At 43.3% G+C, this 283,120-nt stretch overlaps 1 protein-coding gene across 11 annotated transcripts; it reads right to left on the reverse strand.

The window, feature by feature from the left end:
• Nucleotides 1-16,946: 16,946 nt before the first annotated feature.
• On the reverse strand, nt 16,947-228,675 carry FOXN3 (forkhead box N3). 11 transcript variants are annotated; one of them, XM_054825839.1, is made up of 8 exons: nt 228,558-228,675; nt 152,108-152,664; nt 124,437-124,573; nt 95,116-95,180; nt 82,582-82,620; nt 46,088-46,153; nt 34,833-34,941; nt 16,947-24,386 (listed from the first exon to the last, which is right to left on the reverse strand). In XM_054825839.1, exons 2-8 carry the CDS (start codon nt 152,648-152,650, stop codon nt 23,837-23,839), a joined length of 1,509 nt encoding a protein of 502 aa, XP_054681814.1. In that variant the 5' UTR covers nt 152,651-152,664; nt 228,558-228,675; the 3' UTR covers nt 16,947-23,836. The 11 variants fall into 11 exon arrangements, with proteins under 11 accessions (XP_054681814.1, XP_054681816.1, XP_054681819.1 ...); XM_054825841.1 differs by lacking the exon at nt 228,558-228,675 and adding an exon at nt 227,878-228,089; XM_054825844.1 differs by lacking the exon at nt 228,558-228,675 and adding an exon at nt 155,547-155,852 and having other exon boundaries at nt 46,091-46,153.
• Between the last annotated feature and the right edge of the window lie 54,445 nt (nt 228,676-283,120).

Genomic DNA, 283,120 nt, shown 5'->3' on the forward strand with positions numbered 1-283,120 from the left:
TGGTTCTGCGTCTGTATTTGTGTGACTGATATGCTCCCTGCCGTAGATCTCCACCTCCAGCCGTGGGATACCAGCTCTCACAAGTACCAACTATTTGGAGGTGCTGCCCCGTGCATCAGGGCCCCTCTTGCGCAGCGCACCGGGGCAGGGAGGGCACGAGGGCACTTCGGCACATAAAGCAGTTCAATTTGAGGGACAAAGCTGGAATTTGCTTTTGATATAGTAGTTACTACCTTACACTCATATCTCGTGCCATCCTTTTATGTTGCAGAAGATGTACTGAAATCATGGATAAAGCGGGATATCTATTTGCTGCGTGCCAACACTCAAATAACACTCAGAGCAATCTGTGCTGTGCAGGGTAAATAGCCATGGCCTTAATTTTTTAATCCCTCATCTGTAGTCTCCAGTGCACAAGATATGTAACACGGATCATTATTTTTTCCATTCAGTGCTCAGCCAGTTTAAGGTCATTTTTGTCCTGGAGATCTCTTGTGTGCATCTTATATGCGTAAAATAAATACACCATCCATAATTGGATCCTAACCAGACAACGCTAAACAATCATATTTTTCATTGATACTCAAGATTTATTTCTAATATGAGCAGAAGGCTCTTCTGTATGCTCTAGCTGATAATTAATAGAAGGCATAGCACTATTCAGAGTCTCATTCCTCAGACTCCACTTTCTGTGTGAATTGTAGACATATTATAAATATGTAACAAACCTTACCAAGAAAAATAACTTTAATTTACACTGTAACCCAACTGGAGAAGCTAGACATAAGCCATGCCAAGAAAATGTTCAGAAAAAAAAAATATTCAATAATTTCCTATTTATCACTTGCTTAGTCACATTAAAAAAAATTTGGAATCTGTAATATCTTTTCCTTTAGTTGAAATGCTGAATTTTTCTGAAAGGCTGCATTTTTGTTCAGGATGGCAAAACTATTGTGTTGTTGGTCATTTGCTTTACAGTGGCCTCGTGTTTCAGGATATATATTCAAATATGAAGAAAACCAATTACCTGGGCTGAGACATAGAAGATTTGCAACTCGTTCTCATTGACTATTCTGCTTCTCTCATTGACTGATGAAAATGGACCAACCAGCTTCATGCGCTGCTTATTTGCACCAATGCAAAGCTACACAAGTTGCAGTCAGAAATTTTCTGAGCATGTTGTGAGTGGTAAAATATCCTTTAACCTGGGTTTCCCCCCCCCCCCCTTCTCTTTTACAGCCATCTTCTTGCATTCATTTAAAAAAAAAACAAAACAGGAGTTATGTTTCTGGTTCATGAAAGTAATATTATCTATTATATAAGAATAAGAAGACAATGTTATGTACTGTCCATTAGCCATCTAATACCTTTACTGACCTGCTGTATTTCTTCTTTCCAGTCTGTTTTTCATGTTTTGCACTTGCATGAATTTTTCTCTATTTTTGCTTTCTATTTCTTTTGTGTATGAACATGCTTTGCTACATACGAGCCTGCCAACTTTCTCTTTGGACAGTACCATCCCACCTTCATGCAGTTCTACAGGAAAAGAGATGAGCCTGGCTTGCATCAAGAATACCTTGTGCTCAGGTATCCCCTAGTAACTCAGACCGTCCTGCTTACTAGACACTCTCTTCTATGGAATAAAAGTCTTTTCATTTCCGTACCTGGATATAGGCTTTGGTTAATGCTTCCTATATGCATATTAACTCAGTTGAGAGAAAGAGGGCTAGGGCACAGGGACAGTTAGGAGGTACTCCATAGACAATACCCATCTTCAGCCAGAATCCAGTACATAGTCTTCCCGTGGAGCACTCAGTGCTAGAGAAAGAGGCTGAGGCTCCTTTTCCACACGTGGTCACTGCAGTCAGAAGACCAAACTAACAATTTTGGGGTGTATGGCAATTTCTCCTTTCACTCTGCAGACCTGCACTCTCGGTGTTCTTCCTACAGAAATCCACTCTGCACCGGATGAAGAGGGACGTATTCTCGTACCGCCTGCTGGCTGTGCGGTGTGGTGTAGGGGAGGAATCATCTCCCTCTTATTCATGGCTTAGACCCCTGCGAGGACCGTATTCCAGCATGGAGGCCAGCAGAAATATCTGACATCTCTCATGACAGAAAGAGAAGACTGACTTTCCCAACATATGGGCCAGTCATGCCATCACCTAACAAATACGGACACATGGGATGGGGGAGAATATGTTACATTTTCTGTTTGGGTTTGGAAACTTGCCAGCATAACTAATTCAGTCGCCCAATGCTTTTATCCCTCCCTTTTAAGTAAGTTTTATTAGAAGACAGACAGACTAATTTCAAGTGACCTTTCCTCTTGTTTTGTTTGCTTGTTTCTAAGCATTAGAACTTTTGGATGAAAGCAGATGGTCAAAAGGCAAAAAATCCTGATAGATTAGCATGCCATTTACCCTCCAAACAACTTAAAAAATTCCCTTGTGCAAAGTTAAGAAGAAGAGGGAACTAGACAAGTAGAAAGACTTCAGGGCTTTTCCTTTTCCCACTTCATAGTCAGAGGAATAAAAGAGGATATTTGTGAAAAGCCACCATGGACTGAGCCTGCAGTCTGATAAACAACAATAACCTTTTTCTTGACACTAATTCCTTTATTATATTTTTAGAAGAATTTAAAAGCCACTTATTTTTGAAAACTATGATTTCAGGAAAAAGTATAATTTTCACATTTCCTCTGATGTGTTGTATGCCCTGCTGTGTTATGACATTTCAAGTTTCATCAAGTCACATTAATTTACATTCTCACATGTTTTCTCAGTGGAACCTGCTCTTTGGGTCAATTTTCATTCATTGCTTGATCACTTTAATGTATTTGTATTACTGAATACTTGGGCCATATTAACTGATCTTCCCATACCCCATGCTTGCAATTCATTAGCAATCATTTCTCTTCTCTGCACGAAGAAAGGAAAAAAGAAATGAGAGAGAGACAAAATGAGAGAAAGACAAAGACTTGGAAAGAAAGTGAACAGCAATTTAGTACACAGCCTGGAATGCAGCCTGCTCTGTCGTTCGGGATTTGGTTATATCAGGAAATTTTCTCTGGTGTGACCAATGTAGATTGGTGATCCAGTAGAAACCTGTATAATAAATGCAGTCAACTGATAGTAAGCCATCCTTTATTTCAACCTTCTCAACTTTGGTAATTTTCCAGGCTCATGCAATGTTGAAGTGAGGGAGAGCTGGGCACCAACTCCTATTTGTGGGCTTGTTCCTCACAGCACCATTTCAGTTGCTCGTGCCTCAGTTTGAGCTTGAGAAGAGGCCCAAATTCCCAAATTTGAGCTCCCTAAATTCTGTTTGTTCAGAACAGCCAGCGTAGCTGATGTACAGTATCACCATTCTTCATCTCCTGACATAGATAAAGGTCAAATGATAAAACATTAAGCAAAGGAAACAGCCAATTTTGTCTACCCTTTCCCTATATTTATTAAATTAATGATTGAATGAACCATGGCGTTTCCCCCCCCCGCCCTTGCCACCCTCTGCTTGAAAGCAGCACATGAATACAACATGACTGATCAGACACTCGGAAATCTTTGCAACTTCTCAGTAAACTCCCAGTCCCGCCTCAATACAAGGATGCTTGATCTTCTCTGGTACTGCTCTCGAGCCCTTACTGCATGCCATGATGAAAATCGGGTAAAATGGGCTCTGATGCACGGTATAGGCAGCTGCTAATCACCCAGTACGGAAACCTGCAGCAAGGATTTCAATGACTAAGACATGAGTCTTTTTCTGCCATGGTGCAACCAAACATGGGTTGGAAGCCTCAGCCTTTGGGTAGAAGGGAGCAACCTGCACTTAAAAAAAAAAATCATGTTGCCTGCAGCTCTCCGTGAGTGAGGAGTCACATGCATGTCTGATATGATCATGCATCCTAATCAGTCCCCTCTGCCGTTAACACACTCCCTTGACTTACCCCATATTGAGATCTTGCCTGTAACCTCATCTTTGTGAGTTTGCAGCCAAACCATGGTATCTACAGGAAAGTGGAGCCTGCAGCCACATAGCAGGTTGCAGCTTGTATTCCCCCACCCAGCTCCGTGTCGATACACACCTACTCCTCCCACACGTACCCCTAGCAGTGAAGACTGCATAGAGTCCAGCTGTTGACGAATCTCAAGCTATATAATTCTGTCTCCTGTCCTAAAAGCAGCTCCATCAGTGGAAGGAGACAAAGCTGGGGGTGGGCAGTTGTCCATGACAAACATTTCTGGCATTTTGGTTGCATTGTCATTAAGCTGTTTGGAGCAATCATCAGGCCACACAGTACTTTACTGAGAGCTGGTTTTCAAGTCAAACCTCTTCTCCAACCTCTGACAACTCTGGGGGAGCTGCCATGATGGTCAAACACTGGAAAACTCTAAGGGCAGAGGGGAGAATCCCAAATGTGACCACAGCCACAGAGAGCCCAGCCTGCCCATTGTGATGTCCTCCTGTCCCCGAATGAGTAGGATGATGATGGTAAAGCTTCTTGTAGAATGGAGCAGCCTGATGTATCAAAGCCTTGGGAAGAGGGGGGCGAGGAAGGCTTATCCTGGCCTGTGTATCATTGATGGCAAGTGACCCAGTGCCACGTGCTCAGTAGGAGAGTGATCAGCACAGCCCAGGGAACGCAGCACAAATATGACAGCATGTCTGTTATCCACTGAACACTGGTGGCAGAATGGAATGTAATCTGCGTGTTTACATTCAGAGATTAAAGACAACAACCGGCTCCAACAGGACGTGCTGTCCTGCGATGGAGAACAGAAAAGGATGCTTACGTAAAACGGCCTGGCAGCAGTGCACAGGAGGTACAAGTGGACTCATTTTCTCCTGCAGGCAGCACAGAAAGAGATTACTATTGCAGGGAGGGGGAGGCAGGGACAGGGAGAGAGAAATTAGGAGTCCAGATGTCTACTCTCTATATACAGTTTCCAAGGGCTTTGGAAATAAAATAGAAAAAAACCCAACATGCTGTGCCACAAAGTCAGACATGTATGCAAGGAGTCCACATTTATTCAGGACTGAGATTGTGTTACATGACCTCAAGCAAAACTAATCGGCTGGACTGATTCTCCTCAGTCTTCTCCAGCACCTGTGAACCTGAGAGGCCCATTTGGCAGAGCTAAAAGTCAGTCCCTCCCTTCCACTGGGATGCAGCTGTCTAAATGTCTTGGTCTCTCTTAAGAGATCTCTGAGTATAGGTTGGGAGAACTGTAAGGGAAGCGGGGGTTGGTGCGATTCCCTCATTCATGGCTTTGGCAGCTACAGTCCATATTAACCCTGCTTCAGAAATTAGTGGCCATGGAATAATTCAACCCATTTTGGAACCTAAGTGCTAAATGGGGAACGCTTAGGTTGGCCACAATATAGTCAATCAGAATGTAAATAGTATTGTAAATAGCATTTAAGCTTAATTAGGCCAGGTTGGATGGGACTTTGAGCAACCTGGTCTAATGGAAGGCGTCCCTGCCCATGGCGGGGGGGGTGTGGGGGTGTGGAACTAGATGGACTTCAGGGTTCCTTCCAACCCCAACTATTCTGTGATTCTATGATTAATTAGGGCTGAGAGAAGGAATGCCAAAATGCCAGAGGCTGCCTTACCTTACCCCTTGGAGGAATATGATTCCTGACACTAGCAGATCAGAAGAAAGAAATAGTTTAGAAGCCCTGATGCCTTCCAAACACCAGGTGCAGCATTATCAGTATCTTACCTAGACCACAGTTGATCCTTTAGGTCCTTTTTTGTGTCTTTTCTCATGGGAAGTACCAGTCATCTCTGCCATGATGAAAATAGAAAAGTTGCCTGTCACAGGAAAATGTGCCAAAGTTTTCTATTTTACTCACTGCCAGTTGACAGCAGGACAGAAAATCATCCCTAGCCAGTCAGCATAGGAAAGTTACTTTTTAAGTGATGTGCACTGCACAGTGTATGGAGACTGAGATCAATGGAGGACAACAGAAATTTAAATTGACAGTACACTAATAATTGTTGGCATTAACTAATCAGATGGGATTTCAAAGTTCACACTGTGAACATTGATATTTTCTGTGTGATGGGAAGACAGTTTGAACTGATATTTTTTTCTATTAATAAGTGTTTGAAAGGCTGTTAGAAGAAATTATTGCTGTAGTAATCAGAGCTCTCTGTGTGAAATCGCTTCATAGGCTTTGAGTTTCATAAAGCAGGAGATAGTCTGTATTGAAAATAGTATGAGCTTTTACCTGGCTACCTAATAACAACATGAAAGTTATCTTTGCTTTAAATCATCTTTTAAATCATTCACCAATATGCTGTTTTCATTATAAACTCTGGAAGACAGGCAGGGCCCAGGGCAAGGCCACTGAAGAAGTTTTGGGAGTTATCTGGAGAGGAGTTTCTGCCACCCTCCACTGATGGACAACGGGTGCAGTTATGTTTGTTTAAGCACTGTCACATTTCTCTTCTCACTAATGAAGGTCAAACCATATCAGATTCAATGGCATCTTTAGACTACAGCGCACACCGAGTTAGACACTGCCCTGTGTTTGCACAGGTGTTCAATGCATCAACTAGGGTGTCTGGAAGAGCCCTGCTGGTTCGTACAAAATATAAATGTGTGATTCATAAAGAGGAGAATGTTCTTAGAATCATAGAATCGTTTAGGTTGGAAAAGACCCTTAAGATCATCAAGTCCAACTGTTAACCTAACACTGCCAGGTCTGTTTCTTGAGCACGCACCAGTCGTGTGATTAGTGCACATAATTTAGCATCAGGCCGCTACACACAATGGCTTCTAGCTCTCACTTGGACTGGGGAAAAATGTAATTCTCATTTCCCAGAGTGGAGCTGAGACTAATACTGTAACCTATACTGACGTTCAATAATGTTGTGCTAGCTGCTGCGTGTGAAATCCAAACCAACCTTCCTTTTGCCAAAGAATTATATTTATAACATGACACCTACAATATTATGCAAGAAGGAGTCTGGAAACGAGCGTTTGACACTCAGTCCGTATCGGAATAAAACTTCAGTCAAGAGAAAAAGCAACTGTTAACACCTTCTGATATTCCTTCCCAGCAGCTTGCTACAGGGGTGAACAGACTCATCCCTGCTCCAAATCAAAGCCTTTTGTTTTCTCCTTGTGTTCCCCACTCTCCTTTCTGCCTCTACCTTATGATCAATACAGCCTAAGCTTAGGGAATATTATCAGAGCCATGATTGCGACCTCTAACTTTATAATCCATAGGGTTGCTGGGAGCATTAGAACATCCAGGATAAATTAATTCCGTGTAAGTAAAAGCTTTGAAGCTAGGAGCATCACCAGGCTTTTGAAGCTTAAGCCCTGTTTAGATTACTTGATTAAAGTAGGTCCAAAGCTTCACCAATCAATATATTTTGCTTAGGAGCAGTGTTGATACAGAAGCATATTTAATTGGATCTGCAGTACCCCACCCAGAAGACGGTCCTTTAGAGCGGAATGAGATAATGTTCATGGGGGGAGAGGAGCAAATTCATCGCCATGTTTTTGTGTGTGCCTGCAGAGATTACTTGCAGCAGTTGTACAGAATAGCCTGTGTAAAGGAAAAGGGAGCAGGGAAATGACAAGAAAATTACAGGCTTGGAAAAGAAGTAACTGAATCTTCTATTAGTTTAAAATTGTAAAATAATGACCAAATGTAAATAGACGTACCTACAGACGTGCCTTATTAGAGGGATAGCCCTGATCTTCAGTCAGTTTAAGTTTTGCCATCAGCTTCAGAGCAACCAGGATGGATGGTTTGATTACCTGGATGGCAGCGCCTCGGACAGGATTACCAACATCGTACCCATGGGTCAACATTGACAAAAAGCCAATTATTTGTACTAAAATAAAGTTTAGCCTGACCACTAGATCATAGTTGAGAAATGTCAAAAATACAATCATCTCATGAATTTGTCCTCACCTGAAAATATGAATATGCAACAGGTGCAACACAGGTACAACAGGTAATGAGGGAGAGCACAGGTTTAGTTTTGGTCCTCTTGCTTCCTTGCTTTACCTCCAGAGTTAGTTACACCTCTTTGGTTATTCCCATATAAAAATTCCTTCAAGAAAGGATTAGGGGAAAGTAGGGGGCCAAGCCAAATCGAAGAACACCCACAAAAGTCTCTTGCTTTCTTCAGCAAATACAATTGGTTTATGTCAGTAGAGTACAGATGAAGTTAGCGGTGCTGTCGGCAGAATTGTGGGCAGTCCTCTGGTTAAGGGCTGCTGAAGCCTTCGTTACATGGGGAACAGTTTGGCAAGAAGTGGATGAGGTCCTAGGTCCAGCAGACGATGGAGGTTGCCCACTCTCAGCTGTGCAGCAGCTCTGCACCATGCAGACAGGAGGTGACCTCCAGCAACAAGCTGCTCTTGTAGGAAAGAAGCCGTGCATGCATGAGGTATGCCGTCAGGGCTGTGGGGAATGCAAAACCATGGCTTCGATATCAGCATGGGTGATTAGAGACAAGGCTGTTGTTTGTATCCCAATGGAAAACATAATCCATTTAGATTTCTAATTGGACTTGATTAGACATTTAGACAACTTTTTTGCAGTAGCAATTTAAATGAATTAGTTATATTTTCCAGCCTACTGAATAGATTAGATGAGCAAATCTTGTGCTAGCTTCATGGCACAGCGTGCCCCATCTGCAATTCCTAAGAGTCCTGTAGCACTTTAAGGAGCGCCATGAGGTCTGACTCCACCTTGGTGCCAGCGAACTGTGAAGACAAGCTGCTCCCTAAGAGACAGGGACCTCTCCAGCCAGGGCCCAGCCCCACAGTACCTGAGAAAGGTGAGCCGGGCACACCTGGTGTGCTGAAACCAGGACACCTGGAGACCCCGGCCAGGTTCAACCAAGAATACAGATCTCATCAGGCAACTTGGTGCTTATAAGGCAGCTCCATAATCAAGCTGGGAAGTCAATCAGCTGATCAGAGTTAGGTTCAGTGACGGTCACCAGGGCTGGATACAGCCCAGTGATTGCTGGGCAGGTCCACAGTGACAAGGCAGGTCTGGGGGTCAAGCTGGGAAGTGAGTCTGCTGGTCAGGGTCTGGATCGACAGGGTTGGTGGCAGGGCACAGACATGGCCGTGGCTGAGATGGAGGCTGGTACTCCTACCACATAGTTTGGGCAAAGACTGACAGCTCAGAGCGGAGCTGAGTTGGGGCTCTTGGGTCCATGGCAGGGATGCAGGTGGAGATCCCAGATGAGGCTGGTCAGGGCCATTAAGGTCTATCAATGCCCTGTGTCTGATGGTGCAAGACATACATTTGCTTTTTCGTTTCAGCAAGAACCTCAGTTTAGAGCTGGTGCTTGCTCATGTCATGATAGTAAACGCTTCATGTGCAGGAAAAGCTCACAAAGAGAATGAAATGAGCATGCTAGGACACTTTTATGTCTAAAAAGGACTTTGCTCTGGCGCACCCACCCCTGCAGCATGGTGGATGCACCCTCTGGAGCATCCATGCTGAAAACTTAGAGCATAGCATAGGGTGGGTTCTCTCAGTGCAGCTGTTTGCTTGGAAGACGACGTGTGGCAGTGCAACCTTGCTTTGCCATGATAAGGATCTATGCAGAAAGCATTTCTGACCATTTACACAGCACTGCCTTGACCAGCACAGCCGCTGTCTGGCCTGCTGACCCACTGGCACAGCACGAAAGTCCCCCGTGGAGAGTGAAGGGCAAAGTGTGAAGTGTCTCACAGACACTGATCATCCCTATTGCCAGTGTAAGACAGTGAATGCTGTAAGTATGCAGTCCCGCTGATGTCTGCACAGCAACGCCATGCAGAGGTGTCAGAGCTGGTCCTCAGAGTGTACTCCTGCTGTACTATTCTCGAGGTAACCGAGCTCTGCTGCTCAGAGCACAGCGCAGCTGGGATGTGCTGACCCTGAGGAGTTCATTCGGCACCAACCACCTTGGGTACCCACACCCACAGGTCCCACCAACCAGGCTCCTATCCTCCCCACAGCTTGAGTGGGAGGAGCTCTGGCAGGCCGAAGATTTTCCTCACCAGTTAGCATTGAAAAATGGTTTGCAGTTCAGATTTTGGGTAAGTCTGACCCACAGTACATGAGAAAATACAAGTTTCTATTGCCAGAGGTGACTAAAACCCGGCCAGGATGTGTTGTGTATTTAGAGGCAATAAATCCACACAGTATTTGTGACAGCCAGAGACCGACACAAAAAAATTGCAGTTTGAAAGTTCAAATCCACAGATAGACAGGCAGTGAGATGTCTTGGATAAAGTTGGGATTGGGACCAGGGTCTTTTCCATGAGTTCATACATCAGCAGAAGCCTGAGCAGATGAAACCCAGCAGTCTGATAAGACTCACTGGTAAGGAGACGCAAACTATTTGGTCTCTCTGGTAAGGAGATGCAAACAAAGCACCCTGGCCCAGATGAAAAAGTGGTCAGGGAAGGACCCTCTCAGCTGATTATGCCTTCCCTTGGCAGCCTCTCTGCATCCCCGCTCACACTGCAGCTCCAGGCTCTGTCCATCTCCCTACCTATGCAGAGCCTTCGCCCCAAAATCCCAGCCCTGGCTCCCATCAAATATTTCTGTCTTGGCGACATACCCCTTCCCTTTGGCAGCCCCTTTGGAGTCTCACTCGTACCGGGGCTCCAGAATTTTCTGCCTCCTAACCCTACGGCATTAGGGGTAGGCTAAGTCTCATCCGACAAGCCTTGGCCATGCCCCAGTGAAAAACTTCTGAGGGGCTTATCCTTCTGGCAGCCCACCCTTTCCTTTGGCAGCCACTTTCAAGTTTCTCATTTTGTCTCAAAATCTGTATTTTATAGTAACATGTCTTCTTTCTGAAATTAAATGTTTGTCTTTTTATTTTTATACGCATCAGACAGTTGTCCTCATAGTAAGCTCTCATGTATTTTAGTGGCATTTACAATCTGCATGAATAAACAACTGGAGGCACTTGAAGGGATACAAGCTTTGCCTGCCTTTGAGCAAATAATCTTTTCTTCTGCCCCTGAACCAGAAATGATTATAATTCTACCTTGCGAACACAGCTAGGCACAAGTTATTACTTGGCTGTTTCAAGATGAATTGCTTAAAAAAAAATAAAAATCTCCCAACTCTTGGAAATAATTAATCAATTTATTATTTTTTTTTGCCACTGCTACTTGACCCTAAAACAGGCCACCCAATGTAGGCTTCGAAGCCCGGTGACCTGGGGCTCCTTGGCCATGCCCTGTCCTCACTTCTTGAGCAGTGACTTGTCCTACAGACCGGGGTCCCCGTGTGATCCCTCCAGTCACTGTACACACCACTGTTGATGGAGATGATATTACTAGTGTGATGGAGGTGACTGATTTGCTTCCAGTTAGATACATTGTCACAGCCTATTAATTTTACTGCAGCCTCATTTGAAGGGAGTGGTAAAGCAGCAGGGCAAGCAAACAGCTACCGTCTGCGTGGGAGCACTAAATGCCCAAGCAATTAGGCTTCTTGTTCACCAAATTTAAGCAGTCCCCTGTTTTCACATTTGTTTACACTCTGGCTTACTAAAGCAAACACAATGACTGCGTAAGGTGAGACCTCTCTAAGAGGTCAGACACTGGGTTAAGTCAGAGGGCTCTCTTTGCAAATAGCTGTAAAACAGAGATAAAAAATGGCGAAAGGTCCTTAGTACCCAGATTCCTTGTCTGAGGCAGCCAGGCTGCCACCACCTAGGATATGGTTCAGTTGCCCAAAATGAAGCAAAACAGGATAGTGAGGAAGAAGAAAGGAGGATGGAGACGTGACTTTTCAGCAGCAGAGATGTATCCTGACACGGTACCCGGGAATCGGTTGATGATTCTCTTCCAAGTCATTTAACAAGTGGAATAATTTCAAGTCTGTGATTGTGTTCTCACATCAGCAGTCATCAGCCTCCATCCAGCCCACTGGAGGTAACAGCAGTTAGCCTAACTGAGGCTCAGGAAAGCCCTCCAGGCAGTTTTTTAGTACCATTTAACTTCGGGTGAGGTACCTGGGTGAGGAAGTCACACAAGGCAGCTGGGCCCCAGATGACCAGGAGCAGCCACAGTGCTGGGACGGTGGCAGTGGCTGGCACGGAACAGGCAGCTACGATGCTTTGGAGTAGGCAAAATGTTTTAAAAAGCGGAGAGGGAGAAGTCTCTCAGAAACTAAAGGGCTAGCAGAGACAAAGCCATGTTGGCTTCCTACATCAGATGCTGAGCACTCGTTTCTGACAGGGCTTCTCCCCCTACAGCTCCCAGGTGCCTCAGGGAGCACCAGGAACCCCCACACTATCACCTTGTCCTCCTCGGGAGCCAGCAGGAGTTTTCCTTTCCCTTCCCTTCCCCCTTACCTTGCTTGCAAAGCTCAGCAGTTCAAAATGGCTGACTTAATGCTGTTTGCAGCCTTTTACACAATATTCCCCAAATCCTTTTTTTTTTTTTTTTTGCATGTTGGATCACCAGCAAGATCTTGCTGCAGGCACGGCTCCTCTCCATTGCTGCGCCAGGAGGAGATAGCAGGCGGTGGCCACCAGGAACAGGAGTCAGGTCTCTCCTCCTGACTGATGATCTGCTTCTTACAGTACTCCAATACGCAAAGCCAGTTGTATTTGATTACACCCCAGGTAGCGTGGCTTCTGTAACTGAGACGGTGAATGAACTAGGTTGGAATAAGCAAGTGTATTAATTAGTATGCTGATAGCGGAATAAAGCTATTTTTAAAATCACTGAACAGCACTGCTCTTTACTATGATTGCAGAGATTATGTAAGATGATGATTAAAATCAGGTCCCTGCATCACAGACTGATCCATGTTTTAGAGATGTGAAAACAAAGCTGCCAAGGAATGAGAGGAGACAGTATTATTTTAAAAGGCTCTCTGTTTGCCTCTCCTAATTAAGGGCAAAGCAGCCATGTCATCAACCTCTTCATTGTCATTCTAACTCATCCTACGTTTTCTATTACATTTTGCCAATAAGCCATTTGTTTTTTAAGACTGGGAGTATACGTATGGAAATGTCGGCTCAGGAGGAATCTGCTGCGTCATCCCAGAATACGCAGCTGAGTTACAGGGTGTCCCTAATGCTCAGCTTCTGACTCCCAAGGTGCATCTAGCAAAAGTGTTTTCCTCCTATTTGTAGATGCCCTAATATTCATCTAAAAGAGCAGGAGAAGAAAAATGCCAGCACTATCTTTGTGTATTGTCTAACTGATTGAAAACAGATAATGAGAAGTTGTGTCTCAGCAGCAGGAAGATACTGCATTTCAGGACCAAGCTACCAGAAAAGATGCTGCTGTTTTCAACGACAGTTATTTGGGAAAAGCATCTAGAAATTGATTGTCATTAAAGACCTGGAGAGAACATCGCTTATGATGATAAGCAGAGATTTTAAAATTTTGTGTTTACAGTCTCCTGCACTGTAATGCTCAGATTGCTATATATACACAATCATTATTTGATTTCTTACACCACGGTGAATAGCAGCACTGCTGATCAAATATAAAGCGGCAACCAATCCTAACGCAAATAGATATATAAACAAAACCTGCAGATTTATAGGCAATCAAAATTATGTCAAACAGTGTAAGATTAAAAGCAGAGTGTATGTTTGTTATTAATTCTGACAGATGTTTGCCATGGAGTGTTTTCTGCAGTTTCTCACCATTGTTAATCATCTGTATTTTACGATGAAGTTTAAAAACTCTTTAATTATCTTATGTGGATCGAACATGCCCAGTCAAAGCGTCACACTGTATTAAAGCTGAAGATTTATTCCTTTGTAATGTTTCTTTAAGAAGCAGACGTCACAGAAACCATTGTTATTTCATTTCCTGGCATAATAGAGGATCTGGAGTACATAGAACAAAGCCTTTTGTCGTTATTTACATTCTCCTCTTTCTTTCTAAGCAACTTCACCAGACAGCGTGCATACGCGAGCAGAAGGGTCAAATCCAGCATCCTTACAGGGGAGTCCGCAGGAACAGATGTTGTTGTGTAAAGAGAGGAATTTAATGTGGAGGCCATACAGACGTCGGCATTTTGTGCGTACCCATCTTGTGCAAGACACCCATTAGGTACCTGCTCCCGCAAGCAAGCCGGGGGGGACCCATGGTTTCCCTCGAGTGCCCTGACGAGATGAGATCTGTCTCGCTCGCCTATTTGGGACCCCAAAGCCTTGCACCTCTGGCTGCGCAGCTGCTGAACTTCAGCGAGGAGACTGCAGGGGCGTGTGGGTGGGGACGCGCGGTCGCTCTGCAGTCTCAGTGGGAAGCACCCTGCCTGTGCTACCTGGGCTGTTTGGACTTCTGTGGCCAAAATTTGCAATGTAAAAGCTCACAGCCCAGTGTTACACACTTGTACAACCACATCGATTCCTACACAGCGAGGAGGGGCAGGAGCCCTACCATCGCACTTTACCTGGGGTCTACCGAAGGGGACATACGAAGGGGAGCACAGAGGCAGCCGCCCCGGGGCGGGTGCCTGTTCTAGGGGTGGGCACCTCGGCCACAAGGGCGGGCTGGTGCTCTGCCTCTGCCCCTCTGGCCGCCAAGGCCTCCATCCCAGAGCACGGCCATGGCGCCTGCCCCCTGGCTTTCTCAGGGCCGGGGCAGGCCCTGAGTGGGCCAAACACCACCGCCACTGCAGCTGAGGTGCTGAGAGACTGAGGTGTGCAGCAGCCAGGAGGGAGCAGATTTTGGCATGGGGGTGGCAACACCACTCATGTGGGTGCCAGGCAGAAGCCATCTTGACCTGGTCACAGCCGGTTCCAGCCAGCCGAGGGCTGAGGTCACCAACAGGGAGGAACCCCCTGGGCGCCACCGTTGCGGGGAGTCAGAGGAGCAGAGGGTACTCCTCCTCAGGTGTGTTTAATAAAGGGACCAGCAAATGGAGGGCTGCTGGAGACCCACTTGAGCTCAAAAGGGGTCTGTGTGCCCCTGAGGGACTGCAGCCCACGGGCCACCCATGCTGGAGCAGGGACACCCCTGAAGAAAGAGCAGCAGAAAGAGCCGGTACATAAATCACTTCAACTGCTCACCCTGCCAAATGGCTTGTGAGAGGCATGCTCAAACTGAGCTTAACCTGGGGTGGAAAGAAGGGTGTTGAGGCTGGAGAGGAGGTAGGACAGGTGTTTATATAAGTGGTTGTTTGTTTGCGTCCTTTCTAAATACCCAAATGAGCGATCAGAAATCTCTGTTAATTGGCAATGAAGTAAAACTCGCAACTTCCGACTGTTTTGCCCATGACAAGCAAATTGCAAGGTCGCACAAAAAGCCTGTAGCACAACTGGGATTCAACATATCTCAAACAGCGTGCCTGATCTCAACGGTTTAATGTAATGCCCTACGCTGAAACAAGCCCAAGACCAGTCTCGTGGCAAGCTTGCTGGCTGGCGTATAAAGGATAAAACATTTTCTGTGGACTCTGCCGATCTCCTCCTCTACACATCACTACAGATCTATCCACAGACCATGCTGCGTGATACTTGCTGAACTGGCAGCAAATAGGGGGGGATCCATTAGAGGAAGATGGTCCAGAAAGTGTTTTTTCCTTCTCACCAGTCTCCTCTCATCTCATCTCCTTGGCCGAGTTTTTTTTCTCTCTTCTGTTCCATTGCAGTGGATGCTGAGGATAGGTTACAAACTGAAACTTTTTCAGGCAATACATTGAAGTGTCTATTGCCTGGTCAGATATTGGGGCTGGGCATCTTTATGCTCTTTTGTGTGTATTTTGGACATTTGTTTTTTCTGCTCTGCTCCCCCCAGGACCTGTTTACATCCACCTTGTCCCCCAGATGCCTGCTGCGGTAGTCTCCAGTACCAACCGCTCAGGATGGTGCTGAGACAAGTGAGGGGGACACTTTTATAGCTCCAGGTCAGCCGGAGTTCCAGCTTCAGCAGCTGTACGTTCTCATTACACAGCCCAGAAACCATCCTCCCCTGCTTCTGCAGCGTCTCAAACCAAGTGTGGGAAAGATTTTAGTTTCACAGAAGAGGACGGCTTTTTTTCTTCCCAATCCTTTTAAAAGTTTTATCTATAGATACATAGTGCTGTTCATAGAACACTTTCAAACCCCAGTGTTTGGAGAATGCTTTCATTTATAAGATTTTACTATTCAGTTCAATTTTAAATAGAGAAAGCTATGAGGCAACTACAATTTTCTTACACCCTCTGTTATTCCCTCTCTGAAGAGATGACTTTTGCACTGTTTTCTTCAACTCTAGACTTAGGTTGGATTCCTGGATCTATAGAGAGGCACCCAACAGACTAGTTTTTAGCACTGGTGAACAAAGAGCAGTACTGATTCCTGCAGCACCCCAAGGTGACCAGGGGAAGCTCCAAGTATTTGAAGAGCAGAATACCTCCTAGCCGGTTACAGATTGAGTCAGTTGAGGCAAGCAGCTTTGAAGTTCTCGGCTCAACAGGATTTCCTCCTGCAAACAGTCCTTCATGCCGCAAGGTAAAGGAGTAATGTGGCAAAAGGATTTACGGTCCTGGTGCTGCAGAAACCAGAATAAAGTCTGGGGAGGGTTGATGCAAAGATTAGAAAGCAATGTTTTTCAGGAAGTTATATATATATTTACGGTTAGATATGTCTTATTACTGAATGTCTTCTGATTGTTGCTAATTTAAAAAAAAAAACAAACAAAAACCCAAAAAACCCCCACCAATTCCCAGTGAAATCAGCTTTGTTTTCAGGCTGCAAAACTGATGAGAAAGGAAGATCAGGCCCTAACTGAACAGCAATTTAGTATGTCTACCCATCTGCACATGACAGCAAATTTACATGAGCTGGTATCTGCTGCAATGAAGATACAGGTAACATCCCACGGGGGGTAGAACTATTTAATAGTGAAGGAATTAATTTGTAAAAGTATCACTGTTGTTCCTCCTTAATATCTGGACACACTTGGAAGCCAATATTCACACAACTACAATTGTTCAATTGATGCAACTCAGTAATTTTTATTGCAACTGGAAGACAATACATCACAGAAACTTTATGGTAGGTTTTGGGAAAGTGTTATTTACAATAATAATTGATGAAATAGTTTGTCTTTGGCAATATGATTACACATCAAGAAAATGTAAAATGCAAGTATGCCTCTAAATCAACATTTTCATATTTCCTAAAGATCAGCTGATTGCACTTGCCTTCGGACTGCTCATTTAGGTAAACACAAATACAACTTAACATCACTGTTCATTCCCCATCACAGTTCATATTTTAATATTGATGAAATTGGCAGTTTCAGACGCCAAGTACAGGAAAAAAATTGGCTTATCACTGTACTAAATTAACTTATTGGCCAGTTAAGGTCCTGTGACCCTTAAGCATTGATACTAAATCTCTTGGTCTTTTGATTGCTTTATCACTTTTTTCTGTAAAACAAAATATTTCAGAAATTACAGATCAGAGTATAAAAAAAATGTACAAGTCCATAATGCTTTTCATACACACACAAATCATTCCCCCCGACATTTTACATCATGGCAGTTTTAAGTAGTGAGTGTGAATGATGCAGGCATGGAACTGGTTATCAAATACAGGTATGACTTTCAATTGTTGTCCCACACACGTACTCAGGAAATGTACAATGCTCTAGCAACTTAAAAATGTACTGAAGTTCAATGTCATCTGAACGAAAAAAGAAAGTCTTGGGATTTCAGGCCAGAGTAAACAAATGAAAAAGATTTCCATTTCTAGACGATCAGCCAACCCAGAATCTAGCATGTAATTTTAGCATCCAGTAAAATCCCTTCTAGCACTGAGGGCCAGCACAAGTTGTCATTTATCCCTTAAACCCTCAGACAATGAGCTCTCAGAACTGCTGGCCTGATCCAAAGCCCAACAAAATCAACTGAAAACAAAAAAGTGAAACAAACCCCCCTTCCATTGACTGTGAAAGGAGGTTACATCAGGTTGATTTCCCCCTCTTTGCAAAAGGAAATGTGATACAGTAGAAAACCCATTATATAGCTTCAGATAAATATACCTTGTTTCAATGCTAAAACAAAACAAACCCCAAACTCCCAAAACCAGGAAAGGCTACTTATTAGAACAACTCAAAAGTGACCTTTAAGTCATTTCTGGTTTTAAATGTACACCAGCAAAATACAGCACCATAGACACATTAGGTTGAGACTTTTTTTTTTTTTGGTCAGTGAAGCTAGTACTTGTTTGCTGAACTGTGGAAGAATTATAAGGTCATGTACATGATCAAAGATAAAGCAACCCAGCTGACAAGTCTCTGCTTAATTCAAGAATAACCAGTACTAAAAATAAAAATGCAAAAATAACCCCCCCAATAAACCACCATCAATTAATACTTTCTAAATAAAAGGGGATTAACAGATGAATTCACAAATGTATGCAGATTTATACAGAACACCGAATGTTGTGTGTAAATCCTTATAAACTCCAGCTCAAAACAGAATCACACAAAATGTATAGTTTGACTTACACATCCCATTTCAAAGGAAAAGAGACATCATTACAACTTGGTAACTGTGCTAACTGCAATATAAACCAAACAGAAGTTCAAAGTTTGGCAGATAACTAAGAAGAGGGTTATCACTTAGGTTATATAGCAAAGTGTTGATGTATATTACATAGAGTAGTATAAATAATAAAAAAGTATTATTTAAATTAGATCACAGTGCTGCATTATGTGCATAACAGTGTTTGATATATTACTGGAGGGCTGTGAAGAACACTACTAAAACTTAACTGGTCAGACGGTCAACACATATTCTGTTACAATCAGGAGGATGTATGGTCAAATGCTCTTTTGGTGGCAAAGTCAAGAAAACGTTTCAAAATATTTCCTATAAAATATGCCAATGAGCTATTCAGGCAGTAGTGACATACCTGAAGGAGCTGGGTTTGCATTCTCCATGAAGTGAAGTAAATCGCATTGCATCTGAAATTGGAAATGCATTCTCTCGAGAGCTTTATTCTGATCCTGGAGCATGGGAGAGTAATGTTTTCAAAAATGCCTAGGGCCAGATTCAAGGAAAGATGGTAGTAATAATAATAATAACAGTGAAACGATAAAGATTTCCAGGAGCACTTGGGCGTCTATAGCTCCACTGACTGCGAAGGAGATCAGACACCTTTCAGGTTCGAGAAAACCTCAGATTGCGCCTATCTACATCTTTAGATTTGGGAGCCAAAATCTCAGGTAAAATCAATCGTGGCTACCAAGAAAATGGGACAAAGTGTTGTTTTGGTCATTTTATCCCTGGTGCCATTTGGTGTACAATTTCGGATTTCATTCTCTGCTAAAGTATGTCAATGTAACTCTACCTCACTCCAGTGAAGAATGCAGCCCCCCAAGTTTCTCTGCATCTTTTCCAAAGGTAGACAGTAAGTCAGTCGAACACCGGGAGCCGATGCACCTCCTTCAGGATTCCCTTCTCCCGTTAAGGTAAGAGAGGAGCCAGAATATGGACCTCAACTGAATTGCCAGTGAGAAGAGACTACAGTCCCAGGACAGCTCTCTAGTCCTACGTGGCACGCCTCCTCGCCCCCCCATCAGGCTTTTCAGCTGTAAACCCCTGTGATCTCAGTAGAAGTACTGCTGGTTTTGCCAGGAGAAGATCAGAATCAGACTGCTTTCAGAAACAGCTATGGGGTGATACATTAAAGCTGTTCAAGACCTGCGCTTGAATATTTAAATGCAGGCAAAATCTGCATCAAAATGCAGTAGGACATCCAATTGCTTGCAGAACGCAAGCACGACCGGCAGATTTCACCTCCCTGCAGACACCGGTGAAATCTGCTTGTGGCATTAGCTCTGGCCTGCAAGAGCTTCTTGCTGCAAAAGGCATATTCCAAAGGAACCCATCATGAAGTCCAGCGACCCTTACAATTCATGCCTGTGTAAAACTCGCCACTGAATGCTGGCTGACCTACCGGGACTCCCCTAGCCCCCACCTGTCTTGGAGAAAGGCTAATTTGGCAATACTGATAGACTGAGGAAAATGGAAACTTAGAGATTCGACGACTTCTCACCCCAAAATGGCTTAGTAAGGAAAGCAAACAAGCAAAACCAAACCACCTCACGTCTGTCAAGTGAGAGTGTTCGTAATACAGTGCAATTACCACTCCGTTTTGGCATGATTCAGTCAAAGTCGAGACAACTGGATTGAAAAGCTGACAATACATTTTTTTGGAAAACAAATTGGTCTCGAGTCTTATTAAAAAAAGAGAACTTCTCTGATGGAGTAGAACCAGTTCTGACAAAGCCGCCACTGTCAGCCAGGCACAAAAATGGTTTAAAAGGTGACTCCTAAATATTTTATACAAATCCAAATTATGTACTTCTCATCAACAGTCAGAGTAAGGGTCAATAAGGACAAGTTGCTTTTAAACTCCAGAAATAATCTGTGAATGGCATTAGCCCTCAGCCAAACTGCTGGTTCCTGAACGTAACTTTGTAAACTCCTACTGAATAATACCTCCTTAGCAGATCAGACTAGGAGCAACAAATTTTACATGAAAATAGATGCTTGCCAACATTTTAGGTTTACCAGCAAGTATATAAAGGAGTTGTTGAAGTCTTAGATAGATTATATATATATATATCTATATATAAAGATAACCTGCCTAATTAGATATTTATGCAAAATGACTGTTTTCTAAAGTGATTAATACTAGTGGTAATTATATATTTAGCCACCAAGAGTCCACACTAATGAATGGTACTTGTTGTTCAGCAGATACTGGTCTCATTTGTACCAACACACTGCAAGCAGCAAAGCTGCTCTGGAATTAGTGTCATGACTGTGGACAGAATCTGGCCACCAGCACACAACCACATCGCTTTCTCTGGAGGACAGAGATGGCTGAGCCACAGTTTTAATGCATTTTCTGCCACTAAATTTGACTTTTCAGTGTTGCTTTTTGAAACCACTCCCAAGCTGGTACAACTATGCATTAATGAACAAAGGTGGTGGCAAACTGATACCAAAGTATTTTGTATTTCAAATTACTCTCCCCAAAGCCCATAAAAAAATGAAGGACCAAGTTTTCTGATGCAGGGGTTGTGTGGTTCACTGCCTGCAAGCTCTGGCTGTAGGAAGCGCAGATCTGGGAAGCAGCAGATCTGGGAAGAAGCCGATTATCCCAGTGCAGTCACACAAGGGAAAAGCTATGGCTCATTCATCTCTGTGCTACCTGGCCAAGGGATCGGTCTTTCCTGTTTTCCGCAACTTTATCTTAAGGGCTGCAGGCAGCCAACAAAAGTTAGTATCCATGTACTCCCGATTTACAACCCTGTGTGCATCGGCCCCAGCAAACTGAGGGGAGCACAGATTGTTCCTTGCACCATCCTTGGCTCTCTCCTTCCGTACCTGCATAGCTGGCAGTTGTGCTGGGCTCCGGCAGCTGTCGGGCAGGCAGCACCTGGATCCCAGGACACGCTGGGTGAGACGGGAGGAGAAGCACGGTTTTGCTGTGCTGTCCCCAGTGTGTCCCTGCTCTTTACATGACAAAATGCTTGTGGAGCACAGAACAGGTCCAGCCCAGCCCGCCCTTCAGTCCTTCCACTTCCTAACTGAACATGCACCACAGGCATCTCCAAATGCAATCTTTAGTTTACTCCACTGAGTGGGAAGTCAAACCTTTCTCTAACTCACTCTTCATAAACTAGATCCGTCTTGGTGAAACTGCTGCCTGAAACAGTTGTTAGGGATAAATATAAACCTACATTCTTTTTAAGAAACAGACCATTTTGTTCTGTTAAGGGGTTGGTTCCTGGGATTTTCTCCTTGCCTTTAGGCTAAGTGTAGAACTTTTCATGCCAAATTCATGAATCCAGGTGAGAGAGACTGTCTTATTTATTTCACAGCTTCCCTCTGCTGTAGGGATCTCCAATCTAATAGTCATCATTACCAGGAGAGTAGCACTATACCTGAATCACACTCTCTGTAACACTGGTTTTGCTCTGGACACCTCAGTAAGGCTCTTTACTAACTTCATTTTCTCATGGCAAATTAGCAAAGCTATTTTCTTGTCGACTTATTCCTAAATCAAATCAGAGAGTTTTCCTCAATTAACCTCCCATTATTCTCTTGATTCTGTCATACACACTCACTACTAAATTTGCCCTCAGATTATTGCGTCATGTTACACATGTACAGACGAAGAAAGGACACACTTTTACTTTTTTCTTTTTTTTTTTCTTTTTTTAAACAGAAGTAGGGAGAGGGGGGCTGAATGTGCAGACAAGGCAGTATAATTCAACCATCCAAGCCCTACCAGAGCATGAAGATTTTTTTTTTAATATTGCAGAGTAAGTTCCCCAACAGTCAGTGTTTGTCCCTGAAGAAGGTTAAACCTTAAACACCTGCTTCAAAAAAACCCCAACAACAACAAAAAAGAACCAAAACAAAAACAAAAACAAAACAAACAAAAAAATAAAACCCAAAAAACCAAACTCTAAGCCTAAGGGCTTAAAAATTAGAGGCATAGCCTTTTTCTCTATTTTCTATATTTATATGAAAATAATTCATGCTTCATGCTAAATACATTATTTACCTTACAAGAACTTTGTCATCTTTGAATAAAAAAAATTGTTTGCTTTTTGTATTTCCCCCCCCTCCTCCCAAAAGGAATCCATGCAATGTGGATCAAATTTCTTCTGCTGGCTACACTGGTTGAATCTGGAAATCTGTTGTCATTTTTGCACAGATGAATCCTGACTGACGGTAACTGCACACTCATTTCTGAGTGCAGTGTAGGAGCTCTTTTGTTGAACTTCTGAATTTTGCTGTTCACCAATATGCTTTCCTTTTTTTTTTTTAAATACAGAATACTACTAATGGCAGGTTTTGTAGCTTTGTTTCCCCAGTTAGATCAAGGATTTGATCCACAGAAAAAGATGTATTTCCTTCCTTAATATCTACTGTAATTTCTTAGACTTGATTGCTTTTCACTCAGGCAGTTTAGAAGACATAGCTTGTTTTTCCCTATTACTAATATTTTTTGCACGCAGTGCCAATCTTCGGGCTTATGGCTTTTTGAACATTCTGTTAATTTAATATAGAAGACAGAATTCAATGATTAACGATGCTACTAACAGTGCCCCCCTCCCCCATTTCTTCTCATTATTTCACTGAAACCCGTTGCATACATAGTTCAAATTTCCCCAAGCTTAAAGTTATCAGTCTTCACATTATAAGCCACATATAGTACGTGAAGCACTAAAAGTGCATTACGGTTTGCGCAGTTGCCACCAGTGGCTGTCCAAAGACTTCTATGGCACAACGTATCCAAGTGCCACTAGATGGTTCTTGGTTTGGTGTTGAGAAGTACGTGCCTCCTCTTTCACCCAAATCTCTTTATTCACATTCACTTCTAACCCAATCATAAGGCCATTAAAAGAAATTCTTAAGGGCCAGGCCTGAATGATTACTAAATTACGCACAGCTCTTCTAGTATAAGAGGGATTTCCAAGTGCCCAATTTCACTCCCATCACATTAATGTTGATGTCACTGCGTATTCAACCATGCATTTTTGACAAGCCGGAGAAAGCAATGGCGATTTTGGCTTTTTTTTTTTGTTAACTTTTTGTCTTCAGGTAATGAAAAGCTTTTGTAAATTAGCTGAGTGTCAGTATGAGTTCTATGGCTTCAATCTCCTTTAAAAATAAAAATCTTAAGGGTCCAAAAAAAAAAAAAAAAGAAAAAAGAAAAAAGAAACAAAACAAAACCAAATAGAAAGAAAAACAAAAAAGGAAAAAATTGCTGATATTGCCACAAATCATTAGAATTCACCTGACGTGCTGAAACAAAACTTTGTAAGTTCAAACAAATCATTGATTTGTTCTAATTTTTTGTGGTTTCCTTTTGCTCTTTCTGCCCCTTTGCCGTCCGATTGGTGATGTTGTTCAAACAGGATCGAATTCCTGCTAAATGCAGGAGCGATCCTGCTGCTTCTTTCATCTCCTCATCATCACTCTCAGGGGGCTTTTCTGTACGTCTCTTTTTAAGAGGCAGTGTGTCACTTGGTACTTTTTTCGCCTTCATTAAATGTTGCCTTTTCTTGTGCTGGGATGCATACCCACTGTCAGCTAAAGAATCCTTGGTCTCCTTCCGATTTTGCTTTTTGTCCTCCTCTTCTGTTTCACTATGGCTCTCGTGGCTCTGGAAGCTAACTTCACTTCCTTCACTGCTGTCTTGGCTACCTTTAGTTGCAAATTCATACTGGTCATCAGCAGAGGAAGAGGAAACGGAGTCACTAGCAGGTGATGTGCTCCTGTGGTTGGAAGATTTGGCACTGCTGTAGTTGTGATCCTCCTTTGGGTCACCACTAACAACTGGAGAGCCACAGGACTGTTCACTTTCTGTCCGCATCCGGCAGTTTGTTATTCCATTCCTGTAAAAACAAATCGAAGCAGTCTTAGAAGCCGCAGATACGTGATCTTGCTTCAGTGTGAAAGATGATACAGCCAACTGACAGATAATCTAAAATTACGACTATCAAAGTAAATGTCCATGCAAGCTGGTTTCAAAGCCTGACTCAAATTGCTTGTGGATTGGACTCAACACATAAAACAAGCCAAAAGACACGAAACAACACAAGAGGCAGGAGCAAATAGGGGATGATTACAAATAAATGATGTCTGAAAAGTCCTGATTTACATTTCAACTAACAGTTTTCACTTCTGAAAAAACTGAAAAGAAAAAAAACCCATTATTTTATCTACTGGATATTAAATAAACTCTGAAGAGTTGCATAAATCTCCTCTCCCCTTCTGCATATAAAATGATACTACCAAACACATGGGAAGAGACACTAGCTTTCTGGAGTAGTACTTTGCCTCCTCTCAAAGACACTTTTCCAGCTGTAGCGCTCCAAGGGTAGGAGATGTTTCACCTGGAAGTAGCACAGCTTCCATTTAGGACTCTTTCCAACAGAAGGAGTAACTAAGTACAAAATTCAGGTCCAGTCACATTTCTGATTGTAATCAGTTTATGAATAATCTTAAAAGCAACACAATCTTAAGCCACTAGCTGCCAAGAAAATATTAAAATGCATTTAAAAACAAACGGTAGGAAAAAAATAATCTGGTTTTGCTCTAGAAGTTGTCATTTTCCCCTTTGGTTTTATGGCACTTGGTGCTGTGGGAACTCAGCACAATATATTAAAAAACTAACAATGTTCCTTTCTGCACTGGAAAGTATTAGAGCATTGCCACTGGTGTTACAATACAGAATACAATGGTTGCAAGACTGTTAAAGAAGGGACTGACCCTGTGCCGTGCTTAACTCCTGCTGAAAAAAAGGAGAGGAGGATGCTCATCATTGAGCAAAGGCATCATCATTGCCACCCATCAGCTCACCAGCCCTTGAACTCCTCCATCAGTTAAAAAAAATAAAACAAACAAGCACGACTGTTTAAACTATCACATGATAAACTGCTTTAAAATCTACTCTTGCCATCTTCATGCTACCACTACAGTGCTTTTGCACACTCAGGGGCAGCGTTGGATTAAAACCTTTTCTTAAATGCATGCACTGAACATAGATATTTCTTAAGAGGAACGGCACAGTGGCGAGTCCAGAGTATTATAGCTCTTCTCCTTAAAAAACGGGAAAGTGCTTTAGGTTTCAGGGAAAGGACCTCACGTCTGGTTTCTTTATAGAAGAAACAGCAGAGTATTATCCATTTCTGAAAGGTAAGGCTGAAAGGTGGAAAATATGAATGGTATGTAATTCCACAGTTCCTATTCGTCTAAATGCTCATGCCTGTAGAGCTTGCTGAAATAAGAAACAGGCTTTTGAGAACCAGTGACAGGACAATGCTATAAGGTAGCAAATTAATCAGTCATTCCAAATGTTCTTATTTACAGTTTTTTCAAAGAAATGTATATAATAGAAGGCCCAGTTATTAGCAAAGAAAGCCTCTTGCCAACCTCTTTTGCTCAACAAAATTATTTTTCCCTAGATTTTTGAGTAGCTTTATGATCCATAAATTATATACAGAACCCAGAAGGAATACACAAAGCTCCTTCAATTATTAATAACTAAATGCAATGTCATTCATGATTGTGCAGCAAGCCAGCTGCATTTACTCTGTGATGGTTTGCCACTGCAGGGGTTGTCATTAGAGGATGCCAAATGCTTAAAAGAAGAAATCATCCATACTAAACTGGTTGTAAGGTGAATTTATAACCAACTCCTTAAGATCAGTCATTACGAGGAAGCATGTGATGCATTTTAAGTGACAGATTCTTCATTTTTAAGGTAAATTTACATTTAAAGATGTTAAAAATTATCATAAATTAGCATAAATTTAAAGTTACTTGATTTTACTAGGCAGCTAATAGTCAGAGCAATGTGGCTCAATAAAAATCACATGCTACTAATTTTCCATTAAAAAATAGCAATAAATTATTTCTCCAAGGAAACAAACACAGGACAGAATAGGCGGGAATCAAATGGGATTCCTACTGACTAGGTTGTTAGTGAACAAGGCTTCTAACAGATGGGATTTAAATCAACATGCCCATTTTTGTGTTATTAGGTCTACTCCTATTTGTTAGTTTGTACTGAGAGACTGTCAGTCTAAGGGAAAGCTACAGTTCCATGGAGCAGAGCAATCATGTGCCAAAAAGCTATCCCTGATTTGCCCCGCTCTTGAGGCTCTAGTGTTTGCTTTTACATAAAGGGGCTATAATTTGGTTTCAAAAGCTCTGCCCGTGGGACTTAAATCCTTTCAAAAAACCCATAAAAATAGAACGAAAGGCCCAGGGATTACAGAAGCAACATCCTGGGGGAAGGCGTACTACTCTGGGGTTAACACCCCACAGGGAGTGACTGCAAATAGGGATGATGAAAACCAGAAGACCACAGAAAGGTGAAAAAAAAGAAATCGGTTAAAAAAAAAAAAAAGGTAGGAAAAGAAATACCAATAGACTTCTGAAGAAAGGTAGAACTGGTCAGGAAATGGATAGCATTTCTATCTCAGAAAAATCTTTGGTTTTCACTTACATTTTGAAAGATTTCCAACCAGTTCTGCTTGGGGAAATAAAAAAGGAAGAGAAAGCAGGTCAAGGAGAGAATTAGCAAAGGATATCCACAGAAATGAAAATGAGTTATACAGGCAGAGTGTTTAAGGATATTCACAAGACAAAAATCATGTACCCTGAAAGAAAATTAATCTGATTTGTAACTTTACACAAAATAGCTCAAACATAAGATATAAAGAATTACTTATAATTGATATTAGTAGATTAATGAGTTGAATAAACTAGTATCTAAACCATTCATATTCCACACGTGCTTCTGAGACATTCTAAAGCTTTATATTGCTTTTATACAGTCACATACTCCCTAAGAAATAAATCTGTGATCTACTTAGTTCAATCTAGATCATCAGTGGGCAGAACTCCCCTGGGTTTCATGGGATAGATTTTGGCCAGCTGAATCTATTTTTGCTCACAGTTCTGATTGTAACTCTGACTTTGTTACTGAAACAATAATAGATTTCTAAAACAAGCCCTTGCTCTGATGTTTGGATTATTTTTAAATTACAGAGGCGAAGAAACGGTATTTAAGAATTCTGTGCTTACTGTAACATTGAGGGGAAATTTATTTATTTTTCCCCCTTTTTTTTGTTCAGAACTTTATTTCAAAATTTCCAGAAACTGATGTATTGTCACATGTTTTAAAGCAGTGGCTTGCCCTTTCAGGTAAGTCCATGGGACAGTCTCTAGAGCTTTTCATCCTACTGACATGGACTATTTTATTTGCTTGAGGGATCTTAACCATGAAGTTATATAGATAAAAAGTACCATGCACAGATTCTTCTTAAAATATTTCAATTTGGCTGTAGCACAAAGACACAACCCTCAAGCACTGCAGAATTAAGCCTGGACTTTTGAAAGCCCAACCCCATTCCTGTTGTTAATGGATAGGAGTTCTGATTCTGTCTGCAAAATGGCAAAAAGTTTTGCTGAAAAATACTTACTGTATTCCACACCAGAGACAGGTATATTCCCTTGATGAACAAACCAAACCTATGTGGAGTTTAAATATCACCTCATCTATCTCTGATCCTTCTGGATGACAGCTATTGTATACCCATAGGTGACATTTTTGGTATGTAATTGGAAAGACACAGTTAAAAGACACAAAGAAAGCAGCACAGGTAAGTTGGGTTTGTGGATTTTGACAGGTTCCATGTTTGCTAATTTTAACACTCTTTTTTACTATACAGGTAACACAATTTCAAAGGGAAATTCAGGACAGTCGGAAGTTTTAGCTACAGGTAGTTGAACAGTTACTTAAACCCACTACATACCAGCAGAGAGGAGGATGAGCAAGCATATGAAAAGTAAGTGGTGCTCACTTGCTGTATGATGAGATTCTATCAGAGTTTATTGAGTTAAAAGTCAACAACAAGTGGTCACGCTATTGATAGAAGCTCTTACAAAGGTATTTCACAGCATAATTGTATGCAAAGGACCACAGTAAATGAGAGTCATGAACTGCCAGCAGAAAGAGTACTTAGTATCAACAGCAGATCTGAAGTTAAGACAAATGCAGCCCTCTGCATTTTGCAAAAAAGAATCATCAAGCCAGACAGAATTTTTGTCCTTTAGTTAGTAAAGGATTCCTTCAGCTCCCAAGGATAACTCATCCTGCCTGTTACAGGTGGGAAGGGGAATGCAATGCAACAAGGATGACTTGGGGTTTGTTAAGCTGATCATGCCAGTAATAAGCAAGAACATTAAGAATATACAATTAAGAATTTATAAAAGGAAGTACCTACCAGTTCTTTTACCTAAGCAAAAATAATCATTCACAGATAATGTAACAATATAACTTTACTTATGCTTGGGCATCTATGCTGCAGATGTTACTTATGTTTGGTTTCTTTAATCACTACTTGAATGGCTGCTTCAAGGGAGGAAAAAATAAGCAAAAATAAAGCCAGTATGAGAAATATAGTCACCATAATGACAGCCGGGCCTGAGGAATAATCTAGTAATTGCCTTATAAATTTAAAGTGAAAATAAACATAAATAACAATCTTCCATCTTCAAATAAAGTTAGGCACAAAACTCATTCTTGTCACACCCCAGTGATCAGGAACTGCACAAGGAACTGTGGCATTAATAGCAGAAGAATAGATATTTTAAAATCTACTCATGATGAAGTAGGTAAGGTTTGTTCATGTTGCATTTTGGGGTGTTTTGTTGTTTTTTTAATGTATTTTATTTTATTTTCAAAATAAAGGAAGAACACTAGCTCTGCCAGTATGGATACACTTACTTTCCTTAGGAAGAGGGAACATTTTGTCTTGGAAACTTGAATGGAAAATTTTTTCACTTAGGGAAATTCTCTGGGAAGCTTGTGTTTGCGGTTTCTAGAGAATTGTGAAATTCCTTGAAAAGCTACAAATGTTTGGTGAGAAAGGAGAATTGAAAAAAAGGAGAAAACTCCAAGTAATTTCCCATTATTTTTATTTTTAACCTGCAACAATTTGAAAAACCGAAGTATTTCTAACAAACACTACCAAAAGTAATTTAACCTATTACCTAGGCGTAAGTGGCATATAAAGAAGTTTTGCCTAAGTTTTCAATTAGCCTGAAACAATAGCTTGGATTCATTCTGGGGAAATACGAGCTAAAAAGGCAGTTAAGCAATGAAGTCTACACCATCCTCCATCCTGACATTTCTGATGCATCGACAAAGAAAGAGAATGGCAAATCCAGCCAACACATCTTTACCGGGACTGGCTCTGCTTAGCTATTCCCAAATCCTAACGGTTTTACCTGCCCCTGAAGGTTTCCCACCAAGGTGTCTGTGAACTCTTCTTTTTCACCTCCATTTCAGGCGCATTTGCTGGCTAGTGTCTTACAGGATGGGGTTTTCAATTGGCCTGCCCATCAGAACAGACTACTGAGCAGGCCACTAATCCCCAGGACTAGCAGCACCTTAATCTGGCCAAAAAAATGGGGAAGCACGGCCTACACAGTACAAAATGCAACAAAGACTGGAGCTTCACTGGGAGCCCATGGGAACGCTGTTCAGCAGCCTCTGCAGGGGTGAACACTTGGGACAGAGGAAAAGAAAAAAAGACCTAACAAATAAAAATTACCACAGATATTTTGTAAAGCATCTTTTGCTGAATAACCTGGACCAAATTCCAAGGCCTATGCCACCAAGCTGGTGAGGTTCTCTGCAGAGTGGAATTACATCAGCCTCACCTCAGTGGATGTGCCCACACCAGGCAGACGAGGCTGAGGCTCAGTAGGTGTACTGCACTGAGACAGGACGTGGATGCAGACACAAACCACTCGTGCGCTGCAGATAACCGAAGAAAATTACAAATATCATGGTGGAGGCTGTCTGCTGAATGTACTGAAACTGTAGCTCAAACAGCTCTAATGTTATCGCAGCTTCCAAGCTTGTGTTCTTCCAAAGGGCTGGTGTAACAGGTAACACCTTATTCAGGTGGAAGGTGATTATATACGATAGAGCTCCTTGCAGCTTGCCAAGATGCATGTTGGTAGATCCATCAGCCACTTTGATAGAGACTATACTTACTAAAGTGGACACAGAATTCCTCCTAAGTAAACATGTAAAAGGTATTTTCCAATAGATGTACATAGTAAGAGCAAGAGCTCACCTTCAAAGCACAACCAACTCCTTGCTGCATGTAAGGCATTACTGGCTTTGCTTGCTTTCATTTAATACATTTTTAAGTCAGTATTTTCTTTTCTACATATCCAGACTATCACTGCATTTGCTTTTAGATTCTCTCAGGGAACTGTATGGGGATATGGTCTGCCAAAAATATATATGATGGATCTCATGTTAGAGACATGCTACACGCTGTGCAGCTTTGAAGCGTTATTTTCCCCTGCTGTCTTTGGGTGGGTCTTAGACTTGTCAGCCACAACATGGAAAATATGGATGGTAAACAAGCTAAAAGTGGTGTGAATAAAGTAAATAAAAAGCTACTGTCAAAACACATCCAATTACGCTCTGCTGTGGAGATTTAACACCAGAGGATGATTCTCAAAGTAAAAATAGTGTGGGATGCCTTTTCCATTTGTAGATTAGTTTGGAACGAAAGGCCTATTTGTGCAATTTAAGCCAAATGCACTACAACGTAATGATGCTCTCCTCAATTGCTAGTCTTTATTTGTGGCAAGTGGTGGATTTGTCATTTTTCTTAAATACTTTTCAGTAGGGTTTTTTAATCCAAACTACTTAATTCAATTGTACTTTATTGTATATATAAAAAATAATTACATGTAATTACATGGGAACAACAACACATCAATACCTTGTGCAGGAACAAAATATGCTAATATGTTCAGTCACACTGTTGAAGAAGAACAGCACAGTAAACTTTCCAACTGATGGGAGCTATCACAGATTTCAGCATCGTAGACCAATGCTATGGTTTTGGCCTCCTTTCTGAATAACAGCAAAAACACTCCACCTAATTACAACTGCAAATTTAACCCAAGACCAAACTGTTTTGACACTAATGGCAGTCTGCACGACAGGACAACATACTGCAAGATATTCCCACACAGTCTGGGGCACAACAAAGCCAAAGACCATTAAGATATTGAGGAAATAAACACAAAATGAAATGAACAGCTCAGCAAGAAGTGCCAACAGAAGACCAGCACCTTACAGAAGAACCCATTAACTCCTACATATGGTAACTAAAGAAAAACAGTTAAAAGGTTTAGAAAATACTAGAGGTCCTCTACATGAATGATGAAAACCACCTTTTTTAGGTGGCTTTAGGCCTTTCACTTAGAGCACCAAAGGAACTCTTCTCAAGAAAATATACATTTGAGCATATTCTTTCTTCCTGGAAAGAAGCTGTCCCGTTTCTCAATATACAGGCAGAGGCACATCATTTCTGCAGATAACCAGAGACTGCACCACCTCCCATGGCTGCCCAGCAGACCTCACTCCTGGTGCAAGCTGGAAGGGGAAAACAACCTTCTTGCACCTGAACAGGTCTAAAAACCTCCCCTGCAGCCTGACTGGAGCATCTCCCCCTATGCAGGAATGACAGCTCCATGTGAGCAGTACTTCTACTTTTAACTGGAACAGAGGGCGACTGCATGGATGCTGAGGTAAATTGCCCCTGCTGCACATGATAAGCAGAAGGTATTCTCATGAGATGCCATGAAAGCTCAACACAACAGGTCCTATTTAGCCCCGTGAATCTGAGGAGAGGGGTAAGCACCAAGAAACAGGGCATCATTTTTACAGTAACTAGTAACAGAAGTAGCCAGTTTTGAGAGGACCAGATGATGTTCTAAGACTGACCTTCTTCCTAAAGAAATTCTGAATCTTAATATCCCTGAGAAAAACAAGACAAAACTATCTGCTGAACTTGCTCTATTGCAGAGAGTCCCCTAACTTCTGAAAGTTTCAAGGCCTCCTCCCTCCATCTCCGGCCCCCTTTTCAAGAATTAGAAGAAGGGATATTGCAGGCGCCCTTAAATATGAGCAGACATCATGCAGACCAGGAATATATTCATAGCAAGCTATTTCTAATACTGCCTAAGGCTGGAGAAGAGAACAAAAAGAATTAGAAATGTCTGCATTAACTAATTATAAAGGCTTTTCTCTGAGACAGAGCAAAAAGAACATAGGCAAGGGAGGGGTAAAATCCCTAATTTCCCAAATCTACACTAGCAGGTAGCTGGTAAAGATCCTGTTCTACCTGCTGGAAAAAACATAAGAAGTAGTCCTCAGAAAATACATAAAATTTAACTATATACAGCCTTACAGCATAGCAATTTGAAGATGTCTACGCAGAAGGAAGTTTTCAAGTGGCCTGGAAGGAAAACCAGTTCTATCTCCTCCTTAAGTCAATCCTAATTATGAAACAGGATCTAAGCAGGAAATGGAGATAAACTCAAGACAGAATATTCAGACCACTATGTCCTCCATTTAGTTTGGACACCTCATAAAAATGATATATAATCAATGATCCAGTAGTCCCACAGCTCTGCAACCCCACTGGAGCAGAATACAAGTCCTGGCTAAAGTCAGCGGCAAAGCTACTGAGGACGATTGACCTCCACTGCTAGCAAGGCCAGACTGTGGTAAAGCAAGTTGGAGAGGAACTCTGCAGACTTCTGGAGGATGACCTTCAGGGTTGCATCCCTTCAGTGTAGCAAATGTGAAAAATAGCTGAAACAGTTGCCCATCAAAGTATATAGATTTTATTCCATTTAGTGTCCTCCCCTCTATGCATTTTAAGCATCAAGAGTATATGAATGTCCTATGTTCTCTGTTCTCTCTCTCTCTCCACTTACTGGATGGAAATACTGCACCCAAATGGCTAGACACTGATTCTGAAAAGGGATTAAAAAAAAGAAAGAGCAAATGGAAAAAAAATCCCAAGTAAATAATAATGGAATAAGTAGCTATCGAGATACTTTATTATTTCACTGCCTTGTAGCCATTTACTGAGATCAGAGGGTGTAATTGGAACAGCCCAGCAAAGCGGGGTCAGCGCTAATTATGAAACCCCACCTGGAACACCCAACTGCCTGAGCTGAAATAGCTTTTGCAGATACTGAGAGTTCTGAAAGAGAAGGGCACTGGCAGTACACCTGACCAAATTAGTCTCTGTTGTGACTGACTGAAAATGGAGCTACACCTGAGGCAAACTTTTCTTCCACCAATAAACCATCACAGCTTTAAGTAAAGCAAAGCACTGAACCACAGTTCTTATTGCCATCACTAGATGTCTCTTACTGCCCTGCTTTCTGAAAAAAGTTGACTATCTTCAAACAACAATTTACCCTTGAATGTTTCGGTATAACCTTGAAATAGAAACTGTAGTGAAAGAAACTACCTCACAAAGACCTAAGTTAATAACAAAATGACAGCCATATGTTTAGATATCCTTCAGAATTTGCTTTAATATTACTGATATTCTTCTCACTGGTATTTAATCCAGGAAAAGGTCTTTAGGAAAAGGGAGGGAGGGAAGAGCAGGATTTGCACTTAGAAAAACAGGTCACTGTAGGAGGTTCTCACCATAAATTGCCTGCAATTTGCTAGTGAAAATAAAACTGCTTTTTACAAACCAGTGTTGTGGTTTAGCCTGGCCGGCAGCTAAAACAACCACACAGCCTTATGCTCACTCCCCACCCTGCAGTGGGATAGGGGAAAGAATTGAAAAGAAAAAGGTAAAACTCATGGGTTGAGATAAAGACAGTTTCATAGGACAGAAAATGAATAACAACAATAACAATGATAAAAGAATATACAAAACAAGTGATGCACAGCAAAATTGCTCACCACCCAGCGCCGATGCTCAGCTAGATCCTGAGCCACGCCACCTCCCAGTCAATTCCCCAGTTATGTACTGAGCATGTTGTCATATGGTATGGAATATCCCTTTGGCCATTTGGGTCAGCTGTCCTGGCTGTGTCCCCTCCCAGCTTCTTGGGCACCCCTCACGTTCTTGTTAGCAGGCCAGTATGAGAAGCTGAAAAGTTCTTGACTGCTTGGCAATGACTAAAATATTAGTGTGTTATCACCATTATTCTCCTCCTAAATCCAAAACACAGCACCATACCAGCTGCTAGGAAGAAAATTAACTCTATCCCAGCCGAAACCAGGATACCAGTGTGCAACAGACAGATATGCCATGATATATGCAAAGAATTTCAGGTGGCAGAGTTTTATTTCATTTAGAACCTCAGAAGTATTAGCAAGCAGCAAAGTATCTGTCGACCAGAGCTTACATATACTTTTACATTCTCTGCAAAATACCCATTTATTCCATAAAGATCCTGCAATGAGCCACTCTTACCTTACTGCAACAGCCATGCTTCCAATAGGGTTGATTGGCAATGGCCTGGCTCCAGGAAATATTCCTCTACTCAGAACTCGAGCTCCATTTTGTATCACTCCTGGAGGAACTAAAGAAAAAAAAGAAAGAAAGAAATTTTTTTCTTTTAAAGGGTAAGTTAGAAAAATGTAGGAGCAAAACGTGGAACTTAAGCTTTTCAATGAATTGAGAAAACATTAGAGAGGCTCGTGTAGTACACTGCTTACCTTGAACATCTCAGCCTCAACTCTTGTGAATGCCATGCTATTCCCAGTGCTATTTTCATGGCAAAAAATTTAACAGCAACCAATGACAACATGGCTTGTCGAAGCCACTGCCTGACCCAGTTGCTGTAGATCTTTCCTTGTACAACTGGATCACTTTTGTTTCGTAACTGCCATTCTGCTGGGAATGCATGTGCTTAGAGTTAGAACCAGCTATAAGCATAGATATAACTATTTTGTCTACAATAAGAAACAATGACCCTTTACAGATAAATGGAATATAAGCACTTCACTGCAAGAACACAGCTTTTTATCATCCCAGCTTACTTTCTGAGCAGCATCTCTTGGCCTCTGTCTCCTGCAAAATAAAATACTCGCTACATATGTGGATTTACCAGGAAAGCAAGGAGTAGAGTCAAAAAAGGCATTAGCTCCATACCTTTAATTAGCGCCTTTCCCTCGCCACTGATGACCTCTGTCAGCCAGCCTGACAGCAGTCACATGCCTCCAGCAGCACATGGCCAGGTCACAGCTGAGCATCCCCCATCCAACGCCACGCGTTGATGCTACTGACACCGACTGCGTAGGTACTGGCCGCTACAGGCCTTTTAACTTGGTTCCACATCAAAAACTGTAGCTCTGGCTGGCAAGATTTTAACCTACAACCAAGTACTACTTCTCCATCCAGGCATGTTTCTTTGCACTGCTCAGCCTCGGGCAGCCAAGCCCCTAACTGAAGGAACTGCAGAGGAAGCACTACCAAGGCACCACCAAAGGAAGAGTCTGTCCTTAGCAGGTCCTCAGCATTTTCCTCCTCCGCGGTGGGATGCACGACTAGTGAACACAATTCTTATCCTAGACACTTACCAGGGACTTAGGCATAATGCCATTTGTTTGCACAGCTATTATAACCCTTCAGGATGGAACAGTAACAGCCTCAACCCCAACCCCAACTTGCTTCTTTAACATCCAAAGCTATCCAGTTTGCTCACTTCTTCTTTACTATAAGTCATCGTTCATACCATAACTTCCCCTGATGGGGAATGGCCAAAAAGAGAATGATGATCACTACTCTGGATTTATCATTTTTAAATATACGGATATTATATAAATGCATTTAAGATAAATATAAACCATATCACTTTATATACACCTACAGAATTTTATTTTTAAACAAATTACAGGGACACTAGAAAAATCATTCAGCCTAAGAATCAACACATACACGTTACATGCCCAACTTCAAACACTCACAGCCGAAAATATTAGTATATTCCAAGGTAGAGAAATATAGGCTCAGAAGTACATTATTTCTAAGCTGCTGAGGTACATTTCAACTTGCTATCAACACCAAGCTAGATCCACACCTCCCTTCCTGCTATCCTGATGCTCACCTTGCTTCACTCCGGACCACACAGATTAGTTCTGGGAAAATAATCTTCTTTCTCCTGCTGGTGAAAGCACATCACCCCCCTAATCAAATCCTGTCACCGCATTATACCCACCCTTGCTTTTGAGCACCTCTGAAGAATAGGTCATTTATATTTAGGTGTTTAAGTACAGCCTCAAATGGCTAAAATTACAGAACCTACTTTATAACAACTAGGGTCAGCTTTCAATGACCAAAATAATTTAAAAATTGCTTTTTGCTATTTATACTTCACTACTTTGTGCACTTTTTCCTCTAGCACTAGGTTATGAGAAATCGATCCAATCTGTTTTACTCAGGGGACACTATCAGGCTGTCAATGCTCCAGTGTTTGGGTTTGTAGATACTGTAGAGGGATGTTATCTTGCTAAAAACTCCAAAATATTAATTTCTTATTATATCTGTTTCAACAGCATGACCTTAAGATGGCCAAAATAAGAGTGTCATGACAGAAAAGCAGTCTGCTCAAGGATATGGCTAACCTAAAATGCCCAGATAACAGGTAAATTCAAAGTCACAGATAAACCTGCTAAATATCAAAAGATCGATAAAAAGACATCATTTCCAATGGTCACGGTTTTTCCAACAGGCTTTCAAGAGGGACAGATTTTGTACTGCACTACACAGTACAGTTTCTGTACGTTTACAAAGTCCTGTTAAAAGAAGATGAACCAGAAGTTTTGACCAAGAAAGATCTGGAGATTTTCTCTTTACTCTGATACAAACTGTAGAGTTTTATATCAAAATGAAACATTTATGCTTACACACAGCCACGTGTTAGTTGGCTATGGATGTTGCCTAAATATATATACCTGTAAAACTTCAAAGCAAACACACTGAAAGTTCTACTGCAAAAAGAGAGCAACAGGCTCCTTGATGCCCAAACTGTTCTTTCCATCGTTACCTAATTATCCTGCTCTGTTGGCAGAGTTAGCTGATGATTATCTTATCCTTTCTCCTCTCCTACCCTCTCTTTCTGCTTTATTGACAACTCCCATTGCTTCTTTAAAAAAATCTAGTTCGCTTTCCCATCACTTCTCTAAAAATATTTTCCCAAGTCTTTCCTTCTTTACCTTCTCCAAGTTCCCTTTTTACCTGCACTCCCATATATATAAAATACACTGCCAAGTCTCATAGCTTAGAGACACACACACACACAGAGACACACTCTCTATCTTCATCTTCCCTTCAGGAAATAACAACTGTTTAAAAAAAAAAAAAAGTAGAAGTTTGCTGTCCTCTGAAAATATCCCCAAAGAGACAACTTGTTACCTACTCCTGCCTAGGAAATTTACTTCCATTATGCCTGGTCTGTTCAGCATGCCACCACTCACTGCTCGGCTCCAACAGGACTGTTTGTGCCAGAAGAGGCCTTAACTATGATTCTAACTTTTCTCTCAAGTACACCACAGCTCTGTATATTGAAATCACCACTCAGAATTTAATAACTATTTCAGCTTGCAACAGCACTGTTATTGCTACTCATCTTTATTTTTTCCCCCAAACTCTCTGAATTATGATGCAGCAATACCACTACATCACTAGTGAAGTTATGCAGACAGACAAACGGAAAGGTTGTATGCAAGGGATCAACTGAAGGACGACACTGGATGATGCAGTGTATCCTTTCAGTAAACGTCTGGACCCATAATGAAAAAAATACCAAACACCACAACTTGCTGGTAAATTAGTTTCTGCAGCATTCTAAAGCTAAAACAAAAAGCAGAATCAAAATGAATCAACAGTAGAAGGTATTAATTTCTAGTTATCCACATAACCAATGTGCCACTGTAAGACTGATGTCTATCGCTCACACATCTCTATTTACAACATTTAAAGCATCAATACTCATCCTTCCCAAAATGACAGTAATTACTTTATTTAAAAAAAAAAAAAAATCTATGTCTATAAACTGCTAATACATTGTCCCTGGTACCCAGACACTTTTCTTGCCTTTGTGCAGGCTGTCTGAAGACGGTTATTTGTTATCCAAGGAACTATTTCCACATGTTGGTACTTTTGAAGGGTTGTGGATTATTTACTGGAAAATATGTGGTCCTTTTATTCCAAAGATACATTTATGCCTTACAAGCTTTAATTATGGTTCAAAACCATACTTTGAGGTGAGGTATTTATATTTTAGATTGAAGATTCAAGGTGTGGAGGTAAGATAATTTACTCTAAGCCGTATCATCAATCAGTGCCAGTCTGGACTAACACCTTACAGTCCAGACTCCTCTTTTCTAATGCTTCTTTACCCAACAGTACAGGAAGGTTACATGGTTCCCAATTCCTAGGCAGAAGTGTGAAATGTAATTTACACCTTTTCTGTGCAAGTGCCAAGAGATGTTTATGTCTGAGAAACTCAGCTCAAGAAAACAATGCGAAAAGATCTGTGCATCTCTTTGATAAAGGTTTCCTCTTTCACAAAATGTTCCTAGTGAAACGCAAAGTGTCTAAAACAACAAAATCATTATTCACCTTTCAGCTTTCATCACTGCTATGTTTTCAAGGAGGTGCTGGATCTCAGTATGCTCTCAGGAAGCTTAAACCCAGGAAATACTTCCACTGGAGTAGAGTTAAACCATATACTGGTTTTAAATCTGCCCCTAATCTGCTGCATGAATGGGGAAATGATTTTTGGATCTTGTGCTGCTCTGGTGGAATTCCACAACCAGAGTAGGCTCTGCTGGCATTTCAAGTCTCCGCCAGCTAACCGCAGAGAGAAGCAACGCATCCAGCATCAAAAATCAAGACTGCATCTCTGAAATTCTCCAAGAGGGAAAATAATCTGCAGCAAACTTTCACATTGCAGTTTAACAGACAATAAAGAGAATGTCATCTAGGAGAACATACCATAATCTGAATCCATCAAAACACTACGTTCAGGTAGTGTTAAAAAGATCCAACAGAACCCCTCAAAAATCCAATGTTGTTTTGTAGCCTGTACCCAGCCTCTGAAGGTGGGAAATAAGTAGAAGGCCACGTGATCACACCACAGCCAGCGCAGGACTGTTTTAATTCAGAGCATGGTCTTGTGTGCACATTAGCTGAGTAGAATATCCCAAACTGTGGACATCTTTCATCACACCCCTCGACAGGTCGCATCCATCTCTTCCTTGCAAGTGTGTTTGCAGGTGAGGCAAACTTCCCCCATCCATCTGGGCTAACAACTGCATGCAAGATGTTCACAACAATCAAACCTGTGTCAGACTGGGTCCTTCCCTGAAGATTTGATTGTCTAACACACAATACAGCAATTTGGCAAAATTTAAATGGAAAAGGAGGAGGAAATACTCAATGGATAGAGTCATCAGACACACTGACACCCCAACAGTTCACTAAATAAGGAAACCAACTTCTTGGTTAAATGTGGGCATGTGGAAGTTAAATGAAATATCAGCACTGACAATGATTTGTAAATCAAGGAAATTAAAAAGGGGTAACAAACATGTTCTTTTTGTCACCTGGGAGACAAGCATACACTTCATTAAACTGTCTTGCTCAAGGTAGACAATATTTAGACTAGTGAGGAAGACTGAATAGTATTTATTGAAAACAAACTTTAAAAACAGTGGAATATTACAGTATGAAGGTATCCTGTAGGGACAGACTGGTTCTCCGCCTCTTCTGTCACCATGTGGCACATGCATTTATCTCAGGGCTCTCTTCCCTGACCCATGTCTTGTAGCGCAGAAGAAATCATTATAGACAAGAGATACCGACTTTCTGCTAATATCTGTCAGCTTCAGCTTTTTTCTGCCAATCTCTCTTGCAGGACAGTGTTTAGCAGAACACTTTATCTCAGGCTACAAGAACTGAAAATAGTAAATTGCTAATGATGTATAATTGATGGGACATCAGAAGTTGCCAAAAGCAAATGTTATCTGCCAAATGTGTAACTTTATTCACTTCAACTCTCTTATCCCAGGCATAAATTTGATGCCATCTGCCTACCTTCTTCTATTTTATTGCTCAAGGACAATTTTACAGTTCTTAAATCCCACAGTCTGTAGTCCTAACAAACTGCAAATCAAGGATACATCCAACAAGCCATTTAAACAAAAACTTGAGGTGGGGGCAGGGAAGTGTATCCTGATAATCCTATCACACTCATACCTTGTCTAAGGACATTTAATAAAAATAATTCAATCTTCCGAGTTATTTTTTGTCTAAGTAGGAAACCATGGCTAGCAATTCTTCATTTTGCTGATGATGGAACTGCTCAACAACAAACTAAACCATGCTGCTATATCAAAATACGAGGAGTAGGGAGAAAGAAGTAGAAAGAATTTCATAAAACTAAGTTTTCTTTCCAATTCTATTTCCTCACTTTAATGACTTAATACTGAAACACTGAAGTTAAAAAAAATAAATCCTCCTTAATGGAAGTTGAGGATGCCATTCCCCAAAAAATCCCAGCAACTGGAATGGAAAGTTTCAACCCTATGAAAATGTCTTTTCCCAATTTTCACTTTGATACAGAATTGTCAGCAAAAATAGCTTTATGAAATATTTTACTGTCAATGATTTATCATTTTCTGATACAAAGTTAGGCTGGGAGCTGTCTAATAAGTTATAATAAGTGACTTGTCCACAAGCAGTACAAACAGAACATTACAGTTATCAAGTTGCACATACAATAAAAATGTCCCAAGAAAACAGTATGTTCTATTTGATCCTATTTGGAGGATTTCTGTCTGTTATTAAGGCAATTTTGTGTCAATTTTTTTTCTTGATTCCTGTAAATATATCTTCCACATATACAATCTACTTGCATTAGCTTAAAAAGCAAATTTCACTAGGTACAATTTTAGAAGTATAGAGGTACAGTATTAGTAGATCTCTGTCGGGAATTACTTCTCCTCCTACCAATTTAAAATATATGTATCTATTCTGGGTTTTATATGCTTTGAGACAAAGATTAATAAAGATTTCCACACCAGAGAGACGTTGATCTCACCCTCAGAAAGCCTGCTTTTTAGAAGCACCCAGCAGAACTCCATGCTCGTATCTTCCCAAATGTCTTTACCGCAGTGCTTCAGTCTCCTGTAAGGAACCACCCACAAAACCAGTGTTGCAAAGTCTCCTGAAGACCACTGCTTTCCAGCTAACCTGGGTGAGTAGTGGCGAGCAGTATCAAAATCAGAAGATGGATGTCTAGAGCTGAGAAGACTCTCAGTTTCCTGGTTTCTACCAAACCCTTTCTGCAAGCACTGTTTATAGCTGTTTGCAGTATTAAACTTCAGCTTGAGCCATGTACTTACTTTTGCGTGCAATTCCCAAATTATGCAGCAAAAGGCAAAGGACTACTCACGAATTCAAAGCTATGTATAATATCGCTGAGTAAGAAGCTTCTTGAATGAAATCAAGATTTCCAGTACAATCACTTTGCCTGCAGCAGTTTCACTAGCAGCAGCAGCAATGCACTACACACACTCCCTTCTTACTGGTCCCTCCTGAAGGGCAAATGGTTCCAAGTTCAGAATGACCTCACCGATTAAGAAAGTATTGCTACTTAAAATGCTTACAGTGAATGAATCTCAGGCAGTCCAAAGACACTGCAAGACCACCAAAACCAATCTCCATTTTATTCATGGCAAAGCACAATGGTTTGGCAAGACTAAACAATGTGCCCAGGGCGCTACACTCTTAATAGTTGGGAATGCCACACCGGAGCGACAGCGCTTAACATTTACTTTTGAGACATTGGTAAGAACTGAAGTATTGACAACGTTAACATTTGTACAAAACTAACCCATGGGCTTCATTAAGTTAGTAGCCATGACTTCTAAATTGAGCTCTACCATTTGCTCACCATCTCCTTCTCCTCTGTCCTCTCCGTGAATTAGATTCCTATCAGGGAAAACAGGCCCAGAAATTTGATGCAACTTGCCCAAGGTGGCTCAGCCAGTACCCAGTCCCCCGCAGGTTCAAATACAGTTTTCAATGCAAGTCATTTTGGAATTAATAGTTATGTGCTGGCTACTAATGAAATCCAAAGTATTTGTGATTTTGATAGCTGCTACTGAAGAAAGCAGGTGTTTCAGCTGCTGTTTCTTTTTAAACATAATCAAACCATATAAGACTTGATGAAATACAAGGACTTCCATAAACTGAAGAAAATAAAGTATTAAAACTACGTTCCTACATGCCCTTTCTTAGCATATCACAGTATCTTTCATGCTTTACTCTTGGTGCCAGCTGGATTGTATGTTTCAGTAGAGTCTTGCACAGAGCTGGCTACTTTGAACTTCTGCTTTTAGTTACAATCTGGAAATATTTGGTCTGTGAAAATACTGTAAAGTGTTAATATTTGAGGAATTGATTTCTGATGTCAACACCCCAACTATAATTGCATTATTTCCAACCTTTAGTGATAATGTGAACAATCAATTTCATGAGTCTATAAAGTAAAACCCCCACAAACACAGAATAATCCTAGTAACGGTGTTTTACTCTTTTACTCTGCCTTTTTTTTTTTGCATGAAAACTACAACAGTGTGATTGGGATAAAGGGTAAGCAATGTTTGTGCCAGCTTAGACTACATTTCAAGATTTCATATAAAAGCAAAAGCTGATTTTAGAATTTCTGTGTGGTTGTTAGCAGTGTTTCACACATGGGTATGGAATTTTAAATGGTCATTTAAAACCGTAAAGCTAATTAATCAATCTGTTACAAAGCAGGAATAGCTTACTCTGGATTTTCTAATGCCACTGAGATGGGATTCCTTTCTGACAGACTATATTAAAAGAATAAATTTTAATAAGACTTTGAATGATGGCTGCAGCTACCTTCATCCTGAAGATGCTTTTAGCACTCACATTGCCTAGACGAGCACAGACTTTTATCAGGCTTGAAAGGCAGCTTTTAATCCAAGAAGATGCCTTCGAAGTCAAAAGCCAACACATGTAACCATCCACACAAACACAAATCCAGACTCTCTCACAATCTGGAGGTATCCACGTTTCACAGTGATGCTTAAATGTTTGTAGGACAGGCAAAGGCCTTAACGGACCGGACTTTTACACTTTCTGACTTGTCAAGTTGTTATACTTGAAACGATACTCAGGTTCTGCCTCTATCTGACCGCCTTTGTTGTGGAAATAACTGGCACATTCGGAGTCAGACTCTCAGACCAAAGGGGTGTTTTCAGTCAGATATTACCACCTGTGGCCAAACTGTAAACTATGTCCCTCCCTCTTCAAATCTGGTTTTCAGAAGATGGGGCATTTTGCAGCCCTGATGGCCTGAACACACATTTGACACCACAGTCTGATACAACAAACAGAACTCTAAATCTTCAAGGGATCAAACAGTACCAGCGTGCTCACTGCCCTGATCATTCATAGCTTGATCTACAGACCACTGTAGTCACTGACACAGCAGAGAACGCACTGGGAGCTTCTATGATGCTCAGCGTTGCGATGAAATTTTTATAGCCCAATTGCCTTTTATTTGAAAGCTAATTTTAAATGCAATTTTTCATGCAATTGTTTCTTAATGTGCAGTAGTAATTAATTTGCTTTAAGTTGCCTGAGATTTTCCTAACATGGTAGATAAGTGAGACCCAACAGCAATTCAGGACAGGCTGATTTACTTCCTCAGGTATCCATTCACACACACACAAAAGTATTTCTGCTTTGTAATTTAGAGGACCTCTGAGGTTACAGTAAAAACTTCTGCCCTTTCCTCCTGGCACAAGCCAATTCTACTCAACATTTGGAAGGATTCATGAACTTCTGAGCAGACCCTGCATTCCATTTTAAAGGCACAGAGGAAGGCCTCGGTACTTGCAGATGTCAAGGAAGGAGCAATGTGAATGAGGAGCCATCTTTCTGCTTTCGTCTCCCTCTCACTTTTGACGTCCTGACACAACAGCCCACTGGGAAGATGACATGGGGGGAGAGATATGCCAAACTCGTAGAGGGCTAGAATTTCCTTCCTCAGAGCAATCTCTACAAACTAAAATAACAATAAGGCATTTGCCAACCTGCAAACTATGATCTCTATGAAATGACAGTGCCCAAGTCTCCAAATCACTTACACGCACACACCTGCAATGCCGGCAAACATGCGCATGTGATAAAAATCTGCAGTGTGTTTAGTACATGCAGCTTACTATGGATCTCCTCCCTTTCTCGTCTGCAACCTTCTCCTGCTCTCCAGTTCCTCCTGGAGTTCAGATTATTCTGTTTTCCCCATCCTTTTCTGTGCACATACTGCCTTCTGTATCCTTCCCTCACTCACATACCCTTTTACCCCTGCACTCTCATCCTACTCCAACTTCTTTTCCCCTTTTCTCTGCCCCACAAATCTGGCTTCATTAAATTTCTGATCCTTTGAAGATCTCTCATTTTATTCTTCCCACTTAGCCCAATGATAACCTCCTCTCCCTGAAAAAAATCTTTCCTTTTTCCTACCTACACATAGCTGGGATTGCTCGCCCTTTTACTGCGTACAGTCCCTGAAGGCTGTCGAGGAGAGGAGGACAAGGACCACTCTTCTCTCTTTCCAGAACAGGCAGTTTCTCTCCGGAGAGGAGCTTCTCAAGAGGCATTTCTCTGGCAGGGTCACAAAGCAGCCTGACAATAGCTTTCCTTGGCTGTACAGGAAATGCTTTGATGGTAATTGACTCTCTTCCCCAGGCAGAGTATCAAAGTGCGAATCAAGGCTTCCCCTGGAATTTGGATTTGGTTGCCCGAGCTAGAACAATAGCGGTGATGCTAGACAGGCTTGATAATGGCTTCTATTTTAACTTCTGCCTTTATTTTTTCAGAGCTGCCTGTCACTTGGCATTACTACTGTGCTTGCTGACCAGCGATATGTTTGTTTTCTTGTACTCCCTGCTTTTGTGCAGCTGTATTCCTCTACGGATTCCTCTAATACCTTCACTGCAAGCTCTGTGGGGCAGGCTGATTCCTGCCCTGTTTGCAAAGCTCAGTACAGTGGGGGCCGAGGCCCCTTCAGTGCTCTGCTAATTCACAGCATCAAAGCCTCAGCTCTGGTCACAGACAAGGAGGACGGTATTGGCAGGAAATGAGACCTTTCCTTGCTCCCCAGAGCCTGACTACTGCCTTGCATCAGACAGAGCAAAAAAGCAAAAGGGGCAGGATGTGTGCAAGGAAGGAGTTGAAAGAGTGCCCAAGTGAATGGAAAGTATCCAGATGGCTGTGGTAACTCACACGATAGGAGTCAAATCAAAACAAAATGAAAACAAAACCATATGCCATGTACCCTTCGTGCTCTTGCTCCTTCTCTCTCTGCCTTTCTCCTGGCTGTTGCCCCAGGTCTTTCTATCAGTACGGATAATAGTATGTTACTCAATTATGTGTATGTCATGAATAACAATAACCCCTCTTTTACATTAGAGATCATGGATTACTATTATTCATGTAACAAAGAATGTAATATGAACCACAAAATCATACTCATTTAAGGGTCAAGGAAGTGTAAGGGTCTACAAGGGAAGTTATAGTTCTTCATTAAATCCTTCTTTTTATCTGGTACGCTGTATACTTACAAAAGAGAATATTAACTTTACACGTCTATGTTGCTATATGCTATAGAAATATCTACTCACAACCTGCTTGTATCTCAGGGGGAGTATTCAAAAGCATCATGGCAGTGGCAGCATCAATGTCAGGATCTGGAAAAATCAACCAATAAATACATTATTTACAACTGGGCTAATCTTCTTGCCCCCGTTGCTAAAGTATAGGTTCAACCAAATCTCTGCAGTGTAAAGGTATAAGAGTTCATTATTCAGAGGGCTCGTTGATCAGACATTGAATTTACCCCCAAACTTGCATGTGATCCCATTGCTACTATTAAGTAGAGCGCAGTGATGAATGTCACCAAACCATAATCATGTGTGCATGGTATCTTCGCTGTTAGCCTCATGAATTCACTAGTTAATTCTGTGGAGAGTATTTAGATTTCATTACAAAGGATCTGTGAAAGCAGGTGCGACATCACAATTTGGAAGCAACACACAGGGATGAGCTGACAGCAGAGTGGGAAAGCGTAAGGAACACCTACATCTGAGCAAGTACAGAAGATGACACTCAGTCATTTCGATTTCTTGATAAGGATTTCAGCAATGTTTGAGAAAGTGTTGGAAGCCAAACTGCTACAATTAAGGGGAAAAAAAAAAGAAACTAGCATTTCATTGAAGCACCAACTTATTTGCATCCTCATCCATTGTCACTTTAATATAAGCAAAAATCATCGGCCGGCTGCTGTTATTCTTAAATTGGTTTCTGAATCCATCACGAACAGTCAGTTGACAGATGGTAAGTTACAGAGACAGAACAAAATATGATCCTTTTATAACTATATTCACTAGCTTCACACACAGCAGCTCGGCTGCTATGGAAATGTAGGTAGCTATGACAACAGTAAACAACCCCAGAACGGCCACTGAATAAGCTGAAAAGAACATCTGCCCCAGCAAAGCGTCCCAGCTGCCCTGGGGCACAACTTGCTAATCGTGCAGTGATGCCGTGTGACAGAGAAAGCCGCCTATGCCATGTCCAAATAAATGAAGTGTGCAATTGAAGCAGACATAAAAACGCACACCCTGGCCGACTGCTGCCTCTGTGCTGCTAAACTGAATGACTAACGAGTATGCGTGTGTTGTTTGGGGTTTGGTTTTTTTTTTTTGTCAGCTTGTCAGTATTTATACTAAATTACATACCAAAAAATTCAATTTACTGCTAATAGCTTCATGGCACTTTATTTTGGCTATTATGTCAGAAAATTACTTTTTGCTGTTAAGAATATATGTATATTGTACCTTTATATATTTCATACCTATTTCCAGTAACGTGATGTGGTATAACGTCTTGCAATTTATTAACAATACAAATGACGTAGAGAAGATTTCAGTATCTGCTTAAGCAAAACAGAAATTTGCTTGACTGATTACAAAAAAGGGATTTCTTATTAGTTTTAAGTATGTACTATTTTTCTGTCAAAAACTGGAAACACACTGGCTACCTGATTATTGCTGAAACAGTAAACAGAGCAACAGTGTCACGGGTGTAAAACTAAAGTTGAAGCAGCAGCAGACTAAATTATTATAAAAGGTGCCCATGTTCTGGAAAGCAGGCGCTTGTCTGGACAGGTCAGCATATCCTTTTCCAAAAGTCACCAGCAGGCTACCAAGAAAAGCAGCTCTATCAACTAATGTTCATCTTCAGGTCTGAAGATACATCAAAAGCAGTATTCCTGCGGCAAGCATCTGCGCTGAAAGTGCCATGTCCAAGCAGCTTCACTCCCGAACATGTGCCATGGTGCAGGCCTGGGTCCACGTACCACACAGCCCCCACACACAGAGTTTCTCTTTAGTCAAACCGAAGAGGGCTGATCTATCTAACGTTAAAAAGCAAGACAAAAAAGCAAAGAAGCCTGAGAAATAAAGCCAAACCAAACAAGAATTCTTCCATCTCTTTCATAGCATAAAATCGGAAGATTGTTAGAAATTGAATTTACTGTATCATGATTCATACAGCCACCTTCAGCATTGATCGGCCGTTCCTAAATTTTGTTTTCTTGTTTTACGTTAAATAAGGTCCCACCAGTGGGTAACATTGTAGCATAATGTTAATTTTACTGTTGAAAGAATAAAAGGACATAACCAGAAAAAACACATTCCCTGCTGACTTTGAGTTTTGTTTGTGTAACAAACTCTGCGCTTTAAGATAAAATTGGTGCAACCAGTTCATCTTGAAAGGTGCATTCTTAGCCTTCGGACCACTAATGGTACCACCGTGTTTCTGTAATGACTTCACAACACTAAGGCGAGCTGTTTACAACACACGACTACATCCACAGCAGCTGTTTTCCAAAGCACAACCATGATTCAAGCCCATCCACACCTGCTATGGTGTCTAGCTCTGTTTCTACTGCTATATTCTTGAAGAAACCAGACAGCTATTCCATAATGCCTTGGCAGAGGTAAGAGGGCTTGGAGACACACACTCAGGGTGCTTTGGGTTGTCCTTCTGCAGAGAGAAAAGAAAAGAGGAGGGACTGGGTGCACAAGGAAGACAAGGGCCAAAGGCCAGCAGAGACCACACAAAGAGGTGCAGAAGCAACGTCCAAGGGAAAATTGAAAGGCCAGTTCATTCTTGCGCAGCGATTACACTCGCTACTTGGAGGTGTTCCCCTGAGTATGATGTCAAGAAGAAGAGCCAAGTAGTCACGAGGAGCAGCACTGAAAGCAGGCGAATAAAAGGCGCCTTTGCTTGGACCGGCATTTCCTGCTTTGACTCCTGGTACCCACCAGTGACCCCATGCTGACGGCCCTTTTCCCACAGCTGGTGTCTTTGTGAAGTTTCTTCCATGTGGATTCTCTCACTTCTAGTGGTAAGGGCTGACCTCGTGTGGCAGCCTGACCAGCCTGGGAGCTGGATCCTCTCCCTTCCACCTGCCCGTCTGCATTCGTGAAGCTGTGGATTTTGTAACTGAGCGCTCTGCCCTGCCTGAAGTCTGTGATCAACACGAGGGCTCCTGAAGTTATTAACAGTAGGTGGTTAGTGAAAAATGATTGCAGGAACATCCTTCCCTAGGAAACCAGGTTAAAAATAACTACCTACGAAGTTTCGGAGTTTAGAAAATTAAGTATTTAAATGAATGCATTCTGGTTTCTTTTTCCTAATTAAAGTGGTGAATTGACTGCATACGCAAACTGTATGTTCAGTTTTTGCTAGTGGGAAGTAGAAGATGCCCAACATTCCCAGTGAAAGAAGAAAGTAAGGAACAACAAAGACAAGGAAGGATCGTGAGTGTTGTACGAAGAAGGAAGAGTACGTCGAAGTCTCAAACAGGCAACATCGGAGAGTGACAAAAGAAGTGACTAAAATTGCCAGCAGTCACAGCTCTCTCTAACAGATGACTGCTGTCTATACATTCAGTGCTTCATGCTACAATCTGAAGTTTCAGTGCTTGGCTCCTCATCCATCAAGTGTCCTACACAGGGTATCAGAAAGGACCTGGAAGAAACCTTAAGCACTTAACACGAACTCCTAAGGCATGAAGGCATACATCCCAATGCAGTTCAAAGCCAACAAAGGGCAGAAGCTCCACCACAGCTGCAGCACCTCCCCTTGCAGTGAGACTCTACTGTTACTTTTGCCAGCAGTGCTTTCAACAACACAACTTCTTTTCATGAAGGCAATACCAATGAAGGGTAAGTCACAAACGTCATGGCAGGTCTGTTCGCTGCATTTTAGATTCAAGCCCCTATTCAGTAAAGTGTTCAAAAGTAAACACCAAATAGTAAAGAGCATCTAGTTCTTTCACTGAGGAACTAACCTACAATTTATCACTCTGTGGAATTATGATCTAGTGCATATTGTCTAGACGTGCTTTGAGCCAAACTTCACTCTGCACGTTACCTGTATAGATCAGAATCTGTCCTGCACAGACATGTGAAGTGGTGAAACAGTAGGCATGAAATATTTTGGCATGAAATTACATACAAACATTCAGCAACACAGAGAATAACCCTCAAGTAGGAGACTGCTTATTCTAAAATTGACGAAAAATAATTAAAAACAAACAGGTACCTGAGAAAGCCGGAAGTGACAGCTGTCTGCTTATTATGTTGTGATCTCTGATCTGAGTTAATTTCATTGAGGAAGTGTTTTATAATAATTCATGTTATTTTGATATTTTTATTTCAAACTTTGATCTGATTTCACTGAATGCTTCAAATCCATTCCCTTCCACCTAAATTGTAATAAAAATTAGGATAACACAGCCCCTCTTGATTTTGCTAAAGGATATTTATTTTTACAGCCATACTATAAGGTTTTAAAGAAAACAGCAGTTGAAGTAGTTCAAAGCAACCATGGCCTGAATTTTCCAGCACAGATGCCTAGAGAGAGGCACTTAAGATGCATATTTAGGTACTACTAAAATGTTACTGCCAACTGATGTAAAAAAATATAGTTAGTAAATAAACTGCACCATCTGTACACTACAATCATTGCCATGTTATCTCATCAGGAAGGAATTTATAAGATCTTCTTTTAATTTAAAGTTACGGCATCTAAAATAGAACTATTTTTGTAAAGAATTTCACTCCACCATTCACATGGTAGTTTTTGGCCTCTTCTACTTCTGCCTCAACATCCTGCACTGCTTTTTTCCATTCAAATGCTCTACTCTAGCTGGAATGCATAAAACTTAATGCCACTGTACTCAGAAGTCTAGTTTATTCCTTTTCTACAAGATCAGTCTTTTTATTCCCTGCCTCAATTCCTAGAACAGCCCATTCCTGCACATTTTTTGTGATTTGATTCTTTGATATTTCCAATTTTCAGCAGCAGGAAAATGTTGCAAAAGCAACACTCTGTCTTACACCTTTTACCTTCAGGCTTATTAAACTGCAACAGAGCAAATAGCAGCTTGCCCCTATTTAACTTGTCTGTTAATAGATGTGCCTTTTCCATTCCCACATCATGATGGTTAACCTTGGTACGAGTCGGGTTAGGTCAAAGATATAGAGAATAATTAATAGAGTGAAGGCTTTTTTTCCCTGTTTTCCTCCCCTCCCTATTTTTAATTTATTTTGCTTGATGACAGAATAAGAACATAGCTGTGAAAATCAAACTGCAATGTGCAAGATAGAAAGAAATACCTGAAGAAAACCGTAAGTACTGTAACTCTGTCAAAGTCCTTGGTGTAGGATGCCACTGAGTCCACTTCTGAAATATTTAAATAAGGTTGAGTAGAGCTCTTAAAATAAACAGGATACTTGTGGAAGCATATAGTAAACCGACAGGATTCAGAACCAAGATCTTGGGAAGAAACAAGAAGTTATATTCATACCTCAACAACAGTGCATGAAAGACCAAGAACGAGAATTCTGGAAGCTATATATAGAGGCCAGGAGGAAGCAATTTCACTAGCAATACAAAACTGGTCTGGCAGTCACAGTGGTTCTCCCACTCCTTTGGAAGGATCTACTATGAGACACAGAAGAAACGTACGGGTCTAAACGAACCAATATTTTTTCCTGGTTTTTAAGTTAATTTCCAGCACTGCCAAGGAAGCTATGGCACAAATTATTGAGACATCTCATTTTCAAAAACACAAAACATTTGTAACAGAAACCTTCTTACTGCTCCTCTATTTTGTTAAATTTGTATCGTCATGAAGCTACACATACAATTTCCATTCTCTAACAGTATTATTTTATCAGCTGAAAAACTGTATAAACAAGCAGTTACAATATGTATTCTTGTTAAAAATATTAATAAAAAGAAAGGTAGGACAACGAGTTACAGAAGGTCTTCCACATGCCCAAACTCAAAGAGGTTCATCTATCATTTGGAAAGCTGTATGAAACCAAAGCATATCATCCTAACTATTCATCTCAGTAATAAAGATTAATATCAATTAACTGTTAAAAGAAAGACTCACAACACTGATATAGTTAGTGCAAGATAAAAATCTTTTAAGAGACAGATGACTAAAGAGAGATGAGATATACATCTTATACATAAAAATGGCATATTATAATACATTCTCTGCTTAAAAACAGGGCAAAAATGTTTGCTATGGTTTTGTTCATCTTTAAAATCATTTTTCCTTTTGGTGTACATTACTGGTAAGCTTAATTTTCAGTGCTGAAGGATGTGAAAATAAAATTTACCCATCCCAAAGGCAACAGTAAAGTCTTTTTTGACTCCATCCAGCCTGTGCAGCTTGTAGTACTGAACAGGAAACATCAGCTGGAGAAAGCACTAGCCAGTGAGCCCAGCACAGAAGAGAGAATCAATTTGCTGTTCCATCATGTACTTACCTAATTTGTGATCAGGAATTTCAATCATCTTCTTAACTGATTGCTGCAGGCTCAGCTTCTACAGTGGAAGATGGGATTGTGAGGGCTGTAAATCCTCGTAGCCTTACAGGTTGCGCACGTATCTTTTTTGACCAAAGGATACACATACACACAAACACACACGCTCTTTGTCCCCAGTTATGCAAATGTGTGTTATCTCTAACTGGAACATTAAGGTCATTGTTGCTCAAGCTAAAGCTCTCATAATGTCCCTGCTGCTAACAACAGGTTCTTCTTCCAGCAAAGTGGGAGGATGGCTGGCAAGAGGAAGCCCTCTACAAAACTCCAACCGTTTAAGACCAAATAAACCACATCTTACCTTCCCATGCAAGTGTGTGTTGTAAGCACTCATTTCCTTCTCACGTTATTTCAAAATACACTTGTGTCTACCAGACCTTGAGAGCCGAGTACGTCTTTCAGTCCAGCAAGCGCAGAACATGCCGACTGGAAAAGAACTGATGCATCTTGCATAGCCCGAGTGACCCTTGGGGAAATGCTTACAGGTCCCCCCATCTCTCAGCCACTGATTCTGCAGGAACAGGTGGCTTTTGGGTATTTTGACTGCAAGATGAGTCTTCAGGAGGGCTTCATGCAAACATCTCAACTACTGGAACCACCACGGCACAACCCACAGCATGAACACAGCACGGGAAGTCTTGGGGAGGCAAACATAAATTCCACATCGCTTTCAGGATCCAGAAAGCAAAGGGGAAAATGTCAGATAAACATGAAAACAACAGTGAGAAAGGTATTTGGGGCATTTGAAGGAACAAAATGCTACCTACTAATGATGAGAAAAGGGGTCAGGCATGTGATACTGCCAGAGAAAGGACTGTATATAGTCTAACTAGGGAGCCAAATTCAGTCTAAAGAGCAGAAAAGGTGAACGAAAAACCCAGCAGCTAAAATAGCTGTGTGCTAATAACGCAGGTAGACTGACAGAATAAAAGAGCAATTCAAGGGACTAGTGTTATTACAGGAAAATTCACAAACAGGGTGAAACAGCAATTATTATAGAAACAGGTGTCAAAAGGTCTGTGTTTTTCAAGGAAAAGAAATATGGGGTTTATATGGTAGGATACCATCATGTAGTAATGAAACAGCAGAGTTTGGAAACAGAAGAAAACAGAAAATGTTTGGAAATGCTGTGGAAAGATGGTCGAAGATGACTTCTAAGAGAGAGACTGGATCTGCTCTTGACTTTTTGTGCCAGATACGGATTTGGATAGAGCTCTGCATCTAAAGAAATGGGAATTATGTCAACATGGGAAACTAACTTCACAGTACAGACTGGAGAACAAATGCTATTAACCATGGTAAGGCCAGTTATTCCTGGATGTGACAGCTGACAAGCTTCTTTATCCATATTGCTGAAGGAACAAGAATAGATTATTTTCTGCTCTTTATCTTAAGTAACGAGGATGACTTTGGAAGAGGGACCATGAAATGATTCAGTTTAGATTAAGTGGAAAGGATAACAGCAACCCTAATTTTAAGATCTATGATTTCCAAAGAGCAAGTTTTGATGAACTAAATGGTTCCTCTGGAACCTCTGGGAAACAAACTGGGCTGAGGAACAACAGACCTCAGCCTGGGGGAGGCTGCATTTTCTGCATGTCACTCTCCAACTTGTATCCTGAGAAAAGTAGGAAAGATTCATTCTTTGACAAAAAAAAGAACAAAAAAGCTAAAAAAACCAAGCTGGACAACTGAACTGACACAGAAAACAAGTTTAGGAGAGAAAACAATGAGCTTGGCTTGCTCAGTTACGCAAAACGAAGGCAGAAAAGAAGTAAAGACTGTATCAATATAATGAGATGACCATGGGATGCAGGGGGGAAAAAGTAAGGAAGAACTATTAAGCTTAAAGACAGTTTCAGTAAAGCAACATTGGCTGAAGACAGGCTGGTAACCAGAACATTTCTAGACAACAGAGCAATGGTATTTTGGGAAAACTCTTCTAACAGGAGCTGGAACAAAGTAAAAAGTTTGAATGTGAGTTTTCAGAAGTGTTTCTGCAGTGTTGCTCACAATGTGACCCAGGGAAAGGGACTCTCCAGAAGCTGCCTTCCAAACTGTGCTTCTCTAGAGCAGGGAAGGCCTCTGCAAAATTCTATGACAGAGAGGGAGAGAGCAGAAAAAGAGTCATGAAGAAACTATGCCCGTGGAAGCCTATTTCACAAAGGCTCATCTACATAAACGTGCAGAAGCACCAGGATGATGTCTGACACTGCAGGACCAGACCGCACCACTTCATGACAAAGGCAACCTGCAAAAGGCTTACGGGCAGTGCTATGGATGCACATGACCCGTGCCTATCAGCTGCCAGCGTGCGATGTGCCCTGGGCTGCTAACTCAGGCAGGATGCCTGAAGCTCAGTGCCTATCTGCACTTGGAGGACAGCAGCGCAGAGCTGGAGCCTCACACCTCACAGTCAACGCAGCGCAGAGCAGTGATGCAAGCCCACAGCTGTCATACACAGCGGCCTGAGCTCTGTGGCAGCAGCCTTAAGCGTGTAAGCAAGACTCCTGGTATAATGAAGAGGAGTTGTCCAGAGGATACTCCAGTAGCACTTGAACCATGGCACTAAGAAGGAAAGGAGTGAGCAAGCCACGTGAAACCTGGCTTGCAAGTGGTCTCACCCTCTCCCATTGCACTCCCATGCCTGCATATGAACTTCTGTTCAGACTCTTGCCTTCTCTCTTTTGCTTTTCTCTGCAGGACAGCAGAGCAGGTCCAGGCAGGAAGGCACAAAGAGGTGCCAGCAGGCAGAGCCTCATACGCGCGGGATTGGGAGAATCAGAAGAGAAGGACAGTGGCTCACAGCTTAGGAAGCCCCATGCACAGGGGCTTCTTTGTGAACCTAGGAAACGCTGGGAAAATTGGCTGCAAGCCCAATAGTTCCCACTCTGGTGTATGTTGTGCAATCCTGGGCTTCAAGGCATGGGGGTGGGCAGGACAGCTAGCATTGCCACCAGAAGTACATTAAAAAACCACAGTATAAGCATGACAACTAGCAGGTACACATCCAGGCAGGCATGCCTTCTGCCGGGGCTCAACTCCATACCCCACGGCCACGACAGCCAGCCCAGGCTTGCCCTCCAGTTCTAGGTTAGGTCTTTTTTCCCTAGGAGGGGCAGTGGATAAACGGAGGTGTGTTAGTGCTAATTCTTGAGTAAAGTCATACCTGAGAGAAAAGATCACTTTCTGTTTGTAGAATTATGTCCAAGACAGACAGGCATCTTATAAATAAAGAAAAATCAAAGTCTGTGCCATTTGCCTCCCTTCTTCCTAAGACTGAGACTGACTAACAGTCACTAGTATGAATCAATCGATAAACAAAAAAATCAAATTACTAGTTTTGAAAACCTTTTATTAAACACATTGGAAAACCCTTCTGGGGCATCTTTTTCTCTCTTGCCAATCTTTTGCAAGTGTATCCCCATCAAAGACCAACAGGACTAGACACAAATTTACCCAAACAAATGGAAGCAGACTAAAGCCTATTTACCATCAGAGCACTTGACAATTGTTATTTTGCATCGCTGTGAGCCAGCCCCAGCCTGTACGTGGAGATGCTAAAGACCTGCCTAGGTCTGTGGATGACGGCTGAGCGCTCTCCACAGGGAGTGATGTTCATCATGGCTGGAACAAGGTGCTCTTCTGCTTCTCAGAAGGAAATCAATGGAGGAGGCAAAACAGCCCCAGCAACACTGCCATCATCTGACAAAACTGGTTCCACTCCTCCTGCAATACTCCTGCTCTTTAATTTTCAAATAAAAGAAACAGCAGGAATCTAGTGTTTTGGGCTTTTGACTTTTTTCGCTGGAGAGCTTCCCAAGGAGGCTGAGGGATGAGACACAGGCCAATGGTGCAGGAAGTAACATAGTTTTTGAAGGATAATTATAATGAAATATGAAAACAAAGATAGCCTTTGAAGAGCTTGACGTTCCCACTGCAGATGTCTACAAGATAACCCATGGAGTAGCAGAATTACTTTCTAATTACAACAGTCGATATTCTGAGACCATATTGGCCTTTTTTAGTGAAAGTTCCTGCTGAAAGCAACACAGTGGACATAAGTTGCCTGAACACTAAAGAGACTTCAAGAGCGAAATTAGTTAGCCTTAGGTTAGGGCTTTAACTTAGCTTAAATAGCATACATAATAATAGGATTTATTTAAAACGTAACTGCAACACATTTTGTTTAGACTAAACATTACATCCTACTTATTAGGGGGTTTTTTTGTTTGTTTCTTACTTCAATACTTCAAAGAAGAGACTTTGTGGAAGATATGTTGCAAACTTAGAAAGAACTATCAAACTTGCTTTTGCTTACATTTTTCTTGAATTCAGTTGCATATGCATCTCAGATCTTCCAGTAAACATTTTGCTAATGCAACGATTTAGTACCATCTGTGCTACATAGCAGCAAACATGTAAGTTAAGTATTGGCTTCGCTGGAATTTTTTACTTAAACATTTCAAAACCAGAAGAAATATGTAATTCTATGAACTGAAATATGGTGAGAGAATAATTCACTCGAGTCTCTAGAGAGCAAGCACTAAGGCTAGACTTTGCAGTTAAGTCACATTCACAGGCCCCTTGGATGATTCTAAGGTGACAAACTGCTATGATGTAGCTCCTTTCTATCCAAAACGGTTGAAACAACCTTTTACTTGCTTTTATCTGTTAGATTTTAATTAAAAAAAGAACAAGGCTACACATAGCATTCCACTTCTGCCAACCTCTGATTTGCTATGAATGATCCTGTTCAAACTCCTTGGACTCTGAATCGCTGCTAGCTGACAGGAGAGGTTATTGGAGGAGTAAGGAATGGGCAGAATACAACCAGAATTCCCTTGCAAACTCTTCCAGATCCTCAGCTTAAAGGTGTAAAGTGTATTTACTTCACAAAACAGAGTGGGTAAACTAAGGGGCTCCCGTCCTGTTCTCTTTATGTGGTGAACAGGGACCCAAGCCGACCACGTGCACAGGCTGCGCCTAAGAGAAGTTGCTGGACATTTAAAAAAAAAAGAAAAAATAAAGCTTTATCCAAATAGTAGTGAAGCTGTGGCAGTAATCCAGGAAAGCACTTAAATGTGTATACAAGCCAGAGAAGGAGTAGTCCCCATGGAAGAGGATCAGAGTACCAGCATCCTGCAGGGCACAGCCCCAGACTGGAACAGCTGGGCAGCTTAACTACAACTCAGGATAGTTTCGTAAAAAATTAGTGTTCTCATTAACAAGAATCACACAAGTGTGTTTTGTGCCATTCTCACGGGCACACAGCAAGGCTGGAGAGGAAACTACCTTTTAAATGGTGCTAGATCTTGTTTGCCCGGCAGGTTCCCAATGTAGCTCCCCGTCTGAGATGGCTGTGTCACTGCTGGGGAGGAACGGTCACCGCTCCAGACAAGTGGGCAGCATCACAAGAGCAGCCATGGAAAAAGGGAGGGTTTGCTTTTACTAGGTATGAAGTCTTCTTGTCAATTTTGTGTTTGCAACCAAATAGAAAAAATGCTCCATGTTTCTTTTTGTAGTCCAAAATTTCAACAAACTCTAGTGAGAGCTGGTTTATTGATTTTAACCACGAGATTCTGTAATCCTTGTCAGTGCAGCATACAGGCATCTCTCCAGCCTTTTAGAGAGTTCTGCTTCGTGTACGTACAGCAAATGGTTCATACTAACTCTGCCAGCTCAAATTCAATTTACTAGCATGATCTGTGCATTAGATCTGTGTGTCTGTGAGAGCAAAGCACCCGCTGTCTGGGGAAACAAATCTTAATAATGTTTGGTAATCAGATCGATTACAACAGAACAAAACGGAGAGAACACATTCGTCTTCCCCCCTCCCCGTCGCTGCCTCTCTGTGCGCTGATCTTTAACGATCGCCTCCCCTCTCATGGGAGAATCAAACCGACAGCTTCCCACCGCCGTACAGAGGCCCTCCCGACTCATCTCACCACCCTTCATGGCCAGAAGATGAAGAGTTTCTAAGCACACCAGCACCTGTTGAAGACTTCCCTCCCCACTCTGAACCTCCCCGCTTCTCTTCTTCCTGCCTCCAGCAGGGGGTAGAAAAATCTCAAAGAACAAGGGTGGCGGACCTCCAAAAAAGCAAATGCAAAAAAAAAAAAGCTCCTATTTATTTTTCATTTTAATGCCATCATTTATAGGCAAACAGCTGCCTTGCACACAGTCAGGAGTTGAACTGAAAACCTTATAGGGATCCTTTCCCCTCCCCTAACACATACCTGACGCCCCAATTTAGAAAAAATTGTTCATAAATCTGGGACAACATTTTATCCGGTAAAACAAACACACTAATGGCATGTATTATAGTCCTTGTAGAGCCTTTGTTATAAAAGCCACAAACATTCTTCCATTGGGAACACACCAACAAAAATATTTCTATTTTATGCAAAATGGTCAGTGAAATTGCAGTCAAGTTAGAAACCTGGTAGTTACAGGGCTCCTTAGTGCAGAAAACCAAGTGCTAGATTGTACAACGACAATACAGTTACGGAAAACAGCGTAAAGCCTTAAAATGGCTGGAGGTAAGTCGTATCACTCACTTGTTTCAGAGGAGACTAACGGTGGTACTTACGCCTGATTAAAAATCAATGTTGCTAGACTTGATGTTGGCTGGGAAGGGCCTGGAATTCTTAAACCCCCAAACCCTTCATGCTGGGAAAGCACTGAGCTGCATCTTCCTTTATCAGGGATGAATGTAAGCAGCTCCCTTCCTTTTAGATTCAAGACAAAGTATCTGGAAACATGTTTGACATTGGTTTTCATGTCATTATTGGATATTTTAACAGAAGTGTGAGGATGCATTTGCAATGATACAAAGAGCTTATTTATAAAGGTAGTTTTAGAAGTGGGAAAACTTCCTTTTCTACTCCTCTCATGTCAGCCACCAACATCAAATCTGATCTGGCCCTCAATCATGATAATGCAGCACAGCTCGCTTAGGCTTTTTACGGATGGGACTGCTTTGAGATTGCCAGAAAGGATGCTGATGAGTATTAACTATGATGCCTGTCATTTTGTATCTCTGGGTAATCCTACAGCTTTATCATGACGATAGCAGAGTGTGTCTCAAGAATTTAAATACAGAAATTCTCTTTTCTTTCAAAACTTTTAGATTAAGTAGTTTGACTGAGGGTATATATATGTGTACATCAAAGAAAAAGAGATGTGCACGTGTGTACAAGGTATTGGAGAAAAAGCACAAAAGGTGGAAAAATGAATTTTGCAGCAAAACCTGTGATAACATTGTGTATCCTACGTGAACTCCACCTTCCCCACGGTCCTCAAAGCTAAGGCTACACTGCAGTGTATTTACTGAAGGAGGTCACAGCTTTTCAGGCGGCGAAACTGGAGGAAATCTCTTTGGAAAGCTTTGACTATTTGGACAACTATTTTGGCTTTCCAGCCTGGAAACTAAACAGATATATTCCTAAGAGCCTCTATACAACAGCAGAAAATTTTCTTTTAAATCAGCTGAAGAGTTCTGTCAGAGCAACAAATCAATTTTTACTGGAAAGTCACGTAAGGGTATATACGCCACCCGGATCAACAGAGAGGGTCTAAGTCCACTGTTACAGATGGATGGAGCAGGCACTTCTTGCTGGCCTAGCAAAATGGCTATCAAAAAGCACTGTCCCATTCCCCCCCATTCTGTCATTTGCTCACAGAAATCTGGATTTGCCAAAACAGATCAAAGCCCTAGTCGGAAAGAGCTGCAGGATTGCCTCCCATGTTGGCTGATGCCATCGTCTCCATGAGATGAGATGCACAAATCTTACATCACCACAGTGCCACCAGCTGACCACATCTAGAGGAAACTCCTCATTGATCCCACACAGATGTTTAGTCTTTTCCAAATTTGCTCGTTCGCACATATTCTTATCAAAGCAACCCTTGCCTTGCTTCAGGAATGTGGCTAGGGAAGAACAGCTGACTACAGTCACCTCTGAATTTCACAAGCTGGCAGAACAGTTTTCCTTTCAGATACCCTAAGCGTACCCACAACTACTGCCATTAAGTGGCTTGCCCCTCTTTACCCCAAAAAATGCAATCAAAACTACGTTTCTGGTCAAAACCTTTCACAACACTTAAAACATCCTTCCCTCCAGTCTTCCTTTCTTTCTATTGTTCTCTTTGGCATATATTAAACTTTCCAGCAGGCTTTTCCCCCTCTTCCACAGGGATAAGTGTGTGGTGCCCATCACTGTGGTACCAGAGCTCCTCACCACCAGACAGATGCACCAACATGCCCTGCCCAAGACCCCCAGCAAGGCGGGGACAGGGCTGGGGCCTGAGTTTTGTCAGGGTCGGAAACACAACCCCTCTGGGGCAGACAGCCATAGCTGAACACTGAAATACAGTGCGTTAATAAGTAGGTCAGCTTGTTCCTATAAAAGCAATGAGTTTAACGCTGACCGTGCCTGCCAGCGGGAGTAGGAAGCGACTGCAGGTTTTTTGACCCGTTTCCCACATTCAGCCCCTTCGAAGCCACAGCACTCCTCCTCCTCCTCCGCTGTTGCCCTCCCGTGGGGTGCCCGCAGCCCCGCTGCACCTTGGCCCCCAGCAACTCCACCTTTGCAGGGCTGCGGTCAGGAGCCACTGCTGAAACCTTGCACCAGAAAGCAAATTCCAAGAAAACAAACACTATCACTAGGCAATTGAAATGCAGTTGGTAGCAACAAACAAACCGGCTGCAATGAGTATCTAGGGCTCTGTTCTTGCCAACAGGTTCAACAGGTTTTGAATATTAAGTCACCTCGAGCTTTATTAGTGCCTAAAAGGGAAACGCTGCAAAGATCTTGTCACTTGGGGCTTCACCGCTGTCCCTGCTTTAGTGCGGCTCCCTCCCTTCGGCACGGAAGTATTTTGACCCTCTTTAAATTAGTCAAGAAAAACACTTCCCTCCTGTCCAAGTAAAACATTTAAGCGTCCCGACATAGCGCCCGCGCCTGAAGCAGGGCTGCATGCAGACGCCCACGGGAAGGGAGAGCGGGAACACTTTTCGGCTTGCGTGAGTTTTCAGTTGTGGAACAAAGAGGACGTTGGAGCAAAAGGTGGTGCCGAGGCAGCACGCTGGGCCTTCACCCGGCTGAAGCACACGGGGCTGCCTGCTCAACACAGTCCTGTGTGATCCCACCATAAAATCCTGGAGCTGAACCTTATCCACACGGCTTCTTCACCTTGTCACAGCCGATACTGAAAGCTCTCCTGAATGGAAGGATCATCGCTTGCAAAGGATACCTTTGTTTTAATAAAGGCTCTAATACACTCTTGTCATTTTCTTTCAATATAACAGCAGTCAATGGCATTTACTAAATACAGCGCAAAAGGCAAGAAAGTTCATTCAAACACTTCTTTTCCTCTCAATGAAGCAGCTCACTATGATGCCTGTGCAAACGGATCTCTGTGCATCAGCCCAGTGTGGCATCGTGTGGACAGCAAGACCACAACACAATGCCCAAATACCATCTGCTCCTCCCATGAGCCGGTCTTGAAAGTCTTTAGCTTTTGTAAACAATTGCTGGTCCATTTTATTTTGAGATGCTGCACAATGTAGCAGAACACACTTACAAGCTGAGCATAATCAAAAGCTTTATAGTCTGCTAAACTTGTTTTAAATAATGCATAAATACCAAAAAAGACACACTGTGCTCTTCATCAATTTTCATGTGAACTCAGTTCTCTGTTTGTTGCATTTTCTGTTTATAGCAGCACGGCTTTAAACCACAGAATAAATAGTATTATTTTCTGTTCTCTTTTAGCTGTAGTCCAGAAACATACACTACATTTAATTACTGTTTTGGTAGAGTCCACCTACGCAGATGGGCTGTGCTTGCATGAATCAACTGGTATCTCTGGATTCAGAGCACAGAAGAGGTTAAAAAAAATGAGGGCACTTATGTCAGCCCCTCCTTCCTCTCCCCTGCATTTCATCACACTGAAAGGGTTTAAAAGTAAAAAATTCCTTCCACATCATATAATCCTGGCATCTGCTGTGCAGCGAATCAAGCTCACTCATTCTGCTGTGTTATTCCCAAAAGTAACTGTACAGATTCAGGTCTAGAACTCCATTTTCCACTCCCTGAAGTTTCCAAATACCTGTTTTTCCTATTTAGGCACATCAGAAAAAGCAGTAAACACAGCTAGTAAATACAAAGCAATCTTCTCTGTCTAAATGCAAGTCTGATTGCATTACTTAAGAAATATAATTTCCTGAGGCTTTTTACTACCTTACTTTATGATACACATGATACGGTATATCAATCTACCAACTTCCTTCTGCTGCCCCTTTCTTCAGCAGCCAGCAGCTCACCCGTGACATTATGTAGTTCAAATACGAAGTGCCATTACCAAGATTAAGCCACAGAAGGAATCCAGTCTAGAGAGTGAGTAGGTCGCTGTGGTCATGTTTATTATTTAATAACAGTGGGAATAATTCATATCACAGCAACAATTCTCTGCCACTCCATTTATCAATTTCAAAGTAAAGCACATCAGACCTCCAGGCAGTGACGGGAGACCGAAGGCTCAATCCATCCGGGCTCTCTCTGTTAAGCCCTGGGCCCATATTCAAGGCTGGACTCTAGAATAAGATATACGGGAGCAGTCCTTCTTCACTTACACCTATGTCCAGCAAACCTGAGCCAGGAAAACCCTGGGAGTAGCACAGCCTCAAATTCACATCCTATTTCCATGCAGACACTGTCGTTTCAGGTAATGTGTTTCATCCTCCCTTTTAAATGGTTGAAATTTAATTTTTCTCCTTTGTATGGGCTGCCTGGCTGGTATACTCACTCTGCAAGCTTTTTGAGGCAAAGACTGTCTCGTACTACATGTGTCTCGATTGACAATAATTACTGCAGTAGTCATGAGGTCTACAATTTCTCCTATTTTTTAATGTGACTGAATAAGAAACCTAATGTCCTCACTAACACCTTTCTCAGAAATATCTTCTTTGCAAAACGGGGCAGCATCTCAGTCATTAAGCTAACATAATCATCAGTTTTCTTCTTTAACATGCTTTCCTTCACACCCTTGCTATTTGTTAATGTGATTTTCAATACATACTGAAGCTTCAATGCAACAGAAACAGGAAGGAGAGGAAGAGCTGACAGTAAAACTTAAACCTTTATCCCAAGAATCCCCCCCATTCTTACACATCTCACAGATGAGGCATTTCACTTCCAGCTTGCTCTTTCCTACAGGCCTTTATCCTGTGGCCTCAAAAACTGATGAACTACTAACTGGGTTTCCAAATCCTTACAACAGGACCAAGGTTTTTGCCTTTTTGTTTGGCTAATCTTTTCACATCTATTTGCCTTGCTACCAGGACAACTAAACAGCACATAAGTGATTTGGGTTCATTCAATAGATTCCAAATTGGGAGCCTGCCTATTTTGTTTGCTTTAGGGCAAAAGGAGGAAGCAAACAGCAGCTTTGTAAGTGAAGTTGCCGAAATTCTTCTCTCAATTATGGCTGTGAAAAGATATAGAAATGCAAAGTACTCTTTACAGAGTCACTTCATGCTGATCCAACTTGTTTCAATTCACTTTAATTTGATTCCACCTCTAGAAGTGGTTTAACTTTGATACCTACTATGGTTTTTTACATTTAGACCGATTGTTTTCAACTCAGCAGGACAAACTAATGTTAATAAGTTCCATTTACTTTTGAGTATTTGCTTAGAAGGGGGGTGGGAGCTCACAACCAACAAATCCTGAGGCTATATATAACCAGCTCTCTGGGTGCCCAATGCCATCTTCTCATTTGTCTGACCAATTCCCAGTGCTGTTTAATACTTCTAAGACTTTTCCACTAAGGTGGAAAAGAAAAAGCTACTTTAAAAGGTCTAAAAAAACCCCACAAAAGCATTTTTTAACAATTGCTTCCCAAGGATGCAATGCTGCATAATAATTTTGCAAAGTAGCTGCAGCAGGCAATCAGGTCTGGCATATGGTAGTTCAGCTGCAGTTTGAAATGGGTCCTGCTTTGGAGCACAACTTTACTGCTCCATGACTTTATGGCAGTAATTTGAAGACTTCTTACCCAACATAAAAAAAAAAAAAAAACAAACCCCAAAAGAACCCACTTGAATCAACATATTCTTTAATAGTATAAATTCATTTTGAAACTTTTAAAGTTCATTCAGCTTCTTCCCAGCCTGGCCCTGGCAACTAAACAAGTACAACACACATCATGGCAAGCGGCCAGAGTAATATCACAGCTAGGAATCCCCTTTCTTTAAAAGTCCACCCAATTGAACAAACGAGATTCAGCATTTCTTACATGGGTTTTAAACACCAAACAATTCCTGCATCTTCACTGAAAGGGCACTCTCTCTCTCTCACAAAATTCTGCAAGGAGTGGAGTCCAAGAGCAAGGGACACAGAGAGGCTTAACTCACTTGGCTCCTCCAGCAGAGTAGGGGCATCTCCCCTTTCAGCTACTCCATAAGCACCACAGGTACTGGCAGAGGACTGTGAATTCAGCAACGTCATGCTGGGATGTAAAACCCCACAGCCACTAACACACAACTACCAGAAAGTCCCTAACAGTGCCTTACTACTCCAGTCCTTATTTAATATGTGCTCAGAAACAGTCATGGAACCTATACGATTAAAAATTTAAAAAGAAAAAAAAAAAGTAATTGTGACTATTGTTGGGGGGGGGGGTGAGGGATGGAGGAATGGAAGAAGCAGAGAGGAGGAACAACAAATTTCTTACCTGGTAACACCACCTGAAGACGTATGAGATAAGAACCAAAAAGATGCCACCTCAGAGGCCCAAGAAATTCTGGGCAACTGGTCAGGCAAATACAAAACCGTACAACCGATACAAGATTCACAGACCTGGAGGGGGATGGAAGTTTGCTCCTTTGTAAACTGAACGTAGAAAGTCAACTAAAAAGCCATGAACAGACCTCCACAAAGTTGACCCAACTCTAGTTTCTGGTGTTGATTACAGCCCTACAGAGACATACATCCCACGCACTTCCCACACGAAGGTTCTTGCGTTACACAAACACTACAAATGATTAAAAATTACATGAAATTTTACAAAATTACATGGTATGCTTCTGCTTCTGTTGCCAGCCCCAAAGTGTTTAGCACACTGTTATGCTATCAAGTTTTGTACTCTGTGCCAGTCACTCCCCAAGGTGTTTATGTGAAGCACTCAGGCAAAATGAACAGAACATCTGTATTCTATTTGCTAATGAGCAATCATCATTTCTACAATTCTCCAGCCAGGGATTTTGCTGTTTGGAATACTAATGCCATTTAAAAAAATTAAAGGAAAAAAATATGTTCTGCTCATTAGTACTACGGTTACTAAAATACTTTTGCACTATTTACAATGCAACCAGGCTTCCATTTCCATTGCTTTCCAGTATTTTTACAAAATTAGAGCTTTCAGAAATAAAAAACTTTGATGATATATACTTAATGTATTTTCAGAATTAGCATCATTTGCAATGCAGTTCTTGCTTTAATTACATTTTACCCACACAGAGGCAAGGATTTAAAATAAACTATTATAAAACCTTTTCAAACACACCCTACTGAAGATTCCTTTCATCGCTTGCTTTTTATATTGTGGCAGCACCCACAGCAGGCTAGATGAGGTAAAAAAAGAGTTATAAAAATACAGGCCACGGTCTACAAACTTAATTATATGAAATTCCTATGTGTGCAGAGAGAGTGAGGGAACACAACAGCTTTGAAAGTAGGACGTGTTTTGTCTGTAGACAGAAACAGCTATCAGTTTCCCTTCTAACCAATGGATATTTGCATCACGTGAGGACCAGGATTATTCTCTGATGGAAAGGCCGCATCCTGCAAACAGCAATGTGCAAGGGAGCACTCCCGGCTGCCTCCCCTCACTGCAGCACTTGGGCATTTCGGATGTGAACCTCCCTTACCATCCTGTGCATCAGAAATGATTCTGCTGAAGTCAGTGAAGTTGAAGAGCAGCAAATGAGATCAGAATGGGATATTAAAGTCGACAAACTCAATTAAAGTAGCTTACATAATAATTGTCTTTATACTTCGCTCATGGCATACTGAAATGTAACTTACCAAGCAAGAGAAAGACAACTAAACACAGGATTTGATTGATCTCACTAATAAAGTCCAATGTGGTACTCATGCTCTCGTGTGGGAGCAGGTGAGGGGAAAGCATTCCTGCTAGGCAGAAGGAACACAGTACACCAGAAATGTCTGGTTTTCCACACAAGAGCAGGTGTATTTCAATATGCCATAATACTCTTTCAGTCCAAAAATAAACACCCTCATCCTATGATGCAAATTGCATCAGGTAGGGTCAGTACATTTCAATCCCCAATGAGATACTCAAAGGCAACTCTGCTCCCCAACAGGATGAGATGTCTCTGCTGCAGTAGCCATTTCCCAGCAAAGATGTTGCGATGGCACATTTCTGTTCTCGGCTGGGGAGGCTTTCTATTGCCATGGCAACCGGCAGTGGTCCACACACCACAGAGGACCACATCACATCACCCTGGCAGGACAGGAAACGCTGTGCCATACTTAAAAGTCACCTTCCTTAAAGACAAAACAACACAGAAGAGAGCGAGAGACCCGACTCTCACGGATGCTGGATGAAATAATCCGCTCACCACAAACCTCTCCCTCGCCCCGCACGGTCGGCTGCAGACCGTGCTTTAAACCACTCCGAGGGAGGTGTTTTGTTTGACTGAAACACCCAGCTGGCCTCATTTCGGCCAGCCAGACAGGAGGCAGCCTTTGTTTTTTCAGCATTTACCTCGCCTTTTAAGCAGTCGCCAACCAACTTGGAAATAAATACACCTCTCTCCTCCTCACAGAGCTTCCAGCCAGCAGCAGAGCCAGATCCAGCCGGTGCGGAGGAGCCTCAGAAAGCAGAAGGTCCCCAAAGCCCCCCACATCTCAGCCAAGTACGAGGCAGACCAAAACCAAGGCTAGATGATAGGCAAGAGCAAGTAATTGTTTCCTGAGCCATGATAAGGTAACTTGGACCCGTCCCCTTCTGCCCTCAGACTGCAGGCTGCTCTACCCAGGGCAAAGAAAAATGCACTACCAGGACTACTTCAGTCTGGTTAAAGCTTTCTACATCTGTTTAAGAAAATAACACAAATCTATTTTAATACATAGCTGACCACAAACCGTAACTCTCTTTCGCTTCCCCAGAACTAATTATATACATGTCACCAGAGTATCCTACATCTCTCTCTTTCCACCTAGAGAACACATTTTTCACTGCCACAGCCTAACATTATATACTGAACGGTACTCTCCATGCAACAGTTTAGGGAAAAAAACCCCCTAGTCCTTCAAGTGATGTGTGTACTTTTATAAACTTACCTAGAAATAACACTGAGCTATAGCAGTTATTATTTAACAACACATCCAATGGGGAAAAATAAACCACACACCTTATATAAATATCGATAAAAACCTTTCTTCTTATTGTGTTAGTAGTAGCCACCAACGGCAAACATAAAGGAACATCGTGTACCGGCACCAAAACAGCCAGCATGCCTTTACTGTGAAAGTAAAGCATGAAACCATGTTTAAAGGCAACAAAGTTAAAACCTGACCCATACTAAACACAAAGCTGCAGTTCACTTTAAGGTACAGAATTTGTGACCTCACAGTTTGAGCAAAGCTGCAAAATTATCTGTAGAGGGACAGGAGATTCTTTCAAAGGGAAATACAAGAGTAAGCACCCCAAAGAACCTGGAAAACCTCAGAAGCTATTGAAGGAAACTGTTAAACTGACCATGCATAAAAGCCTGAGATAAACAAAATAGCGGGGAAACACCAGACTGAAAGACCAAAAAAGAAAACAGTTTACGCAAATACAGAGTACCCTTCATTTGCACATCAGGATTGTCCTTCTCACTGTGAATAAAATGGATACCCAGAGGCAAAATTAGTTGTTTTCATCATGCAATGCCTAGGCAATTTTGCTAGAATATGCTAGCAAAGAAAAATGCCAATTCTGTTTCAAAATGCATTAGGATCATAAATATTGATGTGATTCCTCAATTTCAAGAACAGAAAAAACAAAACTAGTGTTGGAAGTTGAATGGCTCACACTTATCAAAAAGCAATGAATTAGAACTGAACAAAAAAACCCAAACAAACATGAAAAAATACAGACAGGCCTTTGCCTCCTCTGAAATCTCCAAACATCCTCTCCTCCCCAGTATGTTCTTTGGACCATTACTGGAGATGTACCACAAATAGAACAGTCTGCAACACTGAACCAACATCAAGAATCCACCTCTTAAAACTAAATTTTAAACGAAGCACTTTCATGAAAATTGAAAAATGTAAGGACACGAAAAAAATCTGATGGAATTCAGTATAACACAAATAAGTTCGATAAAACGTTCAGTTTCTTTTTTAAGTCAAAGACCCAGATCTAGAGGATGTTCTCACAGTAAGTCCACTAATGAGGAAGTTTGATGTTTCAAGCATAAAAAAAGATAGTATATTCAAATTTTACGCGTGGGAATAAAGTCACCTACCTTCAAAGCACTTGTGACCAGCAGAAGTAAAGGGAGTTGAATCTTACTTTTTTGTCACATATTAATGAAGCAATGGTCACTCTCATCATTACTAAACTAGTTTAAGCAGTGTAAGATTGTAATTAGGAGAGAACATTCATATGCTGGTCCCAAAAGGAGACACATACAAAGAGCATCAAGCAGCAGGATTGCAGGAAACATCTGATAACCAAATGTGTGCACACAACAGAAAATGGAGACATTTGTTTATTGACAGTTGCAAAGTAGGCTGAACATTTTATTTACTGTTATCTCATTTTCAGTATTACACAGATCATTTGAAAGAGGGCAACAGGGATGTAAGTTTAACAAGCATGAAGCACGTCCGTGTGCATACGTTTATGTTAACAACCACAGGGAACTTCAGCTCTTTACCTTCTGCCTTTTCCCTGTGCGGGGCTGTGACAGCAGAACAGCTTTGGTGCATGCCAAGCACGCAGCACAGCCTCTCCTCCTGACCGACGTCCGTAGGCAGCTGCTGAGCCAGGCTGGCTGGCTGCTGGCTGCCAGGGTTGTTCCCTCTTTGGCAGCAGCGCTGCCCACTTGAGGCAGTTTGCAGCTCTGGCTTCTTCCCTCCCTACCCCTCTGAAGCAAGGGTTCGCCTCTTTTTCCCCAGTCAAACCTTGGCTCTCAGTACAGAGCACCGGCAGAAAACACCTCTGCCAGCAGAAGACACAGCCGTGCACTGAGTGTTCCATGGTCAAACTTTTCAGGATGGGATAACGCAGTGGTAGGATGTCTACTGCTACAGATATAAAGGCTTGAAATATGGAGTCCCCAAAACGTCCAGCCATCCCACATTGTTGGATCCCTTTTAAGATGGAGCATTCAACCAAGTTATCGCGTTTAAGTTCAGGCTAGTGAAAGAACAACCAAGGAGATTTTAAACAATCAGGGTTGTGATAGAGACATGCTGACAAAATCAGAAGGCCAAGTCAACGTGAGTGCCGTGCCAGTGATGGAGGATGTCTCTTACTCCTTCCTGTAAGACAGCACGTGTGACTACACAGACCCAAAGAGAGACAAACACCCTCAGCCCTTCCGAGCCAGCCCCTCTCCAAGCAGCTCTGCACTAGGCAAGCCTCGTCCTTGAAGTGCACAGCATGGACAGTATCGTTTCAGAAGAGATACTCATGGAAACGACTCTTGCTCCACAACTAGCACCCACGTGAGTATGGAAAATCAGATCTACAGCCCTTGCCCGGTTCCAGCCCTCCTGTACTGAGTCCAGGACAACAATTTTCTAACATACTACAGTATCCCATACAGCTGTGTCAAAATGGCGTAACATTGATCGCCTGTGACAGGAGGCATTTGTACTAAGAGATTTCTGAAAGCAGTACAGTATTTCTTTGTGTGAAGTAGCTGAGAAATAAAACTCTCAACCTCCCCCAACCTTCTTTTCCTTTGTGCATCGCCAAGCAAAACAGGCCCCAAAACATGCTCTCTTTATTCTTTAACTGATGGAAATTACATTAAAGAGAAGCCCAGCACAAAGGAAGTTTTGGCAAGGAATGAGCCTTTTATGTTTTGTTCCATAAAACACTCAGAGATGTATTGACTGATATTTACAAAAAGATGTTCTTCATACATCTATACACGGTGGCTGCTGCAATGCTGACTTGATCTGCACTTCAAACTGGCAACATAAAACAAAACATTTTTAAACATATTCGATATAAGCCATTTTTTAAGAAACAAAGACTTGGAAAAAACTCATCTCAAATCCTATTCTTTTATGCCCATATTTTAAACTAATAATAGCAAAGAAATTCCTACTTACAACGTATTTGAGTATTACTGAGAACTGCAGCGGCCTACAGTATAAGCAACTAGTTATAAATGTATATGGAGTCTTTGTTCCTAAATAAAAACCACCGTAACTAATGGCATAGGGAATCCTTGTAACCTCCTTTTCTGAGCCCTAGATTTATTCCCCTTGCTCGTTTGGTGCTTTGCCACTGGCAGCATTGATTTTCTGCCCTCCTTGGCGACTGTTAGAACTTGAAATCCATAAAGTGCTTCAGTTTCAAACCTGTGCACCATTTTCAGTGATAGAAACAGTGGTATGGAGCAGCTTTTGTCGAGAGACAGCAAAGAGCCAACAAACCACACAAACATGGGCAAGGTGTGCAGCAGTGTGCCAGAATAAACAGTCCTTCCCAGCAAAATCTTTCCATCACAGGTGTGATCTAATCTATAGCTACGGAGTTTTGCTTAGCGCTGATACTATCACGGCGCTCTCAAATGCTTTCATAGCGGCAATTCTTCCCCACAAGGCAGTCTTATCTGCACAACCGTGAAGCTGTTCGGCAATAACAACGCTAAGAAATTTTCCAGTTTTAATAAGGATAAATAATACACTAACACACTTGCCAATTCCAGCTTCTTGCCCAGGTATCGTTGGCGTATGCTGGTGGGGTCCCCCCGGGGCGGCGCTCACCTACCACCGCACGTCCCACTGCAGCAGGACCCTGCCCCACTGCCAGCCAGGGATACATCCACATCGCCTTCGGATGAAACTAGGGGTGAAGATATAGTTAGTAAATGGAACTGCGCCAGCGAAAATGCTTTTTGGAGGTACGCTGTGCTCTTGTGAGGAGAATTTACCTGTAAAACCACATGAACAAACCCTCACCAACTCAAAATTTGCCCAAGCCTAGTGCTCAGGAGGTACAACTACGGTTCTGCATTTCCTGTAGAACAAAATATAGTGCAACCCATCAAGTAAGAAAAAGCACTCTGAATTATTTCCAAGTAAGTACTTTTAAATACAGTAATTGTAGCAACGCTTTAAAAAGTTACTCATATTTCAAAATATTGCTGCTTTGCATATCAGTTTCTACTGCACTTAGAAGAGTTAGAAGCTTACAGATCTAGAAGGTCTTTAAAGAAATAAGTTTTCAAAAGAGTATAGAAACTTAATTTTCTTTATTTCTTTTGGCAAATTGAATCAATACCATAACTCAATCTCCCTAACTGGTAAATCACTCTCTTCCCTGAACACAAGAAAGGATTAAAACAGGCCCAACATTTGGGAAGAGTTTTAGGTTATGAATAAAATAAACATTTTAAAATATAGAAACTGAAGTAATGACTCATCACCCATTGCATCTCCCTAAATTTACTTCACAAATTCTGTTACTTCAGGTTCTGTTTGTCATTTCTAGAAGGAAAGGAAACACTTGCTGGAAAGATCCAACTAAATAAAAGCCACAGGAGGCTGTTCTCTTCCTACTGTACACATGTTGTCCAGCAGTCAGGCACAGCAGCACGGACAAGAGAACTGCAGACAAAGAAAATATTTTAAGTTGATTAGTAGTCAAAAGGCCCCTTAGACAACATGACAGTACTGCTGCAACCTCTTCAGAGTTTCAGTCTGTTTAGTTTTGAACATGTGCTCCAGTTGTAAATCGTACAGCTCTCAGAGTGCTGCATAAAGGTCCGTGAGTCACTAGGAGGAAAAGTTAGTTGGATAGAAATCTCGCTTCTTTAATGTCTTCCAAAACCACAATAAAACCTAATCTTTTTATAATTAAAGTTATGTTATATTCAGTAAATGATGTTTATGTAATTAAACACTCGTCAATACTGTGGGCAAAGTAAAGCCACTGGGAAAGTCAAAGCTGCCAGCTGAAACCTTGCATACAAATGCTGCGCTGCCACAGGATTTGCCTTGGGCGGAAGCCCAGCAAAAATTCAGGAGATGCACGAGTCGCTTCCCTACCGCATCTCTTGAACATTAAACTGTTACAGCAAGATCATTTCACTTTCAATTGCTTGCCTCCTCCCCCATTTATCACTCAGTACACCTCTCTGCGTTAATTGCTTTTTAAACATTGCTCACACTTAAAATTCAGACTCAGCCTGTACCATTTACTTCCCAACATAACTTGATGTTCAAAGTAAAACACGTAATTACTGTATAAAAAGTCATACAAATGTAATTAAAAGTAAGGTGGAAACTCCCCCCCCCAATCATTTTACAACATACATGCCCTAATTAAGCTTAAAGCCCCCAATTTATGCTAGTATTTTGGAACGAGCTCTTTTTTGCCTCTTCAAACTATGGCTACATGAAAGAGACTTGTCACCACTAACTCCCACAGCAAACTCTCAGCCTTTATGGGAAAGTTTTCTTTACATTTCCTTCACTGAGAACACGCGCAGTCTGAAATCCTTTGGTGAAAGCTCCTGTAACTCAACAGACTTCCAGGGGCTGAACAACTGGTTCTTCATGTGACATAGCAGAATATCACTGCTGGTGTTTCTGTCATCTGCAGATTAGCCCACCGGCAATCACACTGCACTGTGTGTACCAAACGCGCAGGTTGGTACCAGGACTCCACACGCGGGTAACAAAGAAGTGGCTTTAGTACTAGAATTCATATACTGTACATGAAAGCTTTTATTCTGCTGTATCAGCTGATATACTGCTCCCTTAAGCTCCTTTATAAAAGAAGGAAAACAATTAAAACTTATATTTAGACAAGGAACACTGTTCTCTCCATCAACTCTAGTAAATACGCACAGTGCAAATCTAGTGCAAACTTTTTTTCTTTACTAATGTGTCTGTATGAAATCAGGACTTCCCCAAAAGGCTAGGAGGGGGGAGGATGTCAAATTTTCCACCCAAAAAAGAAATGGTAAAAATTTTCCCAAGACTACTCTTACCAACACCCTGCACTGCTTGCTGTGAACGCTGCCTTGTACCGCACACGCTCAAGTAAGAGGAACCTGTTTGCTTTTATTCCGCTAATGGCCACAGGAGAAAATGACTGCAGGAATTATCATCAAACCTGGAGCATCATTATCTTGAATTTGTTTACCCTCTGAGGAAATGTAAATTCTTATTCATACCTCTGGACAACAAGAAGGTCAGTTCTTCACTGCAACGTTTCGGTTTAACTATTCTTGGAAAATAAAGATTTTCAGGAAGAACTAAACTTGTAAGATGTTCTGCTTTTACTTCAACTGGATAATACTGACTTTCCTTTTTAATTGATCTCCCATGTAGTGATTTGGGTCACTGCTGATTTTTTTATGTAGCAGCTCAGGTACTAACTCTTCCTTCTCTACAACACTTGCACCTGTTTCCACAATCTGCCTTCTAGGACAGGACATCCATGCCTTAGAAAGTGTAAATATGACAAGCTCGTTCTTCTTTCTTTATTCAGTCAGTGGCTTCTGCAGAAACGGAGCCAATTCAAAGGTTCAAACATTTCGAGAGTGCAAGGCTCTCTCACTTCTCACTTCAGCGCAGCAGCTTCAAAGTTGAACTGGCTGCCACAGCACACGGCAGATTCAGATGTGCAATTGAGAGGTGGTCCCAAACTTTAAGTAGTTGGCACCTTATTTGAAGCTTTTCATTGGAGATCTTGCTAGCTACTGATGGATCCGTCCACCAGCCACAGCAGAGCTTCTGAGCAAATTTAATCACCAATGACCTAAAAAATCATCTTTTTATACTGCTGGTACAATGACATGTGCCTTCCTCTACAACTACACAATTTAATTGGAAGTGGTAGAAGAGAGAGGGGAAAAAAGGGAAAAGCACAGCTAGGAAACCACGATGAAAACCAGCTAGAATGGATCAACAATTTGCTCCTGCTGTTTGTCCTGAGCAAACTGGTGTCTCATGGAGTGGGCACATTATCACCTCCCCAAAATAGACAACCAAGCTGTGCTAAAACACTGCCAGTAATATGCATACAGCATCAATGTAGCAAAATACTCTTGTCAGGGAAGAGAAACTTAGGCTTGCAACAGATGCTGCAATTAAAATGAAAAGAGCTGCCAAGCTACTCTTCATTTCACTCCAGAATTGTTGAACTGTAATTAATGATCGGTTTATTAAATAAGTGTCAGGCTTTTACGTCATAATTCTCCTAAAATCCTCAGCTGTTATGTAACACGTAAGACTGAATTTACATGGGCTACTTTGACTCTGAAACATCAATGTTCATTTATCCATCAGCGGCCCAGCAGGATAGAGTTTACCATTCCTTTTGAAGTCAAATACAATGTGATTTTACTTGCTCTTCAAGATTAGTTCAGTGTTTGCACTTTCGTGTGTCAGGCCAGTTTTAAATACTCACTTTCAGAAGTCCCTGAAACCCACTGCATTTATCACAGCAAGAAAGCCATAGGAAAGGCCTTTTTGTTTTGGTGGGTTTTGTATGTTTGCCTTCTTTTTTCCCCTTTGTAGAAGTAGAGTACTTTCTGGCATTCTTTTCTTTTCATAGTCACTTTTAACAGACCAAAACTCCAACAAAGGCAATCCGTTTCATCACATTTACTGAGCCCTTATTGTGAGGAGAGACTATAGATTTGTCAGTGAAATGCTGAAGTTGTTATCCTCTGCTAATAAAAACTCGCTGTAATACAGTGCAATGCAAATAGTTAATCCCAGCCAGTTTGCAGAACACAGTAAAAACAAGCACGTTCTCGCTGGCGACACTGTTATGCTTTCTAGGGTACTACCAGACATCTCGGCTTCAGTACTAACAGAGAGAAAAAAATCTGCAAGTTATGCTTGAAAACCCCTAATCCATAGCGGAGCAAAGAATCACAGGTTTTATAGCCCTTTCCACTAACTCGGAAGAACACGAGCAAAGAACAAAATACCACCCTGTCAGCTTTGAGAGAGCCGTTATGCTCTGCTACCCATCAATGCAGGGAATGATTAAGTCTTGATTCCCAGTGCCAAAGACTTCAGATAAAGAAGCGAACCATTCATTTCCAGCCATGATCGCACTTAGCAAAGCAAGTGAGGGAACCAATGGTAAAGTATGCTTGGCTACTGAAGTTTATTGCGAATCGCTTGGAAGTAAGATTTCTTTCTACAATGATGTCGAAAAATCCATTACGTGGAGGCACCAGCAGATATTTATTTATCTGAGGTTAGCACGGCTTCATGAAGAAGCAAGAAATACTTAGTTTGGATGACAAATCATTCTACAAACATTATTAATCCTCCGAGCGGTAAATATTTCAGGTTTCAAGAGCCAATTAGAAAGGTCAGCATTTATCTTTTTGTCTGTTTCCAGCCTTAATAACTTTTGCACTCTGCCTGTAGATTAATCATTGAAGGGAAAGATACAGAGGTTTATAAATAGGAAAAATAACCTAGGCATAATAAGAGATGGTCCAGACTGGACAAAAATTATCTCTACCTGTTCTGGTTTTGATGACTATAGCCTACCTTAATCCAAAATCTAATTATTTGGATTAGATTACGACAGTGGATTTACTGAAATGTCCAGGCAAACCACATGCAATTTCATATTTGGGGCACAGGGTTGCATTTCATTTCCAAATCCCTTTTAATTCCCCACAGGCATTTGTAACTTATTTTTCCCATGACAGGAAATATTTGTCCCTCTGCGAAAGTTTAAAAAACAAAATCCCTGCCTCTAAACCCAGCAGAAGGCTATTTGGCTTTCATTGTTATTCATTTGCTACACCTGAGGTCATTGCAATCACTAAGAATTGGAGAAAATCTACAGTTTTTCAAGTAATAAATATTTTGCAGGGGGATTGGTTTGTTGTTTTTTTGAGGCAGTATGTGCCTATGTTCCATAAAAAGGCAAAGTAGCAAATACAATACCAGCAGTACCCACCTCTGCCAGTGCATGAGAACATTCCACCCAAGATGCAGAATATGGGATGTTACACAGAACCAAGGATGCATACAAATCAGTCATGAATGCACAGTAAGACAAGAAAGAAAGCAAAACTGACAAGATAACGAAAAACATGCCTCCCATGTAAACATTTTCTGATTACTAAATGGGAACCTTGTTTCTACACTTACCAGAAACACACAATCAGACCCACCTATAACAGGTTTAACTCATCCAAACTGGTTCCTGGATAAGTTTGTTCAAGTAGTCTTCATGAAGGAGAATCATTAAGAAATAAGTAAAACTTCTTAACTGCTATCAAAAATTTTCTTTTAAAACCAATGACTCCTTTCTGTATTCTTGAAATGGATTCTTCCATCTCACACTGTTGATCTCTACTGATTTGACAAACATGGTTTTGTTCCTTCTCCGAGAGAACAAGGATATCCAAAATCCATTATTAAGAACAAAATAAAAAGTTCCCCCAAAACTATCAACATACATAAAACCCCATTACTTAAAGAGGGCATATAAATTGGGCTGTTCGCTTCAGTACAGTTCTTAGAGGCTGCACTGAGCGAGCCTGTACAACTGGCAATTTACTTCCAAAACATCCCCTTAGGAAAAGATCCTCCGAAAGATTTCCTAAATGCTCGTTTGTACACTATGTGTTTTAATTAACGTACAGAATAGAAATTACCATTTAGATAAGATAATGCTCCCCAGCCACCCCACCCCTGCATTCTGAAACTCTGCCAGGTTTCTCAGCCCCTCATCCGTGCTCATATTTCTAGCAATCCTCAGGCCCTGGTTAGCATTAATTCAGCTGCAGTTGGAGAGTTTCTCCAAGGCAGTCTCTTCAACTCCAAAGTGCATGAACTGCTTAATTTGAGTGCTCTGTGATTCGAGTACTTTAAATAGAGAAAATACTGCAGGAAATGACAGACCTCATACTTGCTTATGTGACAGCTCCAGCAGCTGTACGGACGGAGTGATCTGCATGCCCATGTGTGGCCCCAGCTGCCAGTACAGACACCCGAGACACGACACCTGAGAAATCCTTAGTCTCCTGGCCGAAATTTCAGAGAGTTTGCATGCAAAAGTTCAGGAACCCACAGCAAAAGGTGGCACTGGGGTTTGTCACATTGAAGCTCGCCTAGATCTTACACAGCAGCCATGCCTCCAGTGAAGAGTCATACAGATTACCGGCGATGAAAAGATACTCTCTTGGGTCATGGAAGTATGAATGGGATTTACAACCACTTCACACAGCTAATCTGTTATTCCTCGGTTCCTTTCCCTGCTCCTTGGTCATGATGTGCATTTCCTCACTTGGCCAAGTGCAGAAGGTTCTTTCATCCCCTTTACCACCTGCCTATTTCTGGTCGTCGGTGAAGCAATCTCAGAGTAAATGTCCATCACTGATGAAGAAAACCTATGGCAAATTTTGTAACAAACTGAGAGACCATGCAATTAGTCATTCAGGCCTCCAAAACTCAGTGTCCAAAATGTACAGGCAGATGCTTAACAATTCTGAGGCACATTTCTAGACTATGATGGGGATCTCTTCAGGTGGATTTTAAAAAAGTATACAGGAATCAAGGAGGTATCAAGGATCCTGTGGCTCCTGCCACAAGCTTGCCCTGAAGAAGTTGCTCAAACTCTCCATTTAAGCCAGGGGTACTGGTGCTCACCCAAACCCACTGAAAAGGGTGCTGTATGATTTAATCAGATAACGTTTTAAAGTATTTTGAAGATGAGAAGCGCTGTATGTGGCAACCGCTCAGAGCTATTATCACGATCCAAGTAATTAATCATTCCTGAAAATATTTCATAATTTTTGAGGACAAAAGAAGTATCTAAGGAGTCCTATTTAGACATGTTACATTTAGATGCTGGATATCACAAGGCAAAGGTCTGTCATTTTGATTTTCTGCAAAGTGCCATGCCACCTACAAAAAAGTACTGCCTGAATAACCTAAGTATCATATACTATATTTCTGTTAGTGACCAGATTATGAAGTTATAAAACATTCAAATAGTTTTCCTTGATAACAGAAATTGACCCAGAGTTTCCATTTCGGTGAAGCAAATAATAAACAGTGACACCAGCAGGTGTAATGGGCAAAGGCAAGGGGAACAAACTCCTGACTAAACAACTAAGTAACAGAATAATTGTATTTTTTTTTAAATGGATACCTCAGTCTCTATCTGAGTAGATTAAAACTTTTAGAATGGGTGCTCAAGAGTTCCTTTATTATTTTTTGAGCACCTAATACAATAAACAAACTCATTCCATCTGTGCTGGGTTGACCATGTCTGGATGCCAGGCACCTACCAAGCCGCTCTATCACTCCCCTCCTCAGCTGGACAGAGGGGAAGAAAATAAGATGGAAAAAACTTGTGGGTCAAGATAAAGGCAGTTTAATAAAGCAAAAGGCTGTGCTCAGCAGTAGCCAAAACCCCAGGGTGTTATCAACACCTTGCTGGCTACTGATAGACAGCACAGCACTGTGAGGGCTGCTATGGGGAAAATTAACTCCAGCTCAGCCAGACCCAATAACCCATCTCATACAGAACTAGCATGCAGCATGCAAAAGCATGGCGGAACCAGTAGTCTGGATTTTCTTACACATACAAATAACTAACCGAAATGAAAGTTATGAGGGTGGCAGAACCAAAAACCCCCAAACCCCACTCCACCCACCAAAAAGTGAAGCACTTAAAAGCTAGGAAATGCTAGATTTCAGTACTTTTGCAGTAGCCCCCCAAATCTCAGTTTTCACAGTTAATGCACCAAATAAAGCAGGAGACTAACAGGGGAAAAAAAAGATTAAGCAATTACATAACAAGAGGAACTGTATCCTAAAGTACACATAACAGGAGAGCTGAATTAAAATTGCATGGAAAGAGATAACATTATTTTTCTTCCCAGCCTATACTCTACTCGTAGTAGACAAATCACTACCAATAGCTAATTAACGTTAACTGACAGTCAGCTTTGTCAGTAGCACATATTATGGCAGAACAGCAGCCTGACAGCGTTCAGCAAGTGTAGAAGAAATATGACTTGCGAAACCACCACCATAAAGCAACACAGCAAAAGCTGGGATGAATCTTTGTGTTGGTATAATAAGAACAACATGTCAAAATCTTCCCAAACTTCAGCATTTGTCCTGAATTCATGAGAATTAAGTAAATTGTGAGTCATTAAAGAAATTTAGTATTCGATGTAAAACTGTTCCTTGCCAGCTCAGGGAATCAAGCAGAGAAAAATGTACATCCAAATTCTCAAGACAGGTGAGTCAGATGCAATGGGGCACTTCTAAAGACATCTTTAATACTAACCATCATTCACCTCACTTAGTCCTCATCACCTGACTTCTCCGTTCACAGGTCTGAACGTTTCTTTTCAAATTATGTCTTTTCAAAATGGTAGCTGCTCACACAGGGATTGAACTGAGAGACTGTTTTCTTTTACAGAGGCCACCTCGCTCTGCCCTTTGCAGGGGCCTCCAGGCACTGGGCAGCTGAGGATCACCAACTTCCCCAAGGAGGGCTGACCACAGCTCCCCGCTGTGTAACCCTCAGTGGCTGGTCTCCTGGCCAAAGGCAACCACCACTTTCCAACCAGTGAGGACAACAGGAAACTCTCGTTTCTTACTTTGCATGCAGTTTGCATACCTGGAGCTACTTATCACGCAGGCTTTTTTTTTTTGCTTCTGAATGACCAAACATCGCCTGCAAGGAAGAACTTCTACAGACTTCAGCTTGTTGGCTTCCTACGTAAATTCAACAGCATTTCGCTCCCTGATTTTTGGTAAATAACTACTGAAGAAACAACCTAAATGAAGAATCTGGGAAAGCTGAGGTGTTGAAAAAGATACCTGTAATAAGACAATGCCTGAAGCGTGTTGGGTGCTGCACACAACAGGCAGTCCCAAACAGCAGTGCAGGTGGCTGTTTTAACTAGCACAGACATACAAGTGGAGGCTCACGATGCTAATTACAATTGCCACGCAGCAATTCATGTAATTTATGTCCTTTGCTAAGAATATTCCAATTTTCATCAAATTATCTGTGAAGCAATATACGTAAAATAACCTGAAACGTGTACAAAGCGTGGCAGACGGGTTACACATTTACAGACGTGGTTGCTGACGTGCATTAAGAGTTCAAAACAAAATCACGACTAGTCGTTTTCAAACCAGAGTTTTCCAAGGTGGCAGACAGGCAGCATGAACTGCCGAAGCTCGCAGCTCCTCTCCTCTCTCAAGAGAGACCCTTGGCCAGCCGCTGCAACACTTGGGTGTGCCCCAAATTGCAGGTTACGTATGGGCTGTTCCAAGAAGCAGTTTTAAGATTCTTTGTGTATTCTCTTGGGTCTATAAAGCTGTCCCTCCTCCTGTCAGGCTTACAGAGCACACTCCCCTAGGTTATTATCTGGAAAAGAATTTCAGCTTATACAACAGGTTTACCAGCTGAATAAAACATCTAGAGGAACTGTATACTTCAGAATCTGTTTTCACATAACAGACCTGTTCTAAGCCACATTTTTTCCTTGTTATTATTTTAAACTAATCTTCAGTGGAAAAGATTATTATTGCACTCAAAGTACTGCCACAACATCTCTATTTGTTCAGATAAACTCCAAAAACTAAGAGATGCCTTTAGTTAGACTGGTAGTTCACTATCATCATCGTAAGCTATTTTACTCAATCTGTGGATTGCTAAACAGCTGTTCAGTGGTCTTGTGAACTAGCAAATCTCATCTGGACCTTTACATTTAATTTTCCTCCTCCTACAAAATAAATATTTAAGATTTGTTATTGCAGTTAATCAGAGAAAGAAAATTATCAGTGAAAAACTCAGCAATGTTTGTTTATAATCTTTGCTCACTGTCCTCCCGAGAGTGAAAACTAAGGGCAACCTGGAAGAGTTTAATGTGTGTCGCTCTTCAAGAAAAATATCTACATATAGACAGAGGGAGCATCTCTAAAAATAGCAGTCAAATCATGAAATGTTTACAAAATAAATCATGATGCCACTGACCTATATACATTTGCAAGTCTGGCAAGAGAGTAACTGCTGATCCTAGCAACAAAACTTCAGAAGGATTCATTTCAGAAATCTTCCAGTAAATTTGGATCCTGATCGTCAGAAGAAATCGGAGCTCTGCTAGCCCCATCGTGACTGAACAGAAAAGCCAGGGAGTCGTGACCTTGCAGTACCGTGTGTTCGCTAGGTTCTGTCCCCATCCAGTTCTGCCCTGCATTAAGCTGTTCAACAGATGGCATAGAGAAATTAAGGGTTTGCTGGGTATTTTGAGTATCAAGTTGAGTAGACTGTACCAAGCTGCTTCTCTTGCCTTTCTGTAGGAAACTGCACTCTGAGCACTCATGTCAGACACAGGCTGCCTCCTCAGTGATTAATGCTGTCCAAAGCACTACGAACAAGAGTCAGTGCTGTATTCCGTACCGGGCATCTCAGACCCTTATGCAGACACCAGTTCACATGTTTCAGGCTTCAACTTCTTACAAATACTACACCAGCTTCATTTGCACAGGAAGGGCAGAAACAGCTGTATTTGTGCAAGATACTGTAACCCATTTAAAGAAGTGTCTAAGTTACAGACACAGTACAAGGGAACTGTCTAGAAAAGCCAAAAAGTAAAAACCAAATAGACAGAACACCTCAGAGACTGACTACAACCCAATAAAATAAATAAAAATCTCTAATTTCACACAAAATAAATAATGTTTAAAAGCTGCAAACCAAGGATGTACTGTAGAAATATGAAAACAAAAGATATGTAGGAAGTGTACTTCAAGTATCTTCAAATTGTGCATATATATAAAAATCAGGACTGGAATTTCCCATCACTCTGTGCACTTTTAATTTCAATTTCACCTTATCCTTCTCGTGCACTAGAAAGCAGTATGATGAGCTAGACATAGAAATAAATATTGTCAGAGAGAAAGAGAATTTATTACCTTTATTGTATGCAATTGCAACCACTGTGAGACTCTGACCTATAAAGAGAAAGGAAACTAAGAGAAGTAACATGTAAGAGGAAGCCAAGGATCCTATAAAGGTATTTACAAACTGACGGAGGTTTTCCTAAAATAATTTAAAGAAAAGTCATGGGTTGTGGTTGGTATTAAATGCATTAAAGAGAGGATAATTTCTTTTACCAGTGTAAAAGTCTTATAGACTCTTCCCAAAGATTACCTTTGTAAGAAAATGAGAGTTTATCCCATTCTGCTGATTAGAGAGGATTATTTTGTAAAAGTTCATCCTTCAGGATCCGGATGCAACTTATCTTACCTTTACAAAGGGGGAGGGATGCAAGGAAGAAGTGCTGTATACTGTACGTTCATGTTCACAGTCTACTGCCTTGGCAGGTACACTTCAAGTAGCTTGAAACTGACAGTGTAAAGCACTACTGACCCCAAAAAGGAACCCTAGCTTTGGGTTTGGGGTTTGTGAACACACTGTACTTCTATTGATACAGAAAAAAAAATCCTGCCTCCTTCCCTCATAAAGTCCCAATTCAGTTTCGAGTCTGTTATAAATTGCAGGAAAACCAAGTGATGCAAACACAGTTGTAGGAACGAACTTGGCCATCCTAGAGCTCTGCATACTCTCAAGTGTACAACTGAAAAATTTCTAGTGGTAAGATTTATTCCACTATCTGAAACCAATGGATTTTTTTCACGTTTAGCTTAAATAAAGCACAGCAGTGAAATGTGCACACCACTGACCACCCTCCCAATTTAAGATAGCCTCTATTTTTCTTAATTGTTCAAATAAAATGAAGCTCTCTTAGTAATATGCCATTTCCATTAATTTGCCATTTCTTCTAGATGTTTAAGAAATGCCTTTTATAGAACCAAAAACTTACCAGTCTTTAACCAGCAGCATAGAGATCTGCTCTGACCAGCAGGGAAAAAATTCTTAGCATGTTAGAGAGGAAAAATTATTGCCAATGTTAACCATGAACAACATCAACACAGACAGCATACAAAAAACACAAGAAATGAGCATCACTTGGACTTGATCACCATCACTGTTCTTCCCCTAATTTTCTTCTGTTTACTAGTTATGAAGCTTTGGTTTCCCCAGGGATCCAAAAACATGTAACTGCCCATCACACAAGCAGGTCATAGCAAGAGAGCATCTTAAAAAATTCCCAGAGCTTCTGTTTTAATTCTCCCAATATAGGTCTGTCTCAAGAAACCTGACATGAAGTCAAGGAACAGCCCAACTTGACAACAGCTTTCCCTTGCTCATAGCAATCTGCACATCACCAAAACTGCTCATAGCAACACAACTGCAACATTATTCTTATTTTAGTAATCTCCATGTAAAGCACAGGCTTATGTCTCTCTTGTAGCTGTGCTCTCAAACAGACTCTACAATTATGAAAGCCAAGATTACTTCTAGTATCAGCCACCTTCACATTTTAGGAATGCCAAACAGTCACAGGCTCTCAACATGGAGCATATGCTCCAGCTCATCAGCCCAAAGATTTTGATAGCAATAATCACAATAATTTCACACTTATGGAAAATAAATCTTTACATACTCTACCATTTTCCAAGTTACTGTACAAATTTTACCACTAGTGTCTAACCGTGACTTGTTCAGAGAACTGCTGTTGTAAAATGAGATCTAACTGGTGGTATGCTACAGCCCTGCCATAGGCCACTGAAATTTCCTACCCTAAGCCCCAGCCTAGCCAGAGGTGGCCTGGCCCCAAATTCCACCTAAGGAAAAGGTTTGACACTGACTGCTGCCAGACTTGTCTCTGTATCTGCAGTGATCACGTCCAGGACTCCCCAGCTACCTGACAGCTCCTTAGGAGACGCTCTCACCATGCTGCCAGGCATCCAGAAACACTGGGCAATGGCACAGGACCTCCATGCTCTGAGCAGACTATACACTATGGTGGGGAAAGGAAAACATCGTAGGAATCCTGGATGTATGGCAGTCCTCATGAAGGAGAAAGCCACTGAACAGGAACTTGCCATTTCTCTTGCTGCATCTAGTCTACATCTTCCTTCACCCAACTGAAACCCAAGGGCGGCACAGTCAATGCCCCATTTCTGAGTAAGTCCCATATGGCTGTTTGTGGGGGGAAGGGGACATGTCTGGACAAAAGCACCTGTGCCGATGCCTACAGTAGGGCCACTCACAGAAAATACTGTTCCTAAAAACAGTTGAGAGCAGCTAGTAGCCATTTAAAGGAAGTAGATTCCAGTGTTCAAATCGCAAAGTCACAGCCACATCACCTGCAGAACCAACCTGAAAAGCTAAGAACATATCTGAAGCCATTTAGCAGCATTCTTGTAGCAACACCACCTGTTCTACTGAACTACCTAAGCACTGAACTCTGTCTGGGCAAGGACCACCCAGCTCCTCAACCCTCCTGTATGCTTTGGGTCACCTCCCTGTCCTTTCCTACACTACACTAGTTATTGAGGCAGCAGGGCCAGCACTGCAGGGACTTGCAATGACAGCAAGGGCAGTTATTTGTCTCTTCGGTGTGTATTGCAAAGTACTGCTTTACTGCCACCACTCACACAGCAGTTGACACTGAAGGTAAAACAGGCGGGTACACACAGATGTATCCTCTCCTCTGCCCAAGGTTAGCATCATGGTGGTACTTGCCTTGTAGCATGCACTCACACCCTCCAGTCATCAAGGAAAGTAAACAAAGCCAGTAAACTTCATCAAGAGTCACTCAAAAGTAATAATTTCAAAGTCACTATGCAGGTGTGCTGGTTTCGGCTGTGACAGTTAGCTTTCTTCACAGTAGCCAGTCTGGGGCTATGGTTTGGATTTGTGCTGGAAGCAGTGTTGATAACACAGGGATGTTTTCAGTATTGCTGAGCAGAGCTTACACAGAGCCAAGGCCTTTTCTGCTCCTCACCCCACCCCAGCAGCGAGTAGGCTGGGGGTGCACAAGGAGTTGGCAGGGGACACAGCCGGGACAGCTGACCCCAACCGACCAAAGGGATATTCCATGCCATATGATGTCATGCTCAGCATATAGAGCTGGGGGAAGAAGAAGGAAGAGGGGGATGTTTGGAGTGATGGCGTTTGTCTTCCCAAGTAACTGTTACCCATGATGGAGCCCTGCTGTCCTGGGGATGGCTGAACACCTGCCTGCCAATGGGAAGCAGTAATGAATTCCTTGTTTTCATTTGCTTGCGCGCACAGCTTTTGCTTTTCCTATTGAACCGTCTTTACCTCAACCCATGAGTTTTCTCACTTTCACTCTTCTGATTCTCTCCCGCATCCCGCCGGGGGGCAGTGAGTGAGCAGCTGCGTGGTGCTTAGTTGCTGGCTCCGGTTAAACCATGACAGCCATTTTTGGTGCCCAACATGGGGCTTGAAGGCTTCAAGATAACGACAGATTTGACTGGAATATGCTAGATCAAATTTATAACTGTTATTGCTGTTTAGCTATTAATTGGCAGGCTTCTGTGCTTGCCATGGGGCTTGCTTGCCCTACTGTATATTAGTCTTCTGCTCATTAGTGGCTGCTTTTTGCTTTTGCTGCATGCTGTTCTGCTGTGCTGCTTATCATCTTACTGTTCTGTGCCTGGGAACATTTTGGTAACAGCAATGGAGATGTGGCTGGGCTGGCAGATGCCCAGGGCATTGCTGCTCTTTCTGTGCTGCTGTACTGGACAGACTGGAACTCCTGTGTGAACTCTGTGACCTGTGGATGAGTCTAGGTGGGAGCAGGACACCCAGAAGCATCCGTGGCTGTAAGTCCACACCAGAGCAGGTACATCCCGAAGCATCTGTGGCCGTGGTGTATCTGTGCTACAGCAGGTATGTATCTCTGAAGGGATTGTGGCTCAAAGATAAGTCCATGCTGCAGCACCTCAAAGCATGTGGCCATGGATAAGCCCACGACAGAGCAGGTTTACTTCTGAAGGGACTGTGGCTGTGGGTAAGGCCACACTGGAGCAGGTGCACCTCAAAGTGACTGTGGCTGTGGATAAGTCCATGCCGCAGCAGGTATACCCCTGGAGAGACAGTGGCTCACAGATGAGGCCCCGCTTGGAGCGGGTACACCCCTAAGGGACTACAGTCTGTGGATAAGTCCAAGCTGGAGCAGGGGCAATAGGAGGAGTTCATTGCAATGTTAAACCCAGTGGTCTGGTCCAAAGGGACCAGGGGTGGAGATCGTAATGGAAATACCTTTAAATTGTTGTAACCTAGGATTTGGGATGCATGTTACGGGAATTACTGTAGCAGGAGCCCCTTGATGCTAGCCAGGCTAGGAGCAAGGGGAGGGGTTCATTGCAATGTTTGACGTTTTAACCCCAGCTGGTAACTAAGCACCACACAGCCACTCGCTCACTCCTCCCCACAGTGGGATGGGGAGGAGAATGGAAAAAAAACCTCCTGGGTTGAGATAAAGACAGCTTAATAGGATAACAAAGGAAGATAAAAACAACAACTACTATATATACATAAATACAACAAGAGATACATAAATGCAATCGCTCACCACCTGCGGAAAAAACCCCAATGCCCAGTCTGTTTCTAAGCAGTGATCCCACCTCCCAGCTAGCTTCCCCGGTTATATCCGGAGCACGACGTTCTATGGCAGGGAATGTCCCTCTGGCCAGCCTGGGCCAGCTGTCCTGGCTGTGCTCTCCCAGCTTCTTGTGCACCTGGCAGGGCGTGGGAAGCTGAAAAGTCCTTGACTTAGTGTAAACACTACAACTACCTAGCAACAACTGAAAACATCAGTGTGTTATCAACATCATTCTCATACTAAATCCAAAACACAGCACTATACTAGCTACGAAAAAGAAAATTAAGTCTGTCCCAGCCAAAGCAGAACAGCAGGACTGTTACGAAATAAGCAAAGTTATCTGTAAAGACAGCGAAGACACCTATGCAGATCTAAACCACAAGTCACTGAGTTTAAACACAGTAGGAATGTAACTTATCTTCATGTAGTCTGCAACGTGATCTACTGTTAGCGAGACCTGTCTGCTGCAGTTTGGTTTTCTTCCTTCTCAACTTTAGAGGCCAAAGGTAGCTCAGACATTTTGGTCACGGGGAATATAAACAGCCAGCAGTCACATTTTCTTACCAAGGGCTCTAACTTCAATGTTAACAGGACCACGCTTCAAGCACCTAATAAGTTACAGCTTTTGCCATTGTCTACACTCTCAACTAGAAAAACAGGAATAAAAGGACCATATACATACTGCACAGCTAATGCATAGCACCCTATATACAAATGTCCTACACAGAACACAGAGCTAAAAATGTCACACCAAAGTGACCATTTCTGTATGAATCATTGCAAAATGCCCTCACCGGGATTTTTATTGAATGCAGGGTGTTAAGGCCATTTTAAAATCCTCTCACAAACACAATCCCTTACCAGCACCCTCAGGACCCCAGCAGCCCCACCAGGGTTTTACCCACTTTCCCAAACAAAGGAGAGCTCTGCTGTTCAAATTACTCCCTTAGGGACACGCTGCACAACCCCTCTGACTTAATTTAACTTCTTCAATAATACCACTGCAAACACACTGAATGCTAATAATAAATAAATTATTCAGATATTTGGTCTCTACGGAAGCACCACGTGAATCTTCTTCCTGAAAAGAAACTCCTGAAGAGATTGTCAGGTACCCTTCATGTGGAAAAAAAAAAAAAAGAAAAGAAAAAAAAAAGAAAAAGGAAAAGCTGATTTAAATAATAATGCAATGTGAATGAAAAGTGATTTATTGTAACAAAGAGAGATAGTAGCTTTGCTGTTAGTTCAATAGGCTGACAAAAGCCAAGTCACCAGCAAACACAGAGCATGACAGTCACCACAATTTCAAAGAAGGTGGAACAGGAGCTCGGAGAAGCAAAATCTGAAGAGAAAACATGGTGAAGTCAAAAGTTTTGGTGCACTTCTGATGAAGATAACTATACTGGAACTAAACTGGACACTCAAAACCCCATCTCTCCACACAGAACAGTCACTTACGGAGTTAAAGAGTCAATTTCCAAGTGTACCTCTAAGAGTAAGGAGCTTAACTGAAACCTCAATGCGAAAAAAAACCCCTAAACCTCTGAAGTACACTTCCCTGAAAAAGCTAACAAACATCACTGTTGCTTTTTACAGTTAGATTCCCCCTGTTTAAGCTTCTCCCATTAGTGGAGCATCAGAATATGATAGAGCCTATATTTTGTAGACTGACAGCTCTGGGCCATGAGAAGCACTACTATTATCCTCATTTCATAGAGCAGAAACCGAAGGAATTATAACCCCAAAGCAAAAAAAAGTATTTAGCTTCTTCCAGAACATGAGCTGCCCAAATGCACATTAGGAAACTAACGTTTAGTTGCACTTGGGCATAAGGGTCTTGGCCTAAGCTTGTGTTATAGATCACAGCACCTAAGTCTACCAATCCTAAGGCTAGACTGTCTTGTATCCCTTTTGATCATCATTACATTTAAATATTATATAATATTATCTGCAACATATATGCTAGCTTGCCATGTTGTTTTTTCTTTGCACCTCTAGGTAGTAGAAGAAAACAGAGCATTTCTCTCCAAGTTTGGTTTTCTTTTCAGGTGTAAGACATGAAATTCTGAAAGTTAAATGCATGTGAGACTTACTGAATCCTCTCATCTTTCAGCTCTCCCCTGCTCCTCCTCTCCTCACCCTCATTAGCACCTTGTGTTCCAGGATGGGCTGCACCTCTCCCCTACGTGCCCAGAACTTGCACCTGTCCTGCTCGTGCAGTGGAAGGAGCAGATGAACTGCATTTCCACCAGAAGAGAGCAGCCCACTGCGCTTGCTCGGACTCACAGGTATTTGTTGGTAGGTGCTGACAAACACATCCCAGTTCTTCACATTATTAGAGAGAAAATGTCTGTGGCTGCATGCACGCAAACATCTTCTTTTTGTGAATTTGTTGTCAACTTCCATCTTGAAGGTAACGAGGACAACTCCTCCCAAGCCTCTCCAGAGAAAAAACTGAGTAGCTGGTATGGGCAGTACTTGCTGTCCAAAGAAACTGGTCCCTAGTTTTGTTATATTTTCATCCTAATGTCACTATTAACATAAAAACGCAGGTTGGATGTCTTCATTTATAAGAGGGGACAATTCTAATTTAGCCTTCACAAGGGAAACCAGCAACAGTTGCCTCCTTTCTGCATCCTCCCTGCTGGCTTATTTCCACCTCAGCAAGTGCTTCAGTTAATAGCTAACACTTGGAAATGTGAAGTCCCAAATCTGCTCTCTCATTTCTCACAATTACCCAAAGGACAATGGCTTAAATGAACTGTTTGGTCATTTCAAGGATTGTCATGCTTATTAGAGAAGAAAAGATCTCTGTACAAATGTGTGCATGTGTTCATAAAAGAGCTGGTTCCCCATCTTTTTCTGTAGGATTTCTCAGGTCTGGTCTGCCCACATTTCGTACAAAATAAAACTTTCAGAATTAGGGATGGAATTTTCTTGCTCTCTCAAATAAATTACCATTCTCATCTAAGAATAAAGTGATCTGTGTGCTTTAGCAATTTCCTTAAAGTCTCATGTTATGGTCAGATATCAGATGTCAGTACACTAAACCATGAAAGCCACCATCTTAGACTGAGGGCATCAAGGGTTGATCTCTTGCCTGCAGCAACAGTGCCCAGAGTTTCCATTTCTACTCTGCAACAAACTGTGGAGTCACTGTCTCATGCTGGTTTTGGTGATGCTTGACCCTGTGGGCACAGTGTCTTCCAACTCTTTCCTGCCAGAGCTCCTCACAGGTGGTGCCCAGCTACAGGCACAGCAGCAGGGCCAAGGCAAATCACGCATGGGCTGCTGGAAGCATCAGTCAGAGATGAAAGCACTTCACACAATGCTTTTCCAGAGGAGAAGAAGCCGAGCCACCCCCAGGTAAGCATCCTATTGCTTGTGCTGTTGTGCAGCATGAGGATGCCTGTTCCCTGCAGCCAATTGTAGAGAGAGAACAAAGCAGCCTGTGAGGTCTGGGGAAGGCAATCCCTCCTTTCTCAGGCTCCCTCAGCTAAGAGGGACCAGAGGCCACACGCGACTCCTCACTCCTCCCCTCCTGTGTTCTGCGAATGGGAAGGAATTTTTGCCAGTCTCTTTTCCCATGCTAATTAAAAGAGAATTGTGGCTTCAAAGGAAAGCCATGCAGTCTGAATTCAGCTCACTCACTACTGCAATCCTGTTCACAGGTGCGAGTCTGGGTCTGCTGGATCTCTGGAGCAAGAGCTCGTACCTTTGATTTAACATCCACAGGCAGCAGATTTAAACTGTACTGATCATCAGAAGAGGAAGTGGAGGACCTTGCTCATGCAAGAAACCAGACAGGGATCATAGCTGGAAGCAGTAATCCAAGGTGGACCATCGAGTCACAGTGATGAGGGCAATCTCCATTTTCAGCTCCAACAGCCATAGGGACTGGATCACCCAGGTTCACTTTCCTTCCCTGGACCATGAAGAATCAGTAATCACGCTACCATGAGGGTCTGCTTCTACCAGGCTTTGTCCAGAAACTCAGGAAGCTTACCCAAGAACTATGTTAAGCCTGGCAGACGTCTACTTGCCATAAACCAGAGGGGAGGCATTGCTTTATGTCAGCTGCTGCCCAGTCACACATCCCACAGTTCCTGCACTCTTGTTTCAATCCCCACTGCAGTAGCAACAGCAGACGCAGATCACTATTTTCACTGTATGGTGCTCCGTTTCCATGCCAGCTGTAATTACACCCATGAGCACCTTCTACGTAGGCTTCCTTGCAACTCAGGACAGAACAAATTCGATACAAGAAGACACAGGAATATGCTGTGTTTAATTTATTAAAGTGTGAGGGCAAATAAGACAAAAAGAGAGTGGTAAATTTGGTATTTTTTTTCCTCAAAATGAAAGTTGTATCTTTAGGAAATAAAACCAAACCCCTCCGCAGTCCAGTTACATCTTACAGGTGGCACTCAGCAGCTGGAATTTACATAACTGCTGCTAAATGTTAATTTGATGATGTATTTTTAGTTTATTCAGGGAAAATGTTAGATATATTGAGAGCAAAATAGTTTTATTATTACCATTCGTCTATGAGCAACTGCAGCCTCAAGTCTCTAACATGAGATTAATGCCCAAGACCAGTGCAGAGGCAACAAAACTGACCTTATCTGAACACGATGCATTAGTTTCAAGGTTTTGAACTTAATGCGATTATGTTCCTACCTATCTCACCCAGCACAAGTTCCTGAAGAATTCAGAATGCACCTAAATCTTTTCCATCGTGAAGACTTTTCCCTGCCATACATTTTATTAAATTAAAATGGATGTGTTATGGCAGGTGAGAACAGAAAAAAACAGTGGGAACAAAGGCTCTCCATACAGCAAGTTTAAAAAAATTAAGCTGTGATTTGAGACAAAAACACAATATGTACAATAACAAGTTACAAAAAACGACAGAAAAAGTACAGCAGTAGGAGCAAAAGCCTGTTTTATCTGGGAATCCTGAAGGCTAGAACGCAGCAATCTCCACGGACGTACAAGTAAGTTTTGAGAGGAGGTATCAGAGCCTGGTAAGGCTGAAGGTCCTACAGATATTAAGCTCTGCATGGGACTTCAGGAGGAGACCAAAGAGCAGAGGGATATAAGGAGCAATCCTCACCTAGTAGAAGGAGCTCAACATTTCAAAAAGCATCTGAGCAGATGACTTACGTAACACAAAAAGTAATTTTATTGTTCGTTTGTTTTGATTAGACAGTGAACGCTAGGAACAACAGTACCATGATCCTCATAAAAGAAAATGAGGCAGTCATCTCGTATCTGATAAAATCATAGGCAAAAAGAAAATGGCATATACATATTTTGTTCAAAATTTTTCACAAAGTACAAGCAAAGACAGACAGAAAGGAACAGAAAACTAAACCTGCTCATGTCAAAGACATTAAGGACACAGAATAGCTACAATGAATTTTAGCTTCCCTTTCTCTTCCTTTGCTGTTTTGAGGTACACAGATAACTGGTTTCTCAGTCACTTTCTCTGGAGAGATATGTTAAATGCTTTACAATGGTTAAGATTACTTTGCCAAATAGTTCAGGTATAAAATGAATGGAAACTAGGAGAGTCTACAAGTCTTTCTTGGCTAAAAAAAGTACTACTTACATTGCGGAATCTTTTTCTCTTCATTCCCCAGACCAGAAAAAGAGCATTTTCCTTAACAACTCAGAAGAAATGAGGTGTGACAAGTGCACATGAATATCACATTTACTAAAATTTCAGGATTGTTCTGTATTATTGTCTATAACACGCACTAAACATTCTTTTCAAATGTAGCAAAACATTTATCAAGTAAAAATAATTTTAAATCTGTTATCTAAACTTTTGCCAATACTATAACTTGAAACCGATAATTGAGCCAATTTTTCATTCTCCTCTTTGCATTAAGCTGGATATAAGAACTGGAAAAAGAGACTTAAGATGGTCATGTAAGGTAGGAGGACTCAACAAACTTCTCCACCCTCTCATCTCACACCTCCCGCACTCGCTACCATTCCTCTACACAGGGCTTGTGGAAAAAGTCAGAAGCAGCAAAGAGATGGATGCACTATTTCCATGCAACCTGCTGAAGCCTGTACGTGAAAGAGCTTAATTGTAGGAAAAAATGAAAGACAGACAGAAAGACAGAAAGAAAGGCTTCGTTATGTTCTTGTTTTAAAATTAAAACCAGGAAGTGTTAAAAGATGACTTTAATGAGGTTTTCCTTCATACTCTCTCATCCTTCCAAACTCAGTCATATCATGTATATTAGAGTTCAAATTGGCTGCATTTTCCACTTGAAATGGCAACGCAGAATGCCAACTCAGTTAAAGGTCTGTTAGGTTTTGTTAGTTGCTTGAAAAGGCAGTCATCTCTCTCTTTTTCTCTATTTCTTTAATATTCTGAAATGTTTTGGCCTTTTAGGTTTTTTTTCCCCCCAATTTGGAAGGCAGAGGAGGGCAGAGGAAAAGAGGTGGAAAACAGCATACTTTTCTTTTTTGGGAGAAGGCTTTAAGCAACAACTGAGATAGGAAGGACTACAAATAGTTGTTATTAATTCCTGGATATCTTGCATCATAAGAAAAGGTAAAACATTTGTGCCATACAGACTTGACAGAGTATTTTACATTTTATGAACTCAAATTACAAAGAGTCTATATCTGCAGGTACACATTTAAAACCAGAATTCCTGAACAACTGAAAACAAATCAAGCATATCCATTCACAATAATTTTTTTTTCCTTAAAAAAATATATTAAAAAAAATCTAGTTCTTCCCATTACGAAGGACTGCAAAGGTAGCAGATCCATCCTATCAAGACTAAAGCCAAAAGATGCCAACCTCTACAATTTATTCCATCTCCTAGTGTTACGAAATAATCTGAACACTTTCATGTATTTAAAGTTTGTTTGAACAAATCTCAGCATAGGTATTAGATAACAGTATGATGCAAATTTTTAAATAGGTGCAAGTAATCAGTTGAAAAGTACTCTTGGGTGAACTACAGATGCTGGGTGACTCTGGGGTGTGGAAGGTGAGCAGTACTGCCTGCCCATTATTTGCTTGTGAGCCTAGTCGTGAGTAAGGTTCCATCCTAGGTGATTCAGATAAATGTTCTGGAGAACATTATACAGCATTTTCTGCCAGAAAGAAGGCCAGAAAACTCTCGGCACCACGAGAATGAACACAAAACTGAGACACTTCATGGACAAATACTTGCAAAGACCATAAAATCATCCTAAAAGGTTTAAGTCACTTTTGCACCATAGACAAACGTATGCAGTTTGGGGAAACAGCCTCTTGTGTTCCCCAAGACACTTCCATTATGAGCGATGGTAGTTCTATGTACTCAATGGCAGAAATATAAACACATTTAACAATGAACAACAATTTTTAAAAGTCTGGTAAGATAGAATGAAAATCTTCACCTATCAAAACTGCAGTCATATAGCTTCTGTTTATATTGGCCATCCAATGGAAATAAGATATTTAACCCTTAAACATGGTAGGTTTCTTGAGACAAATACTCTGTCACTGCTTTTCCCACTACAGCACCGCTACCTCCCTTCGGGTACATTTTGCTATCAGCACAATTAAAATAAAGGGTCTCTCTCAAAGAACAACCTTGCTTCATCCACAGAGCTAAAAGCGGTGTTCCTGGAACATTTCCTGCTGGGCACTCTTTATCCACACAAAGGAGAAAAAAAAAAAAAAAAAGCCACCCTTTGCCATATTTTACAGTAAGCAAATTAATAATCTGAGGAAAGAAAAAAAGCAGCAACTTTCACAGACTACACTCACTGTATGTAGGAAATCGTCATTTTCAAGGCACCAGATGCGCAATAAAGGAGACAGGTTAAAGGAAACAAAAAACATTTGGTTACTTCTTGCCCAGTGAATATTGCAAAAGCTGTGCAATTTGCAAGAGGTATGTATTAAGTAGAACAGTTACTCCAAGATGTAGTATCCATCACCTACCTTGTAGAAGGGCTCCATTTCTCTTGAAAAAGGTGCTTCCTGGCCAAATGGGTGGACCTGATGTGCTAAAGGTAATAAGAAATAAGTGTAAAGAAAAATCTCATTTACATTAAACAATTATAAGTTACTATTTGCATGAATTCCATTTTGTTTTTAAAGCTAACATTACATCATGGCATGTTTGCCTTCAAGCAAGGGTCTAAAATTTCACGTTAAAAATAGGTTAATTTGATTCAAGATTCACATTCTCTTCACAAGGAAAAACCTTCTCAGCAAAGTACACGCCCACACTCTCTTAGAGAAAGAGAGAAAAAAACAATTTGGAATACATAATAAAAACCCCAACAAACCAATATCGAAAATATTTACTGAATCCTCAGCATAGCAACATATACGCCTCTTCCCAAAGCCATCTGCTAAAAACCCAAATGCTTTATGGCTTTTACTCAGCCATAAAAACGCGCTACCCTAGATAACACATCAACACAGAAAAGCCTTGGCTGGACACTGGGTGGTTTCTGTGCTTCCACCAGAGCACTTTGCCCACCAACCCCCCCCCACACACAGAGGTCACCTCACTGCATCAGAAAACACAGAGCTCTACGAGATGTCCGCAAGCACCAGCATTAATGAAGCTTGGTCTTTGCTGTGGGCACGTGCTTGGTGACCACAGTGGCTCCCACGAGACCCCACAGTGGCAGGGTGGTGGCCTCGGATGCCTAGCAGCCACAAGTGCCAAACTCGGGCCACCACCAGGTCCCTCGTTTGCTATGTGTCCTGCTTGCACAGAGGCTGCCCAAAGGAAATGGCCTCTGAGGCCATCGCAGCTGAAGGCGAAGACCAAGTTCAAACACAGGAAAGGGGAGAGAAGGAAGAGGAGGGAACATTGGTATGGTCCTCTAAAGCTTGAAGACAATCATAGGTATTTTAATATATTAAGCTTTTATTGAAATTAGTATCATGAAACTATGCTATCGATATATAAATAATTTCCCTATGACCAAATTCAAGCACAAATTAAAAACAGGGGACTAAATATCCTTTGGTAAGATTACTGTAAGACACTCTCCCTTTTTAAGGTAATCCACCTTCCTCTTTGGATGCACATTGTGAACCAAGCCTTACACGCCATTTCTGTTCAGAGTTACTTTTGTCTTCTCTTGAGTTGACTACCACTACACAAAATGCAATGAAATGGAAAACAGATGGTGTCTATTACATTGACAGCATTAGCAAAGTTCTGATAAAATGCCATATATAAAACCCACACAGTTTTCACAATTACTCTGCAGAGACTCTTGTGCTAACATATAAAAACTTCACTGTGTTAAAATACGGACTGTAGAAGGATCCAAACCAATTACATGAGTAATAAAAGCCTTCAATACTCCTGAACAAAAGGGAGAGTTGAGAGAGAGCGCAAGCAAAATGACCAAAAAGAAGTTAAGTAGGTCTACATTCATAAGTGCTGGAGTGCGCTGGGGCAGGCACTCATCTGAATACGCACGCTCACTTCATAGGGCTTAATGTAACCAATTGTTTGCATTCCTTAAAGTAAGCGCCAGCTCTTCAAGTGTAGCTCCTCAACTCACATGAAGGTCAAGAGCTGTTGAGGGCATTCACACTCCTGTAGGACAGGCTCACGGTTTTATAGCAGAGTCCAGGATAATCTCTGGGATAGGACCCATCAAGCTACAAGTGGAAAGCTATAGTGTAGTCTTTGTACTGTACAAATTTGCCACAGAAATCAGAAGTCACAGTATGGCAACTATATGCCTTTCGAAAGCTCAAGAAAAAAAATGGTGAAATTCTGAAATGAAGCCATAGAAAAAATTTACTCCCAGGCTGCTGTTTGCCTGTATGTGGGTGGAAGAGGGTTAAAGAAAGGAGAGGGAAAAGCGTATATATTTGAATAGACAAAATGTCTCCACTAGAGAAACAAAGTCATAGTGATTTATCTTATTTTCCAACTTGAAAAAAGGCCCAAGGCTCTCATAAAAACCTCCATCCGATTCAGCACAAACCCACATGAACTGAGAAAATTAACTGTGCCTTCCCAGGGAAGGAAGCTAAAGAATTCAAGCATGTAAATAATGTACCGCAGCGACCGGTCAAGCCTTTCAAACAACAAACTTCTGTGTTTGCAGGGCTTTCTGAAGTTTAGCTATGCCTGATCTGTGCTGGATAAATTCTCATTCTGTTCCCAAACTTTTGCACGTTAAGTCTCAGATGGTATTAATTATTAAAACATATTTCAAGTTGAGAAATGATGGAGTTAAACTATCTCTCACTTTAAAGTGTTCAAAAGCTGCTTCCTCCCTGTTTCACATTAAGAAATGATTTGAAGAAGTTGATTCTTTTAAACACCATCTGTAATAAATATTTGGTCCATCCCAGGTGTTTTTGCAAACAAATTGTTTCTTCAGTGTAGTCTGTAAGCTACTTGAGAAGAGTGGCTGGTAACAGCACTGTAGAAGTAACAGCATATTCTGTATTTAGGCAAAATAAAAATGCAAAATCTGGTTTTAGAATTTCCTTTTGTAATCAATACATCCTGTAAGATTAGTATTTATGCAATTAGCATTATTGATGACAGAATTTTTCCCCAAACTTATCAACTAAACACACTGACCGAAGTAATATTTAATTTCTAATAAATCCCCACACAGTTATTAGAAGAAAAGCAGTAACTAGTTTGAACTCTTGTATCGGTGCAATGAAACTTGTGGCCTAATACATTTCTGTTATGCATAGGTTTTAGTATAGTTTATGGGTAAGACGACCCGTGAAACACCAACAGTTACCTGTCAAGGATTGTTGGTTTGATTTGCAGAAAATACTATCGGTTCAAGCATACGCTCAGCCAAAGAGGTATCCAGGCTGCAATAGGATTTGTAGCAAAAAACATAAAACAGTATCTGAGGATGCAAGTTTACATCCATCCAGTGTAGGACCCACCTCTCTCTGAAGCACAGTTATTGTCACTGCAGCATCCGTGCACTACCACAGCAGCAAATGAAGTTTTCACACGCCTGCTGAAAACCAGCAGCTGGGAGAACTAGCAAGTAACAGTGTTTAACCTGTGAGCATCTGCTCGTGTGAAATAACTGGAACTAGGAGTCACCCCTGATCAAACCCAACCTTTCCCGGGGATTCGCTATCGATTTTTAACAAGTGGGACTCGATTTCCACTCAAGCAAGTGCTGAACTTTTTTCCTCAGATGACACGACTAGTAGGAAACTTCGTCGTGCTGCAGGGCCCTGGGCACGGGAAGCTGCCTGACTGAGGGCTAGCAAGGATTTTTCTGAGAGAAGGCTTTTCCATAGGAAAATGTTGCTTTGCTGAAATCTAAAACATTCCATGGGAATGTGTTTGACACCACTTGTGCTGGAAACCAGGCCGACGTGAAGGCTGGCTGGCCAGCCAGCAAGGGTTCATGGCAGCCAGCCAGCCCAACCAGGAGCTCCCAGGGCATACAGAAGCAGTAACTCGTGTGAGCCCTCCCCGCCCCTTAATTATTGCTACCAAAACATATGCCATGCATTTATAAAAATGTTTAAAAGGTGCATAGGATTCAAGGGACTTAGAAAAGGAAATATAAATCCTTTGTCTTCTGGAATTCACATTAGAGCAAGGAGACTGCAGTTCTTAAAGCCAACCACTAAAAAAAAGCCAGGGTATGAATTCTCTCTCACAGTTGCAGTATTTCACAACTATGCCAAAAACTCCCACAGGCCTCTTTGTCAGAGAGGCCTGATTAATAGATTTAAAAAACCCAAACAACTAAAAATTCAAAACAAATTCAATTGTGTGAGACTACACACCACAATTAAGGGATGATGAAAACACAGAAGAAAGGCAATAAATATAGGTCAATGACTGTGTTACCAAATATGTCCAGAGGGTGATGGTAAGCAGGAGGACACAGAAAGGGGGGAAAACAAACAAACAAGCCAGCACACACACCCCCACCCCCCCCCGAACGCACACTTCAAAGGCCGCTGAAGCTGCGAGCTATTAGCCTGAAGAAGGATGGCTCAGCGGGCAGACAGGGAAGATGCTCCACGCACACCTTGGCCCACCACGGTCAAGAGGCGGTGGGCTCTGCTGCTGGGGCATAGCTGGTGCCAAAGCATACCCTCAGGAAAGCTTGGAGTACAGGGCAGGACAGCTCGGTAAGGGGTAGAAAGATGAACGGTGTCAGCTGTAAGCTAACAAGCTGTTGCACATAATATACCCAACACAGAGCCTGGAGTAAGCAAACAGCTGTTAGACTACAAGCAGGCTACAGAGACACAGAGGATCCCCTCTCTAGCCCTTATCAGTGGCAAAATTGATGGGCACAAGCAGAGGTGATTGACTGAAGCACCACCATATCCAGCTCAGCCCACAGATTTTGCAAAAAGGTGTGGCAGGAAGAAATACAACTCTTCTCCTCCTGACCAAGCACAGTAAGTTCCCAGTAATGCAGAACAAGTGGATGGGAGAGCACCCAATTCACTGCAATCACTGCCCTTTGCCCCAGGGTTGACAGCAGTTATCAGGACAGCAACATAATTGAAAATTCCCAAGAGCAGAAACTGCAGCTGCCAGATGAAGGGAACAAAGGCATCGCTGTACCCACGCTGTCAGTACTCCATTACCAACCACCCATAGTGCAAAGTACTTCACCGCGAGTCTCACCTATACCTCCGACAAATGGTGAACTGAAGGAAATGTCAAGGACACCAAACCTAGAAACAACAAACCATTTTGTCAAAGAGTAACCAGCAGAGCATCTTGCAGGTATAGAAAGCCACCTCCAGAAGCTTCTGAAAAGCAATCAAACCACAATTTTTCTCATGTTCAAGTTGCTGAGATGGCTGGAGCCCATGAAATCCCTGCGTCTAGTGGCAGCAGGGAATGATGCTCTTGACAAGTACATTCAGCTCCCGATGCAAGCTGGACTCAGACTGCTACCATAAGGATGTCCAACTAAGCTGGAAGATTGTAATTCTTACCATTCCTTGAGAAGTAAATTTAGGATGGGGTGGTAACTGAGAAAAAAAGCTTAAGAAGTATACTTTTGTGGGAATACAGCATCCCTTGATGCTGGAAGATGAATAGTACCTTACGGCAGACACCCTGTGTAAGACATGAGAAATAGTCATGTCTACGGCAACAAGCAGCCCTCTTGGCTCCCATGCTGCACAAATGCAGTCTGCAGAGCGGCTGTTGGATGGCACGGGAGGAGGTCACTTGGTCCAACCCACATCGCCATGAGCTTGCAGAGTGAACACGGGACAGACAGCATCTCATTCTGGTTGAGGACTCCTCTAACGTTTGTCAGCTCTTCGCTGCTTGCACTGAAAAGCTCAGATCCTTCTATTGCCATATCAGCTCCGTTTTCTACACTGAACTTGAATGCCATTACCGGACCGGGGCTAACAAGACTACCACACTGCAAAGAGGGGTTAATGCTCTACACCTGGGTACATAACCATAGTTGTATTAAAGAATTTATCATGGGAGTGATAAATTTTGAGCAATACAGAAGCATTTAGATATCGTTGCACCCCTAACACATGTGTTTAGTTAACAAGGAAAAAAATTTATAATCCCTGTCAGCAGCTTGCTGGCAGTTAATATCACAATTAGCGATCACTTAGCAACAGGCAAGCAAGCTTCCTCTCCAATCAAAGGGAAAAAACCTCTGCTAACCTGGGCTAATGACAATACATAAAAAGTATCTGGAAGGTACGTGTTAAGGTATTTCCTGATTTTAATGAAAACTGATTACTTTAGAGATTTTAAATATATAAACCCATTACTCCATCTTCTTGAATTTTCCATAACTGACAAAACATTATTCTTAAAGAGATTCATGAATTCACAATACTAATTTTTAATTTATGAAGGCTGATCTAATATTCTGGTAATGCCTCTCTTTCCTCTGCAATTCCCTCTTTTATTGTCTCTTGGTATCTCTCACTTACTGCGACATGTGGGATCAAGACTTTAAGCTCCTAGATGGAGTCTTTCCTACTTTCTCTAGGGTGTCTAACACATTTTCGAGCGAATAATAAAATTTTGATCTCTTGCGCACTCTAAATGAGTTTTCTATATGACACGACTGCCAGAGGGATTACATCTACATTTTTCTTAAAGACAAAAGAAAAGTTGCTCAGGAAAGATATTCACAAATGAAACACCTGAAAATAAAATTTAACGTTACTTTTTGAAGGATGAAGTGGAAGTTGGCCAAATCTTTATGTTCTCCAAATAGCCAAAGCCATTCTCCTGCCACTCTCTCCACTTAAAAGTAGTAATTAAGCAAGAAAACAGAGAGAGGGGGAGAAAGAAAAAAATAATTAGGATTTAAAAAGCTTCTCAAATTTCTGGAATTAGGAATAAAAAGGGTAATTCTTAATTTCAAGAAAAACATGGTCATGTGTCTTTTGGAGCTCATCAATGACTCTGCTGTGGTGGTCAAAAGACTTCTCTCACTGCTGATGTGATACATGAATCCTTCTTGTCCCCTTGGTGAGACTCTGTAGTCTTCAGCTAGAATTTTGGTCTTTGCCGAGAGCTGAATATGTATTTATGGATAACAATGGAGAATTTATTCTTTAAATAAATAAAACCATCATCATTTCTAGAGCATTGCTGTTTAAAGAGAGAGAACTATTTGAGATATGCCAGCCATAGTGCAAAACGCAAATTTCTCACTCATTGGTGTTTACATATTTTAACACATTTATTGTGAACATGTTACAATTCTAGGCTAAACACTGAAATAGGAAAAAGTCCAGATATATCTGAAAATTCATGGTGAAACAACTGTCCCATATTATTTTTAATTAAAAAAAGGTTTGTCTCCATTGGGAATCAGAAGATGCCGGTTATCAGCCTCCAATTCTAATTCTGCCTCTGCCACTAAATCACACAGTGACTTCAGGCAAGTCATTTCATCCCTTCTGTCTCAGTTTTATTTTTCTTCTTTTGTGTTAAGAACAGGAGTAAGTTCTTACCGACATACTCTACGTATCTCTAGGAGGAATAAAAAAATTGTTAAGTAACAACACAATAGGTGAGGGAATAGTGTTTTGAAGCGCATGTAGTTAAAGAAGGAACAACAGAGCTCACTTCTAGAGCATGGGTTGTTATTTGTTCCTGCTTTCCTTATTTTGAAGTAAGGAAAAACACTGCAGGTTACTTCACATGCTGTAACACTGCTTCTCCTTACTTCACAACTGCTATTAAATGATTCCTATACTATCTATCACTGGATGAAAAACTAGTGGTCGTCTGGCTGAGGAAACTTCAGAGTTATCTGAACTTGCTCATGTGCTACGGAGCGTGCCTGTGCCAGCCCATGCAGGCACTGCAGGTCAGTCTCCCAAAGCCCAGATGAATAGAAGATCCCATTTATGGACAGCTACTGGCCTCTGAGACCAGAGAGGACCGCGGCCTCTTTTGGGCCATAGCAGCATCAAACGCTGACCTGGCCAGTGGGGAGAAGTTTGATTCTTCTCTGTTCTACAAAATCAGAAATAGAGCACTCCAGTTTTCCGACAATAGCCTTCGTTTGTTGCAAAACAAGTGAGGGGCAAGAAGAGGTTCATTTCTGGTTTGGTTTTACTTGATTAGAATTGCAGTAGAAGGAAAAAAGTCTTTAATCTCAGATTCCAGACAATAAATGAGCCCTAGATGTTGCCTATATCTAGGCTCACCTTCGTTTTCAACTTGATGTACAGAGTCTGCTCTGATAGTTACTGCTACAGCACAGACAAGGCTCTAGAGAACTTCCATGCTGACCACCTGAGCAACTGAACCACAGTGAAACAGCAGAGCTGCCACCCAGGCGCAACACTGTAAAGCTCGACTAAAAGAAGCACTTCTCCCAAACTGAAACTGATTAAATTTTTAAAAAGCTCATGATCACCCAACTGGCTTCTGTTATTCTAGTCCTGAATTCTCCATTTATTATTTTTGCAGAACTTCAAACAGCTTTGCTGGTAGACCTGCCTGGATTTTATAAATACTTTCTACACGAGGCTCCCGCTCACATTTCTAACCACAGCTTAACCATGGCCTGTCAGTCAATCGGACTTGAGATTAATGATACGCACATCTCTGCTAGAACAGCTTGTCACCCATTAGTGAGAATACACCGCTCGTTAATTTTAAAGACACCAATGTACCTTGAACATGCACAAAGTTATGAACATGTACATATGCAAAAGGGCAAATCTGATCTCCAATGACACAGAAATAGATGGGAAAAAGGCAGGGGAGGCCTTTAAGTCCCCCCGTAAATGCTTCACGTTGCTTGCTGAAATTCTTGTTTATCCGGTATGGTGTGAGGCCCCATTTCACCAATTTAAGCACTCAGGAAACTCAAAACTAAGCATGACCCGCAGGCTGCTGCCAGTTTGAACTCCCCCTCCACCACTTGCTCAAAGCCAAGGCGCTTACCAGCTGAAATTTTCCATACTTGGTCTTTCTCATTAATCTTGAATGAATGTGGTTCAGATGATTCAGAACTAATCTGGCTTCTGGAATTACAGAAGCAGAGGACAAAACGAATGTTTAACCTCTCCCCTGGAACATTTAACCTCTCCCAGATGCTGAGGGTATTTTTCCTTGGGATGCTTAATGTGCTTATAGGCTCCACAGCACTGCTGCAGAGGAGCGTGCAGAGATTTGCAGTCACTGGGCCATACACCAAACTGTTTGATGCACATGTCAGAAAGTTATGTAAAAGCAGAAAACATGATGATAATAACAGTAACAGAAGTCAAGTATTCATGTATTTGGAAAGCCACAATCACATTTTTTATTAATCTCAATTCTACCTCTTTATGCATATCTACTACATGAATCCTGCATTCAATGGTCACACTCTTATCCCCCAGATGATCAGTGCCTGAGGATCAGACTGCACAGCGTGCAATGTGCTCAAAAGCTGAATGATAGACGGTTTGTGGGTGCTTCTATCACTAACATAAATGAATATCAAGTTATCCTTAGAGATATATTTTTAGAAATAAACTGCTAAGGCATAAAAAAAGTAATATCAAAATGTGTCAGTTTTCACTCATTGCCATTCAGTTGGAAGCACTCAGAGCTGTATTTTAGGGATGGGGGAGGGACAGACCAACACACACACATGAAACTACAGCACCTAACACCAGGCTGTTTCACCTCGTAGTCTGGGTCTACAGATGTAACATAATAGGGAAGAGAATACGGTATTTTTTGCATTCAGAAGCATTGTAGAGACATCACCTAGATCAGTCCTCCCACCCACAGAGCTACAGAGACCATTTCCATTCACAGAAAGGAAAACATACACACAGAGATAACTACGTACCTCCAAAAGATGCAGTAAACCATGGCAGACTAGGACCAGCCCCCAGACACCCCACCTCCCCGCTCCAGGCCCCTGCCGACGTCCCACACTGCTATTGTATGAAGGCTCCTCATCACTGACTGACATTAGTTGCACCTACAAGAGTTCAGAGTTGCTCCCAGACAGATCCCAAATGGCTCAAGTTGGATGCAGAGGAAATTAAAAGCAGAATTATAATATGTCCTCCACTGTATAATAAATTTAAAGCAAATGGCACAAGTTTGACTAAATTCTATCCTATCAGCCCAATCCAGTCAGGAGAAGATAGGAATTTTCCATTTACACTAGAAAAGTCTTCCAACTCAACAAAGCTTCAAATTCAAGGGGCAGAGCAGATGCAACCTCATAAGTATTTACACCACAGAAGCCTCTTCCCTCTTTACAGCCTCTGCCAAAATGAAGAAGACCCACTGAACTGTGGTTGGGAACTGTATGTGATCTTACTTCTCTAGTCTCCAGAACAAGAGCACTCCTAGTTATTTTTACAGTGGCAAATAACCGCAGCACCCAACTCCTGATATCTTCTACTTAAGATTTTCAAAGCAGAGCTATGAAATAATGAATTTCACACGTTCTGCAAATCTAATTGTAAACAAATACTTGGAGGACTTCATTTTGACTCATTTTTAAATTATCTTTAGACACTTTCATCTTAGCAGAAAATAAACCTCCCACCTGTAATGGGAAATAAAATTCAGTATGCATCTTTATCCTTAATCCTTACCTCTCCAAACAGCTATTCAGCCTGCTGAGAATACTAACATTGTACGTAATACTATTCTAATAATTTTCTCAAGTTACAGTATTACCTGCATGAATGAAGGAACTGACTAAAGCAAAGAAAAGCTGACCTTCACAAAATTTATAGCAAGAAGTCACCCTCCTACCTTTAAGCCACTGATTCTTCATATGACTGATGAAGCTGCATCTCTACCAAGAAGGAGAGTATTTTTCCAGAAACTGTCTTACAACATTATTATTTCAACAAATTGTGGACTCCACAGAGGAATCCACGATCTAGTCTATGTTTCCCTCTGTTTGCTCCTTCTCCTCAGCTGTTTGTTACAGAAATTGGACGCAACTCAGTAAGACAGGGCTTAAACGCTGCTCTTCACTCTGGGATTCTCAGCAGAAAGCAGAGGTGTAGAAACAAAGGCTGTATGAGGAAAGGTGAAGGTGGGCAGGTAATTGCTTTTGTGATGAGATACTGGTTTCTACATCTCTGCTTTATCTGCTGCAACTTCATGTGGGCAAGGTTGAAAAAAATCCTTATGAACATTAAAAAGTCACAAAAAGTTCCAAGTATCTTAAGTTTACTGTTTTTTCACATGGTATATATGAACAGCAGTTTGGTAACAAGCTTGTGCCAAAAGACAAAGCCTAGAGAGAGTCTAGGCCATTCACTCTCTCTTGATAAAGCTCAAGAAAATTAAAGAATAAAACCAAATATGACAATCCAGCAATCCTCTGTGCCCCTTGCCGAACAGGTCTGGTTTAGCAGCCAGTGGAGGAGACTGCAAGCTCTCTTCTCATGAACCAAGAGGTTCTGGGAGGTCCACTTGCTGGTGGGCAATCCCCAAAATAGAGGTATTTTACTAACGAAGAGCACAATCTTTGCAGGCATGAAAAGAAGCTGCTAAGGATGGGCATGGTTATTTGTCAGATACTGTGTAATTCTCCTTCCAGTTGAATCAGTGTCTGCCATGCGGTTGCAAAAAATACTCATTAGTATTAACTAGCAAAAATATGTTCATGAGTGTATGTGCACTCTCACTCTCTTTCTGTAATTAATCCCTGGAGTAAAGCTGTTCCTCGGATCACCTCAAATATAGAAAATCAATGAGTTAGATTACAGGAAACAATTAATTATGGTTCACTGGTGTTTAGAAAGCGACACTGACACCCTGACATCCCCAGATAGCATTTGTGCCCTCCAAAGCTGCAAATCACAGAAAGTAACAAACTACACTTTTCAAACATCAGATGACCTCAAGCTTGCTCATTCTAGTGAAATGATACTAATCAGTCATAAAATGAATGGGACATAACCTTTTAAACATTAAAGAGGCAATTAATTTATAGCGCATCCGTTTACTGTTACAGCACATCCGTTTACTACAACCAATTAAGCAGAAATATTTTCTTCACGTGTTAATGTAACTTCTGACAAATCATGGAGGGGAGGAATGGAACAAACGACTTTGTCAACCATTCCAGTTAATTCTCATGTTAGTGGTTTCATTGATAGTCAAGTCTCTTTTTTCAGTGTCATATACAGTGCATCGCTGAATTTTCCTGCCAACACACAAAAGTAAATAGGCCTGAATTGTAAAGCAGCAAGCCCAGCCATTTGCAGCACTGAACCATCCAGATAGCTGCCTCTGCTGGGTACAGCAAATACCACCTGCAGCTCTCAGTTCAACTGGAACACACTCAACCAACTTTTTAGAAATCCCCGGGCCTAAATTTTACATCACAGAGAAACATGACTTGAAGTGAAGCAGGACTTGGATGGTATCAGCAGAAACTGTTGTCACGTCAGTGCACTCTTTACCCTTCTCAAACCATTTTTGCTGACCTACAAAGAGGACTTGCTGTTCTGTTTTCATTGCCAACCCCTGCCTAAACATCTCCTCCACCTTATCCCCTTTGCTGAATCCCTTTTGGGTTTTATTATGGTCTTCATTCTACTTCAGAAAGTTTATGGGTATTTTGTAGAGCCTTGAGCATATCAGCATGGGACAACTTCACAACTAAAGCTTTGTTAAGCCATTTAGACAAGTCCCATGGACAGGATAAGAGCTTGTGTTTCTTCACCAATCCGCCTTCTCCCTGTTTGTGTGGAAACTCTACCAGTGGGTTCGTCTCTTGGTCTCTCATTCCCTCTTTTCTTGGAGGGACTCTAGAACAGGCTGTGAAGGCTAGAAAGCAGCAGGTCAGATTCACTAGATTATAAAAGAGCAGTGTAATGGAATAAAAAACCAAAATGGACAAAAATTTAGCATTTAACAAGTGCTTTGGATGGGAATTAAAATGTGTTTATAAACAAGTCCTAAGAGAGCAGCTCAGCTCCAAGACCAGAGCACAGAATGTCCTTAATGTTTTTGTCTAGAGAAAAAAGGTCCCCTCTATTAAAAGAGAACTTTCTCAAACATTATAATCCTCATACAACCTGATCTTGCCCATTATTCATGCTACACTAGCCGGAATGGCAAGATGATGCCCATTAACCTCTCAGTGCCACAGTGGAAGACAACTACAAGCATCTGCCTATGAAAGCAGGTTTAACAAGGGCTCGTGTGAAACGCAGCAGTAAGGGAAATCAGGACCATGGCAGAAGTCACTCCATATTGAGAAACTCCTCTGAACTTGTGGGCATAGCGAATTGAAAGCAGGGCTTTTGAGCCTGACTACATAGGTGTTTCACACTGAGGTGTTCCACTGAAAAAGGAAAGAAAAAAAAAGCTGGCAACGGATACATTCCTGATTCCCTCCACACCTTTTGAAGCTATGCCACCCCAAGAGAAACAGCTTCCACCTTGGGAAGGGCAGAACAAGAGTCACCATTTCATGCAGTCTTGCGGTTGTGAATGTACTAAACCAAAACACTTCCTATTATATCCACAATGTCTGTAATCCTCTTCTGTAATTCTCCCTTTTGAAATTCTCTTTCTGGAGGGAGAGAGAGGGGAAAAGCTCTCTTTTTCTGCTGTCTCCAAGCAAGCTCCAGCCTTCAGCCCCAGACATGCTTACTGTTACGTGAGTGTGTATGATGGTCTCTTCAACAGGGCAGCAAGGCTTAGTGCCTGCTTCCCTCTCAGAGGAAGAGAATGACGTACACCACTATGGCACTGACAGGAGACCGTGGTTTTAATTGAGGTAGGAACTGCCTGATTTGCATCTCTGAGCAGGCCAGCAAACAAAAAATGGCACTGAAACTCATCTGTAGGATGGGTGGTGAAAGGGTGACACCGGTCCCAATCTCATAGTAACCACCAGGAAAAAAGTTTCCCCAAAGAAAGAGAGTTCAATCTGCCTCTTTTCCTTGGCTTCCCTTTTAAAGAATACAAATAAGCTTCCTGAAAAACAACAGGCCTTTTGATGAGGCAATAGCTTTCCTCTGTGTTTTTGTTTGTTTGTTGAAAACACTTTGATTTCGCAGGAAGCACTAACAAATGCAACTGGGGATCAACTTAGTTAAAGAACCTTAAAAAGCAACAGGACACACATCTCCTACTTCAACCACTAAACTGGATTGTCTCACTGACTCGAGCAAAACTGCTGAATTATTTCCCTAACAAAAGAAAGGCGCTTTTAGGTCCAATAATCTCATTTCAAATCCTTTTACCCACTCCCTACTCTTTTTGGCCTTGAAATTGCAATCCTCTTTCAGGACTAATCTCAGGACTAATTGGTGCCAGCACTCCAGTTTCTCTCGCTGGTTCTTCCCCCTCCCTCTCGCATTGTTCAGGTGCTGAAAAGGATGGCGGGCCAGGGTTCAGCGCCCCTGTAATGAGGCTGTTCCTACAGAGTAACTGTTAATAATTAGCAGGAAGCATTTTGTCTTTAAATTGCACAGCATGAGCAGCAAGATTTCGCAGAACCAAAGAATCGCTTCACTTTTGCTCAAGGAGATCCAACAAGTTTGTGAATGATCTGCAGGCTGGGCACGTGGAGGGCCGGGCAGTGTGCAGGGCGCTGTGCCCAGGCCAAGCCCCACCAGCCGGGCACGCAGAGTGGCACAGGCAGGGTCCCGGGTCAGTGTTTCCGGAGCTTTGCCGGCAGCGGGAAGGAGGAAGGAAGCGAGGGAGCGCCCTGCACACCTCCAGCACTGCGGCAACACTGTCGCCGAGGAATGCGTCGACGTGACAGGACCGAGTCAGTGTGGTGAAAGGACAGCCTTTGTTTAAGAAATATTCCAGAATACAATTCCCTGAAGAATAACAAGCAAAGAGGAGATTTAAGAAAGCCTGCTACTTTTCAGCTAATGATTGAATTTGCAGGTGGTGCCAAAAAGGAACAATGACTTCTCTTACCGAGGGACTATCAGTGTTGACCATTTCCCAGCCAGACTTGGAAGCAAAATTAGTTTTTCTGTAATTGGAAACTTCGATCTAGCGAGTGCATTAAAACAAAACCACAAAAAAAGCTATTTCCAATGGACGTTCGTTTCCAGCAAACCTAAGGCTAACCTTGAGCTTTGATTCAGACAAAATAAGCCAAAAGCTTCAAAAGTTTTTCAGGCGGGTAGGACTGCATCACCAAGAGTCCACATAAAGTTTTGACACTTACATATCGTACAGTGTCTTCTACTGTCTTGAAGCTGAAGGACAACACAAGAATCTCCATCTGATGAGATATACATTACTTCCATTGTACCCCAAGGAGTGCTCTGGAGTTTAAACACAATTGCGACTACATCCACACCCTCATCCACTACTGCATGCCTTGAGGCACCTGCAAGCAGGTATGCTATAAAGAATAGGTTAGCATTAAAAAAGGAAGATACAACTCCCCTCACTCTCCTGAAAGATCAAGTCTTCTCGCGGAACATCAATAAGAGATGGGCCGTCAGGTGCCAAGACTCCTGCAGAAGCCAGCACACAAGACACAAGGTCTCACTAGATTTTGGTAATCTACTGTTAGTGCAAAGAGGCAACACCAAGGGTTTCGGTGTAAAAAGTCACACTCCTCGACATGATCTGCCAGCATCTGACTATCACTGGAGAAAAAAGTGGAGTCTGTTACTGCAAATACCCTCTAGAAATGGTGTGGGTCCACAACAGCCACGCAGTAAGAACTTGTCATTTATCTCCGGTCGCAGAAATCAACAGCAGGTTTAAACAAAGAGCTGAAATTACTGATGATTTTTCTTCATTTGCACCATAGCTTGAGATCAGGCAGTGTCTCGATAGCTTTTGAATTAAGATGAGTGATAAGCACGCTTTGCTCTGTGCATGTTACCGTCCTCTGAATGTGAGGTTCCCCCACCACACTAAAGCCACCCACAATGTGACACCTTGCTGAGGGAATAGTGTTACAGAACATCAGCTGGAACAAGTGCATTTAAATTCTCCATCTCTTGAAAATGCAGTTTGCTAACCTTGTGCTCAGGATCCATCGCTTATTTCTGTTTGCCTTTGCATCAGAAATTTCAGAGAGAGGACTCTCCTCAGGTCATCCAATTCAGCTTTCTGCCAACAGAAAACTATTTTTTACAGTCAATTTTCTGGGATTTTATTGAGTCTGCTTTTCAGCACTCTACCAGATGGATTTGAAACCATTTCCTTTAAGAGATTAATTCAGTCTAATAAGTTCATTATTTGCGCCTGGTCAGCGACCAAGGAAAGATAAGCCAGAGTCTGTGTACTTGTTTCCTCCTCACATGCTATCAAAATGGCAAGTTTTCCATCCAAGTGTCAAAGTCTTTTCACAACAGCAATACAACAGAGCCAGAGAGACATCCTGTGAAAACCAAGCACCTGCATTCACAGAGGGACACTGTTAACTTGTTTACAGCATCAAAGCAACCTCCCTTTTCTACCTTCCAGTTTGAAAACTAGAAATCAGAAGACAGCAAGGGAAGATCAGTTCCTGTCGTCAGTCCCCTCTCCCCAGGTCAGAGTCCCTGGGTAGCATTTGCCACTTCGGTGCGGTCGGTCCAAACTCCTGTGCCAGCCCAGGCTGCTCTACTGCTATTGCATTAGAGCACAGGCTGAGAGATGCAGCACATGACGAACTGTGCTATGCCAATTACCCTCTCTCACAAAGCTTGTGAAGACCAAGGAATCATGAAGTTCAGGTGCAGCACCTTTCTATAGCATGTAAGTGACTTGAGAACACAGGTTTGCAAGTCAGGAAACCATTAAAGCAGGTTTATAGCACTCGCCTGCCAGAATATACCTGTGTCAACACTAGGCACAATGATGCCTCCATGCTCTTCTGTGCAGAAACTCTGCTTTGAGAGTCAGATGCAGCATAATTTTACCAGCACAGCACTGTGCCCGTCCAACTAACCTCAGTGAGATTATGGTTCGATGACATTTTCTATGGTAGGAATGCTTTAAGAAAGCCCTCTTCCCTCCTTGACAAGTCCCAATCCCTTAAAAAAAAAAAAAAAATAATCTCTAGGAGCCCATTTACAGTACAGCTTCACAAATGTCTTCACTAGCACAACTGAGAGGACAGTTTGCTATTGTACTAGAGCAGCAAGAGCATCTTAAAATGACTTTGCAAAGTAAAAACAAAATACAAAAAGAAGGAAAAAAACCCCAAAAGCAACCCAAATCCCAAAACCAACCCTCTGCTGAGCCATCAGAAGATACTGCTCCTCCGGTCCTCAGGCAGCTGGTTGAGAACTAGTCTGGAGACTGCTGCACACCACTGTCTCCGTGATATGGTTATGGCCCAAGTATGCTTTTGTTGTCTTAGACTAGCCAAAGGGCAAACTCAGTAGCAAATCCAAATAGCTTGTGAGAAGTTTCTTCTGTTAGTTTGGGGGGTTTTAACTGATCAGACAGCAACCGCTAGTGGGGTTTTTAAACTGTACCACCTACATGTGATAGTCACTCTTTTCAGGGGCATCTCATACCCAACGTAACAAACTGAGGATGGCAAATGGACACAGAAATAGGCAAAAATGAACTTTTTTTTTTGTTTTTTGGCAGTGCCACTCAATATAAACTGAACTCCTAAAGCTCTTGCTCCATATCATTACAAAATACAGAGCTCATCAATACAACTTTCCCCCTGTTTTCAAAGCAGGGGTTTGATGGTGATATCCCCAGGGAGACAGAAAAAGACCAGTTCTAGCACTTCCAACACAAATTCCCATTCTCTTTTTTCCACCAAATCTGAGCAAGTCTGTTTCTACATATGAAGGCAAAAGCAGCAAAATATACTTAATAACCAAAAAAATCTATATTGCTTTAGCAATATAGATGACTATGGCTCTTAAACTATCATGGAATAAATGTGTTTGTATAAAGTCTTCCTTTTACATTATGTTATACTTGCAAGTAGCAAAATAAAAGCTGGCTACTCCAGAAGCTTTGTTTGTTATTAATTCCCTGAAGTTTAGAAAATTGTTTCATTCTAATTAATTGTTTTATTTCTTTAATCTCATGAGAAAAATAGTCGTCTTCATCTTTCATATGCAAAACAGCTAACGAGAGAACAATTTTTCATACAGAGAAGGAACTCCAATTAATAGAGATCTTAAATACTTGGGGAGCTGTCGAGTTTTGCCATTGATCAGACAGCTGCCTGGAAAAAAAAAGTATTTTCAGGAAAGTTACATAATTAAAAGTAACCCAATTCCTTTTTGTTTACATTTCTTTCCATCTGCTAATCTGGATTAAACATAACAATTAATGACACCCAAATAACCCTGATTTTGCTAAATTTACATCTCTTTTTCATATACTTTTACTGAAACCTACATCCTGCACTGTCATGAGTTATGAATTCCCAATGCTGCATGGGCATTTTAAAGTATCACTGTATTTTTAATAACTGTCCTCAGCATCTGCAGTACTATGCAATTATTTTTTCCAGATTGCACATATTCTGTCTTTAAAAATACCACCACCACACTCACACAACACTAAAACCCAAAATTATATACACTTTTAAACACTGAAGTTAAAGTGTTTAAAGTCAAAAAAAGAGTCTGTTCCAAGCATTTTAGTTCTTCAAATTAACCTTATGAAGTTTTCCATCAAGTCTGTTTTGAACAGAATTTTTTTTTGAAGGACATATAATGGAATCCTGATAAAAATAGTTACAGAAAAAGCACTGAGAGGCATAGAGCTCTGCAATATTTATATTATCCAGGCAGACAACATAAAGAACCCATCAGTGAGGTCAAGAACTGCAGTACAGAGAACAACTGGCAACAGCAGTCAGGTATATGAGGCCATAGGCAACAAATGCAAAAATCACCAGCTGTATAAAGTTGGACACTGACTATTACCTTTGAAAAGGGCAGAACAGTAAACTACAATTATTCCACTTTCACAAATGTAGTACTAGATTCTAATACCAAAAATATGTCATATAAGCTAATGAAAAGAAAATTTAACAAGTGCACGCATGCTGCAGCAAGCCAAGAAAGAAATACATTTACATTTGTATTATCAAGACCCATTGGCTGTACAATCTTGGGTGCTTTAAGAGCAGAGCAATGAAAAATTACCACACAACTGAAGCATACACGTGAGCCCACAGAGCGAGTTCTGGCAATTAACAAGAGGAGATTGCCAACAAAGCAGAAATGAGTCGGGATAAAAAGAAAGAAAAGATCTTTTAGAAAAAATTCTGATCCACACTCGTATCTGAGATGGCCAGTCTCTTCAGCCATTCCCCTTTCACAAAGGAAAAAAAGATCTTAAAACACGGAGGTGGAAACTATGCTGCTTTCTAAACAGATACACAGGTGTACGTGACACCTCGAGCAACTTCACCCTAAGCAGCAGAGCCAGGCTGCACCTTACCAATGCTCCTCTTCTGGTATCTGCAAGTTATTCATCAACAAAATAAACTCCTCTAATGTGTTTGCTAGTCAAACTGCTTACACAAACCCACTTCAGACTAGCTGTCTCAAGCAATTCTCCTATCACTGTTGCTGTATTTACTCTTTTGTAATGAAAATAGGTCACCTGCACTAAACCAGTACATTTTCTTTCTAAGTGCAAAAGAAAGCAGCTTCCCCAGCAGCTGGGCTGCCTTTTGACATAAAAAGTACACTGTATATATATATATACCTGTGCACTGAAACCCCCAGAGGTTTGCACATTAATCACTAAAACAACATGCAGTCACAGGGGAAAAAAGCCTCAGACGAAAAATGAAGAATCTTATCAAAAGTATAACAACATGAAAACCACCAAACTGGATGGAACCAACCGCCTGTTGGGTCCAGGGTTTCCATGACCCAATGCCAGAGACGGAATTTTCACAGAAACTGGAAGAGCGGCATAGCACGGTAAATCTGTGCTTGCTACTACAGCCCATGTGGATTTGAAATACCAGAGAGACTGATTTAAACCTAAAAATCTAGTATCCTCTTCCAGATGCATTTGTATCAGCTCTGGACATGGTAGTTAAACAAAACTCCACCTATTGGGAGCCTATTGCTTAATCCTTAGCCTCAGCATTTTCCTGTAGTAGCAAGTTCCACTAACTAATTTACACACTGCCTAGCCCTCCCGCCCCCGTCTTTTTAACCAGTAGAGAAAAAAAAAAAGAAAAAAAAAAGGCAAATGCAGCATTTTACAAACAGTTTCATAATTTAGAAACAAAAGAAATGCCACCGACGAGCATCCCATGCATTCACACTGCCTTTGGGGCCACCTGGAATGGAAAGAAATCCAACAAGAGTTTCTTGAAATCTAAAACACAACCCCTTAATTCTCATTTACGTTTAGATGTACCAAAACTGCTTGACAGATTTTCTTTAAACAGCTGTGGGGTTCCCAAAATTAAGTCAAAACATCTGTGGAAAAAATACAATATAGATAATCAAATACAACGTTCAGGGTTTCATTGTGGCTTTACTGAAAAAGAACAAGAAGTGGAAGTGCTGAGCACTTCTGTTTCACAAGGGAAAGGGAAAGGAACATTTTATCAGGCCACTGTAGCATAAAACACATTGGACAGGCAAAGAGCTGTAGCCCTCACCTCCTGTCTTTTTACTTTGGGACACACAGGTGAACATGTGAGGAAGACAGTCTCTCTCTTAGTAGAGAAATTTCCCTCTTATATTTTGCTTCTCACTAATGTTGTCCAGAGAGAAGAGGAATTGATTCTCGCTGGCCATGCTCATTTCCCAGGACATTTCTCTATGGACAACCAGCATTTTTATGGTACAGTTGTCACCTTCTGTTATGACCTGGGGAAAAGCCGGGTCACTTGTAGTCAGTTCCTCTAGCTCTTGGACTCAAGTGGATGTCCCAAGACGATGAGGGGCTGCCAAACAAGTCTGCTTGGCCTCTTCCCTTAGCCAAGGCCACTGAACTTGTGTGCAGAACTGGCATTCTCGGAAAGGTATTACATACGGAACAAATTGGTTACACAAATATCAGGAGTTTTGCATAAACTGCAACAGCACCCTCACACTTCAAACGTTCTCTATTCCTCAACATGCGTTCAAATTTTAGCTAAAAGGATGAAAGATCCACACAGGTTTTTCTTTAAGACAGACCTGCAATTTTTGGAAATAGTCAATGCACCTTGAGTCTAAACAAATATTAAATAAATAATGAAGAGTTAAAATGCAAAATGCCTTAAAATCACAAGAGTAACCATTACAGAAAAGCCATCCCTTCCCTACTGTTTGCAAGATTCTGAAATTATCATAACTTTTTTTATTCATAGAAAGTTTATTACTATTAATATGACATTAGCAATTGTGAAAGAATGCTGGTCTTACAACAGAACCTTACAAATAAGGTGACTTTCCCTGTAAATCTTTCTTACTACAGGAACTAAAGGAAAGAAGTCCAATAACTAATAGAGAAGTGAAGAAAATCTAAAAGAAAACAAGAGAATAATTAAATATAAATTTAAAAATTTAACTTGAGTTCTGGAAATAAAAAACCTTTTCTGGATCCAACAGCAATAAGATGTGACACACTATGATACTATTTGTGGCTTCCCAAGCTTCATGAGTCTGTTTTCAAATGCAGAAGTCAGATGATTTCCACTGCTGTAATATTGTATGATTAACAAACGTGATACTTGTGTCAGCCACCGTTCATCACACAAACACTTGTTCCCGAGTCCTAATTTTCAACTACTAAAATTTCCGTGAACTGTTATTGAATTGCATTACACAGGCTTCCCTATCCACACAACTGCTGCAGTCGTAATTGTGATGCAATGGCCATTAATGCGATGAGGGGTGAAATGGACCGAACACTGCCACATAGCCAAAGGAGAGGTGTGCCCCATGCTCCCTGCTTTTTGCTATACCATATGGCCCATACCCTAACTGCACAAGAACACACACTGGGGACAGCGAAGAAGGAGGATGAGGAGTTGCATAAGACAATCTCAAAAGCACAGCATCCACGTGCTTCCAAGTTTCTGCAGTCAGCAATTCACAATGAGGCTACTCTAACAATTTTCATAGGGAAATACCCAAGACTAGAGAGGGATTTACAAACTAACTAACAAAAACTTCAAAACACATCCCTAGACTTTCCTTTTCCCATGAACTGAAGTGGAAATATCTATGGTTCCACTCGAAGCTATCTTTGGAATAAGGCTATATTTATCTACAGAAGGCACAGAGGAGAGGAAAATAAAAAAGCCTATAAAGCCAAGTAACTGGGAAGACTGTTCAACAAATGGGCCTATGAATAACAATAACATAAAGCAAGGAGCTGGTGTTTGCCCTGCATCTACAGAAACATGACAGGCCAAGAATGCTGCTTTACAGTTCTTTACCAAAGGTCTGCAAACACACAGTCAAAACAAAGATGCAAAGAACCAATTCTTTATGTATTTAACAAATAGGAATCATGACATTTGTACTATTTTAGGGGTATGGTTGAGAAAGAATTGAAAACATCTCAGCTGAAAAGGCTCAGAAGCATTTATCCAATTTTGAGAGGAATGAAGACGTGATTAGAGGGTTATTTGTGTTTCCACCAGCCGTTCCTGCTGAGTACAAGGGTGCTGCGGAAAGGATGCATGAAATTACTGTGTGAAAGAGGACAGACTCGAACTTTCTGCTCTTCTTTTTCTTTCCTGGGTCTGCTGCCACCTTTCCCAATTTATCTTCCTTCCCTCCACCTCCCTCATACTATAAGGTACAAGAAAATTCCTTTTAAAAGGTAAGAGGTGATCTGTTCTGTTTTCTGAAACTATGCTCAATGGGATACTTCCCGTATCACAGAAGTCTACTGGCTAGAGAGCTGATAAGAATATGTTAGAAAACAAGTCCTGGATTGGCAAATCCTCAAATATTTATGCACTGATAGCATTACAGACTCAAGCAAAAGTTCTTTTTCTTTGCTGTTGCTACCTGGCATCAAGCAGAACCAATGTTTGTTAACTTGCCATAAAACAGAAATAAAGCAGGGTAATCCCAAAGTATAGATACTCTTCAAATCAAGACATGTTATGGTGTTAGAGGGCACAACTTGGAAGAACTTGTGCTCCCTGTGATCTCTGAACTACAAAACCAGCAAAACAAAACTTCCCAAAGACTCTGCCTTAACACTATACCAAGAGAAGAAAACTTATTCTGACGCTATCCAGGAAGTAAAATATCTAGATCCATCTTGATAAAGGGGTTGTAACATGCACAGAAATTAATATTAGACTGCTCTATGGTCAGCTTCATTTCCTATCAATAACAGAAACAGTAATACAGAATTAAATCCGTGTTTCCAGACTGCGAAGGACAACCAATTAATTTCCTTTAAGTCCTTCCTTGCAGGAAGACACCCTGTAGTATATTTCGGTGTTTCAAAGTTTTCAGTGAATGGGAGAAGGTTGTTTCACCACCTTCACCAAAAGGCCACAGAAGATAATTTCTGATCTCAATATATAAAGTGTATGGATAAAAAGTGTTTATAGGTTGTCCAAAACGATAACCTACAACGTATTGACTTTGATGCAGGTTTAGCTTCAATGAACAACTGCAAAAGGGTGAAGCTTGTAACAGCAAAGCCAAAACCCGCAGATATTTGAAGGAGTTGTTCCAATAACAGCTGTTTCCTAAGCAGCCGATCTACAGCAGCCATCCTTGGTGGGGAACACTTGTCTCTTCTCATCCGTGTAAGAGGTTCCAAGTTCCCCATCCCAAGGGGGCTGTACACAAACCACTGACTGCTCGTGTGGGAGGGACTGGGAGGCTGCCCCTTGTCCTCCTCACAGCGGAGGGGAGGACTTGTACTGGTGAGATGGAAGCAGAAAGCTAGGCCAAAGAATGGCAAGACCATGTGTTTTCAGTCTCAAAACAGGTAAATGCAATTTTTTTTAGGTCAAATCCAAATGTAAGCATGCCCAGGCTACCTCTTCTACCAGTTACCACAGGGTTTGCAGTGATGGCAGGTCCTGGCAGCTAAAGCTTTCTTCCTGAAATCCAAGTTTCATGAATTTTTCACTGTGTCTCTATTAATAAACTTCTAAAGTTAAGACAGGGGTTCATAATCACAAAGTCCCCTTTTCTGAATCTCTACCTTGGGATAAAGAACAAAGAAAAATGTTTTTATCAGAAACAGGCATCAAAAGACAAGACACTGGAGAAGTGATGAACGTTTAAGGAGCTCATAGCATTTTCAGGGAAGCCAGCAGCAGCAGCAGAAAATAGTGATAAGAGACACTAAGTTAAATAAAACAGAAGCCACTCCAATTTTTTCAAATCCCGGGCTAGTAAAGTTTCATAAAATATTTGGTCACTCACATACCTGCAGGCCCTCTGTGATCCATATGGCTGCACCACATGCTTCCCCACGGGAAGGGGAAAGGCAAATCAGACCGTGAAGCCATGCACATTGAAATGAAATACTGCTCTGGAAAGCAACTCCACACAAGAAGCAGAGGTGGTTTTATGCCGACTCCTTGCAGGGCCTGATCCTTCCCAGCCCCCGAGGCTGCAACACCAGCCAGGAGCCCAGCAGTGCAGCGGGGAGCCCCTGTAGCACCTGCTCTGCCAACAATGGGGGGACGCCATGTACACCCACTGCGGATCGACTCTGCTCTCCAACAACCGAAAGTGGGCTGCAGTGGAGTTTTTGCTACACGTTTTCATGTCGGTTCCAGGCCTGCAAGGCTCGAGCCCTCTCTACAGAGGGCAGCCCAGCTCAAATGGAATGATGCATGCCAGAGGAGGTATTTTTCTGATAGTGCTTTGATGTGCATGGGTGGACTCCATGTCCAAAGGCAAGCACAAATCTAGTTCAGGACTACTGGGGTCTCAACCTTTTCTGAAGCAGAACGTATCAGCCAAGCTCACTGTGCTGGTTTTGGCTGGAATAGAACTACGTTTCTTCACAGTAGCTAGTCTGGGGCTATGGTTTGGATTTGTGCTGGAAGCAGTGTTGATAACACAGGGATGTTTTCAGTATTGCTGAGCAGAGCTTACACAGAGCCAAGGCCTTTTCTGCTCCTCACCCCACCCCAGCAGCGAGTAGGCTGGGGGTGCACAAGGAGTTGGGAGGGGACACAGCTGGGACAGCTGACCCCAACTGACCAAAGGGATATTCCATACCATATGATGTCATGCTCAGCATATAGAGCTGGGGGAAGAAGAAGGAAGAGGGGGATGTTTGGAGTGATGGCGTTTGTCTTCCCAAGTAAGCGGCTGTGTGGTGCTTAGTTGCTGGCTAGGGTTGAACCACCACACTCACTCAAGTTGCTGCTCCAACGGGAAGGAGCAAGCTAACAAGGAACCCAACAAAGCCTGTATGAACAGGCAGGCTGGGGCAACACAAGAAAGAAACCACTCTTCAGTTTCTCTCTCAGGCATGTTTGCAATTTCATCAGTTACATGGCAGCTTAGGACAGATGTGTCAACATTTGCTGCTGGTTAAAACTACAATTAGCAAAACACACTAGAAAAATGAAAAGCGGTGCAAAAATGCTCCACAAGCCTGTACAGGGATCTAGACAACACACTCCTAGGTGGCCACCCAAATCTTCAAATATTTTTTATCCATCTGTGAAACTAAGAATTTCTGTTATTTTACATTTTATTTCCTGATAGTTTTCAGCAATAGAAAGAGAAATACAATTGAGAACTAGCCCTGTGTAATACATACAGAGAAAAGAAAAATCCATTTCAAGATCTCCTCGAAGTGCTACTAGAAGAGAAAATCCCACCTACAGTTCAGTTAGAGTCAGAAAAGTGGAAATAAAGCATATAGATGAAATATCAGGGCACTGACTTACATAGTTACTTAACCAAGCTTGAGTCTGTAAATATATTTCAAGGTTGCTATTGCCAACACAATTGTAAATATTGAAAAAGAACCACATTAGACTAAAGCACCAATTTTTCCACACCAAGGAGAGAGCTTTTTCTTTGTAACTCTGTGTATCGGTGCTAGTTCATCCTTGAAATTCTTTGTAAATGACATGATATATGCTTCAATTAGAAGAACCAGATAAAAATCCAAGGTGGTTTTTTGTTTGGCATGAGTATTGTTTTTCAAGAATACACATCCAATTCAATTAAAATGAACTAATTCACATCACCATGTTCTTCTTCTTACGGCTTACAGATAATCTTCACCCTGAATTGCAACTGTAGTCTGAAGTTCCTTCTTATGTACAAACACTACGATGTTGTTTTTTTTCCCCAAAACTATGGTCTACACATGGAGCCCAGTGTAATCCAAATTTCCTGATTTGAGTCATATGCCTAATCTCAAACGATACTAGTATAACACTGACTCAGCCATCCAAATGTGTGGGTTCACATCATAAAACTCCTTCATAAAGGAGTTATGTTTATGCAGGATGCTCTATTGAAGTTGTAAAGCTAAGTTATCTAATGTAATTAACTCTGTTCGGAAAAGGAGAATTTGTCTGTTCAGTGATCACCTTGCTTGGGATATTTTTATAATACATTCCTCCACTCTGTACTCAATTCACCCCTAAGCTGCTTACGCAGGTACTGAACAGAACACACATGATTCATTTCTGTATCCTTACTCTTCTAAAACATCTCATAAAGACAAGCAATAGGTCGATTTGCCCCTGTGGAATCGCACCAACTGATTCTTATAAACCCTGTAATTTCTCCAATTAATCCCATTCCTAGAGGCAGGAGTAATATTGGCGAGTTATCTGATTCCAGACATATTTCATTAATATCTGGTGACATAATTTCTCTTAGTTGCGGGTTTCAGTTGTGTAAGACGGATGGACAGCAAAACCTCTGCCACCCAAGGATTTTTTCTAGATGTATTATCTTCACCATCAGAAAAATTTCCCATGGAATTTGTTACTATGACAATGTATTGCTCTGGAGATCCGATGATGGCGAAGTGGATTTACATTTTCTACCTGTTACCGAAGTCTCTGTACACATGAGAAAGCAATCACGTACATATGGGATTACTGTTTTTCCAAACACACAGGGATATGTTCAACTCCTTGTGAATATACCAGAAATATATTCGAAAAAATTATTTTGCCATGTAACTGCCAATGCATAATTCAATTAATTCAACAGTCACTGATGGCCTAAACTAGCCTTGTGTTGGTGTTTCGCCAGTCATTAGTAGATAAATAAATATTTTAGAAGCCCACAGGAAGATTAAGTTTTATTTGACAGCAAAACTGCTAAAAGATATCTAGCTAAAAATAACAGCAAGACTACAGTTTCTTGATATAAAACCTGGCTTCCTTTGGGCCTCTATTTGTGAGGCACTTGCTTCTGCAGCCACGCAAGCTCTTTGTTTTATGATGCAGTCATTACAAGGAAGACTTGAAAGCACTTGGCAGCAGAAGCAGTGCAGCAGCAGCTCTGACATCCCACGGTTTCCAAGGAGAGGAAGTTTCCCTGTCAGTTTTGGAACTCGCTTGCGGGTGTTTCGGTAGCACCTTCCCTCTCCCTCCCTTAAGAAGATAGCTTTGCCACTTGCCCAGCTATGCCTGGGCATCGGCAAAAGCAGTCAGCCTTTCAGAATGCTTTCTTAAATCCATTGCTCTTTGGCACGTGCCGGTACACCTCTCCTCACCCACACCTGAAAACAGGCTATGAGGTTCTGCCCACCCACCCCACTAGAAGAGGGCAGCATGACTTTTGCCTGAGGTCTGCGGCTCTGCAGGCGTCCTTTGCTGCACGCAGCGAGGACAGGAGAGCAGCGGGCAGGCAGCTGTGCAGAGTGCAGGGCAGCCGCCCCGAGGCAGGCTCCCCGACACCCAGCACCCAGCCGGGGTGCCTCTCCAGGCTTGTCCCTTCAAGGACCACTCACGCCAGCACTGCTGCATCACTTCCCTCAGCCTAACCTGGGAAAGCTATCCGCGAGCTCCTGCAGGCAACATCTGCCAGCATATTGCACAGTGGTTCTGGCAAACCCGACCCATTTAGGCAACAGTCACTTCAGGCATAAAAAAATCAGAGATCCTCCTGCTTTCAACTGCGTGTGTTTGCTGGATGGTTTTGCTTGCAGGGATTAGAAGGGATCAAAATCCCTCCATTTCTATGTCAGACGTGCATTACACTTTCATTTGATATAAAGAATCTCTGAATAAATATGTATGTACATAATTACAATATTCTTAAAAAGGCAACAGAAATGGTAAAGTGAGGCTCCGGTAACAAGCTTTGCTCAAACATACAAATTACAATTTTAATGCCATTATTCAAATTATTTATCTGTCCTTCTGCAAAGCACTGTAGCAGTGGGATTGTTGGGAGCAGGGGAAAAGTAAAAGTGGGAAAATCCCTTCTAAAGGTGGTACTAAGGAAAACATTTTTCTAGAGCTCCACGTGAAACAGCAGACAGAGTGACCCGCGCTGCTTCAGGAAATCCCGGACTCCTGCCACTTCTCGCCGCTGGCTGACCCCGTGTCAGCCGCTCATTTCAAAACCGGGCACAGAAAAAACCCAGTGCCTGCAGTTCTCCTGACCTATGAGGGACACAAAACGCGGTACCGGATCCCGATTTTCAAAAAAAAAAAAAAAGAAAAGAAAAAAAAGTTTCAGAGCGGCTGCCGTTGCCGCGCAGGATTACCCGTCACCACGGCAACGGCGCGCGGCAGAGCCCCAACGGCCGGTCCTTTCGCCAGGCAATGCCGCGCGGCCCCGTGATGCAACGGCACCTGTCTGGGCTACGCGTTGCCAGGGAGACGCCCGCGTTGCTATGGCGACCATCACGCTCATCGGGCGGCAAGGGCGGGAGGCGGCGGCCTCTCCCGCGCCAGCTCCGCGTCCCCATCTCCATCCTCATCCTCGCCCCCGGCCCTTCCCACCGCAGCCCTCCCCACCACGCCTCAGCACTAATGCTGAAACTGCTCCGGAAAAAAAGAATAATCAAAAAAAACTCCCAAACCCAAAACCCCACGAGAGCCATCGCAGTCACTTCTCAGTTATGGTGATGCTGCTGACCCCTGCTACGGCTACCCCGATTTTGTGGGGTGCGGTACAGTGCCTGCCATGACCAGCATTTCTGACCCAATCGTGACATGCTGCCACGTTTGGAAAAAGTGAAGAAAACTATTTCTGTATTAGCAGCGAGGAGAAAGCAGTTGTGTCAAAACCCAGTGTTTGCTTCCCTGCTTTGCGGATGGCAGTCGTAGATTATCTTGCTTCCTTTGCTATGGTTAGTCATAAGCAACGGCCAGATCAAAACCAAATGCAAAACAAATAAAAAAATCCGCCCCACATCTGTTTCACTGAAGTAAGGCAGAAAAACGGCTACTGCTCTCCCCACACCCCTCTAGGATAACCTGGAGGGCAGGCACTCGCCCAGGGAGCACATAACTACAACAAAGGCTGTTTAAGTCACCTCGGCACAGGGCTTGCACAGAGACCTGACGGTTGCACGGGCAACACAGGCCCCGTAGCATGCTCAGGGGAAAAAAACGAGCCCGTTTCCTCACAGCGAGGGTACTGTGCTTTCACCTACTGCAAAGGGAATAAGCGAACATTTCAGAGCTCTCCGTCTTCTTATATGCATTTTAATTTCAGGCATCCTTTTGCCAAAAGGCTCTGTGGCTCACGTAGGACTGCAAGCTTTGCTCGGGGAACTCACTGCCGCCACGCAGGGGGACACGACACGGGCAGGTAAGGGCGTCCCGGACACACACTGAGCAAGGCCAGGCTGCCGCCAACGCTCCCAGGCTTTCTTTGCTAGCACATTTCCAAACTGCATAGCTTAATTACATTTAACGTCTTACCCAAGATTCATACGCAACACTGGATGAAAACATTTAGAGTTGTAAAATTCATCTAGTTCTTACCTTTGATATGCCTGAGGAGATGTGGGAGGTGTATTGAACACATGCGAATATGGGTGATAGGGTGTCTTTTTCAAAGCCTGAATAAGATTTTGTCTATATTCTGGGTCTATACACCACAAGGACCCCTTTCCAATACTCTGCAAAGAAAAAAGAATTAAAAAAAAAATCAAATATTTGATCTAATGGTATAGCCTTATTTATTTAGCAGTATTTGTCAGGAAAAGCAGTGGGTTTGAGTTTTTTGTCTGACAGAAGTGAACATAGTTTGCTTGCCAGAGATTATTGCTCCATTAATAATGTATTGCGACTGTATAATTTAAATCACACTTCTGGGGGGAAAAAATTAAGAATGAATGTTTGGTTGCTCCCCCCCCCTTGTTACTAGTTAATATGATTTAATAATATGTGGCAATTTCCCCATCACCCCATATTGCAAAAATAAGAAGCTACAGTTACTGTTAAATGGAAACTTTGAAGAAAAGTAGATTCTTTTTGAAAGTGATTTTCTTTTCCTTTTCCTGTTATACTAACAAGAAACAGGGTTAAAAAGGAGGGGTTTAAACACCCTAGCAACTGTTTTAAAAATAAAAGGACTTAATCCTTCAACCCACATGACATCAGTGCCATTATACTACAAGAGGAAATTAATCATCTTTTTTCCCCCAAGGGGAAAAAAAATACCCAAAAACCCCAAAACAAACAAACAAACAAAAAAGCCCACAGTATAATCAGCATTTAAACCATTTAAGGGTGTTGTGAAATTGTGATCGGTTAAAACAACAGCTACTGTAATTACCCTTTCTGGACACACAGAGCAACTCAAGCAGTCAATCTGTAATGCGAAGACTACACTAAAATTTAGTATTTATTCTGCAGTTACGAGCAGTGCAATTTCAGCCCTTGTCTCAATCCCATCAGAGGTCAGAGTGTAGATATTTTGAATTGTTCTGTTCGAGTTCTCAAACAAACAGAAAAAACAACTTTCCCTTGGCTCCACTATGAAAGCATACAAAATGATAGCTCAGAAGCAGCCTTGGTCTGCTCCAGCATACGTAAAAACAAACACCAATCCTAATTACTGACTGAACTCCACTGGCAGGCTTTCAAGGCATTATGATAAGATTTTTGGTATATGTTGACGTCTTCTGGAACAGGGGGAGGAGGCTGCGCCTCTAGCTGCTTTCCAACCCTGGGCCATCCCTTAACTCAACTCCAACTTCTATCAGTGGAGCAAGGCTCTCGGTTTCATGTGTCAAACAACAAACGCATGCAAACAAAAAAATCACACCAAAAGTGGGATATTATTTCCTAAAGCCACAAGAAAGACCAAAACCAGACACTTGTTTCCTTTCAAAAACTTGTCTTCTTTGTGGAGCCCCACCAACTCTTAAGAAATCCTCTGCCTTACTGACAGCTTTAGGATACACAGTGCAACATGCAAAGTGCTTACAGACCTCCTTCCGAGCTTACAGACAGCAAATCTGCACTAAATTGTCCCCCCAAAAAACAGAAAAATGAAAAAGAAAAATCTTCCTCAACATCACTGGATGGCTCTGTGGGAACATCTTCCAAGTTCACAGCACTGCATTGGGAATTGGCCTAAAAGAAAAGCGGTGGGGGGCTGGCACAACCTGCAGGAGCCGCGACCACTGTCTTTCAGAAACAAGCACATCTGCTGGAGAGGATGAAGAAGGAACCAAATTCTGCACGCTGCTCTAGTGGAACTGGGAACATGGGGTCAAGCCTCTTCAGGACGGCAGGGTTCAAGCTCATCTCTCCCCTTGCTTCCCAAGGGCACTCTACCAGAAGGCCACTGAACAGCCTCAGGGGAGATATCCTCCACCTCTCGAGGTGAAGCAGGGCCCTTGCATGGCCAAAAAGCCCAAGATTCAAGGGGCTAGAGAGAGCGAGCAAGCAAGACTCTTGGGCTTTCATCTCAGTCAAGCACTACAGTAGGTGACTAAAAGATCCACTGCTGGTGTCAGTGGCGGAAGCTGAGTGCCACACGTCTCAGAACAGTTTGCAAAAAGGAGGTTGTTACGTTTAGCCCTCTTTTAAATATGGGACAATGAGCCAGAGACTTGACATGATAAGCCTGGTAAGTGACTTTTTAGGCAAAGGACAGAGTAAAAAATAGAATCCAAACCTCTCAAATTCCACTTCCATGCTCCATCCAAGAGCCAGAGCAAGAACAACATAAAATTTCCTTTTAAGCAAGCAACACGCAAAACTAGGGAAGTTTTTCAGGAGAAAACTTTTGCTGGATTCCTTACTCCTTACAGCATGGGATAAGCTTAAAAAAAAAAGCTAGACTTAAATACCATCTACCTTATTTGTACTTGCTGGAACACAACATATTGTTTCCAAACTTCTCTGTTTTTTCATTTACTTCCAAGACAGGCTTTTCATCTACCTGGAAGAGATTACTCCCAAAAACCCATCAGAGTTAGTTCAAGTTGAGGGCCTTACAAGATGAAGTCACTACTGAAGAGTAACTTCAAAACCTGTCATTACTGTTAAGCTAAATTTGTTTGGCTTGCCTATATTCCTGCAAAAGCCAAAAATAATCTCACTGAAAAACAGAAACTCTCTCACACAAAAAGTATTGACAAGAATTATATTCCTTGTTAACAGAAACACTGGGAAGGCAGACTTGCTATATTTTCACTGCATCTGAGCTGACTTATAATTTAGCAGCAAAACCAAACAGAATTTAAGGAAAAGCTCTCCAGCCATGCAAAGTTCCCTTTTTAAGATAGTTACTTTTATTTTTCCACAACCACACAAGAGAGCAGAAATAAAAGAAAACTGAAGTGTCATCTGGTTAAGGATCCTTCTTGACTGTCGGAGGTGTGAAGAGCTTCGTTAACTGTCTGTTTAGATGTGCCATTAGTCTTCCTATATACAGAGCAATCACAGGAAAGGAAATCATTGGAACTCAGACCCATCGGTTAGTGATTAATTTCCATCTTATGACACTTGGCGTGCTGCTTCACTACCTCCTCCAAGCCAAAAGTCAATAGTGGCTCCAATCAAAAACCAGCAAGGAAGGGAAAAAAAATCTCTGGATTACGTTTGTCTCCCAGGCAACAAGTGACTGAGGAGTGGGTAACAGCCCCCTGATCATCTCGGCACTGGAGTGCTTTCAGACCTCCCGACACACCGCCTCCTCCCAGGGCCAGGCACAGCCACCTTCCTCCCTCACCTCTGCCCATCACAGGTTACTGCTTCTGCATTCATGTTTTAGGTTGTTAAAAATAAGGGGAGTGTTACTACAAGTCCCCTTCACCTTCTCCAAGAGTAGGCTATGGTTGCAGGTAAGCTATTTCAAAGGTACTAATGGGGAGAGAAAGCAATGTGTAGAAGTTACCCCATAAAAGTTTATGACTGACTACTTTTTCTTTAAAAAAAAATCCCGATTATTTTTTCTAGTAAGAAATTGTTATGCCTTTTTCTGTCACCTAATATATATGTAGATTGTATCAGGATATTGTGTGCTAAATCCAAACTTATTAATTCATTTGTTCTTTCTCATATCTCAAATACACAAATCAGATTCCTCCCCAACAATTAAAACCAGTGCATTGCCATGAAAAGGTACTTGATACACTCAGTATTCAATTGTTTTTTCTCCCAATGGATTGCATATGAAAGTTTTAAAAGCCTACATTACACAACCTATTAGGATCCAACAAAAACGTCTGGTCATCTTTTCGTATAATTGGAAAAAAGTTTGAAATTGAAAAATAAAAGAATTAAAATGCTGCTTGTCAGCTCTTTTGGTCGTTATGGTTAAGGATAACAGCATTATCTACTATTAAAACTCCTCATTATAATGACTTTGTTTCCACATACCTTGCAACTAACTGCCTGGCCTTAGATATCACCTATCGTCTGCCAAAGCTCAGTAAAAAAAATTGTGCGTTGAGCTCTTTCCAAGACCAATGGCTGGGAAAAAATACATACCCTGTCTATATAAAAATTCCGGCAAATGTTTATTTGAGGAATTTTGTTCCCTGGTTATTTTAGCACAGACTTGAAATGTGTTAGGAACACAACTTTTTTCCAGGGTTGTTCTTTTCATTGCCATACAAACAGTCTGCCCAAAATAAAGCTTTGGGAAGAGAGCAGGTAGAGAAACGGCAAAACATGCGGGCTCAGAGGGATGCTGGCAATTTCAAATTGTACCTTCTGAAGCTCCCACTTTGAATCTGCATGAGATGATGCTGAAACCAAGGCGCCCACATGTCACAGCAGCAGCATCACCACCAAGAGGGTCCCTACGGGAACATCCCCCAAAATGGATGTAGTGGATGGAGGGGTCTGTGCTGCTACTGCTGCTTCCCTGGTCCTTGCTGCCCTGTTCTCCTCCTTGCCCTCTTGCATGTGCCCAGCCCTTCTTCCACAAGCCCATTTCAGTCATTTTCCTTCAAAAAAACTATTGTGCTGGCATAATTTTACGTCATTTAAACTCATTAAGCTGGCTCACATGAAGGGTCTGATGAGTACCCAGCACTGCTGCAAAGCAGGGTATGGATGCAGGGGGCCTGGGAGGGGAATGGGAACCCCTTCTGCAGCAGGAGCCGTGGTGACACCCCAATGCATGTCTTGGAACAGCACACTGAGAAAGGAAAACCAGGGCTCTGGCTGGACACAAAGAGGAACAGGAAAACCAGCGTGACAGAGAGCAGGCATACATGGGAGAGCTGGGGTGAGCTGGCAGGGAGGCTGGCAGACATGGGCCTGAGGGAAAGACCAAGAGAGCCGCACAGCTGAGACCACAGACAGGGAGATGCTGGGCAGGGACACATGGGGGCCAGGGGAAGCTGGGTAGGCTGGGAGGAGAGGAACTGAAACAAGACACCCATGAGCGCGTGAGCGACCGCATAGCTCTGCACAGGCACCCCGACTACAGGCAAGCTGAGAATTATGAAGTGGAACTCTTTGAGTTAAGGACCTTGCCACTTTAAACAAGCAAACAAAACCAAAACCAAGCCAACAACTCCCCACTGAGTAGATCTGTCCTTTTTCTTCTCCACTACCAAACCAGGAGGGGATGACTGACCATAGCTAGACTCCCACGAGCCAAAACTGTCAGCAATATGAATTAGGCATATGGCTGCTACCCAGGCTGAAGCGGTATAGATGTACACCATCTTTGAGAACAATGCTGTGTTGGTTACAGGGGTGCTTCAGAAACTGTAAAAACAAGCAGAAAAAGCAGAAAACTCCTATTACTCGATAAAAGGACGTGTCCATCTAGCATCTGCAGAACCAAGCTATCAAATCTTGAAATCACACCACTGTCACTTATCAGTCCCTGCCTAGCTCAGTGTAAGCTGTTGCAGTCATTAACACAGGACCTGCGAATAACACTTAACACCACCTTCTGCAGCGATGAGGAACCTTTGGGTGTCAGTATTCACCATTACTGAGCTTAGGATTTGCTCTCATGGATGAAACCTACCATTGTTACGGCAAATGACCTCTTTGCAAGTAATAGTGGAGAGACTACTGGGTATCAAAAGGTGCTTACTCTAAAGAAATATTTATCCTGAGCTCATTGTGCCCAGTTACCCTGCAACAGCAGGCTGGAAGCAAACCCTTCACACAGATTTGCCACCAAGTTTATCCATCGGAATGCCACACAGCTTCTACAGGTGTCCAAGTATGCCATGTGAGCACAGAAATGTTTCTATAGGATCAAAAAGAAATGGATGATAGAAATATCCATGATGTCACCACAGAATTTAGAACAACCTTTTGAGTAACTACAGCCAGGACCAGCATCTGAAAAAAGAATTGTTCTACACCAAAAACAGATTTCCTTGCATAAGGTACAAGCGAGAATAACGTTTCTCAACTTTTATGTTTGCATCACATCTCATGAGGTAGCATGAAGTCATCAACCTCCTGTTCACAGACGTGGTGTCTCTGGAACCACTGCTGACTGCTCACACCTGAGCATGCAAGCTCTGGGGGTGGTGAGAGCATGCCCAGGGCTGTCAGGCAGCAAGGACCCGTAGAAGCTCCCAAGAGAACAGGCATGATGGGAACACCTACCCATGAAAAGAGCAGGGTATTTCACCCACCGCCGGACACTGCCATCACCCAAAACACAGAGCGGTTCTGGAAACCTTGACTAAAACAGGTGTCTGCTTGGTTCCCAGGGACAGCAAACTAACATCAAGAATTCCTCCTAAACAAAATTCCTCTCTCCTCACCTTATGAAAAGAAACTAAAAAAATCTATTTCCTAAGAAAAGTGAGAGATTTTTGTGAGGAGACAAAGAGGCAGGAGGAAGGGAAGTAAAATAGTTTCCAAGTGGCATCTCATGACATCCTGCCTTCAGCTCTGAAACGCACCAAAAGGAACACAATAAGCACTCCAAAATCCACCTCAGGAGAGAATGACTTGCTTAAATAATTTTCTTGCACTATGCAGAGAAACCTGCAAAGCGACTTAAAAACCATCCTGGAATACAACATAGATTATACATCCTTCACCAAATACGCCATTGCTCTTGAAGGTTTGCAAATGTTGTGCAGGCTCTATGGAAAAAGAGCAGCTCGTGATTACAAAATTCACTGAGACTAGAAACTGCAACCACTTGATGCCGTGTTGAATCAGCACTGCAACAGCAAGGGCAGAGAGGCTTTTCAATACCCAAAGAGAACTTGTGCAACCAGGATCACTACTCAACGGCCAGCTCTGTGCTAGTTACTCCCAGACAGCAATGCTGAGAAGAGCATGCCTTACTTTTTTAGTTCAGCTACCCATCCCTCAGGTTAGCATCGCCCTCCTCTAAATGAAGGGCATCGCTGCTAAAATAGGACCAATGCGGAATTGTAGTTCCCTAATTTACATGTGGCAGAATTAGCATGCTAGTATCAAAACTGGGGAAAGATACTACATAACAAATTTTAAACTATTTAGCTGGCAAACACTGAGGAAGATTTCAGATTAAGATGCTGAAGTTGGTCTGTTTAGAACTCTGTTGATTACCTTTACTCATTGGTATTTCAAGTTATAAGGACACATACCATGTTGCTTGCTCTGCTCACCTACATTGGCTCTTCAGTTTTAAATAATTTTTATGATTAGTCACGATAATAGTAAACCTTTATCCTCCTTTAACAGCTATGTGCCTTGCAGATGAACTTGGTGGGTTGACTGCTTCTTTTTTAAACGAATGAAGTAATTGGCAGACAGACACAAACAGAGCATTTGAACCATCTGAGGTCAGCTAGTTTAAAAAAAAAAAGAAGAAATACAACTGCTAAGGAATTCTTAAAGAAAGAAAAGCAAAGCCACTGCCAATGATTGCTATTATTATAAAACACATTCCTTAGATCCACTGTAATCTCATATAAAAATTACAAATAACTATTCATGAAGTTTAAGGGTAGATTTTCTTCGTTCTCTTCCAACGTTTCCAGCACAGACGAGTGAAATTCTATATGGCCAGTTTTAAAGAATTGCACTATAGACCTTAACAGCAATTTTAATGACAGTAACAACGTCACGGTAAGTGTTTATTTTTCAGAAACACTCACACAAAATTGCCGTTACCTATGAACTCAAAAGAGTTAGAAACTTCCCCTGCCCTTCTGAGGAAAGTTTGGCAGTGTTATGTGACAGCTTGACACCAAGGGAAAACTGAAGTAGTATTTGCATGTAGCATAACAAAACCCTCACACCCACTACTGCATGTTTTCAACTCTTTTTTCAGTAAGCTAGCAGTCACAGCTCAGCTCAAGCACAAAGCTGAAAAAGAGCTCTGACTAGCTAAAACACAATTACATGACCATAAATATATGCTCATTTAATGCATGAAATTAAAGGTTTGATGGGAAGGCTTGCTGGAGTATAGTGTTCAACCCAAGTAAACCAGCTGCATCTAGAAATCACCGGTTTTTCTCAAGAAAACAAAAGGTTGGGGCTTTTTAAATCTTGTTTTGCTCCAAGTAAAAACATCCATTAGTTCAAATCACCCAAGTCCAAGTCTCTGCTTTCATGCCTATCTCTCCATATTTTAGCCCACCTGCTCAATGAGCTACCCCAGACATCAACACAGCCACGAACCTTTTCAAGCCCTGGTCTGCCTTTAGAAAAGTGGCCTGATTCTGCCCCAAGGTCATTAAACATTTCTGCACCTCTGGTGTCCTTCCAGTTACAAAATGGGCACTGCCTTTCCAACCGGAGAGACTGGGTGGATAAGTAACCTCACTGAGAATGAGAAACACAATTATAGTGGAAAAGGACTACTTAGCCTCGAAATAAAATAAAACGAAACCCCCAAAACAAACGGGAAGCCAAGCATGCAAATAAACAATGCTACAGGAATAAAGAGGCCAGACCAGTGCTGTGAATTAACAGCTGGAGAAAAGGAAAGGCTGTGGTATTCCATCATCAAAAAAATACCTATTTCACAGGTGAGATGACAGTGGAAGATCCTGCAACACAAGAAAGTGCTACCAAAATGCACACTGTCCAGTGGTCTTCCAACGTTAAAGGAGTTCAAGTCCCATCAGCACAAGATGTACTACAAGTTTTCTTTGTCCCTTTGGATTTGTACGTGCTATCAGAGTGAAGGGCCCATTTTCTGCAGAGGGCCGTGCTCCCTTCAGCTGTGCCTTTAGAGGCTGACCCCCAGACAGACCCCCAAAGAGCGCCCCATAAGTAGAGCCACAGGCACAAGTCCTGTGGCCTTATCTGCCTGCCCCATGTAGAGCAAGGAAACAGTGGTTAACATCTCACAGCAATGCCTGCGAGACAGCACAGAAGTGACTGCGCGGACAGTTCGGGGTTTACACAAATGAAGGAATTCATGGGCTTTTAAGCATTTTTTTTACCTCGGCACTCCCCCTCATGCGTACAGAGAAGTCAGAAATGTCTTCTAGTGCATGACCTAGACATCCATCAAGCCCGAGCTGCCGCCAAAGACTGCCAACCCCAGGCTTGTCCCCAGAGTCCAGGCTCCTGATGCCGCAAGGGGCACTTCAACATTGGGTCTGGAACGATTCTCTATCGCTGCTTCAGCCATGGTGACCCACCACCAGATGACACCATGGGCACAGATGGTCCACTGCTCCTCCACTTCTCCTCCAGCACCTGTATGTCCACGGGCACAGGCAAGCTCGCACGATACTATTGCCTACAGCCTGCAGTGGATCTGGCTACGCCGCATTAGCTTCCCACTGCTCTCATTATAAAATGACTCCTCCAACAGGCTCAGGAGGTGTTGCATTATGTCAACCAACTGCAAGAGTCACATTTAGCCTGTTAAGTATCTCCTTGTTGAGTTTATATGCAAACCACCCTATAAAGCTATTCGACTGCCATATGGAAATCCTGCAAGCAACTGAAGAAAGCAGTGCTGTTAACTGCCCTTACACAATGCCTCACTCCTATATAAAGCAGTAGCATGTTGTTTCATGCTAGTGCCTAGCAACCCCAGACATCCCCCAAAGCCTCTCCAGGCTAGGCGAAGTCTGGGTGCTGAAGAAGACAGGCTGTGACACTGCTGGGGAGGAACAAAGTGCAAGATCAAACAGACGCAGGGAGACTGGGCTGGGAAGGCAGGAGAGCCCAGAAGACAAGCCTGTCAGCATGACGGGCTGTCACACGGCATACTTGAGGGAGATTAGGTAGCGAGTAGCATTAATAATGCTGTTTCAGCCTATAGAATTTCTGTGTATACATGGAAAGTGTAATTATCCCTACTCTATTGAAAAGAAAATTGAGGAGACACAGAAACAAAGGAATAAAAAAGAAGTTAAGTGCTCAAGGTCACCTATAAAGTCAAAGGCAAAAGAAAAAAGAAAAAAAATCCCTGAGACTCCAGACCAACAGCCCATTTACTGGGATGTGCTAATTTCATGTCAGAGGGGCACTCATTTAAATAACCACTGGTCATCTGATACTCTTCACATTATCTAGATTATACAATTGTAGAAGACACAAATTGCCTTTTCTTATAAATATATAGTTACATTGTATATGAAAACCTAGCAATAATTTTAAAACACAACCCTTCACCCAACAGATATTCAAAAAATTATTCAACACATATATCTGTGCTAAAGGTTTGCAGGTCATTTTTTGCCTACTAGCGTATTAATGATGAAATAAGCCAGTGAGTGAATTTCCAGGGGAAGGGGTTAAGAGCTAGTAGAGATGGGTGGGAGGGAGTAGGTTGCACTAAATCCATTAGGAATGACAAATAAAAATAGAAATAAGGAAGACCTGACAAAAGCTAATGGATTTGCACCATTCCCCCCTATAACTGTTTATTTAATGTAGGGTTTTTCCTTGCTTAGTATTTAATGTTGGTTTGCACAATGAATTGAGGGGGAAAACCAGGCACTTTGATAAATGATTTGAAAGGCTGCCTGGACGTAGGGTTTCCAAGTGTCCCTGGGCTCTTTAGGGAATCAAAGCTGTGCTCCATCCTGAGCCCAGCTCAGCAGCCTCAATAGATCCCCATCACCTGCAGCAGGCACACGCTGAAGAAAACCCTTCTCCTGCAACAGAGACCTCCGTGTTACCGCAGATCTATCAACACACAGATTATTTCTGCCACTTACATATGCATATTCTGCTTGTGTCCCATTTCTACACTAAGTTCAGAGATACTTTGTTTTTATTATCATTTCTCTTTCTCTCTCTCCTTTCTTATGGCTGAATGAAACCCCAGAAAGCAAAACAAAGCAAAACAACCCTAAAGCAGCCTACACCGATCCTCCTTCCACCCAAACACCAGGTACCATCACAAGGCTCTCAAGAAACGCCTCCTAAATTAGTAAGATCAATGGCTCTGCAATAAAGGCAAACCAGGGCAGGACCAGTTTAGCTCCAGGAGCAAAATGGCCTCCTGCAGGGAGGTCAGAAGCCAGCCGCTCCAGCAAGCACACTCCATCTCAGACACCTGGCACCCTGGTGGGACTAAAATGGCAGCACCTGCAGGAGAGTGCTTTCCTCACCTGGTGGGATTTGACATCTTGTTTTTATTGTAATACAAACCAAGCAAGAAATCCCACCTGAGAGCCACACCATTGAGACCTACACATGGCCAGATGGGGAACAGCAAGCCCCCACCGGGCCCGGCTGTGGAGGAAGAGCATGACCACCTTTGGCACTAACCTTTGCCCACGTCTTCTGGAGAGTCGGCCGTAAAAGCCTTCTCAGGAGAGGCAGAAACACAGCTCAATTGCATCAAAGCCTTCCGTCACGGGGAGGCTCTGACCTCAAGACTGCGAGGGAATTACACACCTGGGCAGAGACAGGGAGTGGGCTGCTAAGCTGCCTGCCTGCCTCCACCCACTGCCATGTCACAGGTCACTAAAATGCACCTTCTCCCAACCCTACCTGGAACTATGATCTCCCTCGGCAGCTGCCCCACAGCACGCCTGTACACAAGAGCATAAAGGCTCTTCCCGCTGCAGCTGGCAAGATGCCTCAGCCGACTGGTGGCAGGAGACAGCCAGGGCTACAGCCTCACTGCAAGCACAGACAGGAGACACCATGGCACGTCCTCCCACCCTGGCCACACAGGCAACAAGCCCAGTCCCCTTGCCCGCCCCACAGGTGTACAGCACGAGCCTGCGCCCAGCCCAAGGGGACAAGCATCCTACCAGCAAAGGTCGGGCAGGGGGAAGTAGGCGAGAAATTGTCCTCAGCAGAAGGATGTGGTGGCGGGGGGAGAAAGCAGCTACATTGCTGGGTCTCATCCAAGTTATCCTCAAGGTGGAGTAAGTTAAAAGAAACTATACAGGAACTTCTCATTATGAGAGCAATTAATTGGGATGTGCTTACATTTCCTCCTGTTTTTATTTTAAGTCCTCTGTAGAAGCACAGGCTTGTAAAAACAGTAAGAAGAGATGAAGTTGCTTAGCCTTCAAAGTCTGTTTTTTCACAGCCAGATTCATAAAAACTGTAAGAAGACTCCCCTTATTTTTTTTCTTCACACAGCATCTCAAAAATAGATTTGATAATTATAATTTTTTTTTTTGTTGTCTTGGGTTTTTTTGGTGCTGGCTACATGGGTTGCAACTGGTAAAACGCTAAAAGCGGCAGACACAAGAAAGCTTGGCATGAGGAACTTCTGCAGCACGAGCCACTCAAGCATATTTTAGAGTGGATAATAATACTGCATTTAATCCTCTCTGAGCACCTCCACCAGTAAAACAGATTTGAAAGCGTGCAGATAGTTTATTAAACATGGCAAAGTGATTACAGTAGAGAATTAAGACATAGACTCACCGGTGTGCATGAATTTAAGGCAAAAAAATGAATATTTAAACCTAGATTTTTTTTTCCAAGGAAGCTAGCAAGTCCCTGATCAAAACGTACAGCTTGGCAAGAATAGGATACACAGGTTTATTCATGTTATTTCCCAGGCAGACTAGTTCTGCATTAGCAGAGCATTAATCAAAGTCTAAATACTTAAGGATCCTGACTCAATATAGATTCTCCCTCTGTTTCAAGTCCACTTCATTTTTCCAGATGCGATTCCAAATCCCACAGCAATTTTGCTATTTCATACAAAAAGGAAAGGAAAAGCGGGTTTCCTCAAATTCACAGAAGAGAGTCGAGAGGCATGTGACAGAGGCAGCAGCAGAGCCTGCAAACTCACTGAAACAAACCCAACAGAAATAGAAATGCCACTCTTCAGGGCGCTGTTTCGCCTAAGCTGAGAGCAAACAGGATGTGAGCATCAGTTGCTGTGTGCAGAGAAGAGGTTATTCAGAATAGCAAGTTCAGGCACAGACCGGGTCTTTTACCCAGTGAGGAAAGAGTGGGAGGAAGCGGGGGGGGAGAAAAAAAAGCTTTCAACCCACTCACCACAGCCCTGCCTACTTGGGTTTTCCCCAGTCTCTTTTAACTGAATTCTCTCACAAGTATTGGTTTTCACAGGCAGCCCCCATGAAACAGGGCTGCAGGGGAAGCCTGCGTGAGCTTCAAGTGTGCTGGGAGGAGAAATGACAGGCTCCTCAGGAAAATGCGGCCATGGACAACCGCAGCAGCGCCAGCAGCCCCGAGAAGAGGGACTTGGGCACCTGTCAAAAGACACACCATCCACAGAAAGGAAGGATTACTGCTTGGCTTGAAGATGACAACAAGAAGAAAAACAGACTTTGGAGCAGGGAAGGGGAAAAAGAGAAGACAACACTGTTTGATGGAGTCTAGAAACCTCTGGAAATTAGAAAAGCTGTATCAACTTTTACACTGGGCTAACTCATTGTCTTCACCTCCCACTCCTTAGTGTTTACTAGCAAGCTATTACTCATTCTGATCATCGTATACAAAAAGACTGCTGATCAATATTGCACAAGGGTGATTAGTGCTCAGTGATTAAACATCAGTGTATGAATTTATCTGACTTAACATGCCTGAAGTGGAAGGAAACGGGGAGAAACAATTTCTGAGCAGACTCCAGTAATGGAAATTGACAACCTGCCCAACATCAGATGTTGATGTTGTGAAGAGTTCAGAAGTAACAAGGAGGAGGAGATGTACGATATTCTCAGAAGGATGGAAAATTGTTTTCCTCCAAATTATTCATGATCAAATATGCCTTTGAACAGATCTACCATCTAAAGGAAAAGAAAACCTCATTTAAGGATGCCAAAGCAAGGCTATTTTGATGACACAGGTGTCATGCAAACAGGCCTGCTGTGACCTGAGTCACTGCTCCAGGTCTCCTCTGTGATCTTCTTCTCTATCGATTTCACACAGGAAGCTTTCGTATTTGACACACCAAAAATAGCAGATGGTTTACAAATTAAAATCTTGCTTCAAAAAACGTTGCAACTTTTTTCTTCTCCGAAATGCAAATGCGCTTTCAGCACAGTGCAACGATGATTTACAGCACTTGCCTGTACCATGCGTTCCTCAGACAGACATTTATAAACGGTTTCATTTCTAGATGATGCAAGTAAGAAAAGAACTAAGAGGGGAAAAAACTCACAAAAATAGCAATCGGAAATGAATACCTGAACGTGAAAAGCAACCAAAAATAACGTGCAAACTCCCTTAATGAGAAAACTGCATAGCTAAGCTAGAAAATTAGGTCCAAACTGCTGAAGGCCCTATCCAAAGGCTGAGCAAAAAGGAAGGGGTACCTTATAATTGACTCCATTCATCCCACTGATGATAGAAAACTCTGACAGCAGCAATCTTACCTTTCAGAGCTGCATAATTTACCAAATCCTGCTGAAAAACAGTAACCAGCCCTTGAGCATGCTGGTGGTGTGAAAATCCACCATTGCTTGCCCCACAAAAGAAAGTCAGATATACCGGCTCTAAAGCGCCCAGCATTTGGCATCCTCTAAAGGGTCCTTCTTCTCTTCACAGTCACACCCAGTGACCACAAATGCTGACATCTACACTGTACAGAAGAGGATTTCTGTAATTGCTGTGTTTTCCTTGCAAAAGACTCTCCAGGGCAATACTAAACGCACTAGCACCAAAAGACCCTGAAAGAAACTTGACAGATTACAGCTTTATCATAAGATCCAGAACCTGGCTTTAATATTGCTGATTCTTAGTAATTCTAGCACATTGGGATTCTAGGTGTTTCAATTAGAAAGTCATGAGATGGTGCAAAATCATGGGGGGGAACCAACCCAAAATGTTTCCAGCTGTCTTCACTTCTGTAAAAGAGCCTGTAAAAGATCTTAAAGGCTCTAAAATAAGGCGCACATCCCCTCCCCCATTATTTTAAATGACAACATGATTTTTAAGTCAATTTCATAACTTCTAAGCCCAAAATCTCTGTATCAACAGCCCTGCCCCCCCAACCTTATCATATCTATCAGTATTATTACACATGCCCCTGGATAATAACATTACTCAGTCTAACTTAAAAGCCACACAACACGAACACAGAGAATTTATTTTAGGCAATTACAGAATTTCCCTCCATTCCAAATAAAAGCATGTCCCTGTACACAGTGCGAGAAGGCCGAGGCTACATGTGGCATGGATTGAAAAGCCATTTAAACCAGCTCTGGAACCGTTTTATTGTTTAGCCTGATGCCAAACAACAGGAATCAACAGATAGTCAAAACAGGAAAAAAACCCAAGAGTTTACTGATGAAGCAAATTCTTTGCCTTTTTAATGCATGTCTAAATTAAAGACTCAGAGTGCAAATCCAACAACAAGTTTGTGAACCCTGTTTTATAAATTGCAAGGGAAATAAATCAAAGTTGATGTGGCATATAAGTGGATAATTCTACCATAATTAAGACACGGACTCTTGTCCCATCAGCTCAAGCCCAGCCAAACACATTTTTGGCGTACTAGACACTGGAGGGTGAGTGGGACTCAAGTGCTGGTGAAGGAGCAGATGGTAATTAGCAAAAGTGGTTAGATCATAAGCATGTTTACTTTGAAACTAAAATAATGCAAGTATTTTAGCTGGGGGGGAGGACATTTTCCTATTTTTTTCCTAGTCAGCAGAAGAACAGGATGAGAAAGCAAGAGCTTTACTACAATTTCAATACTACAAATTAAAATCAAAGCTTTCTAAATGAAAATTTTGTATTTCTTCTCAAACAAGAATGATAGAAAAGCTTGTCTCTTAATGGAAAGGGTCATAATTACATTTCTGCTTTTCCAAATTCAGAATTACTCAGCTCTAAAAGCCAACAGCAAATGACACATCAAAGCGGACTTGCTAAGCCAAGAACAGGCAACTTTATTCCTCCAAACAAAAGCAGTGCTGCCCAAAAGGCAGTGATGTCTTACAGGTGTTTCAGCAAAGAAAAAATTAGTCGAAGTGGAGGTGTTTCACTAAATTTTAAGTGCTGGTTTGTTTTGGAAAAAACAAGAGACTGTTCGGGTTAGTTAGACTCTTTAAATTAAGAGTGACCTGTTTAGACTAATTGGTAACCAGTTGTGGCAACAGAACATGTCTGTCCTAAGGAAATTTTACAGAGACGTACCACTACGACAGCATCTTCTTTTCCTAGTGCAGAGATGCAAGTAGCTAGAAAGCTTTGTGTAACAATCAAAATCCATACTACTGTTTGCTCCCATTTCACCTTAAAAGTGTTTGGATGATCTAAAAAACAATATGACTATGTAATGCTTTTTATATGTAATATATATTTGTATACATACAGCCCTATGCAGATAGCGATACAAAAATAAATACATTTAAGCAGAAAAGGAGGTGCAGCCTGAACGATAAAATCCCATTTGTCTCAATAGCTGGGAGCTAGCACCATACTGAGTCTTCTGAGCAATCTGTCTCTATGACAGCTTCTTTCCTCGTTCTCTGCCGTGCAGCCAAAAGTCTAGAAAGTATTAGAACTTGATATAAAATTGCAAAAAACAAATCTACCCTCTTTTACAACAGCAAGGTTTGTATATTTAACCCTGAGCATTGAGGAGGAAAACATTCACCTTTAGAGAAGAGGGTAAGAGAGAGAAAAACCAAAATAAATTAGTGCAACGAAGTAATTACATAACAATAAATGCATTACGTTAACTGACAAAACAGGAAAAAAAAACATTTTGGACAAGTTCATCTGACACTTTCAAAACAAACCATGCCACGCTAAAAGCGCCAGCATTTGTCTGATTCCCAGCCATCTCGGCCACATCCTGACTCTCCAACTTCCCACCTCTCCCAGTTGAAGACTGAAAACCTGCATTTCCCGGCCACACCATGTGCTTCTTCCTACCTTAGCTATGTGAGCAAGCCAACAAACCACTTCACGCTATTTATCTACAGCTCCTTAGTCCTAAAGTACTTCAGGAAGGGTGGAATTACCTAAGAATCATATCGTTATTTCCAGTTAAATTTATAAATAAATATAATCTCTGAAGGGGATTCCTGCAGAACTAAATACCTTTTGACCCAGGAGCTCTGTACCATTTTCTCTCAAAGTCTATGTGTAATTGTAGCTCCATCTGAGCCGGCAGCATGCAATTCCTAAAGTCATCAAACATTCCTTTCCAAAAGCCTTCGAAGTGCTACCAGGAGCAGTGAGGATGTCTGGAAGTGCAGTGCTTCTGTGTTATTCTAGGGCTGGAGAAGGCTGCACGCAGACAGACGCTGCGAGGCAGTGGTACTTCGAAGAATCTTGCAAATACAGCTTTTCCTGCATGGCAAGGACTTTATTCCTAAATATGAACCATGCAAGAACTATTTAGTTCTCCCCAACAATCTAAAGAAAACAGATCTAATTGCAAAACTGCTACTTTTATTATGTTCTATATTCCTTAACCTTAACGGTGATGTTTACTCTCCTTTCCCTAATCTAAAACCAGCGCATTTCATCAACGATTGCCCTATTTTTACCGGAACACACATAACCAAAAGAGAGGTGTGAGCTACCACTCTCCACCCTAAAGGGTGAAGAAAAGAGATAAAAATATGTAAATGAAAGCTTGAGATAAGGTATCCCAGTACCTAATCCTTGTCTTGCATTAACCCCTGCAGCCCCTGCAAGTTGCACTGTAGGCATTTTTTTTTTTTTCAACTGTAAACTCAGAAAAACTTTTACAATGAGTTGCTTCATCTCAGTGAGCACCCTCCCACAGTAGGCAGCCATGGGATCTCATAAACATAGCTCTGGAGCAGAGCTTAATTTTCTGCTCATAGCTTGAATGAGTATGAATTCAGCATTCAACTAGATTCTCTTATGCAAAATCCCATCAAGAAGTTTCTGCTCCACATACTGCCATAGACACTTTTCCATGCCACTGAGACTTCCCCATAGAGAAGTCCATTCACTCCTCTGCTTACCAACAGTAGTCGTCTTTCAGCAAGTTACACTGGCGTTTCAAAATCCTGATAGTACTCAGCTAGTGGTAAATTGCTATCATTCACTGCTGCAACAAAATATAGCAATTCAGCATGCCACAGACAGTGTTTTGGTATCTTAAGTCACTGGCCGAGGGCAGCAATTTGGTTTCTTTTCTACTGTAGCAAGAAAAAACCCACTCACATTTAAGATCCTTGGAATGAGTCCTCTCACAAATTCCTACATCAGTTCCCAGGACAAAGTTTCCGTAACACCCAGAATGGAATTTGAAGAACATAACTAACGAATTAAAATGTACTGTCTCTAAAATTACTATTATGGATAACTGAGTAAGATCCAGAGACATCATTTATGGCCACGACTGCTACTTTCCACAGCCCTCAGTCCCAATTCCACTGTTGTTTACTCAAGAGTAAATCAAAAGCAGCTCCTCTGAAGTCAGGAGTCCAAACTGGTGGGAGAACAGAAGAAAACAAGTAACATTCCAGGATGAGAATGGCCAATAGTGACCTACCAAAAGTTCAGGAGGAAAAAAAATTTACACCAAAGTAGGAAGATCACTCCCCTTCTTCCTCCCTACTGCTACTTATCTTATGTGACCTCTATCACTGATGAGTCTGACACCACTTACAGCTACAAGAAATTCAGGACTTTGTGGAAGCCAGCTAAGTTGCCAGCAAGTAGATAAATCTTGTCAGGATCCAGACTGTTAAAAATGTGCTTATTCTCCAGAAAAGATAACCACAATTTTATTGACATTATTGCAATAATCTGCACTAAATGACCAGACACGATGGTGATGATGAGCATGGTGTGGGTGCAGTACCTCAACTACCGGGCATCTCAGCAGCTCCAGCCACTTGATCAGTAAGATCTGAAGACAGAAGACAGGCTCAGAGGAATTACGGACACGATGGCATGGCATTCCCTTGTGTAATTAAAGGTGAGAATCGCTGGGAACTTCCATGCTGGACACTGATTTTGCTCGAAGGGAAAACATCTGAGGAAGCTCTCCCTGAAAGCAGCACAGCTGAGGAAGGTGCTCCTTGCCCTCATCTACGAGGCCAGTTAATTCCAGGCCAGCCAGACTCTGCTGAACAGCATGTGTCCCAGCAGCCATCCACAGGGCCACTGGCCAGCAGCAACACTTCTGCTCCTTCAGAAGAGCCACCTTTGTCTCCACAATTAAAGAAAATGTATGGTATTACGTCTGTGCCTGAATTCTTCCAAACCAGCAAAAATACACACAGGAATTAAGTCAGAAAAACTAGAATACAAGACTGATATAAGCATTCAAGCAGATGTACAGGATCCATTTTACCTTTAAAGATGTCAGAGCACAAGTATCAAGGACAGAGGACTCATGAACGGCACCTGAATGGACTGCCTGCGTTTCTCTGCTGCTTGTTAATTAAGCACTGCCAGACAATCAATTCTGGCACCTCCTCCCTCTCCCAGCCCACCTGTAATAAATTTCCCAGTTCTGGAGCTGAGCAGGTACCCTGCTTTTGGCCAGCTCTGAGACACCGGAGTAGGCAGGGACTGGTTGGGAGAGGGACTGAAACTAACTGGGAATTAGATTGAATGACATGTTAAGAAGCAAAATTAAACAGGTTTTTTTTCCTTAAGACCAAAGCTTAAATACTGAATCATAACAAGCCAGTTGCTACTACTCAATTGTGCCATGCATTACTTGTTTTGTACATTGTTTTATCATTATTATTCTCTTATTTTTCTGTCCTATTGTCTTTATCTCAACCCATGAGTTTTACCTTTTTCTTTTTAATTCTCTCCCCTATCCCACTGGGGGAGAGTGGGGAGTGAGCAAATACCTGTGTGGTTGTTTTAGCTGCCTGCCAGGTTAAACTACAACACTTCTACTGGTTCAAAATAACAGATGATGAATCAAAAGATAAAAGCAAACACTTAGATAGAAAACTTTATTAGCTTAAAAAACATACATAATCATACAGCACAGTCCTTCCGTAGATGCTTACTGAGCAAAACTTAACCAGAGGCAGCCATGTGTTTGGTTTGGGGGTTTTTTTAAGCAAATCTGTGTTCACAAGACTAACTGCATCATAACATATTGCTTTGTTATAGCTACATACGGTGTTTGTGCCACAACCTTATCTAGCAATGGTCTGCCTGGTCTTGAAATAACAGAAGTGCTTCTATACACTAAGCCACCACTGACCAACACACAAACACCAACAAACTAAATCAAAAATAGAGTCACACTGGTTCCCTCTTCCATAAGGATTCCAGCTTCTGTTACCCTGGACCATTCATTTATTTTAACAAGATTCATGATGAAGATACAGCAATTAGCTGAAAGTGCAGAAGGAGCCGGTATGAGCAGCCTGGAGCCTGCTTCTCAGACCCCACCGAGCCAGTCATTCAAACGGCTTTACCAAATGCAGAGCTGCCGCAGGAACGAGCCGTGGTTTCAGCTGCCTGGGTCAGCAAGTGAGACACAGCAACTGCCTGAAACCAGAGCAAGGAAAGGAAGCTTCTCCAGCAACTCAAAGGCTACTTCAGGCTGCCTGAAGAGTATTTTCAACTCCTCAATTATTTTCAACTGCTCAATTACGATCAAGACTTTTAAGTGTTTTCACAAGGTCTTCAGCCAGGAAAAGAAGCCACGCAGCACCATTTGCTGTGCTCTTTCAGTCAACATAAAATACTTCACTTCTCTCTAGGAAAGGAAGGAGGAAGTCTAAGGGACTCATGTTTTGTAATTAAAATGGATTCTTGGACTTTTGTTGAAGAACTGAAGTGCAAGACCTAAGAGTGTGTGTTGGGCCAGACCAGCAAGCCTCGTTCATCTCTGATGTTCAGCCACAACTGAAGGTGGCACAGCCGCCATCCTGAGCCTGGTGCTCAGGCGCACGTCTTGCCGACTGCCACAGGAGTTTCATGGTGACCCCCACAGGCCAGTGTTCATTCATGGACACATGAAGCGCTCCTGTGTACATACGCACTCCAGTCCCATCATCAGCAAAGCCTCCTGTGCTCAAACCAGAGCACAGCCTCAGGATCTGTCCTTCCTTTGCTGGCTGTGACAATGGCAGTTCGTTAGCTCTCTGACAATCAGGAAGAAACCTAGGTAGTAAAGACAGCAGCACAGAAAAGCCCGACAAATGATTTTATGGACATCCTTCCTTAATAGTCTTTCAGAGCATCCACAGCACAGCTCCACTCAGAGCCACCTCCACTGCCAATATTAAGACCTTTGGGCAACAGAAAGAAACAAATCTTGAGAAAATGAGAAAACACACACTGTGTGCACACACATCCCTGTGCAGTTTTCTTAGGACCATTTCACCCACATCATATGGGCCCAACCCAACATCAAGCACACATCTGACTGAACATACAAGCAGTCCCAGTGATTTAAGGACAGCCTGTGCTCTCGAAGGTAAGAGCAGCCCTCGCCCCTTCCCTTCCCCATCTTCTCCTACTGCCACCAGTTCAACTCTGAGCTGGCTGAAAGCTGCGGGCACGGTTTCATGCCAGATTAAACAGAGCTGAGCCCACGGCCTGTGCTGCGCTGGTGCTCCTCCGACCACAGTGACCATGAGCTAAGCAGGGAGCTGAAAATGAATCCAACTAAATTAGCCCACTGAAGAATAGCCCAAATGAAAATAAACACAAATAGTTTTCAGCCCGCTCATTGCATGGTGACACAGATGCCAGTATGAGCTCGAGAGGCACTGGCAACACAGCCCCAGATTCAGCTCAATCCCCCAGCAAAGAGAACAGGCAGCCAGGTTGGGCAGGGACCATGCCTGACGGTGGCAGGTCAGACTTTGATCACTTTTAAGTCAGCTGTAAAACACCACAAAGACTTGCTTACACGGGCCACTTGAACAACAAATAGCGCAGTCCTGCTCCTAGGGGAAAACCAAAAGAAATGTCTCCAGAAGAAAGGGTCCCATTGTACTTAAGTTTCTTTTCTCATTTCACCCTAGCCTTTAACTTCTGGTAGGGACCACATCCATTACCCCAACCAATCAGTCCTGCACCGACTCTCCCTGCAGCTGACAGCCTCTATTAGGCCCTTCTTCCATGAGGAATGGCTTGCCTCCTCAGCAATCCTAACCGGAAGTATTCCCCAGCCTCCCCATCATCTCTACTCCCTCCATTGTGGCGGCACAACTGTTGGTCTGTGCTGTGACCTGAATCAGGGAATTAAGCTGAAAAGCAACTCAAGAACTAAAAAAAGAGGGAAAGATAAAAATCCAGCCAGATCAGATCTCTAACCACAAAGAGAAATGCAAAAGTTCATGCACCACGAAGGCGTTGGAGCAGCCAGTCAGGAACAAGGGAGGTGCGACCGCGGCTGAAAAATGGACTCATCAACCCCACCACAGCCCAAGCCCAACAGGTAAAGAGTGGCTCACTCCTGCTTTCCTGTCTGGGCTCCTTCAGCGCTGCTTAACACGCTTTATATTGCCTTTGCTGTGGGTTAGGAGCACAGCCACGGCCAGTTACTCCAGTTTATTTAACTGAAGTAGCCCACCCCTCTGGTAGGTCAACAGCCTGTCAATGTGCAACTAACACCGCAGTTACTCAGCAGGGCGCCTGCCCACAGGCTATCTTATCCAAGAGCAAGATAACATAAATACCTCAGATATAAGGTTCAGAGGACTCTCAGATATTGCCAGCTCTTCATCATTACTTGAAAAAGAACTGATTATGCTTTGTACAGCTCTAAACCAGTTAATACAGGCAGACTCCACTGCAAAGAGTAAGCTCTGATGTAAAGTCAACCAGCTGGAAGCTGGTGAAATGGAAACGTGTTGCTACCACACACAGCTTTAGGAAATCTATTATTTAAATATTCTGTATAATTTCTTGGGTTTGCACTTCAAAAACAAAACTGAAAGGGTTCAAGAAAAGCTCTTCATAAATTGTCTGATATCTGAAAACCCCATATTATAGCATGGTTCTAGAGACTTTTACGATTGCTCTGGAATGAGATGACCCTTATTTCTCTAAATACCAATTGAGAAAACTTCTTATACTAGAGAGCTTTTTAGTACCGCAGACTGGGGTATAAGAAAACAGATTTCAAGTTAAACTAAATGAATTCCAGCTTAAAAACACAGCATGTCCTTTTAACAATTTGGGAAATTAATAGTTGGACCAGCTTATTTAGGACATTATTTTATTAATGGAGTCAACATCATCTTCAGTCTTTAACATGAATATGAGGGGTTGTTTTGTTGGGGTTTTTTTGTTGTTTTTTTTTTTTTTCCACTTTAGCTCCACCAGATGTTATAAACACAATGAAATTCTGATGCTTGTGTTATTTGGGTCAGTCTAGGTGGTAACAATACTAAAAAAGGAGGAGATCATTTCTATGCCCAAAGTGCCACTTAGCTTTCACAGGAGATCTTCTCAAATAATAACGTTAAAAGCAGGAGGACAGGGTCTGTGGTCCCTTGCCTTTGTGTATATGCAGATTGGATTAGGAGATTTTAAGGAAGAACAAGCAGGCTCCTTTTCCTCTCACTGCAGCTAGTGCTTATATTTCTGCAGGGTTTTACCTGTCAAAAGCCCAGACATTATCACATCAGAGGAAAGACACGAGCAGGAGGGACTCCTAAAAAGTCTCCTGCACCCACAGGTTCCCCCATGGCTCTCGCCAGGTGCCCTGGCAGAGCCCTTACAGGAGGCAGAGCATTAGACAAGTTGAATGCCGGCTTTCACAGAGCCAAAGGACCACTCAGGAGTCCTCAGATCTCAGAGCCCGCTCCAGACAGAGGAGGAGCCTAGCTGGATCTCCGTGACCCAGTTATGGACCATGTACTTCTAAGAATAACTTTCACATCAAGTGAGGAGAATTTTCTTCTCCAATCCCCATAAACATATCCCTTACCCTCATTACATTTTTATTAAGACGTCCCTTAGCACGAGTGACAAACAAACCTTTATGAGACTTGAATATCTTCAGCGTGCACACAGCCAGGAGCATGTGTGCATTTCCCTATCTCAGACAACACAGAGCAGACACAAAGAGGAACCCTCTTGATAGGATGGATGCCCGAAAAAGCACAAACCAGGGAAAAAGACGGCAGAATAGTAGAAAGGAGCTCAGGACAAGAGCCCCAGCTTCTACAACCGTGGGCTGTTCACCAAGACAAAAAAATTGCAGAGAAGCCAATGAGGTGAAACATCCTTCCCCCTCATCTACTCATTTGATAATAACATTCGAGAAAGTTTGCATTAATAAAAGGCACAGACGTATCTCATGCCCTGAAAACACAATCCTACCAACCTTTGTTCAAAGCAGGAATCCCTACATGAATAAAATAAGTCTTCGAGGGGGAAAAAAAATAGGGCTTATAACAAAATTTTTCAACAGACCCTTAGCTAGAGCAGCACTAGTGGGCGCAGCTATAGTTACAGCAAACCTACATAATGCATCTGAACTAGCTTAGCCCTTTCCCTGCAAGCAGAGAAGCTGCCACATCAGTAACTCCGTTGCTAGGGCAACTGCTTACTTTCCATATCAACTGCAAACTCGTTGCTATGGAGACACATATACAAGAAAAATTCCTCTCTACAGCCAAGGACCAGATGGTAGGGAAGTCAGGGAAGTCATGGGCTAACGGGCTGTACTAAATGGGACACACACTAGAGGACATTTAGATCTGTACATTCACAATAGGATTAATCTGAATGACTGAATTCACAGGTTCGGCAGTATAAACAAAGCCAGGGAACTCCTCATCTACTCCCCATCATGTGATACTTCATACTCTGGCCAACTATTATTAAACTGCTGAGCTCAATGCAAAGAGGTTTGTACAATCAGGGCTCAGCATTTTCCCTTCTTCAGCCCGGCTCTCTGTCTCGATCCAGGAGATCAGCCTCATCGCAAAGTTACATGAATAGTCACTCTGTCGGCTTGCCAGGTAAGCCTGATGGCATTGCAGCTGAAGTGGAATAGCAGCAGCACATAAACAAACCCAGGGAGAAAAATGTCTTTTCCTGGCATTCCACACCAGACCTAAAAGCACCAGCACAGGGCAAGTCAAAAACTAAAGCAATGCAGCCTGTAAGTCTTTTTTTTAAACTCTGTTACAAGGATCTCACATGAGGAAATGGAAGCATTCATATGCAGGCAGAAAAAACTGCATACTATTAAATACATATTTAGTCCCATGAATATAAACCAGTGGAACCCAAGATTGAGGAAACTACTATGCAGAGGGAATTCAAAAAAGAATTAAGTGCTCAGCAGAACTTTTTTTAGAAAAACGATTACTGAAAGGCTACACAAACACTGGAAAGCACAACTATGAGAGGAAAAGCTTCTAGCTTTTCACAATGTGTCAACGCACATCAACTGGCAAATGCCTGCAATTCCCAGCACTGATTAACTCCTTCCCCCCATACTGTACGTATTTCAGAGCCTATCTTGTTAGCATTTTGTAACATGCCATTTGCTAAATGCTTTTTTTTTTTTCCCCCCACATAAAAACAGTAAGACATGCAGACTCCAAACCTGCAATCTGCAGAATCTGGCTGCACGGGGGAAGAAGTGGCATAAAACGATTCCTCATAGAGGAGAGTCCCCTTCTTCCCCTGCCCAAAACCAGAGAATCCTTTAGATGGACACCTTCTTTCTGAACGGCAAAGATGCTGGCTGCAAGGTACTCAAATCAACCCCAAGCGTGCATGTGCACATACACGAAGGTATTTTCAAAGCCAGCAGTTGAAGTTTACTGCTTTCCAAGTCCACAATTAGCTGTCAAGCACCTGATTCAGCAACTCAACCATGCGCCAATTCTGCGCTCAGGACTCTGCCTGCCCTGTCACTTGACCAGGACACAAGAAAAACCCAGCAGGGGATTTAAACGACCTGCCTTGGTGCATTTTATGTTTGGGATTCTCATCTCATTCACCTTAATGCTGGCTACCTGCAGTTATTAGCATCTCCAGGAAATGGAAAATTTTTTTTTCTTATAACCTGGGATTTTCCAGGAATGAATAAAACCCCACCTCGTTATTCATACAGGCAAGGCCTCCCACCACACCTTGTTGTCTAGCTATGTAACCATGGCTCTAATCACGAATTCGAGATGTAGGTGACTAGTCATGCATTGTGCTCTGCCACTTCCCTGTGGAGAAGCAGCACGTCGTGGTATTGTTCATACAAGCTCAGCAGACTGCTGGATATTTGACAGATAGACATGAAGACAAGTTCCTCATAGGAAGGAAGCTGTAATCTAAATAGTTAACTGGTAAACACAGGAAGAGGGACAGAACAAAACACAAACAGCAGTGTTAAACACATGCCTTGCCAGTTACAATATTTGGGGTTTTTTTTAAATGTATTGTGTGAAGGTTTCTTATGGTCTGGGACACGATCATAAAAGTCTGGTGTGGTACTTGTTATTATAGTCTCCCTTCCAAACAAGAATTTAAGACTCTGGTTTACGCAAAACAAGATCCAGTTCAGAAACAGTTTTTTTTAATCTTACGCACAATCGTTCATAGCAACTGATTTATAAAAATACCAATATACAGTATGTTATCACCAATATGTGGACAGTGGATTCTGGGGAATAACATTTTTAAAAAAGAAATAAATAAAAAAAGATAAAAGAGTCAATTGTCTAAAAAAGGAAAGCTCCAAAGAAAAGAAAGTAATCTAAAATGAAAAATTGCTAGTTTAGGGTAACGTACCACTCTTCCTCTAGAATTACTTGAGCTCCTATTCCACAGCATTTAAAGTTAAATCGCACCCAAAATAAGGAGAACAGCACCACCAACAGAAGTCTAGTTTCAGGGTATCCAGACAATCACAGCATTTACTTCACTGAAATACAAAAGTTGAGTGCATCTATTGTTTCTGCCAGGAGAAAGTGTCCACTTTCTGATCTTCAGCCAATTTTAGAGACAGACGGTCAGTGATGTGATTTTACCTGCTATTTATTTCACTAACCTGTGAGAAGGCTTGTGAAATTATTCCGCAAACTGATATTTTTATCAGTATACTCGTACTTTGCCAAAGATTCATCCAGAGCACTGCTTCTGAAGACGGTCCCCTTCAGAAACCGATACCTGCTCCCAGGCAGACTGACGCGGCAGAAAGCAATGCAAAGGACTGCCTCCACCGCTCGGCTTCCCCATTCCCTCACACACAGCTTCTTCCTGCAGACACCACTGAGGATTCAGCAACAAAACCAGGCGACAACAACAGAGATACGAAAGTAAAAATCTGCTCCCCAGGCTTCTGCCACCACACCAGTTGCAGAAGCTACATGAGCCCAAGGGGAAAATGACTGAAATCTCGGTGAATGGTAACTTTCACCTTTGATGCCAGACCCATCTCCTCTCTTTGAAGAGTTTCTCTAAAACCTGCTTGAAATGGAATGAAGCTTCATCACCAGAATTCAGAACTACTTTTGTTGGTTTAAAAGAAAGAAAAGTTTTTTCAGATTACAACACAGATCAGAGAAAAAGCGATGGACTCTTACATAAGGCATACCCTTTCACTATACATTTGTATAAACCAAGAACAGCAAGCAGCCTATTTATAACATGATTACATTCATCTAGTATAGCTGCAAACCATTACCACAGCATGATAACTAAAAACAATATTTAACCACTATGCATGAAGACACCAGCTGGGGGAAAGAGAAAAAACACACACACACCCCAAGTACTTTCTTATAGATGTCTAGACAATGAATTTAATAAAATCAGAATGAGCCATGCTAAAGAAATGTTGTCTCTCTGAACGTAATGAACTATGTATGTTACAAGGACAGCGTTGCATATGCTGCATTTCACTGTTACAGACGTGTTCTGGGATTAGCAGGTGAGTATTTTCAGAGCTGGACAGATTTCCATAGTTCCAAACTTACCTGACTTCTGTCTTTGTCCACTTTCTTAAAACACTTATTCAAGGATAGATTATGTCTCACAGAATTTTTCCATCCAGTGGGTGCATTTGCAAAATACGGAAAGTGTTCCAAGATCCAGTTGTATATATCCTTTACGGGCAGTCTTTTGGTTGGCGAGTCCTCAATGGCCATAAATATGAGGCAGCTAAAGGAGTAAGGAGGTTTGCAGTTGGGGTTCTGCTTGGCATCGTAGGGCATGTCAGAGTGGGCAGGAGATGGTGGTGTATCATCACCGATGTCCTGAACGGGGCTAACGCTCCTTAATACCGAGTCCCCAAAGCTCTTCAGCAAGTTCTTGCTCTCATGTAACCAGTTCAAATTTGTTAGTTCTTCATCTTCCATGGCCCCTTTATCTAATCTTATGGCAGGCAAAGAGAAATCTAGGTCCTCGTCATCGTGAAGTGCCTTTGATAAATCACTATCTTGGTAACGTTGGCTCAATCCACTGGGAACACTAATTCCTGAGCCCTCTGGCTTCTTACTGGGAGGCATGACTGGACCCATTTAGACAGTGACTCCTGGGAGAGTGAATCCAAAGGAAAAGGAGAAAGAAACAGAGAGAAAAGTTAGCTCATAAAAAGATAGGGCATAACATTTTGACAGCTTCTCCCTAACTGGTTACTCAGCCTTTTGCCATCTGTATTAAAAACAACAAACTCACATAAACACTCATCCACAACTGTTGAATGAAATAATCGAAAGTCAGGACAAGGGAAGAAATTTCAGTCGATGGAGTAAGACGATAATCCCGATACACCTCAGTTCTGAATGTACATGAAGCCCCACACAGGAAATCCTACAGACATGCCCCTTTAATGATGAATATGTGTATCAAATCCTTGAATACTCCCATTGTATCACTTTAATAAGCATGTAAATAAAAAAAAAAATAGAAGGGCTTAAGGCCAGTTGCTTCAGATTAAGTTCAGCTGTTTCACTTTTGAGGACAATACAACAGCACCGTGATTAAAGTCATTCTGGCTAATGGCTGAGGCAAACAAGCATCCAATCCCACTACAGTCACAGCTGCAACAAAACTCAAAAATGACAGAAGAACTTCAAAACCAGCAAGGGTGGGAGAAGGGAGGAGGGAAAGCAATGCACGGTAGTTTTGGGACCAGGGCCAAGACACGGGGAAACAAGCACCAGAGGAACAGAGCACTTTAAAAATGTATGTAAACAGAAAAGATTTTAACATAAGCTGAACTGTATTTCAAACATGGTAGAAAACAGAGTCAGAAAGACTGCTGTGATGCTCAACAGTGGCAGAGGAAAGGTGGGACGAGCTGCCAAGGGTACTGCACCAGCAGGCCCTGGGGGGGGGGGGATACCTGCAAGCCCTAATATTCAGGAGGACCTGAGCCCTTCAGAAGTTGGGTGCCTGCTCAACTCAAAAGAAATGAGCAGGAGCCAAATAATTCTGCCTCAGAAGCAGGAGACAGGTTCCCTTAGCTTTTCCATACAGGAAAACTACCAGGATTTAGGTCTGGAGACGTGAGCAGGAGTGAAATGAAAACTGGAAAGAGTTAATAACAGATTTAAAAACAACAGAACTTCCTGCAGAAATGTTGAACAAGAGCAAAGTGATTCCCTGTATCTAAAACATATCCTCAGCAGTTCCCTTAAGTCATGCAGTAACGCAGTCAATACTGTAAACAAAGGGCAAAAAAACTACATGTAACAACAGAATGAACCATGTACCTATAGGAAAAAAAAAAAAGAGCAAGATAGCCATTCTGGAAAAGGGAAAGGGTAGAATATATTTCAGCTGTTACAAAAGGGCAAAAATGAAAAGTTCCTCGGCTCTTTCTATAAACACTTTACACCAACGCAGCCATTACTAAAAAAGAAACATATGGAATTTTTATGCACAGAAGCCCGTTAATACACACCATCGCCCAACAAGCTCAGCAAACATGTGTGGTTTTACACAAGTATCTGGAAGAGGAAAAAATACTGAGGCAGATATAAACACTGGGAGGCTAAACTTACGTAGGTCCCACTTCCTAGCTTTCAAAACAGCATCCAGCCAGAAGGTAAACACAAGCACCGCCGGCGTCCAGGGGCACCAGCATCGCCTACCTACACCGCACGCTCAACTTTGACTCCAAATGGAAGTTACGTCCCATGAGCTTCTAAACAGGAAAATTATATGATGGCTGACAGTAAAGTAATTTAATTGCAGTGTTGCTATGACAACACGCTGCTCTCTTTCTGTTTAATTTGCTTATTTGCCAGTATCCTCCCAAAGGGCCGTATCATACCATCCCTTTTATTTTTTTCTTTCTTGCTTGCTTTCTTTTTCCCCCTCTCCAGGCAGCGGTCCTCACGGGTGCCGGGGGCGACTGGGCGACCGCGGGCCCCGCGGAGCCCCCTCGGGCCGGCCACCGGCGTCTGCAGGGTGGCCCGGCAGAGCCCGGCCGGAGAGCGGTTCCCAGCGGGAAGGGTGCCCGGGGCTGCCTGCCCCCCGGCGGCAGGGGCTGGCCGTGGCTGCACCCGGGGGGGTGCGTGCTGGGGGAGGGGGGGGAAGGGGGGGGGTAACGAGGCCTGTGGCGGCTGCCGCGGCGCCCCGCCGCCAGACAAAGGAGCGCCGGTCACATGAGAGCCCGCAGTTAGGCGAACATTTTTAATCCCCTGCCAACTGCGGGTGCTCCACCAGATATCTACATAGCCGCTCGCCCGAGGGGGCCTCCGCGCCCGTCCGCCCGCGCCGGGTGCTGCCGCCCGCCTCACCCGCGGCCCGGCGGGGGGAGTGACCGGGGAGGGGGGAGGCACCCCGGGACGGCCCCCCCGCGCAGCGCTCCTACCGTACTTGTCGCACGGGGGGGGGGGTGAGGGGGTAGGGCAGGCGGGGGGCGGGCGCCCATTGGCCGCTGCCGCAGCCAATCAATGGCGTTGCTAGGAGACTGGGACTGCTCCGGCTGGGCGGGCGCGGGCGGCCGGCGGCGCGCATACCTCCAATGCCGGCCAGATGTCACGGCCCTCGCTGGCCCCGCCGCACCGGGAAGGCAACTTCTCGCGCCCGCCCCGCCACTCGCTGCCCGCCGCGCGCCCCTGCGCACCGAGCGGCGCCTCTTTCGCTCTCTTTTCTATAGATACGTGTGCGTGCGTGCGTGTTCAAAAGTCCTTGCCCGAGCAGCTCCCGGAAGCCCCCGGCGGGACCACCTCGGGCCGGAGGCGGCCCCGCGGCGCGGCCGGCCGGCCGGGCTCGGCGGGGACACGGCGGCGCGCACGCCGCGGCCGCGCACCAACTCCTGGCCAAGTTGTGGCGCGGAGCCGGGCCGAGCCGGGCCGAGCCGAGCCTGGTCGGGCCGGGCCGGGCGGGACCGCGCCGCCCCCCAGGCGGGCCCGCCAGCGCCTTGCGCAATCCCCGCGAACAACAACAACAACAACAACTTACCTGGCGGGGTGGGGGGGGCGGCGGTTTCACCGCGGTCCCTTCATGGCTGTGGCGCAAACTTTCATCTGACGGAGCCGGGCATCGCGCGCCCCCCGCCTCAGCCCGAGCCCCGAGGGTGCCGCGGGGGTCCCGGCGCAGGGGGCCCCTCCGCCAGCATGGGGCCCGGCCGCCGCCCGCCCCCCGCCCGCCCCGCGCTCCCGACGGGCAGCGGTCCGCCTCGGTGCGAGCCGAAGAGCGAGAAATTGTTTCCACTGCAAACAAAAAAGGCGACACATGACCAGGGAGGGAGGGGAGAGAGGGAAAACGTGGGCTGGGCCAGCCGAGACGGGAGAAGCCGCGGAAGGGAGGGCCGCCGGCGGTGGGGGAGGGCGGCGGCGCGGGCGGCGCGCCTCACGGCAGGCCGCGGGGACCCCGGCTCGCCGCCACCCTCGACGGGCACCCGCCGCCGGCGGCTGCTCGGACGTGTCCTCCCGCGGGGGCGCCCGCCCCAGCCCGTCACCCCCCGCCCGGCGGCGTGGCGCGGGGTCGCCTCCGAAGCGGGCGGGCGGGCGCCGCGGGCCTAGCGGCGTCGGGGTCGCGCCGGGCCGGCGGCTTTTGCCTGGGGCGGGCGGGTGCGTTCGAGGTCGGGAGGGAGGCGGGAAGCGCCCGGGGAGAAGTCTCCGGCGTGCAGAGAACTGGCGGCGCTGCCGGTCCCCACCGGCGGTCCCACTTGTACGAGTCTCTCCCCATACCCGTGGCCTGACGGCCGCTGGTGACAGGAGGCCCGGCCAGACCGACCCCGGCTCAACTACAGTAAATTACACGGTCGCCACTGACGGCACCACCGGGCACCAGAAGTCCAAAGATCAGCAGACCGGAGCCTTGTTTCTCCCTCCCCCCTGAAGAGGAGCAGGGGAGACATCTTTCAACACCGAAACACCAGGCTCCGACCTGCACGTCTCCCAGCAGGCAATTAATTCCTGCCGTGGAGGGCAGCGCCTGCAAACCCACCACCGACACACGAGTGGGAGCAGACGCCCCGGTATTGAGAAGGTCCGTCAGGCAGTTTCAAACACACCCATATCCGAATTTGTGCAGAAGCCGGGTCCTACAGAGAGGCGTGCGGGGCCGGGGAGAGCATGCCCGTGGGGAGCAGCAAGAAGGTCATAATGCAGGGGGGGGTCTCTGCTGCTGACTCTGTATGGTGAAACTACGGCCTCTGCTGAGGGTCTGTCTTCACACTGTGCAGTAAAGAACAGCGTTGCAGAAATTTGCAATAACTGCCAAGAAAAAAACAGTTTGTTTCTTTAGTCTAAGGAAATCTGCTTTAAAATAAGGCTTGGTTTAGTTAGGAAGTACAGTGCGTTTTCTCCCCTGCTACCATACTTTGACATACCTAGTATTAACTTGAGTAAAAAAACCTTACCATCAGTTAATTGGAGGGAACAAACTTGATTTAAAAACAAAAAAGAAGTTGCCCAGTCTAGACAACATTAGTTAAACGTACGGTCTCCCATATGCAACATGCTTGATCTCAAGCAGCTTCAGTGATTCGCAGCAGTATGGCTGCCCACCCGCAAAATAAGTACATGAAATTGTTTTATAGCTGATCCACAAAAATCAAGGATTTTCCGCTCTGGGTAAACAAGGCTTGCAGATCTAGCATACTTCAAAATTAATTTTCCTTTCAGTGTAGAAAAGGTCTGCTGCAGAAATGTATAAACAACGTAATACGAGTTAAAAATACAGGTATACTGGTAGATCCTTTCCAATGCAGCCTGGGACACGTAAATTATCCCTAAGCCAAGAAGAAAAGCATTTTAGCCATTTTATTTAGAAAAGTTAGGACAGCTGTCTCAAGGCCTTGCAGGAATTCTGTGCTGGCCCACACAGTATTATCCTGCTTGACCAGGGTCACCACTGTGTACTCCTGCGTGTCTGTGTCCATACTTAGTCATTTCCCAAGGCACGGGCTACCTCTCTGAATCTCTCTGACACTTGCGAAATTCACATTTTTAGACAAGAGTGGCAACTACCTCTTTCTGAAAGTGCAGGGCTGAAAAGCATTTTGTTGATTCTCTCAAACTAGAAATTCCTGTCATAACTCGCTAAGACCTCCTTTTGCCGACAGCTTTCCCTCCCCTACCCAGTGAAGTGCTAGTTCACATTCTTGCATATTTTCAAGAAGACATGCCAGCAGCTGGATTGAAGAATCCGGCAGCAGAGTATCATCGTTACCCACCGGTAACCAATCCTGCCCTGTGACTCCACCAGCCCTAACACTCTAACAGTCAGCAGACCATAAGTTTACACAGTTCTTATCTCATGGCTGTTTGGTTTCAAACCCAAACTAAATTACCAAGTCATAACTCCACCCACCTGCATTTAGTCCAAATGCTTCAGACCTTTTTCTGAGTGGATCAACATGTCTCTATCGGCAAGCAAGGAGATTTATTGCATTTATCATCACTCGTGAAAGTCAAGTGTCTTAGAACAGAATACCAAGAAGAATTCAGCTAATGAGAAGTATTTCTGGAGTGAGAAGGGGGAAGCCTCGTGAGATGCAGGGTAGTATGCAAAGAATATTACGCCTGGAATACATTGTGTATGCATCCTATTCAGGTACATAACTCAGTTCTGTTCAAAATTAGTGGCAAAATTCCCCATGGATACTGGTGGAATAAGATCAGTTCCAGAGTTTTATATCTCTTCCACGGCGGGTAGGAATTTCCCCAGAGCGCACACTAAGGATCACAGTGATGGACCACGCTGCGAGACATTTGCCATGTAGACAGAAAAGCCAGCGTGATCGAGCACAGGGGCCAGCAGTGGGTGATGCAGAAGCGCAGGAGAGCAGGGGGATGGACTGCACGCTGGGTGGAAGGGCTGGCACGGGGCTCCCCGCCGAGGTACCCCACGAGGGGCAGCAGTGCGGGGCAGCCTCTCGCTGGCTCCCGCTCACCTCTGAGCTCAGCAGCAACTGCAGCTGCTGACTTGCAGAGTGGTAAAACACCAGCAGCGAGGTAAACACTGATATCTTGCCTCTTGGGAAGACTGTCCCCCAGCTGCTTCTGACTCGTTGCTGGAATACTTAATACAACTTATTTAAGAAAGGAAAATACCATCTCACATGGCGTCACTAAAAGATCATTAACTGCTGGCTTAAGAGGCTCCAGCAGTATCAGAACATCCGAAGTATGGCCATCAAGTAACTCACTGTAATCTTAGGCGAGCCACCAAATTTATTAGGGTGTTGATTTCTCTAAGACAGGAATAACACTAACTCTATGATTCTATGATTAACTCATTTAGCAAAATATTTGCAACGCTGGCAGATGAAAACTGTTTGTACATCAAGAGCAAAGTATTTGCCATACCGAAGGCCGATTAGAAGTACCAACAGTGCAGAACTGCACTTTAGCCTTGTGGGCTAATATACAACAGTCTAATCTTTCCACTCAGATTTCCGAATACCAACTGCAGATGTTGCAGTATCTTATTTAATGAGGATTTCCAGTCATCTCCCTATACTCCTTTATCTCTTATCCTCCTCTAGATTGGAATCCCTGATTACCTCCCACAAGCCCTCATTGCAAAATGAGCACAGCAAGGGTCGCAGGCTCTTTATCAACCCTCCAAAGCTCATCTTCCCCCCTCCATCTCCATCTCTGCTGGGAACACCTTCCTTTGCTAGTATTATGACCACACCACATGACCTTGCTAAATATTTCTACTTTCTGCTCTCTGACCTCCCCAGTCTCACCATTCAACAGACCTGCACTTCTTATCCTCACCTCTAAGCCCCCATTCCTAACCTAATCTCCAATTATAATGTCCTCATTGACTGGCATCCTTGCCAATGTTTATTCTCTCTATGTCAGAGTCAAATATCTTCCCTGGGGTCTGCTGCAAGTTTGCCAACTAAGCTTACTTAGTAGATTTATAATTTGACATGCAACCATACCCAAAAACCTCTTGGTTCTGATGTGCAAGGTACCTTTTAAAGACCAAAGTGGACAGGGCTGCTGCCCCTTGTGATCAGTGATCAGACCCTCATCTGGCTCCAACACCGTACACTGGCCATCTCGGTTTGTTCCCATTCTTCCCCCATGCAGAATGACTGACGTCCCCCATCTTGCCACTCCTAAACTTCTGGTTTCTCTGAGGCAATGGATTTCATCTTGTATGGAGCAGAAGCATGCTTAACACCTTCAGGCACTATTAAAAACTTAATCGTGAATGCAGTATGTGTTTGCTCATTTCCTCTTTCACAACTCCTGTTCCCAGTGTTCTTCTCCAGGCCCTCATACAGAACCTACAACATCAACACTTCTTTATTTTTAACTTGGCTTTGTTGTTTGTACTATGCCCACTTTTGGGGCAGAGAAAGAGCCGTATCAGAATTCCGACCTGAACAGCCAGAGTCTCTGCCTCAAACAGAGGTAACACACCAAACCGGCTGACAAACGGTGCCTCGTGCCCATGACAAAGAGCAGCTCTTGCCTCACAGCTGCCCTGAGCGCAGCCGTGCCCTGCCTTCCTGCCCCGTCTTTTACAAGCAAGTGTTCCCCTTCCTTCTCCCACCCCAACCACAGCTAAGATAGAAGCTGCACACGCAGTGAGGGCCCAGCTCACTCCAGCTTACTGATAGATCTGTCTTTTGCTTATTCACTTGAGACCATGGAATCAGATTTACAAAGCATTTTCCCAACCCTTCATTTAATTATTCTTCAAGTTCTCATTTGCCCCAGCTGGCAAAACCCAACAGAAACAGAACTGAATCAGTGAGAGAAGGAGCACCGATGTGAAGCTTTGTCAGAAGTGTGAGCAAACAAAAATATCATCTACAGCATTTTTGTTTCACAGGCTAAAATATAATGAGTTTCTTACTATAAAATCCAGAGTTTTTATGAAATAGTTCCATTATAAAATAATGTCTGCACATTTACGATGTTATTGTAGTAACACTTGCTTGAAGCTTCTAAGAAAATGAGTATACTTAGCACTAAAATTATATACAGCTGACAAGCTACCAGCAAGTGTGTTTCTGTACAGGAGTGTGGTGGGAGGAGAGTATCGTGCATGCTAGTTTGTCCTACATACATTTATTAAAACAAGTCCATATAAGAGATGCTTTCCCAGTGTAACTGCACCAACATATGGGCACTCCAAGCACAAACCTAGCTTGTACTGGTAAAGAGACGCTTCTGCCAGTGCAGCTTATTTTAGTAGCCCAGCCAGTGGGAAGCAAAAAGTTGCTGGAATAAACATATCTTTACTGCAGTCTTCTGCTATAATGGCTATATTGGTCTGAAATCACACCTAACCTAACGCAGCCGGTACGTTAATTCCAATACAAGCCAGTATTTCTGGTACTGTTGCATTGTTTGAAGAGGCTAAAAAAGAAAGAAATGTTTTCTGGGTTTTGGTGCATGGACTCTGCTATCTGTTATACAGGTGTAACACCACAAAATGTGGCCTGGAGTTATCTCAACGTTAGTATTCGCCATTTGGCAGCTGAAGTCAAACTTACAAGTAATCAGCAGAACCAGAAATCAACTGTATTTTTGTTCTTAAAAGCAAGGTGGAGAAAAAGCAGCAGCCAACACTGCACTTTGTAAAGACCACAAGTTTTGGAAAAAACTATAATGAAGAACCAAGTTCTTTTTATAAAGTTCCCCAACTGTATTTGCCAAATTGAATTTCTAAAACTATAACAAAATTCTTTCTGGACAACATCTCGAGTCCTGCCTCAGCTTTCCTGAATACAAGCTGTTCGTTTCATCAAAGACTTCAGGAGTTTGTCCTTTTTATATCTGTGCACGCAAAATTTAGTTGCAATAGGACCTCACAGGTCATGAAGTTTGTGCTCACATCTCATCAAGTGAGGATCTCGGGACCTGACACTAAACACAATTTGCTGTCACTAGGGTTGTAAGCGAGTAGGCAATTTTTCTCCTCTGACCACTTTGATTGCGCCAGGTGGATTTCCTAGGCATGACTGTACTGAAGTCCCAGCTTGACTTCCAGCTCTTTGTAGCACAGGATATTCCGGAGGATGCTTTCCTCTACTCACCACTCGGTACTACTCTTCCTGTACGTTTCTTGAACATTGTTCCTGGAGGAAATCCTGCGAGATGTGGGTCCTGATTCCCAGACTGTGGCAACAGAGACAGCTACAAGAGCCTGCATGAGGTGATGCAGTGATGAAGCACAAGCACGCCTGACCTACAATTGTGTCTGCGAAGGGATGCTGAGAGGATTACAGGTTTTAGGAAACAAGCAGAGTGTCATAAAATGATTAAGCAGACTTTTATCCTTGGTGTGTTTTCAGTACTACGTACCAGCCTACTAAATGCATCAGGGAGCAAGGAACAGAAAGCAATGAAAAATTGCAGTGGAAGGACTAAAAAGAGTCAGTAGCATCTGCAGAAAGCTTCTGCACTGTCCTGTGCTCCCCTCCACAGCCACAGGCGAGGCGGGCTCCATGGCTGAACCACAGAGCAGCCACCAGGCAGAGCAGGTAAGCGAGATTTGGGAAGGAAGGAGGAAAGCTGGCACAGAAAAAAAGCACAGCTAAATGACCTGCATCCCAGCAGCAACTTCTGTTGCCAGCTATGGCCAGAGAACCACCCCTTGGCTGCCACATTCATATCCTGTGAGGTGGGTTTCTGCGCGAGTAGCTTTTGGCTTCTCCATGGGGACAAAAGTTCGTTATGATTATGAGCTGACTTATCCAGTGGGGCATTAATTTATGCCGGGTCTTCTGGCACTGCTCCAGTCTTTTTGGCAACAGGTAGCTTCAGTTAACAGCTGCAGTGATGTAGGAGGTACAGTGCATCTGATACCTCACAGATTTTTGCAGGCAAATTTCTCATTCCACAGGTTTCTCACAAGGATGGAGTGGGCCTTGGCAGCAAAGCACTCTGAAATAATCTTGGGAAATTTTTTTTCTTCAAATCTGCAGCCCTGTAAACACTGATAGTTATGCCTCCTTCTAACGTTCACCTAGTTCCAGCACAGTTTAGCACTTCCATAAGCATTTCAAGGACAAAAACATGCTATGGCTATAACAAAATTTTGAAGTACGTTTGTGGAGAAAGGTCACTTTTATTGCTTGTACGCAGGTAGAGGGGTTTGTTTATTCCACATCACTTGCCACATAATCTGCAGTATTTTTTTCCATAATGGAAAAAAGAAATACAACATGAAAACAACACAAGATCAAATCAAACATCACGTACAAAAAAAAAAAAAAAAAAAAGACGACGTTATCACTGGAGAAACCCCTGCAGGTTACTGGACCAGCCCTGGGCAGCAGAGCAGGGGTTCAGTAGAAGACAGATGCCAGTGGAGGCTGCAGGAGACGGGCTGTCCTGCCACAAGCCAGCCAGCCGCCAAGCCGTCCTTTTGCCCTGCCGTTGAACAGAAGGCCCAGATAATGACAACCGCAAAACTCATTTAAGCTCTGAAAAGGTGACTAATGAGCTCATTCATGCTGCCTATAAATTATTCACTACAACACTGACCCCACTCAAGACAAACAGCAAAGTAAACTTTAAATACAGGGATCCGGAGCCTCCCGTATTGTCGCCTTCTGCCTGTAAAACTTTTTGCAATCGAACAGACGTTTCGCTTGCTTCTGCCCCCCTGTTAAACTGGCTCGGACATTTAGGCCTTCTTTTTTACTACCTCTAGTGGAGTTAAAGCAGCTGCAGCTGCTACGTATTTACTTCTCTGTTGCCAAGTCTTTTTCATTAGTAGTTGCAGGTAATCATGAAGCGCTATAAATAGCTTTAAATTATATTCTTCAGAAATTAAAGTCTGACCTCAAAATGAAGGCCAGGTCTAAAGAAGTAAGAAGACAATGGCACATGCATGTTTAATGAGAAGCAGCCCATCTCCAGAGCCTGTGCTTACTGATACCTCTGTGTACATCTATGATTTGTGCCAAAATGAAAACAGAGGACTTCTTTAAAAAACACACTTTAATTTTTGTAGATGCCACACCAAACAAGCTGCTGATATTTTAGAAACAGCCCATTTCTAAGAATACTTTTGTTATCCCGTTTAGCGTGAAATAAGAGACAGGTTATAGTTCAATGTTAGCGGCGCGAGCGGCAGCATCTGATGCTGGGGTGGCTGGAACAGGCACTGGCTCTCTTCAAACAGTACTTTTCTTTGGAAGATAAACTGCTCACAATATTTACAAGTTAACTTTAGTAACTTGTTGCATGTTGAACTAGCAACTACAAAGTGACATTAAAGACCCTGTCTTAAATGACATGTGTCTGATCTTCAGTGGAAAAACGTTACTTGCACCTCTGGTTACACAACCCAACTCCAAAGGTCGGAAACAACTAGATAAAAGGGAAAGCCAGGAATTACACAGCTAAAGTCCAGTCACCATGTAAGGTATAAAACAAGGTAAAGTGTGGGAGACATAAGGCAACATCATACTGATATCTAAACACAAGGAAAAAAAGGGGCTAGCAAAGGAAGTTAGCAAATGAAATAATCATTAAAATTTTCACTAATCACTCTTTCTTCCAAGCTGGAAACGCTGTAACTAAGCAAAGTAGGAACTGCGCACTACTTGAAGAAAAAGACTTTACCACCTACCGACAACCACAAGATTAGTCCTCATTTATTTACATCCACGATTCTGAATTTACCAGAAACACACAGAAACCCTGTCAGTACTGCTCTTTAAAATGATGATTAAAAAAAACCTCAAATCCCCCGACAAACACGAGACAGCAACGGAGCAGCCTACACCACACAGCATGCAAGTCTTAACTTATCAAAAGCTCTCCACCTGACGAGATTCCTGAGCCGCGTAGCTGACAAAGGGCTGCTGTGAAACCCATCCCATGCCGGACCCCACTAACCTGTCTGGCGAGCGGAGTTCACCTCCCAGTTCAGTGGTGGGAAACGGAGGCGCTTCCTGCAGCCGGCTCCCCACACCCTGCTCCTCATTTCCCTAAGGAGGCCCAGCAGTGATGTCAGTTTTGCCCCAAGGCACGATTTGGTCCAAATAAAAACAACCTACAGTTGGCTGCAAAATCAGAGGAATGCCAAATCTGGGGGAGGAAGAGCAAACAAACTGACGGTACAGCTTTTAACTGCATGCAACAAAGCCAACCCTTAGGTGCAACCGACAGTGAATCTCTTGACTGGTCAGTGCCACTGATCTGGTTGAGGGTGCCACGGATGGCGTTGGCCTGAGAGGTCACCCGGGGGTTTTGAGACACTGCTCTCAGCAAATTCAGGTGAGACTGCCATGCCATGGGTATGGTGCACAGCCAGCACCGGCCAACCAGGTAAACCTCACCACCACTCTGGGGCCAGCTGACGTCGCTGAGGTGAAGGCAGATGGATCACGCTGGGTACCAAGGCAAACTCAGCCCAATCGAAAGCCATGCACCGCTGTTACCTCTACTGGGAAACTGCTTTTGCAACTCCTCCTCCACCTTGCCTCTCCAAACCACATGATCTCTCCCTGCCCTTATCTGAACCCACGAGCCTTTCCTTATATTTTTCTCTCCCCTGTCCAGCTGAGGAGGGGAGTAATAGAGCCACTTTGGTGGGCACCTGGCATCCAGCCTGGGCCAACCCACCTCAAATGCTTATCAGCCAAGTTCAAGAGACAACAGGGAAACAAGAGGACAATAAGGCAAATTTGGCCACTTAGGTGCGCACCAATGGATTTGGAGGACTGCATACTTTTACTGGATATTTTTTGATGGCATGGACACTCTGACCTGGCATCTACAAACCCCTCCGGACCTGCAGAACAGCCCCTGTCAAGCAGCCGATCTCCGTGAGTAAGCAAGCACATGTGTGCAGAGATCTGTGTGTGTGTGCACGCCATGCCAATATGTGCTCAAGTCTCTTCAAGACTGGGATTTTAGTTGTCGAGTACCCAGAGAGGGTTCTTCCTGGAGTTAACAGGTTCTAGTTGAGCAGGATTTCTTCCTTCATAGGTCAGGCAGATGGAGTAAGATCTTGAAAGTGGCCAGATGGAAATTTATGTCTGGGCTCGCCTTATTGAATGGGAAGTACAATACTGGTGCCCGCAGAGCCTTTGGGGAGGTGGGCTGAAGCTGCTCCCAGGTACCTCAGTGCACTGTGGCTCTCATGCACTATTTGATTGCACCCTTGGATTTACGCCAGAGCTAACTAAATCAGCATCCAACCCTCTGCCTTTATTTCTCCTTTTATGTCCCTGTCACATAATTCCATTTAGCCTTCACTGTAAGAGTTGAAGACGACAGTCAGACCAAAGCTCCTCTTGCCCACGTCCTGGTGCCAGCCACATCCTAAGGAAGAGCAGGGCAAATGCACAGTGATGCTCTACAGCATTCTTCCATGTTTACAGAGACCTGCTGCTTAAAAGCTTCAGCTAAATATGCAATTAGATGCTGTTATGCTATAAGCCCAAGATACTTTTCTTCTATCAACTTGTCTAAAAAAGGTTCATGTAAGCTTCAGCCTGTAGCAAGGAGTTCCACGTTTTAACTATTGGCTGTGTGAAAAAATGTCTTCCTTTGCTTTAAACCTGTCACCTGGCAGCTTTACTGAAACCTCTATTTCTTGTATTATGATAATTATTGTATATCTAGGACATGTGATTCATGTCTATGTAGACTTCTCTTGATTCTATAGTGACTTTTTACTGCTCAGTGCTACTAATACACTTAATTCTGTATTTCACTCATTGAAGTAACTACAGGTATACATAAACAATAAAATATAATTCATAAACATACCTATCAATGACCATCTAATCATACAGTCATAATTATCAATACTGTGTCTACCCAGCTAGGAGAAAAGGGTGTTCTTTCTCAATAAAATGGTCCTAACAACATGCTTTCCCTTGTAGTCTCACTCTGTAGTTTTCCCTTTATAGCCTCACTTGGCATACCTGGAGCTTTTCCAAGCACTTAATACATCCATACAAAATGTGGAAGCAGGTCATTCCAGCTGACGAAACCTTTATCCATGGAGAGAACAGCAGCTGGAAGATGCTGCCTCACAGAGACACAAGCTATAATGGATCAGGCCCTGTACAAGTTCAGCCCTTTAAAAAAGCTGCAGCTTTAGAGTTACCAAACTTCTCAGGGGTGCTCCAGGGCAAGTTGCGGCCTCCAGCTTACACCTGGCACCTCCCTAAGACAGCAGGAGCATGGCTAAGGTGGAAATGGTCTGGGAGATGAGGAAGGACCATGGAGCGTGGTGGAAAGGGCTATAGGGATGGGACAGAGACAGAGTGCTTTAAGAGAGTGGTGTGGGGCTAGGTCAAGTCCAGGGTGGTGATGTGGGAAGCGATGGCCTTGCATCATCATCATCATCTACTCAAGTTTCAGCTCTGGCTCCATGTGAAAAGGGCAGCCCCCCCTCCAACAACCCGCACTCATCGTTATACACGACCTCCTGGTGCTTGGATCGATGCAATAATAACAATAACAACCAATAAATAAGTGTGAACATACATGCAGGAACTTAATTTCCACTCAGAGTATCCCAAATTCTTCACCTGCACTTCCAGCTCCCGGGAGCACTTCCTACCCGCTGCGCACAGCACGGGGCAGGAGACCTGTCCATGTTGAGGCAAAGACCAGCAGTGTTCGCGGCTCAGCTGCCAGGATGTTTTTGAAAGCAGCTCAGTTCAGTCAACAATCTCCCCCTAGAGTCCAAGTACATCACCTCAAAAATATGTCTCAGCTCTTCTGGCGCGGAGCCTGGGAACCCAAATTTGTTTCTGATCCAGGTCCTCCAGCTGGCAGCGTAACAAACTGCTGTCCTGCCACCAGGATGGATAAAGTCATTTTTCACTCATTATGTTATTCAAAAATAGAGCAGAAGCTTTATGTAAAACAAGAAAGCAATACGCTGTGCTTCAGGAAATTAACAGGGCAAAAAAACCTCCTTTTCTTTATAAACCACAAGGACAAGAGAAGGAGTTAGAAAAATGTGAGTTAATATCCCAAGGAGCTTGACCAGAAAAAACATACTCTGGTTACAAATTCTGCCGCTCCCGGTCTTGCAGCTAAGCCTAACGTTACATCCATGTCAGCTAGCCTGGCCTATCCTGCGGATCACTAATATTTTTCCCTGCAGTCTACGGAATGGCTTCAGGCAAAATAGTACAGATCCCTAGCAGCTGCTGGATGGGATAACCTACAGATGTTTTCCTCCATGAGCATGGGATATCATGAAGCGTGCTGCAGTTAGTGATACCTCCGCTGTTCTGACTGCACCTTCCTCGGGTGTGAGGCATCACTCTCCCTCCCAGGGCACAATCCTGCAGCTGCACCCACCGCAAGAGGCAGCCCTGAGAAGCAGCACCCTGAGCATGAGCTCTGTTTATCTAACAAACCGCGAGGAGTGCGCTGGATTCTTCTGTCAGAGGCTTGTGACAGCGGTAACAACAGTCCCTTTAAATCCAAGTTGTTACTTCACAGCCAGATAAAGAGAGGGCACGTGTATCTTGTGTCACCCGATGGTAACATGGCTACAGCTGACTCATTCACAAGCTCCTGAGGAGACCCTGCTCTCCCCTCAGGCAGTCTCCCTTGGACTCTCTCTGGCCACGGTGAGGGAAGGACTGGCCACACAAGCCACTCAGGCCAACTTGCTGGCCTTTGCCTGCAGGATCTCAAACTGCCTGTCCCCCAGCCGAACCACGCTCCTGGAAAAGTGATTTACCACCAGCTTTTATTACTGACTGGGTTATTTTTCCTATTAACCTAAATCAATATACTCATACAGTAAACATCCCAAAACTCAAGTCAATATAGAGAATTCATAAGGTATTACAGATTTATAGATATTTACAGCTTTGATTAGAGATCCTCAGATGGATGGTGCAATGGAGGCATAGCCAATAGATTAGATGTTCAAGTACTGATGGTAACTTGTAAGAAAAGCACTGGAAAGATTTAAGAGCCCAAGTCTCACTGACTTTTAATTGACTTTCAGTGAAGTTAGTATTGCTACAGCCTTCGGGTACTTTCAAAAGTGTCATCTTAAAGCCTTGCCTAAAGGTTTGCCTGTCTCTCCCCACCGACAGCGTGCCTGTGAGAGGGGAGGGCAGTTATACCAGGATATTCATCTTACAAAACACTTGTCTTGCCTACGGGCAACATCCTGCACAGAAATAAGCGTGATCCTGGGTATATTTGGCCCTTGGCCATTACACAAACCAGTAAGGCCACACCGTCTGCCGCTGCTGTTAGTCCTGCGCCCATCCTGTTCCATGGCCAGGGGCGAGACAGCAATGCAGACAACCGAATTGGTGTCTCCCTCTCCTCTGATAGCTCTACTTTTAACTAACCCAGATGGACGAGAGGGTAACACACCCTGTTATACAGTTTCTTTTGTGAATTATTTCAGGACTGTGTCTTGCAAGCACTGGTTCAGGTCCTACTCCTAGGAGGCACTGACTGATCCCCAAAAGTGACGTGCCCAGCTCTGCGCAGACTGAGCACACTCGGTGCCATGGAGGCCCGAGCCAGTCCAGAGGCTGAAACCCCTGCCAGATCATGTCTCTGCAGAGTCCATTTCCCGTATACTTAGATTGTCTCTTCTCCATAACTATCAACAAGCTGCCACTCTTGGGAGCATGTATGAGCAATCGTCTAGATTTGGAAGCTGGTTAAAACCAAGGGGAATCACACCATCCTCTTGTGTGGTAATCTCTAAGGTGCATCTGCTACCCACCGCACAGTCCAGTGTAAGGACAGCCAAACTACGGCATGTCCGGTAAGCAACGTCCCCACGCTAACACAAAGATAAACTCACAGTCCGGGTGGCTGCACTTCGAGAGAGAGCTCCTCCAGAGTTCACTGGGATACCTTCAGACAGCACCAGGGAACCTTTACAGAGCACTACACAAGCATGCCCCTGGAGACAACAGACTGGTTTGGTTTTTTAAAGAATCTTTTTTAACAAGCGAAAGTCCATTCAAAATATTAATTTAATTTTTATTTAAATAAAGGAAAACATACTAATAAATGAAAACTTCTCTTTTTGTCCCAGCTTCTACACTGCAGAAGAGCGATTCTCTGCCCAGAAACTTCTGTGAACTGCTATACAGTATTTCTTCTATTTAAATGGGTCACCTGACAAGAAAATACCTATGCAAAACTACAGTAAAGCCAACAGATTTCTGATCAAGACTGGCATCTGGCAATAGCTATAGATTTCCACAGATTCATTCCTCATAGCACAGAAATCATATGTCTGATGCTAACTCAAATGCTTATGGAAAAATCTTGCATATATTAATACAAAACATAGCAACTTTAGATCATCCTCTAGAAAAACAAAATGGCACATCCCTGTTACAGAATTCTGAAAGTGGATCAAAAATCCTATATAAGGAGAGATTTCTGTATTTAGCTCCAATTAATTTGACTTTGGTACAGATATGCTGTAGGAGCCAAAAATAGACCCTAGACTGTTTTGACTCCCATTTTCTGTTCTAGCCACTACACCATGCTTTGACAATGATATGTACTTTACATAAACGTTGGCTTCTTTCAGTATTACGTATTTTCAGTTGCCCTTTCAAATCCACCCCGCTTCAAGTGGGCTGCCACATATACGTATTCTTCGAATCAAAGAGTTCAGTTTGATGCTTCGCGGAACTACCTCCTTACAATACACCCCTTGTGATGTATCAGCTAATTACTAGGAACTAAATATATGGGTTTTATCAGAATACATCTATCAGAGTTCATTACCCTGCTGACTGCTGCCAGCTGAGCGTAGTATCAGGTACAGACACAGCATCTAGAAACAATTGCTTCAAAGCACAGAAATAGGAATGGGACTTCAGCAAGAGGAAAGGTCAGGGCAAACATCTGGAAGAGAAACATCCCAGTATTGCTGCCACCAGTCCCGTTGCAGGCCAGGTCTCATCGTTAAGCGTGTCAATTTAAGGACTTAGGGAAAAAAAAAAACCCAACCAACTTTACTTGGACGCCAGTCTGAGGGCCCAAGAAGGGCAGATCTTTCCAAATTGGCACCAAATCCTGCACTCTTTATTCTTGGAAAGGTTTTATTTACATTATTGCAATTCTGGGTAAGGATTGCAAGATCTAACTCTGAGATCAGACCTCTAATCCTGCCTCTCTGTTTACTGCATTGATTGTGCCCTTTTAGAATCTGATCTCGCCATTCCTGCTTAGCACAGGCTCCCCTCTGTTGGGGATGGGGAATTAAAATAGGATTCAACTGAAAAGCTGAGGCAGAGCAGGGAATGATGAAAACACATCATCTGCCATGAGCAGCCCTCGCCATGGTTAAATTTAGAATGTAGGCTCCTCAAGCAGAGAGATGATCCTCTTTCCCTGTGGGGCACCAGTCACACAGTGCTACATAAATATTAAAATAATAATTGATGATTAATTAATAATGGCTTCCTTTTCCTCATGACCATCTCTCAGCTGCCACAAGAAATACTAATTTCCTTTCTTCTAGATGCAGATACAAACAATAGTTCAAAAACTTATCTCCTCAGAGAAAATTCACTTTCCCACTCCTTTTCACTAAAATATTATTTTCTGCAGCCTCAGACATGAGATTCTGGACCATTCACAGGCACTCTGTTTAAGAAATAAACACTAAATAAAAAAGCCTCAGAAGCCACAATAACCAAAATAAACACCAAGAAGGCAAAGTTGAGGTACAGGGGGAAAAAAAGGCAAATCTATTAATTCCCTCTTGCTCTATAACCACATCCTCTATAAAAAGTCATTCATTTTAGATGATGTGAGAAGTATCTAGGGATACCTATGTTCCTTTGGTGACCGTAGAGACGGACACCTGCCTCTGATCTTACAGCTGCCTTGTATCAGTGTATTGTTCTTGCTTTTGATTTGCACCAAATCTGGTTTCTGTAAAGTGAGAAAACCTCCAGAAATTCAGCAGCCACCGGTTCCTTTTGCTCATCATCTTGCTCCGTCCGTCTCTTTCAAAGCCAGTACAGCCTTACTGCACCTCTACCTACCAGCCTTGCTCCTGCCACCAGCGAGTCCTCTTGCTACTTACTGAGCCATCACATGGTCTTCCAGCAGATCTTCTAGCTACTAGCCTCTCTTGTAACCCTCCTAGTAAAAAAAAATAAACACCACCTCCTTTCCCACCCAAAAAAATTCCTTTGTTCTCCATCTGCCATACTCTCCCAGCATTCAGCCCTTAAGCTCCAAAGCTGGTTTCTGCTGCCTGAGTTCACTTCTCTCCAAGTTAGCCTGCTTCCTAAATGGCAGATCCTACCAAAACCTTTCCTTACCAATGATACTACTCCTTCTCTTCCTCATCACCCTTTTTTCTGTTGTGGTTTTTTTTGTTTGTTTCCCCAAATAATAAGCCTTAGCCTTTCCCAGCTGCTCAGCTCTGCAGGTGTCAACCACCTAGAAATCACTGACCAAGCCTTAAATCACAAGACTAAGCCTTAAAATCCAATTTAGCTTTCAAGATAATTATTAAGATAATTATGCTTTTTAAATAAAATTCTGTTTCCTTGTGGAGAAAAATTAACATCGTCCAGAACATCAACATTTGTCTAGGAAATTTCTTCATGGTATTTTTACTGATAATGAATGCCATCTCTTAATAATCCCTCAGGTCCTCTTTAGAGACAATTATTATAAAAACAGATCTTCCTGATGAAGATAGAGTTACTGAGTCCAGAAGTTTTAAATCACTAATCAGGATGGCTGTGAGACTCTGTGCAGCAATTAGCTTTAAAACCAGTTTTAAGATGAAGTTGGATCGCTTTCTGAAAGGGATGCTAGGGCCCACACATGGGTGAACTCCGAGGGGACCCATGTGCCTACAGCTGCACAGCGGCAACTTACTGGGACCCATTAGGTCATACGCAGCACGTGCATTGGCATGTATGTGTTAGGTAAGCACAGGAGGAATAAAAGCACACGAGAAGACTGTAGGAGAAATTAAAACAGCCAGAGACCCATGTGCAGGAAGCAGCACAGGGGATGTATCAGGGAGCCCCACAACCCAGCTCGGAGAGGCTAACAGGGGCCGGCGCAGGCAGCGTGCACTGCAAAGGGCTCAGCACGAACTGATGTGGCTGTAAACGCGAGAGACGTTGGGCTTCACCTGGTTGTCCTGTATGTGCCAAACGGCAGCCTGGATGTAAGAAACTCCCTCTGCAAAGGTTTCACTCCATGAAATAGTTTCCCCACATTTTAAAGCCCGTAGCAAAAGGACAGCACCTGCCTCCAGGAGCATCATCTCACCGCAACGGTGACATTCACCACTATGCTACAAACGTGTTTTAAAAATTCTTGGGCAAACGAGCGAGGGCCCAGTACTTCAGCCCGGATCCCACAGCTCCCGCAGCCCTCCATTCAGGCAGAAGGCTCCTGCCTCCTTACGGGAGGAGGGCCTCAACAAATGAGTGCAATTAAAGCATAGATAATGCATCTGAACATGTGCATTCCTCATTTATTTAACAAGCACAGTTTAGCTTTAATTATTTATGATAACACTTCAGAAGAAACTAGTAAACATAGTGCAGTATACTCTACAAAAGAAAGCAAGCCCTTGCTGCGGGAGACAGCTCTGTGGCCTCCTGCTCCAAAACCTCTGCTGGGACAGGGACTCAAGCCTCACTTAGTAAAGCAATCACGAGGTGCAAGGGTTAGAGCAAATGAGGAATTTGAGGCTGCATTTGATTTAAAAAAAAAAAAAAACACAACCAAAATTTAGCATGGAAAACAGTGAGCAATATTACAAATAAAACCTTCTGTTAACATGAACAGTCTTATTCTGAGTCGTCAGTGTTCAAATCCTCTCACCTCACCTACATGTGCAGGATAATAAGTAGGTGCAAGTGACTCACGGAATCTTTAGACCTACTCCTCCTCCCTCTTCCACCAGGAAAATCAGGAGTGTATTTACTATACATGTAGCTAAGGGGAGGGGGAGGCCCTGGTCCATTTAAGCCAAGCAATGTAGGATCGGACATTGCCCCCCAAAAGCCCACAGCCCGCGTTACGGCTGAGGACAGCAGCACCCTGCACGAGCAGACTGACAGCCTGCCAATGTCAGGCTGGTGCCAACAATTACTTAAACACCGCTGGGGAGGAGCTTTGCTGGGGAGGAAGAACAGGAGGAGGAAAGGGGCCCATAAAGGAAAGGGCAGGGGACGCCTGGGCATGGAAAAAGAGAACGGGAAGAAGCTACGAGACGAGGGGCAGGAGCACACAGCCAGCCAGCCCAGGAGTGCCCGCCTGTCCAGCATCGCCTCCGGGCCAAGGCTGTGTGACGGTGTGGTGCAGCTCTGGCCACCCCTTCCCGCAGCTCCCCCTGCGGCACACCGGTGTTTGCTCCTGCTGCCCTGAGCCCCGCTGCAGGCACGGGCACCTCCCAGGGCACAGCTCTGGTACACCTCTCTGGACTTCTGCCATTCTTCCACATCCAGCTGAGGAGGAAACGGAGCTTTTCCAGCTGTCTCCCTCCTTGTTAGCAAAGCCTCTGTCCCTGCCATGCGTGGCTCACTGTTACTGCTTTCGGAGATCATTGGAAATTTCAGTGGAGAACGAAAGGGCATTGCAGCGGGAGACGGATGGTGCCAATAGTGGGGGTCCGTTCGCAGTTGCACTGCTGTCTCAGTTGCCATACAACACGCTGCTGTCTCTTAGCCTGGATTAGTTGCACCCAAAGGTGTAAAACAGAATGGCTTGAGGCTGAAAATACTCCAAAGTCACGGTGCTATTCCCTGCCTTCCTGAGACAATTGCAGTGCATGAAGAATCTCTGTTGTCTACTGAAATCCAAAAATACCCGCTAATAAAGATCATCACACAGAGCACTGCCAGGCAATTTCCGGATGCTTGAACTGTTAGTATGTTCAGTTGGTTTACACGGATCTTTGGTGAGAGGATGTATAGTGCATCTGCAGGAACTGACATCCAACTCAAAACCATCCTGATGCACAGATGTACAGAAAGACCACGCAGCCCCTTCCAGACAGCTGTGTGTGAACACAGAGATGTCCAAGTCTCAGGCCAACTTGAGATTCTTATTCACCAGGGAAACCTGAAACTAAGTTTAGCACTTATCTGGAATCAATTCTTTCGTCCTCACTCTATAAAAGTCAGGCCTCTTCCTTATCGAAAAAGGTGCTCTGCACTCTAGCTTTGCCTTTTCTATATTTCGACTTAAGGTATCGCTGGCTGTGTTTAATAGTTTTGCTCCTGCAAAGCAACCTTCTGAAAAGGTCAAAACAAAACACTAGGAGCCAAATTCATCGCCGGTACAACTCCATTGACTTCAGCGGCATTACACCTGGGATAGATCCAGCCGTAACTGTTTCCATTAAGGTAAGTGGGAAAGAAGTGTACTTGCTGTCTTAACTTTACTTTTCAATTGATCTGTTCTGTTCTACTCTGTGTGTTTCATTGCAATCAATAGGAATATATCTATTAGAGAAAGTTACAGCACAAAACATCTAAATAGCTTTTAAAAAACTTGGCTTCTCGGTTTATAATGAATGTCAGGGAGATGAGAAGGTAGCAGGCATTCAGTGTGCACTCAAGTGCTTTATCTTTCAGAAGAGGATAGATGTAAGCAGCTACCGTAAATATTTTTATGTATAAGCTACATCATAGCCAACAGAGATCTTCCTTAAAGATCTGCTCTTGATAGCAGACACAGCTGCCAGCCCTGAACTACAATGTCAAATATAGCTCAGATATTACAGGGATGGGCACCGTAAATGCTTATAAGAAGTCAGATTAGGGGGAAATAAACTTAACTTCTCTGGGATTGTGTTCACGTTCATCATGTTCTGCTCTGAGCCACGTCAGCCATGCTGACAGACTCCTTCTTCTAGGCAGAGGTAAGATGATGGGAATCTTATTTGTATTTCAAGTGCTTGTTTTCCTTTCCAATTTTTCAATGCTTCTTGCTTCAACTCTTCTCTATATGCCATGGCGGCACTCTACCACAATACCAGTGCCCACTGCTCTGGCTGAAATACCACCCAAAGCACCAATAACTGAAGCAATTTTTAATAAGTGATCCTGGAAAAATACCACAAATCAATCTTCTGCATCAGCTTTAGTCACTTAGGATGTCATGAAATGAGATGACATTACCAGACTACACAGCTCCTAGCATTAAACTGTAGTCATGTGGCTCTTTTAATTTGACATTTAGAATTTCATGTAAATCTTTGCCTCAGAACTACAGAAATATCTATTAATGTCTGCCATTATTCCAGATTTTAATTTTTATTGCATTTTAGTGTCATGCATCATTGCACTGGAAACTTCAGAAAGATGTTGCAGACTGTGCCTAGCAGTGTGCAGCACCTCCCAAACTGGAATGTGGGATGGGCGATGGGTGAGACCAAGAGACAGAATGAGCAAAACTAAATTGCAGTTGCATCACTCCAGTGCACATATGCTACATACCATTTTTAGATGTGGGATTTGGATTTTTAGACAGTTTACTGAGGGACAGGCTCATCTGTTGCCAGAATGCCACTATTCTCACCTACAGCCACAGCACTCTCTCCTTCACTTATGCCTGTGCATATAAAAACTGTCTAAGGTGGTCTTAGTGCCCTGAAGGACCAGAAGCACTAGAGTATATCCATGTACTACCTCTTCCATAGGATAAAGACCCTCTATCCCGTCCCGGCGACTTAGATGTGCTCTCACTGGCTCCCAGTTTGAAGACTCCATGGAGTAATTTAGAAGGATTGCACCAACTATAACTATCGCACAGATCCTTTGCAATTTATCTCATGTCAGCTCAGTCGGCACCAGTGACCAGGTCTCAGGTGCTAGTGGCCATCATTTAAAGGTTGCTTTTAATGCACTATCAGTCAAGGTAAAAGCAATCATTTTAAGGAATACTATTGTATTGATTTTGTTTGCATCACTGGGATGTCTTAGCATAATGGATAAGGTATTCATGACCAGCGTGCCACGCTATTCCCTGTGAAAACATTCTTATGATATAAATCATGAGACAAGGATTTGGGAAAGAGGCTTTTTCTGCTCTTCATATTTGCTTGCTCTTCTTTTAAACTGAGTACCATTCACTTTAACGTACATATTCTGAATACCTATGCAACTGAGAGTAATTCAATTTTCCCACCACAATCAACAAAATGTTCTTCCCTTGATCACTCCACTCCGTACATTACTTTGTGGCCACTTCAGTGTCAAATTTGGTCTTCCCTGCAATACCCAAATGCTTCTAACACAATTTACAGCCTACTCAGAGAGTTCCTTCTTGGAAATAATGTTAATCAGGATAATTTCTCCTCTTACTTTAAAGAGCTCTTGATTGGGTGCTTTCAATCAGCTGTTAGCCAGAGTTACCTCAGGATTTCTCAAGTTCTTATGGTGAAATGGGACAATGCCATTTAGCAGTCAGAGAGCATGTTTAATGGATCACGCTAATCTCAAGGAGGGCCTATGAAACTCTCATTTGTCAGGTTTCATTACATTCAATAATGACTGTAATTTTCCTGAAGCGTTCTGCTCACTGGAAAATTATGTACCATAGTTTTGCACCCCATTTTGTCTAACTCTGTATTCAGAAAAATTGAAGGCATCTTGTTCTCCACGGCTACTACCCAGAAGGGGCCTGCAAAAGAGGGGTTAAAAGTTCCCTGTCAGATGTATTTATCTCAGAAGCAGGTATAATTCTTTTGCAAACAGCTAAGTGTCAGTGCAAAGCCAAGCTGATTCAGGGTAATAAAAGCACTTCTGCAAAGCTTTTAGGTGACACTATATCCCTCACAAGCTTTCTCCACCCCTGCGTCTACTTTATCATCCAATACCATCATTACCTTGACCAATCTGCACATTATTTCCTTTCCAAATGGATCGATTTCAAAACAGCTCATCTGCTAATGCTCAGCACAGGTTTGGGTAATTCTCCTATTGTTTCAATTATTTCTTTGAGGAAAATTCGATCCTGTTGAGCAAACAAAGCTTTTACCTCGGCTGAAGACGCCTGAGCTATGCTCACCACTGGCAGATCAAGAGCTTCTTCTGAAACCCTCCTTGCAGCTGTAGCACCCTCAAGTGACGGAGGTGTCCCAGTTTAGTTCATTACACGTAACAGACGGTGTTAGCTATAACCCAGCACATTAAATAGGTGAACTATTAAAATTAACGGAGTCCCGCACGTTTCTGAAGGAAGATGTGCCATCTCAGTAAATGACTTGGTGATCTCCCTGGGTTTGATCTGCTGTGGCAAAGGAATGGCTTCCCACAGAGCAAAACTAAAGGTGCGTGTGGCTTCACCACAATTTCCAGGGGGTACTGTCTGTGCAGCTAATTCTGATTTGGAGGGCAAACCAGCATTGATCAAGATTCCAAAGTGAACCTGTCAGGCTTTCTCAGATGTCTTCAGAGATTTGGCCTGGCAGTCCATAAGTAATGGAGAGCGTGTGGACGAGAAAGCCCCAGGCAGAAGAGAGCGGTCACAAAGGAATAAATACAGCAAAATAGATGATCTTCCAGTTGCTGCTTGTGTGACGAGTCTACTGTACCTTTATATCTCTGGGATAACAGTGTCTATGCATTTTATACATGGAGACTGGAGTGGTTCTGTCCACAGCCATTCAAAATCCACTTTATAAGGCACCATATACTGAATGGGCACAAAGTAATTTGATTATAAATGTCTGCGGTTAAATTTTAGATTCTACAATCATCTCCCAGGATCATTTTATGTAAAATTTTGTCAGCTATGCCAAGGAACAGTGTTTACTAAGATCTGCCTTACATACAGTGCAATGTAGTGCTCCTGGAAATAAACACCAGCTTGGTCAGAGATTCTCACTTGCAGGTTCATCACGCCAGCATTTATATGATTTTCCTAGCCTCACTCAGAGACACACGAAGGGCCCAAAAGAACAGCCTGTAAGCATGAGACCAAAGAGAGTTACTTTCTGTTCATTATTGCCTTTAATACGCCAGTGTGGTGCTGGACAGACCATTCTGTTGCCACCAGTGAAGTCCTGAGCAGCAGCCGTAGCTTTCCTACACTGGGCACTTAGGGCTAGTCCAGAATAAACCCGGAGAAACTTAACTCTGCAAAACTGTCGCCTGAACCCTAATCAGATGACAGAGCACTATTTTACTTGAAGCCTTCTAGGATTCCCACAGGCACAATTTTGCATGCACAGACTTTTCAGCTCTTGTACAACAGCCAGATGTGCGTATCTTCACATGGTGCTCACCTGAATTTACTTTACAAGTGCCTTACATCCCCAGGAGAGTAGCTGTTGGTGACTAGGAAATCAGCCCTGTTGAAAGCAAGGGATTCAAATGTCTCAAACTTGTAAATGGCTGGAGCTGAATGCAAACTTTGTGGCTCAGCCCATCACCAGGTATCCAGAGATGCCTTAATATGCCAAAGCAAATACAGTAAATAACCCTATTATTTCTACGTGGCATTCTCATTCCTGATTTGGAAAAAAGCTTTTCAAGTGAAACATGTTTTGTGTTACCTGAATGCAGAAACAGCCCTCTGTCCTGCAGTGTTTTTTGTTAAAATGCTTCAAATGGCTCTTGGTCTTCTGTGCCTAGGGCTAATGTACGCTCGCTTATACCGGCAACTCCTAGGCTTAAGCCCTCATTGACGAAAAAGCCAATTTGTTGTTCACTGCTTTAACATCAATGTAGCAAGAATCAGAACACTTTTGAAATATCCCCCTTGATCACATTTGTGACTCGGGCACTTGGGAAATTCAAGCCACTTTGAATGATGTCGTTTTATTGGGAGAACATCAGAAGTAGCAGGATGTCTTATATTGACATATTGGTTCCACTTTGCTAGACATACGGGATCAAAGTCATCCCTGGCGGAACTCCATAACCTTCAACAGACAGGATAAATTTGGCCCCATATGCCCATAGCAGCTGGGGACTACAATAGTTTTCCTCTTTTCATCTGTATTTTGAGGATACAAAGCCTGATTTTCTGCTTGCAAAACGACTTGAGATTTTTGTATATGTGCGAAGTGAGGCAAACAATTTATATTATCATACATGGCCCTGGTATGATTATTACGGTCATCTGTGGCACGTATCTAAATTTGAAATTAAACACATGCTATAAATAGCCTAGGAAGAATCAAGCTGGAGATTATTTTATCAGACACTCAGCAATCTGTTCAACTGGCTTTCCTGCTTACTAAACATGGCATCAGAGTCCATTTTGAATGTACAATTATGTTTTCTTTATGTAGCATCTCCTATCATCTATTGTATTCATATAGAGAGAAGCAGCTCGTAAATACCATTTCACATTCCAAACAATTTGCTATAGGCAACTACATCATTGCTTTGTTCAAATAAATTTACATAAATCACTATTAGAATGTTTTATCTTAACAACTTTATTTTGCTCCCAGAGCACAAATTAAATGCGTGCTTAAAGCAGAATATTTTAGAGGGAGTTATTTCTGAACTGTTTATGAGACAGGAATAGACATTTCCATCTAATTTTTCATTTGTAATGTAATTTCTTTAGTTTTCTCTGTACATTTAAAAACCGCACATCTAATTTGCAGGGGTTTCCCTGGAAGTGTGCAGTAGAATAGATGACTGTGCCGCAATCTGTTCATCCATCAGCCGGTGCTTCCTTTGACTCACTCCGCATTCTGCTCCAAACACTTCATGGGAAAGGCCAAGAACGACAGTAAGTCCCACTTGCTGCTTGACATGATTACATTACGAGCAAACTGTTGTTGTTAACCAAAATTTGCAAATAAAGTCATTGGAAGATAAATCTATTTCTAGTAAATATTTCTGTGTTTGGATTAATTGAACAGAGCTAGTCCTTGCTAGCTCAGATTTACAGCCCAGCATCCACCCATGCATCCCGTAACAAAACGCGTTGTTCTTGTTAGTATTATTCAATTATGAACACACACATCCTAATGGTGTTTGACTCATGGACCGCAACGAGTGACTCAGAGAATAAAACCAGAGGGCACAGTCCCCCAGCAACTGTCCCTCAAGCCCAGCTCTTGCCGCTTGCCAAGCCTGAAGATGCAGTGGACCCATCCCATGGCTGTCCGTCGTGCCCTGTGACAGGATCGCATCCACTCACCAGTGCCACCGACGGGAGCTGAAGGACCAACCAGTGCCAGCAGCTCCCAGCTCCGCAAGCATCCTATCCCACACATCTCCACCCAGCACCTCAGGGCCAGCCTGCAGGATCTGTCCCCAGCAGAGCTCCCTGCACCGTAACCGATTTCGAGAGACCTGGCAGGTGCACGCAGGTCCAGGGAGGTCAACGTGGAGACACCAGCTCTCCACGCCAGGCTGCAGACTCCCTATGAAAGCCCGGCTGCAGCTTTTCCAGCAATGCTGCTTCCACTCCCACAGCTCGCCGGTGTGCCACAGGATCCAGCCCCTCCACACCGTGGCTGCTGCGCGCTGCAACCCTGCCCTAGGACAAGCTGAGCTTCTCCTTCAATATGCTCTCAAACTAAAACACAAGCTTTTGAACAGAAGGCATGTTAAGCAAAACTTGATCTTTGACTTATCTCTGTGACCAACGCTGCCCCCACCTGCCCCCTCCTCAACTTCTCTGTGACCATTTGCAGAGTTGCTCTATTCCCTCAACTCCCTTCTAGGGAAGAGCGACCCCAGAGCTAGTGTTAAAGAGTCCAAGTAAAGGCCTCAGGAAATAAGGAAACCAGAACAAGAACTTTTGTTACTCTGCACTGCTATCATAGAGTAACCTTTGTGTAGGTGAGGAACCTCTCCTGCCCAAACAAGTACAGCTACTGCTTTTTGTACCATCTGCGCAGCTGTCCCAGTTTCTTTTGAAATGAAACCCAAGTACATGGATGGGAAAGAAAATCATAGTGCAGATGATCCACAGAGAGCTCCCAACAAGTGCTGGGGCACAGCCATAATCTTGCGAAGTATTATAATGCTGAAGCCTTGATGAGAACCTCTGCATGGCCCTTTCTTTCTCCAGAATCGTGGCATACCACGTGTCTGCTGTTACACTTACTCCACGTTGCAGGCATCGTCAGTATGTCTCAGCTGCCAGCCATCAGCTATACATCAGTTTAAACGGACATGAAAAATGCAGCAGAAGCAGAGACACAGCTGAGAAGCCTGCATCAGGATTCAATGCAAATATCACCTGCCCCAGTGGTGTTTCATCTAAGTCTTGGTCTTGGAGATAAGCTGGCATTGTGCAATCTGGAGCTACATCCGAGCCAAGCCGAGGGTGCGGGAGAGGTGCAGGCCAGAGGATGCTCACCTCCAGGCCCTCACAACTTTGTGCTAGCATAGAAAACTCTCTGCTATTTAGGATAAAGGGTGGGGGAAGTGACTGTAGATAGTGGAAAAACCTCTTGCAGGTCCTTGCCTTTCCCCTTCCCAAGCATTCCTGCCCTCAGAAACCAACAGAATTTCATGCAGAGCAGGAGGACTGAATCAAATCACTTATACTTAATCTACGTATACTGCATATCCTTATAGGTCTGGCCAGATCTGTTCTCAAACTAGCATATCATAGAAAATTGCTTCAAATGTAGAGGCTTTCCATTCCACAGCCACAGTGATGCCATGTGAATAGCAAGTAACTGAGTACTGGGAACCCAGTGAAGCTTCAGTAATACAGCCATGGAAGATGGCAATAATTTATCATCTCTGCAGTAGTTTAATCCCAGATGCACCATTTGCTAATTTATTTCCATATGTACCTGGCAGACAGATTAATCAGCCATCTCTCTCTGAAACCTAGATTGCACTTTATCCCTTTAGTAAGCAAGAGAAAACAAATGTACACAGCAAAATAAGAGTCCCTTACAGAGGAGTTTCGTCAACCTTTACAGCTTGCTGTTTCCTTATTTAGCCTAACAATGGCTTTTCAAAAATGTAACACCCAAATCTGCTTTCACATCAGTGCATTTCTCCACCTACTGAAGTCTCTTTGCTAACTCTTGTGAAAATGAAGGCAGAGATAGGGAGGGGACATCCCTTCTACTTCTGTAGTCAGCTGGAGAGAGCAACGTGGTCCAACGAGAGGGGCAGCAGCGCTGCACCCGTGGCCAGGCCATCCCCACGGCTGCCAGCGACTCCTCCAAGCTGAAGAGGCTGTTCCCCAGTGCTGGGTTTGTGGAGTTGCAAAATCGGGATAATAATATTTTACAAAACATTTTGAGCTCTACTGAACTAATTACTATTATCAGCAATAATGCGCTTCGGATGCACTTAGCCCTTCTTCTGGAAAACTCTGCAAAGGGGCTGCACTTGCCGGAGCTGAGCAGCTGTTAGCACTTCAGCAACGTTATTGGTAATAAATACGGTGTCAATTTTGTGCCTGGTGCCCTTTAAGGATCTGTTTGCAATCCACTCTTTATTTTGATTATAAGACATTATCTGCATTAAACATAATTAGTCACATTATATCATTTGCCAATCTAAGCGTAGTCACTTGACAAGGCAGGCTGGAGTTGAATGAAAGCGCAGTGCAGTCTGAAGCCCAAGGAGATGAAGTGAGTGGGAGCTGGTGCAGACCTGGAGGGGATGCAGGCTCGGGCATCCCCCGGCCACAAGCTTTTTGTGTGAAGGGTGTCACTTGCACAGCCACGCTGTGACTGTTCCCTGTGTCAGAGCCTGAACAGGCACACGCAAAACATCATTATCAAACCATGGAAAAGTAATAAAATGATTGCTGAAAATGACTATTTATGAGCTTCAGTATTCTCATAACAGTCACAATAATCAAAATACATAAATATTTGGATATGCTACTGGCAGATCAGAATACGTCAGTCTCTAGAATCAGCTTATTCCAGAGTTGGCATGTTTCAGGGCTTTTGCTACTAAAATAAGCACCTGGTATTTGATCCTCCAAACATCTATTTTCACAAACACACAGGTGTCTTTTGATAGAAAAGCTACCAAGCTTGTCACCATCCACATACACTACCCAAATAACAGTGTACTGCCACCGGCTTCCTTTGCTTCACCTGCGTGTTGGTTGGAAAGGCAGCAGCGACCCGTCTCATTAGAGCTGGGGTTGTCAGGATGGAGTGACAGTGCCTTGCCAAAGTGTATCGGTGGATTTGAGTTTGATTCACTTGTTGCCTGCGAGACAAACTTTTTCATTTGCAGCTCCTGGAAGAACAACTTGATTTCTTTTGCCTATGCTCCTCTGCCGGCAAGTCTGAAAAAGTCAGGGCTTTTGGAGAGCTTTGGCTGAAAATAATTAATGTTCATTAATAATGATTAAAATAATTACAGCGGACAGACTTATTTGTGTTGGGCAACCACGAAGCAGTACCCTGTGGCCTGGACTAAGAAACTCATGTGGAGAAGACAGCCTCAGGTGAAGGAAAGGAGGAGAGCAAAGGCCATGTACCCAGCAGGCTGCTCCTCCATCCCAGTGGAGCACAGGACCAGCATGCACGTGGGAACAGGGACGCCATGCTGTCACCCCCGCAGGGTTATTACCGAATAGCAGCCTCCTTCCTGCCCTGGAGGAGACCCTGCCTTAGGTGGGTATCTCGGCCATCACTGGCCCCAGGACTTCTCCGGGCCACATCCTCCCCTGAGTGAAGCCAAAACACATCAGCCACAGCCCCAGGTAGTAATTCCCCTCCATGAATATCAGTATTTCCAAAAAGCTGTTTACAGCACCACATAACAAGCTGTTTTAGCAGATAGTAGTTGGTGGTAAACAGACAAATTTAAAAGATTAATAGGCATTCATTTATTATGTTACACTCTTTTCAATTTTCCCAGACAATCAAATTGGTAAATTAGAGCCATAATTTTCCACCAATTAATACCAGATGTGACACATTTTGACATTAAAAGAGTAAACATAAAAGAACTGTCAAATACTTCATATCCCTAATATAATACTGTCTGAATGGAAAACCTAAAATCCTCATGGAACACAGACACAAAGGATGCTGATGTTTCCAACAACGGCATGTTCACATGCTACACACTGACCCCTTGACAGTCACTAACACCTTTCCCAAATGTGTTTTGACTAAAAAGCCCAAACCTTGAAGCAATATTTATACCTGCAATCCAGTATAGGACATCCTATCATAACATTAGGGGAGATGCCAATAAAAAGCAATAGAAAGTGCCAAAGACAAACTAGGTTTATTGCATGTTTTCCATGCAGTAAGGGAAAATGATAGTTACCGAAGCTTTTAGAAAAGAAAATGGAATCAAAAAATCTTGATTTGGCTGCATTTATAATCAGCTGACCTGGTGCTTCTCCTTTGCAACAGTTTCTGCAGTAGGACATGGCAGCATCAGTTATGGGACGGTGTGCAGTATGCCACAACCCCAGAGTCAGTCAGACTCTGTGTTAATATAGCTGACCAGTGCCACCAAGTCAAGGGGACCTGCTTGGCACAAGGGGACTGGGGGACAGACCTGCACTCTGCGGCCGTCCCAGCTCCCCCAGGCGTGCCAGACCCTGCTGCGCAGGACCCAGCGGTGCTGCCGGTGCTGCTTCAGCGCAGCTCTGCTATCTGGAGAGGAGAGACACGGAGCTCTGGGGGCAATTAAGGGTCATCTGCTTTTAACTCTGCATCAGCTACAGTTTTGGCGAGGAGGGAACGTACCGTACGGCAGCTCTCTTTTACTTCAGTTATAGCCATCCCCTCTTTTTCCATATAGTCCCAGGCAGCATGGATTTTTGATAAAGGCTGAAGGTGACTTTGCAGAGAAGGAAATATTCCCTTCACACACCACACACCCAGGCCCTCGAGCAAATCTCACTATGAATTTTCCCCATTTGTGCTGCGGAGCTGAATCGGGATCACACAGTCCATCAATGGTATCACACAGCCATCCCTCCATCAGTTGTCTGCCACAACCTCCAGTATTGCTTCCCAAACTCACCAGGTAGCAATTGCTGCAGACTTCAGGTTTCACCACAACATACAATAGAAGGGACCAAAACCAGGAGGATACATGGAAAACAAGAGGCTTTTTCCATCAGTGGTTGTTTTGCAACCCAGGGCAGCAGGCAAAGCTCCCCCATAATTACATCCCACTGGCAAAGTCATTGAAGTAAAATGTGTCCAAGTGGAAATCACTTTTCCTCTTGTGTCTCACCATGCTCACAATGAATGGACTTCTCATGCACAACCGTATGTCGTGTTTTGCCAGTACAGACGGGTATCTGACACATTTCCTAGTGGCCAGACTTAACCAGCCAAATGTGGTACTCAACTGACTTCAGCAGACGTTTTTTTCCTGATCAGAAGTCATGGGCTTTGCCTGCCTTTTGACCCAAATTAACTGGCTTCATCAGGCTTCAAAATCTGCAGGGACATTCAGCCACAAGAAGAAAAAAAATGGACTGGAAAGGGGCTCAGCCATAGCTGCAGCGATGTTACCAGGAAGCTGCAGCAATGTTACCAGGACTCTGCAGAAGGGTCCCCGCAGGGCCTTGGATCCAAAGCAGACAGTGCAAAGGTATAGTCAACTGGCACAGGAGAGGACCATCCCTACTGGCCCAACAACATTTGTGATGGGGTGAAATACAGTCTGAGGCTCCAGAGCAACTACAAAGCCTGCCTCAGCCTCTGTCTGGACACTTTCCTGGAAAGATGTGAGAATAAGGCTCAAAGCAGAATCGGAGCCCAGGAAGAAATCTCCCCTTTCCAGTCTTTTCCCACAGACGGGCAGTGGGGGGCAGAGGGGAATGGACTTTAAATGGTTTTGCAAGAGGAACCCAGATGAAAGCAAATCAGCTACAACTGAGAAAATCCAATCTACTTAACTGTGTCCTGCACAGAACTAATTTTGCCCAGTGCAGCTGTGACCTTCACAAACATCAGGTCAGTGGCAGCCTCACTATCTCCAAATGAACGTGGAAGATAGTCGTCCCTTAGCAGGCCACCACAATGTCAGAGAGAAAAGAGCTCTTTTATAAAGCACGGTCTCTGGATCAAGAGGAATGTTACTGGAAGATTACACTGCAAATCTAATCCCCTATTCCTAATGCTCAACAATCTGATACGTGAACCTGCCTTTCATCAAAGAAGCTGGCAATTGCAGTATTAGGCAATTTGAGCAATGGTTAGGGAATGAGGTTGCCAGCCATATCGGCCAGCTCAGGTGCAGGTAGATGGCCACACCAGCTTCTCCCAGTGAGGAGTCTTTACACACTTGTTCATCCAGGTACATGTTACAGCACATGTGAGCAACAGAGTTTTTTTTTAAAAAGAATCTTAATATTTTCCATAATGCTGGTACAAAGTGTCTCCTGACCATCTCGTCTCTGGGTATTTGCAGAATGCCTGTCCAAGCGGTATCTGACTGCTTTCAATCTTTAATGTTCAAACTGACTTTCGGCAATCTCATTCTTGCCTTCCAGAAAGGGGGCGGGGGGGAGGGGGGGGGCAGCACAGGCCAGCTACAGAAAAAAGAGTCATATCCATTAACCTTGTCCACCCAAAAGCCAGGCACGCACAAAAGGTAGTTGTCCAGGTCTCACCTGCACACGGCAGAGAAGGTCAAAGGAGCAAAGGGGCCAAGTGACTTGCATTAGAATATGTTGGGCAGTTAGTGCTGCTCAACCGGTGATGACTTACTTACTGGCATTACTGGTGTTACTCCTCACCTTCCAATAAGTACCATGACCTGGGCAGATGGAGGAGGCTGTAAGGCTTGTATTTCTAAGCTCAACATCTGGGAAAAAAAGGATCTTACTTTCATAGTCTTAAATCAGGAATAATCTTACCACAAGCTGATCTATAAACACTACTTTGAAATCAGAATCAGGCCCATCAGCTACAATAAGCTGTTTAAAAGTACTTAGAACATATAGCCTAAAAAAGTGGTTTACATCTATGTCTTCCCTGAAGAAGTCATCTCAGAGGGCACAGAAACTACCTGTGTCACAGACTAATGGTTTTCTACCAGCAAAAATATTGTGAACCACATTTAAAGTATCTAAATATTAGAGTATTCAGCTCTGCAGAGATACAGGTGTCAGCCGATGGCTGGAGGTGAAAACTAAGCAGACTAAGATTAAAAATAGCAACAATTTACCAATGGAACAAACTACTACGGAAACAGTGATCTACACCTTGTCATCTCCAACATGTCAGTATACGCATCCGAATAGTGTTTAATAAAAGACCAGCTATTGGGTGCACTACTCATCCGTGTTATATAGGGTGTCATGCTATATAACATATTGAGATCTTCTCCACTTAAAATCTGGGACTCTACAAGTCCTCGTCCACACGCACGACAGAGTGACTGCTGTGCTCTTTTTATGATATACGAGAGATCTGAACCATTCTGGGCTTTTTCCAAAGCAGCAAACACTTTTTTTTTTTTTCCTGTAGCTATCTCCAATCTGGACTTCCTCTAGTTTTGTCGGAGGAGTTCTTGGTGACTCACATGTGGATTGGGAGCTTTCTCAGCCCACAGCTGAACGCAAGGGTGTTAAATATTTAATAAAGAGACAGCTTTTCTCCCAAATGTTTTGGATAAATAGCTGCTAAGAGAAACCAAAATACAAAAGGGTTTTAGTTGCTGGAATAAAAATATCTTTTTCCCTTTTGAACGACCCGGCTGCCCTCGCCTGGGTTCCCTCCCGGGTGCTCACAGCTGTCCCCAGCTGCCACCGCCAACCATCGGGACAGGGGGAACCAGGCTTCAGCCAGGCTCCTGCAGCCAAACCTGCCCTGCAGCCGGGCTCGGCGTCAGTCAGCGTAACGACCACAGTAGTCTAAAAGCTGGTCTGGCCTTAGGAGCCCGGTGCTCCCGGCTGAGCCCAGCTGGTGCTAACAGTTGTCAGGCAGCAGAGATGATAACAGTGGTGGGGTGTTTCAGGGAATTTTTGGTAAAATACCCTGTAACTGTTGCTGTGTAGCAGGGCAGGGGAGACGTGTACACCCACCCGGTCTCATGTTTGATTGTTTTTTAACAACAGGAAAGCAGTGAACATTCAAGAATTTCTGGGTTTTAATGTCCAACACAATATTTGTATTAAGCAAGTAACTGGACCTTCTCTGTCCGTGGTTCCCAATGACTTATTATCTGCTGACTTCATTCTGTGCAACTACTATGTGACTATGTTCTTTATTTCCTTACGGTACTTTCTATGCAGTTAAAATACTGTAAGTTGCAACGCAAAAGAAAGTGAAAGAAAGGACGGAATCCTCAGACAGTGAATTATAAACTGTTTGGTATCTGCCTACAGACATAGCAGGATTAAATCCTTATCTAAGCATCAAACAAGGCTTATTTAGGTATTCTGTTACCTCTGTTGTATTACAACAGCACACACCATTGTAACGCTAAGCCCTCCAGCAGAGTACCTGCCTCATGCAGAGGTGGTAAGATGTATACACACTGGGCCAGGATTTGGCCACTGCTCAGCTGAAACACTGAAATGCACCTTCACCGTGGCTGTCCTTTAACTCCACACTGCACTTATGACTTGGATATACTCTGAGGGTACACACTGCCATCCTCAGCAACGTTAATCTAGCAGCTGATGATCTCCAAGACCCTTGACTTTTCAAAATAATCCTGAAGAAGATTTGCACCAAGCCATCCATAGCACCAACTTCTACCTCATCAGTTTATTTGCTGGGAATTTGAAAACTAATGAAATTCAACTTGCACAGCCATGAACAAGGACCTTCCCAGTGGGGAACCCTTGGCTTTGGGGTGGACTGTCACCTGCGATGTGCTGTTATAAAGGTCAGCTTTGGCATTTATCATCTGCAGTGCAAGAGGCAAGACTCATTTGCTTTGGTGAAGCTTCTTCCAAGCCAGTGGCGTTGCTGGGATACCATCACCATGTCCTGCGTTGTTCCAAAACTGTCAACATCTGTCAGGAATAGTAAATTTTACTTTCTCTCATTTAAGTGAAATGGGCTTCCATAAAAAATTATGTACATAATGCTAAGAATAATAAAGAAAATTAGTTGAAACAGCATGGCAGCAATTAGCCACAGGTCTTATGGGGATTGGGCAAGAACCACAGCAACGCGCTGCCAACAGATCCAGCCCGAGCCCTGCTGTCCAGTCCAGGGGAGGAAGGTGAACCGGAAGCAAAGGCCGAGTGGCCGTAATTGGTACCGGACAGGACAGAACCCGTACCAAAAATAACACTTGCTGCTGGAACACAGATTTTAAGATTCAAACTTCATGCCAACTTTAGCAAAAAAAAAAAAAAAAAAAAAGCCAAAATTTGAAGAAACGAACTTGAAAGCTTGATACTGATACAAACCGAACAGAGGAATAACGACTAACTCAGAAACATCAAGTAGAGGTCAATGTCTGCCTCTGTACCTCACATAAATACACAGTCCTTTCTACTCACTTCAATAGCCACCTCAAAAGCAGCAAGCTCTTTGAGATATTTCACTAGACTAAAATCACAAATTCTGATTTTGGTTATGCTTTTCTTTTTCTGCCTGCAGTCTCTCCATCCCGTTTTATTACAGGATGTAACTGCAAGCAGAATGAGACCAACCTTTCCTGTCCCATGGTGACAGACAGATGGGACTGAAGCCCTGGGATGGAATGGGGTCAGCAGAGATGGCCAGCAGCACCTAAAACCAGAGCTGGGCTGTTGCCCGTCAGTAACCAGCAGACAGTAGCTAAGCATCTGCAGTTACAATCATGGGAACAGTTAACATTAAGAAATTCCTAATTTCTGACACCTGTGTGAACGGTTCACCTTCCTATAACCCCTCAGAAGACCAAAATAACAGGGTTTTTTCCCCAAAAAAAATCACTAGTTTTTACCCACTTGACTCAAAGAAGACTCAAATATTAACAGTGAACTGCCAAAGCACATTTCTTATTGTGATGCACTTGAATAGCTCTGAGTAATTCCCACTGGTATTAATGTGAATCACTTATATAAATCTCCTTGCAGCAGGCTAAGAACCTTATCCCATAATCACGATCATGGCTTTAAAAAGGGCGATACGCAATTTCGCTCTGTCCCCATTACAGTACAGTTCATATGTTCAAGTTCTTTGTACACCCCAAGTGCTATCCTAGTCAAACACCAAGGTAGGGTATCATCCCAGCTCTCCATCTCACAGAGCACCAAACTTGTCAGGAAAGTATTGTCCTTGCCTGGATGCAATGAGTTGTCTGAGCCATTGGTGGTTCTGCTTTGGGATCTTAAATTCCTGCTAGAGAGAGGAACACGACGTGCTTGTTTTCATTTGCCATAACATCCCACTATAGTGGTTCCCATTACTATCACTTCATGCCCCCTTTTCCCTGCCAGAAGAGCTTGGAGGGCTGTTAGGGTAAAGAAAAGTCTTCCCTCTCACACCAACAACCTCAGCTCACAGTGTTCAGCTAATTGCGATTCAAACAGTAGAGATGGTCTCCGGTACCAGCAGGTGAATTCTCGGGGGAACTGCTGGTTCCTTCCCCACCCAGAGACCTTCCTCAATCCATCCTGGTAAGCCTGTCTGAGGGCAAGGTTCCCCGGTGGCGCTCGGATGCTGCAGCTCTGCCGAGCAACGACGCCTGTCTAATTCTGAAACAACTCTATTCTTGCACTGCCACAATGCCAGCTCATCCGAGCCCAATTAAACCCCCGAAGAATGATTCATAGCAAACTGAACCATATTTACTTTCAGTTCATTATCACACTCGCAACTTGTAATTTTGGAAATTTCATATTCTGAGTGCAGCAGCAGGCTACAGGCTGCACACCTCTTGCTACTGTCTCTACATGACTGAGAGAGACATCTTTCTCTTTACTTTTTTGCCCCCTCTCCTTAGAGAGGAATTAAGGCAGCACAGAACATTAGAAGATTTGATCTAGTCATAGCATCCACAATACAAAATCCTAGGCAACACCGGAACCACAGGAAAATCCATCTTTAACCTGCTGGACCAGTCCCAGGATAAAGGTTTGCTCTGGGCAAGGACAAGTAGGTTCTTTAGTATCTTTTGTTTAATATCCTTTTAACATGACCCTGGGCTGGTGCACAAATGAGCATGACTGCTCAAATGATCCATGCTTTGTTTTTAGGGCCTTGTGCTGGCAAAACTCCCACTGAACTCAGCAGGGGTTTGGCAGAGCGAGAACTGAGGAGCAGCCCAGGACCCAGACCTGCGGGACGGGTACGTGAGCACAGGGGAGCACTTAATTAAATACATCCAAGTTCTGCAACGTGCAAATATTTGTAATCTTCAAGAATAGCAAAACAATACCATTAAAACCAAAACGTTCAGCTCGGAGACAAGACAAAACTGGTGCTGAGATGCCAGATTGCATCGTTATCAATTCTTAAAGCTCGTGGTACCTTAAGTGCATTTAAAGGATCATAACTATTACAGCCCAATTACCACTGGGACCGCAGAGCAGGTGCACTCATCTAAACAGAAGCCTCAGAGAAAGCAATTCAAATTGAAATTGCTACAAGATTTTCAAAGTGTGAAAGGGACTTGTTGAGAGTAATTAAAGGCTCCAGGATGCAAAATAAAGAGGACATATTCTATCCGGACACACGGGAAAGAAAGCACCATCTCCAGGTATGCAAACTGACAGCAGGAGGCGAGCTCCCCAGCAAATGGACACCCACAGGGTGCTAGGGCAGACAAACAGTGGGATAAGCTGGGGAACCTGCGTGAACCCTGCTTGATATCTAGTAGTTATCACAAAGCGATTAGTGTGACAATTACTGGCTAACAAGCACGCCCGTCTCCAGATAAACGTGGTATCCACCACGGGCTGGCACGGCTGAGGGAAGACCTTGGCAGACAAAGGATGGTGGTGGCTTGTAGGAAGATTGCAGCCATGGATTTAGGGTGAGATGCTTTGGTGGTATCAGCTGGAAGTACCAGGAGGTTTGAGATGCAGTGACCAGCAGTGGAACAAAACATGCAGCAATGCTGCATCACACACTAGACTGGGGCCAAAAAAGCCCGAACAAAGACAGAGTCCAGAGGAGGGCCACGAAGCTGATCGGAGGGATGGAGCACCTCTCCTATGAGGACAGGCTGAGAGAGTTGGGGTTGTTCAGCCTGGAGAAAAGAAAGCTCCAGGGAGATCTAATTGCGGCTTACCAGTATCTGAAGGGGGCCTACAGGAAAGATGGTGAGGGACTGTTTATCAGGGAGTGCAGTGACAGGACAAGGGGTAATGGGTTCAAGCTGAAGGAGGGTCGATTTAGATTAGATGTTAGAAAGAAATTCTTTACTGTTAGAGTGGTGAGGCGCTGGAACAGGTTGCCCAGAGAGGTTGTAGATGCCCCATCCCTGGCAGTGTTTAAGGCCAGGCTGGATGAGGCTTTGGGCAACGTGGTCTAGTTGAGGGTGTCCCTGCCCACAGCAGGGGGGTTGGAACTAGATGATCTTTAAGGTCCCTTCCAACTCAAACCATTCTATGATTCTATGAAACCCCACACACAGATAGAAAACAGAACACAACAAAGAAACTACAGGTAGTAGAAAGGAAGAGGCTTCCTAGGACATGCTGCAGGTGTAGGCGGGATCAACACCCGAGCCCAACCCAGGAGATGCTCCTGGTGGCAAAGCAAGATGAGAAATGTGGGACTTGCTGCTATTTGGGTTGCGATACTTCTAATTTTCCTTCTGTTAAAGAAGTACTACTACAGGGTGTTCTCAGGCTCTGGTTACCTCTGAAGGAAAAAACCAACCATTTAAGTCAGAAGAGTTGCAGCTCCAGGGTTACTCCAAGGAGATTGTGCTTGAACTCCAGAGTGCAGCAGGCGGGGAAGGGCTGCCAGGAGCTGAGGAGCAGCAAGGTGGGATCCATCAGGACCCTGGGCTATTGCACACCAAACATGCCTCTGCTTTGGGTCACACCACAGGGACTAGGGCCTTGGTCTCCTCCCCTGTCCTGGGATTCCCAGCTAGGAAAGCAAGCCAAGGAAAATGCAGGAGAAACCAGCACCTCCCAGATCTTCCTCCTTTTCAAGAGCCTGTGACATTCCAGCTTGGGGATTTTCACAGTCCACGAGGATGCCTGGGCATTCCAGCTTAATCCCAAGAGTCAAAAAGAAATTTAGACATTGGAATAAATAAATAGCAGTGCTACCCTGCAGAGGTTATTAAAGCATTAATTTCAATGGACAGATGGTGTGGAGAGAGAAGGGCTATGTAGAGAAGAGTAGAGCCAGGAGCTGGATGTGAATTTTTGCCCCTGACATTTCCACCCACTGAAATATGTCCTCCCCTTGCAGAGTAGAAAATTTAAAAAAAAAATTAAAAAAACCCACAAAAAAGCCCCAAACCCAAACCCCAGCTTGCACCTTCCGTTTGTAGCAGTAACGTGGGGCTAGAAAAGTGCAGCCATTGAGGAGCATGAGCCTGAGGTTTGCCACGGGCCGATAAATAACATCTTTCAGAGGAGGTGCTGTAGCAGTAGCTTGTTTCTTACTGTCCAAACCCTCACAAAAGCCCCCGTTGTGTTTCAGCACTCCAGCACCCCTCGCGGTGCCACACACCAGGGCAGGGCGCCAGGGCCCAAGGCGCTGAGCAGGAGGGTGCAGTGAACCCAGTAGCATCTCCTTCTCCTACGGCTCGGTTTAGTTTATGTGCCATCTGACTGGGACAATATAAAGAGGTGAGGAAAAGTTATAGGCACATGCCTAGATCTCTGACTGTCATAAATTTATAATTTTATTGCAGTAATATATCTGTCATAACAGTGATTTGCCTCCGGCTATTCCACTTTGTGCCACAGTCCCATCAGATCTCAAAACTCAAAGGAGGAGGTGCAAGGTGAGAGCAGGAGCCACCTGGGTGTACGTCCTGCTGCCAACACTTGCCCTCCCTGCGCTGGTGTTGACTCTGCACCTCTAAACCAGGTTGCGTGGGTGACGTGCATGAGGAAGCACTGCCCTTTGCTCAAGCCAGCTGCTTTATGCATCACCTTGCCTCCAGCTGCCATCACCAGAGATCCTGGTACTCCCACAGGAGTGCTTTTCCGTGCTCTCCCTGGTCCCCTCTTACCCTGCAGCCCCTTGGCCCTGAGAAGACAGGGCCAGTGCTCATGCCAGCCCGGCAGCAGTGGGGAGTTGAAATCAATTTTTGCCAACACTGCTGAAATAACCGGATTCATCTCTGGGCATATGGCAATATCTTCAGGGAGAGAGGAAGCCGCTGCTGCCTCCTTGCCAAATTCCTAGTATTTATGGAGTATTTACATGTTGTGCATCTCGGGTTTCTCTTCTCGCTCTGGCTGTTCACTGTGGCAGGATGACGCAGCCCCGCCGGCGGGGGCCGAGGATATCCTGCCCACAGCCCCCGCCACGCTAACTACACACAGGCAATTTTAGCTATCTCAGCCTACTACGGTTTTCTCCCAGATTTAAGTGGAATAGCCTACAAAAAAAAAAAAAGAGCCACTTTTAAATGCATCCATAAAACTCCACAGCCTCCCTCTCGAGGCCACAAGAGCCCAGGGAAAGCTTGGGGAGGGGAAGGGACTCGCCTGAGCCTACCACAGAGGTGGGTTCCTTGTCCCTGTTCAGAGGTTGCTCTGAAGGACCATGAAGAACACAAGCATGAAAGCACAGCTATGTCTTTTTAACATGGAAAAGACGTTTTCCAAGAGGTGCCAGTTTCACTTTTTAAGCGAGAGGGGAAAACCAGAAAAAGGGGAAAAGCCACCAGCCAAATGACCTTTGGCGCTGGAAAGCCCCCAGTCCTGGAGGACTTCTGCAGGAAGGCAATACAGATGAGCATCTCAGCTTCCACTTAAAAATGCATCACCCTTGCTCTCAGAAATGAACTGGAAAAGCTAAAAACCAAAACCAAAACCGAGTGGATAAAGCAGCTGAACCCAGAGGCTGAGGCACCAGTGGAGATTTCTTGTAGATGCTAACTTTGATTTGGACTTCATCAGAAGAAGGTCTTGCCCAGCTGCCTCACGTGGTGGCCCATGCACCGGCGGGAAGGGGCTACATGGGCAGGAAGGCAGCCTGCAGGAGCTGAGGCTGCTGCTGACCAGGAGAGGGTTCAGGTTTACCAACACAACCCTTGACTTCCTTCGAAATGATGTTCACATACAGAACTTGCTTATATTGTAAAATGACTCTTCCCTCCTGACTTGCAGCCCTGTGTTTAAACACGAATATCTAAAATGACACATGTCCTGAATTGTTCAAAACCTCAAGCGAGGTGCAAGCAGCTTGCAGCATCATCAAGCGAAGAACCACAGCCACAGACCGCTCCATGGGAAGACGAAGGGAAGCCAGCCAGCACACGGCCCTTGGAAGAGCCTCCCCCGACCCGGTGCTCGTTCTGTGAGCTGCCACCAGCCACAAACTCCACCTGCCCAGCAGTCCGTCCCCAGGACCCAAACCCGTTTCAGACATGAAGACATTACAGCTTACATACCTTCTAGACAAACTGAACACTGCCGTGTTGATGTAACTGTTGGCAAGCACAACTACATTACTTTGAATTGGGAGGAAAAAAAAATCACTTGCATGCCCAAACTGAAGCCAAGAAAAATTTTGCCAACAGATCCAGAAAAAGCATAGCCTTATGTTTCCCAAATATTTCCAGAAGATATTATGGAAGGGTAGGATCTCCATTAAAGTGTGACAAAATCATAAAAATATATCACAACAATAAAAAAAATCTTCTCAATAGTACATTCTGAAAAGGAAGCCAGCTGGCACACAAATAGGTGATGTATTGAACAGGTTACAAACAAATACATGTTCTAACGAAAATGTCTGCAACTTTTTCCACTGAGCATTTAAAAGATATTCACTCACAGCAATAATTACAATGTTCTTTGAAAACTTAACAGAGAGATGGCTGCATTGCAAGAAATCCATTTTCTAAAGATTGCATATAATTCTGTGTGCCAGTAAGCTATGTCAGAGTAACAACTGCATACTTTTTCATATATATGTACTCATAATACATATATATTAATTTATATTCATAAATATATATACTTTATACATATATATTATAGAATGTGCTGGTTTTGGCTGGGATAGAGTTAATTTTCTTCACAGTAGCTAGTCTGGGGCTATGGTTTGGATTTGTGCTGGAAGCAGTGTTGATAACACAGGGATGTTTTCAGTATTGCTGAGCAGAGCTTACACAGAGCCAAGGCCTCTTCTGCTCCTCACCCCACCCCAGCAGCGAGTAGGCTGGGGGTACACAAGGAGTTGGCAGGGGACACAGCCGGGACAGCTGACCCCAACCGACCAAAGGGATATTCCATGCCATATGATGTCATGCTCAGCATATAGAGCTGGGGGAAGAAGAAGGAAGAGGGGGATGTTTGGAGTTATGGAATTTGTCTTCCCAAGTAACTGTTACCCATGATGGAGCCCTGCTGTCCTGGGGATGGCTGAACACCTGCCTGCCCATGGGAGGTGGTGAATGAATTCCTTGTTTTCATTTGCTTGCACGCACAGCTTTTGCTTTTCCTATTGAACTGTCCTTACCTCAACCCACGAGTTTTCTCACTTTCACTCTTCCGATTCTCTCCCCCTATCCTGCCAGGGGGAGTGAGCGAGCGGCTGCATGGTGCTTAGTTGCCAGCTGGGGTTAAACCACAACATGTATACAGATAAAATACATATATATAGAAACAATTCATCTTTAAAGGCAAGAAGTTCAATTTTATCATGTCAGAAATAAAACAAATTACAGGTCAAATTCAAGAGTGATGAATATGCCTGACACAAGGATGGGAAAAACATCTTTAGTATTATTACTCCAAGTTGGGGGCTTTTTTGCATTAAAATCTGTGCATGCTCTGTGGTACCAGTTTGGTTTAAATTTTCACTAATTGTTTTCACAGTTAGCATTCAACTCTGACAATCTGAAAACCAGGGTTTAGGACTAGCTGACAAAGGTGATGAGAAGTTAAAGAGGAACAAACTCTCTCCCTAGCTCCTTTCAGCCGGGCGGCGGCTGGGACTTACAAGCCCGTGTGCCCCATCAGCTAAAGACAGACCATGAAGCCTCAACGTTCACTGGGTAACTGGCAATGTGCAGTAAATAGATTAACCTTTTCATGTACTTTGTTTAGTCACAGTCCAGAGGAAAGTACTTTTTCCAACATAAGATCTCTTAAACCATCACAGGAAATTCCAACAAAATAACTGTTTCCAGATATGTTTTTCCTTATCTACATTTCACAGTAATCCTCAGCTTCCCAAAGGGAATCAAACGTTATTCCTAGGTGTCTTCATGAACTACTCTTAGATGTCTTCAGGAACTACCTACCCTTTCCAAGCCATGACAGACCCACACTTGCCCAGGTCTCCCCCGCCCCCTCGCTCCTCTGCAGCCTGACTCAAGAAAGAGAGGGAGATACAGCAGCTTTAGCCTCCGGCCAGCCTCAGCATCAAGTAGCCATTGTCCATGCAGATACAACCCTCTCTCATCTAGATCACAGCACAGCTATCCTGCTCCCCTCCCCATTAACTTTCTCTACCCCATCAGTATGGTGGAGATTTCAGACTTGCACTGATGAGCAAAGCTGAACGGCTAACACAGGAGACTTGGGTGAAATGCAAAACTTTCTGCCCAGACTTGGGTTTCATTCCAACCTCTGCAAAATCCTTTAGTCAACAGAAATAGCCTAGAAACCACAAAATTGTAACATGGGTTCGATAGACTTCTCTGGAGCAGGGAAAATGAATTAAGAAGTCCCTCTTTCTCTTCCTTGCAGCAACTCTCTGCAGATGTTCATGAGAATTTGCAAATGATTCCGACAGCAGCATTCACCAGCCAGATCAGCTCTGCCAATTATTCCTATATCTATCAATTAAATTTAAGAAACCCCTGAGAGGCCGAGCCTGTCACAAACTGGGAGCTGAAATTAATTCACCAAGTAAGAAAAGTTTTTAGGAAACTCTTGCCAGAGAGTGCTGGCTTGGACCCTTACTAGAGAGGGGCTGTGGACTACACCAGCAAGAGCCAAATACTAGCAGACCTGCTTATTTTCCTCAGTGGAGCACAGCACAATTAGCAGTGTTAATGGATAGACTATTCATTTAATTCAGTTTTTTCTTCCACAAATAAAGTCTTCTGTCTGTTTTTTATTCGGTTTTATAAATTAACCTCTTTCTTTTCTCATTAAGTAAACAATGAATGAAGGATTACTCTGTGGGAAAGATGCAAGTGCAAAGGGCAGTGGTTTTATACTGCTGCAGCAATTTCCTTTCGTGCTTCCAAATAACTCTGCTCTAGAAGGCAGAAAATCATTGATGTCTAATCATTTATTTAGTAAGATACACTGTTTTGCTTTAGGTTAGAGAAACTTGTGGCTGGAAAGCTACACTATAAGTTGGTCTGTTTATGAATGGCCCCCAGTCCTTCAAATGGTGATGGAGAAACTGTTTGCATGCATCAGACATTAAGCAGCGGTGCAGTACAGGGAAGGACAGACCATGGCCTGATGCACCCTGTCATTTGGAGCTGAAATCCTCATCAGTCTCATCACGGGCATTTCTATCTTTACTACCTCTGGTGCAAGGTAGTTACGCAGCTGAGGATGCCAGAGGCCTGGCTGAGCCATAGCTGACTCTGAGACAGACCTCTCCAGGGTGCATGTTGCTGCTGGGTTGTTCACCCCAAGGTTCACCTTCTTCTGGTCTGACCGAACCCCACTTTCCCTCTATGGGTTTTAAAACACATGTGCTGGGATCCCAGTGAGAAAAGCCGAGCTTTACAGCAATAAAGCCAAATTTTTCTTTCATTTCTCCCTTCTTAAAGGATAACAGCAGGTTGACAGAAATGACCATTCACTTCTGCTCAGCGCCTGACATAGAGCACTGGGCGCAGAGACAGTGGCATACTGGAGTAAGTCCTGTGGAGAGCCACTAAGAAGGTCAGGGGGCTGGAGGACAGGACACACGTGGAGAGGCTGAGGGAGCAGGGCTTCTTCGGCCTACGTAAGACAAAGCTCTGGGGAGAGCTTATCAATGTCTACAACTACCTAGCTGGGAGGGTGTACAGAGGCTGAGCTGCATTTCCCTTGGAGGTCTACAGGAACAGGGCAAGAGATAACAGACACACACTGAACACAGAAAGTTCCAGTTGGATCATGAACAAAAAAAGCCTACAATGAGGGTAGTCAAGTGTTTGAGCAGAACACCCAGAGAGGCTGTGAAATCTCCGTCTGGGAGCCACTGGCTCTTGTTGGCCCTGAGCAGGCTGTTGGACCAGATGACTGCCAGAAGTCCCTTCCAGTCTAAATTATGACTCTGTAATTCTGTGATGCTATGAGATGTTCTGGTTTTGAAAATAAGGAAGGTCCTGGCACTACATGCACAAGCAGATCTGTTTTGGTCAAAGCTGAAAGCAGCAGCAGCAGAGTTGTTACCTCCTCTGCCTTTTCAAAATCTCTAATGTGACTAACCTGAAGATGGTTCCACAGTCTTATTCCTGTGCATTTACTCCTGGCCACTGCTGAAGGCCCATGGCCCTCTTCATAATCTTATCTTACTTAGGAGTATCTTATACTCCTATTGCCAACGGGGTGCACTACATGGCACCTGGGTACACAACTTCTCCCTTGGTCTCACCAGGAGGAAAAGTCTTGGCGTGCCATGGAGCACACGCATGTGCACCTGTGGTGTGCAAGCAACTGTGGATGCAAGGAGCTCTTGCGCTTAAGAGCCTCTGTTACACGCTAAGCCTCTAATGTAATACAGCCATGATATGGGTATGTGATACCTCTGTGTTTTCATTGCACTGCTGTATGCCCTTTGCCACTGTAGCCTAGTTTAAGTTTGGAGGTGCTAACAGAGTTACAAGCCAGTCACACCAGGATGGACCCTGCCCCATACTCGGGCTAAACTCTACTGCTAAGTCTGGTTCTGTGATCCAGGTGTAGGGGAATCTTCAAACACCTCCAATGGACAAAGGTTAATGAGAAAACACACTCGAGATCCCACAGATACACAAACAAACAGAAATTTAACAAGTCCCAAATCCACATTTTTCTCAGGCCTTCCACAGCACTGCAGACAAGAAGTTGTTCCATGTCAGCAGCCTCCTCAGGGAGGCTCCTCAAGCAGCAGCACTGCCGAGGCACGGACCACCATCACTGTCACACGGAGGCCAACGGATCCTGTGGGCAAACAGCCTCTTCCCAAGGGAAGCCTCATTTCTCCAGAGAGGCTAGCAGACTAAAAGGGTTCTCATAAACCTTCTGCTTTACAGGCTGGGTAACAGCTCTGTGCCACACTCCTCTCCAGATGCACGAAAACTTTCTTAATTACATTTGAAGCAATTTTAGAACTTTGTTTCAATAGGGACAATTAACCAAGTGACCGAGAGCATTGTATCCTACTGCCCTCGTTCTCACTGCATCAGTCTTTATGCCACCCACAAATTTTATCAGAAATAATTTTATATTTACTTCTAGATCACTGCCAAAAATGATGAATAGCATGGGGGCACTGACTGATCCCTGCAGAGTTACATTAAAAATGTTCCCATTCAGTGATGATTCCCTATTGACAACTACTTTTTGAGATCTGTCAGTTACCCGTTTTTTAATACATTTAACATGTGCTTCAGTGAAAGTATATAGTACTAATATTTTAATCATAATGTCATGTGAAATAAAATCAAACGCCTTACAGAAGTTTAAGTATATTATATCTACACAGTTATCCCCCAAACTTGCAATCTCATCAGATAAATCAAGTTTGTTTGACAAGAGATATTCTCCAAAAAAGAATGTTGAATGGCATTAATTATATTCCCTACCTTTAATTCTCTAAATCCTCTATTAGTTCCTCTATTCTTTTGCCCAGGATTGATGTCAGGCTAAGCTGCCTGCAGTTACCCGGGATCTTCCTCTTGTGCATGTTCACTCATTATGAATTTCCAAGAGGTGTAAGAAGCGAACAGAAGCAGACAAAAGATCTTCTGCATCAACTTCTTTTAGGATTTTTGACTACAAGTCATCCAGCCCCAGTCATCAGAAAATGTTTAAATGCTACCTCACTTCACCATGCTGTACAGACTGAACTGCTGATGCTGTGAATATGACACATAGCTCTACCTAACCTTCACCACGCACAGCAGGGTTGGTCCACTGGCAAAGACTGACCGGCCAAAGATCTGAGAAGGCAAAGATGAGTTTGGTGGGAAAAGGACAGCGCTTTGAGGAATCTGATCACACTGAGCAGGTCTCTTCATTTTAATATATTCCCTCCCTTGCTCCCTACCCCATCTCCATCAGTCAGCCCAATATGTAGTCAGGCTTACATTTCACATGGAGACTAAACCATCCCACAGCAAAGTTTATGAGTGGCAAAATACTCTCAGCTTTGGGTAGGAATCTCTACCTCATTCTCATAGATGATGACCTCGCTGCAGCTATTCGTGCTTTATCACCTCTCAATTAGCAACAGCCATGCAATCCACCCAGGCATGAAGCTTTCAGTGATACGGAGACTGCTGCTACTTGTACAAAATGCCTCGGCACACCTCTTCAGCAATGCATGCCGTGGCTGTCCTATAAGCTTTGTACCACCCAACTATATCAAATCCAGACCAGTGTCTTTTCCTGTTCACCAAGTTTCCCGCAGCACAGTTCCAAGGTGTCTACAATATCTCCAGCAGTGCCCAAACAAGGGCTGCAGTCAGTAGTTTGGGTTTTCAAGCACAGTAGAGCTTTCTACTGCATGGGGAAAGCAGTGCAGGAAACAGCACTTTTCTGGGAGCTGGGCTGAGTCTGGGGCCAACCTCCCAGGAATTAAGGGAATCCTATCTAATAGTACATAAAATAATACACAAAATTCAACTACCACAAAAGACCTAGTATTGCATACCAAAAAGGTACCAGCCAGATCAATACATTTAGCTAAAATGCCCTCCTCTGCCTAGGGATAATTCATCTGACGGTAGGAGGTGGTGCTCCAGCTAGCTAAGACACATACCAGACAGGGAGCTTTATAAATATCATCAGCCTGATGTGCATCCAGAAGGGAATACAGAGCTAGTGTGTTTGCTTCAGTCAGTGTTGTTAAAATGGAAGAAAATTAGGCATTTAAATAAAACTCTTCTAGCAGGAGGTACAGCAGCAGTTCAGTGAGAAGCATTAAACGTGCTTATTCCACTTCACCCATTAACTATTTTTAATTTTTAAGCAAGTTATTACAGCTACTATAATATTATAAATATTATATTAGTCATTCAAAAAGATTAAATGTCTCAAATAATAGAAGATATTCTTGTTGCTGCTTTAGTAGCTCTTTGTGATCAGCTACGTGGCTTCTCTACCCTTTCTCCACGCTTCTCTACACGCCATCCTGGATGGCACTGGGTGACCTCAATTCCTCCTCATCCTAAGGGAAAGCAGAAGCATCCAGCATCAAGCAGAATCAAGCTCTAGACATGTTCCAGTTAAGTGAAGCCATGCTATGGGCCTGTTTTGGCTTTACGTCTGTGATCTGTGTCACATAGTCTAGGATGCTGCAAAGTGCTGACCTCTGCCTACAGCTGTGCTGGTCGTCTGAGCTCCAGAAGAGTGACTGAGTGGCAGTCATGGAGGAAATCACCTGGCCTAGGTCAGAAGCACTCCTTGGGCTGAGCTGATTTGCACCCCGAGCACTCATTTCTCTCTGCTGGCCCCAGAGAGGTGCCGTTTGCCTGCGGCATGTAGAGCATCTGCACCGTGCCAGCCAGGTGAGTCCCACCACACAGGACAAACGGCAGGGCTGAAACACTTCCTCCATCTGTAATAAAGGCTCTAATCTAACAGTTAACCTGTGCATACTATAGGGTATAGTTTCTTATAATGTGAACCCTTTAAAGTGGGAAATGGTCCTTTTTTGTTTATGTTTGTACAGCACTAAGTAACAGCAGGATTGTAGGTCAGAACCAGGTTCATCAGGAGTCCTTACAATGCAAAATGTGCAGACCCCCAACTGATACTCTTTTCAGTATGCGGCTTATGGCACATTCCCATTCAACTCCTCAGTGAGGGGGGGGGGGGAAAGTTTATCTAACTATGGCAAGGAAAGTCTTTCTTTGACCTTTCCCTGAAATGGGAACACATGAGCAGCAAACCACTATCTCTGTCAAAAGGAGCAGGACCCATCCTCGCTGGACTCAGCTAAAGAGAGGACCAGATGCCAATCTCTCATAACAAAGAGTGAATATGGCAAGAGTTGTACTCGAACTGGGATGGGAGCAAGACCACTTGTTCTCTGATCACACTATTGTAAGAAGTGTTTCTCACTAACAATCCATGGTTCATTCAAATAAAACCTTAACATGTAGCCTTTTGCTGGTATCCAGTCTCCCATCTGGTAAACGTGATGTTAGTTTTTCATTGTCCTTGCTCCTTTCCCAACAAATAAGCTCACCTGCATTCTGAAAGCATTCCTCCTTTTGAATTTCAGGCATCTGATGCTCTGCTTCCAGGTACTTCTCTCTGCCACCCTGTGTACAGCCATCTCAGGAACAGCACAGACAAAACCAATGGTGCTGACACTGAACAAAGCTCTGCTATCCAGGTGATGGAAGTTATCAATCTAGAGTTGAAGGACTTTAACAAAACGAATAGGAAAGAATCCGTGTAAAGTGGAAGAACGAGGAGACAGAACAGCAGCTTTTCAGTCAGGAGCCTCACACCATATGCTTTAGGAAATAACAAGTTCAATAGTCAGTTGATAAATAGCTTGCCACCGGAAAGTGCATTTGAAATGGCACGTAATTGCCACATACATAAGCACAGAGTAAGCAAGAGCCATGCTGAACCATTCCACAGGCAGCTCACAGCTGCTGCAGGTTTCCTCCGCCTGCTAATACAAGTATCATCTCTCTGAGGCAGTCATGGGCACATGGATGGAGTCACCCCAGGACAGGGATGCAAGGGAGAGCCTTAGGGCAGCTGCGTGCCCACCAACAGCTGCTCCTGGTGGTGCGATGGAGGGAGGAACACAGATGAAACTGGAGCAATATTTCTTGCATTGGGGCAGATTTATCCCAGTTTAAGGGGCTGCATTGTGTGGCTGCCAATTTTTTACCCCTTAGGATAGCTGGTGCTTTCCCTGACACTTTTTTCATGTTTCTATACCCTAATTTGCGGCGGTCAAAGAACCTGTTCCGATGGCACCTGAGCCAACGCAGCCCCTACTTTCTTCCCAGGGGTCCCAGGTCCTGCTGGCTCAGCGACACTGCTCACACAGTTCCAGATCCAGCAAAGCACACGTTCAAGTTTCAACCTGTCAAGAGGTTCATTAGCTTCAATGGGACTACTGAAAGATTTAAAGTCAAGTACATTCGTAACTGCCTTCCTGAATCAAACCCTAACTAAGAGCTTCTCGACATAAATAAAGGCATCAGACCCAGACCATGAAAGATATCTGTGATTACACAGGTAGGATTTTGTGGGGGCTTTTCAGCATGATTTAGCTCCAACCATTGTAAATATGCAAGAATTTTAAATTCATCCTGGAGCACAAGATTGGCACATCTCCTAAAGAAATCCAAATAGTGAATAAATGCATCCTATAATAATTAAATATTCCATAAATTTAAAGAGACACTGTCAGGTCCTATTTGGCTTCAAAACGTTGGCATTACACAACACTCTCTGATGGAGACTGCTCTTTGATTTCTCCAGAGGCTTCTCAGGTTGCATCCTGATGGTGCCTGCCCCACTGCACGTGCAACCAGGAGTCCTAACACCAAACGACCACGGGATGGGGAAGCACAGCCAAAGTGGAGGTCAGACCTGGCCCTGCCCCAGCTGAACCCAACCAAAGAGTGAGAGGTCAGTGACATGTACAGCATTTGCTGAGCTCCTACAGCCCCTGGTTTTATCTGTTATTACAGATAAGGGCCTTTCTAAAAAGAAGGAGAAATGATACTGGCAATATGGCTTTAAGAGCCCAAGGGAGGGGAAGAGCAATGCCAGCGATGTGAAGGAGCTCGCAGTGCCTGCTCCCAAACCTACGGGATGAAGTCAACTGAATTAACAGTTTTAACAAGGATGGCGTGAAATGCATTTTATCCAGCCCTGGCACAAGAGCCAACTATTGACAGACTCGGCGTTCCCCATCGGCTAAGCCCGCGTGCTCGTCCCCTGTGTGCGCGGAGGATGCGGTACTGGGAATATATTGTGGCTCAGCTAAAAGCAGAGCGGGTGGCAGGACATCCATCTTCCTCCGGGAAGGTTGCTGGGCAACTGGCAAGCTTTCGGCTGGGCGCTGACGTCTGTGCGCACACACGCACCTCCTCCATCACTTGCGACTAACTTGATTTTGATGGATTAACATAAGATGAAAATCTACTGTGCTTCTCTCTCTCTCTCCCCCCAACACACAGGGATCATTAAGATAGAATGAAAAATACGATAAAGTGTCGACTTATAATGCATGCAGAAGACCACGCAAAGGAAAATGCAGGCAACTAATGAGATTAATGCTCTAAAGTGATCCCTTAGTCTATGGTAGAGAAAAATATTTAGTTGGTAAAATCTCATCATCATAATAAAGCAAAACACAGATACATGCCCAAATTGTGATTCTCTTGCATCCTGAACTCTTTCGCATCCTTCGGAAATGCCATCTATTTTTTCACTGCTCCCTGTCAGATGATGTTTTAAGACTATTTTCCTTCACCTGCTGGAGATGCACCACTGGGACACAGAAGTCCCCTCTAATCCCATCCAGCTAGGCATTCATACCACTCTTATTAGCTCGGTATCCGAGTACCCTACTGAGCTGCATTATCATTAATTGTTTCTCAAGTGTCAGCTACAGGCTCAGCTTTACGCAGTACAAAGCAAAGATACGATCCCTGCCCCGAGGAGTTTTACATGCTAAACAGATGGTTAATGACAGCAGCGTAATGACAGCCTTTGGACTGGTAGGGGATAACATTTATGGAATGGGGAATAAATTAACCGGGATTCATGACAAACTGCACTTGCTTTTCCTAGAGAACTCTGAAAATCTGGTGGTGACTGTTTTTCATGATACCCTGGAAACATGTACCAGGCTTGCGACCCAAAAAACAGAACATCCGGGTTTTTTTGCAAATGAAAAGCTTTATTCTAACTGAAATTCTTTACCACAAACCTGACCAATCTTCTTCCACCAAACATACACAGGGTGTTTTGTTAGAAAGAGGGAGAATTTTAACTATAAATATTTAATGTAAAAAAAACCCAAAGAAAACATAAAATGTTTTAGTTACCTCTGAGTTTAAAAAAGTTCTTTAAAAAAAAAAGATGAAAAGGCAAAATGGAGAACAACCTAAAGGCTGAATGGGATTGGAGATTATTGGCTGTGCCAGCGGGGTGAACGCCGTGCCGAGCATACAGTAATGCACAAGGCTTTGGGCAGGTACAAATAAGGAGCTGGGGAGAACCTGGTAACTTCAAGGACAAGACACTCAGATCTACAAGGCAGCCGAAGGAAGCTGATGAGGATCACCACACCGCACATGGATTATTTATTTCCCCAAGACCAGCATCAGGTGCAGTGCAAGTGGCCCCAGGCAGCAGCAGGGACATGACTGTTGGGACTGGGCTGGGGGGGACACCACGAACACCCATCACCAGGGCTGGGGCCATCAGTGGGGACAGGACTGCAGGATGCCGGGTGGCATCTCCCGCCACCCAGCTGAAGGGTCTACAAGCTAATTCTAACTGACTGGGGTGTTTCTTGTGCTCGTAACATCTGGTTGTGGCAGGGCTCAAAACAGTGTTTCTGTACTCCTCGCCAGCAGACATTACTCATTTCAATACACATATAAGAGGACTATTGGCTCTTATTAGCTGAGACCACAAATCTGCGGAGCCTGACTTCTGGAGTACCCCATGCACAGCTGATGCACATGGATGGGACAAGCAAGGTCAGAGACAATTTGAATTCTTCCAATTAGACAGATTTTAGCCCGTTGTGTTTTATTGCTACTGATACTGGTGTGAGTATCTTCAGTGCCAGAAAGCTGTTCAGAATTTGGGTTACACGTAGCATTAAGTACAGGGTATTTCTGCAGGATCTCTAGAAGTCAATTCTTGATTCTACAATACAACTATGTAAAAATATATTTTCTATTCCATTCTGCAGTGTAATGCACAAAATGGTTGATTTTGTTCTCTTAGTCTTATTGTGACCTTCTGGTATTGGGCAGGCTGCACCGGAGAGCTCTTCCCCACACACCAGTCCTTTCCTGTATTCTAGAAACACATTTCCAGTTTTTTACTTGAAAATGACTCACTCTAAATTCCCTTGTGAACTTCACAGATCTTTAGATAAGATGCTGAAGAGGGAACTGTCACTACAGAAAGGCTTCTCTTGAATGGTGGAAGATGCAGGTCCAGCCACCTCTCAGTTATGCTGCCCCAGTTCTAGCCCTCCAAGTAACATTTTCAAAGCCTCTTAAAAGGTGAGGTCCTTTTTCCATTTAAGATCTTTTCCATTTAAGATCTTATAGCTCATTGAAAGCCACAGAAACTCAGTCATTTGTGCCATTTCTAAACAGACCTCTATTATTTCCATGTGGACAGCTAAAAGTTTGCACATGCATAGCAGGTAAAATACCTGCAAAAAATAATGTCACAGAAAACAAAACAAATCCTCAGCAATTACATTAAGACCAAAAAAGGTATAACCACGGAGACAACAGAATCTTCTCCTCATTTAGATGAAAACCTTTACACCTCCCAATAACTTCAATGTATATTCAACTTATAACAGCTCTGAGACGATCTAAAAATGAATTTGTGAACAGAATAATTGATAAGACTCTTGGGTCCTTATTTCTGTGTGCTCACATAATGGCAATTAAAGCTAAGCACCTTTGAACAGCCTCTAAACAAACACATGGAAATCTAGGAGAACCTCTGAGTGGGGATTATGCATTAACCTAATGTTCATAATCATGCTCAGAAAGTTTGCTCTTTCAAAGCTTGAAACAGAAACGTTAATATTCTCAGGCAAATAAAAAACCTTAAGCTATTGCAAAAGGCAACTTTTGAATCAAGTATATAACAGGTAATAAAACTTCAAAGGATTCATCGCACGCTGCAATTAAAATGCCCAACACAGATTTTTGAGTAGCCTTCTCATTTCTAAGGAAATATCTTCCCTCCAAGTAAATAGCTAAACACAGGTGAGCAACAGGTTATTATTTATTTTAGGAATAAACATACGCTTTCATCTGTGCTGCAGTGAAGAGAGCACAGCGTTATAGACCAAAGTGGCAATCAAAGCCAGTTCCACCTTGTCTAATCTTGTTCTTTAAGGGTTCACAGTATCAATCCTCTTCTCAGAAATCTTTGAGTATGAACAGTTAACGCAAAACAATGAGCAGCTGTACATGAGAGTAACAAGACGGCCGTAAGAAAAAAACCTGCCCCCTCCCTCATTTCCAGACAATTAACTGGAAATCTTCCATATTTTGGAAGAGGAGAGGATGTTTGTCTACAGCATGATGATAGATATGAGCCACAGATAGGAGCAGGATCCAACGATTTCTGCTTAGCTTGCCTGGGAGAGGAAAAAAAAAGAAAAAAAAAAAGAAAAAGGAACATCCCTGTGGAAAGTGAAACGTGTAGTTATGGCTTTACAATGAATTGCCAAACAAAAAGCGAGCAGCAGTCCCCAAGTTGCAGTAGTGGAGGATGCATCCTTGGGATGGGAATCCTGTCATTGCCTTACCCTAACAGTGGGAACAACTGCAGCATGAGGGCAGGTCTTGAATACCAAGTTGGTATCGTATCAGCCTGCAAAAAAACTGCGATGGATGTTCCTTTAAACAATACACAAAGAAATCATAGGAAGGCAGATGAATGAGTGGAAATTTTGTAATGAAATCAAACCACATAAAACAGAAATTGCATGGTATTTATGGCAGGAAGTCTCCTACATCAGCCTAAGGGACTTATTTAAGAGTGGTCCTAGTAATGGCTGAAGTCTTACACCCAAACTATACAATTTAGGCACTCCTTATTTCCATTCAACATAGTTTCAAAAACTGGCTCTTCTGTAGCATAGAACTGAAGAACTGAGGGGAAAAAAAAATCTCAAGCACCGCATCAAAATACACTTCAGCTTATTTGGTGCCTTTAATTTTTACAGGAAAAAACCAAACTTATTTCCAAATTACTTTGCACTCAGTAAACTCTGAGTACAATAGTATCCATTTATCCTCAGATAAATTCAACTTTATCCCTTGTAGCCTGTCCCAAAATGTAACAAAATCAAGATGCTCTTGTTTTTTGAAGACCAAAATCTGACTGTGACCATTTCCTTTCCTTCATTAGCAGAAGAATGCATGTGTGGGACATAAAATGAAAACATAATAATGCTTATATTTGGGGGAAAACAAAAAACAATATCAGGAAAACAGGAGCAATCAAGAGAACAAAAATTAGAGAACTACGTTCCTGTGGCATGCCAGAGTCTCCTTCAGCGTATCTAACAGAGGTGACGAGGTCAACCTACCACAAATGATCTCAGGATCCTCAAAAGTCATTGAGATCCTTCACTGGGACCAGGATTTTACCCCTGTCTCTGATAATTGACATCTTTCCTGCAGATGGCCTGAACAGAGGTTAAAGCTGCTACTCTTTCCCCTCAAATGCTATTTCATCTATGACTAAATCCCCCAAACAACTAAAATCTGAAAGCAAAGCCTCCTACAGCCAGGCACAGCAGCCTCAACAGTTCCAAAACAAGCTCCCTTCCATTTCTGCTGAAAAGGGTGATGGTTTGTGAGTGATCTCAGCCGCTTACCTGGACACACACAGATTTTCAATGGATCTGTGCTCCAGCTTTACCTACGCACTTCTGGAAATCCCCACTATGCCCCGGATCTGAAGTGGCACCAGCTGCAAAGCCAGAGCATGCTGCGTGCCTCACCAGCATGGGCCTGCCTCCAGCTGTGGGCAGCTTCCCAAGAGAAGGGCAAGCCTTGCAGTGACAACACTTCACAGACACCCAGCACATCTGGATTTTGCTCCAGGTGTGGCACAGACTACTAGGTGATATCCAGCCACCTGGAGGATCACGGTCCCCATCTGCTGAATAAAGGCAATTGCCTTGCGGGATTTCAGAAATCCTATAGACATCAGGATAAAAAGCAACTTCCTAGTATTTTTCTTTTCCTATTGGTAATTATGTAATGTTCTTCTCACCACATCAAAAACCCCAAAGCCCCCATGCTACAGCTTTGTTAACGGACCATGTTTAAAACCTGAGGAATCTGTTAAGTTTAAAGACACACAGCAAAAACATCAGGTGTAAACAGAAAGCACATTGTGTCAGTAGATACACTATGTCAACAGATACACACCAGCTGAGGAACTGATATAAGCATATGTTTAAATCTCAGAAGAGAGAGACCTAGACCAAAACAGAACTGGAGGAGAAGCTGTTCCCTCTCTGAAATGGCACTGTGTAGGAAGAAAAAGCTTTTTGCTGTGTTAAAACATCTCAACATTCTTCCTTCTTGTTTTTCTTATACTTTCAAAACAAGACTTCCACACAGAACAGTGCGAGCAGAACTTAATGTATTAAAACATAAACAGTTTTCACCTCAGGAGCGGCCACAGATCAATATGTGTACAGTGGCACGGAGCTTGCAAAACTTGCTCAGACAAACTCCCGACTACGGGTACCAGCAGTTTGCCAGAGAAAGGCTATTGAAGCCTTTTATAGCAATTCAAGCTACAAAAGGACGCCCGTCTATACACAATCATCACAGCCTGGCATATCAAAGCACTCCACAAGTCTTGGTACTCAGCATCGTTATTTTTTAACAATTATTGTGCTGATGAGTAACCCTTGGGCAGTGTCCAAGAATAAGGGGAATTTCTGCCATGGGATGCCTGGAGAGTTCCTCCTCTGCAAAACGAGGCAATAAAATCAGCGTGTGAATGTGCACTGAAATAACTCAACCCACCTCCATCCCAACCGTGCCCAAAGAGGTCACAGGGTGAAAAAGCAGCCTGGCTAGTTGAGACCTATCTGTGCACAGCCTCTCAGGTATCTTGGGCTACGTGGTGCACTACGCAGGAAATCTAAAAGTGGGCAGCAGGTACCTGAGCGGCGGCTGACTTTCACTGAACTGGCCATCCAAGCACAGGAAAAGGGGTTGATTCTGAAAGCACGTGTAGCGGATGAACCAATTCTGAGCCCTAGCTTTGGTGCAGCCACTGGTGAAATTTGAGGGCATCTGTCTACACAGTTGTAAATGCTACTAACTAGATACTAACTTGGCACTAACCTGGAACTAAAAAAAAAAAATAAAAATCTTATCATGGTCTATGCTGACAACTAAACCACTGTTTGGCCCTGGATTAATGAATATAATACCTGACAAGAGCAATTGGAGATTAACGGCCTGTAACTGCTTGGCTACCTTGCACTCTATAGGGTCAAGTACCTAAAAGTTCCCAGAGAAATAGTTTGTCTCAACCCAGTGCTAGTACTACAAGAACCCAATGAACTTGGAGATGGGAAGGCAAGGCTCTCAGAACCACTTTCTGTCACTAAGGTTTAGTGGTGGCCGATTCTCGTGAGGAAGGGTCCCCATGCAGAGGGACTTTAGCTCCCCCACAGCACATTGCGGAGGGATGTCCCGGCTGGGGCACGTCGCACGTGCCACCCTGCAGGACTGTGACTGAGGCAGGAGCTTCATGGCAGCAAAGGCAGCAGATGTGAGAGCGGGTCACACTGCCTCCGGCCAGGGCTGGGATGGAGGCAGATCGAGACAGACAACCGCAGGCAGCCCCCTGACCCCATCTGTTCTTTGCTTGGCACATCTTCATACAGGAGAGAAATACAGGCTAAAATTTTCTCTTGGTCACTGCATTTAATTGCAAAAAATTCACCACTCTTATAATTTGCAGAAATATGCCTTTTGCTCTGCTTGCCAAATCTGGGGTGTTTCCTGGGGGCTCGGGACCCGACTCCTGAGCAGTGGCCAGGCTTGCTGGAGCACCTGCGCTTACCTCCAAATAACTGATGCACTCAGGTTATACACCTGAAACACTGCAACCCAAAGCAGTACTCCTCAAATATGGATCCCTACACACATGCCCATACATAGTTCCCAGCTCTGCCTGAATTAGGGTTAGCTGATTATTCAGCTGCCTTATCTTCGGGGAAAAAGAAACAACAGATAATCTGGAGATTAAACTGGAACCACTCTTCCTGAGAAATTGCTTTCTGGAATGCATAGTGAAGAAAAAAAAAAAAATGTATGTAACTTATATAGCTCCCAGGGGAAAAATGAATATCCCAGTTGCCCTTAACAGAGTCCAGTGAAAGTGCTGAGTAAATTTGTAAGCACACGATGCTGAGCCTCCTTCGAACCCCTTTGGATGAACCTTTTCCCTATGTCTTTCAGGTAGCAGAAATTACATTTGTGAGACTGCTGTTCGTATGACAATTCTGGGTGCAAACAGGAGTATACTGCTAAAACAAAAGGTTATATTATCCTACGCTGCATCTTCAAACAACAGAATAGTTTGAACTAATTTACAAAACCTCTCAACCCCTCTGGTTCCTCAGTTTCTCAACTGTAAGTGTGGAAGGAAGGGCCAGAAGGAGGGGAGAGGGAAGGACGACCCTGTGGTGGCTTGCAGGGCTGGCACCGTGATACACACACCACAGACCAGGAGTTGCTCTGATACAATGGGAGCAGGAGCCACAGCAGCCAGGACAACCTTCCGCACTCAGCACATGCTTGAGAAGCGTGTTTTGGCCACAGAGGTCATACAGCTTTCAGAGATGCTCCCAGCACTCAAGGAAGGAATGCTCAGCAGTTCACTGAACCTTCTCAAGATCCCAGGCTTCCCATAGGGCCAGCGGCAGCCACAACCCTCCTGCAGTGGCTCAAGTCCCCACCAGCATCAGATCCTCCCTTCCTCACTAGCTCCAGCAGCATCACTTAAAGAGGATCTGAAGGAGCTCCAGACATACTTGTGTTGTAGGTATTGGGCCCTAAAACATTGCTATGGAGCAAATATATGGTAGAGCACATCAAAGGAAGAAACAGGTGGTAAAAAGTGACCGCCTATAAATGCACCTTATGACAATTTTTTACCTTGCAGTTTCCTCAGCCAACAGTGTTTTAATAAAATATAGTCAAGACAGCCAGCTTCAGCCTGCCTCTGAGAGCAGTGGGCCTCTGGCCATGAGTGGGCATGGGTTAAATGGGGGTTTCTGTTCCCAACACCACCCCCTCTCCCCCTTCCAAATCCTGACCTGACTTCACAAACCTCCCCACTGCAGCAAGCTCTTTGGGGCAGAAACTCTTTCATCCGTGTGCCTGCAGGATGTGCACTGGAGCCAGCCCCCAAGCCTCGTAGTGCTTCAATACCATCAATGCTACAGCAAGGTCCACCACGGCTGTTCAACTCTCAAGTGCAAAATCAGCTCTGTCTAGCCAAAGAAGAGGAAAAGGAGACCAAAACAAAACCCTGGGTGCATTAGTCACTGTTAACTGTTCCTTCCAGAAACATAATATTGAGGGGATTTCACGTATTTCCTGGCAGGGAAATTTCATGGTGGCTTTTAAAAATGGATGATTAGTAAGATATAAATCCCCATAGCTAAGATCAGCAAGAAATCCTTTCAAACACACATATATACACATTAAAACCTGAGTATTTTACCTTTCCCCAAAAAAGCAATTGCTGCTGTCAAGTACACCCTTCTATTAACAGCCACGTGCTCTTTTTAAGAATAGCTAATCAGAAAAACATACAGAGGTATTTAATCAGGTTGGTGGGGTTTTTTCTCTAATGACCTAATGTTTTGGTTTGCAACTGCTGCCAACTCATGCTGGGTGGAAATTTAGTACTGTCAGCATTTAATTATTATTTTAACACAGATTTCTCTACTTTCCTACAGCGAAGAAATAGCTAGAAAAAAATGCAGCAATGAGGAGTTTTTTAAGGCATTAGACACCATGCTCATTATATTTAGCCACATTGGAAATTACCATTTAAGGACACACAGAAACTCGCTCTGCCATCCCCTGTCAGGGCAGATGCTCCCCAGTTTGCACCTCCACAGCTGGCTGGAGAACAGCATCCGAGGGACAGCTGGGAAGGACCGCAAACACCTTGCCCTGGAAGCTGCCAGGCTGTGACATGGCTCATCAAAATATGCGCCAAAGAACTGAAACGCAGAGCACCTGGTTTGTGTTGTACCTTGGGCCATAAACAACAAATCAGGCTAGTTCTTTTTGTCAGCTTAAAACCTGTTTTCCTAATTTTTCCTCTCGCTGTCTGAAACAAACTCAATTCTGCAACCTGTAACAGGCTACAGGGAAAATATGTGTGTTGATCTGCTGCAGACTGCAAGGCAGGTTTATTTGATTCACACAGTGGGGAAAAAACAAAAAACAAAAAAACCCCAGGTTGTATGATTTCAGAAGAAATCCAGAGCTGTGCTGCTCACTGTAAACTCCCAGCACTGTGCAAGCGTTGCACTTCGTGGTGCTCTGGAGCCAGGACAGGTGCATGGCGAGGGCTCTCTCCATGCTCCTGGCCAGTATGGTGAGAGCCTGCTTGCTGCTTTCTCCAAAAAAGCAAGATCTAGACTTCAGCCCTCACAAAAACCAGTGGAGAAATGGGACTGCAGCAAAGCAGGGCTCGTGACAGCATGTGTTAAATGGCGCAAAGCAGGAAGGGCTGTGACGACGCACGTGGATAACTTTATCTTCCAGAGCGGATAGAGTAGTCAGCCACAGACTTATTAAAACGAGTATTAGTCTGTGATAGCAATCTAAGATAACACTAAGAGGTTTGTCACCCAAGGAAAAAAAAAGATGCTATTGCTGGACCTGTGTCCACGGAAACCACATTTAACCTTAACAGAAGATCCCACTATGTAGGTGACTCCCTACTTGAGAAACACAAGCACCCTGTTTGGTATACGCTGACCTTTGCATACAGTCACACTTACTTTTAAGAGAGAAACATGTATTTATAAACAGACAAGAACGGAGGTTAGGAACAGCAAGGTGACAAATTTTATTTCTCTGATGGCAAGGTAGGGCTCTCTTGCCAGTTGGCAGGAATGAAGCATTGCTCTCCTCTACCTGAAAAAAGAGGTTGTGGATGTGGCATTTAATATCCAGATGGTCACTATAAAGGAACTTACCTGTGATAAATAAAGAGGCAGCTATTTCATCTGCTTAATATTAACTCTTCTCACAGTGCGCTTTACGAGTCACATTCCTGGAGCAAAGGGCGCATGTTTAAGAAGCAACATACAATTCCAGTTTTGCAGAATAAAAGAGAGGGAAATAGCTTTGGTCACTGGGAGTATTTGAATGTCACTTTGTTAGGCTGTGCATTGCATTTGACAGAGCTAGCAAAGGAAATGAAAAGTGATAACTGATAGTGCCGTGATTAGATCAGCCACCTTGGGAAAGGTGCTGAAGCAGAGATATTTCACTAAAATAAGGAGAATCCTGGGAATAGATTTCTGGCAAGTGATCGCAAAGGAGATATGGCCAGAATTAGAAATGGATTTTGCAGGCAGATAAAACGTAATAGATAGAAAGCAGCTCAAAATGATATATCATGAGGGCCTATAGAGTGACTATAAAGTTTGTTCGCAGTTATTTAACATATAGAGATCCTATAAAGACTTAACTTCAAAATACACTTGCTGTGTTATTAACTTTAATGTGCAGAAATAAAACAATGTTGCATTAAAGCTCTCTAGTAAAAAAGGAAGCTCTCTTCTCCCCAGCTATCCACCTCTGATTTCAGTGGAGTTGCATCACTTTATACCACAAGATAGAAGTGGAACAGGAATCTCTTCATGGGCTTCTAAGATACGTGAAAATGTACGTTTCACTTTTTTATCTTACAGGAAGTTGCTTTAAAAATGAAGGATAGCTATTGGCAGTGGTAATCAACGCATTGTAATAAACTCATTACATGTATTTCTGTAATCTAACCATGTTTCCTTCTTCTGCAGTTCACAGATGAAGCAGTTCTTTAGGCTGCTACTTAGACATTTTAGGGGAAGAGGGTTAGTTTTACCGGCTTCAATCATCCTGCTGTCCACGTCTGTCTGTCTCCTCCTTAAAAGGTTTAGCCAATTAAATTTAAAGACAACTAGCTTCTTGCAGTTCTGTAAAGTGCCCAAGAGAGAGACCTGATGAGTACGCTAACTCAGGGAAAAGCTGCTACCTGGGCTCAGTCATTAGACATCAGAGTTTACCAACACAAGACAAATGTGTTGACAACACATCTTCACTCGCTCCCGTAGTCACAAGACACTGAGATCAGTCTATGGACTTGAGGGTCTGCAAGTCAGAAAAGGCCAATACACTGCACCCAGGGGGCTGAGTTTGGCCTTCTGCTCCTCGCTTCACTGGCTGGTAAAGTGTCGAATTTTGCGCAAACAAGTAATGGATTGCGTGTTCTTCATAACAAGATATAGATTTCACAGTTACAGCAATATAAATCTATGTTGCAGCATATCTGTATATAAAGAGGTCTTCTCATCTGCTGGCTCCAAAGAGCCGTATGTGCATCACTCACACTGCCAGAGTGGGAATACTCACATAAATCTCCTTTGGTATCAATGGAGAACGCACTTGAAAGAGCAAGTACGTCTGAGGAAGAACCGAGTATTAACCTTTTTACCTACCACTGGAATACAAATTAATAATGACCATTATCACCATCACGATATCAATGATGGCAATGGAACATCAAACCTGCATCCATAAAATCAGATGCAACGGGCACTGTGTCCCATGGGAGCTCCCCATGAATGCGCAAAGATGGACTTTAAACATCAACCACCTATGTGACCAAATACCAAGCTACTTGCTCAGGCAAAATCTTCATTGATATCAGCTAAGACAATCAAAGTTGATAGATTTTGGCATGAAAAGGGACAAGCTTCAATTTTTGCTAGCATTCATGCCCACGTTGGCACCAGAAGGAATGACTGGCTAGATTTTCCAAAGTGCCATGCTGCTTGCTTCAACACTTGTAGAAGTCAAGGCGCTTCCTCACCTACGGATGTTGCTCCCAGGCTGAACCTCTTGTCCTTTTTTGTTTGGAAACAAAAGTTTAATTCCCATCACTAGTACCTGGAAGCCTCCATCAAAACAAAGCTCTCCTTTTGAAATAAAACAAGCTCTTCCCAACAGCCCATGAGCTGAATCCTGCTGCCTGACTTTGTCATCATTGTTTTGAATGAGCAAGAGGTGGGAGGGCAGTTTCTGTCTACATTAATCAATATTCAGGTGGTTTCCTGACCATTCATTCATGTGCTGAAAGTGGTTTTGACAGTAAGAAATCCGCTGAACGTAAGCAGGCCAGTAGCAGCTGCTCAAGAAATGCCATTAATACTGTGCATACCCTCCAAATTTCCCCAATGTCCATATGTTATTAGCAGGTGACAGGAACTCAAATAAAGCGTGTGAAATATGAAGGCAGGATCAATAATTATATTAGTGTAGAGACTTCTATACTGGAGTAATTTTTGTTCCAAATACTTTATTTAGGCTGTAGGTTTTTGGGGTGAAAAAGAAAATCTTTTTTCCACACTATGTCTATGATAGAGCAGGATGCTTGGGACCCCTGCTGCTCTGCGGTCCCAGCTCTTAGCCCCACACAATTAGCAGTAGCTAATAGTAGTAAGCAAGACTGAACACAAACTGAGAATTAAAATTATGAGAAAAAAAAATCCTGCTCCAGATTTCAAAGCAATTTCCGAACTGCCCACGTCACACCATGAACAGGCACCCTCACCTCAGCAGCAAGCACTTTGCACAAAAAAGCAAGAAGGAAGCAGAATAGTTCGAATAAACCGAGCGCAGCCCACATGGGGAGTGGACAGGGTCCACCAGCTTGGGACATAACCCTCTCAGGGAGGGAGGGCAAGTGGGCAAGACCGATACCATTCTTATCATTGGCATAGCAAAGGCTGTTTCATGCAGCTCCTTGGCAAAAGATAACACAACTTTTCTGATAAAAAAACCCTTTGCTACTAGCATTGTGAAATTATCCCCTCAATAAGGGGCTCGAGGGCTATATACCTGTGCCTGGCCCTTTCCTCATTGGTTCCTTCAACACCTGACGGTGCAGACACAACCGAGTAGGCAGTCAGATCCTATAGCCACAGTCTTTAATCACCATGGCTGATTTCTGAGGGTGCGTGGCCTCGACGTCGGCCCATGGGGAACCAGAGCAAGGCTGTCGCCTGAGCTCACGCTGGCCCTCGTGTCCTGGCGGCTGTGTGGGACCTGGAGCAGGCGCAAGCCCCTCAGCTCCGCAACCCCGACAGCCATTGCCAGAGGTAACTACTGCTTTCTGGAGATAACCCGCCTGAGTGACCTGTGGTGAAAGGCTTCACAGCCCGTTACTGTGCCTCTGAGCCCGCCACATCTTTCCTTGCTTCCCCCAGGAGTGGTCTCTCAGCTATTGTAGCTTCAAGATGCTCAGCTTTTTTTCCCCTCAGACTGCTGCAGTGGCAGCAACACATGCTTTCGATACAACTAGGAAAGAAAGAAAGAATTCCACTTGGAAAGCCAAAATGTCTTCTGTTTCTAAAGACACTGACTTTCTAAACCAGGCCAGCTGCCTCTGAGGTGCTGGACGGGGAGATCACCAGTCATGAATGAGGAACTGGAATGTCCCCACCCATCAGAAATGGCAGCCTGGCTTACAAAAAAACAAAAGGATTTTTAAAACACACTTTACTCTTCACTTTTGATGTTTTGGGGTTTTTTAAAAATTTTTTTCTTGTCTTGGTACAATTAAGCCGGTCTCACCTCTAGTCAGGCCGTTTCCAGTTGTTGCAGCACGCCCCAGGACTGTAAACAGGTTGCAGTTGCTCCAGTAATGAGACCTGCTGGTGAACAAGGGTGACCATCCTAACACACATGCCTCATTTCTATGTTTTACCTCATTTTTCCCACATTTTACCTCATTTTTCCCAGTATGTGTTTTCTTCCTCCTTGCACAATTGACTCCATGGCGAAATACATCCAGAGTGAGATCTCCCACTCGGTCACAAAACAAACTGACGTTGCAATGCTTTCCTCAAACCTTCTTCTTCACACCTCAGCCCTGCTCCTGCCAGACGTCAGTGGTTCAACACCACCCCGCTCCCCCACACAGGGCCTAATAACTGGCGTATGGCAACCACAGCTACAATGCCAGTATATTTAATTAAAACCCTGTGACTTCCTGGTACTTGTTTGAATTTCCTGAGCAATAACCTGACCGCAACACCTCCCCCGGGACCCTGACAGCAGCGGGCACATCGCCCAGCTGGAGGTCCCCAGGGTGAACCAGGGCTGACATGGCCACTTCACCCATGGTGAGGAAAAAGCGAGGCGCAGAGCTCTGCAGAGCAGCCATAGCAGCACCACACAGTGCGGCGTGAATTAGGGATGCTGCCGTAGCCATCCCCAGGACATTAAGGTCTGCTGCACCATTACATGAGACTACTTTGCAACAACAGAAGACAAGGGGAAAAAAAAATTAGACATACCAGTTAAGATGTAGTTTATTTATAGCTCAGCTTTTCAAAGTTTACTAATTGTAGTAGAGATTATTCACAGCTCATGTCTCTAAAGAAGTCAATGTCATTCCCTTTCTCTTCTCAACCCTAAATAATATTTGATAATTTTTTTCTATTCCTCTTTCCAGACTGAAGGACTTTTGTCCTGCCTTGGCTTTGTGAGACACTGTCTTCTGGCCCTCCTCATCCTGGTCCAGCAATTGCTCTGCACCTCCACGTCCTCCCCCCAGCTCCTGCTGCAGCTTTGGTCTTGGTCTCTTTTCCCCCCCACTCCTCACCCTGTGCGTGATCTTATTCACTCACACACCAATCGCTACCATGCCAATGAGAAATGCACTTTCCATTGCCAACTCTCCTCTCCAGCCAAGCCCATCTCTCAGCCTGCCTTGCTGACATCTCTTGGCTGGGCATCTCATCGTCAAATCAAACTCGATATAGCTGCAATGGACCTTTTGATCCTTCCTCACTTGCCCAGCCTCTCTATCACTTCTGAACAAACTTCCACCCTCCCTGTTGCTCAGGCCTATAACCTCTTCCAGTATCCCCATCCTTCACATCTTCACTCTTCTTGTAATACCACTGGACAGATCATCAGCTGGTGTAAATCAGTGTAATTCCACTAACTCCAATGGCATTATACCAATTTACAAGAGATGAGTTTCTGTCTTGGTGCTTCTAAAAGAAAATATATTCTATTTGACAAGTAAAAACCCTCAGCCAGGTCCCTCAACATCTCCTGTATTTATTACCATGAACTCTTGTCCTCTGGCCTCCCAGCAGCTACGCTCTTTTCAATACATATAACCTCCTGAAATTCTTACCTGGCCCTTAGTTCTTTGCTGCTCACAACCCAGAAGTTTCCTTTCCACTCTCAAGCCTCCTCTACCTACCCACTGTACACCCCTCAGCCATGCTTGGCTTCTTATGCCTTCTGAGTACACCTGGCGTACAGTGTGCTAACAGTATTTAATTAGCAGTAACAACTCATGCACTAACTCAGAGCTTTATGTTATGCTAAAAAAAAAAAAAAAAAAAGGAAAGTAGAGTCACCATGGAAGTTCAACACCCAATTTCAGATTAGGACACAAATAAAAAGCCCCTGTTTAACACAACATGAGCACATTCCTGCAAACTTAGCACTTAATCACCAAGATTACATGAAGTGTTACCTGTTACTTGTGCTATCCCAATACCAAGGACTGTGCTATCCCAGGGAAGGCACCTCAAAGTTTCACAACCATTTTAATACCAGTATAAATCTCTGGTTAAACCAAGCGTGCCGTAGTGTAAAATGATGCAAACGATAATACCACAATAGCACCCTGTGTCTTCATGCTCTCTAGACCACACCATTAAGTCTTGTAACGGCTGGAGGCTTGGTGCTTCCTGACTCCAACCTAACCATCCCTGATATCTTTGTATAAATGTTTCCATTTTGAAAAAAAAACCCCCAACAAAAGCTTGCATGTTTTTTTCAGTTTACTATCTATTGGAAAAAGAGAAAAGCTCTTTCCAAGAGGCAGAACAGCACCTGCGTTTAGGGTTTTCTACACCTGGAGGGATGTGAGAGTATGGGGGCAAGATCAGGCCCTTAATGAGAGTACTAAGGAGTTCACCATATGCATAATGCCAGAATTATAAAATGTTAATGAAGTGAAAGTATATTAGTGAATTATTAAAATTTTGCTCCTCTCTACAAAGCACAGAGTGAGAAAAACTTAGTGAAGATAACGATAAAAATAGGATCAAAACATTTGGATCCCATCTCCACCTCCAACAAAAAAGCTTTACAAAATCTGGTGTTAAAATTAACATATTAATTGGGTAGCTTCTACAAATGATCTACTGTAAAACCCAGATCAAAACAAGTTGGAGTTGGGGGTAAAATAAGATTTAATCCAGTTAAATATGGATGGGTCAGACCTTCAGTTTCCTCCCATCTCTAATAACCTCTCATAACCCCTCTAATGCCTCTTCTCCATTCCACAGTAAGCCCGGCCAGCAATTAAACTGTACACGAGAAGATCTTACTGAGGGGAGTAACCCCGAGCGCAGCTCTGCACGGATGGGTCAGGCTGGGGAGTTTGCATCTGCTTGCTGTGCCGGAAGCCAACTTTATCCAGGGAAAAAGTTGGCCTCTCTACAAAGCCCGAGAGAAAAAACAAAAAGCAGCTCTGTACCGGGGAGCCGCAGAGCTGCCAGGAGTTGGAGCAGGGAGCCTGGCGAGCCCGAGACAGGAGGCAGGGTCACAGGAGACGCGAGGCTGCTGCTCGGCTCAGCGGGGCGGGCACAGGTCTTGCAAAGAACTACGCTAAAAAGAGCAACGGCTTTGCCGTACAGTATTAAGAAGCAATTTCCAATCAAGCTGCCACTCTGTGAAATGCTTTCCAGAAGCTAGCTTGGATTGCCTTGTACATAAAGCCCCGTCTGTTAGGAAGTCTGGTGTATTTTGCTTGCAAGAAAAGTAAGTATGCCTGGATGTCGTGAGTGGGCTGTATCAGTAAATAGGTGGCAGGTAAGCGCTTTGCAATTAGGCTCCCACCAGGGAACCTCAGACAGCCTGAGCAAGCGGAGTTCACAGACAGGGTCCCACCACAACCTGGCACGTGGGAGGTGGGCAAAAGGAGAAGCTGGTGTGGGCCAGAACCATCCTGGTCCTTAAATAATACCTATTTACATTTGGTTTTAACCTATTTTCAGTAAAAGGTAAAAACATCCAGGACTGGAAACTTTATTATATTGGCTAGCATTGATGTAAATTCCTGCTAATGTTGGAAAAAACTACAGTATCAAACAGCTAGGCAGATCTTTCCATGCAGTGGCACCTACCAACCCTGACCACAGCCCTCCATCTGTCTGTCCTGCAGCCAGTGCTGACAGAGAAAGGCCATCTTCAACCATCTCCAGCAAACAGACCCTTAGACTACAGACAGAGAAATAAAAGGAAAGAACGACAAACTATTGCCCAGCATAATAGGCAGATGTGTCACCTCCAGCAGACTTAGCCTGTCCAATTCCTGCAGACATTACGGAATAGATGAGTTTCAGAAGGAGTTTTGAAAGAGCGTAACGTGTTACTTCTGTTCCTCCCCAACAGAAGTGGGGAAAAACTGACTGCCAGCAAGCAAGGGCCACCAGCGCCTGGGCTAACACGAGAGTGGTCGTACACGACTTGAACCACCTGGAAGTCACGTGTCCAGCCATGGCTAGTTGTAGCCATTCCCCAGATCCCTCTCACCAGCCACCCCCAGAACAGGGCTATCCCACCGCTTTGCACGCATTCCCAAGGGGGACAGCTGGGGCGCAGGGTGCCTCACTCCTTCGTGGGCTATGCAGGCAGCCAAGGTGCAAACCTTAGGCTAGACAGCCAGACCAAGTGTAAGTCCCAAGACTGGTAAAGGCCCCTAAAGTGTTACAGTGAAGTTAAGGAGGGTTTGAGTTGTCCTGATGCTTAGCAACTGAACTTCGGGCACCTTAAATGGAGTAGGATTTCCAAAGCCTAGGAGAGTTGCTTCCCAAAAACTGCCTTGCCTTCCACTGCTTCAAGCTGGTTTCCCAGAATCAGCTGATCGCTTCTGAAAAAACACAGTCATAATTTTTACATTTAAATGAAATGCTGTTTTGTTGGAGTTTTTTTTTTTTTTCTCTCCATTATTCTTGTTACAGTTTTACTTTGGCTTGCCCATGAGAGCAGGTAACAAGCCAAATGTGGTTTCATTAGAAATATTTCAAAATTGTGGCCAAAGTTATGCTGCACTGTGTTATGTCTGAAGTCACAAACCGGCAAATTCCAGCATCAGCCAGGACAGTCCCATTCCAGCCCAGCTTAGGCTTCTGGACAGCCCTGGCAGCCTCTTCTGCCAGGAATGGCCCTTAACACCAAGACATGTCCTATGCCAAAAATCACTACTTGAAGCTGTTCAGCATGCCAGGCAGCTTCTTACAAGTTTATGTAACTTTTCCACATTTCCTCCTCAAAACCCTCTGTGAAAGTTCAATTCAACGCCATAAATACTCCATTGTGAGCCAACATCTGAGAAATAATGTTTATTTCCCTGAACTTCCCTGCTTACTAGAACACAATGACCTAAATCCAAGCCCTTGCCTTTGGTCTGGACCTTTGTCCAAAGCTGTGTCTAATCTTACAAGCCTCCAACCTGGCATCCCAGCCACGCCAGGCTGGACGGGGACCAGTAAACGACTGGCATTTTCTGGAACCACTGCTTACATTCTCACCCCCGACCCTACATCCCAAATACATACACACTGCATTGGCGCATTAGCACGAGCACACTCGGGAAAGGCAGAGACATTTTCAAAGTTTTAATCTGTTAGCAATTGCTAATTAAGGGCCAATTAATTTGACTCCCAGCTCTGCTCCTAATTTGCCTTACAACTTTGGGCAGTCCATGTGAAATGCTACATTTCGGCTTCCTATGCTCATATTGCCGTGGATATTAAAAAATGAATTTCTGTAAAGTGATTTATGATCCATGATGAAAGGCAGTTCAGAAGTGTAAGGACTATTAGTAAAATAACTGGTGCATTTTTTGATCTTTCATTCTAAGGGGGGAAGAAAAAAAAAAAACCCTGAGTATCCACATTGAATATTCAAATCATTAATGAGGCTCAAAAGGTATAAATCGCAAATTGCATCGTTTGGAAAACGTGGCCCAGAGAGGTTGATAGGTGGATTTTTTTTTTTTATAACAGCAAGAAATGGCAGGACAACACAAACATTTAACTTCTTGCATTTCCCTTGGGAATGACTGACATCATAAAACTTTTACAAAATAAAACCATTAGAGATAAATAGAGCAGCACATACAGGAGGACGATGAAGGGTAAATCTAGAAACTACCGAATCCAGCTCATTTCCTTCGCTGTGTAAAAACAAGTAACTGACACACTTCCTGCCGGCGAACCTTCCTGCAGATAAGGGTGCTCCCAACAACAGGAAATTCGCTTCTAGAAGCAAGCACACTTTCGCTACCAAGCCAAACTTTCTCCATTTGAATTCCACAGCAATTAAAAGCAGCATCTGCCTAATCAGACGTGAGCTGGATTAAGCACGCAACTGCCCGACTCCCTCGGCCTTGCCCCACCGGCCGCCGCCTGCCCGCTGACAGCAGAAGGGGGGTCCCAGCTCCTGCACCCCGGTGCCATCCCAGCCCCGCAGCCAACAGAGACTCCTGGAGCAGAAGCAGGTGCTGGTCCCTCTGGCTTTACCATTCCTCTAGGCTGCTCTGCCCACAGCCAGATTTTAAAGCTGGGCCTTGGGTTTTTTGGATGGCAAGATCCAAAGGTGTGGGTGGAGAGGGTGCTGAGCACCTTTGCCTCAGCACCCAGCAGGATTTAGCTCCTGATCCATAAGATCTGCTCACCAGCCTCTGGTTTTCTTAGGAAATAATAATGCAAGAAGCAAAATATGCAAGCAAAGAGTCACAGAGGTCGAACTGGTAATTTAAGGTTTCAAAGTGATGATTTATACAGTGAATGAAGCACTCAAGTGCTTTTTCTCAGCTTGGTCACTGTTGTTGTGGTTTAACCTGGCAGGCAGCTAAAACAACCACACAGCCATTCGCTCACTCCCCCACCGCAGTGGGATGGTGGGAAAGAATCAGAAAGAAAAAAAAAAAGTTAAAACTCATGGGTTGAGATAAAGACAGATTAATATGATAGAAAAGGACAATAATAGAATATACAAAACAAGTGATGCACAGCACAATTGCTCACCACCCGTAGACCACTGATGCCCAGCTAGTTCCTGAGCTGCGGTCTAAACCCCTGGCCAGCTTCCCCCAAGTATATACTAGGCATAATGTCATATGGTATGGAATATCCCTTTGGCGAGTTGGGGTCAGCTGTCCTGGCCGTGTCCCTTCCCAGCTTCTCATGCACCTTCTGCGGAAGGCATCCTCCTCGCTGGCGGGGCAGTATGAGAAGCTGAAAAGTCCTTGACTTAGTGTAAATATTGCCTAGCAACAACCAAAACATCAGTGTGTTATCACCATTATTCTCATCCTAAATCCAAAACACAGCACTATACCCACTACTAGGAAGAAAATTAACTCTATCCCAGCCAAAACTAGGACAACTGCAAAATGAAGATTAAAGGAAGAAGCAAAATTAAATGTTTCAGAAAAAACGCGGTGAATACTCAAAGACATCTATCACAGACATCTGAAATCAACAGCTGCTGCCCAAGAAAATAAGCAAAAACATTAAAAGCTTTCTTGTGAGTTTGCTGTGAAATACTTATCTCCTACTCCAAAAGCAAAATAGCTCTCTCCTTTCACACACAATAAACTTCCAATAGTCCAGCAAAGTAAAACTTCAATTTACCACAATAATAGTCTGATTTTCTCATGCTGCATTCATCAATAATGAAGTAGGTTTTATTCTCGTATCTCTGCTTTTGTCCTCAAATAGCATGCTATAACCAAATGGTGATTTATTTTATTAAAAGCGACTGTACAGGGTTTCCCATAGCCATTTGCCTCCTTTTTTTTTTTTTTGCAGGTGAGGCAGAGTTGTGAAATGGCCTCAATATTCAAGTCCAAATCATTACATTTTAATATAACTTTTTAACGAGGAGGAACAGCAGGAGATCTAATCAACCCCAGTTTTCTCTCCTAGATCCATAGACTCCTACTAAAAGAAACATGGCCTGGTCATTTGATTTTTTTTTTTTTTTTAAAAAGTCACCCCTCGCTTTTTTTTTTTTTTTTTAAAACCTCCTTGGTCCTTCTGCTTCGGGCCTTTCCTCCCCACACCAGCTGCCTCTCCCCGGCTGGGGCAGGATGCCCCTCACGGGGAGGGCAGCCCAGTGGGCGCGGGGCAGGGGGGCTGCATCCCAAACTCCTCCTTGGGTGGAATGTGCGGGACAACGTCCAGAGAGGAAAGGGGACGCAGCGGCGCAGGGTTTTATTGTAAAATGACCTTGATTTGACAGGCATGTTCTCAGATTTCAACAGATGCTGTGGGAAAGGCAACAGCAGCCAAGGCGGTCTGCAAGCATTTCTGATGATATGCAGACTTTTTTTTTTTTTTAAAATAACTGGGGGGGCGGGGGGGTGTAGTCTTCTCAGTTTCCATGACAACAGTGTCTCCACTTGTCTGTTATTAGATACCATCCACTTCCTGTGTCTAAATTTTTAAACCAATCAGAAAAGTGTTTATAGATTTTACAGCTCCTGGGACAGTCCCTCTCCTCCAAGAGAGCTACTTTAATGACACGTAACGCTTAGGCAGCCAGGGCTGCAAGGCCTTATATTTTCGGCTGCAAAGTGATCACAGTTTATGTTGTCTACCGGCTGATACGTGGGCTATGCCGGAGAAAACTGGGGGTTTGTTGCCCGATTTACCATGCCCACAACAGACATTACCGCGTTGGGTTTTTAAAAACCACACAAACTCATTTTCATTGTTGGCTCATTTTTGTTTCTGATTCATCCCATGAAACAGCACGAGCCCTCCCTGTGTGAAAAACGATCGCCTAAGAGACGCCGTTATCCCACCGGAGTAACGGTCTGCTCTGACGTAAATGGCTCCACAGTAAAACATCGCCTGCTGCAATTAAAGTTTCAGAAAACTGGGTTGAAAGAGCAGTCGTACTGTAGCCGTGCAAACAGATTTACAGAGATGTATCTTTGATGTTAAATAATAACTGACCGCAGGGTAGTCAGCAGGTTCATAAGGCAATCCTCCTCCAGGGTGCAGGGACACGTGCATGTATTGTGAAGAAATTAATTCACGGTAAGTCCAGATAAGTTAAGAGTCAGCACTGAAGAACAGCAAGCAAAGGGGAGCTGATGTGAAAATAGGAAAATACCTTTTCCTGGCGGCTCCGACAGAGCAGCCCTACCAGAGGATGCCCTTCAGGCGCGCGTGCAGACAGACGGAGCCCCTGAAGTACCGAGCGGCTTCTTCCCGGGCACGGATCGAAAAGCCGCCGGCAGGCACGAACAAAAGGGAGACCGCGGGCTGGCTGCCCGCCGCCGCCTGCGCCGCTGCCCCGCCAGCACCCGCCGGGCCCCGGCCGGGGCTGCAGCCGCCGCGTCCCTCCCGCCCAGCCCGGCCCGCCGCGGCCACGTCCGGGCGCCCCCGCGGAGCCGGCGCTGTGGGGGCACAGCCCGCCCGGGATGCGGCCCGGCGGCCGCCCCGCACGCGTCCCCTGCTTGCCTCGGGGCGCCCTGCCCCGCTGCCTGCCGCCGGGCTGCCGCCTCCACGCCGCGCTCCGCGTCCCCAGCGCGGCTGGGCTGCGCGCCCGGCGGGGGTCGGCGGCAGGACGGGGGCGGCCGGCGCGGGGCAGCCCCGACTAACTCCCCGCCGCGGCCCCCGGGGCGGCGCCGCTGCCAGCCCGCGGCTGCCAGCGGCCCCAAAAGTTTGGCCGGGGCTTCCTGCCCCGGGGAGGGACGGGGCGCGGCGGCTGCCGCGGGGGCTGCCCGGCACCCACCCACCCGCGCACACGCTCCCAATGACGCCGCGAAACGCCACCGCCGCGGCCGTTACCTCCTCGCCGCGGCCCTCGGCTCCCGCCGCCGCCGCGGGGGTGGGTGCTCCCCGCGGCCGGCCCCGCTCCGCGCCCCGCGGCGGGAGGCAGCCGCAGCCCGCGCCGCCGCCTGCCGCCCCCCCCGCCCCCGGCGGCGGCGCCGCGCCCCGCCGGGCCCTAGCGCCGCCCGCCCGCCCCGCCCCGCCCCGCCGGGCCGCCCCCCGGAGCTGGCGGAGCGTGCCCGGGCAAGGTCTCCCCGAAGGAAACTTCGGGAGCGGTGGGAGCGCTGGGGGAAGAAAGCCGACCGGGGGCGGGCGGGGGGTGCTGCTCCCCGGGAGGTGTTTTCCTGCGGGTGCATGGGGACGCAGCTGTCCTGGGGCCGGGGGAAGGCGGCGGACGGCCGGTCGCACGCTTTCTTTTCCTTTCCCCGCAGGGTAAACCCCGGTCGGGCCCGCTGTCCCACAGGCGCCCCCGCCCTGCCCGGCCCTCCCGTCATCCCGCCAGCCAGGAGGGACACGACCCCCGGGTGAATGCCTGCGTGCCTTTGGCTGCCTGCCTTGGCCATCGCGCTGCAACTGCGAGCGACCTCCGTGTCACTGGAGCCGGACCAACACACGTTGAAAACTGAGACATGCAGAACTAAAACTGTTATTTTTGTTATCATCTTACCAGCCGGGAGCTCCAGCCGAGGCCTGGCACCTCGTTCTACTGTATTCTTTACAGCTGAAACCAGAGAAAGAAAACTCCCCCATGCCAGGAGAGCTTGCAGTACCAAGGGTGCACCCTGCCTCCTCCTCCTCACTCCTCCCCTTGCAACCCTCATCCCAACCTCCTCCTGCTGCCTCTCCTGCCTTGCTCCCACGAAAGCAGGGGAGAGGGAGCTTTGGACTCAACTGGGACCCGTCTGGGAGGGCAAAGGCTGGCAGGGTCTCAAAGGGAGCTGGTGTCATCAGCGCTGCCACACGCCCGGGGAACTGTCAAGCCTGTAAAGGGCATTTAATTACTCATTGTAAATTTACATTTCTCCACCAACCCTATATAGAGTGACAACTCAAGCTATGTGCGATGGCTGTAGTGATTATAGGCAAAGCCTAGCTTTATCCCTTTAGATTTATTTTGCCATAATGTGGGAATGACCGGTTCGGGATGGGATGAGATTTTTTCCCCCCAAAATGACTGGTTCAGGATGGGATGAGATTTTTTCCATCCTTTCCGAGATACCGAGTGTGGACAGAGGGCAAAAAGAGAGCTGTGTCTTGCCAGCCCTTCTTCCTGCCTGCCCAAACTCCGCTACTCCACTCTACAGGGCTCCCAACCCCAGACCCAACGCGCTTTGATGTGGGAGTGACACAAAGAAACCCAGATTCTGCACCAGCATATTGCAGCCTTCGTAGGTCAACAACATACAAAAAGTAGCAACTCTGAATTTTGATGATAAGATTTGGAAAAAAAAAAACCAAAAAGGAATGTTTTTCTGTATCTATACAGCTTTACTGGCAGAAGGGGATGGAAACATCATTCTTCTGCCCTTTTTTCTTGCTGTCTCAGGATGGATTTTGAAAAGCCAGCATAGGTTGAAGTAGCAGCTTGGTCCTTTCATTCGTAAAAATTGCTGGCATGAAACTTCTCCCTGCCCCCACCTTGGTCCTGGCTATATCCCTGGGCACTGCTCGTCTGTGCAGATGGCCATAACCTCCTGTTGATTCCCTGATGCTCACATCTTCAATGGATGGACAGGCTCAGTTTATTCCAAAGTGAATATAAAACCCTGGGGTTTCCTGAGCAAAGTTACAGTTTTCCTTTTATAGGTGGTTTTGGTGATATAGAGACAGGGGCATTCCCATCCCACAGGATTCCTGCGTAAGACACACAGGTCCCTCGTTCAGTTTGGTCGAAAGTTTTCTACTGACCGCTCTGCAATGTGCCTAAGACTGCGGCAGGAGAGATCAGCCCTGCTTGCTGGATGCCTTACGGTGCCCCTACAGCAAAGCACTGACAAAAAATCAGAAGGTGTGCAATAAACCCAACCCCAGGATCCTTTTCCAGGCTTGTTTCCTCATTCAGATGGGTAGCCGTTGGTGTGGCGGCCACTGGAGATGCTCTTGAAGTAGAAACACCTAATTTAATTTTAATGAAAACACTCCAAGAGTAGCTGAGCATTTGGGTTCAGCTTATTGATGTTGCTAGATCTGGGGACATCGGGCACCATGTTAATAACAAGACATCTATTAATTGTTTTTTATAATATAAATATCTGTTTGCAACATCACCGCATAAGGAAAACCCATAGGTGCCAAAAGGAGTCTCCACAAAGGGCAAAATCCTGGCCCCATTGAAGGAATCCCCAAATCACATAATCATCGTAGACACTATGGGTGCCAATTACCCTTTGCTACTCCACATCAACGTTGTAAAGAAGGCATTTTTTCCTGTGCTTACCCATTAACTCTAAGCCAGGTAATTTTCCTAATGAAATCAGTAGTGATGTTTCTTTGTCCTTTGATCAGGTCATCTGAATTACTCTGTGACTGTGTCTATGCTAACCACAGCAGTTTTAAACCTCAGCTGAAGTTCCTGCAAAATTTAGCCACAAGTACGTGTGTTTCCCTTCTTCTGTTGTTTGCTCCCAGTGATGCAAGCTTCATTAGTCTTTCATTTCTTCCTTCTTCCTCCCACTCATGTATTTGAGGCTTTCTTACATGCTTTGTAGCTCTACTTCCCACCTCTTCCTCATTTAGATCCTTCCTAAAGACAGGAGTATTTTAGAAGACCCACATTTGCAAGGGAAAAATATTAATAGTGGAAACTTTCTCAGAGATGCATTTTTCCTATGTCTCCAAGTGCATCTTGTCTCTCTGTATCAATCTTAGCAACGTTAACTCTCCCATGTAGAGGGCTGCTTTGTTATCTGTATCTGCTGGATGAAATAAATGGAGATGAAATTCTTACCTCTCTCCAAACAGGGGAGAATTTATGATTTATGCTGTAGAATGTTTTCCCATGTCCATGTTAGTCCATTTTGTCTAATTTTCCTTCAAGTTTTTTCATTAAGCCTTGTTTTCTTGGTGAGTCTGTAAATCCAGCTGGCAGCTCCTGGGTTATTTCTGGCCTCTTGGCCCGAGTTTTCAGCCCCCAGAGTAGCCCCAGGGCACAGGTGACTCTTCTCCTACCTCAAGAAAAAAAGTCCCTGCCGCCTCCTCCCTGCTGCGGGCACAACCCGGTGCTTGCTCCAGGGACAGACAGATGAGAGGCTCTTTGCCGCAGGGATCCATCCCTCTTGGGAATGGCTCCAGCCCCACGGGGGGTGGGGGGAGGCAGCTCAAAAGGAGCTTGTCTGCACCTACAGAGTATCTGTAGGTCCTGCTGTAAAACCCCTTGTGTCTCTTCGAGGACTTGCTGTAATGTTGTGTGGTTATTTGCCAAGGAGCAGAGTTAGGAGGTGTTGCAGGGAACGTGCACAGTGCTCCCGTGCGTGCCCTGCTCCACAGCTCTGTTGTGTTACGTTGTTACCCATTCCCTTTCTTCACTTCCAAAATTGTTTATGGAGACTGGGATGGCTGGGGAGCTCCCAGGTTAGGTATTGTGGTTAATGGGGGCCACGTGAAAACGAACATACCTGTGGTAGGACATTGGTCACCATGCAACTGTTCACTCGTCATTTCCAAAAAGGCATTTTATAGCTGTGCTGTTTACCCTTTTTGTTTCTTGAACGTGTTTGGTTTCTTCGCTTGAACACAAAGATAAAAATGCCAGTGCTTTAAGCCAGACCAAGTGTTTTCAAGGGCAGGAAGATATCAGTGACTTTTTTCCACTTAGTAATTTGCCATTTGTATCTGACAGTGCAAAACCAGAAGGCAAATAAAAAAATATTCATCTTACTTTTCAGCTATACCTAATATACCTAGTGCCTCAGATTTTTGTGTGCCTGACTCAAGCTATACTTACGATTTTCACAGGAAGAGTACTCACCTATGCAGTTCCAGGTCAACTTACTGTTGCCTCTCAGATGCAGAGGGCATACGGCCCAGAGCCTGCACCGAAACGCTCCTGTTCCCAGTGCTGTACACCCAACCACTCCACCACATAAGGCTGAGCCCCAGACAAAGTAGTGAAATCCAGGGGGATTACGGTAATGACATTCCCTCTTTCGTGCTTATGAATCAAGTCCCACTCGCATTCCCCATGGGCAGCCAGGCAGACCTTTTATGGTCACATAGGGGTACTTAATTATGCACATATATGTGTTCTTGTACTTCTTTAATAACAGTGTAAGAGTCACTTGAGCAATAGATTTGATTTTATGAACCAAAAGGATAAAACTCAGGTTCTCTGGTGGACAATGAAACTGGATTTTTTCCACTCTTCCTTATTTTATTTTTGTTAATATCACCCTTCAACTTTGAATTATCCTGCAAGTATTAGGGCTCATTAACTTTGTTTCAGCTTGTACTTTGTGTTAATGGGATGGTTTTTTGTAACAAATATGAATCACTTGAATGCTAAGGCTTAAATGTTTAATAAAAGTCATTAGTAGGATTACGTGTGAGGACTTATAAGAAAGATGATGGTGTTGTTATGGTTACTGCTGTATCTCTGGCTGTCAGTGGTCTTTCTGACTTACCCTCTGCTTATGTCAGGCATTGAGCTTTTACCTTTCCATGGATGGGATAATCTGATTCTCGCACGCTTACAGCAAGCTCCAGCCTACCTACCCCATGCATTCTCCAAGCTCACACATGTACGTGAGAACAGAGACTTTCAGCCTTCCTGCGTGACCCAAACAACATTTTTAAAACAGACGAGCCATTTAACCATTTAAATAAAGCATGTTGGTTAAAAAATATTTCACATCCACTTTATCTTGTAGTCTTGCCAACATCTACTAAATTAAACATCTACAGATCTGAGCACTTTCGACACCTTTTGGAGTCTTGCTCTCAAAACCTTCTGTTTAAATGGTCCTCTGTAAATTCTCTGGGGTCTTTCATGTCTTGCTTTCCAGGCGCCCACATTCCTCCCAGGGAAATCTCTCCAGTGAGCCTAGCAGGGGCCCAGCCAAAACATCACAGCAAAGGGTGCTTGCTTTGTTTCCCAAGTGTTTCTTCAAAAATGTGTGCCTGGATCCATCTTCTCTCTCCTGGGTACGCATCTTGACAATCCAGCTATTGAAGTAGCTCAATGTATGCACACAGTAAACATGTCAACACATCACATTCATAAATTATTACAGGCAATGCCAAATCTGCCACAAAGATTTTTCGACTTGAAGCTGTAGAAGAGGATCTTCAGTGGCAGAAATGCTGAAAGACTGAAAGCAAAAAATAAGAAGGTTGTCTGTTCAACTTACGCAACTAGGATCCAAGTCAGCATATGCTTTATGGCCAGTGGAAAAAAGACTGATGACTATTCAGAGGCAGATTTTAGAATAATATAAAACTACCAGAAAACATTTATGAAGCTGTTCTGGTACTGCCAAACTTCGTCCTACCTGTCTGTCTGAGGGGATGGATCACTGGGAAGCATGACAGTCTGCGATGATTTGTAAAACTAGTTTTCCTTTTCAATTTTTTGCTCAATCATCCTGGAATTTACACAGTAGTTACAGGTGTTAATTTGGTTGCAACCATTAAGATTGAGTCAGTTTTTCTGGCTATTCTAGGTCTAGCCTCAGGCAAAGGGATGCTCACTGCCTCCTCATTCACATCAGCATCTGTTCCCCAGGCCTGTCCCCCCTCTCCCTCCTTCTCTTACTTCTTCCCATCCTTCTCAGGCTGGCACCCTCCGCGCTGCCCTCCCGCTGTGCTGCCGAGCACAGGCAGATGCACTTTCCTGCATCTGACTTGGGGGGTTTAAGGATTTTGCTCCCTGGTGTAGCTCTGCCCCCGCTCTGAAGTGACATCGCTGAGCCACCATCACACCCTGTGTGACAGCACCACAGTCCCCTCCAGCAAAAGGTAACCCAGCTTGGCCCAGACTGCTTTCTCAGGCCATTTGAGCAAATCTACTTTGGGTAGCATAGAAATGGATTAAACATATAGAACATCCCAGTTCGCTGTGGCTGAGGAGCAGCCAGAAAGTGCTGCGACGCTGCTGCAAGTGGCTTCTGCAGCTGCCCCGACAGATCTCCCGGAGCTCTTTGCCAGCTCAGCGACTCCAGCCACCCCGTCCCCAAATCCACCACAGAGGCTTTGGGCTGCCGCGATGCCTCAGACCTGGGTAGAGCGGCACATGCATAAAGTCAAAAGAGTGAAAATCAGACCATTAATCTCTTAATCTCCGTTACTTTGGGATTTGTCAAAACTTGGGACTGCACCTGACGTGACGGCTGTGCCTGGCAGCTTCCCGAGACTCGGCTTGGGTGAGTGATGGCAGTTGGAGCTCTCCTGCTGCCCAGAGCTGGAAAAGGAGCAGCTTTGGGTCTGCTCTGGTGTTGTGCAGACTTGCTGCGCGCCGCTGAAGCTACGCATTCATCCTGCAAGCCTGTGTTTTGAAATTCCCAAGTAAGTTCATCTGGTTTTGCATTTCCCAGTTGTGTAGATCTGGCTCCTTCCAGCAATGTTTTTAGCAAGGCTCCTGACAGATTATACACTGGTCTTCACCGGAGCTCTCACCAATCAGACATTTTAATTACGGCAGATTTTTTTTCCAGCGTCTTAGTTATTTCACTGGCTTTCAAGTTCTGAGATGAATGGCATCTGATTCTCTGGGTCTCTTTTTACCCTCTGCTTCTGATACTGTCTTGTCTTTCATGTACATAAAGAGTAAATGAACAAGAGAGAGATTTTTACTACCATCTTATTAGTCCAATATACCAGCTACACATTTGGTACTTTGCAGGCATTTAAAAAAAACAACAACCTGATACCTGTATCAAAATGAAGGAAGTGCAGGGAAACGACGTGGTGGCAACAAACAATAAAATACAGCATAGGGCTTGCAGGTTCATTATTTTTGTCTTCAAATTTGATTTAGTTTAAATCCTCTCTCTCATTGCCTGTAACAACTCCCATCCCACTCACATCCCAGGGTCCGTGGGCTCCCTCATGGCCCCGCTATGTTGAAGACAGCTGTTGGGCTTTGTATCTTCACCTTGTTTTTCTCGAGAAGGAAACCTCACAGGTGTGTGCCCCGGTACCTGATACAAGCGGTAGGACTGGAGTGTTGTACGGCGAGAGGACAAGAGCTTTTTGGCTGTTCTGCCTTGACAGGGGTGGAGAAACCTGACGAGATTTCCTCATAATCTCCCTCTTTCTCACTTGCCAAAGTTTGTGCTCTGTTCTATTAATCTCACCTGGGCTGCTATTAGTAACATGGCTTTGCTGGATCACATTTAATTGTTCGTATATTTGGATTAATTTAACATGAGCTTTACTGAGAGAGTCTTTCCTTCTGCAGGCTGAGAGCTTTCTGTTTCTAATAAGCGCAACCACTGTATTATTCTATGATCACCTCCTTGTCCCTGAGAAAACAAAACTTCCACATTTTATTGGGATAAATCAAAAACAGTGATCAAGTTATCTTGTAAACTAGCTTTATGTGCATCTCATTAAAAAACGTAAGTCATAATAATGCAGTTAATGAGAAAACAGAACTTTTTCTGCCAATTTTTTTCTTTTCTTGCTTAAATATTTATGCTGCAAGGGTAGCCCATCTGGTTTAGATTGTAGGATGGAAATCACAAGACCTACCCACCATCCCCTGATTTGTAATTCTGGAAAGGACTGGAAGTAGTTTGGCAACATAATATGTTTCCTTGCCTCCTGTAGAAATAAATCTCCAGCTTCGGAGTAGATTGAAGCAGACAACGGGGTAATTTTGAGACAAAGACCCAAGCTACGAAATGGGCAGCCGAATCCAGATTCAGATTTCTAGTAAGTCAGCGGTTGGAGTTCACGTTGAGGTTCGGACTTTTATAAATTAGGTAGGGATTACCTACAATCTACAATTCAAGCCCAAATTTGGACACTGCACCCCATGAAGTTCAGCAACACCTGGATGTCTGGGTCTGGTCTGAGTCTCCAGGCATTTCCCCCTAGAATCGAGGTGTTAATAATCTGGTTCCTTACATAGTCTGCTGAATACAATTGCAAATGAATGCTGTGTCTGCAGCTACTGCAGAATTATGTTGCAGGTATTTGCATGGCGATGGTCTCAGTACTGTTAATGTACTACCTCTCAACATTCACACAATCAGAGAAGCGTTATTGTCTCAATTTTACAGGTGAGGCATGAAGGCGCAAAAAGACCCAGTCACACATGGAGTCTTAATACATCTGGGAGTTGAGTCCTCAACAAGTGCTGCAACGATGGAGCCAGCTGTTCCCCAGCTGAATTTGCTGTGACATGCTGCTACAGATACCTGATACCTAAATAGCACTCTCCTTACAGAGTTCCCAAAGTCTTTACGAAGGTGACTGAATAGCCTTCTTCCCAATTTGCTGGTGGAAAATGGAAAACACAAGCAAATCCCTATAAAGGGGTCTTACTGCGATGAATACTGGAGTCAAGAGAAGGACCAGGCTTGTGAAATGCTTTGAGATAGCTGGGTGGGACATTTACCAAATTTTAAGGCATGATTAAATACAGTTGCTGTTTGTTCATAAACAAGATGCTGTGTCTAATCACAGTGGAAACTCAGAAATCCCCGTGTGTCCTTGTTCAGCCGGCAGCAGGATGGGTAGGACATGCCGGGATGACAAAGCGCTGGCCCGTTTCAGCCACTCTGGATGTATCCAGCCACATGGAACCAATAAGGACTTTGAAGCTATCTGGCTGATTTGTATAGGGTGTGGAGCAAGTCGTCACTTAGCTTCTTTCAGATAACTGATGTGGCCACTGGTTTTCATTACGAAGTGACCATCGAGGTAAAAAGAGATTTGTTGCTTTTGAGGCAATGAGGCAAGTGACACATTCTTCACATGCCAAAGCAGACATGTATAGTTCTTTCAGTAACACCTGGGGTTTTATGAAGGGACAGGACTGAAACGGAGCTGGAGATCTGAACTGCTGCCTGCTTTAAGAAACAGCATATCCAGAGGCAGGAGCATCGCAGCTTGGATCTTTCTCTACAGTGGGTCAGCATGGAACACGGGGGCCAGTTTTTCCTCTTTTCTTCCATTAATACGTATCTGGAATGATGCCACTGCGGCCACACAGCTCCTCCATGCTACAGAGATAGCTGCGTCCCTGTGCTGGGGCATGGAGCACAGTCTCGGCATGGGTGGGAAGGGACTGCGCAGCTGGTGGCAGAGAGCACAGGCTGGGGTGGCAGAGGGATGGAAGCGTCCCGACATCTTCCCCTCTGCATCTGGGCCCAAACACTGGGAATAATAAAATTTGTCAATGTTTTCCCTCACAGAGTTCAACTCTCGAGAGCAAGTGGGACCATTGTTTAGACTAGACAAGATGATAAAATATTTGAAATAACAGAGGAAAAGACATATGCTGGTGGAGATGGGAGGTCACAGCCTGTGGATTCCAGCCAGCAGGTGCTGGCATTTATTTACCCATGAAATCTTGGTTCTGTAACCTGTTCTGTCGCTACTGGAAAATGAGGTTATGAGCATCAGACTTGGGAGGCCCGAACTCTGCTGCAGAGTCTCTGAGACCTTGGGGTTGATGTTTGGCCTGGGACTGTTCCAGTCCCTCCCTATGAAATGGGGATAATGGTTCTTCCCTACTCCACAGAGACACTGTGCAGATAAATACATTAACAAGTGTGAAGCCCTCAGCTACCGAAGCAACGAAGGCCACTTAAGTGCAATAAATAGAGCAGAAGATACAGCGTGGTGTGAGGATGCCAATTAGCCCACGTCGCTGTGGTGGTCAGCAAACACCTGCTGCTCACCAGCTCTGACTTACAGCATGGGTAGTCACCTTCTCCAATACCAGGATTATAACCTCAGGTCACCAGAAACAGCTACCCTGGAACATCTGATGCCTGGCATCGACTGCCAGAAGCTTTTACCCCCGAGTCCCTCCTTCGGCCGTGCTTGGGTTTTGCAGGAGCAGGCGTGGAGGTTGCAGGCAGCACCTCCCAACCCGCTGTACAGTGGGGGCCCTCGCACGCCTGCTGAGAAATCCCTGTGGAGCTAACTTCAGGGTCGTAATTTACAGTATCCATTCAGTATACCTGGTTTTATGGTAGTTGTGGGAACTGTAACTGGCAATTTCCTGACTTTGGTGCAGACAACAATCTCTGCACAGTGTAACGTGGGAGTGGGGCAGGGCTGTGGACTTGGTGCTAACATCGGGCACGGTTAGGGGTTTGGTGTAAATCCGGGGGACTGTTGTGTGCCTGCTGAAGCTGGACTTGGACTTAGATGATCTTTCAATAAAGATACACATGATATTTTGCCCAGCAAGCATGCTTTCCAGCCACGCAGTCCTTCACCACCTGGTGTTGCTTCCCCTCTTGCTTCTTCTGCAGGAGCACCATGTCTCAGGGGCTTATCCTCACTGGGAGGATGGACTACAGCGAAATCTTTGCTCGTGACTGTAACCAAAGATGGAATCAGCACCTCTGGGCAAAAACATCCAGCTATATTTTCCTGGAAATGTCTATTTCTGGAAAATGCAATGCATTGAATAACTGCAGCTCTGTTACCAAAACACAAGGGACTCAGCCTAAAGACCCTTCTGAAAAATGCCTGTTAGCTAGTGCAGGCTAGGTTGCTTCAGGTAAAAACCAGAAACACGGCAAAAATCTTATTCTTCAGAAAGATGTTTTCTGAGCCCCAGGGCTAGGTCATTTCTAGCAGGGGTAGTTCAGGAGTGTGCGGGCAGTCAGTCTCAGGGAGAGCACCCTGGCTGCCCAGCTCTGGAGGCACTGCTTGCGTCGTGGTGAGTAACAGCTCTTCACCATGTGCATACTGCTCTTCGCTTCCCTAACGAAGATGGGACATCGCTGGGACAAATACTGCTCCTGCACTGAGTTATACACAGGTGCGAGGTACACGCAATGCTGCTGAGGATTTAATTCACGTACTGTGAATTAAAATGTCTGAGCATCGCTACAGATGTACTGGCATTGCGCTTGCCAGAGGGAGAAATTGAACAAATTGCTCAAGAATGTGCAAAGATGGGAAAGAGCAAAAAGTTTGTGTCTCTGCACTTCTCACTGAACTTCCTCCTCTGAACAGTGTTACGGCTCCACAAACACGCCTCCTCAGGCCTCCCTGTCCGAGAAGTGTCCTCTGCGTGACTTGTTTCCATCAGAATTAGCCGTTTAAAATATTCAGATATGCCTCTCACCTTTTTTTCGCTTTTTCTGTGATCCTAGAAATACAGATAACATCCCTCTGCGGCCAGGCTTATCAGGCAGGAGTGCTTGGGTGAGCTGTGAAAAGCGGCACATTCCCTAGTTGTTAGAGAAATCTCCTAATGCTTGCATAGCATTGTTCTGAGGTGTGTAAAGACACAACGCGTACGTTATGGCTCATTACGGGAAATGCACCAGGAAGAGCAGTTACATACAGACACTGTATCTAAAGCCATTTGCTCTGGGATTGTCAAGCAAAAATTAAGAGGGAGATTTACTCACAGAGGGCTTTGTTTTGAAAACAGGCTTGCTGACCTCAGTCTAAACAATTTGGGATCAAGGTCTTACCTCACTGCTGGAGGGACATCAGGCTCTTGCCCTAAAAGAGATTCACGGATTACAGAAAGCCAATGCAGCAGAGAAAGCGACACGCTGATGTGACCCTCTCAGCCGGCTGTTTCAGCTGAGCCCATCGTCACCCCACTTCAGCCCAGCTCGTGGATCTGAGCTGGGTGGTTCAGGGCCCGTCCCTGGCTGAGCAGGTCGGTCCTTGCCCAAGGCTCTGCCAGGAGAATTGCTCAGGCTTCGCCCGGGCTCAGGCTGCCAAAGCCATGCAACACCAGCAGCAAAGGTGGCCCCGTTCACCTGACTGCTGCGCCACGTCCCCAAGACTGGGCAAGGGGTGGTGGCACTCGGAAAAGACAGTGGCACAGGGAGAGGAGCAGGAAAACAGCTGGGACCTGGGACTGCTGTCGATCCCGTTTCCTCCCTGCTCCAAGTCCTGCCCGGGTAATGAAATGAAGAGGACACAGAGACATCAAAGAAATCTGAATGATACCACCTGCCACCTCCCAGAGATACTAAAAGCAATCTGGAAGAAAAAGCATCTCCTGGGAGGTTAAATCAGCAAGCCATTACTAAAAAAGATAAAGGGAGACAACTTTCCTCAGGAAGCAGCAAGCATCGGGTCCTCAGAGGGATCAAGCAATCAAAAAGACTCTTTTGCCTTTGTTTCTTCAAGTCAGGAATGAACCAGATGCATATGAAATATTTAAAAAACCCCAAACCCTGGCATTACTTAGTATGCTGGGTTATTGCATGGCGAAAGAAGAGCATTGTAACCAATTATATGCTTTAACAAGAAATGGGGCTGTCTATCCTCACCTCTTGTCGCCACAGAAGAGACTGGCATGCTCAGATCTGGGTTTATTCTCTCGATCGTACACTGGCATTTACTCTCACAGCTGCAGCAGTGCCTTTTATAGCTCCTCCTCCCTTTCTCTGTCTGAAACTGAAACTCCTGGAAGCTGAAGGAAGGTCTGTGTTGCAGCTACATGAAGATGTAGCTTTATTGCCTCAAATGGAAATTATAACAAAGATTAATTTATCCCTTCTTTGAAGAATCTTAAAATGATAAGTGGTAAACGTGGCCTTGTTTCTGCCCATGCTTTGTCCTGAGAGACTTCAAAATGTAGTTTGGAGGTCATCAGGCTTGATAACGTCCTCCCCAGAAACCACATTCCAGGGTCTTTTGCTCAGCCAGGGAGTCAAGGCCGGCTCTGTTTTCTCGGACAAGGGCAAGGGGCTGCTGGAGTCAGGCTGGGAGCTTCACGTACTGCAGATACACACACCCCCCCCCAAGAAGCAACAACCTTGAACCTTAAAATTTCAAACCTGAGGCTCCATACTTACAAAGCAAAATAAAATATTTTGAATTTCCAGTACTGCCTACTGTGATAACCACCCATATGAAAGTGCCTGTGGTATTTCTGGAATGCAGGATGGCTGCATATTTGCAAATCAATGGGTGAAAGGCTCTACATTTGTAATGATATGAGAGATCGCAGGAGCCGTGATGGAATCACTCTGACCAGTATCTGTTCTGTCACTCATCTGCTAGCAATAATAAATGATGGGTCTAATTCAACAACATTCACATCTAGCTTTTATCTATATAAAAGTCTCAAAAAGTAATCTTCCATTGCCCTGCAATGAAACTGGCTATATTTTTTGATGAACTGCGCTCTAAAAATGTGTCTGTACTTGTTATCACCATGCCTTAGTTATGAAAGCCTAATGCCAAAAAAATGAACTTGCTTACTACATTATCAGGACATGCTTGGGTTTTTTTCTGCTTTCACCATCTGCTTGCTTTCATATGCTTTCCATTACTGAGACAGTGTATTACGCTGCTAGCGGAATTAGGAGGAATAATTTAGCTCCCAAAACAAACATGATGATAGTAAATACAATGGGCAACATTCTGCTCTCTCTTCAGTCTGTGCTATCCACTGAAGTCTGTTCTGTGACACCTAACTGGGTCAAATTATTTTCTTAATACTAAAGGTCCAGCTCCAATTGACTTCAGTGAGGAAATCTGGGCGTAGATGAAGGAGGAACGCAGCTCACATTATGCCTAACATCTCATTTAATGGAATAAGAGGCTTTCTTCACTGCCATGGTACGCTACACTTTCGAGCTACTTACTTAAGTAGGCGCAATCTATTTACAGCTTTTCTAACACACACCATGCATAGAAATTGCAAGGAAAGGTCTCGCTAGGCTGGTGTGCCCGCTGGGTGAGGGCAGCCAGCACCACAAGCTTCACGGAGCAGCAGCAAGGAAGAGCCCCTCTGAAAAGCCAGTTGTAAAGGGGTGGCCAAGGAGAGGCAGTGCTCTGCATGTGCACGGGTGGGAAGAGAGGCATCCCAGCACAGCGGTCACCAGCTCTTGGGGGCTGCAGCTGCTTCACCCTCTTAGGAAGAAGACCTGGACCCAAGAGGCTCTGCAGACTGGCATGCCTTGGGAACCCCTGGACAGATCGCTGTACTTGGGGGTAGCTTGTGAAGGACGACAGTGGCTAGGCTGAAAGTTTGTTTGTGCTGTGTGAGCGCAGAATTTTTGCACTGATCCAGTAAGGAGGTGGCTCTGTGGAGCAGCCTGAGGAGAGGGAGAGCCAGCCACAGCTGGTAGTACATGAGAGACCAGGAGCAGAGAGGGCAATTATACAGCAGCGTTGCCACACCACTCCATGGTGAGGGCTAGGAAAGTGCCAGCTGCATTGTTTGGGGAGCGCAACCCAGCCACAAAGGCGGCCCAGGCAGCAAGTGCAGGGGGTAGCAGCATCACCCGCTCACACTCAGCCCACTTCAATGAGGAGTGCTGGCCTCTGCGGTTATACTTTCAGGGAGAGAAGAGCTGGTGCCAGTAAACCACTCCATCAATGGGGTCATTACTCATATCATGAATTGCTGTGAGTGCTTTTGAGAGTGTAACCTCACAAACCAAAAGTTTTTCAGGGATTACAAACAAGAGTGCAGGTTTTGTATTAACAAAATGTATATAAAAAAAGAGATTAGCTTTATATACTATAGTATGAAAAATACAAGCATGCTAGTGATCTGTAATGACTTGGCCATTCCTGTTTCTTACAGACAAAGAAAAATATGGTTCTGCTGTGTATTCTTCTTTCATTCTGCCGAGGAGTCATGCACTCAGCTTCCACAAATGCTCTTCAGCATCAAGATGATTCTATACCCCTTAGTCTGAACCACTTCCACTAGTATCTGCACAAGGATATGATTAGTCTGAATAAAAAGAACATAGCAAAGTGAAGAGGTTCACTCCACTGCATGGGAAGAGCAATGCAGAAGGAGGACTTGGAGGTAAAGCTGAACATCTTCTCTTTATTGCATAATTACAGAGAATAGAAAAGCACCACTTGTCACTGGTTTATGCACTCTCCCTTCTGCCACTTGTACTAAAGCTTGTTTTCAGGTTTCACCATAAAAGACAATGAATGGTACCAGGTTTATCTCTGAAATGAATTGAGCACATGGCTGCTGATTCTTTTCACCCATACAGCACCATTTTGAATGTTCTGAATTAAATCACTGCTTAACAAAATAAACCGTAGTATATAAACATTAATTAATATTCATAGTAAGTGAACTTCCTCCCAGATTTACTTCTGGTGAATAGATCTTGGCTCTAGTCCTTGAAAACCAGCACTGAAAGAGCAGAGCTGAAGCTGTTATAAATTATCATTTGCGATGGCAGTGTCACAGATGAGAAGTCTATCAATGGGAATCATCGTAAATCAGGAAGGAACTTACACAAAATGTGCTGCTGCAATAAACAACAGGCTTCCGCAACCAAAAAGCACATCTGACATCAAGTTCTTGATTCATTAAAACATTACTTTCTTCATGACACACAAGTTTCACTTTCACAATATGGCCCTGCACTGTTTTGCATTAGGATGTTAGAAACGTTACTTCCTTGAGCTGTTCGACTGGGTCTCCTCCCAGCTGGAGGAGCTGCAGGCAAATGGAACTTAATAGGAAATTTAGGATATTGATATATGGTGTTATTGTTTTAGCAGGTTTACTTTGACTTCATAACACGAGGAAAACAATTTATCTGGAATATATACGGCTAATAGCTCTAGGAAACTTCGTTATCTAGTGCAGCATCTAGCTTACTTGCAGAAACTGTAATGGATTCTTCTCAGACATGGTAAATCATAAGGATTGCATGAACAGGTAGATCCAAAGATGAGAAACACTGTTGAGATCTACCTGGCAACAGACACCCATTGGAAATCAAATGACCATTCCAACTGCCAACATGATATAAATCTTTTGTTATTGGTTTGCTTGGTTATGTTTACTTGCAAATTAATTTGATTATTAGAAAAAGGAAGATAATAACCAGGAAATATTTGAGCTCAGCAAGGTGTATATACTTCCCTGTTGACTTCAAAATATGTCTAAACACATACAAATCAAAACAAGTTAGTGGCATCGGTGCCTTCATTATTCAATCCACTTCATTTCGTCTTATGAACTGCAAATTAGTTCTTCACATATTTATCATGATTAGGTTAGGTTTATGAGTGACTCATAATAGATGGATAGTGGAGTACACAATAAAGGATAAGGAAAAACCGAGGAGGCTGGTGTCTGGCATGCCTCAGGCAGGGATGATATGTGGTAAACCTGCTAAGAGCACTCCTTTCCTCCAGAGGGGCCGTGAACATTAGCATAGTATTTGTACAGCTCAGATATTCCCAGTAAAGACCCTGAAATACCTGTTCCTCATACAAGGCAAACAGGTTTCCAAGGGAAGACTTTACTGCCTTTTTTTTTTAACTGGAAACCAAGTTTTAAAAAGAGAGAGAAAAAAATGGTTGGCATTGTTATTTTTGTTGGCATCTCACAGTAAACTTCAGTGCAAGAAGAGAAAGAAAAGGTGTGACTGAAACTCTGCATGATTTAGCACACAGATGTAAGTATGTGCCTCTACTCCCTGTCAGCCTGAGGCAGAAGATAAGGTTAAGAAGTTAGAGAAAGGGCTACTTCGTCTTTACTAGTGCAGATTAAAGGACTCAAAAGGCCTAAGGAAAACGCTACCCTAAAAATTACTCCATTTGCTTGTGTTTTGCAAATCCTTGGAAGGTACATGCTGTTCAGGAAAGATGGAAATAGAGATTATGATGGCAGATTAACGTTGTAGTGCCACGCTGCGGTAGTTTATAAAGGAAAGAGAAGGCAGCATGGATGGGAGGCAATCTGTTCAGGCTAAAATAAGTCTGAGGAAGGACAGTAAAGGCTGGTTCCATTGCATCTCTAATGGCCCCCAGGAACAGCATCAAGAAAGGTTATTGTTCTCCGTAATGCTCTCTCAGAAATATCACGTCCCATGCCTCGATTGCAGAACAAACACTGCCAGCAATATTACAGCCTAAGTACTTGTGGATCAGGAGACTCAGATTTCTTCATCAAAGAGCCACTGAATCAATATGCACAGCAGCAGTTAAGACCTGGTTTTGGTGAGCAGGGAATGCATCACGCAAGAGCTAATCATAGACAAGAATTTTGCAGTAAGCGGGCATGGGCTGGCTCAGTTAAAATTAAATCAAAGAATAAACAAAAATAGACCTGTTACTATTTATTGAACTAACTACTAGGAAACAACTAGTGAAAATAAGTTGACCAAATAACACAAGGACTTCAGTTTGGGAAGGGCCTGACATTTAGATCAAAGAAACCTTCAAGTAAGTTGGGGGAAAAAAACAACTTCTAGTGAAATGCTTCAGATCTAACAGGATGAATAATCACTTCAAAATGGCTGTTACTCATAGGGAGATCAGACATCCCCAGTTGCCAGAACCATCCTGAAATGTAGAGATTGTCCTATATATATCCTGCAAAAATCTCTGAGGCACTACTAAGCTTTGGATTTTCCACGTGGCTCCCGCTCCAGGCAGCGAGAACAACTCCATTCCCAACGCTATCGTGACTGAAAGATGCGGACAACTTCAGCTCCGCACCAGGTCACAGACCCCAACACAAGTGACATGCCTCTTGCTGCAAGACCCCATGTGGCTTTTACTTAGTGATTAACTTTGTTTAATCAAAGCACTTGCAAGACATGGAAAAAAAGAGACAGATCAGCAATGAAAACTAACTTGGAGGTCAGAGTGTAGAAATACAGTAGAAACTGCTGAAAGTAAAGTATTGGAAAGGAAGTCAAAATAGCAAATAGCTTCTCAACTATATAAATAAAAGGAGAACAAGGAAAAACAGAACTGCTCTGAAATGGGAACGATGTGAAGATTAAAGGTAATTCAAGTATAGTTCCAAATCTAAATGCGTACTTTACTTTGGGTTTCTGTAATTACAGCAATACTGAATTTAATGGGAGAAAGCCGGATGGACAATAGGAGCGAAGGTCCTTACCTGGAAGTGTAAGGTAGTGTGTTCAGGTGGGGAAGGAGGGAACGAGAGGAGGTGATGTCCCTCCCCAATTCCAAGCCATGCAGCACAGTAACCAGGACATCAAATGACAGCGTCGGGGGCACCGGCTGCCTGGAGAACAGCACTGGTCACACCTCTGGAAAGAAAATGAAAAGTAATCTGGACAATTACATGTCCTTTTGCCTGAGATCGGTTCTGTGCAATTTGTTAAAACAATTTCTGAGTAAGAAAAAAGTTGAGCACATGAAAGTAAATGGGATAAAATGTAACCTGAGTTTACTGAATAATATATTCTTCTGGAGAAAGAAAAGAAAACATTTATAACTATCTGGACTTTGACAAAGCATTTGCAATAGTGTCATGTGGGAAATTACCGTTTAAATCAGCACGTGCAATGCACAGCACAACCACGCAGCAGGCAGTGATCTGGCCAGTGCAACAGGACTGCAGGCTTTACCGAAGGAAGGAGGACTCTGCTGAGAGAGGTTTCTGCACAGGGAAGGGCCAAAAATACTGCCCAGGGACTTCTCTTGTACAATAACTTCAGAGGCATTTACAAAAAGGAAGTTATATTAATATAGAATATTTAAATATTACATGTTTCTATTAATAAAATGTTCTGATGTCATAAATTTAGGAAGTATTGCCAGCACAGCAAAGGGTCGGAATATCACGCAGAAAGACCTAGATGACTTTGAATAACAGAAATAGGCTGAATTTATCTGGAAAAGCAAAGACTGGTAACAAAACTGTCATGGTAAGATGGAAAGCTGAAAATTAATTAAAGAAGATAAAATCACAGGGTACTCAGCTGCAGGGTGAGTACTTCTAAAAGATGATCATACACACTCCTAGACTGTGGTAAATGAACTCAGAAATGTTATTTCTCATCCTCAGAGAAGCATCCATGCCATTGCAGCTGCCAAGGAGCGTCCCCTGTGGCTCTCTGTACTGTTTGGGTAGCAGGTGACAGCCAAAGAGGAATTCAGACCCAAACAGTTAGGGAAGCACTTCTGCCAGGCCCAAAGGTCTGCCTGACCTGCACGAGGAGTCTGGAGGAGCCGGGGCTGTTCTGCTCAGACATAGGCAAGGCTGGGAGGAATGAACACAGTAAGGAAGGGAAATATGAAGGAGTGAGAACCGGTTGTATTAAAGTAAATCGGTCGTGCATGGGGCAATGCTGGAGGCAAAGCCATCCAAATTCAGTAGGGCGGTGGGACTGGCAGCAGGGAAAAGTTCTGCAGAGCTGGACTCACTGCCTCTAGTCTCACTGAGCCTGAACAGACCTCCCGCCCCACAGGGTGGGTGCACAGGGCCATCGCAGGATAGCAGCCCCTCCGAGAGGGTGTCGGTGCAGATGCAATGATGCTAGGAGGTAGCATGTGGCACAGAGGTGGCAGTGCCAAGCCAGAGCTTGCAAGCCCTGCAGAGCCCAGGCTGGATTCCTGCAAGGAGACAAATGCCTCTGCAGTGCCCACCCACTGTGGACGCTGGCCGAAACACCAACTTCCCTCTCCACCACCCCAGATAGTGAAGTTTGGCATATTTATAATTTATTTTGCTTATTGTGCATACTTCCAGGTATACACTGTCCTGCAGCTTGAATAACATACTGGTAGCTGAACAAGGCACTTCGTTTCTGTTGACTTAAGGTTACATCCTCAGGTACTCCAAACCAGCAAAGCTACATTAGCTTGCCCTGGCTAGAGATCTAGCCAAAAATATCTTGAGGAGGAGAGAAAATACATGAAAAACCCCACAGATATTAAGCAGGACTTTGTGTTGTAGCTAGCACTGATGCCCTGAAGGCTCTGGTTCACTGAGGGGTCCTGGCTCAGGGAAGGAGGTAGCACTTGCCAAAGGAAATGCTTTTTGCAGTGTTAGCTTCCTTCATGGTGCTCCAAGGCTCAAATCCCCAAATTTTCACAACTGCCCCAAGAAATGGCTGCGTGAGGCATAAGTGAGTCCCTCCAGTATTGCCAAGTGTATCTTAACACACAAGAGCTGAAGCCAGTTATGCAGGTGAAACAATCCTGGCTTCTGTTTCTGTGCTACTTCAGCGGGACCTGGAATACACACATTTTAAGGAGAGTCTGTAAATCTAGCTGTACACACATACACATGCATTCATTTAATTTCACTGTTACGAGTAGCTATATAAAACTACGAAAATAATTTGCCAGATTCCTACCCCCTTTTTAGCAAGGTTATAACAGCTGGTAGATGGATTTATATTTTGGACCTAATACAGTAATTAGAACTTTAATAGTGTATTATCGTTTTCCTCCTGATGGACCTGGCTAAGAGTATCACCCTAAAATTAACTGTATAGGTATACAGAGATGGATGCTTAACTTAATGGCCACATCATTTCTGATCTTTAAGAAAATCTCAGCGTAGGATGAATAGTGCGACTCTAATAAAGTGATTGTAAAATATATTTTTTTCCAAGGGCTGCAATTTATAAAGTTTTACCACCATATGCTTAACATGAGAAGCCCGGCAGTCAGGAGGAATCACACAGAACAGCCTAGCTTGCAGGAAGAGAAGAGAGGGACGACACTTTGCCTTGCCCCCCTGGGGCAAGGTTTCCTCAGCAGCAGGGAGGGAGAAGCTGTGGCCCTAAGAAAGCCCCACGATGCACCGTCCTGGGGTTGGATGGGATGGTGAGGAGGCAGATCTCCTGGGCTAGGAAATGGTGAAACAACTTAGGAAGGTCTTAACTGATAACACAGAATTCTCTTACAGCTCTTTTCTTTAGTAACAGCTTTCATGGTTGCAAACCTACATTTTTGGCCCTTGTTTTACCTGTATATGATAAACACATGCCTTTCGTATCCAATTTTATCCAGTTACAATACCAACAGGTACTGCACTGGCAGCAATGATTCCCTCCTCACTGGGATGGATGAGAGGTGTGTTTGGCATGTATCAGGCTGCTCGCCATCTGGCAGCCTCTGCTGAGTTAGGAGCTTCTGGGAGTCTGGAGAAACATCTCTCAAGTTGCAAGGTCCTGGCTTCAGGCTATCAACTATGTGGATATTTGTGACATATATGTAAAGATTAATCTGACATGTGAATAGAAATGCCTGTGTGTGAAAGCGCTATAAGAAACAAGAGGGCCAGGTTTAAAAAGAACATCCCATGCTGTTTACCAAGGATGCAACTGGCAGCAATCAAGCTATAAATGCAGAGGAGTGTGTTCCCATGAAGACCAGTTGGCTACTCGGCAATAAGGTTCCATCAGAGATGGCTCCCCAGCAGAAGTCTTGTGTTTTGGTAACAGTAAGATGGGAGCAAGTATATACCGCAACTCTTTGCCATCATCCTCCTTTTGCCTCAACAGGAAAGGGGATTATAACCTTAAAATGAGGAAACAAAGGGGAACAACCTTGTTTTGCATCCTTGGAGCAAGGACTGAGCAAGATTTGAGGCCACTATATTACACCATAGTAATTTCTCAACTCCTAGAGAGTATAAAAGGACTATCCAAAAGGGAGCTTGTCATTGCTAGGAAACAGGAAGCCAAGAGACATGATGAGGGCTCAAGGGTCGACATCTCTTGTCCCTGCCTCCCTGGGCACAGACAGAAGAAAGCTCTTGAGCGACTGAACACATGTGTGTGTGTGTGTGTGTGTGTGTGTGCGCGCGCATACATGAGCAATCAGAGAATGAGTGTGAGGTACTGGAAATAGATTAGTTTAAAATAAAAATCACTCTCCTTTTTCATAAGGTCTTACACTGAGTTTTGTTATGTTCACCTCCTGCAACACATAACAAATATGGGGAGGAGTGTTCGTCAGCCTCTTTGGCAAACACTGGGGAAGTGGAAGAAGTACCTGAAACTTGGAGGTCACTCCCCTCTTGTTAAGATCCCCTTTACTTTTTCCAAAGTCCCAAATTTTCTGTTCACCAAACACCACTTTGCTTTTCATGAAACACCACCCCCTATTTCTTACAGGGATGTTTATTCTCCTCTTTTTACATTTCCCTTGCCAAAATGTGCCTTCATTTTCACTTGGAAATCAATATTGGTCAAATTGCAGTCACTCACGAGTGTAACACCCCTTGGTCAGGTTCAGAATATTGGTAGCAAATTACATACTTCTGCATATTTGTGTCTCACTGCTCGGTTTGTTTTGTCTTTCTGCAAAAGAATATGTACTTGTATTTCACATTCAATTAGAATTACATTATTTTCTGAAGGAGCAAAAGTTAAGATGTTAGAACATAATTTAGTCTCATACTGACTTGTATGCAACCTTTGGTCTTTCTGCTAAATATCCCAAACTCCCTTTTTTCTACAGTTTATCATGACTCACCCATTACAATAAGTTTGCCTCACTTGGTGGAGTCTTGGTTAGTTTTGTAATGCATTTTCAAGTACAGCTGTGATATCATCACTAGCGCTGCTGTGTTTTAGCAATCCTAAATTAGGAAGATACAACAGAAGAGATTTCTTAACAGAGGTAAGCGTCCTTTACTGCTACACTTGATATAATGACAAAGGGAAGAACTGAAAATAGGATGGTAAATATATCATTGAAGTGTTTTCTGGACCACTGGGAAATGCTGTCCCTCCTTAACACCTGGGTCCGTGCCCATCCCAGGCCCCCAGTAAACACTGACACACCCAAACGGCAGAGATCTCTCACTGGGTAACCTTAAAAACATATGAGGTAATTCTGCTTGTTGGTTCAGCACTGATGAGGTCAGATCTCCAGTATGTCCCAAAGAGGATCTGGAACTACCGGGACATACCAGATGGGAGGATCAAAAGAGATCATCTGTCTAGAAATCACAATCTGCAAGTACGGGCTGAATGAACCAGGGTTGTTTAAACTAAGGCAAAGTCCAAACCAAGACACAACAGCATCCTTTAAGTACAACCAGGCTGTTACACAGAGAAAGGGAAAAAAGTAATTTCCATGCCCATGATGTATTGGACAGGAAGTAATTGCGGAGAAGTAACGGACAAGAATGTAATTGCAACAGTGACAATTTGAGAGATTTAGGTTAGATATTAGGAAAACCATAAACAGGATGGAGATGCACTATAAGAGATTCACTGAGGTGGCAGTGGAATCACCATTAAAGAAGGTCTTTAACAGGCTAAAGCAAACATCCTTCAGGGCACATAGTCTGACTTTCGGTCAAGCAGAAAACTGATGCCTTGCAGCCACATCTAGCTCTGTTCCATAAGCCATGTCTGTCACAGCAGTTTCCACGCAGGTCCCCACAATCCCAGTGCTCTGTATCAGTCCTGGTAACTGCAGAGAAAACAGTTCTCCACATGTAACTCACCCTCTAAAGGTGGGCAGCATGGGGTCTGTTGACTGACAGATGTAGCAACGTAGATGTCAGAGCTCCTGGTACGCTGTGCAGAGACCTGTGATGCCCAAGCATCAACTGGCTTATAGCAGCATGTATACTGTTACATGTGCCCTCCCTGAGCCATATATTTTATACCAATCACTGCACTCTAATTTATGCAAGTGGGGAGAACTACAAAACACAGCGAGTTCAAAGGGAGCGCTGCCATGAGCTTGAACAGCACAAGATGTCAAGGAAAGTGCAGTCTTTAGTATCCTGGGAGGCTCCTAAACATTATCTCGCTTCAGCCATGCACAGATGGCCCTTATCTATGCTAAGGAGGAGCACATTTTCTTTCTATCACAGCAGCAAGATGCTCCAAGGCTGTTGCTTCACCCCTGGTATCATGGCTCTAGAAGCCGCAGCAAGAAAGACAGGACAGAGCTACAGTTTCTGTAGAGCTACCACAACACCGCTCAGTTTCTGTGTGTCTTTACTATGGATCTACTCCTGTGTTTCCCTGAGGTGTGAAAATGAAAGTTCAGGGCTGTAGCCTGGCTCCAGCAGTGTAAGAGCTGGCGCTGGCTTGCTGGGATTTTGACCCTGCAACACCCCTGGGGGCTCTACGTCCCAGTTCCCCGGGCTGCACCTTGCAGCCTGCTGGCTAAAAGGCATTAGCTGTGACTGGCTATATTATACTGTGACGGATAGAAGTAGCCCAGCTTAATTTTGAATTCCAGTTTCTACATCACTGAAGAGTCTCATTGAACTGCCACTTGCTGGAGAGTGCTTTTTAGTAAGATCTTAATTTCTGCCCTGGCTGATGCCAGCAGTAGCCACAGCATGAGGCATGGTGACAACTGGGAAGTCCTTTGTTGGCCTGTGGCTTGTAACAATAAATACGTAACTCCCTCAGGCTTTGTGAGGATTAATTAGCTAATGATCATGAAGCTTTGAAGATAAAAACCACTCTGTAAGTGTTAAAGGATTGCTGTCCTGATGTGTCATCAGGATATCAAGGAGTTACTTCTCACACTGCAAGGCACGAGTTACTTCAGGTGGTCCTACACAGCAAGCTATTTTTTCCCCACTTGTGCTAAACTTAAAACTTGATTGGGGAATTATTTCAGTGAAAGATGCAAGAGTCTTCTTTTCATCCCAGTCTCCCCTCACTTACACAGGCCATGCCCCCACTGCCCCAAGACTGGGTCATGAGCTGTGCTCCTGAAAGGTTTAAGCTTTCCACCACACTTTACTGCAGGAGCAATCACACTGCTGGCATGCCAAGAAGAGCAGATGCAGCACACCTAGCCCTGCCTTCCTCTTGCGCAGTGACAACATGCTGCATTGGTCCAAATGCACACCTCCATGGAGCAGCTTCTGGGGAATCAGGGTGCAACTGGAACACTTTTGAAGCTCAGTTTGTGGCTGACTGCTCAGTTCCAGCCATAAACAAAGACACCGATAATTTACTTTCAGTTGTCCCTAGTATCTCTTCTCCAACAGTGACAGAAAACAAGAGAGACTGTCAGGTTTGGAAACCAATTCACCTATATATACAAATTTTAAAGAGCAATAAGAGTACCTATCTGTAGTACCCCTTTCTAGACACCTATGATCACAAAATGTTTGGAACATATAAGCTGCAGCTCAGACACTGGTGGTCCATCACACCGAGGCTGGACACATTTCACTGCTTCTGGAATATCACCTGGCTCACCTCTGATCTGAAATCCTTCTCTTAAAAAGTAAATTAATCCTCAGTCAACCCTGGATGCTTATGGTTGGTTGTAACTCCAGAACAACTGTCAGCTCCAAAGTGTATTAGAAACTGGAAACAACATTCAATGAAAGAAAGAAGAAAAGAAAACTTTTCTAAGCTTTCTGGGAGAAGAAAGCCAATTCCTTGATTAGCAGTGCAGTGGAAGGCTTTCAAGTACTCCACTCAGTCTTAACATTCAGGGGACCACATTTTACAAAGCGAAGCAGGATCTAGAAGCAGGCATCAGGTAGTATATTTGGTGATATCTTTTGGTACCCAATTTGTAACAATGTCATTGTAAGTCAGAAAACTACAGTCCAACCTTGACATAAGCACTTAAATCCCTTCAGTTTTCCTCAGTTACTCTGAACCAAAATTGATTATTAGATTTAAAAATGGCAGAAAATGAAACATATGGAACACTTTTTCTAAAATATCCTCCGCTCTACTTGGATCAGCCAGTATTTTCTAAGGGATAAGCTGGTTTGTTAGGGTATAACAATCCTTCCAGTTGGACATGGTTGGAGAACCTTAGGAAAAGCGCTACAGCTCCCATCCTCTGGAAGGAATTATGGGGCTTTGCAAAATTCAAGATAATTAATCCTTTCTCAACCTCCCTGTGTATAAAATTTAATATGTGACATAGGGAAACACATTTCATTATTCAAATAAAAGTCCACAGATATTTAGGCAAAGATAGGAGATGATGTTATAAGTACTATAATTCACAAAATATTGTGTAACTTGGACCTAAAACAAAGCCTGAAGTTCTAAAAGTTTCCTGGTTTGTGCCTACATCATCCCAAATCTGCTGTTTTATGGAAAACAGAAGATGCTATTCTCAGCATGCTGCATGTCCAAAGCCAGAAGTGGCAGCATCACCTCAAACAGCTGATGGAAAGAACGTTTGCTACACCACATGCATATACACATGCTGGAGGACTTCTAAGGCTTGTGAAGCACGATTGTTTAAGAATTAGATGAGGTAGTTTTCTGATTTTTCAGCTGATTTTCCTGCTTAGCCTAGAGAAGGGATATAGCTGGGTTTTTAATGGGATCTCTTCAGAGCAGTTGCTGAATTTGGAATTCAGGCAAACAATTCTCCAGTCTTCTCTGGAGAGAAGGCTAATACATAAGCATAAGGTTTTGTAGTTTTGCCCAGATAAAAGTCTCTTGACCTTCTAGTTCTGGACAAACAAGCCATGCTGCACTGATACCAATTGAAAACTGGAGACTCTGGCATTTTTTAGAAAACTTCCAAAAAATTAACCTTCCTGCTGTTTATAATCAGCTATACAAACATCTTCATAACAAAAGGGAATAGCAGTAGCTACAGAAACGAGTTAGACAGATGACCACTCACTCTGGCTTATTGTTTATTTCACAAAGGGACTACCATGTGCTCTCTCAGCCAAAATGACCCAGATAAGGCAAATCTGCATTTTGTAACCATAACTGACTGAGATGCAAAGCTAGAAATCCCAGCAGGGCTTTTTCAGCTACAGCAGCATTCCTCTTGCTGTTTCTGTTTTTTATTCCTATGCCATTCACATCTTTTCAGCTCCAAAATGTTCCCTATTTTTAGTACACAATTTGAATTAAAAATTGAACAAAATGGGAAATAGCAGACTGGAAATCACTGTCCCAAAGCACTATATGTAACATGTGACACTATGTGTCTTAACCCCATTCTCTTTCCACCAAGTTGAATGCAAGTTTAACAGACCTTCCCTCCTCACTCCTGTACATGCCAGTTGTCCTTGTTTTGATTGGTGTATACTTGATTCCTTCCTTTGCTTTTATCTTCTCTTAGTTTCCTATTATATCCTTTCTTATAACACGCATACTCTTGGGCTAATTCCTAATGTGCTTGCGCCGATGAACTAAAATGCTGAGGAGCAGCTGGGGGTGGGAGAGGACTGGGAAGGACCGGAGAGGGACAATGACTTCATATAGATGAAAAATTTAAGTGGCATAAATAAAAAGTAAATCTGAAGCATAAAGCTTTTACCCACCCAGAACTACTTAGAACTTAATAGAAAATAAAGTCCTTGTAAAAGGGCATGAGGATACAATCACTGTCTGTTGCTCACTTTTATTTATAAAGCACAGTTGTCTTGCCTGGGGATGCACAGGTGAAGACAAGGGGAAGAGTTTAAATGGTGGAAATGCAGAACAACTTCCTGGAGGAAGCAGTTACTCCATCAGTATAAATGCCTTCAAAATTGGGTCCCTATTCTAAGAGATTAATAGTATTGCAATCTGCTCCAGAGACCTCTGAAATCAGCAGAGATCTTTCAGTCTATTTTGTCTGACTTTTGATTAGCCTCTTAGCATAGACTAAAAACATGACAAGATACAATAGAGCTGAGAAACAAGGAATGGGGAAGGAAAGGTTTGCCAGAATATTACAGACAACCCTCATTAATTCAAGAGAATTACGATGTCAGGTCCCAAATAGCTGCAAAATGTTTGAACTAATATGCTCTTTCTAATCCATACTTTATTTTTAAAGTGGAATAATTATGCAAGTGTCACCTGAAAGATCTTCACTGCTTGAATTTGCTACATTAGCCTTAAAGTTACTGCGTTATTAGAATCCACAATTAACAAGGTTAATCTGCAAATAGCTCTGCCCAGAAACACTGGAGGTTACATCTCGCCTGGCTATAAAAATAACCAAAGTTCAGACTCAGGTTCACCAGAGCACAGGGCCCAAGCCCATCACAGCCACGCACCCTGGCAGCTGGTGCATGCAGTATTTTGGCAGATTGACTCCCATCTCCCATACCTCTTGTCTCTGTGTGCTGGGACCTTGGAACATGGCCTCTGACAAGCATCCTGTCCACTTTGGCCTTGCAGTACAGAGATGGTCCTTTCCATACAAGCGGGTACCCTGTTACACAGAGACGCCCAACTGAGAGGTCAGCTCAGGGCAATTTTTCTGAATGAGGTTCAGAGTACAAGCTGTTCCTGTACGTTGTGACTCTACTATTGCCCTAGACAGCGCAGCTACCCTCAACTTGGCAAAACCCAGCATGGAGAGAAGCAGCCCATCACAACTGCAAAAGGTGCATTTGAAAGTCTGGGACACACCATTCCACTCTGTTTGTAATTGCCAAACGCATAGTGCTTTCACTTAACATGGCTTTGCAGACTGCATTAACAGCAGCATCCACGTATCAGTGACCTGTTACAGTCTGCCCAGAGAAGCCTAGTGCTAGCTTTATACCAAAAATAAGGTAAGATAAAATAAAAAAATAAAAATACTGCTTTTCCCCAGTTCAAAGGGCCCAGGGAATATCCAGGCTACTTCACATAGTCTAATGCAATCAAGACATTGTGTGGCAATACCTTCTGGCCTCTTCGCTGCAAGCCAGCACCTCTTCCTGCTGCAGGTAGCGTCATGAGCAGGATCAGAGTACCAGAGTGCCTAACTTCTCACACCAGAGGTGCCCACAGTCACCTCAACCAGAGCTCAGCCCTGAGTGCCCTGCTGAAGAGGCAGTATAGCAGCAGGAACCCTTACACATTTAACACCTCACAAACAGGGCAGGTGTTTCTAGTTACCTCTGAAGGCACATTTGGAAGGTGTGGATGAGCTGAGTCAAGGCAGCTGGGTGCTGCTGGCACCCGTAGCACTCTTGGGGCTGGGACTTAGGCACTGGCCAGCTTTTCCACACCAGCACAGGTTTAGCTGCTTGCAAACATACTGCAACGAACAACTGAACATGCAGAAATGACAAATGCAAGTTGGCTGTTGGGAAAGGGTGGGCTCAACTCCAAGCTGATAAGAAAGTGTAAAGGTAGCCAGAGAGAGCGTTCATCTGCTTAGCCTTTTCAAGATGAAGCATTTGGTCCATAAATTCCTGCTGGGTTTGATAATAGTGTGTGAAGATCTCTTTTACTGCAGTTAGCATGTGCATATCACTGCGTGCACAAAGTGTACGGAATGACCTACTTTGCATGCTCAGCGGTTGTTTTCCAAACCTGAGAATCTTGGTCACATGAGAAAAGTCAAGTTGTAACAACCTGAGCAAGGTGTTTGGGCCATGTGCTGAGGCCATAGCCCCAGTCTGTGAAGCCTGCCACACGTGAACTTCCCCATGAACCCAGGGCTAGGCCCTTTACTTGAAGAAGTAGCATAGAAGAATATTGCACATAAATAACTCTTTTAATTTTGACAAAGAAATTAAACTGCGATGAGATTTCAGTGAAGGAAAAGAGGGTTAGAAGGTGTTCAAGGAGGGGAATGACCAGAGCTCCTCCCCTAGAGATGGGGGGTTATTGCCAAGTTCCCTTAGTGTAAGTGTCATTGCACAAAGAGCAGTAATGGTGTGAGAAGCTCACTACTATACAGAAACTAAGCAAAAAACTTTCTTTCCAAATATTGGCTCTTGAGGATACTTCAGTGCCAAGGCAGCCTCTACACTGTGGGCATAAGTACTTTGCGGTGAGCCCTGCCGTCTGGTCCCTGGGTTACTGGGGTAGTTCTCCACAACCCACTCTGCCCAGTTTTCTTTGCATGGAAAGACACGTGTGAGAGAGGAGGAGGTGTTGGATCTGCAGCTGGTACCTGTGCACAGGGCTCACATGGTCCCCAGAGCAGACACAGCCACAGTTCAGCACACCAGCCTTGGGAGTGCAGGGTACACAAGATGCTGGTGTCTTGACTTAGGCTATTTCTAGAGCTACAGAAACACCATAAAGAATTGAACAGAAGCAGTTTGATGCAGGATTGCATAGACTGGTATTTGATATGCAAAACTTGATCTATATTCCTCAGACATGCTCCATGGTGACTCTAAAACTGGTCCTTACAAAATCATCTCTGTGTGAAGCACTTCAGAAACACTAGCACAGCATCCAGGGAGGGGAGGTGTTGCTGGGCCTGTTTCACCAAGCAGCGTGCGGAGGTACGCAAAGGTGAGTGATCCTGTCACAGTGAGGAGTTCAGGCTTATGTTTCCCTATACATAATATGTTGGACCATATTGGAGCAGAAAAAAATCACCATTTGCTCAGGGAACTAACTAAATAAAGAATCTGCTTTACAGGTGATTAATGAAGAGACAGGAGAGTTTGCTTTAGCATCGCCCATTGAGGGCCAGTGCATGGGTACCGCAAGGCAGGTCTCCACAGCTGTTTCAGTCTGTTCAGCCCTAAAAACATGCGCACAGCTTCTGCAGGGCATGCTTCACATGCTCAGCATCACTGCCATCACTGTCAGGCTGTGCCTTGGGATGTCTCTTCCCCACACCTTTCCCTACAGTGCACATCCACAAGTGGGATTAGAAAGAGGAGCACATGACAAGCCTTCCTGGGGCAAGGAGGAGGACCTTTCCTGGGGTGCTGGGGTATTGGGGAGCTTTTGTGGGGCTCCAAGGCTATGCAGCATGTCCTCCAGCTCAGTTCCTACATGGTTTCCTCCAGCTTTGCTTCCCATGCCCCCACAGAGCAGGGACCCATGGTGCTGCTGGGCAAGGGATGAAATGTGCTCAATGCACCAAGTCTCAGCCTTGCCCCCACGTCAAAGACAGGCACAAGAACAAGGGAAAGCAAAAGCACAGGATGCTAAGGCCTTAATTAGTGATGCTCGCCCACGACACCTTCTGGGGTGCTGGCTGAACTTTACTACTGAGCTTTCAAAAGTGTATAAATACCAAATCTACTTCTGGCTATTTAGATTAAACTGGTCCAGTCTGATTTTCATAAGTGGAAAGTATCTGGGACTCCCACTGCAACTCAACACATGGGACCACTATGTATAAAAAGATAGATTCTGTGTTTCTGTGCTTTTCAAGATACTCACTCTTCACCTTTTGTTTTATGCTTGAGACGTCATTCGAATAATAAGAGTTGTTTCCCTATTCTTTAATGGGCTTTGAATAGTCTTCTTTCCTGTTCTTGTAAAAGCAATGTTAGAGGGAGAAATCTGGCACACAATTGAGGTAAAAGATGTTTTACATAACCAGAGATCAACAGGCATGTTTTTAAGGGCTTTCTTTTTTAATTCTTTCAGTGACATGTGTTTAAACACAAATAAGTATGTCCTGACAGTATTTTCTAATTGAATACAGAAATATTATTGTATTGAAACATCAAAGCCTAGAAGTAACATTGACAGGAAACAGATACAGACAGAAGTGCGATGTTACTAAATGTGAAAATGTAAAAAGTAAACAAACTGGCTAAGTAAAAGGGAATTAAGACCTGATCTCAGTTTTCCAAGCTGCACTGTCACAAGAAAAAGAGAATAGAAGCTCTAAAATGTGTTGTCCAAGCTGATTATTTCTTATAGCACAGAAACGCAGAGAAGCCTCTATTTTAGAATTCATTAGGTTGAAATTCAGAACTCCAGCCCTCTGCTCCAGAGTATCAACCCATTTTTTTGTCTTATTTTAATACATACTCTTCTTTTCAGTTTAGTGCCATTTTTTTTCATTGCATAAACTTTAAATAATTGCTTTTTTAATGTGCTTTATGCCAAAATGTTGGAGGGGTTTTTCAATGCAAAACCCACATTGTAGTACTGCTGAAGAATATACACCTGCACGAGCGGTGGCCACATGGCAGGAATGTGCACTCTCATTGTCTGAGGGGGCATGGTCAGAAATCACTCAGATGAGTTCATCATCCATATTCAGTTTAGCCACAGAATTATTGTTTGAGATCCTTTGGCCAAGAAATGTAAAGGCCTTCCTGACAATGTCAGAAAAATAACCAAGAGAAATAACGTAGCAGAAGTAAGTAGTTTGCCTGCACCAAGGAAATATTCATCTGCATGTCTGCAGGTGAAATTACCCACATGGCTTTTCAGGAGGGTAGAGGGAATCACATCTATTCACTAGCTTGCAGTCAATTCAGAAATAAGAAGTATGCCTGCTGGGCGCTCCTAACGTACCTTAGCAGAGGTATAATAAATTGTTATGTGATCAGCCGTTGTTACTGACTGACCTGGAGCACAAGTGCCGGTGAGTTTTAAGGGAGCTGAGCTTGTATGTGCTGGAGGAACTTCTGAAATTCCCACCTATATTTTCTCAGTTGTGCCTAAATCTTGTAATTCGCCCCTGGAATTGAATCAAACCACGGAGAGCAATTTGGGCTCATTGTGGTAATGGACAAATTGACGTTGCCTGAGGACAGCAAATGCTCCAACTGCCCAGAAATTTAGGCAGCATCTCTCACTTGCTGTGAGAAGCTGAAGTGTGGATTTTTCAGCTGTAGAGCTTGGAAAACTTTGAAGAGGCTCGAAAATTAGATTGATTGAGCATCATACACAAGACCATTATTCTTATACAACTCTTTCACTGTTCCCAATAAAAAGATTGTTGTAAGAGCAGAAATGTAAAGTGCTTTGACAAGAAAAAGCAACAGCAAGAAGTAGACATTGGCTGACTTCTGTAAACCTGAAAAGAATTAATCTTTTGAAAATAGGAGTCAGATTCTCAGCTGTGGGATAAAAAAGACTCAATTCCACTGTCTTCAACATAATCGTGCTGTCAGAGCCATCTACCACTGTGCCATAGTCACAAGACACTCTTGTACTATCATGGTTTCCTCCTCTTTTGAGTAACGAGACTGCAGGGCTGGATATGGTGGGGAGAGAAGTACAAAACAGAGAGGAGGGAGAAAAAAACCCCTACAAGGAAAGAAAGAAATGCAATGAAAGAGCCCAAGCAACTGCAGTGTTAGCCACTGTCTAGATGTGATTGCTTTGAGTACACAGGATTGTCATGAATTTTAGAGGAGCCACACTGCATACTGAAAGGTCTACCCTCAGACTAACTTTCTCCAGGGCATCAGGAGTGGGAAGCCAGTCTTCCCAGAAACTCATCTAACACCCCAGTGTCAGAGTACATGGAAGGGAGCCAGATAAGCAGATGACAAGTTCTCAATCTACAGGGGACCAGAGATTGCAAGGAAGAGAGACATGGATGCAGCGTTGCTCATTTCGTGGGGACTAGTGGGGAAACCAGGCTCAGTTCATATAACAAGTGGGATTTCACGAATGAATTAGAGGAAAAGAAAAAGCTTGGCCCAGTGGGGTTCAGGGACTGCCTGCAGAAGGGGCCAAAGCAGGGATGTAGCACCAGGAGGAAGGGCACCAAAGGGGCCCAGCTGGAGCCTGGCTCCAGCCTCTGCTCTGGGACCCCAGTGGGCTCGTGTGCCAGTCGGGACAGTGACAGAGGGCACCAGGAGCAGCTGCGGCCACTGTGGCAGAGACCTTCTCTGCGCTCAGATGTCCCCTGCTCTGAACAGACTTTCTTCCCCCCATCCTTGCTGCCCTTCTCTTCAGCTGGTCCTCTCCCTGTCACCAGGTGTCCATATTCAAAGCCTCACCACAGTGCCCATGTTCCCCTCATCCCCCCTAATTCTACAGCAGCCCTGCCTTTCCCTTTGCTGCCCCTTCTCCCATGGCTTTTCCTTTCCAGCTGCCCTCACCTAACCAAATGTGTTAAGGGGGAGATGGTAGCGGGCTGGTGGCATCTGCAGTGCCTGGGGCACCCACATTGACCATGCCATGGGCCTGTCCTGTCAGTTTTGACCACAGGCTTCTTAGGAGCAGGCACTATCATCAGCTGGAGTCCCAGGACATTAGCCTAACAACCCATGTTCTGTATGGAGGGCCAGCACCTGGAAGCTGTGGTGGGTGCAAGGGGGAAAGGATTTTTCACAGTTCTGTGTGTTGGAGGAGGAAGAGGAGAAGGCAACCATGAGGCTTGCCAGAAGCCTGAAATGGGCAGCAGAGAATTTGTTTGAGAGGGACTGCAATGTGCCTGTTGTTGTCAGCCCAAGAAAACCGGGGGAACTGTGGTTCAGAGCAAACCGGTGCTCTCACTGGCTGCTGAGGACCCGATAGATGACCCGGTGTAGTTGCTCGCCCAAGGAGGACTGGGGACTGCAGCTTGTCAGCCATCTGTGCAGCAAGGCTCCAGCCAAAACAGCTCCCCGCAGGAACCTGCAGTGATGCTCGCTCTCATTTTGGCAGAGGAGGAGGGCGAGAAGAGGCAGGAGTGGTACAAAGCTCTGTCTTAAGGAGGATTATTAGTGTTAATAAATTTCTGTTTTCCTGTAAGAGCTGTGACTGATTGCACCAAACTCCTTTTGCAGACAAAATCTGAAGAGCTGAAGAGTACAATATAAAAAATGCATGTGTTATGCAGAGCCATACTTGTCTTATCGCTCTCCTACCTGCGGCACATTCTGTGTGCCACTGACTTCATTTAAGCTATATTAGATTGAGGACTTATTTTAAAGAAACGCCCACTATCTAACTGAGAAGCATCAATTCATATGGATACCTACACTCAGCATCAAATATTGAACCCCTCGTCTACAGAATTCAATGTCTGAGTAAAGGCAAATTTGGATCTGAATAAAAGCCTCTTGCATATTTATCTGAGTCTAACAATTCTCCATGAAATATTAATGTTCCTGTCTAACTATCTACTTGCACATTAAAACTTCACACTAGCTTTCCTAACACATATGGCTGGACTTTAGGAGAAGCAACTTGTGAGAAGTTCTCAGTGCAGCACAGCATCAAGTGCCTGTGAGCATTTTTACTCCCTGTGTGTAATATCCTACACTTCTCCCAGCCTATGTATGGTTATTTACTTACTGTCTTCTCTTTGCCTTAAACATTTGAGACAGAATGAAGGTGAACAAAGGGGACAGGGTGAAGGGAGCACCTCTGGCTCTCAGCTGTGAAACGCTGCATGTGCTAAGGGTTGTATTTTTGACAAGCCTTCAGATACAGGGGATTTCTCCTGGCACGTCCTCATGCTGTGAGGAGCATAGTCTGGCACTTCATTTCTCTCATCCAAGGAAACCTCCTGGCCACTTCAGTGGGAATTTGAGACTGCAGTGCCATAACCACATGGAGTTGCTTGTAGCCATATTTGCCACGTCTGAGTCAGACCAGATGATGTAGTCAGAAGATCATTTTGAATTTGTAGATAATTTTAAAATGAAATTGCATTGAATGAAGCATTAGCTTCATCAAAAAGCCAAATTATGCTGGAATTATCAAACATCACTCAGCTATGAACAAAACTCTGTTATTCCTTCTCTGTGCTTATTTGCTCTTTTCATGTCCTCTGCATTAATTTCCCTTGGGTTTCCTACCCCTAAGCACTGACTGATGAGGAGAGTCTTGCATTTGGCCCCTGTTACACGATCCTCCAACTGCCTGGTGACAACAGACATAATTAGCCTGAACAGGAGGGAACAGCAAAGGATAATCCTGCGAAATGACAGCTGCAAACATCCCATTTGATAGTCTTCAGTGTGTGCTAATGACTGTTTTCAACACATGCCAACAAAACACAGTGCAAACATGACTGCGGAGTGGGCATGCATGAGAGCTGAAGGAAGTAAAGCAAAATCTTCTATCAAATGATAAATGGGCAAAGAATCATTATAGATAATTCCTTGCTGACATATACGAGCAGACAGATCTTGGTTCATTTCTGCCCTCAATTACATGGTGCAGTGACCAGGCAATTTAAGGGGGATGGCACCTATGTTAGTGATGGCACCCTGGATCCTCCATATATTATAATTATGTGAAGCAGGGCAAGTTTTCAAACATTTCTAAGCACAGCTTACACCTAGTTCTGTGAATGAAGCATATTAAGCATGCTCATATTTCTTTATTGTTCTAGTTTTATGTCTAATAATTATATCAAATAAAATCAATCTAATAATTATGCTATTATTACTAATAAAGCAAATACAAAGCACTTAGCATTTTGTCACGGAAACGTACAATTTTTTTGAGTTTCATATTCCTTGGAGCACTTGCCTTAGTCTAGTGAATCATGTCTTTCATCTCCTCAGCCTTTCAGAGGATGTATCAGAATAGAAGAAGCTGTAACTTTAGCGTGAAACCATTGAAGTGACTTGGGCTTCTTTGGAGATCAGTTTGTTCAGCTACTTGTTCTAGCCTTAAGACAGGGAACAGACTTCTGGAACTAAAAATGTTCTGCATCTTGGAATGCACTAATACATAGGTACTTAAAAAATGTATGTCTTTATTGTCAGGTAGGACAATGTAAGTAACTGTTAAGTTAAAGTCTGTTGATAATGTTTTCTGCTTAGTATCATTAATAATATCAAACTAATTCTAAAAGTCAAAACTATGTGGAGGGGAAAGATGTGCTGGATTTAATGTGGACAACAAGCAAAGAACAAGTCAGACTATTTTGGGGCACAGCTCAAGTCACAGGTCTTGCTATGTGATGAGGAAAAGGGAATTTGTTACTTGACATGACAATGCTTTTATGTTTGTTATGTATACTGACCTACAAGATCTACTGTGAGGCTTGCACAGTCTTTAAGTATTAATTTCCTTGCTTTTAAGTCTTGTTTTGTAAATGCTGTGATAGATAATTATCTATAGTCATTTCACAAATGTGTCTTTTGTAAAGATGTCTATTTTCTACATTTTCTGGTTCTTCAGATGTATTTTTCAGATTTAACTTTTCTGATAGCTAGACAAAATAATAAAATAAATGGAGTCACCAAGGTCACCAGATAATTAAAAAAGAACGAAGGTAGCTGTGGCTGGAACTGGATATTGATGTCCCATTGTAATTATACCTGGAAAGCATCCGAGAGCAAAAGAGCACTGTCTGCACAGAATAAGAGTTGTCAATACAGTCGCAAAGGCGTGGGGCACGGCAGCTGCTGGGTAGCACACTGGGTGCCAGCAGCACCCCACCCAGGCTCTCCGCGTTGCTCGTGGACAGCATGGGCAGCAAGGACACACAGCACTGTGCAATGCTCTCAGCTCTGCTGTGGAGATGTGCTCCTCTTCTCACATAAAGGCAATTCCTTTCCCACTGTACTATTTCTCACCTTGAATACCGTGTGATTCAGTATCAAAAGCCTATCTATCTATTGGCATCTCTAAAGTGCTTGTCTCCATGGTGTGATACCTGGGCATTATACAAGGAGTAAAATAATTACAGCAAGACTGCCTATGGGCAGCTTGTAATGATGGCAATTATTTTCATTTATGCTGCTATTTCTATAGATAGCTTTGAAATAAACAATGTGTACTTGCTCAGCTTCCCATGAAAATGTTTGTTAGATTTTTTTCCATTTCCATTTATCTGTTTTGCTTGAGTTTCTTCCTTTTTCTCCTCCTGCACCTGAATTTTCCTTCCTTCCTTCCTTCCTTCCTTCCTTCCTTCCTTCCTTCCTTCCTTCCTTCCCATTGCCCCTAAAAGAGAACAAAAAAGTCAGAAGCTTTTAAAATACTATTTCCAAAAGGTTTTCCAAAGAAATGATTGTATTGGCTAAAAGAATGTGAATTGCATCTGCTGTTGCTTAACTCACCAAGTAAACTTACCTATTTTAATTTGTAGCAAAGCATAGGACTGGATGAGACTAAATAAATGTATGAGCTCTTTTATTGTTTGAGCTTATATTGTGTAAGGCTTAGTTCCCTCAGCTAATAAACAGACCTGGTTTTATTATGTTACTATTTCTGGTGACAAGACCAAATAAATACCCAAATACAATTGGGTCTATTTAAAACAATGATTGGAAGATAGACACAGTTATACTTAAACTCTGTTCTAAACCTGAGAAAACTATGAGTTTTCATCCTGAGACAAGTGAGACACAAGAGGCCCTGTTTGAGGGCCAGCACTCAGATTGGAGAATCAGACATAGTTATGCAAAAAGGACAATTCACTGACATTATAAAAGTCAAATTAGAAAAAACCTTAAATTATTTAAATTGTTTGCAATGAGTTCCTCTTTTCATGCAGCTTATTTCTAAAAAATATGAAGTGTCTTTCCTTCTATTTGTATACTTTTGATTGAACTTAACTGGAATCAGTTTGCCCCTTAGAATCAGGTATAGATCCATCTTTTTACCATATGATTTAATAATCCCCCCAAATTTGCTGCGGTTCTTAAAAGACCTTTATTAATCTTCAGCATATAAATAAGTATCATGTAAATAACAGTTTACATTGTTATTTACAACCAGGTAACAACCAAAACTGCTGACCATCTTCCTTCTCCAAGAAAAAATAATATTCATCAGTGAGATCAATGGGTAAAAAGAGGAAACTTGTAATTACGCTGAATCCAACAAAGCAAAAAAGGATTCTTAACAAATCATTGCACATCTTTATATACGTTGGTAGAAAAGTTTGCTGGAGAGCCTCCTCAGTTTGGGGGCACCAGGCAGAGTGCCCTGGGGGACATCAGGGGGCTGGCAGCAGGGACCAGACCCAGAGCTGTGGAGACCCCAGGGTCAGCAGGTTTCCCCAGGGAGCTGGCAGAGCTTCGTGGGCTTGCTCAGCCTAAAAAGCCACTGAAAATGATGGGATGAGAAAGCCAAGCTTGAGGAAGGATGTACTCTGCAGGGAGACATTCACAGCAGGGAGGCTGGTTTCCAAAACTTGTGCTCCATTTTGGGCCAGAAAGCTGAGTTTATCTATTGAAAAAGGTTATCCTGGTTTAGTTTAATATTATAGCATATGGATAAGACAAAGCTCTAAGGACTGGACAGTGCTGGCGTCTTTTCACATGCTCACTTTGAAGAAAATGAGTGATGTGCCTGGCACAGGGTTGCACTACGGGTAAGCGCTAGGTCCCAAAGTGCTGCTCCGCATGGAGAGGAGTGACTCCGGCTTGTGGTGGAGGAAGAACAGAAATGTAAAGCAGAGACAACTTGATAAAATTTACTTTTCTTATTTTTTTCTTTATCCCTCACATTGTTACATTCTTAATACATGCAGCATTCAGAAACAATTCAATTTTTAATAGAGGGAAATTTCAGATTCTCAGCCATATAAACTAAAGTCTTTGATGTATTACACAGCAAGCGTTATTCTTTTTGTAATCATGACAGATGGTAAAGGATTTCCAGGGATCCAGAGATCAGCTCAGTCTATCAAAATTCTGCCCTACGAATGAGATAGTGCACCACGTGCCACTTCCCAGAACCCAACAGCTAGATATGCTTGTAGCTGGCAGCATCTTGGCAAATTCTGCTCAATGTCTTAAGCAAAAAGGGGGTAGAAGAAAGTGTCTGAATAGCAGGTGTCAAGCTCTGCTTTTGGAAATCCGGGGGCAGAGAGGAGAGCAGTCCATGGGTTTCCACCAGATCAGCAGTGCAGCAAACAAGAGCAGTGTCACATCCCCCTCACTTCCATTCAGTTCCAGGGAGCATTCGAGCGCTATCAAGGCAGTCAGACATCTATCTCCTTTACTAAGCACCTCACTTTAAGCAGCGAGATTTTCAAAATGTTGAGCAGCCACAGCTCCCACTGAGATCATCGAGGGTTGCAGCAACTTAGCATGTGCGAAAGATTGGGGGATTTTAATTTCCACATTTAAATATCGACTTTGGTGTCTAACTTCAGGTGTCCAACACAACGGGAGCCAAAGCAAATAAGCATGTCTGCCCCTGGCTATTACTTTTTGGAAAGCTGAGCACATCAGAAAATAATCCTGGGAATGAAGACCTCTTTCAATAAAATTGTTTTCACATAAAGATTACCGGAACAAAGCAATATTTTTCTTTATTTAAGTATTTCTTAATGTATTTACTCATACAAAATACCAGTCATTTCTAATATAGGAACATGTGTGCAGAACAAATAATGGAGTGAACTGGAGTCTTCTCCAGCACGTCTTTTCATATCCTCACTTGTGCTTCTGATTAGGTCGGAAGCACAGTGCTGGGATGGAGTAATGAACATCTACCCAGTAATTTATGTGACAGGAAACTGAACAACCAGCTCCTTGGCCATTATTTCAATGAATTTCCCAAGCTGTACATGCATCAAACAGTAACAGAAAAACAAAAATTCTGTTAAGCAAGAGGTCATTTTTCTAGGTATGTCTACAGGCTTTATGGGAAAAACCCCTCAGAATTAACCTGTTGACAGAAAACCTGTAAGACCAAATGTTTACTCATTTGATAATGAATTACCATGGTGGCCTAAACTGTCTGAAAGCATTAATGATTTTAGAAGCCCCGTAAGATGGGATCCTGAAACCTATAAAATTATATTGGTTTTGGAAAAAAGCCATACATTTGCTACCCAAGCCTCAGACCTTTTACCAAATGTTTTAAATTGGAACTCCAAGCTGCTGGGCACCCAAAAGAGCTGAGTATTTTTACCAAAGTGTTAGCTCTTAGACCTGGAAATGGAGGAGGGGGGGGGGTCCCCATCAGGAACATTACTCTGACAAGTCCACAACCAGATGCTAAAGTACCATCTTCCAGATCTGCTACAAATATAGGACTTGATTTTACTTACCCAAAATTAATAACACTAAGAGTTTATAGAATTAGTTTTGAAAAACTGGAGAGAATTACTAACTTTGTGAACCTGCCAGCCATAAATTTATAATCTGATAAAATATATTTGAACCAGAAACACTCTGCGGTTCCTTAGTTACCAAAACTTCAGTGAAGTTTAATGCTTAGGTGTGTTTAAATTGTCAGAAATATACTACATCAAAACCTTCAGCAGCAGCAAAGAGCAAGGTGCCTGTGTCCATTGAGTAATACAAGTATAAAATTCAATTCTATTTTTTCACTTTGACTGCCAATTTTATGGCACTTCATTTAAGCCTGAATCTCCAAAGAATCAATTCAAATTAGCTTTATAATTTTCCCCAAAGAATCTGCTTTAAAATAAATTGAATTGGAACATAAGACTTAGTAAATGAGTATAAAATTCAAGTGAACTTCTCTGAAGGAAAACCTCTTTTAATCAGAAGACAAATAAAGCTCAGGTGCAATAATATATGACAGCTCTAAAAATAGTTTGCCCTTGGTGGTGGTTTAACATTGGACAAACCATACTTCGTGTAGTTGCAATGTTTAAGGGTTTCATGCCATGTTACTGGGAAAATGAGTTGTTAAATAAGATTGTGTTTTAAGGCAGACATAAGAATCTTTTTTTTTTTTTTTTTGTCAAGAAATGTCATTTCATCAAATCTTAGTGATGATGTGGCAGAAGACCAGTGCTTTTTGACTTGTTTTTGTACAGTTGTGGTTCAGAATGAAATTTATGCAGTTTTCCGTCATTGACAGTGGCATTATTTGTTACAGCTTTAGATGTTTTCCAGTACAGGTGTTAAAGTTTATCCTCCCTAAGCAGCCGATAGCAAGTCAGGGGACTGCATACCTGTGACCAGGTACCTTGACCACTGGCAGTGGGCACAGGCTCCTGAGGACAGAGCAAGGAGGTGGGACAGTTGCAGCAGTCATCTGCCAATTCGGCTCAGCCTTCTCCCTGAGGAGGAGGAGAGGAGCATGTCTGGCACTGGACTGGAAATGAAGGCACAAAAGCATAGCCAGCAGCCAGTGGAGTTGTAAGGCAAAAGCTGAGGATGCTTACCTAAGGTGATATTAACAGATTTTAACCGATGACGAGGTGCTCAGCAGAGCACTGAACCCCGATGTCAACAGCCCTTCTGAGTCCTATCCTCATCGTTAATTTTCACTGTCTCCTTGGCAATTCATTTAGCTTTCCTTTACAGTTCTGAATAGCAAATACTGAGAAAGTGATAAGTTTAATTATCATATCACATATGCATAAAAATCACTTTGCATTCTACTTCTATGCAGCTACGTTCAAGGTGGAAAGCTGAAATTGAGATAATATTAATTCCAGCCACAGCTTCATGCTGACCTGGTGTTCAGGCATCCCCAGTAATCTACCTAAAGAAGGACGGTCAGGAGATGGGGATGTTCTCCTGTAGACTCCTGTGGCTCTTGCCCCGTTGTAATCTTCAGAAAATTCACTTGAAATCCGGCTGAGGGAGATGTCTCCTGTTGCCTCACCACGGCGGCAGAATTCCAGGTCTCAGTTTGCTCAGCGATAATCACAAGCATGTTAATAAAGTGTTCAAAGGAAAAAAAAATCATGCCTTCACTTTGATGCCACACGTTTACAGAGGTACTGAGTAGTCACTCATGTTGTCACCTTCTTTTTTCTGTAAAAGCAAGTCAAATCAGCAAATCAGATTACCTCCAATTTATGTTTTTAAAAATGTGAGGAATAGATAAAATAAGCAATTGTTTGGCAATGGCTGAGGAAGGTCTGTGGTCGAACCCATCAGCTCCTGCCCATCGCTCTGTCCTTCGCAGCTGCAGGGGCTGTGAGAAGAGTTGCCCTTCATGCCACCAACATACCAGCGATTTCAACATTTCCTACCACAATCCATTGCAAACTCGTTACGTATGGAAGATGGCATCTACGTCCAACATGCTGCAGTCTTGGTGTTTTGGGAGGAGCTGACGAGGGAATGGCAGTGTTACCTCAAGAGTCCTGAAAATGTGAAGAAGGGGACTTGACCTTTTCTGCCGCAGAGGAGGCCTGGTGGTGTTTTGGGTGGCACAGCAGGATGGTGTGTCCGCTCAGCACTGCACGTGGTGACCCGGTGTAGGAGACTGTCTGCATCCAGGAGGTGAACAAACCCTTGGTGAACAAACAAAAATACCCCAACAATTCACAGAACTCAGCTTTGTGACAGGACAGACCTCCAATGTAGCTTTTCTACATTTCTTCTGAACTTCAAAGAAACCACCTCACAATCTGTTGAGGCAGCATGGGCTGGTGGCTCCCTGTGGGCCATGGGAGGTCCCTGGGGCGGCAGGGCAGGGCCTGGCAGCCGGGGCCCATCCCCAGGAGCAGGGCAGGCAGGGGGGCACCAGGGGCAGCCCCCGCCCCGGGCATTGGGCACCTCCCTGGGGACAAGGACAGGCCGAGGATGAGCTGGGACATGGGCCCGCAGGTGAGCCCAATTTGGCAGGGCCCATGGCCGGGCAGGACAGGGCTGTGGGGAGCTGGAGACCGGCCCTGCTGCAGTGTCGCTGGGGCAGGGGCTGACAGCCCCGGGGGCTGACATGGAGTCCGGGCCGTGGGCAGGGTGGGGGAGCCCTAGGGTGGCTGAGAAGGGGCAGTCAGGCCCATCAGTGTCCTTAGGACCCTGACAGAAATTCTACTGTTCTTATGTTTTACCCTCTATGATATAGACAGATACAGTACTGAAGAGCAAAAGCCCCTCTGCTGTATCTGACAACCTTCATTGATATTATTTCTGGCTTCTGCTTGAAAAAAATATATTGCTAATATCCATTTGGGCAATGAGATGTCCAAGATGCCCAACAGAGAACAAACGACAGGAGTGCGACACTCCATAGATACAGTCAGAAAAGTCTTCATTCAGGACACCTCATTATTCACTTAATTATTCATTTTGTTTATTTACAGTAGAGATATTACACATAATATGGTGTAAATCCCTAGCATCCTCAAACACCAGATGCTGGTTTTCTCTCCAGTCCCAAAAGGAAAAACCAAAGCATCACTGTGAGAATTAACAAAAAAGCCCAATTAAATTCCTTGCCAGAATGTTAATTTCCCAAAGATAAAAGCAGCAAATTAATAATAAGCTTCTAGTCACCTCCCTTATCACTTTTGCACACATTTGAAATGACAATAATCTGTGTTTAAAATGGACATCATCAGGTAGACATGCAAATTTTAAAACTGATTTAAAAAACCCCAAATATATAATGCTTCACCATTTTCTCATCTCAAATACAGGTCATAGGGAAGAACTGCTAAGGGCATTTCTCCATTGAATGACAAGTTATACACAAATGTTGGTATAAAGGCATGGGAGATGAGAAGTCTTCACGCAGAATACAGAGGACCACAGCAGGGGCTGGAAGGATCTCAGAGGTCGTTCTTTCATCTCCTTGCCCCATGGCAGAATGGACTATACCTAAGCTTTTCTTGGCATGTACATGTTCTTAGAGCCCCCCTGTTAATGGGCATTTGACAGCTGCTCCAGGCAATAGATCCTTGCCAGTCACTCCCTGATCATTAAAGAGTTTTTCCTGCTTTAAAGTAAATCTCACTTGCCGCAGTTTAATCACATTACTTTTTGTACTATCAATGGACATGAAGAAAAGGATTACTTTTTTTATATATATCTGCAAGTCTTTTGTGCATTTGAATAATGTTACCATGTCCTCGCTCAGTCTTCCCTTCTTCCTGGGATTTTTCCCAATTGCTGTGACACCACCCCCTGTTTTGGGGGGGAAAAGGGCGATGCCATACAGACTTGTGTCAAAGGGAGTTTTGCCATCGACTGCAGCAGAAGCTGTCCTGAGCCCCAGCCACCTTTGAACCCTGCTCTTGCCTGCCATTTCCCCTGTGCCAGGGAAGCCCTAGCAGTATGTGATAAAATGGGCTGAAGGCTTCACACTGCCACTCCATGCTCATAGTTAAAATTAATTTTTTCAAGCCCAACAGTGTCAGGTATCTTTCAACCATATTTTAATTCAATTCAGAAATATTATTATTAAATGCACATTTCTTAAAAGGTTTTGACAAGGCATTGCTCATTTTTTGTATCAGCGTCCTACAAAATCATAAAGCCTCACATTAAACACACTTCTGTTTCATGTGTGGGACCAAATCAGCGCTTTTCATTATCAACGAGCAACACATCTTAAGTTGCAACCAGACGGCACTTGAGCAATTATGCACATATATTATCTGGCACAGGGAGGAGAAACATCAAACATAGCTTGCCAACCTACTGTTGCCCATGTGATTTTTATGATAATACCAGAGACTATTTCACAGAGGTGAAATATTTAGGTTTTCTGTTGATTGATTCAGGAAGGGGCATTAACAGGTTTTGCCAAACATGCAAAAAATGCAGTATTCACATAGCTGGAGATAAGTAATCGGTCACAAAGCAGTGGAGTAAGGACGTTATCTCAGCAGGAAGAAAGACTAACTGAGTATGTACCCTGTCTTAGAGGCAGAGACCCTTTTCGACATGTTTGGGGAGTACTTTGCCTACTGGGATCCTGTACAAGGACAGATGCTGCTGCAGTAAATATTCCTGAAATAGTGATCAAGAGTATTTAAAGGAAAGAAATTATTTTATACTGGATTACATGCAGTTTCCAGCATGGAGGCTTTACAAGTCATAAAAATACAAAGTGTAAGATAAACCTAGTCCTATATTTCAGGTAAGTGAACATCACATGTATTTTGTAACAGTAACAGTCTAACTGTAGAGGTAGATTAACTGCTATGCTCTGAAAAGTGACTATAAAATGATATCGTGGTGTTTCTTGTTTATTGGGTACCAATGATTTTTGAATCAAATCTAAGTTGTAAGTATAAAGATGCTTTGCATAGTTGCAAATCTTCCAACAAAACTTCCAACACAAGTTGACATATAACTAAATTACTGTTTTCATGCACTATCATCAGAATTCAAGATTCTGCCGACAAAATAAAATCTTCACTGATGCCTCTGATTGCACTGATTATGGATGGGATATTGAAAAATGTCCTGGGGTATTTCTCTGCTGTGGAGCACAATACAGAGACAGCCACAGTTAGCAACAGATAAACCAGCTCAGATATTGAAAGCAGCTTAGCTTCAGTTGCTTTTCACTGACATAAATTAGCTCCTGCGCATCTTTATGTCCCAAGTCTAGCCCTAAGGTATTCAGTAATGTGTTGTATGTAACTTCAGTGAGGCAAGCCACCGATTTTCATATACATTTTTGAAAATCCCACTTTTACCTTCACTGGTGCCTGTGCAGCCCCGCCAGTGCTGGATTTGCATTGGGTGAAATGGAATACAAATCAGCAGACACAATTAATATTGCTATTAAAATCATGCCTATGGAATAAAAATATATCAAAAAGGTTTTATGTTAATATAACTGCTTTTGTATGAAAAGCACACTTTCATTTGTTTGCATATGTCCCTCAGTACTATAAGCGCATTTCTAGTGTAATTTTCCAAGGTATTCTCAATTCTGCTGAGATACTCGGGTCAGTGTGATGTGCCACTGACAGGCTTCGTCTAGTTTGTTTCTGGACTCTTTTCAGTTCTAGTCTTCAAAACAGTGTCCTTAGTAAGTCTCTATCAGCATTTCTGCTATACAATCAGCAGGACTGCTTAAAGACAGTAACATATTTAAACCTTCTCTTTGTATATAATGACTTTATCAACAGAAGTCTAAATTTTGTTTAAACTAGTGTAAACTAAATTCATGCTGTTGAAAAGTAAAGAGAAAAGAAAGTAGAAAGGAATTTGAAGTCATTCATGTTAGAGTGTGAAGATTCAGACTACCTCTGGAAAACACTGAAATATAATCTGTTTGACATTTGTCTTGGCTTCAGATTCTCCTCTAGGAGAATTTTTAGGTAGACTTCCCAGGGATATACGCTCAAAGGGTCCTTGCATTAACTGAGATTTTTATCTCCTGGAAATCTCCACTTTTTCATGTAATAACAGGATGTCATGTCCATAACCACTGTGTAACAGAAAGAGTGAAGAAAACCTCCAACGTGAGAGATTGAAGATAGGTACTTCAATTATTGCCACTGACTTGGGAAGATGCAGTATTTCATGGAATCTGAGATACTCTGTACAAGCTCTCAGTGAAGCCCACAGCTTTAAACACACACAAAGTTACATAAAAATATGTATGCCTATGGTCTTCATTTGTTCATTTTATATCATTTTAGGAATATAAATGGATGTTCAAATCAGTATAAACATTTACACTCATTCTAACATCCCTTCACAGCGTGAGAATGACATAAAAAGGCCTAAATATAAACCAGAATTGCAGATAATGCATGAGATAAACCAATACCCAGTCAATAAGAAATCACAGGGTGGTATTATACTTAGGTCAATCAACACATTTTTAAAAATCGGATCTTGTTGAATAAACTTGATATGATTTTCCTATGAAATTACAAGTCTAGTGTATCAATGTTGGTCTGATATGACAGTCTCTGTGAGGCATCTGACTCAGTACTAAAGAACATTTGGATTTTGAAATTACTGTATAAAAGCAATGCAGCATACACTAAAGGGATTCAAGTGTCCTAAAATACCCTCATTTATGAGGAATCTTTTCTGAATTATTTTCCAGAAGACTTGTTTTGTGATCTTTCATTCTTAATATGTTATTCTTTAATGATTGTGTTAGTTTTTAGATTAATGAAGACTTGCGAGTACTTAAGTGGACAGCTCATTTTTTACCACATTTAAACGCTTGATGCAATACACAAACCACATTGGGCACATCTTTGTGAAATACAGTCATATGTCATTGAGAAAAAATATTTTTTTTCTTTTCAGCCCAAATAGATAGAGGTTTTGAAGTAAAATATAACTGAAGGATTTTCCACCTCTTCTGCGTGCAAGTCCATCTTCGGTTCTTTCCGTCTTTGATACCAATGTCCCTGTTAAGAGCTATAGCTTTTCTGAAAGCATGATAAAAGTCATTTTAAAAAAAAGTAGGTGTAAGGGAGAGCAAAGCTGTCACTGAAGAATTTCCTCTGTTGTCAGAAGGCTGCAGAACACTATTAATTAGCAGTTAAAATCTAATCTCATTTGTATGCTTCCTAGAAGAAAGAAGGATGCTGTAAAAGAACAGTGAATGACATATCTATATAAAAGATCATAAATATACTTTGAAAGCCTTTGACTGTTTACATTTTCTAATGACAGAGTCTAGGTTTTGTTTTTTCAATGATGATTGGAAGGGTCCAGGCCATTTCAAGTTTAGCTCAGACTGTGTTTAGCATTTCTTGTAAAAGCCTCAATAAGTCTTTAAGACTAGCAGTGTGCCCTCCAAATTTCTTAATGCAGTGACTAAGGATGCTGGGGCAGTATGAAGGGACTGAACCGCAGGTGGCATCCAGGCTTGTGTGCTCTTTCTAAATAGCGTTTCCCATGGGCACAGTTGGAGACAGGCAATTGAGCTAGATGGACCATGAACCTGACCCTATGGGGCATTTCTAAAGTTCTTATGATTTCAGTAGGACAAAGGTGCTTGAACTTCTTTATGTCCCTTGGCCGATGATGTACACCATTTCTAAATTTTTTTGTTCCATACTATAGTTAGAAAACTGCCATAGAGAACAGCAAACTGCAGTGATGAATCACCACAATGGAGAACGGGTACAAATCAGAGAGCTACAAATATTTTCTTTATGATCCTACTGTTCTTTTTGCCATGGCCAGCTCTCAACTAGAGATCCAATGTGATTTCTCACCCTTGACTTACAGTCCTCAGTTCTGTATGGCTAAGAATTGGTCTTTTCCTGATCTAAATTTTAATACTTCATACCAACTTGTAGACTCTGACAGTTTTCACAATTAAGAGCAAAATCTTATAATCATGGCAACGTTGTAAACATAGGTTCTGACCAGTCTTTGTCAAAGGCACCTTATCAGTATTAAACGATTTTTTAATAAATCTGGATGACTCACTTTTCTTAAGCTCCAGTAAAATTTAGGTGATTTGCTGTTTAGAAATCTGCAGCTGTTCTCATGGATCACTGTGAACAGAGAAAATCTCTCTACGACATAGTCTCTGTCTGATCGTAATACACCCAGGTTGTGGCACTGCATAAAGATTTGAACGCTACTTGCCTAATAAGGCAGATGAAGCACGGGAGAGCATTGCAGAGGGTGCCCAGCAGATGCCGAGGAGGACTGCTCCACCATTCAAAGAAACACAGCTGGGTCAGCACAGTAGAGCACAGGGCCCAAACCCTCCTTCTGGGCAGCATTTTGTACGGTATTGCCCTGCAGAGTATAGATACATCAGTCGTCAAGTACCAGTCTGAGGATCTACCTCATGTTCTCAGCAAACTGCGGGAGTGAGGCTGTCTATTATACCTGTCTGATTTTTAAAATTATTCTTCTTCCTGTTTATTCATATGAAGTGTCTAATTTTAAAAGCCTAAAAATGCAGGCTGATTCCTGCAGGATTTTCAAAGCTATGTACATAGATAGTGCATGAACTATTAGATTCCCATAGAAGCTAGCACTTAGCTGCCTCAACCATTTTGCAGATTACAAGAGCCATCTTCCTATTTATTTAGGTGCTTAAATATTGCAAATAATCTGACTTCTAATTTTTATTTCTTATTTATGATATATATGTATTTTTATTTAAAGTTATATAATGTATGAACGAAGATCATGGCAAAAATAAAGAGAAATCGAACTGCTTCCCAACATCATTTCTGAATTAACAGTGCATCTATTTCATTACTGAATCTTCAAATTATTATTATGAAAGCTATAGAACATAAAATGGGATACATTATTACACTGCTGTATAAAGCCACAGTTATTTCCACAACTTCAGTAGTGAGCACAGTTATCATCATCTCAAAGACTGCAGCAGGACTGAAAAAAAACCACAGAGAAAGGAGCAGATGTGATTCAAGACAGAATCATTTCTATAGTATGGGACATAATATAAGGGAGTTGTAAACCTCTGGCTGCTGGACACACAGAGTGTGCTAGGGAAGCATTACTCTTCTGCACCCCTACTGCTACATGGTTAATCATCACTACTGCCAACTGTCAGAGGTGGGACATGGGAAGAGGTGGATCTTAGGTCTTCCTTGTACAACAGTTACAATTTTCTGGCATTTAGCTTCAGTTTTAGGACTCTGCTTTTCATCTTCTATGTGGTGAAATTCTGTCTCTGTCCAGACAGGGCTTTTGAGCTCCATCATCTGCACTAATCTGCAACTGCCACTGTAGGTCTGACTTCAGGGCAGTATTACAATCTCCAGTAAAATATGTTCATTTCACAAAGCTAACTATGAAACAAACAAACAAACAAACCCCAAAACATTTAATTAAACAAATTAATTCAGATCAAGAGTGTCTCAGAAAAAAGAAAGCTTAAAACGCAATGCTAATACATTTGCTAGCTTATCAGGCATGACCTATCGTCCAAATGGGGACTTGGAAAATCTGGGATACTCAGGATCCTTCTTCAGGGCTGCTCTCTTTGGGCACAGCATATCAGTTCTGGAACAGAGCTTCCCTCTTCCAAAATAATGCTGTCAGAAGTCAGAATTTCATGTAATTCATCTTCTGAGGCCTTTTGAGACAGTTAAATATGTCTGTGTGCTGCTTCCCCAACAGAGTGGGTAAGTAGAACTTCAAATGAGTTGTTACTTGTACTCTTTTATCACTAGAATTTCATATTACTAACTCTCAAGATTGCCCTTAGCCAGGAATAGGAACGCTAACAAATATATGACACTTACAATGTTTGACTACGACATGATTCCATAGCATCTGTTACATCTCAATATGCCACTGAATATTTCACAATTATTTAACATCTATAACAGCTTTCTCCTCCAAGAAAGATTAAGTATTTCAAAGTTCTTTCCTTTCTAGCGTAAATGTTCTGCAGCTATAGGGTTTTCTCAGCAGACCTATCTCAGGTCTTTTAATGCAGCAGCTCATCCTAAGATGTACTATTGTAGGTGTCTTATTTTCATAGCTAGTTTGTAAGCCATCTTTATCTACATTCTTTAACATTTTCTTGTATTTAGTAAAGTCAATGGTAGAAGAAACAAAATTTTCACCTTACATATTAAATTTATTTAAATTAGAATGACTGTAACAGAAATATATATCTAAATGCAAACATGACTGAAATACATATAGAAATACTCCTCCTTGGTATCAGTGAGAGATCTCATCTGCCTAAGGCTGAGATTTTCACCATAGCATAGGTACCAAAGCAATTTTAAGCACCAGACTCCCTGGCTAACTCTACATTAGCAAATACTTCAGTGCAAAAGCAGCTTAGTATTATGATGCCATTGCTGCTGAGTCACTAGATGAAATGTTCTCACCACACATTTTGTTCAAAGTTGTCTGAATAGAAGCTATGCCACAGAACTGCGGCTTTCTTGTCCACAGGATTCTTCACCCTAGGAAACTCCATGCCATCCTTTGGTCTGTCTCATGCAGCAGCATGTCACTGCCCTGTCTCCTTACGGTCTCAAACTGAAAAGCAGCTTTATTTCTGTTTCTGCTCATTTGTGGCTGACGCTGGTTGCCAAACTCTGCCCCACTCTAAGTTTGATCAACATTTAAAGGTCTCATTGAAGGGGCTAATGAAGGCCTGGAGCCATGGAAACAAATTCAAGAGGACACTGTGATGGCAGTGACACGGGCTTTTCTTTCAAATGAAAAACCAGACATGGAGAATGGGATGCCTTGCTGCCGTGACTCCAAGTCAGCTGAACTTGGAGAACTCCATGGTGGTGCACTTAGTCATCATTCAGACTTGTGTTTCTATTAGGTATTGAAGCACATTTTGTGCATGCCCAGAGTGGTCTTGTAGTTTACTCTCCTCCAAAATTAATCTTGATTTGCACACATCATAGTGACTTAGCAAACTGAACCAATACACAGAAAGTGGGGAAAATCAGAACCACGCTATGTTTTGAGCCGAAAAGTTAATGCATGTACAACCTCTGGGTTCTTTTAAAATTCAGCACTAATTTTTTATTTCTTGCAAATAAGAGGCTCAGATATGGATCCTTAAATAACTATGATTAAAAACCCTACTTGTCATTCCTGTTTCTTATGGACAATGGTGCAATGTATTTTCTCAAATTGTTACTGGCAATCTCTATGCAAAGAGTTATATAAACAGGTCTGACTCTTTTTTACATTTGGGCAGCCTTCCCAAAGAACAGTGTTAAGGAATCACAGCAGGGATGCAGCTGTAATTCATCCTAATTTTAAGACTGAATTTCATTGCCAGAGATGTGTAAAGCTGATATGTTATAGTACATGAGAGTCATGCCAAAGCTTTTCTTTGAACTGTGACATTTTGTGTGTCAGCTAGTTACTGGGTTTGACTTGTCAGCCACCACCCACCCAGCTGATTAAAGACAGAAGACACAGTAACACTGCCACAAACCTAATGTATTATCTTTACACTAAGTTTTATTTTGGGAACCTTATAGGGACATATTGCATATTCTGTGATGTACTACATATATTTATTGTTTGATTCATCTGATTACTGAATAAATGGATGAAATACTCATTATTTGATACACCAGGAAAAAAAAATAAACAAAATATTTCAATGAGGAGAATCTTGACACAGGCCTTAATTGTCTGGATTCTTTTTCTGTCAAAGCTCTCCCAGATTTCAGTATACTGCACTGTGCAGACCACCAGGAATGTCAGGTTACCCAAAGACCACGGTTTAGCAACTGCTCATTCAATCGATAAAATATTAGAATCACAGAATGGTTTGGGTTGGAAGGGACCTTAAAGATCACCTAGTTCCAACCCCCCTGCCATGGGCAGGGACACCCTCTGCTAGACCAGGTTGCCCAAAGCCCCATCCAGCCTGGCCTTGAACGCTTCCAGGGAGGGGGCATCCACGGCTTCTCTGAGCAATTTGTCCAATCTAAATCTACTCTCTTTCAGTTTAAAAACATTGCCCCTTGTCCTGTCACTACAGACCTTGGTAAAAAGTCTAAATCATCCAAATCCTTTAAAAGGAAATTACAGATTACTAGATTTCAACGTCTATAGTGAATTACAGAAGCCCCAGGAGAAGAAAACAAATATACTTTGACAGTATTTATGGTTATATAATCTATCTATATCCTCTAAAATGGCAGCAATAAGCTACATGTATAAAGGATCCATTTGCAAATAATTTAAACAAATGAGTCCTCACTTGAAAATTTGAGAAAAGTAAATATTCTTTTTTATGAATATTTTTTACAGGGAAATCCTGCTTGTTAAGTAACTGAGGTGTCAGAAAACAAAAGAAGGCTACATAATAAGAAAGCAAACGTGCTCATAAACTTGAAAAGATAATATAACACTCTAGTAAGTAAGTCCTGAAGATCCACCTCTGTGCTGTTCCATAGGGTACATGAATAATTAGTTAAAGAGCTATGGCTCTTTAGCTACTGCAACTCATTTTTTCAGTGCTGGAGGTTCACCCATAATTCATTTCCCAGGGATGTGCCAAAGAGGGTAGCCATCAAACAAAAGAAAACTTATCTGGGCTCATGTCATTCATATCATTGACGTCCTTACACACATGGAAATGTTGCAGATGAGAATGTGACCTGCTAATGAGTTTATAGTGCCATTTCATGTCAGTCTAGACTTGACATGAGTTGTCAGAGTTGCAGCTTGTAAGCTAAGGCTGATCATAGCTCTTAGCTCTACCGATGCTTTCATGTTGACCTTTCATGTTGAGCTGTTACATCAGCAATAGAAAACATGCAGAAATGAAGAGCATGTGGCCTCTTTCATCCAATAGCTGGGTAGCTGCTGCTTTTATTGTTTCCCAAACCATTACTGAGAATAGGCCACCACCTAACCCACCTATTAAATGTCATTCCTAATTTTATCAATTTGTAGTGATGGCTGAAGTGTTTCTGCAGTTCACTAGCCAAAACCCAGATAAGCACAAGCTAGTAATTAATTTTTATTCAACTATTCAGTAGGAAGAGTGTCATCAGGGCCTACTCAGTTCCACTCAGCTATGGTCATCTGCAGTTTCTTTCTGTCAGTCCCCACAGGAGGAAAAACACTTATGATCCTTTAATACAGTTCTGTTCTTTTCTAAAGAAATTTCCAACATGGTAAAATAATTTCATTGGCCTCTTCTAAAGTTTATGTTCTCAGTAATTCAGGTTCATAGCAACTTTTCAAGTCCTTAAGAAAATGAGGATTGAGAGCATATGGAAGTAAAGGAGATAGAGAGCACTTTCTTCTCTAGAGAGAGTTCCTTGCCATATGTACAAGACATACCTATTTCTTAAAATGAAAAGCATACAAAAACCTTTCTGTCTTATAATATTTAACAGAAGACTATATTTGTACAATATAGCAGATGTATTGTCAGATATTTAGACAACAAACCACAGCTAGACTAGAAATATAAACAAGAGGCCATAGACTTTTTAACTGCTCCTTATGAACTAAATAGATATTTTTTAAGTAAAAGTAAAATAATAAATAATAATAATATAATAAAATAATACTGCATGAATTCAGTGTTTAGGAAGGGTACAGGATCTGGGCACCGTAAAAACTGAAGTTTACTGACTAAAAAAATACAGTGTAATAATATCACAGCAAGCCATCATACATTTCGTCATGAACATATCTAGACCTGTAGCGACTATCCCTGTGGGATAATAGTTCAATCTCCTGTATCTCAGAAGAGGCTGTGATGATATTGCTAATTAACATCCTCAGTGATGATTCTCTTATGAAAACATTCATCTATTGGGAAATGGCATTTCTAAGGCAAAACCTCCAATCTATTAGCACATCTTGCCATCACCTTTCAAAGGTAACACCAGTTCACTCCCACTGATTAGCACATAAAGCATACTATTTGAGTTACAGCTCACTTAATCTAATGGATATCTGGTTCTTATATACAGAATCACATATATCTGCTGATATGTTCAGTGTCTCCAACTTCCTTCCATTATTTATACATTATCTGCCTTAGAATTAAAAAAAAAAAAGAAAGATTTCACTTTGCCTATACCTAGTGAGATACATACATGTAGGGGGAACGGGAAACATAGACATCATTTTATACATGCTT

This window comes from Grus americana, chromosome 5, assembly GCF_028858705.1.
Source record: "Grus americana isolate bGruAme1 chromosome 5, bGruAme1.mat, whole genome shotgun sequence".
Taxonomy (NCBI): Eukaryota; Metazoa; Chordata; class Aves; order Gruiformes; family Gruidae; genus Grus; species Grus americana.

Coding starts and splice junctions, on each gene's coding strand:
- FOXN3 (XM_054825839.1), bottom strand. CDS start 152,650: ATGGGTCCAGTCATGCCTCCCAGTAAGAAGCCAGAGGGCTCAGGAATT. Junction 124,574..152,107: donor TGGACAAAGACAGAAGTCAG/GTAAGTTTGGAA, acceptor TTTTCTTTGCAG/AGTATTGGAAAGGGGTCCTT. Junction 24,387..34,832: donor AGCATGGCTGTTGCAGTAAG/GTAAGAGTGGCT, acceptor TTGTTTTTACAG/GAATGGAATAACAAACTGCC.